The 220,169-nt window shown below is 41.1% G+C and overlaps 2 protein-coding genes and 4 long non-coding RNA genes across 10 annotated transcripts; 2 read left to right on the top strand and 4 right to left on the bottom strand.

The window, feature by feature from the left end:
- Positions 1 to 3,822: 3,822 nt before the first annotated feature.
- LOC144456268 (uncharacterized) lies at positions 3,823 to 12,853 on the bottom strand. Of its 3 annotated transcripts, XR_013485211.1 has the most exons (4): positions 12,217 to 12,853; positions 11,230 to 11,318; positions 10,475 to 10,816; positions 3,823 to 7,590 (listed from the first exon to the last, which is right to left on the bottom strand). It is a non-coding gene; the product is annotated as an uncharacterized LOC144456268 (long non-coding RNA). The 3 variants fall into 3 exon arrangements; XR_013485210.1 differs by having other exon boundaries at positions 11,230 to 12,850; XR_013485212.1 differs by lacking the exon at positions 11,230 to 11,318 and having other exon boundaries at positions 12,217 to 12,850.
- A 1,295-nt stretch (positions 12,854 to 14,148) lies between these two features.
- On the top strand, positions 14,149 to 36,879 carry LOC144456267 (uncharacterized). The gene is made up of 2 exons (XR_013485209.1): positions 14,149 to 14,306; positions 35,719 to 36,879. It is a non-coding gene; the product is annotated as an uncharacterized LOC144456267 (long non-coding RNA).
- LOC144456265 (uncharacterized) lies at positions 29,853 to 42,566 on the bottom strand. Its single transcript, XR_013485207.1, has 4 exons — positions 38,692 to 42,566; positions 35,690 to 35,831; positions 31,930 to 32,385; positions 29,853 to 30,117 (listed from the first exon to the last, which is right to left on the bottom strand). It is a non-coding gene; the product is annotated as an uncharacterized LOC144456265 (long non-coding RNA).
- A 229-nt stretch (positions 42,567 to 42,795) lies between these two features.
- Positions 42,796 to 120,044, top strand: LOC110201591 (rap1 GTPase-GDP dissociation stimulator 1-like; the record flags this gene model as incomplete). Its single annotated transcript, XM_020977358.2, has 14 exons — positions 42,796 to 42,889; positions 69,805 to 69,921; positions 87,270 to 87,392; positions 89,621 to 89,746; positions 92,308 to 92,436; positions 97,654 to 97,779; positions 98,498 to 98,641; positions 101,765 to 101,896; positions 103,987 to 104,121; positions 109,856 to 109,981; positions 110,946 to 111,085; positions 115,332 to 115,458; positions 116,963 to 117,091; positions 118,259 to 120,044. Coding segments are annotated over 14 exons (1,800 nt in total), but the record flags the coding sequence as incomplete, so codon positions are not given.
- LOC144456266 (uncharacterized) lies at positions 44,359 to 47,984 on the bottom strand. The gene is made up of 3 exons (XR_013485208.1): positions 47,786 to 47,984; positions 46,293 to 46,399; positions 44,359 to 44,438 (listed from the first exon to the last, which is right to left on the bottom strand). It is a non-coding gene; the product is annotated as an uncharacterized LOC144456266 (long non-coding RNA).
- A 5,675-nt stretch (positions 120,045 to 125,719) lies between the features above and the next one.
- Positions 125,720 to 211,441, bottom strand: TSPAN14 (tetraspanin 14). 3 transcript variants are annotated; one of them, XM_078150883.1, is made up of 10 exons: positions 210,934 to 211,441; positions 203,662 to 203,738; positions 166,117 to 166,214; positions 146,627 to 146,677; positions 141,722 to 141,868; positions 139,373 to 139,543; positions 135,587 to 135,712; positions 132,923 to 132,967; positions 130,201 to 130,320; positions 125,720 to 128,024 (listed from the first exon to the last, which is right to left on the bottom strand). In XM_078150883.1, the coding sequence occupies exons 3-10, from the start codon at positions 166,195 to 166,197 to the stop codon at positions 127,953 to 127,955; spliced, it is 813 nt and encodes a 270-aa protein (XP_078007009.1). In that variant the 5' UTR covers positions 166,198 to 166,214; positions 203,662 to 203,738; positions 210,934 to 211,441; the 3' UTR covers positions 125,720 to 127,952. The 3 variants fall into 3 exon arrangements, with proteins under 3 accessions (XP_078007009.1, XP_020832999.1, XP_078007010.1); XM_020977340.2 differs by lacking the exon at positions 203,662 to 203,738; XM_078150884.1 differs by lacking the exons at positions 139,373 to 139,543; positions 203,662 to 203,738; positions 210,934 to 211,441.
- Between the last annotated feature and the right edge of the window lie 8,728 nt (positions 211,442 to 220,169).

Raw genomic sequence — 220,169 nt, 5'->3', positions numbered from 1 at the left:
ATGTTTAGGGAAACCTCTCTTTAATCAAGCATATAGCATTCTTCTTCAAGGCAGGGCCTCTTAAATGGTTTCCAAAAAGGGAATTTTTTTGCAATGAATGGAAATAAAATGTAGGCCTAGCTTGTCTTGGCCATCTGCTCAAGCTGAACTCTTTAATATCCCTTAATTTTGATTGATTTTGGGGGGAGAAAGATAAATGGCAGTGAGAATGTAAGAAACTTTCTTCCACAGTCTTTGAATCTATCTCTAGATTTCTTATATATTATGAAATGGATATTGGACATCCCAAAATGGATTCTATTGTCTGTTCTCCCTGTGAAGCAAGAGACTGGAATCTAGTCTTTCTCTATCATTAATTAGCTGGTGACCCTAGGGCAATTTATTTAACCTCTGTGGGTTTTAATCACCTCATCTATGAAATTGGGATGATAATAGCTTGCCTGCCTGAATAAGGGGGTGGATAAGTTGATCTCAAAGGTCCCTTTCAGCTCTATTATCTTTAAGCATATGACAAATGTTAGGAGCTGGCCAGGACAGCTGTGGGAAGGACAAAAGAAGCAGCCAAATCCTCAGGTAAATTATAGATCAGAGCTATAAAGAGAGGGCCCTCTGTCAGACAAGCTGAATTGAAGAATCAAATTTCAAATAAACTATTCCCTGGACAGTAGGATGGGAAACGGATAGATGGGGAGGGGGAGAGGGAGGGGAAGGGTTGCTGACCGTAGGCTCCCTGCCTAGCCTGTCAGAGGAGAGGCAGGAAAGTTCCAGAAGATTCCCAGGACATATGGCACTGGTAGAGCAGGTCCTGCAAGGGATTGCTGCCAATTACAAACACAGAAGAAAAGAAGTGGAGAAATACACATGTAATCCATCCTTGGGCTGGGGAATTTCTCTCTTCTGCAGCATTGTCCAGCTGAGCCATAGATGAGGCTGTGGCTCCCTCTTAGGGCAGAAAAAAATTCTGCTCCCAGCACAACTCTACTTTTATTACCCGGAAGACACCCAAGCAAGGGAAACACCCCTTTTCCTGGGGTCTGTTGCATGGCTTCCTGTGATTTTAGTTGAGTTGGAACAATGCTGGTGCACAAAAGAAGAAACTGGTCGGGAGTAGAGGAAGTCTAAAAGAACACAGCTCCTAGAGACACATAGTCTTCTTCCTCCATGTTGTTATGGACAAGGAGTGAGCTTATGAGCAGCTGATGATCACACAGGGAGACTGAGAAAGATTTAGGACTCTTCGTGGACTTCACTCAATTAGCAACAGTATTTATTAAACATATACTACAAGCAAGGCATTCTGCTAGGCTTTATGGGAGAGGGTCTTCAGCCTCAAAGGATGACATGATCCAGTTGGAAAGAAAAGACATTCAGTGTATTGGCCCAGCTATGGGCTACATTTTTCTACACAATCTAAATGGAAGAAAACACAAATGCAGGTTATCATTAGTCTTATTTTTCTTTCTTTGTCTAAAGGTTTGTTTGTTTTTAATTTTAGAGAGAGAGCTATATTTGGACCAGTAGGATAGATCAAAAGATAAATGAAAATACAAGGCAGAGTGTGATGTGTGAGAAATAATTAGGATCATAGACTTGGAACTGTAAGGGCAAGTAGAGGCCACTTAGTCTAATCCCCTCATTTTACAGATGAGAACACCGAGTCCCAAGGTGGTACAGTGACAGAATCATAGGTTTAGAGTCAAAGAGACACTGAAAAGCTTATAAAGGATTATTAAAATAAGGGATTATTTTACTGAAAAGGAAACTGAGGCCCAGAGAAATTAAGTGATAGGTTCATAGAGTCATAGATTTAGAGCTGGAAGAAACTTCAGAGGCCATTTCCTCTCCTTATTTTACAAATAAGGAAACTGAGGCCCAGGAAGATTAAATAATTTACCCAAGGTTATACAGGGCAGACCAAAAAAGGCCTAAGTTTGGGTAACTCTCTTCAGTTTTTGAGTGACTTTCCTCACAACCAACAACTGTAAGATGGGTAGGCCGAGTATCATTACCCACATTTGACTCAAGAAAGGATTTGTAATTTTCCCAGAAAGGGTTACTCCCAGATCACCCAACACAGATTGAAACCTGCTTATGGCTTAAACAATTTTAGATGTGACTTGCCCTTGGAGGACAAAAGGAAGCAAACAAGGAAGGAAATAAGCATTTGAGCACTAATGCTTAAAGACAACCATTAAATGTCAGAGGTAGGATTTGAGCACAGGTCTTCTTGTCTCCAAGTCTAGATCTCTACCTGCTATGCTTCATTGTTTCTCCTTTTCATTTGCCACTGGGAGAAACTGAGGCTCAGAGAGGAATCATTCACTTATTCTTTCAACAAGCATTTATTAAGTGGCTTCTGTATGCTAGGCATGGTGTGTATGAGCAGACTAAAACACACAACTACAAAAAAACTAGAATATAGGATGTTATTTTAAAAATATATGATTGGTCTTGTGGTGAAAGTATGGGATACCAGTTGAACAGCCTATGTGTTTTACTGTGACACTGAAGATATCCGAAGAAGGGAAAGAAGTCTCCCTACCCACCCTTCCCCAGCACATTGGGTCAATCTTGTGTTGTGCACTTATGGGAGAACATAGACAAGGGTCACATGGGGTGGGTAGGCATGGATGAATTGCTATCTGCATCCTTGGAAGGAAATCCAACTGAGTGTTTCGTGTATGTGCTAGATATGGGACACTGTCCTAAGCTAGCTGGGTGATCCTGAGCAAATAATTTATCCAGGCTCACACAGCTAGTAAAGTGGCAGCAACAAGATTTGAATCCAGGTCCACCGCTAAGATTCTGTGATTCTGACCCTACAATCAATACTCTTTCCCAATATATCTATAAGTTCATGTGTGAGGGAAATCACTCTGGCCTGGGATATTCCAGGAAGGCTTCTCAAAGGAAGTGTGGCTTAAGCCGGGCTTTCAAGGATGCTGCTTAAGGTATAACTAGGAAAAGAGGAAGAATATGCCCAGCCCCATGGGTCTCAGAAACTTACTATCGGTGTGACCCTGGACATGAACTTAACCTGTTTGCCTGAGTATCCTCATCTGTAAAACGAGCTGGAGAAGGAAATGGCAAACCACTCCAGGATCTTTGCCAATAAAACCCAAATGTGGTCACAGAGTCAGATATGACTGAAATAACAATAGTCAACAACCATATGAAAAATGTTCCAAATTACATATAATAAGATAAATTAAAATTAAAACAACACTGAAGTTTCACCTCCCAGTAACCAGATTGATGAATTATTGGAGGACCCATGGAAGGACAGCACAGATTTATGCATTGTTGTTGGAGTTGTGAATTGGTCCATCCATTCTGAAAAATAATTTGGAACTAATCTGTACATGCCCTTTAAATCCAGCAACATTAGTACTAAACATATACTCAAAGAGATCAAAGACAGAGTAAATGGAGCCATACATGGGAAATGCTTATAGCAAGACTTCTTCATTGCATCAAAGAACTGGGGGAAAAAAGTGGATATTCATCAGTTGGTGAACAGCTGAACAACTTGGGATAATTAGCATATAATTATAATAGAACTTTATTGGGTCATAAGAAATGTCCAAACAGAGGGATTCAAAGAAAACTGGGATGACTTCTCTGAACTGACGCAGAATATGAAATGAGCAGAACCAAGAAAACTATTTCTATAAACAACTCCAATATTTATAAAGAAAAACACCTTTGAAAATCTCCAGAACTCTGATCAATGACATAACCAGTCATGACCCCAGAAGACTCTATAAAATATGTCTACCAACTCTTCTTGGAAAAGTGATGGATGGTACTGAATGAGAGACGTTTTCAGATATATAACACAAATTTATTTTGTCGGACTTCAAGAGAAGGCTTTTATTTTGCAGGAGGGAGAGTTGAGAGGACCTGGAGACAGCAGTGATAGTGATGTCGCACTATAAAACAGTAGAAAAGGGTCAATTAAGCATTTGAAAAACACAAAAAACAGAAGAAAGTTCAGAAGGGGAGGAAGGGGAAGAGAATTAGCATTTATTAAGTGTCTACTACGTACCGGTATAAATATCGTGCCATTTGATCTTCACAACAACCCTCATAGATAAGTGATATTATTATCCCCATTTTACAGTTGAGGAAACTGGGGTAGATAGAAGTTAAGTGACTTGCCCAGCATCACACAGCTAGGAAGTATCTGAGGGAAGATTTACACTCAAGTCTTCCTGAGTCCCGGCCCAGTGCTTGATTCATTCTTACATCTAGCATCTCTGCTGTGGTAATGCTACCACGTTGAATTATATATGTGCAGGGTGTGTATGGGTATGTAAAATATATGTGTGTGTGTGTGTGTGTATACATATATATATATATATATATATATATATATATATATATACACACATATACATATATAATGTTATGTTAATAGAACAATGCTTCTCAAAGTACAGTGAAAACCTTTCACTGGGTCTAAGAAATCAAAACTTTTTTTCATAAAAATAAAATATTTTAATTTCTAATACAATAAATATTGAGATATAAACAAAAGCTCTTGGGGGGGGGTCATCAATCATTTTTAAGAGAGTAAAAGAGTACCAAGAGCAATTGTTATTGATTCACAGTTTCATATACAATATTCTCCTGGCCTCTTTTGCACATGGAAATGTTGATGTTTGTTACTAGTTCATAGTAATTTTTTAGTGAGGGGTTTGGGTTAAACGACTTCTATGGTGCCTTCTGGTTCTAAATCTATAATCCCAGGAAATTTCTCTATACAGTCTCAATTTAATAGAATCTTGGGATGGAAGGGATCTTAGATCCCATTTAGTTTTATAGGTGAGGAAACTGTAGTTCAGTGAGATTTAAGTGAATTGTTTACAGACACAAAGGCAGTGAATACCAGACCCAGATCTTTCTGCTCTGTTCTGTTCTCTAACTCCAGGTCTAGGGCTTTTTTACTGTCCTATAATGCACCTCTGAAAAACAAAATTCAAACTCCCCAACCCAATGATATGCTAGTTTTCCAAAAGGACAACTATTTTCTAGCCCCTTCCCAGTTAAACTAGTCCTTATAGAGAGGACAGAGTATTAGCTAAAACAGTTCACTGAGTCAGACAGTGTAGCACAGAACTCCATCTGCCAACTGCTCCCCTCTTAGAAGAGCAGGACTTTAGCCATAGAACTGTCTGAAGTAAGAAATTACATCAATCTATCAATGAACACTTATTAAGTGCCAACCATGTACGAGCCACTGAGCTATGTGCTAGGGATATACGCACAAAAATGAGATAGTCTCTGCCCTCAAAGACCTGGAATCCTGCTAAGACATAGGACATATTGTCACAGAAGTAATTCTTGGTGTGCCCAAAGGGTCATGAGTGGATCCCACAGTGGCAAGAAAGACTTGAAGAAAGACTACTGAACTATCCTCACAAATTCTACCCCTGACCTTGCTGGGTGCAGCTTGAGAATATAGAAATATATTAAATAAATACCCAGTGAGTGAAAGAAAGGGAGAGAATAGTAACTGGAGCATTCAGGAAAGGCCTCTTGAGATGGACTTTGAAGGGAGCTTGGACTTTCTACCCACACCCTTTGTACCACTAACTTCTGAGGCTACTGGGCCTGCAAAATTCCAGGTCTGCTTTTCCTGGAAAATATAGGGGAATCTTCTGCAGTCTTTTGGACCTCATTAGTATGCACATGTAATAAACTCTACTCTTAGAGTCTAAGTTTAAAAAAAAAAGAGGAAGGCAAACCCATGAGTGTGTAGAGGGTGCAGGGAAGGAGGTACCCTACCCCCTGCCTGTCTTCTGCTAGTAAAGCAATCACCTCAAAAATCCTCTAAATGCTATGAGACTATGGCCTGTGCTCCAATGAGCTACTGAGGAAAGAAAGCCTAATCAAGAAGCACCTAGGCGAGAAAGGGAAACAGGAAAGCCCCTGCACACGTTTATGGGGGAGGGGAGAAAGAGGATGGAAGCTAAATATTAGGACATTGCCAGAAGATCCCACTTCTACAGCTTTTCACCCCAGAAGACTCACTCCTTCTGCCCCTTACCTTTTCCTCCAACCACCACCCTACAAGAGCTTTTGTTCCCTCCCTGACTTCTTGTCAGGAAGACCTGAGTTCCAATCCAGCAACATTTTACTAGTTATATAACCCTAAATGTGCCACTTAATCTTGTCCAGCCTCAGGTTTCCTCAACTGTCATCATGGAGATAAAACAGGATGATATATTCAAAGTAGTCTGCAAACTTTAAAATGTTATATAAACTTTAGTTATTATTATTACAATGGTCAAGCTGAACCTTGAAGAAGACAGCTGATAATGTAACATCCTCCCTACATTACAAAGGTGAGGGACTATCAGTGTGGGAAATGGAAAATATGTGTTATGAACTTGGTTTATGTGTTGGTTAGTTTTATGGAATTTCTTCCCCTCTCCCCGTTGTTTTCTTTTTTATTATTTGTTATAACGGATGGCTCTCTAAATGTAGGAAGGGGAGCAATATTTGGGGAAATGAAAGTGATATAAAAGATATAAACTTATTGTTATTATTATTATTATTATTGTTGTTAAAAGAGTATCAGATTTGGAATCAAGATTCTAATCGTAGCTGTGTCCTTTAGACAATCTACATAACCTCTCTGTGCCCTACTTTCCTCATTTATAAAATGGAAATTACAATCCCTGTCTTGATTCCTTCACAAGGCTATAAGAAGGACCAAATAAGGGATGCTTGTATATCCATGAACCTTCTTGGAAAAAAATCAAACATTATTTGCAAAATATTAGTTATAAAATGAAATGTTCCCAGAGTCGTCTCTACAAGTAGACAACCTGGGCTTGAATCCCCATGGCCTGAGTGAGTCAAAATCTTCATTATTTCCCCCAGGTCTCACTTCACTTTGCAGTACAATGTTTCATACCATAACAATGTTATCTCATTACTCATTGTATTCTGTGAGGGAACTCAGTGACTGGTACAATTAAATGCCCCTAATGAGAAAACTGCTGATATAGAGTTGCTGGTAAGTGACTGGTGGTTTGGGTCCCAAGCTTGTACAGGGCCTTTGAGAGATTGCTTTATCACGGTTTTCCTCTTGGCCCCCAAGGTGGTTCAGCTAAATAAAACTTTCTAGGGCTTTTTCCCATCATTCTTTGCCAAGAACTCTATCAGTTCCTCTTTTGAACTTCAGCAAGGCAAAACCAACTGATGTTTTGTTTTGTTTTTTTACCCTCTTCTGTGTTTCTCTTGACACAAATGACCCCTCCAGAGCACTGCAGGTTTCAGATGTCCAGACACACAAGGTGGATTTTCTGAGAGAGGGAACAGTATAAGCTCTCACTTTTGCAGCATCCTGTGACCACAATAGTACAAACAAAAACAACACTGAAAGACTACAGAACTATGTTCAATGAAGTGACCTCTCATGCCTTCAGAGAGGAATTACGGAAGCAGGCCTCCCACCTCTCTGCCATAAGACACTGGACTGGCAGTGCAGAAGGAGACTTCTATGGATGGGAGACTGAGACGTGGCTGGTGTGTGATTTTGTTGTACTTGACTATACTTGTTATGAAGTGGGGGCTGACCTGGAAGAGAGAAGAAATGGGGAGCTATTGAATAGTGCTAGAAACAAAAAAAAAAAGGTAAGAAAAGAACATCAATAAAACATGTAAAAATGATAGTCTTTGCCACCCAAGGACCTTATCAAGCAACCCAAAACTTTCAGTGCCTCCCTATTGCTAACTAGGATAAAAATGCTTTATTTGCAATAAACCAACAAGCATTTACTAAACGCTGCGATAGACACTGAGGTTACAAAAAAAAAAAAGGAAGGAAGCATCTCTACTTTCAAAAAATTAACATTCTAAGGGCAGAGACAACAAAGACATTTATAAGTATGTAAGGAAACAACGCTTAACACAGATAAATACAAAATATTGTATTGTGCTAAGAAATACAAAACAATTAAAAGGGGAGAGAGGGGAAGAAAAGGGGGGGACAAAGAAAGAAGGAGGAAAGATGGGATTGAAAGGAGCAAAGAAAGGAGGAAGTGGAAGGAGAAAGAGAGACAGAGACAAAGAGAGACAGACAGATGCTAGAAGGTAGCATCTGAGCTATGTAACGTACCTCAAAGTCCCTAGAAGCCATGGACCCTAAGAGGTATTGGTGAGGAAGGAACATCTACCAGACAAGAGGGATAGCCTGTACAAAGGCCCAGAAGTAGAAGGTGTAAGTTGTGCACAGAGAACAATGGGTAAGATAGTTTGATTGAAACATAGAGTATTTGAAGTAGAATAGTATTCAAGAAGATTGGGAAGATTGATAAGAATACGATTTTACAGGACTTCAAATGCCAGGATAAGGAGCGGGCATTTTCTCATAATGGCAATGGGAAAGCACTAAAGATTTTTGAGTAGGAGAGGGGCAAGGTCAAATGTATCTTTTAGCAACACCAATTTGACAGCTATGTGGAAGAAGGACTGGAAAGAAAGGGTGGAAGCTGAGAAACCAGTTAGGAGCCTATTGCAGTCAGCCAGTTGAGAGGTGATGAGGCCCTGTGATAAGAGAGAGGCTGCATGAGTGGCAAAAAGGGCATAGATGCAAAGCATAGTGTGAAAGTAGAGAAGCCAACATTTGGGAAGTGATTAGATATGGGAGTGGCAGTGGAGAATGAGGGAGGGGAAAGAGTCAATGATGACTCAGGCTGAGAACATGGCTATTGGGAAGGATGGGGGGGTGCCCTCAATAGAAACAAAGAAGTTGGGAGGAGGATTTGTGGAATGAAAGTGAGGATACTGTTTGGCCCGAGGATTAAGCACCACCGTCTGCAAACACTACCTCTCTGGCAGCTCTGGGTTCCAGCATGAGCACCCTGAATGATTTCACATCCATTATGGATTTCTCCTACAAATTAACATGACCTACCCTGGATAAAGGAGAACTAGGAGCAACACATCTGGGAAAAAAAAACCATCCTAATAATAGGAGCTGTTCAAAAGTAAAACAGGCTGCCTTGGGAGGCTTGACAGAAATGTTGGATAGGGGGGTTTTATTCAGGTTCAAGGTGTAAAGTTTCTGAGGTCCTTTCCAACTCTGAAGAGATGTGACTTTGTGATTAGCATATTCAGTGACTCCCTGAAGAAGTACTCCTATTTTAAAGAAGGTACTGCAGGCCCCGGGGTGTGCAACATGTCATACAACAAACAGTGGCCTCAAGTTAAGAGAGAAGAGAATTTAACTTCAGAGGAGAAAATAAACTGGGTCAGAGTGAGGAGTGACTTCTCAGTCAGTTTCCTTGGCTTCTAGGGGTCATGGGGTCTAACCCTGAAGGGCGGAAGTACTGGCTAACGGATTGCATGTGGACCTCAATTCTCAAAGGACCAAGGAGTGACATCTTGGACCCAAAGAGCCAAATGCTCACTCTGGGCTTCAGCTCTGGTTTTAGTTGGGGCCAGATTCTGGGCATGATCAGGAATAACACGTTGACATGGGCTCCTGGAGCAGGAGATGTTTTCAGAGCTGAGGTAGAATACTCTTTACTTCAATGTCTGACCACTTATTCTTTTCTCTGAGGCCTTTTAGCTTTCTTCATCTCAAACACAGTTTCCCAATCCAATGCCTAATCCATCCTCCTTAATTCTTTAATTCTCTTCAGTCATGCAAATACCACCCACCCTACCAGCACACACACACACACACACACACACACACACACACAAAGTAACACCACTCATGAGTTTATAGATTCACAGAATGTTAAAACTGGGTAGTGTCTTAGAGATCTAGTCTAATTCTTTCATTTTACAGATGAGGAAACTGAGGTCTAGAGAGTTTAAGTCTATTCTTTTCTGGGTCAGTTCTAGGTAAAGCATTCCTTACAATCCATCCCCAATCAATAAGCACGTATTAGGCAACTATGTAACAGGCACTGAACTGGGCCTTGGGAGTACAAATGCAACCAACAAAACAATCCTTACTTGAAAGAAGCTTACATTTGAATGGGAGAGGTCTCGGTTTTCTCCCTGAAACTGAAAAAATGGAAGCACTTTTGCTAAATTCTCATAGGAGTCATATAACCAGCAGGTCATTCTGTCAGTTTAAGATTATTTTCACACTGGGTCAATAGACTACATTTATAATCCCCCTTCTAGGTGACAGCCCTTCAAATATTTGAAGACAGCTAAAACATCCTCCCTGATTCTTATTTTTGCCAGTCTAAAAGTCCCTCCAAAACAAATATGTCTTGCTTTCCCTTTTCCTTCAAAGGGTCACCATCCCAATTCAGGCCTCCTTCACCCCTCTCCTTGTATTGTAATAGCCACTTTACGTCCAGTCTCTCGCATTTCAAAGCCATCTTCTCAACAGCTGCCAAATGGATATTCCTAAAGCACCTGTCTGACCATCTTAATCCCTGCTCAAGAAGCTTTGTTGGCTGCCTATTGCCTCTAGAATAAAACAGAAAACATCTACCTGGTACTCAGCTGTCACCTGTGGCTCCGAGAAGCTGTAGCATGTGCAGCAGCCGGGTCCCAGTAAAACTGTCTCAGCAGATGGGCTCAAGCAGGTTGAAGGTGACCAACAGGCCTCAAACCTGTGGGTGAGTTCGAGGGATGTCTACCTAAACATGTGAAGACTTTCCCTAGCAAAGTGGGCGGGTGAGAACAATGTGTTCAAATGGCCAGAAGGCGGCTGAAGCAGGCACTGTGGAGTGCTTAGGCCTTGGTCAGACATCCAACACACCAAGGCACCAAGGTCATCCGCTTCATCCTGGGACATAGCCAGTCATCGTCTTGCCACTGACCTTCAATGACTCTGGAAGAGAGAGTGAAGCTGAAAATTTTGTGCAGCTTTGCCTCACTTAAATCTAATTTATTCTTGGGGGCCACTAGATGATGCAGTAGATAGAGCAGCAGCCCTGGAGTTGGGAGGACCTGAATTCAAATCTGCCCTCAGACACTTACCAGCTGTATGACCGTGGGCAAGTCACTTAACCTTGATTGACTCCAAAAATATATATACATATATACATATATATATGTGTGTGTGTGTGTGTGTGTGTGTGTGTGTGTGTGTATGTATGTGTGTGTGTGTGTGTATATATATATATATATATATATATATATGAAATTTATTCTCAAATCAAGATCACCCCATGATGTCACTAGTCCCTCTTAGAAGCTACACCAAAAAAAACACACCAAGTATTTGTTTCTTTGTTTACATACATGCTGTCTTCCATGTGCAGAATGTAATCTTCTCAAAGGCAGGGACTATTTAGTTTTTGTCTTCTCATCCCCCCTATTCAACACAGTGCCTAGAATATAAACGTGCTTAAAAAATGATTGTTAAAATAAATTACGCTGAACTGAATTGAATATAGGAAGTAACCTCACAGGGTGACCAGTCTATTTCCCTACTAAAGTGACAACCAGATAAATATCAAATAGGCCCCATATTTGTCTTGAGATTTTTTTTCTCTACAGAGAAAACAAAACAGTATTGTGTTTTTACATTTTAGACCATCAGACACACAGAGCACCAACTTCATGGTTTTCTTTAGAACCTTTTATCTCCAGGGAGATGACCCTTGCATTAAAAAAGCGCCTTTGCCACTTCTTCTCAAATGTAAATAATGAGTTCTGGTTAATGGGGCACAGTAAGGGACTGTGTGGCCTAGATTAGAAAGAAAAGGTTTTGCAAGCTCTCTTGACTGGACAGCTACAGTGCTGAACTGGGGGAAAACCCAAGCTGTCTCCCCACAAAAAAAGAAAAAAATGTGATCTATAATGTTCCATTTGGAAATATCTCTGAGCAAAATCCAAAAATCAGCAATCCCTCTCCCCCACCTCCCACCTAAGAACTGTAGACCGACTCTGTGGCAAGACTGTGCTCCCTACTTTACAGATATTAATAATTCACACAATTGAATAAGCCACAAATACTTGTAATGTAGTGAAAATAAACACTTGTGTATAACCTTCCACCTCAGCATCCAGATTCCTGTATTTGGCTGTATGTTTATTTTTCTCTTCCTCTGAAAATGGACACAGCTGAGCAATGCAGCAACTCTCAAAAACAAGATGTCAGCTCTGTTAGTCTCCTTTTCTTGGTTTTCTAACAGGATTTGCATTCTGAGTCTCCAAGGATAGATAGCAGGACCTTTTTGCTTCTAGTTACCTAAATAATTCCTCCTAAAATGGCTCCATATTCACCTTTGTCCTTGAGGCAGATCTCTTGAGCCCAAAAAGTGAATCATCTCCTCTGAAAAGAGAGCTCTGCCGCACAGGGAGGCCAGGAAGAGGAAGGCCACGAAAGTGAAACTGAGAAATTATAATAACAATAGTAAATGGATAAGTACCATGAAGGGGGTTCTGAAATAACTCATAGATGTTTTCAAGTTGGCAAAATTCTTTCTTCATAATAATCTTTTGAGTAGGCAGCACACATGCTATAATCTTCATTTTACAGATAAGGAAACTGAGGCTTTAAGAGGTTAAGTGCTTTGCTCAGGGTCCCACAGCTAGTGTCCGAGACAGGCTTCAAACCCAAGTTTAAAAATTCAATTCAAACCCTAAACAATCAGGTCCCTTGATTGTACCTCCTGTGCTCTACACACTATGTATATCCTCTCTTAAGCCAAGAGAGGAGAGACAGACAGTGAAACAGACAGGAAGAGAGAGAGAGAGAGAGAGAGAGAGAGAGAGAGAGAGAGAGAGAGAGAGAGAGAGAGAGAGAGAGAGAGAGAGAGGAAGAGAGACAGAGAGAAACAGAGACAGACAGACAGACAGAGACAAAGACAGAGATACAGAAAGATAGACAGTGAGAGGCAGAGAGAGAGAGTGAGAGACACAGAGAGAGAGAGAGAGAGAGAGAGAGAGAGAGAGAGAGAGAGAGAGAGGAAGAGAGACAGAGAGAACAGAGACAGACAGACAGACAGAGACAAAGACAAAGACAGAGATACAGAAAATAGACAGTGAGAGACAGAGAGAGAGAGTGAGAGACACAGAGAGAGAGAGAGAGAGAGAGAGAGAGAGAGAGAGAGAGAGAGAGAGAGGAAGAGAGACAGAGAGAAACAGAGACAGACAGACAGACAGAGACAAAGACAGAGATACAGAAAGATAGACAGTGAGAGGCAGAGAGAGAGAGTGAGAGACACAGAGAGAGAGAGAGAGAGAGAGAGAGAGAGAGAGAGAGAGAGAGAGAGAGAGAGAGAGGAGAGGGAGGAAGAGAGACAGAGAAACAGAGACAGAGAGACAGACAGACAGAGACAGACAAAGACAGAGATACAGAAATATAGACAGTGAGAGACAGAGAGAGAGAGTGAGAGAGAGAGAGAGAGAGACTGAGAGAGTCAGAACCTGGATCCTATTGATTTTTCTCCAAACCTCACACTGAATCACTATTGAAACACCAGTTCAACAATGAAAATGTCAGCAAATTCATATCCAGCCAAGACTGAAAATGTTCTGACTCAATCTATAGTGCAATCCTGGATCAAGCCTGCATTTCCACTTCAAACCTCTGGGGATTTTTCTCCAGACTTAGACGCAGCTCAGACTTGAACAATCAAGTCAGTCTAGCTCTCATGTTCCATCTGCCGGGCAGCATGAAAACTGGCTCTTGCTTTTCTTCCCCAAGGAAAGCCAGTCAGTCACTGAGTCTCATACAGGTTTTGTAGCCCTGATGTAAACCTGTGTCTGCAGGAACATGAAAATACAGGCATTTATTCTTCCCCCTCAATTGTCGGCTCCAAGCCAAATTCTTACAACAGCAATGGCAGAGATCTCTCAAAAAATGCCACTTAACCAAGACTTTCGTAGATTACAAAGACCCAGGGTTGTCAAATTGTTCTCCCAAGAAGGATGGTCAAAACAATGATTCTCCAATGTTGGCTGTCCATCAACAACTAGCATGAACAGCAGACCTAGGGCATATAAAACCAGAAACCAAGGGAAATACTGAAATTTGAAAAACCAAAAAACATATGGGTTGGTCTGATGCAATCCAAAAAAAAAATTGTTAAGCACCGACTACATGCAAGATTCTGTGCTAAGGACTAGAGAAAGAAAAACCAAAACAAAAAATAGGCCCTACCCTATCTATACTCTACTGGGGAAGGAAGTGGATTTAAAAGCAAACAGAAGTGCACACAGTTTGAGGAGGGAATAAGCAATGGCAACCAAGAGGACAGGAAATGGTTTCCTGCAGAAAGGCCCACAAACAGAACTTTGACGGAAGCTAAGAATTCTGAGAGACTGAAGTGCAGAGTGAGCATGAAGGCACAGAGCTGGGAAATGAAGAGGTAGGTATGAATGAGAGTAATACGCAATAAACCTGGAAGGTCAGGCTGATGCCTGATTAAACAGTTTGTCTTTTATCCTAGAGGTAATATGGAGCTATTGCAAGCTCTTAAGTAGGGGAGTAACACTATCTTACTTGGGCTACAGGGAGATTATTTTCAGAGCTGTATAGAAAAAGAAGAAACTGGAAGCTAGAAGTTCAAATAAAAGGCTGTTACACCAAATAAAAGGCTCACAGCAGATGAACAAGGGATGAGTGATGTCAGAGCTCTCAGCACATACCGAGACCCAAAGTCACTGGCCAGAGCACATAAGAAGAGGATGTAAATGGATCCCCAATACCTGATCTTAAGTCATTTTCTGAATATACTGGTTCTGGAAGGCTTCCCCTACATGGAAGATTTAGAGATGTGGGTTAGTTAGATTGAGAGGATTTACATTCAGGGAGAATAACTGTGACAGAGGTAACATTGGACTAGAAGGCAAAATCTTGGCTCTGCCTTTAACTAGCTCTGTAGCATTGGGAAAGTTTCTTTGTCTTTCAGTTTTCTTATCTGTAAAATTACATAGTCATACTAGAATAGACATTCATTCAACAACCACCATTTATTAGAGAGGCATCAGAATAGAGTGGAGAGAGAGCACTGGACTTGGTGTCAGGAAGATTTGGGGTTCAAATCCTGTCTTAGATGCTACCTCTGTGACCCTTGACAAGTCACTTATACTCTCTAAGCGTCAGTTTCCTCAGATGTCAAAAGGAGATAATACCATCATCTGTCTCTCAGGGTTGTTGTGAGGATCAAATAACAAGATAGAACACTTTACAAACCTTTCTTCAAGGTTACATAAAGGTGAGCTGTTATTCATTGCAAAGCAGTAAGTTAGGTGCAGCAAACAGATTCAGGTTTCATTGAAACATGATGCCTTCCTTCCTGGAGTTTACAATCTAGCAGCAGAAATATGACACATAATATAAAAATTCTAGACCAGGGGTGTCAGACTCAAATAGAAACAAATCCCCACAGGATCCATATTGACTCAGAAGGCCACAAGTTAAAATTATCTATGTCGTATTACATTTTTGTTCATTTCATTAAACATTATCCAATTACATTTCAATCCAATTTAGGCCTCATTAGAGTGTTTTGCTGCTCTAAGTTTGATACCTCTGTTCTAGATCCATAGAGTCAGATTAGATGAACTCTCAGGTTCTTTTCAACTATAATATTTGAGTGACACATCTAAAGTAGTACAATTAGCTGAGCTTGTCTTTGAAAGTTTACTACCTCACCTATCAAGATCACTTTCTTCCCACCTGAGCCCCCACCCCCATCCCCAAGATATCTATTGCAGGTTCCATCCTTGGTTTCAGGTGGCTGTTATCTATTCCTTTCAGAGATCCTAACTGATAACGAAGGTCTAAGATGGCTTGGCCCCCTCTACTCTGCAATACAGTGATACTGGCCTCCTTACTGTTCTTTGAACAAAACACTCCATCTCCAGATTTCAGGCATTTTCACTGGCAGTCTCCTATTCCTGGCAGTCTCCCTCACTTCCAACTCATGGCTCCATTAGCTTCCTACAATTCCTGCCTAAAATCTCACCTCCTGCAAGCTTTTCCCAAACCCCCTATTAATTACTTCCAATTAATTCTAGTTTGTTTGTACATAGCTGTTTACAAGTTGTCTCCACCATTAGACGGTGAGCTCCTTAAGAGCAGGACTATATTTTTCCTCTGTATCCCCAGTATGTAACACAGTGCCTGGTACATAAATAGGTGTTTTATACATATTTATTGACTGATTGACTTTGATGATCCTAGCTTAAGACTTGACCTGATATTTATATTGGAATTGGGAAATCATAAATTCTAAAATTTTGGAGGGATTTTGTAGGTCATGGAGTCCAAGCAATGCATTGGAAGGCAGTATGGAATTATAGTGGAGAGAGTCTAAAACATCTGAGTTACTATTTCACCCCTAACACTTATTAGCTATGTGACCAGAACAAAAATCTCTTAACCTCTTTGAACCTCATCTGTAAAATAAGGATAACAACATCTGTTCAGTGCTTACTTCACCCAGCTAGTGTGTTAAACTTATGAAATAATGTATGCGAAGCATTTTGCAAACCTCAAAATGTTTTATAAATATCAGCTCTTACTAATTTTTCCTAAAGTAAAGGGGATACTTAAAGACACAAAAGTTTCCAAAACCCAAATGATTAACTACCATGGTGAAAGGACAATAAAATTAATACTTTGAGGCAGGAGGCACCTCTGTCATTTTCTCAGAAGGCCAACTCCTGGCCTCAGAGGTGGGGGTCACAGAGAGGTATGAATGCTTCTCAGCCCTCCTCTCCTCCTCCTGACCTAGCAATAGCAGTAATAACAAAAAAAGATCTTATTTATAGAATCAGAGATTTAGAGAAGAGCCCCTCAAGGTCATGTAATCCTGCCCCGGCCTTGTTTTATAGCGAAGGAAACTGGTACCCAAAGAGGTTGTGACTTGCTCATGGTCACACAGTTAGTAGGTGACAGAGACAGAATTAATTTTATACACCTGAACAATTGTTATCCAAACATCATAATATAATAATATTACAAATTGTCCCAGTACTGTTTCTATCTGATGAGAAGATAATAATAATATTTAGAAATCAGATTCCGGAATAGAACCAGGAGAACAAATTATACAGTAACAAGAGCATTGTGAAGGCAAATGACTTTGAAAGATTTAAGAACTCTGATCAATGTAATGACCAACCATGATTCCAGAGGACAAAAGATAAAGCATGCTACCCACCTCTGTTAAGTGACTTGTCCAGAGTCACACAGCTTGTGAGTTTTTAAAGTGTCTGAGGCCAGATTTGAACTCAGGTCCTCCTGATTCCACAGCCAGTGTTCTATCTACTGCACCACCTAGCTGCCCCCAATAAATTTACCTAAGTTTCTTGGACTTGTATTTTTGGTTTTTTGTTTGTTTTGTTTTGTTTTGTTTTTGTTTTGCTTTTTGGTGAGGCAACCGGGGTTAAATGACTTGCCTATTATCACACAGTTAGTAAGTGTCAAGTGCCTGAAACCAAATTTGAACTCATGTCCTCCTGACTCCAAGGCTGGAGCTCTATTCACTGCATCACCTAGCTGCCTAGCTACCTACCTCTTGACAAAGGCGGATTCAGGATACAGAATGAGAAATAGATGGGTTTGGTTTTTTACATGGCCAAGTGGGAATTAGTTTTGCTTAACTATGTATATTTGTTACAAAGGTTTTCTTTTTTAAAAAAAAAAATGTGGGTGGAGGGAAGGAAGAAAAGATTTTTGTTGATGGAAAAAATTGAAGTAAATGGTTTTTAAACCACTCAGACTCAAAGGATACTTTAAGGTTTACAAATTGCTTTCTTTACAATGATATTGTAAAGTATAGAGTGTGAACATTCTTATCCTCAATAAAAGAAAGCAAGTACAGTTTTCTCCTGCTGCTTAAATCCACAGTACAAGCATTTAATCCTGTCTCCCAGAGGATTGGAGTAGTCCTCCCAATCCTCTCAGTCCTAGGCCATATCCTTTGTTTTCTTTTGAGGGGCTTTACAAGTCACGTGTCTTGCATACTGCAAAACATGTTGACAGAGGCAATGGTGCAAAACTCTCCCCATTCTCTCTGGGAAAACAACTGCCTCTCCAGTGAATTCCAGAGCTGATCTCCATCTGAAAAGCAGACAATTCCATTTTGGGGGTTTTTTCTCCTGAGATAAAATGTTGAATCAATTAATTATCACTCAAGTAACAATCAGACCTTAATTACAGAAAAGGAATTCATGCATCCTTCTATCTATCTGTCATCTCTGTATTCATTTAGGCTCCTTTGGACAACTTGTCAAAAGGCCAGTTATTTCTTTGCCTTCAGGAGAGAGGACAGAATCACAGAGTTGGAAAGGAGGTCAGAGGCCCTCTAGTGCAATAGGAACCCCCTCTTCAAAATACTGGCAAGTGATCATCCAACCTTTGCTTGAAATTAATTTAGTATGGGATTTTTGTTTGTTTGTTTAAATAGTGTTATCTATACGTCAATAATAAGAACAGACTAGAGCCATTTTAGAGAGAACGGGGCAGGTGAGGACAAGACAGGACAAGAAAAAAAAACAGAAGAAAAGAAGAAAGGAAAGCGGCAGGGGAAGGAGAGGAGGGGAGGGGAAGAAAAGAGGAGAGAGAGAGGAAGGGAAGAGGAAAACAGTCTATGATACATAATCTTATACTGAAGAGGGAGAAGACAGCTCATGAGTGGGGAAAGATACACAGGACACATACAAGCAAGATGAAGGGAAGGGAAGCTGGGCATCTGAAGTTTATTCAGAGCTTAGGAGATGTGTGCTCACATGCAGTGAGAACTCACTGCCTCTTGAGGCAATTCATTTCACTTTCAGATAGCTCCAAATGGTAGGAAGTTTTGCCTTGGATCAATCCTGTAGTGGGAGGAATACAGATTAGACATATTATTACTTCCTAGTGAGAGAAATGATAATTTCTTTCTTATATTTAATAACTAATTACTGAATTAGGACCAAAGGTTTTCCTTTTTTCTACTTACTTCCTCATTCAGAAATCAACCTCTATAGGTTACTCAGATCTGTTCAAAAGATAAAATGAGGTGAATTGATGGGTTTCGGCCCATTGTGTTTTACTCGGACAAGCCTGGGAAAATCTGGATTCCCCCTTTTGGCAGACTGATGATACAGATATAGATAATTGTCTTTGACCAAAACTAAGTGATCAAAGTCACATACCCCAGGCCCTCATCAGAATAGGCCCACCTCTCATTATAATATTCATTCTTTTATTAATTGTTAACCAAACAGAGTTTCCACCCTCAGGAACATATCAGCATCAAGTGGGTTCCATTAGGGATCTTTGGTCTAAGAGAAATGGACAAATGACTATTCTTTCATTAATAGTATGCTAGCATTATTAATAAAATTATTAATTTCCAGGAAGCTATATTTCTCAACCTTTTTAAATGTCACAGTAATAATGAGGATTGCCAGTAAACACTTTAAGTTGCAAGAGAGAGTGTGGCTTCTCCTTCCATGGAAGTCTCTAAAAATATGTAGATTCTCATCTTACCACAGTATTTTATTTATATGTCTTACTGGAAAGTGGACTGGATAAAATGATCTTTCTGGGCCACTTTCAGCCTGAAGATTCCATAATTTTCTCATTAGGTTGAAAGAAAGTATCCAAGAGTCTTCTGGATGAGGACCTTTCACTAATCTATTTGACCAACTTTTAGAGTCAGACTTAAGTCAATAGGAAAGGGAAATCAAAAGAGAAAGGAATGTGGTCAAATGGAAAGACCACTGAATTGAATCAGAGGGCCTGGGTTCAAATTCTGGTTTGATTTCTTCAGTAAATTTGGACAAGTACCCTAAACTTGCTAGGACTCATCTATAAAATAGGGGGAATCAGACTATATAAGATTGCTTCTAAATCTAAAACTATGACCTTACAACTATCTTTTCTTTGCTCCTAGAGCTTAATATTACCATAACCACCCTATTCTACAGATTTCCTTTGGAAACTCACACGATGGTTTATTTTTAATAATAATTGTAATTCAATATATATGAAAAAAATAACTCACATTTGCATACTGCTTTGAGGTTTACAAAGTGCTTTCCTCACAATTCCACATAAACGGCAGGCAAATTATTATTATCCCCATTTTCAGGTGAGGAAACTGAGTCATTGAAAGGTTAAATGATTTGTCCATATTTACACATCTAGAGTCATAGCCAGAATACAAACTCAAGTCTTCTGAAGATCTATAGTTAATGTTTCTATCAGGAAGGACTGATCAGTCCCAGACCCTTTTTCATCCAGTTTATTCAGGACTATAGTACAGATTGGTAGCTATACTCCCCCTTCCCCTCCAATCTATGACAAAGTCTGCCACCTCCCACAATAATGACTGCTGTTTGTCAAGTTGAGGGTAGGATGGGATTGAGGGTTGGACAAGGAGAAAAAAAATGAAAGGTATGGAAGGAAAGTATGGCTAAGGTGTTTCCTAGAATCTCAAAAGGGTCATTTACATCAACAAGATGAAGAAAGCTTAGTGCTAAAGACTGTTGAACTCAGAGCCTCTGCTTTTCCAAACCGTTGGTTGGCCTTCCCACTCCAAGTTTTTAACTGAAGCTTTTCACGGTCATTGTTTGGTGGCCTATAAACTGATTGGCTACTGGCCTGAGAACAAAGCTCCCTCTGTCTCCTGAGGATATTTCTTGGTTACTAGTCATTTTTGACCATTGGTTCCAGGGTATAAAGAAGCCTTTTGCCATTCTGTTATTACTCGCCTTTATGGACTCCTTCCTTCCTCAGTATGGTTCAGTGGAAGAGCCTTGGAATTGGAGGCAAAAGCCTAGGTTTGATTACTGGTTCTGCCCCTTTTCACTAGTTGTGTGCACTAGGGCAAATCACTTGATCTCTCCAGACCTCAGTTCCCTCATTTGTAAAATAAGGAATTTGTACTACTAGTCTTCCTCTGTCCCTTCCAGTTCTTGATCTAGAATCCTATAAGAAAAGCATCTGTATATCCCCATAGACAAACTTCATCCAACCCCACCTTGGACCAGGGCAATAAAGTAGGAAAGAACTTTGTTCAACAGAGTTAATCAGTTGCTCATGAAACATTCATTGGCTTTCTTGTTGCCATTTTTTCTAGAAAGATTGTAATAAATTCCCCCTGACACTCTAGAGAACAGAATAGGGGTACATACATTAAGCAAATTGGAATCTTCTTCCACTTTACCTGATAGAGATGAATGGCAAAAAGTTGGATCTGTTCTTTCTCTCTTAAACTATTCCCTAGAGCCATAATCTTGTTAATTGTAAAAAACTCAGATCTGTCTTATTTCCAGTAGAATGTGTGCAGCTCAACACAAGCATTTATAACAAATTGAGTAAGTCTCTGAAGGCTGACTCCCATATTAACTCAAAGGGAGGGGGAGAAGCCCTGCAGGAGAGCAGAGTGGGAAACAGAAGAGACTGGTCTCCAAGAGATTTCCATAGCATAATGACTAAGCTAGGTGGTATAATCAAGAGTTGAAGCACAAAATTCCTAAGTGTGGCCTGAACCCCGCTAAAATATAATTGAGAAATGTTTAACAAAAGAAATAAAAATATAACACAACATAGATAATGCTAATATGTGGTTTTCTAAATCAACATGTGGTCATAGGGATCCTTTTCTATTTGAGTCTTACATCACTGGTGACACTCAGCAGGGTGAGGCAGAGGGGAAAGACCATCTTCCTAGCTCCCCTATCCAATACCTGCCTCTTGATGGATAAGACAACATGATACAGTAGTGAGAGTGTAGACTTCAGAGTTTCTATACCTCCTGGGATACTTACTAACTGGTTAACCCTAGGCAAGTCACTTGAACTGTCTGGGCCTCAGTATCCTTATCTGAAAAATGACAGGCTTGGACTGGACAACTTCTAAGGTCTCTTCTAGTTCTAAATCTATGATCCTATGAAATTCTACTGGCAGGCTTTAACTTTGACCCTTACTGGAATACACCACTTTGTGAATAAGCTTTTATAAAAGAAGAGAGAGAAAAAGATCTTGAGAATACTAGGATTGGGGTTTCAAACAGAGAAGGAATAGGGACACTGAAAGTGCTAAAGACATACCCCACCAATCTCAGAAATGTTACTGAGAGTCAGCACCAAATTGAAGGAAAGAAGAGAAAGGAAAGGCCTTTATTTCCAGGGAAATTTATGGCATTTTCCTGCTAAGCAGGAATGTCTGTTTCCAGGAAGAGGTGCCTGTTCTTTGGCTAGGGATTGAAAAGGGCACAGTCATACAATCTGCCCCCTCTGCCTCCAAACTTAAATAACTAAACCATTGCAAATACTACCTGCTTTCCTCTGATATACTTCCAAAAGCCAACTCATGTCAACAAGTATTTATTAAGCTCCTGCTGTAGGGATATCTTGGGCTCATAGTTAGGCCAACCCCATCCTCCATTTTATAGATGAGGAAATTCACAGTTGTCTAAGAAGTCTAAGAACCTACAAGTAGTAAACATCATAGCCAGTATTTTAACTCAGGGCCTCTGCACTACAGATCCAACATCCTTTCCTCTGTACCAGTGGTTCTCAAGTGCTTTGTTCTCAGGAAGCTTTTATTCTCTAAAACATTGTTGAGACACCACACACAGACACACACACACAGACACACCTGCCAAAGAGCTTTTGTTTAGGTGGGCTATATCTATTGATATTTAACCATAAATATTAGCTATAAAGACAGATAGACCTCTAGATATTAAAACATCTTAGTGTTATTATGAAAAATAGTTTTAACCTCCTTAGGCCTTTGAAAGGGTTTCAGGGACCCTCAGGAACCCTCTAACTTCTGCTCCATACCAGAGAATCTGTTCTTCTTTTTGAAATTCTTATGGAAGTATTATGCTTCACAGTGCTGATAGCGAGCATTTCCTAGCCTCTACTCCCCTCCTACACCCTAGCTCTTTTATCCTTAGGAAGTAACTAGTTGTTACCCTCCTTATAATAATCCTTCCCACATTTGTAGTGAATTTGCCTATTTCTCATTCTTACTGCTGTGTGTCTTTCAGAGCTTCATTCACCTTCTCTGTGCACTTCTCATAAGATGAGGATCATTTCACTCACTCCCTAGTTCCCCGAACTTTGAGGGGAGGCTTGATACTTTGGAGTTCTCTAAGGACAGCTGATGAATGATCTAAAGTGTTACTCTTATTGTTGTTGTTATTAGTATTGTTCTCTGAGGATGAATTTAAAGACAAGATTATGAGAATATTATCCTACTGAGGGGGTGTGAATGGGGCCATTACACAGATAGTGTGTCTATGTCAAGGGGAGTAGAGAAGCACTCCCAATATGTTACTCACTTACACAGCCATTTAAGATTACCAGAATGACACTGGACTTTAAATTCCAATAATCTGAGGCCTAGTGCAGTGACAAATTTCCTAGTGACATAGGTTTCTGAGGATAAAGGAAAAGGAAGCCACAGATAAAATGCAAGCTTTTCTCAGAGTTTTCAGGGGTTGATACTCTGTTTTCTTAGTATCTTTTACCATTTGTGCCCTGGACCCAGGCTTGTACTAGGTCAGCCTGGTTTTCACAGTGTACTTCCACTAGGGGTACTATTTATTTAACCATGGGTGTGGATGCTCTGACATTGACAAGTCTGAAACTGACTCATTCATTTCCTTTTGAAGGCCACTGGCTAATTGTAGATAGCCTCCTCAAGGAAACAGCTGTCCACTCCAATGTCTCTCCAGAACTCTTCAAGGGGCCCACTCAGTCAACAGTTAAAACCCAAAAATGTTAGTAAGATAGGAATGTAATTTTTTTTTACCAGCTGTAAAACTTACGAGAGAAAAAAAAACAGCATGGAATTTACTCAGTTTGGTGAGAAATAACGTTATCTCATTGATGTGTGAGCCTGGAAACATATGCTACATTGTCAGTACAGAGAAGCAAGCCCCAGAGATGGATGATGGATAATAACTAGCAATTATAATGTAGCATCTTCCTCCCCAAGGAATCCCTGGGAGAGATTTGCAAACAGCTCACTCTCCTTGGCCCTGAATCCAAACACAGACCTTTCCGTAATATTGAAGATAGATAGCACGCTGCTTTGAGACATCTGGGTCTAACCCAACAGGAAAATCTGGAATAAGTTTCTTAACACTCTAGACTGTGACAAGGAATTTATTCAAAAGACAAATTAGGGTCAGCACAAATTCAAATCCATTTCTATTTCTTCTACTCTCTCTATCCAGTAGAATCATGGAATCTCAAAGTGGGAGCAGAATTAGTAGATCCTCTGGTCAAACTCCTACCTAAAGCATATATCCAATCTAGAACATGGCCCAAAAGTAAACATCTAGCCTCTGTTTAAACACCTCCAAGAATGAAGAAGGTAGATGTCACAGTGGATAGAACTCTGGGACTTAGAGACATGTTCAAATCCTAAATCAGACACCAGCTGTTTGATCTATTTAACCTTTCTCAGTCTCAGTTTCTTTATCTGTCAAATGAGGATAATAATAGTACATGCTTTACACCTATGTTACTATAAGGATCAAATGAAATAACATTTGTAAATCATCTTTCAAACCCTAAATTGTTATAGAAAAGCTAGCTACCCTTACTAGGTGTGTGACCCTGGGCAAGTCACTTAACCCCATTGCCTAACCAAAAAAAAAAAGCTAGCTACTATTATAAGGAACTAACCATCCTCCAGAGATTACTTTCCACTTATATTGCATACATCTTACATATATAATTTTTGGACTATGGTTTTGCTTTTCTTTTTCTCACCAGCATTTAACACAATACCTAGTAATGGAATGGGTTGCCCCAAGAGCTAGTCATTCATTGTCAGTCAATATACATTCATTAATGGATAGATGTAACTCATAGGAGTGCCTCCTTAAATTGAACCAAAAATTCATTTCCCTATAACTGTCACCCATTGGTCCTACTTCTGCCCTCTGGGCAGTCTAACCTGATCTTATTACACCCACACCCACACACACACGCATTTTCTTTTCTCCAAACTCAAAAACTCTAAATTCTTTTGTCAGTCTTTGTATATTATCTGCCTAGTCTCTTCCCCATCTGGTTGTCCATCTCAGAATGTACTTTACATTTCTTTTCTTCTTACATAATTAATTAAATTTGTTTTTATTAACAAAATTCTATTTTCTCTCTCCCATCCCCTGTTGGAAAAAGAAAAGAAAATAAAAACAAAATCCTTGTAATACATATTATCATCAAGCAATGAACCTTCAAAAATATGCCTCTCAAGAGTGGATATAACATAACTTATTCAAAACCAGCTGTAATCTGGACAGGGCCAATTCCAACAGGAGTACCACCCCTCTCCTACCCTTCTATTAATAAGAGCAATATCACAGTAGCTTTTTTGGCATTGACATTTCATACTACTGACTCATATTGATCTTATGGTCTAAAATCCCCAGGAGTTTTTTATTTTGTTTTGTTTTACATGACGAAATGCTTTCTAGCCCATCATCAATAACGAGATATTGTATTCAGAACAAAGACTCTCAGATCTGGCATAGCCTCCAACAGCATAGGCCTGAACACATCAAAAGTGATCAGTGAACCTGAGTTGATTGATTAATATAATCATTCATTACATGTTTTCAGCATTTTACAGTATTCAGAGCATCACATATAGCTTATTCCATTTGGTCCTCACAGCAACTCAGTACTAGAAGTTCTGAACCTGGGATCTGTGAAAATATTTGGGTAATTATTTTAATTGCTAGATGACAGTAGCAATTCAAAAAGATCATGATAGACTAATGCAGGGGCTGGTCAGCTGTGTCCTCTGAGCCAGATCTGGCCCATTGCCTGTTTTTAGCATAGAAACTAAGGATGGTGCTTCTATTTTTAAATATGACTGGCCTAAATCATTGGACTGAATCTAAGGAGATAAAATTCAATAGAGATGAAACCGAAGTTTCATATTTGGGTTCATAAATCTACCTCACAAGTACAAGATGGAGTAGGTATAGTTTGAGAGCAGTTTGAAAAAGATCTGGGGGTTTTCGTGGTCTGCAAACTCAATGTGAATCATCAGGGTGATAATGGCAGCCAAGCAACTCAGTGCAATCTTAGGATGCCTTAAAGAAGTTATAATGTCCAAGCCTAAGGAAGTGATAGTATTTTGCCCTGGTAAGACCACCTAGGTGGCATAATGGATAGAGTTCAGAACCTGAAATCAGGAAAAGGTGAGTTCAAATCCCAACTTGGACACTTACTAGTTATATGACCCTGGACAAGTCGCTTAACTTCTCTTGGCCTCAGTTTTCTCACCTGTAAAATGAAGATGATAATAACACCTATTTCACAGGATTGCTGTGAGGATCAGTGAGATAATATGCATAAAGTACTTTTCAACCCTTAAAGTGACATATAAATGATAGCTATGAAGTATGGTTAAGAGGCACATTTTTAAGCTCTAGAGTACCTAGAGGAGTCAACTACAATGAGAAGCTTTAAGTCCATGCAATATTAAATTGGATGAAGGAACTGGGACTGCTTAAGCAGGAAAAGAGGAAACTTAGGAGTAACTTGTTAACTGTCTTAAAGCATTTCGTTTCAGTTCAACTAAAAAGCATTTATGACATGCCTACTTTATACAAGCTGTTACAGGTGATGCAAAGACATTTGAAAGGTTGTGACAAAGTTGAGAACACAGACTTATTCTGCTTAGCCCCAAAGGGCAGAACAAGAGGAAAAGGGTATACGTAAAGAAGCAAACTTAGGCTTGAGTAGAGGTTAATTTTTCCTAGCAATTAAAGCCATCCAAGAGTGAAATGGGCTGCCTGGGGAAGAAGTAGGTGCTCCTTGAAGATTTTTAAACAAAGACCACCTGATCGGCTATGAGGTATGTCGTAAAGGGAGGTTTTTTTAGGCATGCATTGGACTTTAGCCTCTGGGATTCCTTCCATCTCTGAGATTCTATGATTTTGACTGAACTACAAACAAGTGAGAGAAGAGTAAGGTATTATACCCCTTCCCACCCTACCCCACAAACATATATCAACTAGATAAATGGTGACTGTGCATATGTTTCTTCTATTTAGAAAGAACATGCCCCAAGATGGGAGTTGCACTGGTGGTTTCAGAGATTCCCACCAGTGGCTCAACAGTTAGTCTTACTTCTTTAGGCAAACATTCATGTCAGTGATACCTTGAACCATAAAGTTGATCACAGCCATCTAACAAGGCACTGGCAATTAACAGGACACCTCAAATAAAAGCCAAGATCAAAAAGATGCTTTGTAATCTTAATATTCTGTGAAGAGAAATAATTTCAAAACTCTAACAAGTTTCGTAATACTGATACACCCTCAATCAATTGCTTCACATTCATTCTGTAATCTCACTTATAAAATCTAAACTTTTGGCTTATTTCTTACTGCTACAAAGTAACAGTGTGAGGAACTTGTTTTGAGTTGTTCTCAAAATGTTGTAAACTTTGAAATAAATACCTACTTTAGTTTTATCGCAAAGTTAATTCCTCTAATTCCTTTTATTACATTCATTTTTCAAGTCTCCATGCTTATAAAAATTCGTTATCTACATTTTCCAAGAGATGATACTCCAAATGAGATATTACAATTACTTCCAAGTCTGACTCTTTCATATATACAAGCAAAATCTCTGTTTGTCCTTCAGCAGCAGCAGCCTAATATAGCCCAAGGTTTCTCTCAGGACTTATGTGTCATACTCAAACTGAGGAGCTATCTGGCCTCCAAGTACAATTTGGAGGGGAATTTCTAACCCTAATGTTCATACTAAAATGCCTCTGCACAGAACCCTAGGTCACCTCCAACTACAACAATATTTAATTTTCATATGTCCCATTTTCCTACATTCAAAGGGACCTGTATTAATTCCAAATAGCCTCAGAGAGAAATATGCCAATTAAGCCTAGAATCAAAGTGATCATGACAGCATCTTACACAGATCCAATACATAACCATACACAATGCACACCCTTCTTTCAGCTTTTCCTTTTATATCCAAGCCTGGTAAAGCGCCTTGTATGCAGTAGGTGCTAAACAAATAATTGTTGAATTGAATATGGCTGGAAACTTAAATTCATAAGGATGTTTCTATAAAACGAAACCTGGGGGCAAATTTTTTTTATTATATCTAAAAAGAGGTTACTTTTTACCTTTAATAGACGCAATACCATGAAGAGAACATATAAAACAGATTTTTATAACATTGTTTATGTTCAGTGTATTCTAGCAATCAAGAACAAACTTATATCCTAAGAATCACATGTATCCTTGTCCTAGCTTTGTAATTTATTTACACTGTGGCCTAGTTCTCCACAGATGACGGGGCTATAAATTTAGCTGATCATTTTTATCCTTTCAAAAATGCAGTACTTCCATTAAAATGTCTGAAGCATCTATAGATTCTTTTGGAAAGCACAAGAACATACAAGCATTATATATATATATACATGTGTATCTATACATACATACATATATATATATATATATATATATATATATATATACACACACATATATATATTCAAAATATATTATCTACATGACAGGAACATAAGCTAAAAATGGTTTTGCCAAATAAAAGCAAACCTACTTAGAGCGTCTATTAAAATAATGTGTTATTTATACATATTATAATCCCCCTGTGGTAGAATGTAAGCAACTGGAGGTTGGAAACTATTTTTCTATTTGTTTTTGTATCCCTAGAGCCTAGCATAGTGCTTTACACATTTTTGTTGTTGTTCAGTCATTTTTCAGTCATGTCTGACTCTTTATGACCCCATCTGAAGGTTTTCTTGGCAGAGATACTGGTTTGGTTTGCCATTTTCTTCTCCAGCTCATTTTATAGATGAGGAAACCAAACAAACAGGGTCACACAGCTAGTAAGTATCTGAGGCCAGATTTGAATTTGGGAAGATGAGTCTTCCTCACTCCAGGCTTGGCACTCTATCCACTGTGCCACCTAGCTGCCCTAATGCTTTATACATAGAAAGCTATTAATAAATATTTATTGAACTGGTTTGGATTTGGTTTCTGATCAAAGCCTACTATATGTCCTCCTTAACCAAATATCTTGTTTTTCAAAGATTCTTCACTGTCTTAATATTGTCTAGACCCAGAAGAAAACCAAAAAACTTAAAAGAGGAAATGTTTAAAGTTTCTCCATGGTCTACATAAAAAAATAAACAGTTATCTAAAGCCTATAATGTTGCTCCAATTCATAAACTAATCAGAGCACTCAGATACTCAGAAAAGGTCTTACCCCCCCCCCCAATCTCACATATGTATGACATTCCAGGTGCCAAAAGCATTGTTACTTTCCCTGTCAACAGAATAGCCTCTCTGATTTTCTCTAAAACATGTTCTCCAAAACAAATAATTTTATTCAAAACTTGTGTTCATAAGTTCAAGAACTTATTAACATAAATATACAAAATTAAAAAACTTACACTTAAAATATAAAACACAAATTAGTACTTTCAAAACTTTAACCTTAGTGTAGTCAGGTGCATGTCTAGATTATCCATGTATGAAATACACTCTTGGCATTCTATATTGGTTGCATTTTTTTAAATAGCAAAATATTATGGAAGGGATGGTTTTAGGGAATACTGGAAAGGTTTATATGAATGGTCTCAAAGTGCAGTAAGTAAAACCAGGAGAACAATTTATACAATAACAACAACATTGTAAAGATAAGGAACTTAGAAAAACTTGGGAATGCTAATCACAATGCAGTGACCAACTTCAGTGTCAAAGGACCAGTGATGAACAAAAGCTACCTACCTCCTGATAGAGAAGTGATAGACTCAGGGTACGGATTGAGACATACATGCATGGGCATGGCAAACTCAGGAATTTGTTTTTCTTGACCATATATATTTGTTACAATGGTTTTCTTTTTCATTTTCCATCAGGGAGAGATGAAAGAGAAAGAAAACAGATTTTTGTTCATTGAAAAAATAAATTAAAAAAACATTTAAAATCACTAATAATCAGAGACTGTGCAAGTGAAAATAATTAAGTACCTTTTTTCTTCTTCTTCTTGGTTAAGACCCCATTGGGGCCAACCAATGAAGGAACACTAGTAAAATTTATAGTCTTAAGTTGCTTGAGTCATTGAGAAGTCAAGTGTTTTGCCCACAGTTACATAGCCAGCATCTCTCAAGCCACCTTATACTCATCAAGTTGCCCACTCCATCTTAGATTTGGTGAGAGAAGAGAAAAAAAATTTGAATGTAGTCTAACATACTCTCTAGATTTCAGGAGAGAAAATTTCAAAGAAGAATTCAGATTAAATAAAGATAAGATGCCATAGAAGAAAACACTTCAGGGGAAGTGAGCCTAGAAGAGAGATGCTCAGGAGTGAAATCATTAAGACACACAAAAAAGATCATTCTAAGGAAGAGGAAAATGGAATTTTTCTGAAAATACTAATGTGGTCATACAGGGAACTCACTAATCAACTTCTGAGTCATATGGAAAACAAGATGGAGGATTTAACATCTGCTCTGATCCACTGACCTCTTAAACTTCTCCAAAACAGAAATTATGCATCAAGGATAAAGTAACTTCAGCTATCTCCATTGTCTAGGACACCCAGAATCCAAAATAAAGTTTAAAAAAAAATCTTGAACTAACTCTCACTGACCCTGAGCTCACTCGGCACTTCTCCCTCACCTCTCACACTTACTAACAGACCCAAGGACACAACACAAGCTTGTAGCAAAACCCATCCCAACATGTTGGTCCCCTCCTTTTTTCTTTCCAGTGACATGGAGACCCAAAATCCAGGCTGTGCAAATTTTCCCTGGCTTTGACAGACAGCTGGGGGCCACAGCCCCTCAGGAGCAAAAGCTGGCAAGGGGTCACAACCTGGTAGCACCAGTGCTGTAAATCTCTGAACTGCTAGTGGCAGAGTGGACAGCTCTAGTGCCAGTGCTGCAAAGCTCCCAACTCCTGGTACAGGGCCAGAAAATTAAAGAAGAGAACAGTCTAGGAAAGCAGTAAATGACACTATGGGAAAGTTGGGATTTGGGTAGGGGTCATACAGCACACAGTATCCAGCTAAGGCCACTTCTAGTCATCCAAAAATCACTTGGGACAGAGAACTAGGATGGTGAACCATGAATTAGAGAAGGCTGAGACACTTTCAAATCTACCCCCGCAAAAAAACACAATCAGAGAGGAAGGAGTCAGAAAAAGAGAGGGAAAATAAGGAAGAAAAAGGACTGAAATTACAAAAGATTTCAGGAAGAAGAAAACTCAAAGACTTTGAACATAAACAGATATATCCAAAGGAAATACAGTAATAACAGAAGGAAACACAACCTCCAGATCTAGTAAACTATTTCAGGCATCTATAAATAAATACTGCAAAACAAAGGAAAATGATATGACACAATGAAACAGAGAACTCTGTGGAATTTGAAGAGAACATGGAACCACAGCACACTGTTCCTGAGTGGCTCAAAAGAAAAATGAAAATTCTTAGAGAAGAATTTATAGTCAGCACAGCAAAAATAATGGGCAGAGAATAAAAAAAGTGGTATCTGCACTAGTAAGCCTCACCAAAGAAACAAAAGAGAGAACAATAGATTGGGATACAAACACACAGAAGTGGAGGAGAACCTGGAAGAAGAGAAGCAAAAAACAATGACATTAAAGGAAAATATGCTCACTATGCAAGGAAAATACACTGATTTCAAAGATATGATGTATAGAAGCAACATAAGGGTTATAGGTCTCTCAGAAGAACATGACAAAACAAAACAAAGAATTGTTATTGTTTGTCCTTCATGTTCAAAGAGGGCCCAAAATGACATCAAAATGTCAGGGTCAATATACAGTGTCTGGCTGTGGCTGATCAGACCAATACAAGCTCACAAGGCTCTACCACAGATCAGGCACAAAACGCCTGTATGAGCATTTGGGAGGCAGATGTCTCTAAATTTGTACATTTCACGTTTCTTCTGAGCTACTACAATTCTGCTTGGCTCATAGAGTATAGTACCTTCTTTGATGCAGGCATGCCATGCTGGAAAATCCTGTGCCAGTATCTCCCATGTCTCACAATAGATACTAAAGTTCTTCAGAAAGATCTTGAGTGTCTTTGTGTTCCTTCTTCTGACCACCATGTGATCATCTGCCTTGTGTAAGTTCTCTGTAAAATAATCTTTTAGGCAAACATACTTTTGGCATTCAAATAACATGGCTAGTCCATTGGAGTTATGTTTTCTGTATAGAGATTGAATGCTTGGCAGTTCAGCTCAAGAAAGGACCTCAGTGACTGGTACCTTATTTTGCCAGGTGATCTTCAGAATCTTCCAAGGCAATTCAAATGGAAGCAGTTCAATTTTCCTGCATGATGCTGGTAGACTGTTGAGGTTTCACAGACATACAGCAATGACATCAGCACAATGGCTCTGTAGACCCTCAGTCTGGTAGGCAGCCTAATATTTTTTCTCTTCTACAAAATAAAGTTAAGGCCATAACGAAGGAAATAATAGAAGTAACAGAATTTCTGAATATAGAAAATGAAATTCCAATTGAAAAAATTCACATATTGACTCCAAAAAAAAAGAAGAAAAAAAAGGAAAAAACAGGCTGCAAACTCCAAGACACATAACAATTCAATTCAGAAACAAGTTCTACAATAAACAGTAGAAATGCCTTCAAATACAAAGTAAAGGACATTCAGACAGTACAAGATTATTCTTCACCCACTGGCAAACACAAGAGAGAATAGAATAACATGTTCTGAAGGTCAATAGAGCTCAGGATACAAGCCAGGATGACCTACCAAAAAAAGCTGAGCTTAACTATCCATGAAAAATAGATGGATCTTTAATACTAAATAAGAGTTTGAAACATTTGTAGAAAGAAGACCAGAACTTAAAAGATTATTTGCTTCTCAAACACTCCAAAACACAGAAATACAGGAGAAATGAATAAATGTAACAGGAAAGAATAGCAACAGGCACAGAGTGATGATCAAGAGACCTCTTTCTGAATGTGCGCAAAGAAACAGGGGTGAAGGTAGAAATCTGGTAGAGGTAAAGGTAAAGAGGTGGATAGATGGCATTATGAATAGAACTTGGAGATGCTTTGTCTACAGCTGAATCAATTTTGTTGCGGGAGTGGGGGAGGGACTGCATTACAACATGAGCAAGTGTATGAAAGGGGGAACAAGAGCAAGAGGATAGAGAAAAGTGTGTGATGTGCCAGGGTAAAATCAAAGCAATGAGAGAAAGGTGACCTCTGTGGCTTCAGAAATAGACGAGCTTACAGGGGAAAGGGTGAGGAGAAGGGGGAAAAGTTTGAAAGGGGGAGGAAAGGAAGGAAGCCTTTCTTTGGCTATAGGAAGAGGTTCCACTGATGAATGCACTTATAGGTGGAGATCATCTGGGGAGGGAGATGAGGACCTTATATTTGGGAAAACCTGGGGAATTTGGTGTTTGAAAAGTTTATTCACACTACATTGAGATGGGAGTAGTTGGGACCCCTGGAGGCAACTGGCACCTGGGGAGAGTGGGAGACACAGACTCAGAAAAGAGATTTTAAGTTAAATATGGAGAGGGGGAAAGGTAAGCAGGGGAGGGTATAGATCAGTGGTGGGCTGCATAATCAGGGATATGATGGAGAAGGGACGTTACCATGGGGCAATGACCTCTCTAATACCTACAATAATTGACATTGTTCTGGGAATGAGGCACAATGGAAAAGGGGAATCTTTGGGACAAACAGCAGAATGCTCCTAGAGGAGAAAGCTTAGAATGGATACCTTGGAAACTTTAATTGCACAAAGAATACAGAGAAAAGAGAAAGATCCAATAATTATAGGAGTCATGAATCAGAGAATGATGGTTTAGAATAAACAGAGAAAATGCATCATGAAGAGAGCAAAAGAAATCCTTTATGGAAAGGAGTACAAAAAGAAATGTATAGATGAAAGCCAGTCTAGGTAAAGGACATGGATGGTCCTATAGAAATCATGGAAAGAATGAGCTGAGACTAGCCAGCAAAGCTAAGGACAGCAGAAAGGTTTATTGTTTTGGTTTTGTTTTCAGCTCTATTCACAGAAAAGGGAAGGGCAAAAAACTGATAGGACCTTTTCATGAGGTTGATGGGATAATGATAATTGACAGCAGAGCAAAGGCTGAGATGATTAATTCTTCTTTGTGTTTCTGCTTCATCCAAAAAAAGAAACTTGAAATTGGAAACTGAAATGACCAAATGAAAATGACTAACAAGGACTTGATATCCAAGATGAATAAGAGGTAGTAAGAAAGCAGCCAGCTGCCCCTGAAGATCTCAGGTCACGTGGCCCAGAGGAACTAAGTTCTTAGATCCTGAAAGAAATGGCAAAATGTGATTATTAAATCACTGTCAATGACATTTGAAAGATCATGGAAAACTGGAAAGGTACCATAAGAGCGAATGCTATACTGATTTCCAAAAAGAGAAAATAGAGGAAAATCTGCATATTACAAGTCAGTGAGTTTGGCTTCTGTTGCAGAGAAAATTCTAGAAAGTGCTATCAGAGATGGTTGCCAAATCACCAAACCCCTAGAAAGGGACATGATGATTACAAGGAACAAGTATGGCTTCATCAAAAGCAGGTCATGCCAGACTAACCCCACTTCTCTTTTTGACAGTATGACTATAGTAGTAGACAAGAGGAATGCTGTGGATATAGTTTCTGTTGACTTTAGCAAGGGTTTTGATAAAGGATTTTATACTTTGTTCTGGTGGTTAGGACTGGTATGGATTGAGCAATAATACAGACAGATTTTGAAATATTTGGATGGCCAGACTCGATATCAGCATGGCGGGAGTTTTCTCCCCATTGGAGAATCTTAAGGATCTGTGGTTGACCCTACAGTGTTTAATATTTAACTACTGATTTGTGTACATCAAATTTGCGGATGACCCAAAGCTGTGAGGGATGGCTAACAGAATGGAGGGCAGGGAGGATCCAAAATGAATCTTAGCAGGCTGGAGCACTGGGCTGAGTTTAATAAAATGAAATTCGGTAGGGACAGATGTTGTCTCAGGCTTGGGCACACAAATTCAGCCTTATGAATATAAGATGGGGGAGGAGAAGATAGACCACAATTGTTCAAAAAAAAAAAAAGACCTAAAGATTTGAGTGGGCTGTTTGCCTAATATGAGTCAGTGGGGTGATTTGGCAACCAAAAAGAAAAATCTTCCTAACAGTTAGAGTCATCTGAAAGTGAAACCAGCTTCTTTGAGAAGGTAAATCCCCCTACCCTGGAGGTCTTCAAGCAGAGGATGGACCATTACTTCCCTATTATATTAGAGTAGAAACCCCTTTTTATATGGATTGAGCCAGATGGTCACTAAAGCCTCTTCCATTTCTCAGATTCTGTGATTCTGTGATTCTCATTTGAACTCCACAAAAATCCTTTTAGGTAAGTACTACAGGGTAGAATATTCCCATTTTACAGATGAGGAGATTGAGGCTCAGAGAGATTTAAGTGATTTGTCCATTGTCACACATTCAATATCAGAGGTATATTTGTAACCAGATCTTCCTGACCCCAAATTTTGCACTCTAGTCATTACACCAAATGGCAGTAATTCATTTTATATTCAATTATACTATAATCTCGAAGCCCATTAATCATTTGTCTCCTACAGAATTTAAATTGGTCACATCTAAAATGGCACTTTTAGTACCAAATTATTCATTTTCCAGAGGGTAACACCAAATCCAACAGAGAAAGAAAATGATTTGAAATCTTGCATACTTCCTTAAGAAGATCTGTCTCTTCCACAGGTTTCCAAGAGGCCATTTGATAAATTTCCTTAGACACTTTCCTTGAGGCGACAGCAGATATGAAAATGAATTTGGAATCAAGAAGACCTGAGTCTTCTCTCCTATCAGATTGTCTAATATGGAAAAAAAAAGCAAAATGATAAATGTTGGAGGTGATGTGAGAAAACTGCAACACTAATGCACTGTTGGTGGAGTTGTGAATCAATCCAACCATTCTGGAGAGCAATTTGGAACCATACTCAAAGGGCTATAAAACTGTGCATACCTTTTGATCTAGCAATAACATTGCTAGGTCTATATCCCCAAGAGATCATTAAAAAAAATGGAAAAAGACACACATGTACAAAAATGTTTATAGTAGCTCTTTGTGTGGTGGCAAAGAAATGGAAATTGAGGGGATGCCCATCAACTGGGGAATGGCTGAACAAGTTGTGGTATATGATTGTAATTGTGCTGTAAGAAATAACAAGCAGGATGATTTCAAAAAAAGTGGAAAGACTTACATGAACTGATACAAAGTGAAATGAACAGAATCAGAAAAACATTGTACATGGTAACAGCAATATTGTATGATGAAAAACCATGAATGACTTATGTATTCTCAATGATGCAAGACAATCCCAAAGGACTCATGATGAAAAATGCTATCTGCCTCCAGAGAAAGAACTGATGTCATCTGAATATAGACTGAAGTATATTATTTTTCACTTCCTTTATTTTTTGTTTGAGCTTTCTTGCACACAATGGCTAATGTGAAAATGTTTCACATGATTGCACATGTATAACCCATGTCAGATTGCTTACTATCTCAGGGATGGAGGGAGGAGATAGAAGGATAGAATTTGGAACTCAAAACTTTACAAAAAATGCTAAAAAAGAATTATATGTTAATTGGGGAAAAACAAAATAATATTTTTTTAAATTTTTTAAAAGATGACAAGTTTAAATTATGCTTCAGACATTTATTGAACTGTGTGACTCCGGGCCAGTCACATAACTGTAGTCAGTATCAGTGTTGGTGTTTTTTTTGTCTATAAAAGTGAGATGATGATAGCACTTACCTCATAGGACTGTTGTGAAGATCAGAAGAGATAATATATGTAATATAAAGTGCTTTGCAAACCTTAAAGCACTAAATAAATATTGGCTATAATTATTTAACTCTACTTTCCTGTTGCCAATACTAAAAAAACCTAAGCCATTGTTTTCAGGTACAATAGGTCCCCTGACTCTTTTTGTTGGTTGAATGGCTTTTGTCTTCCAATCTGTCTTATATTCTCTCCTTTGTGACCTTTGACATCTGCATTCTAGATGAGCTCCATTTGAATTCTTGAACCTCCTTCTTGGTTTGCTCCTTCTCTTGTGATGCAGGTACCTCCCCCAGAAAAGCTTATGGCTCTACACTCCTGATAATCTCGGCCTCCAGATTCTCTTTATTTTCCAACCCCAGCAAGATCTCAAAGCTTTCTTACCACTTGGTTGCCAGTATGGCTGTCTGGGCCATTGTCCCTGCTCTCTATCTATTCCTCTTGCTGGAGCCTTACAATTGGCACTAGAACAAGGACCTTGTAGAGATCCTCCTTTAAGTAGAAGTCCCCTAGTTATTCTGATGGTGTTGGAGTTTCAGGAACATTGGGTTAGTCAATTAACTGCACTGCCACAAAATGGAGGGTTGCCTCTGTGATAGGTAACTATTTTTCTATCCATATGGCAGATCAATCAATCAATCAGAAAGCATTTATTAAGTAATATTCTGTGCCAGATACTCTGCTAGTACTAGGGATATTTTTTTTCAGTCATGTCCAACTCTTTGTGATCCCATTTGGGATTTTCTTGGCAAAGTACTAGAGTGGTTTGTCATTTCTTTCTCAAGCTCATTTTATAGATGAAGAAACTGAGGCGAACAGGGTTAAGTGACTTGCCCAGAGTCATCCAGCAGGTAAGTGTCTGAGGCCAGATTTGCACTCAGGAAGACGAGTCTTCCTGACTCCAGGCCTGGCGCACTATCCACTATGCAACCTAGCTGCCCTAATAGTGATATAAGGACAAACATAAAATGTCCTGCCCTCAGGGAATTTACATCCTATGCAGAGAAACAGCATACACAAATACATACTAAGAGTAAACACCAATGTGTATCTTTGTATGCAGTTTGTATATTGTGACTCTCTTCCAAGGAGGGTCCAGCACTCCCTTTTGCCTCCTTTTCTAGTCAGCACATTACTCTCTGTGTTGATTTTGTAGCTCATTTTCTTTCGATTCCACTCTTGGTAATTTCTTAGCTCTATACTTTTCTGCCTCTAAATCACATTTCCTAATTTCTTACTGTGTTGCAAGGTCTTACCTCAGTATCTGCAATTCGGTAACCTCAACAATTTTTACTATAAATTCTGTTCATTTATTTTTGCAACACTTCTGCTTCACTTGCTAGCTAGTGAATTCCTCCCTGCATGGGGCTAAAAATCCCTTCCTATTAAGACATAATACCCATAAAAACCAAGCTGCACATGCTTCTTTTTTGTATAAGCTCTTTGCAAAATTTTTCTTATTCACCACTCTATGGAGACTTGCTAAGGCAAGTTAGGAGTTAGGAGACTCCTGGCTCAGATCCCACATCAGACATTTCTTTAGCTGTGGGACCATGGGTAATTCATTTAATATCTCAGATCCTCAATTTCCTCATCTGCCAAATGGGGATACCAGTTTTACTACCTTCCTCACAAATCTGTTTCGAGGAACCCAATCAATCAATGCACATTTATTAAGAGATCTATGTTGTCCACACTAATCATAGTTATCAAACAACTGAGGATTCAAAGACAAAAGTGAAACAGTCCCTGACTTCAAGGAATTTGCATTCTAATAGGAAATTTCTGCCTACTGGACAAGACAAATACAAGTTACTATTAACATAATGCAACTACTAAATCCTCAGATGTGAAACTTCAGATTTATAAGCACAGTTTCACTTACTTTTCTCCGGGTTGGTCTCTCTTTAGCATGGTGAACTTTGGAGAAAACACGTACTAGATTCATGCAGCATGGGCAGGCGATGTTATCTGCATTGTCAAAAGGAGTTCCCAAATTGATTAGATTACTACAAATTTGTTTGAGGATTGAATATTTGACGATAAAAAAATATGTCCAAAATAAAAACAAAGTAATTTAGGGAAGGAGATATCAAGAGCTGGCAGCTCAGGAAAAGCTTCATGTAAAGGGTGGTGCTTGTCTTGAGATTTAAAGGAAACAAGGAGAGTGTGTCCCAAGCTTGAGGGGAAGCCGGTGCAAAGCAATAGGGATAGAAGATGGAGCGTTATGTATGAGGAGCAGCAAGAAAGCCAGTTTGGATGAGCCATGGAGTACAGGAAGGGGTACGGTATATAAAATGGATAGAAAGGTAAGCTGGGGCTAGAACTTCAAACCTACCGTTCTTCCTACTATGCTACAATGTGTCAGAGGACGTGTGTTTGAATCCTGATTCTTCCATACGCTAACTGTGTGATTTGGGGCAAATCAGCTCATTTGTCAAGGTCTCAGTCTCCTTTTCTGTTACATGAGGGGATTAGACCACATTTTAAGTGCGTCTCCTACCAAGTTTAAATGAAGCTTCTTTCTCCCCCATCCCTTTATTGTATATTAACACTCTTCAAGGCAATACTGCTAAGATCTTTCAATATCTTACTCCCTTAGATTTTATACAGGAATTTATATTCTGAACTGCTTTTTCCTTTGGTTATCATATCTCTTTTCTAGGCAAGGAGAGTGAATGAATGCTAGCTATAACAGTTCCCATACTTTTTTTTCCCTCAGTCCGTCAGCTGATTTATATCAGTTAAACGTTTTTGAGGAAGTGGTTATATTCTGTGTCGTTGTCTATTCTTCCATCCGTTTCCCAAATTTCAATGCCGACAGCTTGTTTAAATGGGTCAGATTGGAATTGTTTTAAATTGTCCACCTTATCTTTCTGTCATTTTTAAATTTTTTCTTCTAATTTTGTATTAATATTTATTTTTTGCTCAAACAAATTGGACAAAATACCAATGGCACACCAATACCAATTGGTACACCAAAGGCAGACCCAACTAAGCAAAGTCATTCCCAAATCATTTAAGGGTAAAACTGGGAAAAGGGCAAGATAAAGAGATAAAAGCAAAAATATCTGTACAGGTGCTTTTTTTCCCCCATTAAAAAACATTTTACCATCAAGGACAGTAGAGCCACCACATTTAGACTCTAATATCATAGTCCTAAATGGTTAATATGAGCAAGGAGAAATGTCACATAGCCAGTATACATCCGAGGTAGGATTTGACTTCCTGACTCCAAAGGAGACTCCCAATCCCCTACACCATGCTTCTTTGTCATTACTTTAGTCTCTATAGCTGAAGTCTCTAATTTCTGGTTTAGCACAAATTAGCACTTTAAAAAATCAGAATATAAGTTGAAAGACAATGCTATCTTATTTATTGTCGTTAATATTGTTATTATTGTTGTTGTTCAGACAGTGGTCCTGTCTTCCTAGACATAGATTTCTAAGGGAAGAATCTTATTTTTTTTTTAATTTAGCAGAAGATATCTCTATACTCCCCCTAGCTTGAGTGAAATGCAATAGAATAGAGCAATTGATGAAACTTCCTTGGCAAACAGTTGGGTTGGACCAGCACCCTTGAAGGGACTGAGAATGAGATCTCATGTCTTGAAAGCACACATTTTGAAGACGAACAGAGAGAACTAGGGAGAAATACGGCACCTAGGACCTGTCCCCCTACCACACTAGAGATGGGCTTTGGAGAGTCAGGCACTGCCATGTGGTTGTTAGCCTGGGCAGCAGTTTAACTGTATCATATTTTGGTGGTGGGGTTGGAGATCAAAGAAAAGTAAAATTCCAGATCCCAAGGAGTATCATCCTCAGGACTCTAAAGTTAGCATTCTGTGTTCCTGTTTGCTCATGCAGCAATTTCTATGGCAGTTTGTAAAGTAGTCTTGAGTTAAAGATGTCTATCCTCATTTTCACAGAGAGAGAGAAGCCTAAAATAAACAAACAAACAAACAAACAGATACTGAACTTCCAGGTTCACTCTCAACCCTGGTCTGAATGAAAAGTGTACTGCAGCCTAGAAACAATTTCTGCCTTCGGAATTGGATGGAATGAGTAGTGTATCTTCTATGCAGCAACATGTCTACTTTTCAAATTAAACTCCTTATTAAAATATTGCTACTGGCTTTAGAGCATTTGATTGGCATCTGTGATGGAAAGGACAGAATGACTAAATGAGAAGGAAAGAAGGAAAGAAACAAGCATTTATTAAGTGCCTAGGACATGGTACCAGTCACTGTACTAAGCATTTCATAAATATTATTTCAATTGATCCTCACAATAACTCTGGGAAGTAGGTACTATTATTATCCCCATCTTACAGTTGTAGAAACTGAGGTTAAGTGACTTGCCCAGGGCTGCATAGCTAGTAAGCATCTGAGGCCAGATTTTAACCTGGATCTTCTTGACTTCAGGTCTACAGCTCTCTCTACTGCACCACCCAGCTGCCTTTTGTAGGAGGAAGAGTTCAGTGATTTGACTAGTAGGCATTTGAATGCCTCTGTACCTCTGTGAGAGCCCAAGTTGACATAATAATATCAGGCAGAGCCAGTAAATTAGTGACAACCAACTGTTTTGAAGATCCTGATTAAGAGGAAAGAAGATTGGCTGCTAATCAGAGTACCCTTGGTTGTTTCATATATATCCCACAGGTGCTTAGAATATAAGTTCTTTGAGGGGAGGGACCATTTCATTTTTCTCTTTCTACCTCCAGCCCCTAGCACAGTGTCTATGCATTTGATAAATGTTTGTGGAATGGGCACTATCGTCACAATCATCATCATCATCATAATAGCTTACATTTATCAAGCCCTTTGCAGCTGCTAAGCCCTTTTCATTCATTATCAAATATGAACCTTACAACAACACCTTAATGTAAGTAGGTAAAACAAGTATTATTATTATTTTAATATAATTATTATTACTATTATGATTCTCTCCATTTTATAGATGGGGAAATTAAGACCCAAAGAAATGAAATGACTTGCCCATGGTCAAAGCTAGAACCTAGTTTTTCTACCCCAATGCTCTCTCTACTGCATGACTGGGAGTTCAATAAATATCTTTTGATTGATTAATTGATTTGGTAGGTGCTTAGGAAGAGGGACTTTCTTCCTGTCCATATCTTGAGCATTCTCAGGAATCCCTTGGGGATTGGAGAGGGGAGACTCTCTAAATAGGATTCTGCTTGGTCTACTTCATGGTGATAGTTCAGCTGAAACCACAACCAAGTGACCACGTGCAGCCTCCCCTGGCAGAATCATCAGCTACACTGTATGTAGGATCATAGCTTGAGAGCTGTGAGAAATCTCCGAGGCCAGCAGATCCATGCAGCCACTTCATTTTACAGATGAGAAAACTGAGGCACAGAGCATAAGTGAATTGCCTAAGGAATCACCAGTATCTGACAAGAGCCTCACACATAGACCAGCAGGGGCCTCACATGCAGGGAGTTTTCTGAATCTCTCTGAATTCCTGACTCCTGAAAAAAAAAATCTGAAATGTCAGCATCCGTTTCAACAATGCCACTGTACACTTTTCACTAACCTACCAAAAGGCTGAGACGCCCATGCAAAGCAAAAGCTGACCTGAATAGTTAAACGTGTACTTATCTTTCACAGTTGTCTTGCTTCGATGGAGAATAGTTGTAAACCTGATGGATATAATGTTCAAATTCGTTTCAGATTCTCTCCCGGCCCAAGGAGAAAATGGTGTTTCCATTTCTGCTAATGACATCTGAACAGGAGGAATACAAGCCACAATAGAAGGATTAAGTAATTAGAGGGGATTGAATTAGTTCAGAGATCAGGGTCACCAAGAGAAAGACTGAGAGAGGGAAAAAAAGAGGGAGAGAGAGGAGGAGGGAGAGAGGAAGAAAGAAAGGGTGGGGGTGGGGGCCAGAGAGGGGACAGGAGATAGAGAAGGGAGTTAGAGGGAGCTGGGAGCTGCCCGGCTTTAGCAAGCTATAAAGATATTCTCCTTCTTCGCAGCTTGGTAGCTCCAGGGGACGGAACCTCACGTTTAGAGCTTGGCTACTCTGTGCTATCTCATTTTTTAGATCATCAGCTGCGATGGGTGAGTAAACCTCCTACTAAAAATAGGAAGATGTCTAGCTATTGAATGTATAAGCCTGCATCCTGTACCTTCCTTCCCAGTACCGACCTCCAGGATGAGGGGCTGGGGGTGGGAATAGGGCGCAAAGTAGGGGCTGTTTCCGTTGGGTGCATGCCTTTGGATAGTGCCAATCAATTATAACTGATGGATGCTTCTCTGTACGTGATACTTGAGTTCTCGGTAAGAAGGCTCAGCTTCTTGCAAGCAGCCAGCCAGTCAGACAGCCTGGCAGATTCAGACTGGACAGAATACCCAAAAGTTGATGAATATAAGGCAGAGAGAAGGGATGTCTGTGGCTCCTCCAGATACCTCCCCTCCCTCAGGAAGAAGATGAAGTTCCACACCAATGCTGAGCCCTTCTCACATGATGATTTGAACATACTAAAAAAAATAATAATAATAATAAGTGGCCCAACAACCTTGTGGCAGACAGAATTAACCTTCACTGACTCTCAGAATCACATTGTACATAAAGCAAAAGATGCTTTGGGGTCACCAATCGCACACGCCCAGTCTCTCGGCATGTGAACGGGCTGACCTTGTTCAGAGCTTGCGAGAGCTGGCTGTGTAGGGAGAGCAAGGTGAAGGGAATGTTTTTTAACATAACATAATATTCCTCCTTCCCCCACCCCTTGGTGCTCTCTAGCTATGTTGATTTGTTCATTTGCTGTCAGAAGTGAGCAGTGTTCCCATTTCATACTGAATGACAAACTTCTTTTGGCCTGTGTGGACTATAGAGGACAGAGGGAGAGGAGGGACTTCATTGTGCTAGGCATAAAATTAAATAAGACCCTATCCATGCCCTCTTGGGGCTTACAATCTAGTAGGAGAAGATACAAACAGATAAGCATATTTAATGCATGATATTACAAGATAAGTATGTTACAGAGAGGAAGAAAACCAACAACTGTGTGAGTAAGGTACAAGTCCAGATGTTAGCTAGGGGAAGAGAAGGTTATGAAGGGGAAATCATATTAAAACAGGTTCTTCTTTACCTGGTTATTAAGAAGTTCTTGCTTATTTACCTGCTTTTAAAATGCCACAACAATGGGTGAAATCAAAAATAAAAAGTTGTTGTGTGGTATAAATTAAACAATGACTGAAGTCTTTGAAGGATGGGCAGAGATTGAACAGACATGAATGGAAGGGAAGACATTCTAGGCATAGGGATTGCTGATGTTGGTGATGGTTGGTGTTATTGTAGGCATAGGGAACAATGAGCAAAAGTATAAAAATGGTAAAGTATTGGACATGTCTAAGGGTCAGAAAGTCATTTAGGTGGGATGGAGAGAAAAATGTGTGGAGAAGGGTAATAGGAGTCTGGAAAGGCATAGTACCAACTAGATCATGGATGTCACTTGAAAGTTTAAACTTTAGAGGCAGCTAGGTGGCACAGTGGATAGAGCTCCAGCCTCAGAGTTAAGAGGACCTGAGTTCAAATACAACCTCAGATACTTGATACTTACTAGCTGTGCGACCCTGGGCAAGTCACTTTACCCCGATTGCCTCACTGAAAAGAAAGTTTAAACTTTATTAAGCAATAGGAAACAAATGAAGATTTTTAAGCAGAGTATCTTGAATAGAGCTATACATAAAGAAATTTTTTCTGATGTCAGGATGAAGAATTGATTAGAAGTGGAGTAAATGGAGGCAGGAAGGTCTATTAAGAGACTACTTCAATAGTACTGGAAGGTAGTGATAATGACTTGTACTAGAATAATAGCAATACGCATAGAGAAGATGACGGATGTGAGATGTCTGAAGGACTAGAGAATTTGGTAAGTGATTGGATATAGCTATAATACTGGCCAACATTTATATAACACTTCAAGGTTTGCAAAGCACTTTCCATATGTTATCCCATTTGATCCTCATAACAATTCATTATTATCCTTATTTATAGATGAAGAAAACTGAGGCTGAGAGGTTAAGTCACTTGTTCAGTATCCCACCGCTAGGAATTTGAGGCAGGATTCTAACTTAGGTCTTCGTGACTCCAGCCCAACATTCTATCCATTGTGCCATCTAGCTTCATAGTTAATGAAATGTGATATGGAAAATGAGATATAGTGTAGAGTCAGAGAACTTGCCAAGGTCCCAAATGTGGGAGAATATATAGATGATAGTGCCACTTACAGAGCTAATTAAGTCAGAAGGAGGCACAGATTTATGGGGAAAGACAGTACCATGGATCAAGAGTGCTAGACTTGGAATCAGGAAATTTGGGTTCAAGTCTTAACTTTGGACAATTGCCTGCTTATATGAGTAGCTACCAGGGGCCTCCTGAGCAGTGCTGGGAACAAATTCTCAGAAGTGCCGAGGCAAGAGCCCAGAATTTCAGTTTTGTTGTTGTTTCTGTTGTTTTGGTTAAGTTGTTTTTCGGTTGTGTCTGACTCTCCATGACCCCATTTGGAGTTTTCTTGGCAGAGAAACTGGAGTGGTTTGCCATTTCTTTCTTCAGTTCATTTTACACATGAGGACATGAGGCAAACAGGGTTAAGTGACTTGCCCAGGGTCATACAGCTGGTAAGTGTCGGAGACCAACTTTGAACTCATGAAAATGGATTCCAAGCCCCAGGGCTCTATCCACTTTACCGCCTAGTCCTTATTCTGTGGTTAACTTGCTTTGTGACAATGGATAACATTCATTCCCATTGATTTCCTGCCTATACAATGAGAGTGCTGAACATGGTTTTCTTTATGTGCTCTCTCAGCTCCAAAATTCTGTTTCTCAAGGTTCTCTCTAGTTCTGACAGTCTATATTCTATGTTCTACAGACCTCTCATATTCTGACACATGTCTAGGAATTGCAGCCAGGAACACCGTTTGTAAACCTGAAGTGTTACATAAGTGTGAGCTCTTGTTTTTATTATCATTATTAGTTCATAGTAGCAGACAGGCAATTAGGGGATACAGGGCTGGCTTGGAGTGAGGAAGATGGAGATTCCAGTTCCTGTCTCTAGTTCATACTCTCTGAGCGACCATGGAAAGCCATCATACCACTTGCCACTAAAACAGGAGTAGTGGCAGTGGTAGTGGTAGTGGTAGTGGTAGTGGTAGTGGTAGTGGTAGTGGTAGTGGTAGTGGTAGTGGTAGTGGTAGTATGTTTTGTGTTCTAGGGTCCTTCCTCCTTTTGGCAATTTAGACAGAGTTATTTGAGAGGAGGTTTGTGCTTCTTCTGACACATAGTAGGTGCTTAGTAAATGCTTGTTGAGTTGATGTTTTATTATCTGTGTTCTAAGCTTCCTCCCAGTTCTAGCAGGTCCTTCTAGATGGGAAAATAGTAGTAATACACAGAAGTCACTTAAATACCATCAGCCTCAGCTTTTCTATATTTAAAGGGAAATAACAATACACTACTTACCTCATGGATCTTCCTATCCTCTCATTTTCTTCTCCTCTATCTCTGTCTCATCCATGTCCCTTTCTTTCCACCTTGGTCCTATTTTTGCTCCTGGAGATCTAAAATTCCTTGGAGAAAAGGTAGGGAATTCCCTGATTTCTGATTCTCTTGGTTCTTGTAAGACAATTTTCCTTTTTAATAACACATGTAGCCTCAATACCATAGGGAAATCTGAAAATCCTAATTCTGTGCCAGGCTTCTTTTCACGGATTTAGGGGAGAGAAAAGAAAAGGTGTTAGAAGAGCATTATGTGTGGTTGTCAACAAAGCTCACTGCTAGCCAGCTCTAGAGGGAAATGTAGATTCTAGGGGTGTAGCTTCATATCGGGAAAATCAGAATCCCCATGCTACACAATCTAACATGCCATTTCTTCCCTTCTCTAGTCATCTCTCCTGAAAATCCAGCATAGTCACAGTTCAAGAAGCATTGTGTACCAGAGGCTTTCCTTAGTCCCCTGGCTTGCTGAGCAAAGGGAAAAGGTGTTATACAAGTGGAATCTCTGTGTGGCAATGACTTCTCTTCAGCAGATTGGAAGCCCAGGCCACCTATGGGGTGGCCTTTAGTTCAGAAGCACCTTAATGGTATATTGGCTCTAACCAGGGATTTCCCTGCTCTTGTTGTGGGATGAAGGGACAGGAAGAGACGGGACTACATTTCACAAGGCCTCTGGAATGAAATGTCTATCATCAAAGCAATCCTACCAGCCTGACATTTTTTTTTCACAGACATTTGGAAAGTTTTCAACCCAGGCTATTTCTAAAAAGGCTCTTTATCTTCTGTGTTTGAAGTGAGAGAGATTGGAAGGATGAAATAGGGTGGGGCAATAGTAAGAGAATCAATGTCAAAGAACATGGGCTCCAACCCTAGCTTTGACACTTAATACCTGTGTGACCTTGAGGAAATTGATTTCTCTCTCTGCACTTCTGTTTTCTTTCTATAAAACAAGGGGGTTAGACTGGAAGGCCTCTAAGATCACATCTAGTTCTACATCTATGTCGATCTAGATCTATGTACATCTACATCTATGGTCCTCTGACTACTATGCTAAGTTAGCCCCCGGTTTCTTGAAAACATGTGACAGATGAACTAGAGAGCAACCCTGGCCTCCTTGCAGCATTAAAAAAAAAAAGTAAGGAATCTTGGCATAGTGGAAAGAGTATTGGAATTAGGGATAGGGCGCTTGAGTTTGAATCATGCCTTAGATATTTGCTAGTTGTGTGATGCTGAGCAAGTCACCATTCAGAGTCTCAGTTTCCTCATCTGTAAAATGAGGATCATGGTGCTTACATTTCTTATCTCAGAGACTTGTTAGAAGGACAATGCCTTTCAAACCTTACAGAATTACACAAGTGGAATTTACTATAGCGTAATGGAAAGGCCAGTAGACAGGAGACTTGGCTTCCAGGGCCAGTGCTACCATTAACTTACCAGGTGACCTTAGGCAAGCCACTCACCTGGGATTGAAGTTGGACAGGCTTCTTTCAGCTCTGAAAAACAACAGCTTTATGCCCACTTTCCTAGGCTTGTTCTCCTGGCTTCTCCTTCTCACTGAAAAAAACGATAATACTGTCTTTGAAGCTCTCAGGCATTCAGCAGAGGCAGTGAATAAATATTAAGTTGTTAGAGGGCCGGGTAGTCAATTTCTGACTGCTATGATCCTTTTTTCATTGAATCATTCTAAAACTGATCATGTGGGTTAAGCCAGGGGAAGGCTAACAAAATGAGGAAGGAGAAGAAAACTGAAATCTGCAGAGCATAAGCAGATAATGACTGAAATTAATTTACTCTCATACTAAAAGAACCGGGACCAAAAACCACGTTGCTCTTTGCTGTTTTTTCTTTACCAGCTGATAAATACTAAGAGATCTAAATGCTGGCCTCTATTACCTCCTTGGTCACTTACTTAGTACATAATGCTAGTCAAATCATTGCCTCTTAGCCTAGACCCCAAATCTCCAAGCAATCAACTAATGGATCAATGGCTATTTACTAAACACCTAGGCTGTGCTAGGCACTGCAAGGGATAGAGAATACCAAGAATTTAAGTCTAGTAGTCTCTGACCTCAAGGAACTGAGACTATGTATTTAGGGAGATAAGACAACTAACAACATAAAGTAATATACATCTGTGATAGATGGACTCCTTATTATGTACTCTGGAGTAGGTACGTTACATTTTTTAAATATATTGATTTATTATTCTCTATTTGGATCTAATTATCTGTTCCTTGTTAGGGGGGAGAAGAAAGTGAGTAAGTATGGCCAGGAATACGAGTGGATCACTAATATCTGTCAACAATAAGGAAACTACTTACTGGGTAACAGTAACCTTGAGCTTATAAAAGAGTGAATCAGCTCAGTCCAAGGTGCCCATGTGGGCTGAATCCTAAACTAGAGGGTGGCATTCTGAAATCAGAATAATTTAATTCTGAAATCAGAATCCAGGGATGGGGGAAAGAGGCACATGGACTCCTACCAGAAAAAGAATCTTGCTGGTTATAAAATGAGCCAGGGCAACTTTTGGCACATTAGGGTAGACTAACAACATAGAAGTCCAACAATTAGACCAAGAAGAAATATATTAAACATATTTCTACTTGCCCTACAATGTACTATTTCTCGATTAATATTCTTTTTTCTCTTGTAAATATATATATCCCTCCTTAATCTGAAGATGGTGTCAATGTTGGGGATGGGTTGTTATAGAACAGGTCATTTAGTCATTTTGGTTAGGGCAAAAGAATGGGGGCAGGTCACTAAGCCTTGAGTCTAGTAAAGCTCTAAACATAATAGAGGTCTGAGCAGCTTCAGGGATCAAAAAGGTCAAGGGGACTCTGTGCCTCCAGTTGGTGGTTGGTAAAGAACAAAGCCTTGGAATCAAAACTAGGATCCTCTGTACCTGATCCAAAACAGGGCTTATGGCCCCCCCAAAAGACCTTATACCATCAGCAAAGCCTAATATTCCAGCTAAATCCTTTACAATAAATGGCACAAACAATAAATAAGCTATTCAAATTCATTTTCAAAAAATTTTGGATATAAGCATAAGGGGTACTATTTAGGCAGTGAAGAGATGAAGCAGGCCCATATAAAGTACAGTTACTGCCTTTGAGGGGCTTATGGTCTAGTTGTGGAGACAACACTGAATTTTAAAAAAAATAATAATAGGAAGTAAAAGATGTTAAAGGAAAATTAATCACTATAGGCCAGAGTAGTAAAGGAAGACTTCCCAGAAGAGACATTCAATAAATATCTGTAGGTTGATTAGCGGTATTCTCTAATATGGTAATCTCCAAAGTGGAGGTCATAAAATTATCACAAAAGGGATTGGCTTGACCCCAAGGGTGTGTGAGAGAAAATAACTTAAATTTCATTTTCCCCTCCCCACAGCTAGTCACAAACTGATCTCTGGAACAACTACACCACTGCCTTCCACACTCCTCCACTCTTCCTTCTCCCACTGCTGATTTTCCCCGTGACTGCCCTGATCTGTGGGGCTCTTGGGGGTGTTAATTCCTACTGAGACCCAAGCAGCCACAGCATCTGTGCAGGTGAAATTCCTTGCCCCTCCTTACTCTCAGCCACTTTAATCCCCAGCTCCTCTGGATTACTTCATGACTGCTACTGGTGTTCCGGAAGGGGCAGGCTCTGTACTTTAGGGCAGTAGCTGGTAAAAGCTTCCTACACATACTTTTTCTTTTTAATAGAAAACAGTGAGTAGTGAAGAGAGATGGGTGTGTTTCAATTACATCATCTTTCTCCCTAAAACCCACCCCTCTTCTGAATCTCCCTATTTCCATCCGATGTTCTCTTACTTACCAAACCTGATGGCCTTTTCTCAGTCCTCATCCTTATGGACATATCTGTGCATTTGACAGCATTGATGACCTATGCCTCCTGGATGCTTACTTTCTCCTCCCTAGGTTTTCTTGACACTGTTCTCTTTTCATTATTGTATTACCTATTTAACCTGAGAAATACCTTCTCAGCTCCTTTGCTAGATTATTATCCAACCTATTGCCTGTGTGTGTAATCCTCAAGGCCGTCAGTCCAGGGACTTATTCTTTTCTCTCTGCATAGTCTCTCACTTGGTGACTTCATCCATTCCCAGAAGCTGCATCATCATCTCTGTGCATATGACTCACAAATCTATATACCCAGTCCTAACCTTTCTCCTGAATACCAGGTTCACATCTCCAACCGTCTATTAAAGTTTTTGAGCTCAAGGTCCCTTAGACATCTTAAACTCAACATGTCCTTAACAGAACTAATTTTCTTTTCTCCCAAACCAATCATCTTCCAAATTTTTCTATTTCTTTTAAGGCTTCCACTGTCTTCCTAGTCACCCAGGTTTGTATTTTTTATATTATTCTTGATTCCTCACTTTGATTTACCCTACAGTTGCTAAATCTTGTCATTTCTACCTCTACAACATCTCTCATATACATTCCCTTCTCTCTACTCACATAGTCAACACCCCAGTTCAAACCCTCATCATCTCTCACCTAGATTATTGCAAAAACCTCTTAATGGGTCACCCTGTCTACTCCTTCCCACCTTCAATCCATCTGCCACATAGCTAGCAAAATAATTTTCCTAAAGCTCAGGTCTGATCATCCCACTTCCATCCTTGGTAAACTCCATGGCCTGCTATTGACTCTAGAATCAAATATTACTACATCTTTATCTCTTTTTTTTTTAACATTTAGCTTTTTATACAAGTTTATAACATGTATAATTATTAGAACAGTAGTGCTCATATATAGTCTATAAATAAGCAAATATTCATGAATTGGGAGTATATGACCAAAAGTTGCATTTGCTTTGTTTGTTTGTTTTTACCAATATTTGCAAATGAGTTATGTTTTTTTTTAATTTGGGATCACTGCTCTAACCAATTGAGTTAACCAAATATTCAGTAAAAAAAAGCAACAAAATGAGGCACAGAGCCCTCTAGTGAATTTAGTCAGAAAAAAAATCAAAAGAATTGTTTAAACTTAACTACTTGTTCAAGTCAGTCAAATCATCAAACCAGTATGGGCAAGTGTGTTAGTAGGTAGATGGCCACTAGTTTTTATTTCTATCCTTTTGAAAGGTTGGATTAAATCACTATCTATGACAAATTTGTACTGGACCTTAAAATTTTTACTGCCAAAGGGCATTTACTTTTTAACACCTGTAAACCTTAAAAACTGATTCTTGTTTCTCCTCTTCCTTCCCTCTTCTGTATAACTCTGGTTCCCTATCCCTGTTTCTGTCCCCTGAGCAGCTGAAAAATTGGTTTTTCTGAGTCAATGAAGAGTAGAGGGGCTAGAGATAGAAAATGTAGGTATTTGACAGGTCCACAGTCTGGTTCAGGCTAACTAACACTGGCCTAGATGGCTTCCGAGGTCCCTCTAGAAATCCATGATTTGAAATTGGACCCATAATAAGGCAAACACTTTGACTCAGTTCAGCACCTACTAAGCAGTAGTCAACTAGAAAAATGAGATAATCATCTGTACAATTCAAGCTGAAAAACCCACAAGTACCACTTGGGCCTCAAAGTCCCAGATCAATCAACACCAGTCTGCCACAAAGTTTTTAGTGCAATAGTTGCCTCAATTGTCTACTTTGCTTTGCTTGTAGAGACATGGCCACTGTGGTTGAATCCTGCTTTGTGGATATCTCTCTTCACATACAACAAGAAAACTTAAGACAGCTAGAAAGGTTCAAAGGTCTTTTCTCTTGGCCATGAAAAAAAATTGGAATAAGTTAAGGGAGGCTTACTGCCACCTGTCAGTAACATGAAGGTGTATATAAAATGCTATACTTAGAAAGGACAGGATTCAACTCCTGCCTCTCACACTAACTAACCCTGTGAACATGGGCAAATCAGTGGACCTACCCAAAACTCAATTCCATAAGAGTTATCTGCTAAACTGTACACAGCTTTTATTTTTGTGGTGGAAGGAATTAGCACACCAACAAAATAATATCTAATTATCAGTATTATTATTATTATTAATGATGATGATGACCTGTGTTTCATTAAAAATCATTGAAATGATTTTTGTGTGGCTTGTCCTATGAACTCACAGAATCTTAGAGCTAGAAGAAATATTTGTCCAAAGATGTCATTTTATAAATGAGAAAGCCAAGGCCCACAGAGTTATAAAATTGACTTTCCCGAAGTCACACAGCAAGTTAGTACCCAATATAAGAGAACCCAGTCCAGTATTCCTACAACAGTAGAAGCAGCATTTTGCCTCCTCTGAGTTCCCATTGGTTTATTTAAATGCCAGGGGCCTGAAGCCCTCACCAAATTAATCAGTCAAGTGAATCACATTTGGTTAGCTCATAAGCAAAAGAGTAAAATAAATAAATGCATTTGCCTCTTTATAATTGCATTCCATTATGCCTGGCTATCCCCTCTGGACTGCCATAAACAATTCTTCTCCTTCACTGGTGTATACAAATGCTTGTAGATTGTCATCAAGTCCCTCTTAGTCATAATTTGGGAAATCTCTGCCTAGTTCATTCCTTTTATCTTTCCTCCTCACCAGTCCCTCCAGCTCTTAATCACTTTTGTTGCTCTTCTCTGAATCCTTTCTAATTTTCTTATAGTGCCTTAATGTAACTTTTATATAGTAAATAAACACTTTAAGGACTGCTGATTACTTAGTAAATTTGTTCCCCAAATATTATTACTTCAGCAGATTTGAGCTAGAAGGAAAGGGAAAGACAGTAGGGAAAAGAATAGTCCCCAGTCAAAATAAAGTGCTCAGATATTGAGCCAGCTGCCACAATTGAGGTCAGGTTAGTACTTCAAAGGTTATCTGTTAGATAGAACAGTCACTTAAAGCTCTGAAATGTGAAATGTAAATGTAAATAATTGGAAGCCAACCCGTGTGTGTGTGTGTGTGTGTGTGTGTGTGTGTGTGTGTGTGTGTGTGAGATACCTAAATAGCCATCTCAAATTCAGGTCCTAAGGGAAAGAACAATTAGTAAACTAATGCAATGGGTTATGCTTCTGTTTAGCCTTCTATTCTAAGAGCTTCTTGAAGGCAGGGACTACTTTCCTCTTATGTCGATCCCCACATAAGTGCCTGGTACATAACAAGAGTGATTAATACATTGCCTGTTCAACTAAGTCTGTCTTTTATTAGGACTATTTTAAGTCAAAACATTTTATTTGAGCTTGTATTAATTAAGCAAAATTAGAGATTTATGGAAATACAAACTTTTTCATGTGCTAAGGGACATAATCAACATAAAAGATATCATGTGAACAATTAATCTTCAGAACACAAAGTTAAACAAAAGCACAATTCATGAATTTGCTTCACTGAGGATGGTGGCTGCAATTCTCTTTGGCCGTAATAAATACACATTCATTCCAACAAATTTTGGTGAAGATCAGAGGAGTGTGCTTCATTCGAGAATAAACATTCTGTCAGTTATGCCCACGGGAGAGGAAACTCCAAGAAATTCAGAAAAAAAAAAAAAAGCAAAATCTCTCCTTTCAGATTTAATCTGGAAGATCAAACTCTGTGCTGCCCGAATCTTTATCAGGACTGTTCAAGAAGACTTCATCTGGACTGCCCGGGAAACCCTTTACCTATACAAAATACATTTGTTTTTTTCCACAATATAGCACTCTTCCCCTTAGCAAACATAAGACAGTTTGAAAAATGTTACATAGACAAAAACTATTGGGGAATTTTTAAACATTTCCAAAGCAACAGAGCTTTGTTCCCCTTTCTAACCAATCCCCCTTCCTCCTATTTTTCACAATCTTTCTCCCTTCGTTCTACCATTCCCCACCATCAGCATTAAAAAAAAAGGTGTCAGTAGATAAGAAAATACATTTATTAATTCATAGATAGAATTAATAGCATACATTTTCATCCAAATAACATAGATTTTTTTTAAAAGAGTAACTTCCCTCTACATCTTAGCTCCTCGGTGAATCAGCCTTAGAATAACATGAACTCTGAAGTTTCTTCAGGGCTGAAGCAAGAAGCTAAGGCAGCATTAATACTAATGCTAAGCCACAAGCATGAATGGCCAGGTCTGTCTTAAAGTAAACCCTCATGAACTTTCTGTTTCTCAGAGACTTTTCTGAATTCTTTCTTTTCAGCACCTCCCTTTTGACATCTCAGTTCCATCGCACATACCTTAAACTATTCTTTTTTTAATGTGTCTTTTACCCTTATTAAAATTTATTCCATCTGAATGACTGATGGTATTGCCCTCCCAACCTTAACCCCTCTTTGGGGTGCTTGCTTACTAACCTTAATTAAACCCAAATTGACACAATTTCATTAGCAAAAAAAAATTGTCAGAAAGTTGACCATCACTTAATCATACCACTAAGCTTTAAGTCCTGAGAAAAAGAAGTTCCCTGAGAGGGAAAAAGAGAAAGAATCTTGGCCTTCTCCTCCCCAGAGGGCTACCTCTAAATCCCTTTCCAGCTGGATGGAGGAAGCAGTTGCTTTTAAACTGTCAACTGGCTTCCTCCTCTCTGAGACCTGAGTTATCATGTCTAATCTTAACTATTCAATGAAGGGGAGGAAATTCTAATTACAAAAGGCAATATGTGCCCCACCTTAAGGTAAATATCATTAGAGACCATAGTGTCCATCCCCAAGCTGGCTCTCAACATTTTATGAACTATAACTACAACTCCAGGAACCTTTGGTGCCTATGCTAGAGAAGGGGCCTAGGTCTGAGTCATAGGAACATATAGAGAGAGCTGGAAGGGACCTCAGAAGCCATCTAGTCTACCACCTCCCCCATAGCTTCCCACCATAAACAGGTATTCATCAGAGCGTATTATAGAAAGTTTTACCAAATCAATGATCTCATCAATGTGGATACTCCCTCCAGTAGTACATATAGCAACCCATCCATGCCTTCTCAATTTGTATCTTTCCCAGCCATGCCATCTTCCCTTGGAGGTCCACCTAACGTGCTAGAGACTTCCTCTGTGTCTTAACTTCCAGAGCAGTACAAGCACAGTACATGGCTGCCTTGCCATGGAATGCTTCTGAGTTAGGAATCTAGATTTTTTCAGAGGGACCTAAGAAGTAACTTCTAGCTCCAAATCTTCCTCTTCGCCTCAACCCAGTTGACTTTAGAAATACATATTTTAACTATGTAAGAAAATTAGTAAAATTAAAATCAGGTGACTTGCCATTTGTGGATAGCATTAAATATATGTCATTAACTTTGCTGTAAATTTTGCTTTATTGAAACATAAAAATAGGGACAATTAGGTGGCACATTGGATAGAGCACCAGCCCTAGAGTCAGGAGGACCTGAATTCAAATCCAACCTCAGACACATGATACTTACTAGCTATGTGACCCTAGACAAGTCACTTGACCCTGACTGCCTCACAAAAAAAAAAAAAGAAAAAAACACATAACAATTTGTACATGCGTGCATGTATGTGGTAGTGGGGGGGTAATACTCTCACAAATTTTAAAAAGAAGAAGGAACATTATGGCTGATAAAGGTTAACTTTCTAAATTAACCGTACAATGGATAATAACAAGGACATAGGAAAGCTAGCTTAAATTTTCAGTGCATCAACTGAAAAATAATTCATTTCTATTTTATAACTAAGTAGCCAAAATTTTCACCCTTTGGAACTAAGCAACATGTGGAAAACCATACCAAGTAACATTTACATATTAGTAGAAAATTTGGAAAGTGCTTGACATTCTTTTCTCATTTTGTTCTCACAACAAACCTATGAAGGTAAGTACTATTATTATTCTCATTTTATAAATGAGGAGGCACGCCCAGAATCACAGAGCTAGTGAGTGCTTGAGGTAGAATTCAAACTCAGGTCCTCCCGACTGAAAGACCAACATTCTCTCCATCATGCCAATTAACTACTTAGCTAGATAAGGAATGTCTAGAAGTTTTAAATACATGAGTCAAGACCCCACTATGAACAAAAACAGAAATTTTTTTTAACATGAATTCTAAATGATTTCTGGGAACAAGTATTCATGGGAGTATAAGTATTATACGAAGTTTTACTAATTCCATGATCTCATCAATGTGGATACCCTCTCCAGCAGGGCAGATAGCAGCCCATCCATGCCTTCTCAATCTGTATCCTACTCCTCCATGCCCTTTTCCCTAGGGGGTTCACCTAACATACTACAGAACTTTCTCTGTGTCTTGACTTCCAGAGCAGTACAAGCACAGTACATGGGCTGTCCATGAATTATCTGTTGTACTCACTACTACATACTAAGCTATCTCCTTTCTCAGTCATATACCTCTGGAATGATTTCTTTTACACCACCTCTTGTATACAAATCATTGACAACGTGCTTCAGCCTACCTGCCTACAGTAGCATCTCTTCATTGCCCTTTAGGTAATCTTCAATTTTGATTCTTTATAGATCATGCTTTTCCATGATTCTCAATCATACAGCCTCATCAAGCAAAAGTGCAAAGAGTCATATATTTAAAGATGTGGAAGAAGGATCATGCTAGCTTTTTGTGCCCTAGAAGGCAGAACTAGGGTTCTCATTAGTATAATTTGCCAAGATAATGATTTCAAATCCATGTATTAAAAAATCATCATAATAATAGCTAATATTTGTATAGCACTTTGAGGTTACAAAGCACTTTACAAATATGATCTCATTTGACTTCACAACAACCCTGAAGGGTAGGTGATATTATCTCCATTTTACAGATGAGGAAACTGAGGTGATGGAAGTTGTGACTTGCCCAGCATCACCCAGGGAGTCAGCATCAGAGGTATAATTTGAACTTGTCTTCCTGACTCTAGGCCCAGTGCTCTGGCATCACCTAGCTGCCTAATGATTAAAGTCATCCTAAAGCTGATAGGTCGATCCTCTTAAACTGGAGGTCTTCAGATTGACACCAGATGCCTCCTCATCAGAGTTCCTAGAAAGGGAATTCTTATTCAGGTATGAGTTGCATTAGCCTCTGAGACCACTTTAAGTTCTCAGATTATATTGTTTCTAGGGGTTCATAGAGGCCTTTCTCTGCTTCTTCAATTCTCACTAACAAGGCTTTCTCTGCCTACAGGTGACATCGGTGCTATGTCCCTGTGTGTATGAATTATGGGTTCAAAAATTTCATCCACTCCACTCCTAACCTGGGACTGAGTCCAGGCCAGAATAAGAAATAGATGCCAATTTGCTAGAAGAGTCCTACTGGGTTTATCCTTAAATTCTCTTCGGTGATCTGAATTCACTGAATCTCAAATCAACCTCTGCAGACTCATTTTTTCCTCCCTGACTTCTCACTGTTTTGTGACCCAGTAGTGCTTATAATCTTCCACCATAAGATTTTGCACAAGTATTTATATTATAAGCCAGATTTACCCTTGGTTGCTGTGTCTATCTGGCAAGGAGATCAAGAACTAGTTAGTTAAATAGTTAGTAGGCCCTTTGATCTCTTTGTGACGCGAGAACTTTCTTGGAAAATAGTATAACTTTGTTGTTATCTGTTCCTTTATCCATGTGCCTCCCCCCACACCATCCCCTTCCTATTGTAAGTAACTTGTTTGGTAAAAGAGGGAGCTCTTTTAACTTCATTCAATATCTTATAATTATTATTCTTTTCTAGTTTGGTATTCTTAGCTTTGCTTTAACAAGTTTGTGGTCTGACTATAAATAGACAAGTTGTCTTGAGAAGTAACCAATAATTTCCTTTATGTTAAAATATAGTCAGTTTCATTTCTGTGAATGCCTTTAGGTGCTCAAATTATCCATTGCCATCCAACCTTTTCTTGAAAAAAAGTGTGCATGATGTATGTGTATACATGAGGCTCTCATATTGTCTAAAGCCTTTAGTCTGTTGCATTTCTCAATCCTGAGCCATGTTTTCTAATCCATTTTTCACTATCCTTCTACATACTCATTTTTGTCCTGAAGTCAATGCATATTAAAGTAGACACTGATTTGATTTAGAGATCTCATCTGTAAACTTTACTTACCTTCTCATTCTCTGAAATCACGTGGAAATATAATCTGCAACTATATTAGTGGTATCTTTTTGTTTAAACTCATCATGAATGCTTAAAGACAAGGTGACCAATTCTCCCCTAGAATGATGCTTCTTTTTCAGACTTTTGGACATGCTGTGAAACTAGTATCTTTATTTGACCATCCAAGGTCCATCTACCTGTGGACCACTCTCCCATTTAGCTGCAACTTCCTTTTTTACAATAATGTCAAGAATGAGATGGTTCAGTTCCTCTAATACCATGTCCCCTCTGTTATTTAGAGAAGCATCTCACATGTATTTACCAACAATTAAGTTCATATTTAAGAGGCAGCATGGGATGGTAAATAGATGTCCTCAGAGTCATGAAGAGTTGGATTCAATCCTGCCTTTGTCATGTACTGGCTGTGTAATGACCACTCTAAGACAATAAGATTCAGAGGAAGCACAGAGCAGATTAGCAGAGGAACTCCTCACTGAGAGTTCTTGATGCTAATGAAGACCAGGTCCAGAGTGTTTCTTAGCACCCTCTCCCCACTTCCCTTTTGCCACTCTGTCCCCCTCATTGTAGGAGTATAAAAACTGTATTCTATATATAACTATTCATCTACCCAGCTTTCTCCCCCATTAGAAGGTAAGCTCATTGAAATCAGTGGCCTTTTTTTTCCTCGGTGTGTGTGTGTGTGTGTGTGTGTGTGTGTGTGTGTGTGTGTGTTTATGACAATGCCTGGCACATAGTAAATAGTCAGTCAAAAAACATTAAGTGCTTAACTATGTACCAGGCACTTTGCTAAGTGAAGAGTATACAAAGAAAGGTTAAAAAAAAAAGCTGTTGGGGCAGCTAGGTGGTGCAGTGGATAGAGCTTTGGCCTTGGAATCAGGAGGACCTGAGTTCAGATCCAGCCTCAGACACTTGATACTTACTAGCTGGGTGACCCTGGGCAAGTCACTAAACTCTGATTGCCTCACCAAAAAAAGTTTTAAAAAAATCGGTTCTCAAATGCTTGCTGCTTACTTAATTAAATACCATATTGTATTTTACTTTGTCTTGAATGTTACTAGAACCAAAAAGTCTTTTGGATGTTTCATCACAGAGCAGCTTCTATATATCTTTTTAAAAATCAAATTAACCTCTTTTTAAAATAGAATTAAATCTAATTAAGAGCTAGCACTTTTAAATCTAAGTTGATCAATGAATTTTCCTGCAACCTCATCAATCTCTTTATCAAAGGATCTTGGGATTTCAGATTTAAAGCTGGAAGGGACCAGAAAGTAATCAGGAATAAAATGTAAATGCCTCAGAGATAAGAAACTTTTATTCACACTGAGGAATCCCTGGGCAGGGGGTAGGATTGGGAGGGGGTGGGGTGGGAAGGACAGCACCAGTTATTTGTGAAAGGGTTAAGAAAAAAGGAAGGTAAAACTAGAAAGTCACTGAGAGCCTGAAATAATAATAATCACTTCCAGGAAGAGGAATCCAGAAAGGATCAATTCAAACTTCCTGAAGGCTGTCCCTGCCCATGCACAGAGGGCTTCAAACGTTGAAGAGCCCAAGAAATAAGGCACTTCATGACAAAAATGATTTCTGTCATCATAAGACTACAACTGAAGAAATTTCTGTCCCAATCCTTTTTCCTCTTCTTCTTCCTACTCTCTTCATGTGTTTCTACTCCTTCCCTGGCAAAATGGGAGTGACAAGATTTATTTCCTTCACTGAGTTTAGTTCAATATTCAACTCAATTCAATATAAGCAGCAAAAATCACTTAAACACCTACTGTGTGCATAATGCTGCCCTTTGCAGACACCAGTTTTCCAAGTCCACTGTCGTTGCTGTACAAGCTACCATCAAAGCCCAAGCTTTGAAAGCAAAGTTTCTAAACCAGCAACCTGGGTGTTCTGGAATTTGCATGTTCCAAATTCCTTTTTTAGTCTGTCTCACTTCCCATTCTAAAGTTAGCCCTGCAGCCTACAGCATGTGGTGTCTGTGATCAGACATCTGTAAGGCCTTTTATACTGGTGCCCAATCTCATGGTGAATTGGAATAACCTGAGCTCCAACGTTAAGGCGTCTACATCCTTGCACAGCAGCTCTGCTGGATCAAGGTTTGTCCCAAGCATTTTCTAGCTGGCCAGCATATCCAGTACACAATTTCCAAACAGCCAATGCCAGGCCTAGTGACAACCAACAGATGGTTCAGGCATGCAGCACTCCCTTTGAAGGGAGCCTTAGGGCACTCACAGGCCCAGAAAGGATATGGGTAGGCAATGCACCAAGACAGAGAGCCAAATCCACTCATTTCTTGCCTCTCCAAAATTTAAGGAAGGCTACCTTTAGGTATCCAGGGTCAGTACCTAGGGTAATAAATGGGATATAGATAGATAGTGTAGAGTAAGGAACCATCACTGAGATGACCACCGAGTCAGAGGAGAGCAGGCCAAGCAGCAGGGAAGGACTTTAACTGTGAAGCACATGAAATAAAAATAGGGGAACAAGGAGGCTACCAAGATGGGTCTCAGCATAAGACTGTCAAAGAGGTATTTCAACTGATTCAATCAATAGACTTAGATAAAGACCCTTCTAGCCTCTCATAAATCAGGGGACATGGGGGTTCACCCTTCATATTATCTATGGTTTCCCTATCACCCACCTCTGAGCACAAAACCTCCACTGAAGCCCACACGGTTTGAATGGAAAGTCAGGGTTTATTCCCTATTTTAAAGCATGTCTGCACCAAAGAATATTTATAACAGGCATAAAGAGTGGGAAAAAGTGCTTTATAGACACTAAACACTGACAGCACTGAACTCAAAAAATCACAGAATATTAGATAGAAGAATGTGGGACATCATCAGGAAGCAAGTTCCTGCCGACCTTCCACCTCTCTTTTTTGATTAGGCAATGGGGTTAAGTGCCTTGCCCAGGGTCCCACAGCTAGTAAGTGCTATGTGTCTGAGGCTGGATTTGAACTCAGGTCCTCCTGAATCTAGGGTCTTTACTCTATCCACTCTGCCACCTACCTGCCCCACACCTTCCCCCTTCTTAAAGAGAAGAAAATAGAAGCCCAGGAATGGTAATCAACTTGGCCAAGATGACACAGCTAGTTAGAGGTAAAGTCTGAAGCTGGCCTATTGACTCTCAAACATAGTGGTTTATTTTGTTTTTTGTTTTGTTTTGTTTTTTTCCATTTCATCATCTCTTATTAAAGGATGTATTATGGCATAAATGTGATGTGAGTTTCAGCTTCAGTTTGTATGGAACTTTCACTGGCAATTACATGTACATGTCTGAGTCTCCCAACTCTCTTATAGTATGTCAGGATTCTTCATAGCAAAAGAAAGGAATAATACTGTTCCTAGAGTGAAAACCACATTATTTCTCCATGTTTCATATAGGGTATAGTGAAAACAGCACTGGATTAAGAGGTAGAAGACCAGGGTCCTAATCCCAACTCTACCTCTATGTTGCCTCCAGTCCACTAGGCCTCTGTTTCCTCATCTGTAAAATAAAGAGCCTGGACAATCTTTAAAGTCTCTTCCATGAATCTTATTCATGGAAGAATAAGCACTGTGTGGTGCTTACTCTAAGAGCAGATTGATCTCTTGGGTCATGTAGCAGAAAAGATTACATAGAAATAGCACCCTCTTCACTGATATAAGAAATAAGGCAAGGGGAGAATTAGAAGAACAGTCCCTGGGCTCATTATCACTTTCTGCCTGATCTCATAATAAAAAAAAAAGGCCCATGTCATCACAATAAAAAGAGACCCAGGTCAGCTCTAAACTAAGCATTTCCCATTGTTTTTTCCTCTCATCAGACTCCAATATAGATGACAAAACTGCCGTTCTGGACTCTTTCAATGTGACTCCTGTATTTGCAATCCATTTTGGGACTCTCCCATATAGAGGCTGGACCAGGGCTGACCTTACTGACATGTAGAACAAGCACTTTCATGCAGATGATTGGAATGATCTGAGACCAAAAGATATTTCTCTTGCCAATATCTAAATTCCATAATTTGTGGGCTGTCCCTTTGGTTTAAGCAATATTCACTCAAGACTCCTCTTTTAAAACACAAATATCCCTAGGAAGGAAGATTGCTGTTACCCCCTGAGTAGGAAAAAGCTTATTAAACTACCTTTCTTTGTGACTGAGTTCCAGGAGAAAAAGCAGCAGGAAAATACTGTGCAATCTAAAATGCATGGGGAAAAAGAAGAGCAGAGAGCTTTTTTAACTCAAAAATGTATCCAGTGCCAGCCCTTGACTAAGCCTAGGAAAAGTTCTGGCCAGCTGGATGGTAACCAGGCTACAATAATAATTAATGTCCCTTGACTGATACAATAATGAAAACAATATTTATAAAAGATGACATTTTTAAAAATGCTTTAAGGTTTGCAAGATATTTTACATATGCTATCTATATTATATATGTTATCAGCCCTCTGATTAAGTTCTATCATGATCCCCATTTTACAGTTGAGGAAAATGAAGCTCATAAAGGTTGCCCAGAGTTACACAGCTAGTAGGTTTCTAAGGCAGGGCACAAACTCAGGTATTTTAGATTCCAAGTCCAGCACTCTATTCCCTACCTTGCACTGCCTCTCTTGAAGTCTTTGTGAACGATCAAATACATTATCTCATTTGGGATTTACAGAAACCTATGAAGCAAACAGGACAGGTATTGTTGTACTCATTTAATAGAGGAGAAAACCAGAGCTCAGGCAAGTTAAATGACTTGTCCAGAATCATATAGTAAGGCTATGGCAGAACACAATCTAAAACCTGGATCTTCTGATTATCAATGCAATGCTTTTTCCATTACATCAGACACTCAGTAGAGTTCTTGCCAGGCCTTTATGCCCTTCTATTCCTATTGGGTCTCTTCTCTGGATACCACCAACATACCCAGTTGGCTATACAGGGGGTCAGGGGCACGTGTAACCCACAGCTTTAATATTGTAAAAGTTGAATTCCTCTGACACTGTGAGTCCCATATCATCTGGTGCTCTCCAAGGTACTATGCAGTGTCAACCTCATTTCTGTTTCTACTAAGCTGCCACTGTTCGCATCTGAGAGTTGTTTGATTATTTTTTCCCTCATAGAACTGCAAGATTTTCCCCAATGTAGAAGTTGTTCTTGGGATCTAAGAGTCACCAGGACTATCTGTATCTTCTGATCTCATTCCAGCAAAGCCAGAATCTTAATAGCCACATACTGTGAATCATCACTAACTCATAGTGAGGAAGGGGGGTGGGGGAAAAGAAGAGGAAAGCTAAGAACTGTGCTAAGCATTTTATAAATTTTACCTCATTTAATCTTCACAAAGTATAATAAAAGAAATGCAAGAATCAGATATAGATGGATATACATGTATTCATATGTATATATTCATGTGTGTGTATATATATTCATATGTGTATGTATGTATACAAGTGGCAAGGTGGACTTTTATTAGAAAGGACATGAGGAAATAAAAAGGAGAAACTATAAGCCTACCTACATAGGTCTCATCACATGACTGTCATAGAGCTATTTCAAGTCATTTAAGCAGTGAGTCTGTTTCCTCATCTGTAAAATGTGTATTATAATAATAATACCAGCGCTATACACATACATACTTATGTACATATATGTGTGTATATACATACTTATGTACATATACGTGTGTGTATTTTTCTATTTGGAAAAATAGGTAAAGTCACCTCCCACACTCGCAGTAAAATTCTTCATCTCTCTGAAGCTCAGATTCTTTTTTCAGTAAAATGAGCAGATTGTACTAGATGATCTCTCCAGGATGTAATTACCTAGATATAACATTCTGTGGTTCAAACTACGTGACTTTGGGCAAGTCATTTAAGTATTATGAATCTCACTTTCCTCATCTGTAAAATGGGTATAATAACACCAGTCCAATAGAGTTTTTTTTTCCCCATCTCAGTTTCAATATATCAAGGGTAGGCATAAGAAATTAAATGGGAATTTTTTTGAGAGTTTTGCAGAAGCTGCAGATGACACACAAAAAGTTTAGAAACTCAGAAATGCATAAAATATATGTGTAGTATTATATAATATCAACCCAAATTTTATAATAAGGTACTGTAAACACCTCATGAAAGAAAGAAAAAGAAAAAATTCAGACTTCTCTGGTACAAAGGGAGGGTCAAAAAATTTTACATGGGTTTTCCAGATTAAGGGGGTGCCGTATTCCTAACCCCCAAGATGTGGAAGGGATAACTGTATATCTCACAGGAGCATTGTGAAGACCAAACTAAATAATGTATCTAAAGTGCTATGTCAGTTATTATTGTTATAATTACAGGATCCCTGACCAGATACAGACTACAATCTAGTTGGAAACACAGAAAAAGGAAAGTAACAATATTAAGCAATGTATTCTAGGTGCTCAATGAATGTGATAGTATAGGTGACTACACAGAGAGTTAAGGTTAAGAAATCATACTGAAGCCCATCTTTGCCAAGTGATGCAGTGGTCTTGTAACTGCCTTAAGGACTCTCTAGTTAATATTATGACCTACTCATGATTGGGTATGACCCGTGTCACCTCCAGTCTTTTCTCCTTATCCTTGGACATTTGTCAGTTTTATTCATTAATCAGTCTATTTAACTTCCTACAGCCAATCAAGAAACTGTATTCCAATCATATTTGTTCCACCTAAATAAAGAAACCAAGTTTCTCTCCGAAAGCTAAGTTAAAAGCTTCTTGATGACAGCGACTATTTCATTTTTGGTTTGTATGTAGTACCTGCTGCATAGTGGGTATTTAGTAATTGCCTGTTGGTTGATGGATTGATGCTCCCTCAATTCCCATGCCCTATTACCTGAAATTTCCACAACTGGGAATTCTTATCCTCTTAAAGGACCCTCTGCTACCCATTGCTGAGCTAAAGTCAACAATGAATTTCCTACCTCACCAGTTCATTTAGCCACAATCAACCCTTCAGATCCTTCTGATGTCCCCTTGGAATACTGTAGTTCGGAAAGAGAGAATGCTTCCACTTGATATAGTCAGATGAAACTTCATGGGACAAATAGAACCTGAGCTGTGTTGAGAAAGGTAGGCGGAATTTCTAAATATAGGCACTCCAGGCAGAGAATAACATGTGTGAAGGGGCAAAAGGCAGGAATGCTCATAGTATGGACAGGATGAAGCAAATATTACAACATGACTAAGGTAGATAATTTGTATAGAAGAGAAGATATGAAGCTGGAAAAGTTAAGTGGTGCTAACTATGAAGGACTTTGAATGTCGAAGTAAGAAGTATAGACCCAATCCTATGAATAGTATGCTAATAAGAGTCAGCAAAGGACATAATGAAATTGTGAGTTGGGAAAGGTTTTGGTATGCAGCCATATGCCTGATTATATCTGAGTATTGTTTCCTTGAAGTTGCTACATCAGTTCCAGACTCTGACATCAAGAATAAAGAGCATCTTTCTAGGCTGAGTTCCCAAGAGGGCAGATGAAATTGAGCCTAGAGCTGAATGACCTTCATCTCATGAGAAGATATGAGTAACTGGGCTGAAGAACATATAGGTCTTACCACCCCGGTGCAATGTGATCCTTTGTGTAATGGAGAGCCAAAAGGCTCTCCATTATTATTATCTCCCCCACCAACTTGCTTTATCTCTCCTGAAACTTCCATCATTCTAATCACAGAATCAATGACTCTGAGAGTTTGGAAGGGACTTCAGAAGTCATCTGGTTCAACACTCACCTGAAGCCTGAATCCCCTCTATAACATCCCTGACAAGTGGTCAAAGATCTACAATTTTAGGAAATTCATTAGATCCTGGGGCAATCCATTTCATCTGTGGACTACTCTACTAGTTAGGAAGTTACTTCTATCAAGCCACAATTTGCCTATCTGTAACTCCCTCTTATTGTTTCTAGTTCTGCCCTTTAAGGCTAACCATTCTTCAGTGTAACAGCTCTCCCTTCAAAAACTTGGTGATAATGATCACCTCTCCCCAAATCTTCTTCTAGATAATCAGATTCATGAAGGAGCTATACATGGAGATGAAGGGTAACCCTCAGCAGCCTTCATATTCTTAGGAGACTTTGGCCTTTGGAGTTAACTTAAAGTCAGAAGTTAACTTTAGAGCAAGCCACATCCTACTGGGCCAATTGAGAACTTTCCCAGATGCCAAGAGAAATATTATCATCATACAGCTTTAGTGGAAGTAGAGGGGAAGGATGAAAAAAGACACTAGGATCACAGGAGACACAAGCTAGAGTAGATCCTTCATTTTATTTATGAGGACACTGAAACCCCCAAAAGTCATATGATGTTCTTTAGGTCATGTAGGCCATAAGGAACACAAGTAGATTCATATTGAGGTCCTCTGATCAGAACACTGTGCTCTGAAGTTTTAATGAAGCTGAAACACAAGTGTCAAAAAAAATGATAGTGATCAACAGCTTTCCTATCCCCGTAGGACTGATAAGGCTGAGGTCAGAAGCTCATTCTTTCTACAGGTCAGGTAGGTGTTTGCCATACCATGGCCATAAGGTCCTCTCCTGACACCATTCCATTGGCCAGCAAGTTAAGGACCTACCAAGAGTAGGAATGGCTCAATGCAGCTGCATCTCCTCCCTGAAGCACTCCTTCCTATTGACGGTGGGCCCAGGACATCAGATTATTGTATAATGACTCTCATTGCTATTACAAAGATTTTAATACTCATAATTCATTTTCCTCCATTCAGTCTTAAATCACCTGTTGTGTAAATGTGGATTTACCAATTTTAATAGACTTCAAAGTCTAGCTCCTCTCACCCTCCCCTGAAGGCCCTATTACCTTTCCCAGTTCTCAGTGATCTCCTCTGACCATGTAGAATGTTCACTTCTAATTGGCCACTTAACACATACTGCCTTGAGTTGCTAATTATCTCTGAGATGTGCATGACTTTTCCCCCCAGGTGAGACTGCACTAACAAGGAGAAGTCATATTTCTGCAAGGCTTTATGGGTTATAAAGCAATGAAAAGAAGGGAACTCAGCAACTTCAGGAATTATGTTGAACAAGTGCTAATGTCTCCATCTGACAAATGAAGAAAGACCATGTTCAAAGAGATTGCCCACATGCCCATAGTCACACACAGCTATTTAGCACTAGAGAGTGTATTTGAACCCAGGTCTCCAAATTCCAGCCTCACTCTTCATTCAGGACACTGTACTTCCTGTAGACAAGAATCACACATTATATGAAGAATCACCCTCATGGTACAGCAAATTTGGGGCCCCATAACTTAAGAGGGATCACCTTTCTATGAATAGGGCAATTACTGAGGAGGCACCCTTTGAGGAGAGTGGAAGTCTCTCTAATAGCTGGTGCTAAGAAGAAATTTATATATCTTATCTATATAAGTATATGCATATGTATATGTATGTGTATACACACACACACACACACACACACACACATATATACACATACACATATGTGTGTGTGAAATCAACTTCCTACCATCATGAAGGCAAATCAGAGAAACAAAGTGCTGCTTCCTACTTTTCTCCCCCCTAAGCAGGCTACCTAACTTCTTTATACATTCTTTTCCATTTTTGTTTGCCCTTAACCTTCATTTCAGTCTATATATAAATGATGGATAGGGTGGTAAGAAGAGGGACTGGGGGAAAAGCAGGACTGGACAATGTGTTTTTTGACAGGCCCTTTTCCCTGAAGCCCAGTACCCTCCAATGAATGGCTGGCTTCCCTGGAGTCTCTGTCTCCCACAATGCCTTGTACATTCAATAAATGCTTGCTAAATGATTGATTTTAGACAGAGACTCCAGGTCACGTGTCCAAATAGTAAAGCTTTAACTAAGGAAAGTTGAAAGGTGGACGGAAAAAACAGGGAATGGTCTGACATTTTGAATTAGAGTCAGGTTTCAACAGCACAGGTTTCTTCCCCCACTCCCTCTTCCAATGGCATTTGCAGTCTAGGCCCCAGGGTTCCCTCCTCCTTCGTGGGGAGTGTGGGTTGTAATTTGGTAATGGGCCGGACTCTCACCATATGGAGTCTTTTCAAGGACTAGAAGTGTCATTACACATATGGTATAATTCTGCTGATCAGCCCCTGGAGAAATCCCCCGCATCTGGATGGTTAATTACCATTGTACTGTTCCTTTGCCTGACCAGCCCGATGCTGGCTCCATGCTCTATTTACAGAACCATCTCGTCCAAGTGGAGCAATGGTTTTGCCCCCTTCTCACTTTCAAACCTTAGAAACTTAATTTAAAATCTTCTAATGCAGTTACAATCTGATGAGATACAAGAGTAAAGTGATTTTCTAGGTCATAATGAATTGGGCTCATTAAGGATAGCGGGACTAGAATGGAACACTGTCTCACTGACCCCTGACTGACCTGTTCTCAGAGGCTTTTTTCGCTGCAGACGCTCACCCCACCTCTTGCTTCTCCCACGTCCAGTGTATTTTACAGGCTGTCATAGCTAGAAAGCACTTTATAGATCATTTCATGCAAGCTTTTCATTTCAAAGATGAGGAAACACCAGCCTACAGAGGAAGTAATTGTCCAAGGTCACATAGCCAGTTAGTGGTACTAAACTTTGACTCTTTAGATTTATTCTATGCCAAGGGGCTTAGAGCTTCCTTCATTGTATCTTAGCATGCAGTTTGTTATTAAAGGTTGTTGTGGTTCAGTCACTTTTCAGTCATGTCTGACTCTTCATGGTCTCATTTGGGATTTTCTTAGTGAAGATACTGGAGTGGTTTGCCATTCCCTTCTCCAGCTCATTTTACAGATGAGGAAACTGAGGCAAATAGGGTTAAGTGACAGGGTCAAATGGTTAGTCAGTGCCTGAGGCCAGATGTGAACACAGATCTTCCTGACTCCAGGCCCAGCACTCTATCCATTGTGCCATTTAGCTGCCCCTAGATATTAAAGGACCCAAGTTCAAATTCTGTTTCTTCTACTAACTAGCTGTGTGACCTTGGGAACACTGCTACAAATTCTCTGGGTCTTCAAACTCTCTCCTGTTTGTTCTTCTGTAAAATGAAAGGAATAGGTTGGGTTATATCTTGGGTCCTTTCTGTGTCTAAATACTATAAATCTAAGAGTAGGATCTAATCTTACATATATACCAAGTAGGCAATCACTTACCCAACATCATTTAAAGAGTTCCAGAACTATATCTGCAACCTCAGTGTATGTGCCCATGCTGGATTACATGGTACTAGCAATTCTGCCCTTCATTTCTGTGTGTCCTTCTTCCTTTGCATTCTGTTTAATATTAAACTAATTCACACTACAGTGTTATTGACTCATAAGGTCTAGGATGTCTAAAAGCAGTACAGAGAACTGATAAAATGATGAGGGGGAAATGGGAGAAGGAAAAGGGGGGTGGGAAGGTGGAGAAATGCTGCCAACTTCATAACTTTGTCATGGCCTGGCCCTCAGGGGAGGCCTCCTCTGGAACACATGCATTGACTTTTTCTCATTTTTGAACCAGATTCCCTTAGCCAGCACCTGGAGGGTCTCAAACTCTTTGGAAACAAAGATCAAGTTGAAGTTGAAGAGGAAATCCTCAAGAGCCTAAACATGGTGCTGCAAGCTGTGACTGGAGACCGTTAAGTATAATTCACATCTTGACAGAATTTGGGAGTCTTGGAGCCAGGAGGGACCTCCTTGTTTTACCAAATACCTTTTGTTCTTCAGTTGTGTCTGACTCTTTGTGACCCCCTTTGGGGTTTTCTTGGCAAAGATACTGGAATGGTTTGTCATTTCCTTCTCTACCTCATTTGAGAGATGTGGAAACTGAGGCAAACAGGGTTAAGTGACTTGTCTAGGGTCACACAGCTAGTTAAACGTCTGAGGCTAGATTTGAACTCAGAAAGATGAGTCTTCCTCACTCCAGGCTCCAAGCTCTAAGCATTGCACCACTTAGCTGCCCCTTAAGGGACCTCAGGGACTCTCTAATCTAGTGCAACCTGTGCCTGAATGGGAATGACTTCTCTAAGGGCTATTCAACCTCTCATGGATGATTTCCAGTCATGAGAAGCCATCTCCCAAGGCAGCCCATTTCACTTTTGGAAAGTTTTAAATATTAGAGAAGTGTTTCCTTACAGTGTTCCTACACCTACGTAACTTCCACCCATTGCTTCGAGCACTGCTAAACTGAACAACTGTAATCCCTTTCTCATGAGACAGCCCTTCCAAAATTGAAAGAGAACTATCATAAGCTCCCATCGCGGCTTATCTTTTTCAGGCTAAATATCCCGACATCCTCACAGGCAGGATCATGGGCTCCTTCACCATGCTGATCACCACCTTCTAGACGTTCTCCTGCTTGTCTATGCCTTTTTAAAATTTACTTATTTATTTTAGCTCTCAATATTCACTTTTATAAGATTTTGAGTTCTAAATTATCCCTTGCCCCCTCCCCAAGACAGCATGTAATAATCTAATATAGGCTATAAATGTATAACCATATTAAATATATCTCCACGTTAGTCATGCTGTAAAGAAGAATCAGAACCAAAGGGGAAAATCATAAGAAAGAAAAAAAGAGACAAAAAAGAGCAAATAACATGCTTCCATCTTCATTCAGACTCCATAGTTCTTTCTCTGGACATGGGTAGCATTTTCCATCATAAGTCTTTTGGAATTGTCTTAGATGATTGTATTTCTGGGAAGAGCTAATTCTATCAAAATTGGTCATTACACAATATTGCTGTTACTGTGTACAATGAATGTTCTCCTGGTTCTGCCTACTTTATTTAGCATCAGTTCGTGTAAGTCTTTCCAGGTTTTTTCTGAAATTCACCTACTCATCATTTCTTATGGAGCAACAATATTCCCTTACATTCGTATACCACAACTTGTTAAGCCATTTCCCAACTCATGGGCATCCCTTCAATTTCCAATTCTTTGCCACCACAAAAAGGGCTTCTATCCTTATTTTTGTACATGTGGGTCCTTTCCCCATTTTCATGATCTCTTTGGGATACATCCCCTAGAAGTGGTATTGTTGAATCAGGATATAAACAGTTTTTTAGCCCTTTGGGCACAGTTCCAACCAAATTGCTCTCCAGAATGGTTGGATCAGTTCACAACTCCATCAGCAATGCATTAGTGTTCTAATTTTCCCACATCTTCTCCAACATTAATATTTTTCCTGTTTTGTCATGTCTATGTCCTTCTTAAAGGAACAGCGCACTAATCTTCCAGACGTGGGTTAACCTAGACAGAGGAGAGCAAAACAATCACTGCCCTTGTTGTTAATACTTTGCCTCTTTTCATGAAACCTAAAACTGTATTTTTTTTATGTTTTGTCTCACTACTGATTGATGTTGAGTTTGTAATCAGCTAAAACCCCAGATCACTTTCATGTAGCCTCTTAACTAGTCATACCTCTCCAATCCTATCTGTGTGCAATTGACTTCTTCTCAATCCAACTGCTGAACTTTTCATTTATCTGTTGGGGGCATCACAGTCCTTTTGGTCATCTATGATGTCCACCACCTCAGAATCATCCTGGATTCTTCCCTTCCCTTCAAATCCAATCAGTTACAGAGACATACTGTTTCTACCTTCACAATGTGTCTCACATCCACATCCTTCTCTCCACTTATAGGTCACTATGCTAATAGTTCAAGACCTTCTCTCTTCTCACATGTCTTGTTGCAATAGTCTTCTACTCGGTCTTCTAGACCCTATTCTCTCTTCCCTGCAGTCTATCATCTACACAACTGCAAAGTAACATTCCTTAAGTATATGTCTAACCAACTCACTCATCTGCTCAAGAACTTCCAATGATTCTCTTTCTCCTCTAGTACACTGATTTTTAACCTTTTCTCTATAATGAACTCCTTTGGTAGTTCATGGAAAACTCTTCTCAGAAAGCCAATAGAACCCTTCTCAGAATATTAAGGGGTTTTTTTTATTCAAAATTGAGGAAAATGCAAAAATTCCATGAAAGGTTAGTGGAAATAAATATGTAACTTTTTCCCATCCAAGTTTACACACACACACACACACACACACACACACACACACACACACACACACACACACAATCTATTCATGTACCCCCTGGAATTTTATGAGCTCCTAGTGAAGAATCCTTGCTCTGAGACGAAAGGCAACTAGTGTCCCAGTGGATAGAGTGCTGGGCCTAAAGTAGAAAGATCTGATTTCAAATCCAGCCTCACACATTTACTAGCTGTGTGACAAATCACTTGACTCTCTTTGCCTCAGTTTCTTCAGCTTTAAAATGGGAGTAATAATAGCACCTACCTTGAAGGGCTCTTGTAAGAATCAAATGAGATAATATTTGTTAAAAAAAAAAAGGAAGGAAGGAAGAAACAAAGGAAGGCAGGCAGGCAGGCATTTAGTACAGTGCCTAGCACATAGTAAGTGCTATATAGATGCTTGTTCCCTTCTCCATCCCTTTTCCTAGGACATGGAAAAAAAAACCTTTCTGTTTGGTTTTTAAAGCCTTTCTTAGTCTGATTCTAGCCTTCTTTCCCAGAGTTATATCCCATCACTCACCCTCATGCAGGTTAAACTGGTTTGCTAGCTACTGGCCACACACAACATTCTTTCTCTCTTCTCCATGCCCTCGCATAGACTGTCTCCCATGCCCAGAATGCACTCCCTCCTCACCTCATGTAGAATCTCTTACTTCTTTAAAAAACTCAGCTAAAATGTCCTTGTCTATTGCTGGAATCCCATCCTCATTCCTCCAGCCGCTATCGCCCTCCCCCCCAAATGAAGTCCTCTCAACGCCATCACCTTTTCTTTGTCCTTCACATACTCATTCACAAGCACACACAGTCACTTTATTGTAGCCCAGACCAATAACTTCCTATGTGACTGCGAGCAGGTCATACCGCCTCTCTGGGCCCTTCTTTCCTCAGGTACAAAATGAGGGGATTCAATTAAATAGCCTCTGAAGTCCTTTCCCACTCTGAATTTCTATGACTCTGTGGTTCCAGATTGACGTTGCTGGGATGTGATGCCCAAGGTTTTCAGACGCACATTTAGAAAAATCCCTGCTGGACATGACACAGACATGCTACCTGGCTGGTTTTAACCCAGGGAGTTGGGGCATTGTTGATACATGTCTGGCACATTATCTCAGAAAGCCTCTTTCCTTTTGTAATGGCTACAATGGAAGTGCCATTTATCCCTACTTTGCTTTTGTGCATTTACTTCAAGTGCTTGGGGAAAAAAGCTCCACAAAGTTCTGTCTTCTATTCTCATTCTGCATTGTCATAGAGCAGAATTCAAAATTCATTCAGTCACCATTTCCTTGACTTTGTCATAAAGGAAGAGCATTGACTGGTCCATCTGAATTCAACATTTCCACCCAGAAACACAGGAGAGAAGCATCTGGTAGTAAAGGAAATTGACAAGCTCATTCTTTAATTTCAGTCTGGCTCAAGGGTTGAGTGATGAGTTTGTGTGTACGTGCTCTTTGCTGTTTTTAATTTTTAGTTGAAAGGCATAGGCAAAAGAAGAACAGTACAATAACAGAAGCCACCTCAACTGGGGAAAAGATGGATAAAGAAACAAGTCCCATAAGATTGTCTGTCCTCTGATTATCCAAAGGCAAATGTAGAGTTTTCTCAAAAAATTATTTCATTATTACAGAATCTGAAAATGAACTTTTTTCTTTAAATCTGTCTTATAGATAGTAGGAGAAAGGCAGCACAACCAATCAGGTAATACTAGACTTAGAGTCAAGGAGATCTGGGTTCAAATTCAACCTCATATAATTATGAATTATTTGGCCCTAAACAAGTTATGACTTCTTTAAACCTCATTTTCCCCATGTGTACAATGGGAAGAATACTAGGACCTACCATGCAGTGTTGCTGTGAACACCAAATATATCTGAAGTGCTTTCCAATATTAAAGCACTATATGAGTGTAAGCTATTATTAGGACAAAGAAGGATAACCTTCAAAGATATGGAATAATGCAAGCTCTCAGGCTTGAGAGGGCAAGATTTTTTCTTTTTAAAGACTAGCTCTCCTGCTCTCATGGAGGCTGGAAGTGCAGGTACTACTCATGGACCTCACCCCACTCTAATCAACAAGGAAGTTTTGGCCAGTTTGCCCCTTCTTAACAACCTCATGTTGTATCATTTCCCCCTGTCCTCACCCCTGCCATGGGAGACACCCAATTAGAAGAAAAGAAACAGATTAAGCTCCTACTATATTAGGTACTTGCTAAGTGCTTCATAAATATTACCTCAATGATCCTCATGTAATCCTAGGAGTTGGGTGCTGTTATCTCTATTTTCCAGTTGAGGAAATTAGAGCAGACAGAGGCTAAGTGACTTGAGCAGATCACACAGCTAGTAAATGACTGAGGTCAGATTTGAATTCAAGTCCTCCAGACTTTAGGCCCTGCATTCTACCCACTGTACCACCTCTAATTGGCTTAGCCTACTGCAGCTCAGAACTCCAGAGTCAAGATATCTACCTGACTCAGCTGCTCAGTAGCTGGGATTACAAGAGTATACTACCTCACCATGCTGTAGTCAGCATTTCAAACAAGTATTTATTAAGCACTTTCTATGTATCAAGCACTGTGGACACACAGATTTTTTTTTAAGTCTCTGTCTTTAAGGAACTTATATTCCATTAAGGCTAATTTAGTTGTGTATGGAGAAAGTGAATAATGTATACAGTTGACCAGCAAACAGCGTTGGCCTAGACTAAAGAATTGTCCCTTTAAACAAGAGGGGTGACGTGCCTCTCTGTCCTCCTCTGTCAGACTTTTGTCCATCAGCTTACCAAATTCTCTCTGTCTGCCTCTCCTCCTTCTCTTTCCACTACAATAAAGGATCCCACTTGGGCGGGGGAGGAAATCTTGTGATTTTTATCCTTTGCATCCCTTCTTTTCTACAATCCATTTCCCTACCACCTCCAGATCTGGTATGCCTTAACTGGTTGGCATGAAAATACTGTAGTGGTCTGACCCCAGCAAAGTAGACTATGCTCACTTAGCCTGGGCATGGATTATAGAAGAGAAAGCATTCAGAGAATGTTGAAGGCAGTGAAAGTGAAATTCTGATGTTATTTTCCAAAGTAAACAAACACCTCGGCTCTTTATTAGAATAATGTATTTGTATAACACAGCTTTTCAAAGTGTGATTATATACATTGAAAGGCAACCTGTCCTAATGTTAGATTTAGATTAAAAAGACCTGAGTTTAAATCCCACCTCTGACATTTACTAGCTATGTGACCCTGGAAAAGTTATTTATCTTCTTCGTGCCTCAGGGCCTCTGCCTTATGTGCTAAGCAATAGATGAGCTGCAATCTGGGCTGATGGAAGTTCCCGCACCAGGAATCTCCCACCCCCACCACCTCTTCATACACATTATCTCAATTCTCTCTAACAAAGAGATAGTAAGGGCAAGTAGGATCCTTTCTCTCATAGCCTCAACACCAAGGAAACAATATCTCTTCAACTCCAAGGAACCCATTTACTGAATTCAGTCTAGCTTCTTCCATAGTTGATTAGCATTTGTGAGCTATCACCACCAAGAAGGAGGTCCAGAGTTAGGTAGAATTAAAAGACTAAAATGCTATTTGTTTTATTAAGTCCTCTTGAGTAAAAATTCCTGGGATTTTCCTCTAACTCTTCTCTAATGAAGTCCATGCTGACCATTTAGAGCTGATCACTGCTGCGACACACAGCACAATACAAAACCCAGAGAATTAACCATTGTGTGATCATAGGATTTTGAGCTAGAAAAGGTCTTGGAGATCAACTAGTCCTACTTTCCCCCACATTATAATTGAGGAAACTGAGGCTCAGAGAGTGTGATTGACTTTTCCAAGGTCATTCAGGTAGGAAATGACAGAGATGGAATGTAAACCCTTATCTTTGGACTCCAAATCCATTGCTCCTTCCACTATACCATGCTGAGACAATCCAATAGCTGCTGGGGATACAAATCAACCAAAGCTGTACACCAAGAACATATTACATCACAATGAACCTGAATCCAAGCATTCCTGCCTACCCCCCTCAGGGATTTAGTGTTGCCCAGAAGGAGGGCCCCATACATGTCTAGAGGCACAGAATGGAAAACAGTGACCCCCAGGTAAGGAGGGTGGGTTTAAATCAAGAACCTATGAGGTCTCTATCTGGTAGATTCCACTTGAGCATCCCAAGGGAACCGAGTGGGGACTAGTCAAATTGATGCAGCCTGAAAATTGTCAGGCTCATGGGGAATGTCAGAGCTGAAAAGGGGTCTTGTTGGCATGTAGCCCAACCTTTGCATTTGATAAATGAGGAAATGGAGGCCTAGAGGAGGTTAAGTGGTCTGCCAAAGGTCACACTGCTTCTGAAAAGGAGCCCTTGATGGTCCTTCCAGCTCCGAGTGAGGTACTCAAAATGAGGCACCAAACTGGGCTTGTTTTCTACAGAATAAGGTCATACCACTTGAAGAAACACATTGGGCTAAAAAAAAAAAGCACTCTCATGTAAAAAGGACCAGCTTGATAATTTAGAGCAAGACAGAGCTAATCCCAAGAGTCTTCAGGTGTGGAGGAGAGAATTCTGTTTGCCACACATTTGAAAAGCAAAATATAAAATGTCTATTATCCTGACAAGTACCTTCCAATGAGGCTTTCAGAAACTCTTCTTTCAATGAGCTATAAAAGGGTACTGTCCAAGATACAGGTTCACCTAAATGGTAATTAAGCTACTGGGTTAAGGTTAAAAATTTTCCACAGAAAATGAGAATAAATCTTAGGAATAAACGTGGGTGGGGGTAGAAGTTGTTTAAAAACTGCTTGCGATGACTGTTATAAACGATCTCTCCTTCCAAATGTGTAATTCTCAAGAGGAATATTTGGTGTCCTTTCTGAAAGAGTATTTAAATCTGTGCTTATACTACCTCCTTTGGAAGCAAAACTGCAACAGTGATTTTCACATATTGATTTCATGTTAGTTTGGCCTTCTTTGAGGGTCTATGGGTATATATTATTTAGATTTGATCAAACTCAGGTTTGAGAGGATCCAATGTCTTGCTGACTTTATGTGGCTTTAATAGTTTGTACTTCTCTGTGCATTTGTGGAAAAGATGGTTGCTGAACAAAGCTCTGAAAAAGTCTTAAAGATAAAATTAATTCTGGTAGCTACTGAATGGAGCCATCAGTGGTGGGATGCTTGGGGACACATGTCTGTAAGACTTTTTTTTAAAAGGATCATTCAAAAGAGTACTAAAGTTGTCAAAAAGGAAATGTGGAATGTAAAAGCCAGTAGAAACCATGGTTTTGAGGCATGATAGGTTGTGGGGAAGAGACAATCATAGAAAGATAATAGTTTTGGCTCTAGCCCTCAAATAATTCTGAAAATGGAAGATCTTGAGCTAAATTATCTGCTAATATTCATGATAATGAAGATATCATTTAGAAGTAAACCATTTTATTAAATATTGAGAGACAGAGAAGGTACTAACATGGATATAGTCTAAGAAAAGAAAGGCAAGGGCCAATGAATCACTTAAAAATATACAGAAGAAAGCAAAAGGAACCTGAAAGGGACATAGACAAGCAGCACAGTATTGAAACTACTATGTTTAAATAGGATATATACTTTCAATTCACAGAGTAATTAAAGAATAAAAATAAAAACAGGCAGTGCCTTTAGGGGATCTAGGCAGTAACAGTGTCCCCTGCCTTCCAACCCATCAGTATGTGATATGGCTCCAAGGAGGTAGCCTGCCTCCAGACAATACCAGCACCAATAATAGTAGCTACCTCTCTCAGGGTTGTGGTAAGGATAAAATGAGGTAATATTTATGAAGTGCTTTGCAAACCACAAAGTACCTTATAAATGCCACTTACTATATGTGCCAGTTAATGATGATATAAATTAATAATATTATTTAATTATAATTTTTCATCTTGGTATCCAAAGGTGGTCAGCAAAGACTCCATCTCCAAAGATTTACCAGACCTATCCATATTATTCTCCGGGGCCCTCTAGCCCTGAAACTTCTCCTTAGTTTGGAAAGGGAATCACAAATCCATAGAATGTCAGAATTCATTTTACAGATGAGGAAACTGAGACTCTGAGAAGTTAAATGTCTTGTCCAGGGTCACCCAGTGAGTCAATAGCAGATTCTAGACTGGAATTCCTGCATCTGATTAGAGGAAACACAGATACCCAGATGTCTTTGAAGAGCCTGCAGAAAGAGGTCTTGTCTGAGGACTAATTACTTGGTGCTAATTACAACTCTGCTAGTGTTTTTTTCAGTGGAAACAGTGGACTATTTTATCTGTCAGCTCTATGAGGTGATAGTTGCATCTTCTTTTCTTCCAAAACAAGGGGCAGGACATGGTTGCCATAGAAATGGTCCTCCACTTGAAGGCTGTACCAAAATTCCTTTGTGAAACCCCGAAGTGTCTGACAGGCCTTTAAATAAAACCACTAATCATATTTTCCAAACTTTCTCTTCCTGCCACCTTTCAGTTGTCCTTCCCAATGTGGACATGGAGGCCGACTGCTTTGAGGCATTTTCAAAATTCCTTTTCATGGGCCTCTACAAATAGCGCTTCTCAAGTCACTGGTTCATTGGAGACAGTCTTAGAAAGCACGCCTCGTTCTTCCTGTCTCCGTGTTTGGTCTCACTGTCTTTACACAGTTTCATAATCACAAACTGTCTGGTAGAATCAGGTTACTGAGGAGGGGGGATCTATCTAAATTTTTACTTACTTTGTCTTTCCATATGTGGAAAGTATAGAAAATGAAACTCCATAACAGGCAGCATAATATAGCAGGAAATAATAATACAAATGAAAATAATATGCATTTATATAGTACTTTAAGGCTTACAAAGTGCTCATTTTGTAATTCATTTTATACTTTCAGAAACTCCAAGGAAGCAGGTGCTAGTATTGTCCCCATTTTGCAGTTGAGGCTCTTACAGATCAAGTGAATTGCCCAGAGAAACATAGGTGGTATGTATCTGAGGCTGCATTTGAACTCAGGTCTTCCTGACTTCAGGTACATCACCTTCTTGACTGCACCACCAGCTGCCAAATGAACAGCCCTGGACCAGTCACTAGGAGACCTGTGTTACAAAACTAAGTCTTCTACCACCTAGTTGCATAACCTTGGACAAGTCATTTATATGCCCTGGTTGTTGCTCAGTAGTTTCAGTTGTGCATGACTCTTCATAACCTCAAGTGGGGTTTTCTTGGCAAAGATACTAGAGTGGTTTGTAATTTCCTTCTCCAGCTCATTTTACAGATGAGGAAACTGAGGCAAACAGGGTAAACTGACTTGCCCAGAGTCACACATTTAGTAAATGTTTGAGGCCATATTTGAACTAAGATCATCCTTATTCCAACCCCAGTACTCTATCTACTGCACCACCTAGCTGCTTCCATATGCCCTGGACCTCAGTTAAACAAGTGGATTGGATTCAATGATCTTTAAGCTCTAGTTCACTTAAATGGTCAGGGAGTATATTTTTTAGAATGCTATAAGGTGGCTAATAAAAGCCTAGGCAGCCTGGGTATTTGAATATGTCTCAATAAAAATGAAAAATGCATAGTAAAGAGGACTAAAAGACTAGGAATCAGAAGACTCAAGTTCACTACTGGGTTTATGCTAAGTTTTTGTGACCTTGAACAAGTCACCTCTTTTTCTAGGGCTTAATTTCCTCATTTGCAAAATGGTAGAGAAACTGGTGTGGACTAAATTATCTCAGCTTTCTGCTAGCATTAAATATCGATGATGCGCAAAATGCAATATTAACTCTGAGGTCAGGAGAGAGCACTATATGAAAAAAAGCTTACTGCACACACCATCCTGTGGAGGTTAGGGAGAGACTGTTGTATTTTTCTTTAGAGACTTGCCTAGAGCTAGATCTGAGGCCCAGTCAAATTTCTTCCATATCATCAGTCTTAGTACAGTACTGCTTTATTTTCACAAGAAATAGAATTCCCATTAAGTCCTTTGATAAATATCTTGCATTTTGATATTCAATATCAAAATCAAAAATGAAATATTGAAAATCTGTGATTTTCAAGGCACTGAGCTAAACACTAAAGGATAAAAAGAGGTATAAGACACTCCTCTGGGAGCTTACAATAGAAATAAGGAGAACACAAGATTTATATGACAAAAGTTATAATGCAGTATCCAAGAGAAGTAGCAAGGTATGCTATATAACAAGGACCAAATGATTATTACGGACAACAAAGGACAGCAGAAGCTCAGAGGAAAGAGATCTAATGATGGGCTGGAGTGTCTTAAATGACAAAAGCATATAGTAGATTTAGAGCTAGAAGAGTCTTGTCTAACCTCATTTTAGAGAGGAGGAAACTGAGGCCCATCAAAGTTAAGTGACTGAAGGCCACACAAGTAGCAGAGATTGTATTTGAACAGTAGTCTTCTACTACAAAACCAGCACCCAGTGGTGAGGAAAGGTTTCACAGAGAAAATATCAGTGATATTTATTATTATTAAAAATTGAGCCATGCTTCTACTTCCTCACCTCTAATTCACTTCAAAAGTCTGCAATCTGGCTTTCAAGCACATCATGCAACTGATATTTCCCTTTCCAAAGTTATTTTCTTAATTGTGCAATCTCATAGTCTTTTCTTCAGTCCTCTTCCTTTTTGACATCTCTGCAGCATTAGACACTGTGGGTTACCTTCTCCTCCCATGTACTCTCTTCTCTCTAGGTTTTCATGACACTGCTCTCTGTGGGCTCTCCTTCTACCTGGCTGACTACTCCATCTCTGTCTCCTTTGCTACTTCTTCATTCATATCACACCCATTAACTGAGAGTGTTCCCAAGGGTCTCTCCCAGACCCTCTTCTCTTTTCCCTCTATACTGCCTCACTTGAAGGTCTCATCAGCTCCCATGAGTTCAATGATTCCCAGGCATATATATCCAATCCTAGTCTCTTTCCTGAGCTACAGTCACAAATCATCAACTGACTCAGGCGTGTCAAACTCAACATGACCAAAACATAACTCGTTATCTTTCCTTCCAAACACTTTCTTCCTCCCAACTTTTCTGTTACTGTGGAGGGCACAACCAATCCTCCCAGTCACCCATGCCCACAATTTCAAAGTCATTTTTGAATCCTTACACTTACCTCAAATATCCAATTTGCTGCCAAATCTTGTCAACTTCATGTCTTATATATATATATATATATATATATATATATATATCCCATTTCCCATATATACACAGCCACCAGAAGGGATTCAAGCCGCCATCACCTCTTCTCTTGTGTAGACTATTACAATCCTCTTCTGTTGGTCTCTTAGTCTTCCAACTGTCTCTGTCCACTCTAATCCATTCTCTGCTAAATTGCCAACGTAATTTTCCTAGAGTATAGGTATGACTATGTCACTATCCTCCAAACTCAGTGATTTCTAGGAGCTCTTTGTTACCTCCAGCATCAAATCTAAACTCCTCTATTTGGTATTTAAGGTTCTGTCTGCCTTCATACCCTGACCCATTCCTACCTTTGCAGGCTCCTTGTACCTTACTTGCCTCCATGTACTTGGCTGTCCAGCTACAGTGGCCTACTCTCTGGTCCTTGAACATGACATTCTACTTCCCGTCACCATGATCCTGCTATAGATGTCCAAGTGCTCCTTGCCCAGAAGCTCTCTTTTCTCCTTTCTACCTCTTAGTTTCCCTGTCTTCCTTAAAGACACGGATCAAATCCCATCTTTGGCAGGAGGTCTTTCCCAGTCCCCCTAGCTACTAGCCCTCCCACTCCGATGACCTTCTCTCTGCTTTGTATAAATCTTGTCCATATCTTGTTAGCTCGATGTTGGTTCCTCATTAAAATACAAGATGTTTGAGGTCCAGGACTATTTTTTTTTAAACTTTCTTCATATCCCCAGGTTTAGCACAGGGTCTGGCACACAGAAAGGCTTAATAAATTCTTGTTGACTAACTGATGGCTTCAAAATTTCCAAACTACTTTACATGAATTTGTGCCTTACAACAACCTCTCTAAGTTAAGTGCTATAAGTATGTTGTTGTTCAGTCGCATCTGACTCTTCATAACCCCATTTGGGGTTTTCTTGGTAGAGATACTGGAATGTTTTGCCATTTCCTGCTCCAGCTCATTTTACATGTGAGGAAACTGAGGCACACAGGGTTAAGCGACTTGCCCAGAGTCATACAGATAGTAAGTGTCTGAGGCCAGATTTGAACTCAGGTCTTCCTGACTCCAGGCCCAGCACTCTATTCACTGAGCCATCTAGTTGCCCCATGACCTATTTTATGAACAAATAAACAGATACAGAAAGGGTGAGCTGGCTAGAGGGGTGCAATTTGATCCTAGGTCATCCTGATTTCAAGTACAGCACTCTGTCTACTACACAAAATGGACCTTGTAGGAGGCTCACATTCAGGTAGTTCACCTTTTCCATTCTCACTTTTTCTTTTTTTCTTTCTTTCTTTCTTTTTCTGAGTAAGTGGGAGGAAGGTGACAAGAGGCCTGAACCTTTGATTTCCTTGATATAGGGAGCTCACTGATTAGGAAATGCTCTACAGGTGCTGACTGGCAACCATTCTGCTGCTATATCTTCTTCGAGCATTGCCAGGGAGGACGCAAACATTTATCAGGTGCTGACTATGGGCCAGACACTGTGGTTAAGCACTTTGAGCACCAAAAGATTAAATGATTTGCCTGCAGTCATCTATCCAGTAGGTATCAAAGGCAAGACCAGAACCTAAGGCACCCAAGGTCAGCTCTTAATTATACTCTGTGCTGCCTCTGTTCCTACCTATCCTTAAGTAAAGGCGGAATTTCAGATTGCTGTTTCAGACAAAAGTTGGTGAATCCTCATCACAGACCAGTGAATGGCTGGTTGCTTGGCTAACACAAGCATACACACACACACACACACACACACACAACACACACACACACACACACACACACACACACACACACACACACACACCCCAACAATCCACATAGACCAGGACATAGGTAACAGACAACCTAGTTCTGAACCAACGACCACCCCAGGTAGGTCACATAAAACACACACACCTGGACAAGAAGATATAGGTCCCCCATGGGGGCAAAGTAGAGCAAGTAATCTATGCATCTTGCAGATATGCTAGACATTCCCACTAGAACTACAGCTCACTCTGGGTACTATAAAACCTCACGGAACTAAGATGACTCAATACCTGAAAATGTAAACCAGTAATTGGTGAGACCCATCTGCTGATCTTTATCATCCCTACCGGGAAGTGACTGGGTCTTCTCTAGGCTCAGCTGAAAGGCTTTCCAAGGCATCCCGAAACCAGCCCCCACCCTGAAGCTTAGGGCCTTACGGGCTGCAGCTGTGAAGGTAGTTTCACCTCCAAATGCAGCCAGGTGATTTATTAGCCAAGTTATAAAAGTGCACGTGAATCCTCCAGGCTTCTAATTCTGCATCAGTAGTAGAAATGTTGAAAAGACAATATTTAGATCAGTAGAGGGAAAAGAATGTTCCAGGCATGAGTGAAAGAAGAAATTTCATCTGTGTTCTTGTTGAATTACAAAAGGACTGAGGGCTTGTCATGCCAATCTTCCATTCAATACTACCCATTACTGCTATAAAGGGCATTTCAGTCAACTTCCTCCTTGGCTCTATTTCATCCTTGTGTCTTCCTAAAACACAGTATGCTTTCCTGGACACCACTCCCCTCTGAGTAGTCTGTCCTTTTTAGAATATGAGCTCCTTAAGGGTAGGAACTATCTTTCATATTTGTACCCCCATCATTTAGCATTATGCTTGGCACTTAATAAACATTTCATTCCTTCAACTCAATACAGATTCCCAGACTACCTGTCCACTGTTTGTTCAGCCCTTTCCAAATGTCATTGTAATTAGAAAGGAAGTTTAAGATGCTGTTTCAAGGCGTTTCTAATTGGGAGAGACAGTTTTAGTCATGGAAAAAACATTGGACAGAATAGGAAGGCTCAGGTTCAAGTTTTAGCTTTGCTAACCATAAGCCATTATGTTCTTGGGCAAGCCACCTAGCCATTCTGAGCCTCAGTTTCCCCACCTATAAAATGAGGATGATACCTGCTCTGGTTATTTCACAGGACTGCTGTAAGGATAAAATGAGATAATATATGTAAAACATTTTGTAGCCATAAAATGGGACATGATGATACTCTGAATCCCCCCCACACCTTATTTAATTAATTAACACCATGATGCCAATGTAAGATGGTATGATTGAAGGAATATCCTAACCTTTCCTCCTATGCAGATTAGACTAGCTTTTTTTAAGGTCCTGTATCATTTCCTCAAGACTTGGTTGGCTCAGGGCACTAAAGGCTCAGATACTTGATATTACTTTCTCTTCACCTGAATATGAAGTAGCCACTAGAGGTTCCAGGGGTGCCCAGATGCTTGCTTAGCTGGTAGATCCAGATGGATAACTCAGGCAAGGGAGCTTCACTCAGCTAAATCAACTCAAGGTGTCCTAAACTGAACATCCCCCTGTTACAGAAGGAACAAAAGCAAGAAATCAGAGGTGCTGCTCTCTTTTGTACAGAATTTATCATAGTTTTGGTCTTCCTAGTAGGGCCATAACCAGGACAGGACAATTGGAGCTTTGCCCCAGGACACTGACTTTAGGTGGCACCAAAATTAAACAGCACTGATGCCACTTGCAATCCTTCAGCAGCATAGAAACAAGATGCCACCTAGTTAGCAAGAATGTTAATTAATTAAAATAGGAATCTGCTAAAATATAAAGCAAAATTCAGTGTGATCTTCAGCCACTTTCCTTTTCCCCCTCTCTTCTCCTCCATGAGGAAGTTTCTCCTTCAGTGGTACACCTAGTGTCCCAGGGTCTCTGCCTCCTTTCTCCAAAGGACAGTGTCTTACCACTTACCACCTCATTTGAAGGAGGCCCTCCTGCCACTTACCCCAACCATGCTTTGTGGTATTGGCTATGACACAAAAATTCCTAGTCCAATTCAAGCAGTTATTTAAGTGCTAGGAGGTGCAGTGAGTAGAATACTGGGCTTGGAATCAGGAAGACTCATCTTCTTGAATTCAAATCAAGCCTCAGGCACTTAATAGCTATGTGACCCTGGGCAAGTCACTTAACTATGTTTTCCTCAGTTTCCTCATCTGTAAAATGAGCTGGAGAAGGAAATGGCAAACCACTCCAGGATCTTTGCCAAGCAAACCCCAAATGGGGCCACAAAGAGTCAAACACAACTAAAATTACTAAACAACAATACACTCTCTCTATGAAATACAGCCTGGTATAACATAGAAAGGCAGTCTCTGTGTCAGGAACACAAGGTTTCAAGTCCTACCTCTGACTCATTACTAATCCTGGCCAAGTCACTTAACTTCTTGGTATCTCTTGCACTTTCTAAGACCATAAACTTCCAAGCAGTTGTCAATCTACATCAGTAGAGTCCCCTCACTGAAAGTTCACCACAGCAAAGAAATTACAGGTCCAATACAAGAAAGAAAGAAAGAAAGAAAGAAAGAAAGAAAGAAAGAAAGAAAGAAAGAAAGAAAGAAAGAAAGAAAGAAAGAAAGAAAGAAAGAAAGAAAGAAAGAAAGAGCCAGGCACTAGGGATCCAAAGGGGAAAAAAAAGAAACAGTGTCTGCCTTCAAAAAGCTTACATTCCACTGCTTCTATGCCTTTCCAAAAGCCCATGTGGGAAGGCTACTGGTTTTACCTTCTAGGAGAAGCAGAGAAAGGGGGCTGTATACAAAGATTTCCAACAGAGAGCATTCTTTTTGAAACAGTGTTTGCCATCAGCATCTTGACCTCCACTAATAGGGTCCACCATCCCTCATCTCTCCATATGGTACCCTTGGATGACACTGGGGCAGCTGAAAAGTCAAGATAATACATTCTAATTATGGGATGTCATGAAACTGAGAAGGAAAATCACTCCATATTTTGTAACAACAAAGAAAATCTGTTGATCCCAGCAGAGGTGAACCCTATAATCATCCCCACTAGCTTATTGCTGCACTCCATGTGCTCAGATGAAAAACTAGTTATGGCTGCTGCTTTGTTGTCACAGTTAACAAAGGAAAGCGATAAAGTCTTTGTCTATTTTTAGGCTGCAAACTCAACTCCCACCAAGCTGACCTGTGGATGCCTTAGTCTGACACCAGGTTTTTAAGTAACAGATCCCCAGCCAGTCAGTCTTCAGAGTCAGAGATTAAAAGATTTCTTCTATCATTTGTTTTGTTTTGTTTTGCTTTTTTCTGCTAATTGAAAAGGTATTCACGATATAGCCAGCTGCAAATCCTTCACCCAGGCCACCTGAAGGAAAATCTGACAGAGAATTTCCAGGATGGAAAGTTGGATTTATGGGAAGTCTTTCCACTCAAACCTCCTTGTATAATGTGCCCACCTGTTCTGCTCCCCCAGACCCAAGGAGGTCCAGTGAATAGAGTGCTAGAACTGGAGTCAGGAAGACTTCAGTTCAAATCCAGCCTTAGGCACTTCCTAGGTATGTGACCCTGAGCAAGCCACTTTACCTCCGTCTGCCTGAGTTTCCTCACCTGTTAAATGTGGATAATAACAGCACTTACCTCACAGGGTTTTTGTCCAGATCAAATGAGAGAATATTTATAAAGTGATTAGTACAATGCCTAGCACATAGTAGGCACTTCATAAATGCTTATGCTCTTCTCTTCCCCTTCCCAAGCTCATTGCGATATCTAGTTGTCAGAAACCCTGAAAGTAACGATGGACCAAACAGCAAGGGTGTATAGTGCATTGGCTAGAAGTCTAGATACCAAGGTTCTGGTTTTGATTCTGTCACCAACTAGCTGTATGACCTTGGGCAAGGGTTTCAAACTCTAAGGATCAGTTTCATATCTGTAGAAAAGGAAGGCTTAAATGGCTTCTGGGGTCCCCTACAGCCTGGAACGTCTGTAATCATTAACCAGCTTTTTTTCTTGTAGAACAGCTATCAGGAAGCCTTCTTGAAACCAGTGAGATCTTCACAACATTGGGCCAGATTCTGACAAGTCATCCACGATGCGCAGTGCCCGTTGCACAAGTCCTGGCGGAGCTGGCTAAGAACGGCAAGTGCCTAGACCCCACAGGATAGGGGTGGTACCTGTGTCCATCTCCCAAATCAGAACATTCCCTCTGGTGAGCCAAGGATGTGAGGGAAAGGAACCGCCCACCAGAGTGACACCGAGGAGCTCAGAGGCAGGATTTCCCTCACTAGAAACACAGCACTGAGTGGCTAATGGGAAAACTGGCCCTTCCTTATAAGCTAATCTGGGGGGGGGGCAAATGGACAATCTGAGAGAGCTATTCATCCTTCCAGAACCAGAAGAATATAAACTCACTTTTGTATTAGTACCCTTAGTACCTAGGACAGTGCCTGAGGTCACATAGTACTCATTAATGCTTATTGATTGAATCTAAATCATTAACTACAACAAGCAGCCTAGCAGAAAAGATAAGGTCAGTATAGGAATATTTAGAATACAAGATAGAATGTGATGAAGCTCCTTGAATCCTGCCTCAGACACTTAACTTTGGGCATCACTTAACCCCTCTTAACCTCAGTTTCCTCATCTTTAAAATGAAGATAATAATAATAATAATAATAGCAACTGCTTCACATGGTTGCTGTGAGGATGAAATGAAATAACATATGTAAAGTGTTGTATAAGTACAGTATATATAAATGGTATTATTGTCATGAGGGCCATTATAGAAATAAGAGCAAAATGCCACAGGAATTCAGAAAAAAGAGGGATTACTTCTAGCGTAGGGAAGGAGGGCAAATCAGGAAACCTGTCATAGAGGCAGTAACATTTGAGATGGACTCTGGGAATTGGGTCAAATTTTCCAAGGCCGAGATGGGAGTCAGGAACTCTGGACTTAGGGAAGGACATAAGCAAAGACATGGAAGTAGTGAAATGCGAGGAACATTCAAGAAATGACAAATAGGATGATTTGGCTGGAGTGCAGAGAAGGAATGGAAAGATGTGGCTGAATTGGTGGGCAAAGGATAGATCATAGAGGGCTACAAATGTCAGCCTTTCTGGACTCCTTCGGACCTGGCTCAGCTGGCATGATTCTATGTGGGTTTTGCCATTAGCAAAAAAAATAGAGATCAAAATGTATAATTAAAGACCATCTCATGACAGATAGTAGTCAAACAGTAAGGGAAGGAGGGAAACCTCAGACAGCGAGAGGTTTTCTCATCTATCACCATTTCCAGGAGCCTCCCCAGAGCTTCTAGTTGCCTTCCTTACTCGGCATAGGGTTTCCCTCTAAGAACTGCCAGGTAAGTATTCCAAGGCACTCTGCAAATCCTTCCCTCTCAGCAATTTCCCAGGAGTAGAGACCAGCCTGTGGCCACTGGATACCACTCCACAGCTTAATCTACTAGAGACTTTGCCAATGTTCTCAGTGGTAGTCATCCATCTGTCTATATAAACTCAAACCACTGGACCCTCTGCCATTTCTACAGCTGGTTTGGGCAAAATTATAATATCAGAGGAATTTGTCTTTCATGTTTTTGGCCTCTTATTTCTCTTGGAATCCTAAGATTCCCTCTCTCTCCTCTTTCTATGGCACCCTCTTCTTCCCTCATTCTCTTCCCCAATTCAAATCAAGTGGTGACCTCATTATATTTCCTGCCCCCTACTTCCTAGCAACTAACACCTGCTCACCAGAGTGGGTATTTGGGGGTCAGGAGATTCTGGACAGAATGGCTCCTCAGGATGTACAGCAAAGCAATATAATTGATCATCTTTACCCACACTTTGTGGGGAGGGGACTGGCTGCTGTGAGATTTGGAGCTACTTATGGGTAGTCTATCGATATAATTAATAGTGACATAATGAAAAATAACCAGAACCAGTATGTAGGCCCACAATGCACACACCACTACTGAAGGCAACCCCATTCCCCTCTTTAACACCCAATGCTATAATTTCTCCCTGTATCTTCCTTTACCCCAGAGCCCAAATCCTAGCTCTAACCTTCTTTTACCATACACACACACACACACTTACTCGCGCGCACACACACACACACACACACACACACACACACACACACACACACACCTCCCATGGCATTCATTTTTAATCAGGTTTCACCTTAAAATATTATTCGGGCTTCCCTTGCTCAGTGTCTTACCCTGAGCTCCTGGGCGTTACCTTCCCTTCTTACCACAGTCCATAAAACCTACCAGTCCATAAGGCCCACACTAGCCATGCCATTTTATATCCAGCTCCTTTGTTCCCCATGCACTATCCTTAACCTTGTTTCCCTGTGTCTGCAGAGGAGCTAAAGCAGCCCTGCATTGACGCTGGCCTGGTGTCTGCTCTGCTGCCTCATCTGGAAAGCTCTGACCAAGATCTGCTGCTCCACGCTGGGAGGGCCATTGGGCGCATCTGTTATGGAAACAGTAAGTGCAAAGTTTGGCAAGGGAAAACTCCTTCCCCCTAAGCTGCTGCTGGGCCTTAATCTCCAGTGCCATGTGGAGAGCTGTCTGCCACTTGGGAGTGAGCTCAGCCCCTGACAGGTGGCATTTGACAGCAGCCAGATGGATGTCAGACTGGAAGGAGAACAATAGCCTCAGGTCACTTGGGGAGTGAGGTCCATTGCATCTAAATCACTGACCTAACTTTGGTTTCCCAAACCTGGCCTACCTTTCAGCATCTGGGCCTTTGGAAGGAAGAGCTATCTGGGAATATTTCTTCATATTTATACAGCATTTGATATTTACAAAGAGCTTTCTCTCACTGCCAATAGAAGGGTGGCTGGCAGTAAGAAATTGCCCTCTGACTTCAGATAAAAATAGAACTATTGAGCAAAACAGGCTGTATTTGTTCACCAGATGACAAATGCAGAGTGTCTGCATTCCCATACAGAAAATTCAGAATGTGGGAGTTCCATATCCCAGAAGGGGCTAAGGAGCATTTTGTTTTTCAATACATTGGCATGAGAATAAGACAGAATAAGAGCCAACGAAGGGGTTATAAAAGAGACTACCTGTGTACCTGTTTATGCCTCTTAAACTAGGCATACTAGCACATTGATACACTGCGGGTAGAGCTGTGACTTGGTCCAGTCATGCTGGAAAGCAAGTATGGATCTAGGCACCAGAAGTTACTATACTATGCACACCCTTCAACCTAGCAATACCAATGCTAAGCCTGTACTACTCCCCCCACCCCCACCCCTCCTAAGATCAAAGACATAAGAAAAAGATCCATATGTACAAAAACATAACAGTTCTTGTATTGGTAAAGAACTAGACACAAGAACTCTTTCTCTGTCATCCCTGACAAATGGGTATCCAGCCTTTACTTGAAGAGCTCAGGAGCCCACCACCTCCCAAAGCAGCACTTTGGGATCGTTCGCATTCTTTTTGGCATTTTCCTCCTTGTGCACTGAGCCTAAAATTTTCCTCTTGTTCCTAGTTCTTCTCTGGGGCCAACCAGAACAAATATAATTTTTCTTCCATGTTTAACAGCCTCTTAACGACTTGAATCAATCCACCATTCCATATTTCAAACCTACCACCACTTCCCACACCAAGTCTTCACTTCTCCAAGCCAAATACTACAGCTCTGACCACTCTCAAATCAACAAGTTTTCAAGATCCCTATGGCCTCTAAGATTCTATCACTCTAAATAGCCACAGTTTCTCCATTGTGAGCACCCTGGCATGATCAATTCAGAAAAGACAATCATTCAGCCTAGGGATGAATTCATTAAAGCAATACACAATCTGCAGAGTTGCATCTGCTTGTGGTGGTTGGTCCACAGATTAGAAGCTAACCTTGAATTCTCAATTAGTTAATACCCAACAGCATGTCTTCTTTAATATAAGAAGAGTCAAGCACCTTCCATGAAAAAGTATTGATCTGAGTCCTTAAAATATGTTAGGTGAGGATACTGCTGTTTGATTCTGGTTTTTCCTAATCCTCCTTATTTGAGCACCATGTTTCTTTCTCGTCAAAGATCCACATGAATGACCCTCCATGATGCCATTTTACAGACATTAGAATCAACTCAAGGACTCCATTCTGCATGATACCTTTCTTGGTTCATCTCTCCACCCTCACTACTAGTTTTTAGTACCGTCACCCCAATGTTATTTTGTGCATTTGATTTGTATATGTCTTATATGCAACTGTATAGATATGCTATCTTCCCCCATTATAATATAAGCTCACTGAGGACAGGACTATTTTGTTTTCGTCTTTACATCCCCAGTGCTTAGTACAGAGTCTGGCACAGTCACTGATACTTATAGATTAATTAGCACTAGGATGTGCTAAATGGCCCACCTTATGTACAAAAGCCATAACCCTTGATGTTTTGAAGATTGATTCCTGAGGAAACCAAACAAGCAACCTAGACTAGAGGATGCCTTTATTATCTTTGCCTATCCCCATCCCATCTTCCTTTCCCTTTCCTGGAAAAGTATCAGATGTGAACAGGAACAGAGCTAGGTTCATTTTAAGGAACAGGGAAGTCTGTTTTCCTACTTGGTCAAAACAAGGCTCCTGATGACACTGAGTCTATCCCAATAACACTACCGAGTCCATCTTAGTGAGTTCCTTAATTCCCAGAATTCCAAAACAGAGGAATGTTTTTGCAGGTCAAGGGCTATTACTATGAGAATTCCCATAGAATCACTATAGACAGACTGCTGGAGTTACAAGAGAGTATATATATAGTCAGTCTATGGTGGTTGTAAGCCAACTATGGAGTTCATAGGTAACATGCATGTGTGCTCCTTGAGACCAGGGATTGTTTAATTTTTTGTAGTTTTATGTCTAGCACCTAGAACAATGCCTAGAACATAGTAACTGCTTAATAAATACTTGATGGTCAACTGTCTGCAGAGCCTTAAAGGGAAGGGAAGATGGGAGCTGTGGCAGAATATGAATTTCTGCTCCAAATATGAATAATTTTTTTTTTACAAATCTTTTATATTATAATTGTGTCTTCCAGAAGAACTTCAGGAGGAACTAGTTAAGGCTGGAGTGATATCCTTGCTGGTCAAAATCTTATCTGACTTCCCAGAAAGTGAACCACTTGTGCGGGTGGACCTGTTGGCCCTGTGTAATTTGGCAGATTTGGGTAAGGTGTAGGGTTCTTCCTACTGTAGGGTAGAACCAGCCACTATCCCTCTTTCCTAAACAGGATTTTATATTTTGATCCTGGAGACAATAAGAAACCATTGAGATTTGTTGAATAGAGAGATAATAGAGAGATCAATTTGACAGCTGAGTGGAGGATACATGAGATTGGGGAGAGATGAGGCAATGAGATTATTGTAACAGTCCAAGAATGAGGTGATGAGGGCCTATACCACCACAGTGGTGGCAGTGTCGGAGGAAAGAAGGGATCATATTGGATGGGTATTAGGAAGGTAGAAATGGAAAGATTTGGCAACTGATTGAATGTGGGGGTTGAGAGAGAGAGTGAGGAGTCAAGGATGACAACTAAATTGCAAATCTGAATGACTGGGAAAATAGTGGTACCCTCAACAATAATAAAGAAGTTGGGAAGAAGGGAGGGTTTGAGGGAGAAAGATAATGAGTTCAATTTTGGACAAGTGGGTTTAAGATGTCTAAAGGAGGGGCAGCTAGGTGGCATGGTGGATAGAGCTCTGGCCTTGGAGTCAAGAGGACATGAGTTCAAATCCAGTCTCAGACACATGACACTTAGCTGTGTAACCCTAGGCAAGTCACCTAACCCTGATTGCCTCACCAAAAAAGCCAAAAAAGAAAAAAAAGATAAGATAAGATGTCTAAAGGAATCCAATTGAAGATGTCTAGGCAATTGGAGATGGGTCAGGAGAGAGATTAGGGCTGGACAAATTGAGAATCATAAATATAGAGATGTTAATTGAATCCATGGGAGTTGATGAGATTATTATGCAAAATAGTACAGAGAGAAAAAAGAAAAGGGCCCAGAACAGATCTTTAAGGATAGGCATGATTAGTAGGCATAATCTGGATGAAGATCCACCAAAGGAGACTGAGAAGGAACATTCAGATAGGTAGGAGGAGAACCAGGAGAGAGTAGCATCACCAAAACCTAGAGTGAAGTATCAATAAGAAAGTGACTGATATTGTCTAATGCTGTAGGAAGGTCAAGAAGGATGATGACTGAGAAAAGGCCATTAGATTTGGCAGTTAAGAGATCATTGGTAACTTTGGAGAAAGGGGGTTTCAGTTGAATGATGAAGTTGGAAACCAGACTCCAGAGACTTAAGAAGATGGTGAGAGGAAAGGAAGTGGACACAACAATTTTCAATGGCTTTCCCAGGGAGATTAGCCATGGAAGGGTGGAAAGATATAAGCCAATAGCTGGCTGTTGTGAATAAATCATTTTTGAGGTTTTTTGAGGATGGGAGAAAGATGAATGCATTTGAAGGCAGTAGAGAAGCAGACAGTGGAAAGACAGAAACAAGATTAATGAGGGAAATGACAGTGCAATCTGCTGGAGAAGATGGGATGAAATGTCATCACTTATGCATATAAAAGAGTGGGCCTTGGAAAGAGAAGGGCCCTCTCTTCATGTGAAATGGGTGAAAGAGGAGATAGTTACAGAAAGCAACTGAGTACTGTGAGATGAGGGGGGAGAAGAGAAAGTTCCCAGAGAATGGCCTCATTTTTTTTCCAATAAAATATAAGCAAAGTTCTGAGCATTTAGGGTAGGGAGAAGGGGGAACCATGGGAAACTTGAAGAGGAATGAAAAGGTTTGAAAAAGATGCTATGATAAGTGGGATACTGAATTGATTAGAGAGATGTAAAAGGATTGCCTTGCTACAGTGAGGGTCCATTTGAAATTATGTAACATAAATTTGTAACGAATCCACTCAGCTCAGCTCAGCTGAGTTTCATGATTTTCTTCAGCTTTGTTCAACAGCACTAGTAGGAGCAAAGGCAGTGGAGGTAATCCAAGGCCGAGGCTTGGTGGGACAAGATAGGATAAGGGGGCTTCAAGGTATTGAGAGAAGAAGACAGTGAAGAATTGAATTGGTTCAACAAGGAATCAAGATGGGGAAAAGAAAATGTAGTCATTGTGGAGGGCAGTGGCCTGGGAGAGAACTGAGAGGTTGAGGATTAAGTCATAGTGAGAACAAAGAACATCAGGAGATGTGAGAGAGTAGAAGGACAACAGATTGTGATCAAACAAAGGAGTATCAGGGTTTGAAGATTAAAGTGCCTGAAATGCAATACAATGGCTGCCCCAGGGAGGCTGCAAAGCTCCCTTCCTTCTTGGGCAGGCACCAGGCAAAACAACAAATTGATATAAAAATTCTTCACCTTCTGTGATATTAACTATTGGTAGAATCTAACTTCCTTTGTAATACATGCTGGTTGATTTATTTTAAAACAAATATCTAGAATATGTGGTATTGATTCTTCTGGTATTAAAATTTTGTGGATTATAGGGAATGGGGAATGTACCTGTGATTTCATGATATAGGGAACTTCCAAGTGAAAAAACTGATTTTATCAATGCAGGTTTGCATCTTCTCTGCCACTTGTAGTCTTAAAGGCTATCCTTTGAAGCCACATTCTATAGAGCCACGGATAGAGTATTGGATAGGGGGTCAGGAAGACAAGTTCAAATCTAGCTTCAGACACTTGCTAACTCTGTGTAACCTTGGGCAAGTCATTTACAGTTATCCCTTCCACATTACTACTTTTCCCATCATGGTTTCAATATATGGAGGGTTGGCATAAGAAATTAAATGGGAATTTTGGGGAAGTTTTGCAGAAGCCACAGATGATACATGAAAGCCAGAAAATGACACAGAAAAAGTTTAGAAACTCTAAAATATATAAAATAGGCTTAGATTCTTAAAATCTAGCCAATAGCTCACTAATGTTCAGATTCCTTAAGAGTCTGCCCAATATGACAGGTGTCCTAATAAACCTTGTCTTTGGCTGAAAAAAAGGCTTGGGTTGAATTCTTGTAGGCAGGACCCATGGGTTGTGATTTTGGAGTCCCAGCACCCCTAAACCTCATCATTTTGGTGGCCCGTACAGGGAAACTGCCTAACCCCAAGTTCTTCTGTAGCCAAGACTGGAAGGTATGTAAGCCTGCCCTGCTCCCCCTTCTTGCGCTCCAGTTGGGGTCGCTCTCCAAGCACCAAGGCTTGGAGGTGCTTTTCGGGCAGACAGTTACAAGGCTGTCTAGCACTCGGCCTGATATTCTCAGGCTCTCTGTCCACTGGGTGTCCAAGGCCATGGACCGGGTATGCCTTCTGCAGCATAGAGGACAAGGCGCTATCAGGAAGTGTATGCCCAGTTCTGTCAGTTCTCTCAGTGCTACAGAATTGGGGAAAACTGCAGTTGTTTTTTGGTTCTCTGAGGCTTACTTACTCCCTTCCCTCTACACTCCTGAATTCTCCTTCATGGAGGTTACAGGGGAAAGCTAGAACAGCTAAAAATATCTTGCAGATTCTGGAGGTTTTGTGATTGATCATTAAGGAGTTTGGAACTCCTCCTCACAACCCTGGTCACTCTTTTCTCCCTCTCTTCACTTGAGTCAAGAGGGTAGCTGGTAACCTCTTTCATAGGAGAAGAGAGTTTCACCCTTTACCCCTCACTTTTGATTTTACCCTCCCCCACCTAGGAAAGGAAGGAGGGAGGAGGTGCAGCAGCTACAGTGTGGGTCCCCCTGACGATGGCCTTGGGCCCTAGGGCAACCTTTGCCTGGAAGCATCACCCCAGTTCGGCACATCCTGCTCAAAGTAAAGAAGCTAGCCTCTGAACCTGGACTACAGGCCATTCACCTACAGTTGGTGGCAAACAGAGGGTACCAGCCGTTGTTCCCTGGATGCAGCTTGTGCTTGGTTGCAGCCAACCTCCTCTTTGGGACCCCCTCGAGGCAGGGACAGCTCTATACCCCTTTCCAGCAGGAAGCAGTTTCAGAAGCCAAGACTTTCACCCCTTTCCCCAAAAGAATGTGTGTCCCATTCGTCTGAGGGGGGAATGATGAGGATGAGATCTAGACCCCAGAAAGGAAAAACCCTGGACTTTCCACATGGCCAAATCTCTGGTGTCTGCCTGAGGCTATATATAATTCCATCAACTGGCCTTTCATTGTGGCTATCCCTAACCTAACCTAGCCCTTCATTGTCTTACCTCCCTATTGCCCCTGGCCACTTCCCACCCTTAATCCTATCTAGGGTCCATTCTCCCTTGGCCAAGTTGTCCAGATCCCCGGAGTTCTATTACCTCATAGACTACTTGGCCACTCCTAGATCCCTTCCATAGTCTTTCTGTATATAAGATCCATCTTGTCTCTGTTTAGATGCTTAGATTCTTATAATCTAGCCACTGCTCAGATTCTTAAGATCTAGCCACTGCTTAGATTCTTAAAATATAGCCAATAGCTCACTAATGTTCAGATTCCTTAAGAGTCTGCCCAATATGACGGATGTTCTTGTCTTTGACTGAAAAAATTTAAAAATTCAAAAATTTTAAAAAATAAAATATATAAAATACATGTATAATATCAATATATTTTATCTTTTAATACCACAATAATTCATACTTCTCTGGTCTGAAGCAAGGGTCAAATAATTTTACATGGCTTTTCCAGATCATGGGGGTACCGTACCCCTAACCCCCACAATGTGAAAGGGATAAGTGTAATCTCTGTCTGCCTCTGTTTCCTCTGTAAAATGAGGATGACAATAATAGCACAAGCCTCCCTGGGTTGTTGTCAGGATAAACTGGGGTAATGTTTATAAAGCACTCTGCAAATCTTAAAGTGCTGTGTTAATGTTAATTACTGTTGCTGTTGTTACAGATCTTCCTAGAATATTGAGAAGTTAAGTGATTTTGCTACAGTTACACAGCCAGGATGTCTCAGAGGCAGGATTAGACCCCAAATCTTCCTGGCTTCAAGGCCAGTTCTCTACTATCATGCCAATCGCCTCTCTTGTGAATTTATAAAACATAATATTTGGAGTGTCCTTTGGTAGTGTGGCTCTCGGGGTGGGAAAATGAGAGATATATCTGGAAATAAATGTTACATTAAAACAAAAGACATAAACAAAATTAAGATAAATCCTGTGTGTCATTTGTTACACAGCCCTGTATTATGCTCTAAGCAGCTCCCCACATTGCCTAACCTTAGTTAACCCTCTGGAATATATCATAAGGTGTTCTTCAGAAATAGACTTCTGAGCTGGAAGAATCACAGAGCTGACTCAGAGACCAGTTCTGATCTTCTAACGTTGTAGCATTATTGGGATGTGCTTCATATCAATGGCTCATTGCAAACATGTCCACTAGGTACAGGACCTCTCAATTTTCTCTCCCCAGATACAGCTAAGGAGGCCCTAAGCAAGACTAGTGTGGCAGAGGAGATGGTGAGGCAGCTAAGGAGGGCTGAGAACCAGGAGAGACTGGAGATCATCATTGACATCCTACAGCTGCTGGCAGAGAATGGTGAGGCCCAGAGTACCTATGCATGGCCATGACTATGGACCCCAGGAATGCAAATGTTGCCAAGGTCAATGGGGAATATCCACGAAGAGGAGTACTGATGAGAGATTAAGATAATGTTATATGTATAAGATACCCCCCCCAAAAAAAAACCAAAACTCTGTTCAAGCAATTGCCTAAACTTAGCCCACAACTTATATGTTCCTATTTCTTTCATGTTGAACTTTGTATTATCTTAGAAGATGGCTCAACCTGTCTTGGGTCATGGACCTAATCAGCAGTTTGGGAAAACCTATGGACCCTTTCCCAGAAAAAATGTTTTTAAATGAATAAAATAAAATACATAGGATTAAATCAAAAACCAAATATATCAAAATACAGTTATCAAAAAAATTTTTTTGAAGTTCACAGGCCCCAGTTTGGATGCCCCACCCCTGAGTCAAGTTATGTTAAGTGTACTAGATTTTAAGGCAGTACTTCTATGAGGAAAGAAAGGAGACTGGACGTTGAAGGATGAGGATTCATCCAAGAAAGGAGTTCACAGAAATCCTCTGATACTTCACTGGCTTTGTTCCCAATTATCTCCATTATCTGCTAGCCAGCCAAGAAGTCCTCTAGGTGCCTGAATCCTCCCAATTTTATCTCTTTCCTCTACCCTCTCTCTACTTTCTCCCCTTTCCCCCTCCCCCCCAACAAATAAAACCTTGTATGACCTCTACAGATTCGCTGAAAGTGCAACTGGTAGAAGCAGATGTTCAGAGTGTCCTCGTGGAGATCCTGCAGAGGGTCCAGGACAGCCCAGAGGTTGATGCTACAGGCATCCTGAAGACCATCTCAGACCTTGTCATCTCTCTACTCTTGGGAGGTAAGGCATGGGGCCAGGTGCAGGCTTGCAGAAGGCATAGGAGCCCAGAGTTCTGTACCACATCCTCCCCACCCCCAGCCAGGGAGTTGGGAGAAGCCATCTGCTTATAGCACACATGTCACTTTGTAAACTCTGCTCTGTTTCTGGGTCAGATTCCACTCTTGAGGATCTGCAGATTATTTCTTCCTCTACACACATTCAAACACAATAGAGCACATAAGGTTTCCACTGCCAGGCTCTTCTTAAATTTGACCCAAGCTAGCTGCTTTAGGCAGGGACAGCTTCCAAAAGACCTCCACTTCCCCTTTCTCATTGTCTTCCTACTCAGGGTGAAGCATGAGATTCATTCCTTTGGGTTCAATAATACAGTCTACATGGTCCATGCCCTTCTCCAGGCTCCCTCCCTCAAAAAAAAAAAATTAAGTCCTTATAGTTCAATGTGAACAAACTTATTAAATCCCTTACTTCCCTAACAGAAGAGACTGGGGTCTGGGAGAATTCCAAGAAAGGTGAAGGTGGAGGAATGGAACAAAAACTTCCATGATTTCACAGTTTTGCCAAAGGAAACCTTGAATAGCTCCAACACTTCCTTAAGCCCTGATTTTCTCCCAGCCGGGAAAAATGAGGATAAGTCTGACTAATATTGTCCTAGGATGGTTCAAGATTTGCTGTGTTCAAACCCATGCCATGGGGAGGAGAAAAATTGTTCATTATCCTTGGATCTTATCTTCTGTAAGACTGTTCTAGAATGGGGAGTCTACTCAGCTCGATAAGGCCTGGATAAGGTCACCAACGAACCTGGAACAGACAGGTAGCTACAGCAAGTGATAAACCACTTACAGGCTTGTCTCTACAGCCCCTTGGCAAAAAACCTTCCCTCATTTATCTTGCTAAACCAGTTAGCTATTTATTGTCTGCCTACTAAAGCAAAGAATCCAATGTCTAAAGAAAGTGGACAAAAAGTAGTGGGATACAACCTGACTAATTTAGAAATAGATTTTGCATGATTGCATATATATAACATATATCAAATTGCTTTCCATCTTAGGGAGGGGTGAGTGAAGGGAGAGAAGAAGAAAATTTGGAACTCAAAATTTTATAAAAAGCAAAAGTTTAAAATTGTCTTTATATGTAATCGAAAAAATAAAATATTATTTTTAAAAAGTAGTGTGATGGAAGGAGCCGTGAGGATTAAGAGTCCTGACTTCATCCGTTGATTTACGAGGTGACCTTGGGCAAGTCTCTTTATGTCTCTGAGTTTAGGCTTCCTCAATTTAAAATGGGGAGATTGGATAAGAGTAGACTAAATGACCCCCAAAACCCCTTCAGCTTTGACATTCTGACTCTGTAATATCTTTTGCCCTTAGCCCCCAATATTCCAAACCTATGCCCACACTCAGAGGCTTTCATTCCAATTCCCTTCACCCTGGAGGGAAGATGCTGATTTCTTAGCTACATCAGATTCACTGTCTCACATCAGTCAACACAATGGCTCTTCCACTTTTGCTATTTCTCTACTGCCTTTGAGATAAATGATTATCTCTTTCATATATTCATTAATAATATTCAATTATTGAATTAGAACTAAAGAGTTTTCCACTTCTTCATCCAGAAACCAACCACTGTGGGAATCTTGGGCAAGACCTACCCAGTCAGGAAGACTAAGATCTAATCAAAGAGTGTAAAGAAATTCTAAGTTTAGGGGACTGGGTGGATTCCTGATCATTGTTTTTACTGACAGGTCTGGGAAAATGTGGGTTCCCTTTTGTCAGATTGGTGATATGGATATTAAGTTTCTTTGACCAAGACTGGGCACTCAGTGTTATGTACCCTAAGACACTCTTTGGAATAAGCTCACCTCTAGTTATAATATTCATTCTTTCATTACTTGTTAACCAATTAGAGTTGATTTCCACCCTCAGGTTCACCTCCTTTTCAAAAGACTTTATAAATATCAAAGCTTCCACAGGCTCAGTCTCTTTGTTCACTGAGAGGAGCAATAAGCCTGTTTTCTTGACTTATTTCTAGATGTAGTTAATAAAATTGATTTATCCAGAGACTCTGTTTCTCAGAAATTTTCAATCATCACACCTTCCAGGGTCTCTGTCATCTTAATAATAGTAATAATTTCATCTTGGGTTTATATGGTGCTTTCTACTATTGAAAGCATCCATGATCTCTCTGGTCTTCCCAATATATCTGTGAGGGAGGCAGAGCATATATGCCCATTTGACAGATGCAAAAATGGGGGCCTAAAGAAGAACTACAATCTGCCCAGGCATTGGGTAGATTTGGGGCAGAAGTAGAATTAAATCCCATATCTCCTGGCTCCCTGGTCATAGTTCTTTCTCCATCAGATTAGTGTTTCCCAAACACACAGACCTCTATTAGTGTCTAACAGATTTTTACCTTATCTAAGGTAAAGGAATCCCTAATAGAGAATTAAGATACTTTATTAGGTCCATGATGTAATATTGATAACCTTCTCTGGGTTGTTAAATGAGAGGAAGCAATGGGAATGTTTTGTAGGACTGTATATATTGTTGAGAGAGAGAGAGAGAGAGAGAGAGAGAGAGAGAGAGAGAGAGAGAGAGAGAGAGAGAGAGAGAGAGAGAAAGGTAAGGAAGAAAATATAGAACTGAAAATTAAATTAAATTTAAAAAAATTTTAAAAGTCAATGAGAAGCAAGTAGACAGACTAAGAATACTGATAAATTATTGTAAATGCAATATTTGAAAAACTGTTGTGATATTTTATTCATTGAAATTATTATCAGTTTATATAGAAATAGTTACAAAGGAATTGTTTTAATGTTCAATAATAAGTTCATAATATATCATTAATATAAATGAATGGATGGATTTTTTTAAAAAAGGAAGCAAGTAGATAGGAATTTAAGATGCCAGTAGGCAGTTTATAGGTACAGTGATGGTCAAGGGGAAAAAAGGCCTATCCCTTGAAATAAACCCTGTGACTCCTCACCTTGACACTCCTCTCTCAGACTGGGAATTTAGACCATGAGCCCAAGGCCTTCCCTAACTCTAGGACCTTCCAGCCTGTGAGCAGACACTGCTGGCTACAGCTCCTACTTCTCTTTCTTTCTGTCATCTCTTCCCTTTGCAGATGAGTCTATGCAGAAACTGTTTGCTGATGGAACTGGCCTCATCTACCAGAGGATCAGCAGCTGGCTTATGTCCCCAAACATCCAGATGCAACTGACGGGTGCCCTGGCTGTTGCCAACTTTGCCAGGAATGGTAAGGCTGCCCAAACATTCCTGACCTATGGACTCCAAGGAAAAGAGACCATAAGCTCATAAATATTTACTGAGGGCCTACTAAGTGTCTGGAACTGTGCCAGTTACTAGGAATACAGATACAAAGGTGAGATAACCTCTGCTTTCATGGATCATACATTCTATTAGAAGGACATATGTTCACAGGTTAGTATACATAAGACATATTTTTTAAAGTAAGTAGTGATTGAGGCAAAGCACCAATGGCTTTTTGAAGGAGATGGCCCTTGAATTCAGCTTTGGAGTAAACTAGGATTTGCAAGAGGCAGAGATGAGAAGGGAGAGGATCCCAGGCATGGGGCAGAACCTGTTTAAAGGTAACTGAGATGGACAGAGGTTAAGTAACTTGCCCAGGGTCAGAAGTTAGTAAGTTTCTGTGGCCCAGAGCTACACACTACACCAAATGCCAAACAGGGAGCTCATATTTGATCCTAGAGGCAACAGTTAGCCAGCGATGCCACTTGAGCAGAAAAGTGACATGGCAGACCTGCACTTTAGGAATAATTATTTGGTACCTGTCTCAGAGTAAGGAGTAAAAGATGACAGAGCTGAGACCTTAGAAACCTGACTCAATCTTCCCAGTATACAGATGAGAAACTGAGGCCCAAGGTAAGTAGGGGGTGGGGGTGAAATGTAGGAGATGAGGATATAGTTATAACATAATTACTGAGGTAAGAAACCAGTCAGAAGTGAATACACAATTATGCTCCTTGAAGAAAATCTTGGCATCCCTAAGAGGAGAATGGAATGTGTCCAAGGTAAAAAGGACTTTGGCTTCTTGTTATGGGACTCTGACAATTATCCCCTTACTAAACTATAAGCTTCATGAGGGTAGAGATGTTTTATACATTTTTCATATCTCTCCCAGCACTCAGCAGTGCATGCTGTGTCTAGGAAAAGAGAGGTTAATAAACAGTTGTTGAATTAGACTGTTGCCTCCGACAGGGAGGAAAAAAAAGAGGCAAATCATCATCTTCTACAAGGAAACATTTCCCAAGCCCCTTAATTCTGGTGCTTCCCCTCTCTCAATAAATCCCTACTTATCCTGTACATAGCTTGTAACATATGTGTTTGCTTATTGTCTCCCTCATTCGATTGTGAGTTCCTCAAGGACAGACACTGTCTTTTGCCTCTTTTTGTATCTCAAGCCCATGGCATAGGGCCTGGAACTTAATAGATCCTTTAAAAATGTTTATTGATTTTTTAAATTTATTTTTAGTTTTCAATAATAACTTCCATAAGGTTTTGAGTTTTAATTTTCTCCCCTTCACTCTCCGCCTCCCTCCCCAAGATAGCGTGCAATTTGAAATAGGCTATACATATACATTCCTATTAATCATGTTTTCACATTAGTCATGTTGTAAGGTAGAATTCGAGCCAATAGGAGGAATCACATGAAAGAAGAAACAAAACAAACCAGAGGGAAAAAAAGAGTAAATACTATGCTTCGATCTGCATTCCAACTCCATAGTTCTTTCTCTAGATGTGGATACCATTTTCCATCATGAGACTTTTGGAGATATCTTAGATCCTTGCATTGCTGAGAAGAGCTAAGTCCATCAAAGTTAGTCATCACACAATGTGGCTGTTACTGTGTACAATGTTCTCCAGGTTCTACTCACTTCACTCAGCATCAGTCCATACAAGTCTTTCCAGGTTTTTCTGAAGTCTGCCTGCTTCTCATTTCTTATAGCACAATAGTATTCCATTACATACATATACCACAACCTGTTCAGCCATTTCCCAATTGATGGGCATCCCCTCAATTTCCAATTCTTTGCCTCTACAGAAAGAGCTGCTATAAATATTTTTGTATATGTGGGTCCTTTTCCCATTTGTATCATCTCTTTGGGATACAACCCTAGAAGTGCTATTGCTGGGTCAAAGGGTATGCACATTTTTATAGTCCTTTGGGCATAGTTCCAAATTTCTTTCTAAAATATTTAGATCATTTCACAGCTCCACCAACGATGCATTAGTCTTCCAATTTTCCCACTTCTCCATAAATGTTTGTGGATTGACTGACTAATGTTAGCTCCTCTCCCCTTGCAGACAGCAACTGTGTGAAGATGGTACAACTAGGTGTGGTACATCAGCTCCTGGATGTCCTGGAAAAGCATGTGGACGATGGTGATGTGACAGTACAGCACGCAGCCCTCAGTGCCCTCCGTAACCTTGCCATCCCTGGTAGGGACGCCTCCCTATTCCTCAGCACTTTCTTACACTGGAGCCATTAGAGATTAAAATCACAGACATACACCTACACCACATGGAACAGTCAAAGACCAGTATACTTGGAGTCAGGATTGCAAATCAGAATAAAATTACTATAAAATACCTCCTTCTTAGGAGTGTTATGAGAATCAAATGTGATAATAATATCTAGCATTTACATAGGGCTCTAAGATTTGCAAATCACTTCACAAATGTTCATCTTGTTTGATCCTTAAAACAATTCTGTGAAGAAGATGCTATTATTTACCCCCATTTTACAGATGAGGAAACTGAGGATAGGAGAGGTGAACTGAACTGTCCAGGGTCATACAACTAATTACTGTACCCGGCAGGACTTCATCATAGGTCTTTCTAGTTCTTAAGTCCTGGGCTCTATCCACATGAAAGTGTTGTAACAGTAACATCACCATCATCTCATCATCATCAGAGTTTATTTCAGCCTTGTAATACTTCAGAGCTAAAAGCTGATAAAACTTTAGTATGCTACTCTCCCCAGGAGTATTTATATTTAACCCAAAGAAATGAATCTCTACTCGAAGAATTTTGAGGCTTCGTAGTGTCTCTTACTTTCCTTTCTTTGTCTCCCTCACTCCCTCTGTCCTTCCTTCTTCCTTCTCAAGGGTGTACTTCATACCCAAACATTAAGTGCTTTGGCAAAAAAGGGGGAGGGGTGATGGGGAGTTATTGGAAAAATAGTAAAATTTAAATTTTTTTTTTCTGGCTTCAAAGAGTATATGCTCCTTAGGGAGATGATGGCAAAGAGGCCAAGCTTCATGGAGGCAACTGCCTGATGTAAGACTATGGATCCAGAACCTGCCGGCATCTTGGGGACTATCTGTCCCCATTTTACAGATGAGGACACTGACACCCAAGGAGACAAAGTATCTCATCCTAGGTCACACTGGGCATGTCAGAGAAAGGATTTGATCTCAGATCCCGATTCCAGATTCTGTAATCTTTCTTTCTCCACCTAAAACAACAGATCTCTTGACTTCCAAAGGGAATGCTGAGAGTGAGGATCCCAATCTTATGATACCACCTGCTGCTGGACCAGCCTGATGTTTGGGCAGAGAAGGTAGCCAAGCCCCTACTTCCCATGAGGAGATATGAGAGTGTGACATGATAGCTAAGAAAGCTAATGCAAGGGGCAGCAAGGTGGCACATTGGATAGAGCACCTACCCTGAAGTCAGGAGGACCTGAGTTCAAATCCGGCCTCAGACAAACACTTGACACTTACTAGCTGTGTGACCCTGGGCAAGTCACTTAACCCCCAATTGCCTAAAAATAAAAAAAAATTAAATTCCAAAAAACAAGAAAGCTAATGTAATCTTGGGCTGCTTAAGGGGAGGTGCAGCCTCCAGGAACCAGGAGGTGATGGTCTTGCTAGAGTCTCCCTAGGTCAGACCACATCTAAAGTATGGTGTTCAATTCCAGACACCATTAATTAGCAAGGACATAGATAAACTGGTGGATATCCAAATCTTGGCTGGATTCTGGACCCTTTAGACACAAACCTCTCTCCTTCTTGCCTCAGGGTCTGGACTTTAAAGACTCCAGCTCTTTGAATGCATCTTCAATTATACATTTACAGTTATCCCTTCCATATCATGGGGGTTAGGGATGTGGCAGCCCTGCGATCTGGAACAGCCATGTAAAATCATACTAGGGATGATATATGATTTTTTTTTCTTTTTCCTTTTATGGAGTGTTTACAATACCTTATTGTGAAATTTGGGTTAAGTATTTGGTCACGGACCTTTGAGTGCTGTCTGCTGCTTCTGCAAAACTCCCCAAAATTCCCATTTAATTTCTTATGCCAACCTGGATGTCTCAAAACTGAGATGGGAAAAGGTAAAATGTGGAAGGGATAACTGTAGTTCTATACCTCAAATGCCTCAGTTATAAACCCTAGACCTATACTGTTAATATAGTCATTTAAGATTTGCATAGTGCTTTCCTCCTAATATCCTTGTGAGGTAGGAAGGGCAAATATTATCATCCCCATTTTAGGGGATTAGAACACTAAGACTCAGAGTTTAAGTGACTTGCCCAGGATCTCAAAGCCCATAAGTATCTCAGGCAGTATTAGGATCAAATTCCTCTGCACTCCCAGCCCAGGACTCTAGTCTAACCTGTAAGACAGGCTCCCCCTCCCTAGGTGATAGAGGGAGGGAGGGCAGGAAACAAGCATCAATGAAGTGCCCACTATGTACCAGGTCCCATTCTAGGTACTTTACAAATATCATCCTAACGGATAGAGTCCTGGAACTATCCTTCCACATTAATAGGCTACCCAAAAACAGTAGCCAACTCATTTGTGCATACCGTTCTTTAGATGTTTCCAAAGTGATTCCCTACCCACTGTCTCTTGAGGTCCTCACTGCAGGCCTGTGGGCTGGTTTGGACAGCTGTGATTGTCTCTGTTAAGAGATGAGAAAGAAACAGGCTACATCCAAAGAGACTGTGACTTACACAGTACAGAGCGGGCCCAGCACTAGAACCCAGGCTTCCTGACTCTTAGTGGTCCAGGGCTGCCTGCCTCTGTTGGCTGGAGTCCCTTGCCCTGAGTTACAGAAAAAAGGTTCTGAGCTCTTATGGATCTCTCTCTCCTACCACTGAAAGCTCTCTAATTTCAACAGTTTAAATTCCAACCAACATTTAATATCTGCCTACTGTAATAAGAGGCACTAGGCTAGGAACTGGGGGAGATACAAATTTTAGGGAAGACATTGTCCTTGCCCTCACAAAACGTACAATCTTAAAGGGGGTATATGACATATGTAGCTATAATTCAAAAGGAATCTCCGTAGTAATGGTATGCATTCTGAAGCAGGAATGGGTAGATGAGGGAAGTTTTCCCAGAGGAAGCAACGACTGGGACTTTGATGAAAGTTAGGATTTCAGGAGGCTGACATGAGGGTGGGAACAGGGCAAACAACATGAGCAAAGGTAAGGAGGCAGGAAAATGTCAGGAGCGTGCCCAAGGATGCAAGTGCTCAAGCAAGGAGTACATGAGAGGTACCAGCTGGCAGAGAATACTGAGTATCCTGAATGTCAGGAGTTTGCACTTCATTCAGCAGGCAGTAGGAAGCCTTTGAAGGCCTTGGAGCCATGGAGAAACATGATCAGGTGTGCACAGGGGAAAATAAAATGGCAGTGGTGTGCACAACGGACCAAAAAGAGTGAGTGTAGGAGGTGCAGGTGGGAAGAATGCCTGGCAATAATAATATTGGGCAGATGCTCTGAATGAGTACCTGGCAGACAGCCACACACAGGCTTCTAGAGGGTCATGGGTAGGCAGAGAGGATCCTGGGTTCAGAAAACAGCTGAGATGCCCTGGAAGGAGAGAAAGATTTCTGTGTTCTGCCCATTCCTCCCTCCCATTCCAACCCCTACCCCAACACTCACAGGCAGGACACAGAAAAACAGCCAGCAGAGGGGCAGAGGGAAAGGAATGGAGGGGAACAGAAATCTCTCCATTTCCACAGGATGCCCAGAAACACACACACACACACACACACACATACACACGTGCACAAATTAATTACAGGACCTGGAAATTTCAAAAAAGAAGCAGAACAACACAACAGCTCTGAGTCACTTAGAAGAGAGGGAAGGAGGGAAGGAGAGGAAAGCTATTTCACTACTCCCTCCAAGACTGGGGTGCCTTTCTGGGTTTCACCTCAAAACCAGGAAAAGTGCCAGCAGGAGAGCCCCTGCTGAGCCCCAGATTTAGCACTAGGCTTTGAATCTGCACTGCCTTCCCCACACCCCCACCCCACTCTGAAAGGGGAAGATATAAAAGCTCAACACTGAAAGAGAGTAGAGCTGAGAATAAATTAAATCAATTAGATACATTTGGAGGCTGACAGAGGCCCACAAGAAGGGCTTTTAATTGATCAAAAGGCCAGGGAGCAGTTCCAAGGCAGCCACCTAGGGATTCTGGGCTGCAGTGGAGGGAGCCAGGTTCCAGCTGTGGTCCCCGAGGACCAAAGAATATAGCAAACAAAATCATTAGTAGTTGGTCTCCGCTCCTTAGTCAGCCACGGGATCTTAGGAGCCCTGGGGGAGAAATTCTATTTAATGCCGATTCCCCAGGAAAAGAACAGGGGCTAAGACAAAACCAGGGCAGCCAGGAAGGAAACACCTGGGCCTCAGACAATGGGGGCTCTAAAAATGGGACCAGAAAGAGCTCTCTCCCCAGAGGCAGCCAGCAGCCTCATTCACTGCATGTGCTTCGCCCTATACTGAGCATTAAGGGGTTGTGGGGAGAGCTGGAAGATCGGCCTTTTGCTCAGATAATTCACAGTGCTGAGAGGACATACACATGCACAGACTCAGAGAACACTTTCACAGCTCCCCATCCCTGCCACTGACTTTCTGTGTGACTGCGGCCAACTCCCTACACCTCTGTTGATGTCTCAGTTTTCTCATCTGTAAAATTAGGCAGATGAACGCTTGTTTCCTTTCAATCCCAATATTCTGAGTATCTTGGCAGCTGGGTGACACAATAGGGTGAAAGATTTGGCGTCAGGAAGGCCCGAGTTCAAATCTTCCCTCGAATACTTACTAGATGTGTGGCAAGGCCACTGTGTGCCTCGGTTTTCTCATCTGTAAAATGGGGCCGACAATAGCCTCTACTTCAAAGGGTTGTTATGAGGATCAAATAAGTTAGTATATGTAAAGCACTCTGAAAGCATGCCCAGGATGCTTACCCTTCTCATTACAGCTTCTTGGAAACCCAAGTTTCTTTTAAGGCTGAAGTGCTACCCCCCACTATAAGAGACCTTTCTAGATCTTTCTAGCTTTTGGTGCTCTCCCAATCCCAAAATGCTTTTATACGTGTATATGTCTATGTAGGGCTGGTGGTGGTACAGTGGATAGAGAATGGACCTGGAGTCAAGAAGACCTGAGTTTAAATCCAGCCCCAGATACTTACTAGTTGTATGACCCTGGACAAATCATTGAACCCTGTTTGCCTCAGTTTCCTCATCTGTAAATTTAGCTGGAGAAGGAAATGGCAAACCACTCCAGTATCTTTGCCAAGAAAACCCCAAATGGGGTCATGAAGAGCCAGATGTGACTGAAATGACTGAACAACAACAAAATAGGAATGTGTATAGATCTGTATGTGTGTGTGTATACATACATACATTATATATATATATATATGTATATATATATGTGTATATATATATATGTATATATATATGTATATATATGTATATATATATGTATATATATACATATATGTATATATATATGTGTATATATATATGTATATATATATGTATATATATGTGTATATATACATATGTATATATATTACATATATATATATATATATATATACATATATATGCATCTGTGCATATGTTGTCTTCCTCCTGTGGAATATAAGTTCTTTAAGGACAGGGACTGATTTTTTTTTCTAGTCTAGTGCCTAGCTTAGCACCTTTTTTTTCTTTAACCTGTCATTCTATGAGTGAGGAGAGCTCCTTATAATCTAAGACCTCCCTGGGGCACTGAGAAGCAAGTTGCCCAGAATCATGGTCAGAATGTGTCTTATTTGGAACTTGATAGATAACTACAGGAATCAGAACGTCCAGATTAGAGAGTTCTGAGGGAAACAGACAAGCAGTAAGGAAGTATGTTGCAATCTCTCCCTTCCATTCTCTTTTCTAGTGATCAACAAAGTACAGATGCTGGAAGAAGGCGTGGCCAAGCGTATCCAGATGTTACTGAGGTCTGAGATGCCTCCAGTGCAGTTTAAACTCCTGGGAACACTTCGAATGTTGATGGATGGCCAAGGTAGCGAGCAGCTGAGCACCACTGTCTCCTGACCTAGTACAAGGAGGAAAGGAGAGCGTGGTCTCGGCTCCCCTCCATTCCAAAAGACTCATGAAGCATCAAACAAAAACCAATGGGTCAAGTATCCAAGCCTGGGTTGCTTATCCTTTCTGGGAATTTTCTACATCCAGAAGGCTGCTATGTAGCTTCTTTTGTTAAGGTTTATGGGGATATGAAAGCATTAACGAAGCACAGGTCTCCAGACACATGAAAACTGTCACTTAGCCTAAGAAGCTTGTGGTATTAACATAGCTACAGCAAGAGATTAGGTATACCTTCAGTATTCAAGGACAGCCAACCTCCTAGGGGAATAGTAAACTGAAGGCATAATACTCTGCCTCCAGATCACCCTCAAATAGCCAATTGGAGCATTCCCAGACAATATCAAAACCAACCACTTCTTAGTGGAGATGTCAGGTGCCACTCAAATCTATCTCAAAGTTGGACTCCTCCAATCCTAGCAAGAAACAAATAGTCTTCCCACCTTCAATTGCCTCATGTTTCACTTACTCAGAGCAGCCATTGACCTTAATTAGCTTGGCAGGGGAACATTAACATTTTCCCCCAAACATATGTCTCTTAACAAGTTCCTGTTAAATTAGTTAATTGTATTATCTAGCGTAAATTCATTAGTCTGGCAGATGAGCAGAGGGGTTAAGTGAGGGGAGTGAGAGGGAAGTAGGGCAGGAAGATGGGCAGAATGAGAAGAAGGCAACGGACAGGAACACACAGCTTCGGTATTAACTCCTGGCTCTCTCTTTTGGGCCCAGGGAAATATAACACGAGTAGAAACTGCCTGCCAAGTTTAAGGACACCAGTAGTCTGGGATGTGGAAACACCTGGGATACATCCCCAGGGGTGGCTTTTGGCAGGTTCATCCTTGGTGCCCTGAGTCACCTACAACTTATAGTTTTTGCTTTGCCAGTGGAAGCCGCTGAAACCCTTGGGCAGGAGCCAGCTCTGCTGAATCGGCTAGTGCAGTGGTGTGAGGCCAAGGAGCATGCAGGTGTCCAAGGGGAAGCCAGCCGTCTGCTCGCTTCACTGCTGAGGCATAGCAAGTCCCAGGTGAGAGGTGGTCAGAAAAACAGTAGACCTGGGAGGTGGGGGGAGAGGTGACCGATCAAAAGACATTCTTCCGTTGAGGAGTTTTCAAGACTTTCTGCCCAAGCTCCAGTTGGACGCTGGATCTTTCACTTCCCTGAGGACATGTGGGATAGCAGTACACAGAATTTTGAATTTGGAAAGTACCTCGGTAACCATATCTGGAAAAAGAATCCCCACTACCAGCCACATAACAAGTGGCCATTCAACATCTGCTTGAAGATCTCCAATGAGAAGGAACCCACTGTCTTCCACAGCTGGCCCATTCCATTTTCAGAAAGCTCTAATTGTTAGGAAGTTCCCCCTCCTGGCCCCTTAAATCACCCCCAAACCCTTGCATCAAGTTTAAATTTACCTTCTTACAATTTCCACCCATCATGACTCCCAGACCTTCACTCTTGGACCAAACAAATCTAATCCAGAATGGTACCATGGAAAGAGAATTGGTTTTGTAGTCCTATAGGAGCTGGCTTCAAAGCCTGCCTCTGAAATTCACTATCCATGTGACTCTGGGCAAATCACTTGATCTCTCTGGCCTCAGTTTCCTCATCTGTAAAGTGAGGATGTTGCACTAGATGGCCTTCTAGCTCCACAGTTCATTCCAGGTATAGAATCATAACTATAATCCTTCCTTCTGATGACAGCCCTCCAATACACGAAAATAAACTATCATGTTCCTCCTGAGTCTTCCCATTTTGATGTTCTCACCCATTCCTTCAGCCTATCCTCCAAGTCTCTTCATGCACAAAATGAGGAAATTGGACTAGATCTCTAAAGCCTGTCTAGCTCTAAGCCTATAATCCTAGCTATAATTAACATGGGGTCAAGCCACTAACTTGGGATGGATAGTTCACCTTTCTCCCAAGAGCTCCTTTGCCTTCTTCCTCAGTAACTATCATTGCCAAACCTCAACTAGCAAATTTGCTGATGCAGCTATGACCCTAAGGATCCTACCGCTGCAGAGCCCCTCTTCTAGGCTCCTTTTCTTTCCCAACCCTTGAAGGGATAAGGGCTACACTGATTCTCTGTCCTCCCCACCCTCCAAAAATGATTTTTGCTTCACGTGAAATAATTTCTAGTTGTAGATTTATTCAAACCTCGCCTTCCTCTTCAATATACATCCATATCCTTACCACGCCCCCTCACCCTTTCCACACCACAGTTTGTGCTTGTTAGGCAATGATCAAGCTGAGGATTAGGAGGCAGAAGAGATGGACTCAAAGGATCACAAATTTGGAACTGGAAGGGATCTTAGAAGTCATCTACTCTAAGACTCCTATTTTACAGATAAAGAAACTGAGGCCCAGAGAACCTAAATGACTTGCCCAGAGTCATTCAGCTAGTATCAGAGGCAGGATTCAAATCCAGGTTTTCCTGATTCCAAATCTAGCATTCAATCCACTCTACCAAATGGGTTCCATTTACATACGTACCACCTCCTTACTGGAGGCCATTTTGTGCCTCAGTTTTCCCCACCTGTAAGACAGTGGCAAAGATTCCACACCAACCTTTTCTCTCAGGGACATTTCTGAGAATTGATGACACAACTTGAAAGAAAGTTAAGCACTAATCATTGTTATACAGGTTGGGTCTGCTCAAGTCAATAGTTAATTAATTATTGCAAAGCATCTTGGAAACACTTGGGGCAAGAGAACTGTTTAATTAAAGCTTGCTATCGGCAGGAAGCCACAACTGTCTTTCATTGCAGAGTGCATTGACTCCTGGGTATATAAATCACTCTGCTTTTGAAACACTCGAGCTCAGAGGTTGGTTTTTGTTTTATTTTGTTTTTACCATAGATCCTGGGCAGCCCCTGTACTTCAGGAGAGCAGGAACAGGAGATGGGGTTTAATCATGTGTATCTCTGGTACCATATTTCTTCGGTAGGGCAGTGTAGATCAAGCTCTGGCCTTGGAGACAGAGACCTGGCTTCAGATCCCATACCCAACAATTACTGTTTGACCATGGGCAAGTCACTTAACCTCCTGAAGCCTCATTTTTCTCATCTACCAAAGGGGAATAATCATATTTGCCATAACTACTTCACCAAGTTGTTTTGAGAAACAAGTGATAATGTGCCTTAAAGCCTTTTGCAAGCAAACCTTAAGGTGTTCTCTAATCATTTAATCCAGGGGCTCTTAACCATTCTTGTGACCTCTGGGGAATCTTAAAGACTCCTCAGAATAATAGTCATTCAGTCAACAAACATTTATTAGGCACCTACTATGTTCCAAGAACTATGCTAAACACTGGGGATATAAAAAGAGGCAAAAGACAATTCCTGTCCTTAAGGAGCTCATCTTACAGGGGAATAATAAGAAGTTTTAATGAATAAAATAAAATATAGCAGATTCCAAATGAAATCTGTTTTATTGAAATACCACTATCCAGATATTTAAAGAACTAATTCATGGAGCCCTAATATGTATACACAGACTCTCTAGACCTCAGGTTAAGAAACCCTGATCTAACAGGACATTCTGGGCCATGCTAATGGAAGTGTATACAGTTCCTATGCCACATTAGGAGTGTTGTGTCCAGTTCTAGTTATTACCTTTTACATGGACAATCTAGAACAGGGGTGAGGAGCCTGCAGCCTCGAGGCCACATGTGGCCTTCTATGTCCTTGAGTTTGGCCCTTTGACTGAGTCCAAGTTTTACAGAACAAAACCTTTAAGAAGGGGATTTGTTCTGTGAAGGTGGATTCACTCAAAGGGCTGTACTCGAGGACCTAGAGCGCCATATGAAGCCTCAAGGCTGCAGGTTCCCCACCGCTGATCTAGAACATGACCACTGAAGGGTGATAAGACTATCTCCTCCAATGAAGCTGGAATGTCCATTCCAGAAAAGGGATCCTAGGTTAGGCAGGTGGGGTGTGGAGAATGAGTGCCATCTCCAAATCCTGAAGAATGCCAGGTAGAAGGATTAGCCTCACTGGATGCACCACTAGGTGTTGACATCTTCACCCAAACCCACAGCTGATCAGTGAGACTATGTCTCAGGCTACTGGACAAGCTGTCTCTGCCATCATGACATACTCAGTAGCGGTCACACCATTTAACAATGGTCACAGTAGGGAATTTTTTTTTAATTACACAAATATTTTAGCAGACTAGCAAACTGAACAGAATGTGAGATTTGGAATCAGAGACCAGTTTTCAAATCCTGTCTCTGATACTTACTGTATGACCTTGGGCACGTCATTTAAAGTCTGCCTCAGTTTTCTCATCTGTAAAATGGAGGCAGTTGGACTAGATGGTTTCTGAGATTCCTTCCAGCTCCAGATCCATAAACTTGACTTGAACGTTGAAGTATCCTTCTGGGATGAAACAAGTGGGATTTCAAGTCAGGTCTAGGTTCAGTCAGTCCTGGATCTGCCAGTCATTCACAAGGTCTGTGACTTTGAGCACCTCTCTTCACCTCCCAGGATAGATCTCCATTTTCTCAACTATTTAAAAAAAGTAAGGAATTGGCCTAGAGCAGGGGTGGGGAACCTGCAGCCTCGAGGCCACATGTGGCCCTCTAGGTCCTCAAGTGTGGCCCTCTGACCAAATCCAAACTTCACAGGACAAATTCCCTTAATAAAAGGACTTGTTCTATAAAACTTAGACTCAAAGGGCCAAGACCTAGAAGGCCACATATAGTCTCAAGGCCACAGGTTTCCCCAGCCCTGTTGGTCTCTTAAGATTCTTTCAAGGGGCAGCTAGCTGGCACAGTGGATAGAGCACTGGCCCTGGAGTCAGGAGGACCTGAGTTCAAATCCGGCCTCAGACCAAACACTTGACACTTACTAGCTGTGTGACCCTGGGCAAGTTACTTAACCCCAACTGCCTTAAAAAAAAAAGATTCTTTCAAACTACCTCTGTAACTACTGTGATCCTATGAACTAGGGCCAGTGGGTAGATGCTACAGAGAGGCAAGTTTGGGATGGGTATTAGGAGAGCCCTTCAAACAAACAATAGGATGAAATGACTCCACATGGGTTACATGGTCACTGTCAGGGATGCTATATAGGAAAGGAACCTGAACCAGATGCCAAGGACCCCATTCCAACCCTGAGATTCCATATGGTCCAGAGCACATACAATAAGTATTCTTTAACATTATTGGGTCCTCTCCCTTTGTCGTTGACTCCAACCCCACTTCCCCCATGGAACCTGTGATTATAGCACATTCTGAGGCAAACATCTCTCTGTCCTTTCTTCAACAGGAAGTGGTTAGGGCCATTCAGGAAGCCCAGGGAGTGAAGCACCTCGTTTCCATGACCACCAGTGAGCACGCCATCATGCAGAATGAAGCTCTGATAGCACTGGCCATCGCTTCAGCAATTAACTTAGGTAGCTCATCAGTGTGCATGTGGGTTGACAGATCCCAGCTGTGTCCTGTCAATCATTAGGGAGGTTTTTAAATTAAAAAAAAAAAAGGAGGAAAGCATGACAAATTAACTCAGCTGCCCAGGCAAGAACAGCAGAAAATCCATAAACCCTCAAAGGCCTTTGAATTTTTTCTCAGAAGCACAGACAAAGTTTGTTTAGTCTCTTTATACTCACCCAGCACTTATTAAGCCCCTACTATGTGTCAAATATTATACCAAGCTTATTTTATGAATATTTGTGCCCTCTGGTACCTGAGAGGGTCACTGTTATTGTCTAGAGAAGGCAACATTAGACTGTCCAAAGCAAGGACTTCAGAGGACCATTAGGCATCCCTCCTCTCCACCCCCTGCCACGTAACCCTGCCCAAGACTGACCTGAGATTGCACTCTCACATCAGTTTCCCTTAAAGGAAACAGAACATAGCCAGTCAATTGCCCCTCAGCCCATCTTCCAAGGAGTGTGATGGATATGAGTTCAGAGCCTCCCTCTGACACTTATTAGCTGGCTGGCTCTGGGCAAGTCACTTAAATTCTCTCAGCCTCAGTCCCTTTGTCTGTAAAATGGGAATAATAGCAGCCCCTACCTGCCAGGGTTGATGTAAGGCTCAAATGAGACAACCTACATAAAGTGCTTTGTGAATCTTAACACACTCTATAAATGTTTCACACCTGACCATGCTGTGATGGAAGGAACCCTAGACTGGGAGTAAGGAGACCTGGGTTCTAGTCCCGGCTCTGACACAGAGCCTCAGTTTCTTTGTCAGTAAATTCTAAGTCTTCTTCCATCTCTAACAATTTATGATTCTGAAAAAACCACTCTAGGCTATGGTCTGACCCTGTTTCCTTTTATCCCTCTCCACTATGGCAGAATGTAAAATAAAGAACATTCTGGTTTTGGATTCAGAGGACCTGTGCCACTTACTGCCGAGGTCACCTTGGACAAACCTCTTCACTTCTGTAGGAAATGAGGAGATTGGGATGAGCTTACTTCATAGGTGTCTAGATTTAGAACCAGAAGGGATCACTGAGGTCATTAAGTCCAACACACTCATGTGACTTGTCCAAAGTCATTGAGATAGTAAGTAGCAAAGCCAAGACTTGAACCCAAATCATCAGATTCTAGATCACATGCAATTCTGCTGTGCCATGCTGGCCCTCAGTGTCCTTCTAGCTCTCAATTTGCATCCCAAAGTCCTTAGAAGTCTCTGACACCCAATTCCCCTGGCCTCTTGTTTTCTGGGGCTTCCATTAGTTTCTACCCTGGAACCTTCTCCATGAAATGGCTTTCCATTACTTGCAGGAGAACCCCATTATAAGGCTAGAAAGTGAGGGATAGTGGGAGAAGCTTTCCTATAACATCTCTAGAGGTGGCTAAGTCTCCAAGGGACCAGGACAGTCCAGCCAGAGCCATAGCATAGAGAAGTATTTCACAGAGAACTCTCAGCATGTCACCTCTTTCTCTGCAGAAATCATCAAAGATGCATTTAAAGAATCCAAATTGATCCCAAATTTACAGAAGCTCCTTGAAGATGAAATGACAAGCCCAGAGGTGAAGTACAAGTCCCTGGGCCTCTTGTGCAGCCTCCTGGGTTCAGGTAAACAGTTCACCCCCATACCCTGACCTCCCATGACTAAACAAAAAGTGAAAAGAAGATTTCTAGGCTCCAGCTACCTAACAGCCCCGGTAAGGGTGCCAAGTTCAACTTCTGAAATGAGTGTAGGACAAACATCCCTGATAGAAAGTGCTGTTCTGGCTCCAAGTCATTCCTCTGCCCATTCTTTTCATTGGTGCTTAGCAGAAAAGTGGAATGGAAACCAAAAACCTTGCCCCATTATCCCTTTACTCTATTTCTTCTATTTTCTCTCCTCTCTTCTTTCTGGTTCTGCTATTCTCATTATTCAGTCCTTAGATTGCAACAGACCTTTTCACTAGAAATTAATCAATACCCGCACCTCTATTAGAGAGACCCATACATTCTCCCTCTTCCAATTCTGAAGACAAAATAGCAGACCTCTATTAACTCCCTTCCTGCTCTTTGTCTGCACCCCAACTAAACTATGATGTCCTCCATTCCTCTTTAGGCCCTTTGGAAAAACTGAGGGAGCCCACATTTGTAATAATCTGCTCAACAGTCAAAATTTTTATTTCACATATCCTCCTCCCTAGCATCCAGCTTTGCTACTAAGAGCAACAGCCTGAGGGGCTGGGAGAAAAAGAGAGGGCTCAGTATTGAGATCCAGCTTTTTTTGCCTAATGGGATGCCTAGAATGAACTATTCCAGAGACAGGGAGTAAGAGGGAAAAATCTAGGATGACTAGAATATGAGGTAGGAGTGAAAGCAGTATAGTGAGGAGGAAAAGCCCAACAGAACCAGGTGTTTGGAGGGAAAAACCCTACCTAGGCAAACTTTGGTAGCCTTGGTTTACAAGTAATCCAAACATTCTCTTGGGACACTATTCCCTTCAGTAGATAATAAGCAACTCAGAACATTAGACTATTCATGGGAGGGGCAAAAGCTCAGGGTTTTGGAAAAAGTATCCTGCATATCATAGATGTTTGATAAGTATTTGTTAATCTGATGAAAGCCACATTTCTCTAACTGATGAGTAGAATTAAGATTGATTATCCCTAAAAGAAGAGTAGTACTGACCAGTATTTACTATCAGAAAGGAGACGTGGACCACAGCTTAGTTCACAGGTGCCACCCAAAGGGATACCAGCAATCCACTTTACTGATATTCCATTCTTCTAATATCACTAGGTGATCTGAGAAAGCAAATGGAGGAAGCCAAAGTCCTAGACACACTGGAGAACCTCTGCAACCACAGCAATGCCAACGTAGTCCAACAGGCTGTCACCACCCTCCAGATCCTGAAAAGCAATACCCAGGACTCAGGTCTCTTTTTCCCCTAGGTGCTGGTGCTCCTGCTTCACTGTGACCAGCCTTCCTTGGGAGGTTGCTGTTTGCAATACATAAGACACTTACTCTTCTTGCCATCTATTCCCCATACTTGACGGGGAATCCAGAATACCCACATCCCTGGATACCAAGCACAGCACACTAACATTCTAGGTGGTAGTACCCAGCAACATTGTGATTTTAATGCCAACTTTGGGGATTTTGAGTCACCTACTTTGTGCAGCCCTAACCTCATCTCTGATCCAAGTAGTCCCTCTAGCTGGTACCCTAGAGGAATTCCTCATTCAATGTGACCCACGCTCTCTTTCATGTCCCATCACCAATCAGGGACCATTCACCAGCCCCTCCCATAAAGAGTCTTCTACGAAACGGGCATGACTCCCTACAGATTCCAGGGAACAAGTGACAAAGGCAGCCCAGTTTATGAAGTGGTCATTAAAGTGGTACTGAAAGAATGGCTAGGCTACTTTCACCTTAGATAGTCAATCGTTCAATGACTACTTGAGTGCCCGCTACACACAGGGTACTTCTATCCCACAACAGTGGCAATGTGGCATTGTTATGGCACTTCCAGAGTTAATTCTGCAAGCTGCACCAAAGCCTACATTGGCAACCCAAGTCATGGAATCCCCAAGTCAATGTTCGCCAGCTCCCAGTCCTCCACTTTCATCAAGTAGGCAAGACCTTTTTAGCCAAACCCTAGGAAAATCCAAAAATGACTCATCGCTGCTGTACAGTCTCTGCTTTGTTACTTCTGGACTTGTGGCCACCCTAGCAACTATCCCTCACTTTAGCACCTGCCGAACCACAACCGTACTACAGCCCCCAAAGCACTTTAAAAAAATCATTCCTCAGGATTGTTGGCTGGTCTTCCAAAGCAAAACCCTACCTAAAAGCCTAAGGCCCAGTCAAGTGGGGAGATCTGCACAAGAAGCCTATGAACTGCCAGCTTCCTCTGGATTTAACTAACCTTATGAGTAAGCTATCTGCCCTAACCTCATGGTGCAATGGAAAGAATGCTGGATTTGTCATCAGAGGGCCTAGAATTAATCCCAGCTGTTCCCTTACAACCTGTTTAATAAGTCACTTACAGGAGGGGAGATTAGACTAGATGTTCTATAGTTTTCTTCTAGCTCTAAATCTATAATCCTGTGGTCCTCCCATCAGGCTCTGTGCTCCCAGCGGCAGGGACAACTGACATGGTAGCAATAACCCTACTCATAAGGAAAGAGAAAAATTAAATCTGTAAGGAGAGGCTGAGGACACTGAATTGACGAGGCCCTGGGGGAGGTCTCATGAAACAGATTCACACCTTGGGGAAGATGACACTTACCTCTTAGGTGCAATCACTGCATGTCCATCCACTGGCCCACAATGGGAACCTCACCTGTATGAAGTAACCTCCTAGCAAACTGTCTTCCGGGATCCGTAGGCTCTGAAAACAGTAGCTGCTAGTCACAGGCCAAGAGCAGGCAGCAGGAACTGGGAGGCACTAAGGAAGCAGGGAGGGTTCCATTCACGTCTTATTGGGTCTATATCCTATCCCAGTCACTGTCATCAAGTGGAAATAACAAAGAATTCTCTGCATCTCAACTCCATAATTTGTTCACTGAATAAACTTTGATTCCGTAACAAGTTAGTGACTTCATTCCTTGGCTCTGTATTTTGCTTTTGTATACTGCTTTAAAGTCTTTGCAAAGCAATGTCACATCTAATTTTATGTTCAAAAATACCCATTATGAAGTAGGTAGGGCTACCATAATCCATTTCAGAGATGGGAAAAGGGAGGCTCAGAGAGGCTCACTTGTGACCAACTCAAGGATATACAACTCTTGTCTCCTCAGTTAGAAGTCCTATTTGTTGGTTAGTAATTTCAGTTATGTCTAACTCTTTGTGACCCCATTTGGGGTTTTCTTGGCAAAAATATTGGACTGGTTTGCTATTTCCTTCTCCAGCTCATTTTACAAATGAAGAAACTGAGGTGAACAGGGTTAAGAGACTTGCCCAGGGTCACACAGCTAGTAAATGTCTGAGGCCAGATTTGAACTCAGGAAGATGAGTCTTCCTAACTCCAGGACCAACACGCTATCCACCTGCACCCGTCCTTTTCATTAGACCATCTAAAAACATGAATTGCTGTCCTATGTACCATCTCCTTTCACCAAGAGCACAATGCCAAAAGAACAGTCCTGGCAATCAGTCCTTCCCACAGGGACAAAGTACGACACTGGGTCTTGACAAGCTTGGTGCTGTTTCATTGCTCAGCTGGTAACACTGATAATTCTTGGATCATTTCTTCTACTATTTCTATTTGGAAATAAACATGTGGGTAGAATTCTCCCTGCTGTTTCATTCAAGTGGGAATAGCCTGTGTTTGCTTTTTCTTTTTTAATATTTAAAGAAATCTACTCCAGCTTTGTAGCTAAAAAAAAAAAACACTTGAAAGACTCCCTTCAAAAAACCAGTACCTCCTAGGTACTCACCAGTCCTATGTGCCTGGCACACAGTAAGCCCTTGAAAAATGCTTGTTCTATTTCCTCCACTGGGAGAAAATTATGACACAGAACTCCTGCTTTGAAGCAGCTTACATTCTAATAATGGAAAACAACTCATATAGAAGAGTGGTGGCCAGGAAGGAGTGCTTTGGTCTGGAAAGCTATGGAGGTGATGAGTGCCTCACAGAGAAGTAGACTGATACACCTCTTCCAAGAACAATGGTAGAGCTGATTTGATCAAGGGTTCCAGAGCCCAGGGGTGAGGGTAGGTGGAGAATGATGTCAGATACATAAGTGAGCAGTAAGATCATTGTCGAGGTTGACTGAAAAACGGCCTGGGAGTAAGGGACTGAAGCGAAGCATGGCTGTAGTTGGCCTATAAGTGAACCAATGCAAGTCACTAATTAGGACAGGGCATGGTTTCTGGTTTCAATGGCAAGACACTTAAATCTTTCATCAGTAAGATGGGGATAATAATAGCACCTACCTCTCAGGGTTGTTCAAAAGGTATGTGTGTGTTTATGCATGTATGTATGTCTATATGTGTGCACGTATGTATATTATATGTACACAGACACATGTGTATGTATATGTGTGTGCACACACCATAATTTATCATTGTGTATATGTGTGTATATATACACGCACACCCTTTGCCAACTTTAAAGTGCTATACATAAATGTCAAATTATTTATTACCAACTTCTACTTCCCTCAACTCCTTCCTTAATGAGTTCAATTCCTGGTTCACCGGTTTTTCTTTTTACCCCCAACTCATCTATATCCTCACAGCCTTCAATATGCACACTGATGACTTTTAAAAACCCACTGGCCTCTCAGCTTCAAACTCAACTCCCTTGACCTCCACCATCACTACCTCACAGACATAAAGATTAGACTCCATCATTACCCAAAACAGCTCCATTTCTAAAATCTTGAACTCTGAAATTCAGCTCTCAGATCTACTACTATGCTTCCACCCTGTCACAGCGGCTCATTCCCAAAATCTGTTCTTTGTCCTCAATGACCTCTGGCTCCTTCATCCTTTACCAATGTAACCATTCCTCCATCCCCTTCACTGGCTCATCATCATCCCACCCTACTAAGGATGGGTGTCCCACAAGGTTCTGAACTAGACCCTTTTCTAGACTCCTTGGTGATCTCTAAAAAGCCCAAAGGTCATATTCTCAGCCCTACACAAATCAATTCCAAATCCAGTCCTAATCAAATTCAACATATCCAAAACTAAACATAGTATCCTCCCCATTCTTTACTTGTCTTGGTACCTGCTTCCTCCCACTCACCCGGGCTTGTACCAAGTTATTTTATAGCCTTCTCTCCTCCTCACACTCCCTTATCCAAATCAAAAATTAAGTCACTACAATTCTAACTTTAAAAAAAATTGACTTTCATTTGTCTCCTCTTCATTCATGCTGATGATACCCCAGTTCATTCAAGTTTTCATCTCTCACCTGAACTAGGTGGTCTTCTATGTTTCACCTAACTAGTCTCCTAACTATCTCCACTATATCCTTTCTCCAAAACATCTTTAATTTCACTAAGGCACACGTCTGAATATTCTCTGCTCAAAAAACTTCAGTGGCTCTAATTACCTACAGGATAAAATACACTCACAGCCTGGCATGTAAAAGCCTGAACAATCTGGCTCCAACCCAAACTGCAGTTATTCCTTCCACGCCATGACTTTTCCCACTGCAGTCTTAATATACCACAGACTGGCACAAGAAATTACTGTAAATGGGAATTTGGTGGTCTTGTGGAAGCTGCAGACAACACAGAAAAAGTTCAGAAACTCAGGAATGTTCAATTCAAATTTTACAATAAGATACAATAAACATCTCAAAAAAGAAGAGAAAAAATTCTGTCTTCTCTCGTAAAGAGAGCCAAAAAATTTTACATGGATTTTCCAGATCATGGGGGCACTGTGCCCTGAACCCCCACAATGTGGAAGGGATAACTGTAGTTTCCTATTTCTTTTCCCTTTCACGATATACATTCTGGCCAAATATGTCATGTCATCCAGACTCCCATTGAAGCACTCCAGTTACTAGGAATTCATTACCTCAAAATGAAACCCATTAGGATATTAAGCTTAATAAATCTGCCCTCTGCACTTCCACTTGCCCTTTTAGAGCCAAGCAGGACACATTTATTTATACTTCTTTCACTTGGCAACCCTTCAAATACTTGAAGGTATCTACCACTTCTCTACCATCTGCTGTGCCCCAGAAGGTCTTCTCCTTTCCATCCCTAATTCCTTCAGCTGATCACCATACATCATGGCTCCAAACACCCTCCTGGTCACTTGTCTCTGGACACATTCTTAGTTGTCAGAGTCCATCTGAAATCAATCTTCTAGTTTTACTTACTGCATCACTCACAGCACCTAGAAGAGTACTGCTTAGAGCAGACCTAATCAATGAATGATCTGTTGTCTGTTAATGGTAGTGGTGATGAAACTAATGGAAAGAACACTGGTCTTAGGAGTCAGAGGACCTCGGTTTCAGTCCCAGCTCCGCCACTATGTGGTCACCTTAGAGTGGATCATTTACCTTCATCATCTTAGTTTCTTAAATCAGCAGAATAGAAGCGCCTCGAGGGTAGAGGCCATTTTGTTTTTATCTTTGTGTCCCATGCACATAGAAGGTACAATTAATGTTGAATTACTGTTGAATCCATACAACATGATTACTACTTACCCAATCTACCTTAAAGAGCTATTGAAGAACGTGCTTTATAAGCCTAAACTGCTATAGAAATAGACTTCAAGAACCCAGGCCATGCCCATGCTACCATATGGCATCAGAGGAATTTAGTGGAGGTATATACCATATATACATGTACAAACATACTGTAACATATATGTGCAAATGACAGTCATTTAGTTGGAAGGACACACCTACTCCAATGATAGTTTTCCACAGCTTAGTTACCCACATTACTAACTCATCTTGGCTACGGAGTGACTTCTGTCTATCTTTAAAAGCCCAGTCTACCTTCAAAAGATCGTTTGTCTGCCACCACAGAGAATAATCAAGAAAATGTGACATAATCAAATGTTTTGGGGCAACGAGGTACCATTGGATTACATGTTATGATCTCCAAAGGGCACTAATATGAAGGAGACAACACTCATTAGAATATCAGTTTTGTAGTCACATGTGGAGGGGAGGACTCCACATAGAGAATTCCCAGTGTTTAAAACTCTCTCCATCAATGCAGACTGAAATTTTAACTTATAATCTTAAAGAATTTCCTGGGAAACTTGTGGTGTGATTTGCTCAAAGTGAAACAGTTACCTTGTATCAGAGAGAAGACTTGAACCCAGATCTTTTTCTCTCCTCTCTCTCTGTGTATAACATACATATGTATAATACATGTAATATGTATGTGTATAGTGTATGTAATGTGTATATATATGTATAAGCTATATGGCACACACATGTACATAAATAACACATGTGATATATATGCCTATATGTGTACTGTATACATATATACACACCGAAATAACATTGTCTCTTGTCATACCTTATAAGTGAAAACACTTTCCATATTATATATGAGTAGCACCATCAATATTTAGCTCTAGAACAGTATTAAAATTAGATGGGTGGGGGAAAAAAACTGATGATGCTTATGAGCAGGCAGCATTTTAGAAGTGGTCATGAAGTCATGGAACCAAGACACTCAGAGATTAAACACCTCTGGATAATCTGGCCCAGGAATCTTTTTATACCTTCTGCATAGGCTTAGCTTCTCAAATTCTTGGCTAACAGGAAAGATGATACCCAACTACACTTCAAATCCAGAGAGGACAAGGTCAGGTGTTGAGGTGTCCTTTTCTAAACTAATGCATCCAACTTGACCAAGCAGGTGTTGGGTGTCCTTTTCTAAACTAATGCATCCAACTTGACCATGGAACATGGACCGGGCATGAATACCCTGAGATTCCAGTGAAAATGTGTTTGTAAAACTAGGCCACCTGTTGGGAGTCTCAGTGCTGAGCCTGGTACCTCATCTGTAAAATAAGGATAATACTACCGATAGCATTCAAAGTCCACTTCTAACATACACTGGATATTGTGACCCAAGCAACTCTCAACACTAAATGCTTCAGAACAATTAACAACCCCTCACTGCTGGAGGTATTTTCCTCATTTAGAATTCCCTACACTGATAAACAAAATCAAATAGATCCAAAAGAAAAACATATACATGTATTATCTATCTGCATCACAAGATTGTTGTGAGGCTGAAGTCAGATTGTACTTTGCAAAGATCCAATAGCAATCATACGCAAATTACTATTATTTCTTTCAGACATTCATTCCACTGTCCTCCACAGAAGAGAAATCCAGGTGCAGCTCAGCATGATGTCAAATGTGGGAAGGATTGTGGCCCAGACATAAGGCAGTACTGGTGATCTCACTCTTCTCAAGCCTTGAAAATAACCACAATGTCAGTCTGGAAACTATGCCTTTATCCTGGACAACAGTTTTGGAGGATCATGGCCTCTCTTGCGAATACAGAAATCCTGCCATAAGTTAGACTAGGGTAGGTGGGGACATGAACAATCTCACTTTAGTTTTGGTCTTCACATAAAAGAGAAATTGAAAATTGTGTTCAGAATCAGGGGAAAAAAAATGGTCCCTGAAATATATCCCAAATTGAGCCACAGGCCATTTGCCTTGGCCATCATCATTGCTGTCTGGTCCAAACAGCCCCTGATTCCCATGGTAGCCACGTTTATTTACTATTGTGATACTTAACACCACTTGGGAAATAAGAAAAAGTCAACATTTATATAAAGATATAATTCAAAAACAACAACAAAAAACAAGTTTGGCGGTCAAAGAAAGGCATCACACTTGCAAAGTCACAGGCATCATTCTTTCCCTAGTCTACAAACATACAAAACTTAAAAAAAAAAAACAGCCTATACCATACTAAAACTTACATCATGTTAGGCATGGACATAAAACATAGCAATCCCTGAACAAGTAGGGCACCATTATAAGCAGGAATGACTGTTAGTAAATGGCCCAACACAAAATTGACTATGCCCCAATTATGGGGGCCAAGGGAGGAGGGTATTAATTAGTAGAGGAAACAAATTTCATATAATAAACACATATCAATAGACAAAAATAAGCAATGCAAAGGGGGCAATGGAGCTTAGGTAAGATGATGCAATAAAGCTAGACAACACAAGCGTTGACGAGACACTGCATGGTTGGGAACTGAAAAAAGGGGAGGGAGAAGAAGTGCGGGGAGAGAATGAGGGAATGAATGCTCTCACAAGGTTGAACTTCCCAACAAAAGAGAAAATACTGAATGTTTTCATGAACCCCTAGTGAATTTATCGGTCAATTGTTGTCATTAACGCTACCTGGTCTTGGAGGACCGGAAGAACAACTTCCCCATGACCTTTTGCTGCAGCAATGAAAACCAACGGGATGAAGCACTGCATCTACTGGTTGGTGCTGGGGGGAAAGAAGAAAACTATGGGGAACATAGTTCTCAAGACAAATTACCCAGCATCATCAGGAGTATTAGTCAAGAGAATTCCCAGATGAATTCTTTTTAAAATGGTCTCAGTCTAGCTAATGTTGTCAGGCTGATAAGAGATAGGGCTAGGGAGTGAACCTGTGATTTCATTGGCTTAGGGAACTCCCAGGTGAGGAAATTCCTTCTACCAATGCAAGTCAGCCCCTTCTCTCCAACTTAAAGTCTTAAGTGAGTTGCTAGGATCACTGAGGTTAAGTGACACACAAAAAGACACATAGTCAACATGTTTGAAGAATCTAACCTTGAACTCAGGTCTTTCTGGATACAAGGCTTTTGGGGGTGGGAAGCTCTAAGAAAACCATGAAAGCATTTCTGAGAGAATGTATTTACCCCGATAAATTAACTATTTACAAACTCTGAGAAAATGATGAGACATATTAGAGGAAAACCCAACCCACAAAAAAACCTCCCCCCAGAATGCCTTTGGAACATAATGCTACTGGAACAAAAGAAGATGGCTTCTGCCCTTAGAAAAGCCTTAGGAAGAACATTCAAGAAGGCTCTGCCTTTTAGAGGCTTCTCTCAGGGGTGCAGCAGGCTAAGAAAGTTCTTTAGAACTAAAGTATCTACATTGGCTCAGGGTCACTATGACTTTTGCACAGTTGAAGTTCCATGTTCTCTTTGATTCAGATTATCTTGGCACCCAGTTAAATTCATCTGTGTAAACACACACACACACACACACACACACACACACACACACACACACACACTCTCCTCCTAGCTTTCCTTTCTCTCTCTCTCAATATCTCTCTCTCTCTCTCTCTCTCTTCTCTCTCTCTCTCGCTCTCCCTCCCTCTCTCTCTCCCTCCCTCCCCTGGGCTTCCCTTTAGAAAGATAAGATACCCAGGAAGAAACTTCTTCACAATGGGTGTCACTGAAACAGAATAGAGACTTCTCTATCTATTTTTGTCTTCCCAGTGCTGGATTTTCTCTATCCAACAAGGTGAGCACCAGTGAAGCAAAGGAGGAACTCAGATTACAGTAACTGGGAGCCAAGAAAACTAGGCTCTAAGACAGTGATATCCTGCACACGTCGACACTGAGACGACTCTTAAATGTGCCCTAACTCGGACATGCTGAAGTCTCCCTGGGTCTTCCCCCTCATGTTTCCTATCACTCTTTGCCACTTACAGGTCAGTTCTCGGCTTCTAGGTCACAATACCCACCACCCTCCCCTGGTCCCAACCACCACTGGAAGGAAGCCTTGGTGGACTTCAGGCCTTCTGAGCTTTGTTTAGTGTCCCTTCTTCCTTCTGCACCAGCAGGAAGCAGAAACAGAATGACTATCCAACTGATAGCCAAAGGAAGGCTTAATTCGGAGGGAGATGATAGTAGAGAGGCAGTCGAGAACTCTCAGGCCAGCTTGTTGATTTCTTTCCATATTGATGCAAAGTTAATGACAGTGAAATGGATTCACTTTCACAGCTGGGGTCGGGCTTTTATCTTCAGAAGTGATGGCCAGCCTTCACAGCCTCAATGTCCGAAATCAAGGTCCTGGCCAGGAAGATGCCAAATATCTGAAACCAAAACCAAAGGGCTCATGATTAGTTGGGGGGGAAAGGAAGAAGACAGCAGGCAGGATAGGAAGACAGGGCAGCAGTGAGGTGGTAGAGGCCTCGCTCAAGACAGACGCCTGCCTCCAGAGCCTATGCAGAGGACTGCCAGTAGACAGATGGCAAAATAAATAAATCACATCAACATTCTTGGCTACTCCCAGAGCACAAACTATGTACCACCCAGAGAAAGTCTAAAGAAAAGACTTAGAAGTCTACATGGCAATCTTAGCTACTTTTCTGCTAAGACACCCAAAAAAAGACAAGCTAAAAACTTACGAATATCCAGAGTCCCCTAGCAGATTGAGCCACCTCAATTCGATTTGAGGGATTCTCCCACCTTTTTTTCCCAAGTACCCCTCCACCTACCTTTTTAAATAAATTTTATTACAAATTTAATAACAAGCAACAAAAATAAATTTGCAAAATAAAGAGAAAAACCATAACCCAGAACCCTTGCCCCTTAACAAGCAGAACCAAATGAATTAATAAGCAAAGAAAATGTTTTTGTTCTGTGTCCCCTCCCAGGTCTACCTTAAGTTCTGCAACCTTTTACTTCCTCTTCTTTCCCCTTTCTGCATCTTTTTAAAGAGTTACTAAGCGTGCACACATATTTGGTTTTATTAATTTGACTCTGAATCACCTCAGATAGGTCCTTCCATATTTCTTGTATGTATGTTTCATATTTATCATTTTTTATGGCACCATAATATTCTATTATATTAATGCAATGTAATTTATTCAGCCATCCTCCAGCCACTGAAGATTCAGGTTATATCCAATTTTTTACTATTATAAATTAAATAAAACCCCTATTGGGTATTTCTGTATAGCCACTTCTTTTTTTTTGTCACTATGATTTGGGGGGAGGGGTAAAAGGCTCAACAATGGAACTGCCTGGTCAGCTGTGTAACTCTTAATTATACAGGGCTTTCCATCATCTAATTTCCATTAATCTGCAGTTCCACCTTGGAGCAAATGTGACCTACCTACTCCCACCGATATTTCTATACAGATAAAATCTGGTTCAAATGAATAGCAAACTGCCTCGAAGAAGCAAAGTTACAAAAATGTAGTAACTAAGAGGTGCGGCCAGTCTTCGGAAGCCATGTGCTCGGGTTGTTGGTGTGTGAAAAGACTAACAGGTGTTGTTTCCACTCAACTAATTCCAGTCCCTCAATAATGTGAATTGATCACCTGATTATACATATATATCTGATGTCTTCTTCAGCACCAGCTAGCAGGGCCAGCTCCCTTTCCTCTGGCAATTGCCTTCTTCAGTCACCCATCAACTGTTCTACCAGGCATGCCTACACGTTGGCCTGGAACTGTGGGCTCACGGAGTCCAAAGGCTTACATTCTGGGGCAGCCAGGTGGCACAGAGAATAGAGTGCCAGGCCTATAGTATAGAGGAGCTGGCTTGAAATCTTGCCTCAGATACATCTTAGTTGGTGTGACCTTAGGAAAGTCATTTAGTTTCTGTCTGCCTCCGTTTCCTCTTCTGTGACATAGGGATAATAACAGCACCTACTTCCCAGGTTGTTGTAAGAATCAAATAAGAGAATATCTGTAAAGTGTTTAACATAGTGCCCAGCACAGACTACACACTATAGAAATGGTAACTATCATCATCATCATGATATCATCATTATTGCTATTACTGTTTGTTGTTGTTGTTGTTACTGTTACTGGTTTTTTGGCATCTAGTCCTAGTCCCAAGTACAAGCAGATGCTTAATAAAGGAATGAGGATGAGATGAATGTCGTAAGTAGGGAAACTGGCTTACAATCATGTGAGCCACCTCTGAGCCCAGGCAGAACTTCTGGCTGATATTCTATAGCAACAATTAAATCCACCACTTCACACCAACCAAGTAAACCCTGAGTAGATCTAAGCTAGGCATCATCCCCAACAATCTTTTTTTCACTTTTTTAATTCTCAAAAAAACTTTCCCAACTTTAAAACTATGGAATCATCAGTTGCTGACATAAGCATTTTAGGTCAAAGGCCTTTAACTATTTCAAAAGGATTTTTTAAAAGAGGATGGCTTGAAAGAAGAGAAATAGCTTCAGAAGAATCAGTGACCCCCAGGGTCTTCACCTCCTGCTTTGTGGAGTGGCCAATGACACCATGTACTGACCTGCAGTAAGGAGACAGCAATGAAAACGCCTGCCACTATGTAAATATTCCGAGGCAGCCAGGCCTCCAAAGCAGGGATACAGCCTTTGGTAAAGATGGATTCATCCCATTTGTTCTTTGTCTGCATCGGAAAGACATATTTACAATGAGCTTTACTCCTGATCTATCACATGTACATTCCTATTAGGTCTCCTGAGTGCTAAAACAAAAGGGAACACAAGGAAAAGGCAAGTGTCTAGAGCCGGTGTCCAGGGCGGGGAGGTTTAGTCACATGACCTCCAGTCATCTAACTTAGTTATCTACACAATCAACTCCAGAAGTTCCCTGTTGTTTCTAGGAAAAAATATAAATATCCCTATTGAGTTTTCAGAGCCTTCACAACCTGACCCCAACCCCAATCTTGACTCAGTGAACATTACTCCTCTTCCCCAAGTTCTACAAGCCAGGCAAACAGGCTTTCTTACTTTCCCTCACACAAGGCACTCCATCTCTCTTTCTCTATACTTTTCCAGTGGCCATCCCTCATATTGGGAAACCCTCCTCAACCATACCTCATGGAATTGAATCCCTCTATTCTTTCAAGCACAACCTTCTAAATGAAGCTTTCCTGATCTCTCTCCAACTATTAGTTGTTAACTATTTTGTATTTGTTGTTTTTATATTATTCTCTATTTATACTAATAGATGTATCTGCCATCTTCTCCATGAGAAGTAAGGTCCTGTTGAGTAGGAATTGTTTTGATCATTTTATTTGCATCCTCAGCCACCTAACATGATACCTGACAAAAACAAGTGTTAAATAAATGCTGACTGATAGATTTTATGTGATTCTGAGAGATCCATTCCTCCTGTCTGGTCTTTTGCAGGCACAGTAGACAACTGACCCCCAAAGTCTCAATTCTGAGAAAAGGGATTCCTAGAAGTGTAGTGATGATAGCTAGTGGTTGTCTGACCTCTAAGTTCAGTGACAATGAAGGTGACAGTGTCTTCTGAAGTCTTGAGAGTTAAGAGGGGCAAGATGGAGATAGTGAACTAAGGGACATATTTAAAGACTATCAAATAACTATACATATACATACATGTATGTGTGTGTGCATGTATGTATATCTATACACACACATATACATGTATGTATGTGTGTATGTGTAATACACACACCTATATGTGTGTGTGGACACACATTGAGTAGTTTCATTAGGAGTTTTCTTGACAAAGATACTGGAGTAGTTTGCCATTTCCTTCTCCAGCTCATTTTACAGATAAGGAAACTGAGGCAAACAGGTTAAGTGACTTGCCCAGGGTCACACAGCTTTGAACTCAGGAAGATAAGTCTTCCTGACTCCAAGTCCAGCACTCTATCCACTGTGCCACCTAGCTGCCCTTCACACACACACACACTATAGGTGGGTATACATTATGACAGTCCAAAAGTATACATGAGTAACATACAGATGTATAAATCAGCATTAACAATGTAATACACAGGTGTATAAAACAGTTAACCTCTGTTAGAAGGAAGAATGAATTTTCCAGCCATTTTAAAAGCATGATCCTATAATTACACTTTTTATTATGAAAGCTGATACCTGTATTTGTGCATCCTTGGCCATAATGTGCCACTTTAATAAAGTTCCCTCAATTATTTCCACACCATTTACAATTGATATGCTCAGGAGAACTGCCCAGCTAAGTTTTATCATGATAACTCTACGACCCTTTCTAGCACTAGCTGCTATCCTCACAAAATTTAAGATGGAACTAAATCAATTAATCAACATAAGTACCTACTAGACCATTTAAGGTACTGCTAGGCACTAGAAATACAAAGACAAAAATGAAATAAGCCTTGCCCTTCAAGAGATAGCATTGTCTCAGACTTACAAATGCCAACTGGGAAATTACACTGACTGTAACATACACCATAATATCCCAAAGCAAATGGAATAATCTTTGAATCTTCTGCACTGTTACTCTCTTTGGCTAACCATTAACTGAGGCACACACCCCTACTTAGCACAGGATCATATTCACTCTAGGCCTACTGATTGCACAATTTAATTCCATATGGCTAATCATAAGAATTAAGAAAGAAATATCAATACCACATTAACAATCACCAGCTATTACAGCAAAAAAATAAGGTAAATATTTTTCCTGGGTGTTTTTCCTTCATTTCATACCAGGTGACGAAACCAGTCTGACATACCTGAGATAACTGAACCCTGAATTAGTTCATTTGGGGAGCACTTGAGATGAGGGGGACTTGACTGACTCCAATCTCATGTTAATGAGAGCACCCAAACAAAATCATTTTCAACAAGTCTGACACCTTTTGGAAACCATGAATACATTAAACAGACCCTTTAAAAAAAACATTCTCTCCATGCCTAGAATAAGCCTTCTTAAAAGTATGAAAATAAGAGTTTCTGCAACTCCTCAACTCTTTTCTTCCCTCTTTCCCACTAACTTGGCAATAGCTAGTTTGGGAGCCTGTGGTTAATGAAGCTTGAAATTAACATGGATCACCATTTCCTTCTTCCTTTACACCAGCCCAGGGGATGGTGCCTGTTAGGTTACTTACTTGTTCTCACTATGCTCACCCCTACTGGGTTTGGAATCTCACCTCTGCACTCAGCTCCAAGTTTTCCCATTCTAATTTACACGTGTGTGCTAAATCGGAAGCTGGACCAAAGGGGATAACCATAAGCATTAGGGGTTCTCACCATAGTCCTGACATCATATCCACACTGTGTATTCACAACTTTTTGCTGCAAGAGAAATAAGAAAAGATTAGCACCATAGAAGGCTGGCAGGAAGGGGGAAGGAGAGAAGAAAGAGGGAGAGAGAGAAAGTAGCCTTCTGGGAAAAATCACAACCAACAGATTTCAGTAGCAATGGCCCATCCTAGTTCACTCAATTTAGCCATGCTACAAATACTGAGAGGCAAGAGCTACATTTAGGAAATGCAGTGCTGAGTGATTTGGGGAGAGAGCCTAGGGTAGAGAAAAATTATTTGGGGAGACTGCCTTGGGCGGAGAAAAATGTCCTGCACATGGCCTCAGTTTCTATCTCTACCCCCTTACTAGCCATAAGACTGTGGGTGAGTCACTGAACTTGTAAGCTTCTTCCTCCTAACCTGTAAAAGGGAGTAGAGGCAAACCTTCACTCTTTTAACTTGCCAAGGGTGTTATAGGCAAAGTACTTTGTAATATAATAATAAAGACCATCAGTTAGAGAGTATTTGAAAGGTTGGTGAAATACTTTACATAAGATGCTTTCACTTTATCCTCACAACAACCTTGTGAAGTAGAGGCTGTTATGATCCCTATTTTACAGATAAAGGAACTGAGAAGCCCAGAAAAGCAACCTTAAAGCACACAGCCAGTAAAATGTCAGAAGTGGGATCTGAAGTCAGATTCTCCTGAATCCAAGCTGAGTAGCTTTACAAAATTATATGTGGATGAGTTAATATTACAATTATTATTATACTGTTCTAATATAAACTAACTATAAACTGAGAAAATAAGAATTACAATGCTGTCTGTATTGACTAAAGAAATCACATAACTTCTCTGTGGCTTGTTTCATTCATCTGTAAAATAAGGTGATCATGTATTGCTGATTTAAAGGCAGGCAGACTTTAGTCAGTCACAAGTTTCTTGAATCCTAAAAAGCCCACACTCACTCAAAGGCTTGACTTGAATATGGAATCAAAGAAAGCTGGAAAGAACAAAACAGATTCTTCCATCAATTACATACTATCCCCTGAATTTACTGTCTCAGGGATACTGAACTCAGCAGAGAAAGGAAAGAGTCTATGGATCAGTAATAAAAACTAACCAATACATTATAGATTAGATGAGAGTAAAAAGTAAGACCCTAGAGATAGTTGCCTCTAGTCTAGACCATAAAACCAGAGTCAGGAGGGACCTTAAAGATGCCTCTCCCTCCTCTTAACACTTTAGACTACAAAGAACTTTCATAGCCTGTTTCTTATCTTTGTATTTTATTTATTTGAATATATATGCACTATTTCCTCCATTAGACTATAAAACTCCATGAGGAGAGGGGCCTCATCAATATGTGCATGCATGTATGTGTGTATATACGTATTGTGTCCGTATGTACGAATACACATATGGATGTTCTCATATGCACATGCATGAGTGCATTCATGTGTATATAGATATACACATGTGTGCAATCTCACATGCATGCATAACATAAATATGTATGTACATTTTATTACTGAGCCAGAGTTTTTCTTCTCTCTCTAATCTTCCTTTGTCTAGAAGAACCCCAAGTTCACTATCCCTGAGACAGAAAAATGCCCAATCATCCCCACAGGTGGTAGCATCTAATTGGTAGAATAATATACTTTGCTCTTGTTCTCTCCTGCTTCCTTTGAGTCCATATTCAAGTCAAGCCTCTGATCAAGTGCAGGCTTGTTAGGATTCAAGAGACTTGTGGTTGACTTCAATAGCCCCCTGCTTTCAAATCAACAATATATGATCACTTTATTTTACAGATGAATGAATTTAAGATACAAAGAAGGTATGCGAGTTCTTTAACTCAGCACAGTAATTCTTACATTCAGAGTTTGCAGGCTGTTAACTGGGCTACTAGGACAACACAACAATTGTAATATTAACCCATCTATGTATGCTTTTATAAAGACTTCTCAAACTGCTGTTATAAACACTATATGGGTACATGCGTGTGTGGATATGTATACATACATGTATGTGGGTATACATTCAAAAATATTCAAATAAATGACCAAACAAACTTTGTCTAAACCCCTGATTTGAAAGACTGCTAATTTGAGAGAAATCAGTTCCCAGGTACTGACCTAGGTATCAAGCTTTAAAGTGAGAAACTCCTTGGTTTGGGTATTCAACATTCTTATGATCTTCCATTTCTGGCTCCTGAATAAAGTTCATAGTATTCTAGTTACCCCGTGACTTGCCCATATGGCCATTCTCTGCACAGCAGCCCCCTTTCATCAGAAGGTGCCTTTCTAAGCCAATCACTTGTTTGGATACCAGAAGAGTGTGACCACAGAAACTAGAGCCACAATCAAAAGAACTTGGCACTTGTGCATGGAAATTGCAATGACTCCAGCTTTGCAAGAGATAATGGAAAGACCCTCCCCTTGGTAGAAAAATGGGGTATTACTAAGCCAAAATATCAGGCACAACGCCTAACATGGTCACTACATAGGGTCTCTATGCTTAAGTGTTTTGATTTTTGGTTTGTTTTTTTTTTAATCTTACAAATTAGGATTCCATTCTTATACTGGTATTTCCAGATATATGACTACGATGTAAAAACAACAGGCATCAATTTTTTTTTAACCTAAAGGAGAGTAAACAACCACAACTTACTGCAGGATCTGGCACACAGCAAGAAAACGGGACACCACATTTCTCTCTGCTATAGCTTTCTCCACTGCAATTAAAGTAAACATTGAGGTCCCAGTCTTCAGGGCCATAAGCCCCACAGCACTGGTTCTACAGAACAGACAAACAGAAATCATTGTCATCACAGCCATAGCACTGTCATTTAGTGACCAACACACCATAATTGACCCAGAGTAGATCAAATTTCACCTCTATTTGGTAGTGCCCCAGATTCCCCACTTCAGGAACCATTTTTATGACTATATCAATTCAATATCTCTTTCCTCTCAATCTCCACAGCACGTTGCCAGTTATCATTCATATTTGGCTTCTGTACCTTGTTACTTGGCATTAATTCACTTTTCATACATGCATCCATGTATGTAATCTCCCAACTGGACTTTAAGCTCCATGAGAGGACAGAAACTCTATGTTGTTGGGTTTTGCATCCCTCTTAAGCATTTGGCACATATCAGGAATGGTTGTCTATTGAATGACTGATACTATATTACCCATAAATATACTAGATATGAGGATAATTAGAATGTGTTTAGCAAAGTACCCTAAACACTCCTCTCTCTCTCTCAAAAAAAAAGACCAGTGGAAGGATACAGAATCCATTTTTTAAGGAAAATGAGAAGAATGGACAACAACAAAATGTTTTCTTTTGTTTAACACTAGCACACAAAAGAAACAACCTAGCATGTTGTCTACAGGCAAAGGAAAGAAAGAAAAAGAGACAGAGATATAGAAACAAAACAGAAAAGGCAACTGTGTGTCAATTTCCAAAAATGGGACAACAGCATCACATGAGAGTTTCTCCAATGGTAGGCACTGCAACATATAATCCCATGGTAGAGACAAGCAAAATTTGCAGCTATATTTGAGTTTAATTGGCTCAAATAACACTTAAAACTAAGAAGTCTAATCTTGCTTTAAGTTTTCCTTAGTGTGCTTCCATATTTGTGGTAATCTCTTTTCCATTCCCCTTTGTGTAACACAAAACAGATGATAAGTCTTTTTTCAGGATAAAAACAAACCAAAAAGGCAAAATGCCTAAGGAAGCTAGATTTCTAAAGAGAAAGAGCAGAGAGTTCATCAGGGCCCAGGCCCTTAACACGGCCAGGAGCTGGGTCCCCACCCTCCTTCCCCCACCCCCAATGAGGACAAGATGTGTTTAGTTCTTAGAGCTGCTTAGAGCATTCTGGTGCAGAGCAGGGATCAATGGGGGATGAGAAACCAGAGGAACTGGAAGCCTTAGACAGAATGGTTCTGTTCAGGAGCTCTGCAAATATCCTATGGAGACTAACTCTTCTTTGTCTGAGCAGGCTTCCTTCTCAAACAGGAAGAGGAAAAGGCCCCTCAGAGAGACAGGATAAGAATAGCCTCCAATCAAAAGAGGATATCCTGTGGATCCTGATGAATTACAGAAAGGCCAGGGAAGGGATTCACTCATCTCATCAACATTCCTATAGAGTAGGAAAGAAGGTGAATAGTGCACTTGGACAATCAGTGTTCTCAGCTATTTAGAAGGGAATATGATGAAAACCTCCTGAAACACTATCCCAAGCACAGAGCACTGTTTATGGAGATGCCTCATTAGGTCCAGTCAGGCTATAGAGTCATACTCGAGGTCTTCATTGCCCTCAGAAAGGCACAGCCCCAAAAGCAATGATACGTCTACAAGACCACAGGGTTTCTTACATCATCCAAAGAGACAATGAATGACGGGGCTTCTCCTTAAAGTCAAAGAGAATGGATTGCACGGGAGCCCTCAGAGAGAACATTCTAAAGCTTGTGAGTTACTTTGGTCAATGTTTATAGGAACTTTCTCTGCCCACCCTACCATCCTCTGGACTTCCAGTTAGTTACCTCCTGACCTAATCAAGTGATTCTAGACTCCAGAAAATCTGTCTAAGAGAATAAACTCTGCATCTCATAGAAGCCTCCATAGCATCCCTACCACACCAAGGCATTTTAAGAGGCATATATGCTTTCATGCACTTCAGAAAGGCCCACTGATGCTCCCTCTGCCAACTCAGCCCACTGTTTCCTCTGGTCCTTGGGAGGACATCATCATGAACTCATTATCTTCCCAACTAAAACCCTTCTCCACTTATGACTTCCCTCTTACTGTGAAGGGCAGCTAATTACTGTTAAGGGCAACATCACTTTCTCAGTTCCTCAGACTCACAATCTAGGTATCATTTCTCACTATCTCTTACCACCCACCCCACCTACCCCACATCCCCATATCCAACCTGTTGCCAAGGCTGCTTGATTTCACCTTTGCAACACCTCTCAGACATGCCCCCTTCTCTCCTCTGACACTGTCACCACCCTGGTGCATTGCCTCAAACCTACACCCCTACAACAGCCTGCTGGTAGACCTGCCCACCTCAAGTCTCTCACTACTCCAACCCATCCTCCATTCAGCCACCAAAGTGAGTTTCCTAAAGCACAGGTCTGACCATATCATGCATCCCTCTCCCCCAACCTCCCATTCAATAAACTCCAGTGCCTTTCTATTGCCTCCAGGATCAAATATAAAATCCTTTGTTTGGTGTTCAAAGTCTTTAAAACTTAGCCCCTCACTTCAGAAAAACCTGGAAAGACTTGTATGGACTGATGCTGAGTGAAGTGAGCAGAACCAGGAGAACGTTGTACACAGTAACAGCCATGTTGTTCGAGGACTAACTTTGACAGACTTAGCTCTTCTCAGCAATGCAAGGATCTAAGGCATCTCCAAAAGTCTCATAAAGGAAAATGCTGTTCACATCCAGAAAAAAGAACTATGAATTTTGAATGCAGATTGAAGCATACTATTCACTATTTTTTTTGTTTTGTTTTGTTTCTTCTTTCTTATGATTCCTCCTATTGATTCTAATTCTTTACAACATGACTAGTGTAAAAATATATTTTAATAGGAATGTATACATAGACCTTATATTAGATTGCACATTATCTTGGGGAAGAAGGCAGAGAAAATTTAAAACTCAAAAGCTTATGGAAGTGAATGTTGAAAACTAAAAATAAGTTAATTAAGGAAAAAAAAAACTTAACCCCCTCTGATCTTTCCAGTCTTCTTACACCCTACTCCCCTCCTCATACTCTTCAATCCTGTGATGCTGGCTTCCTTGCTATTCCACAAACAAAACACTCCAACTCTCAGCTCCAGGCATTTTCTCTGCCTGTCCTCCAGGCCTGGACTGCTCTTCCTTCTTACCTCTACTACACCCTTCCCTGGTTTCTTTTAATCCCAATTAAAATCTTCTCTACAGAAAGCATTTCCCAACCCTTCCCCATTACAATATTTCCTATTTATCCTGTATATAGCCTGCTTTGAATAGATTTGTTTACTTGTTGTCTCCCTCGTTAGACTGTGAGCTCTTTGAAGGCAGGGACTGTCTTTTGCCTCTTTTTGTATCCCCAGTGCCTAGCACAGTGCCTGGCACATATTAGGTGCTTAATAAATGTTTCTTGACTAAGAGACTGGACAAAATTTTCATCAACTGAAAACCAATCTTCTGGTAAGGAGACATTCCAAACCTAGGCTGGTCCTTGGATATCAGTCATTCAGTGTGTTGTAAGGTTGTTCAGGGTTTAGTAACACCTGCCAGAAGACCAACACTCTCTAGTATAAGCTTCAAAACCCATGCTTTCACCTCCACCTCAAGAGGAAACATCAGCATAAGATTCCAGAGTAGAGAAAAGGCAGGATAAAAACAGTAAAGAGTGTGAAGACATCCACCAAAGGCCAGAGTGACTTACAGCTTTCTGCAGGGAGTCAATAAGGTTCTGCAGATCAATGTCATCTCGGTAAGACTTGATATTGATCTCGAAGAACTCCCTGAACCTGTCCCTCACCCAATCCTGGAACAGGAAGGCCAACACAGCAACTGCCAGCTCCAGGAAAAATATCAGCACAATGGCCCCACAGAACTGAAAGGAGAAAAAAAAAGAGAGAGAGAAGGGGAACAACAGGAAATTGTTACCCAATTCTTCCAGTCCACAGCCCCTCTGTGAAAACTTTCCCACTGTTCTTAGTTACAAGTGATCTCTTTTTCCTGAACTCCTTAGCATTTATCATTGGGATAGGGATAAGGGACCCTGCTTATGATGTTGGCCTGCAACCAGATAGGAAGCCACCAGGGAGGAATTTCACCCCCTCATGCAGCCTGGCACCTTCTCTACAGCTTAAGGATCTCAGAGAGCTTCCCACAGCAGCGGTGTCCAACTTAAATAGAAAGGGGAAAGCCTTACAAAAGGCTCCCTGTAGGCTCCGTATTGACTTAGAAAACCACACATTAACATTATCTACATATTTTTGTTTGTTTGGTTAAATATTTCCCAATTACATTTTAATCTGGTTGGGACCCAGCCAAAGCCACATCAGGCCTGAGTGTTTGACACCTCTGCCCTAGAGCATTGAGAGGTTAAGTAGTTTGCCTAGGGTCACACAGACTTGGACTTCAATCTTCCTGGCTATGAGGCTGGCTCTCTAGCCACACTATCTCAGGGCCTCACAAAGCACTCATCTATTAAAACTTGAGGATCCATATTTACTCTCCATTAAGGCAAAATCTCTATGAAGACAAGGCCCATTTTATAAGATGCAGTCACAGATTTATTCATATATTTATTACTACATAGTAACATATTAATGGGCAGTTAGATGGCACAGTAGATAGAGTGCCAGACCTTAAGTCAGGAAGACTCATCTTCCTGAGTTCAAATCTGACGTCACATACTTTCTAGCTGTGTGACTCTGGGCAAGTCATTTAACCCTACTTGCCTCAGTTCCTCATCCATAAAATGAGCTGGAAAAGGAAATGGCAAACCATTCTAGTATCTTTGCCAAGAAGAATTGGACATCGCAGTGGATAGAGCTCTGGCCTTGGAGTCAAGAGGACCTGAGTTCAAATCCAGCCTCAGACACATGACACTTACTAGCTGTGTGACCCTGGGCAAGTCACTTAACCCCAATTGCCTTACCCAGAAAAAAAAAAGCAAAAAAAAAAAAAGAGAATTGAACATGACTGAAACTGAACAAAAAATGTATAACATCAATATATTCATATTACTTAATATAACATGTATGATATGTATACCATTGATAATATATTGCTATGTTAATAATATATTAATGATAATATTTATTATCCTTAATTTGGAGGGAATAACTATTCCAACTCACTCATTTTATGGATATGGCATTGAGGCTCATATTCAAACCCAGTTCTTCTTGATCTGAAATCCATCAGACTTTGCATGCTGCTTTTGCAGTTCCCAGGACTTCTAATACAGTATTTCACCCTTAGGAAATGTTCCCATGCTTGCTAATTGATTTGCTGAGCTTCGACCCACCACAAGAGTCACAGGGAAATTACAGATTTGCCCAGAATTAGAAAATGTTAGAACTGGCAGACCTTTAGAGACCAGTGAGGATGGAGAGGAGAGGAGAGAAGCACATAAAACATTCAATGTGTGCTATCCAAATTCAGAACAGGGAATACAGAATGATTTGCTAAATATAAAAAAAATAATACTTTGCAAAACAATGTAACAGGTGTTTTCCCACCAGATCCTCCTGAATTGTAACTGAAAGCATCTCAAAATGAATTTATCTAAATGTAACTCTATTTTCTCAAAACTCCATAAATATTCTTCATTTAATTCTACCTAAAAGTGATGGTTTGGGTTATTTTTTTTTCCATTACATATCTAATGGAGTAAAGGGGAAAGGGAGGAAGGGAAGAATAGCACATGGAAATATAATTAACAGGAGGAAATCACTACATATTGATCTTAATCCTAGGGAATAAGGAGACAGGTGCCATCTTCCCCTCCCCACTGGATATCTTCCATGTGTCCTAGAGGTGTGAGTATGCTGAGGACCAGGGGAGAAGCACTAAATAGCTCTACTAACTAACCAAGTCGAAGTCTTCAAAAGTAATGTTAATTGGCAGACTGTGATTGACAAGTGGGCACTGACTGCTATAGGCACTTAGCTTCCCAGACCTGACCCCCTTTCCCAGTTTTCCAAATGAGCAGGGAAATCTGTTCTCCTCATCCCTCCTCCACCACAGTCCCCATACACTTGGGCCCAAGGTTACTTACAAACTGCAGGAGGCAGATGTTTTCCCTCAGGGCCCCCACACAGCCAGCAAAGCCCAACGTGAACATCACCACCCCCACAATCAGGACCAGCACCACAGGATCCACACCATGGAGACGAGTCACTTTGGTCAAGTCTGAGAGCACACCCTGAAGACAGCCAAGGAGACAGCAGAGCATTAACTCCAGCAGAAAGACAGGTGAAAAGCATCTACAAAGGAGCTCTACTTGCAAGTAGTATAAACTAAGCTAAATGCACATGGTCTCTGCCTTCAGGGGGCTTATTCATTTCAGAGGAAATGTCACAGTCACACTGGGTTAACCAAAAAGAAAATCATCACCTTAGGGTGCACTCTCCTCTTTTATGAGACCTTCTTATTACTCTTATTACTAGTAATTATCATCTAACCCTAACCCACCATCCTTTAAATTCAACGATTTAATACATATTTATTAACTACTTACTATATGCAAGTCTTTATGCTAGGGATTAGGGATAAAAAGATGGGGAAAAAAAAGCAAGCCCTTCCAAGAAATTTACAATCAAATGAGGTGGGTTGGGGGAGGCAAGAGAGAGAGATGGGGAACACAGAGAGAACATGCATATATATAAGTATGATACAAGAGTGTTGGGGGGGAAAAAAGAAGAAATCCAAACAAAGTAATCTAGAAAAATCTGAGGAAGGAAAAAACAGAGGCTTCCTATAGAAGGTGACATATAAACTGGGCCTTGAAAGAAGGCAGGGGTTAAGTTGGGATGTCGGATGAGGGGGCTAGTATGCACAAATGCAGAGGCAGGTGAGCATGGGATAACATATTATAACAACTGGCTGTCCCATGGCTGGAGAGGCGACTATGTGAAGTAGAGATATTATGAAATAAGGCTGAAAATATTGGTTGGAAAAAGACTGGGAGAAAACTGATGGATTTTGAGCATCTGGGATATTCACTTGGCAATCATGTGAAACATGGAGTGGACATAAGAGGGTATAGAGGCAAAGATAGAGGCCTAAGCTAGAAAAAGGAGGAAGGAAATGATACCAAAGAGAATGTATACTATGCAAGATTAACCACATATTGTCTTGTATTGGTTTTCCCAAAAAAGGCAGATACTGTACCTTCTTCTTCTCTCATACCACCCCCAAAAGGGCTAGATACTCTGAGTATTCAGTGATGATTAAAATATTAGGAAGGTGCCTATACCATCTGAAGACTAAAGATCATTATTAATAGTATTATAGAATTGAAAATATTATCATGAAGGGAAGGTGCAGTACCCACCTTTTTGGGAAAACCAATACAAGACAATATGTGATTAATCTTGTATAATACACATTCTTTTTGGTATCATTTCCTTCCTCTTTATTCTAGCTTAGGCCCCTATCTCCACCTCTATACCCTCTTATCTATAAATTATCATAATTTATAGAACCACAGATTTGTAACTAGAAGAAACCTCTTTGAGGCCATTAAGTCCAACACCTTCATTTTACAGATGAGGAAAATGAAGCCCAGAGTGGTAGATGATTTGCTCAAGGGTCATACAAGTCCTACAGTACTATTGAAAAAGGATTCAAACCTGGGTCTGATTCCAAGTCCAAAGCTTGAGCCACTACATACCACACTGCCTCTCAATGACAAAAATTCAGCCTCACCCATAGAGCAGAGAAAAGCTCCATGTTGTCTTTGATGAAAGAAATAAAAGCACTTAAAAGGGGGAGGGGAAAACAAGGCAATGGACTGAAGTCTTCCTGAGAGCTATGTAGCCAGCTCAGTTTAATCCACATGAGAAAGTGAGATCTGATCACTGGCTCTTCTTAATAAAGAACAAAATAAGAATAAGGAAAATAAACATTATTATCACCAGGTAAGGTTTCAGCCTTTTGGAAAATAACATAAAATGTTTCAGTTAATTCAGAAAACACTGAAGAGCTCCTAACCAAATTCACACAGCCCAATTTATGCAGACATAGACTGAAGCTACCACAAGGTGGTGCTACAAGCCCACGGTTTGCACAAGCTTCAAAGTCGCCACTTCCAGTTTAAGAACTTAACCCCGGATGCTGTCACTGGCTGCCCAAAAGAAGACCTCCTAAAAAGAAGCTCTGGGGACATCCCTAAACTTCTAGGCAGTCTTTCTTCCAAATCCTCACCAATCACTCTACAAAGCCGGCTTTTTAACACTGCATGATCCTTGTCTAAAGGATCGTTGTACAAAGATCATGTAATCAGGTTAAAGCTAGAGTAAACCTTTAAAGATCCATTTAATGAACTTAATTTCAATTTAAAGATTAGGAAACTGAGGTTCGTGAGGACACAAAGACCTTACAGAGAATGGCAGAACAGGGATCAGAACTCAGGTTTCCGTGATCTTTCCACCACATCTCATATGGCTGGCCTTTCAGGGCCTAGCCCTTAAAAGCAATTTTAATAAAACTATCATGCTACTAGAACTGGACCCCAGGAAAGATGTTATTATTAAGTACGTTCCCTCTGCCGCTGGTGCCTGATCATGCCAGATCCTGACACTCAGTGTAATGGTTTAATGTGCAGCTTTCCCTAGACCTTTCAGGACAAAGAGACCTAGATGCTGAAGCTTTGATCCTGTAGAGAGAGCTGATGGCCCAATTCCAGTATCAAAGTCACACTCTAATGATGAACAGTATTATCTAGAAGCTTCAGCAGGGAGGGAGGTGAAGCATCAGTTGAGATTCCCCAGAGAGAACCCAGGAATCAAAAATTTAAGAAAGCAGCTGGCCGGAAAAATGAATACCTGGAAGAATACATAGGTTTGAGTTACACTTGGTTGTAAGAAGGCAGATGTGGGCACAATGTAAGGAAGAATTTTTTTTTCCATGGGGACATCCCTTTAGTTTCCAATTTTAAAAGGTAGGAATACAAAGGACTACACATTGTGAACAATTAGAGACCTCAAGGATCATTTAGTAGAAGTCTTTCTTTTTAGAGAGAAGAAAACAGGGGCTAAGGGAAATGACTAAGTCAGGGTCACAAGGTCACTAAGGCAAAGGTAGCCAGCATTGGACCAGACCTCTCAGGTGCCGGGGAGGAGCTGATCAAGGATTATAGTTAAGGAGGGTAGGAGGCTGATGATCTTTGGTTTAAGGGCTGTCTGATCATCTGACTGGGAGTGATGTAGGGCCCTGACCCCTGGATCTGTCTGGGCCCCAAGTCAGGCAGGAGTTGACCACTGGAGCAGCCAGAACTCTCTTCAGTTTCTGTACTGAGTCCTGCCTCCAAGGGCTGTAAGCATTGCATGCTGTGAACCTGGGCTGGCCCAGGGGGCCTTTGTGGGGCCTGGTTCCAGAAAGTTGCTCCCAACTGCAAGTGAGAGTCTGATTTCTTCTTCTCAGAGCTTTGTACTATCTGGGCATAATCTATATCCTTCTGAGCTGGGAAGTGCCGGCTGGAGCTCCTTGGGGAAATCTGGGCCTTTTCCTGCTTGAGTAGATCAAGGGGCACTTCGCCTGGGAGATCCAGGGAGGATAGAAGGCTACACGGTTTCACCAGCTGGGGGTAGATAGGGTCAAGCTCGGTCTGCATCTTATTTTCACAGGTTATAATCTGAACCTTTACTTCCATCTTGACTGCTGGAAGGCTGGCAGCTCCTCTGTGGTTGGTGATGGCAGTGGTGGTGGTGTTGGCAGAGGATGTTGGGCCCTTTCTCCACCAGGGCTGCACCCCTCAAGGACAGTAGCAAGAGCTGCCTGCCGATTCAGGATCAAGGTGCATTCACGTCAAATTACACGTGAAAGTGACCTAGGTTAGGATTCCATTCCTCATTGCTACATCCCCCGGGGAGGGCAGGAGTTGTTTCTTTGTTTTTCAATCTTTGATCTCTTTCACCCCCTAAGGCCCTGCCCAGTCAAGACGATTTAAGCAGTGGGGGCTTAATCTTTGCTAAAGGAGTGAGCATGTGGAATGGGCTGCCAGTGCTCCCTAACTGGGACTCTCCAATGCTAGAGGGCCTTCGGTGGGGGATACGAGGATGCTTGTTCGGCTCCTGGACGGGCTGGATGGCCTCTGCTCTCCTCTCCAGCTCCGGAAGCTTGGAACCCTGAGAATGAATGAATGAAGGGAGGTGCTGGCAGTGATTGACAGAAGCACCCGAGAACTTCACAGGGTTCTTCGACAGGCGGGGAGAGAGAGAGAGAGAGAGAGAGAGAGAGAGACTGAGAGAGACAGAGACAGAGAAACAGAGAAAAGAGAGAGAGATAAGGAGAGAGAGAGAGAGGAGGGGGAAGGGGGAGTGAGGAGGGGGAGAGGGAAAGAGGAGGGGAGGGAGAGAGAGAGAGAGGGAGGAGGGGGAAGGGGGGAGAGAAGGAAAGGGGGAGAGCACGCTCAAGAGGGCTAGAGAACGAGAGGACAGGAAGAATTTTCTTACACGTGGAATCATCCCAAAATAGTATGCATTGCTTTAGGGAGACAGTGAGCCTCCTCCATCACCAAGAAAGTTTAAAGAAGCAGCTGGATAGTAATCTAGCAGAAATTCTGTGAAGGATATTCCTGCACTGAAAAGGAGGTTGGACAAGACAAACACTAGTGGCCTTTCCAACTCCTAAGATCTCATGATTCAAAGGCCAAAAAATTTATTTAAAAAGTACTGGCTTTGTGTGGGTTTTAATCAATTCAAATTTTCAACACCAGCACAAATAATGCATGAGGCTACGTTTAAAAAAAATTAAAGAGGAAAAGTCAAGTCTGAACTAGCATTTGTTATGGTCAACAGCAGCCCTGGAAGCCTGCCAAAGGCAGAGACAAAGGCTGCCTTGCTTCATGGCTTGAGGGGTGTAGAGTTTTGGGGAAGGGGGAGTCAGTCAGTGGGGGCTGGGAACGACATGTTTGCTGTCTTCAAATATTTAAAGAGCTACAGTTCAAGAATGTTCTTACCTTCTCGCTCCATGCCCAGAGTCCAACAGCAAGAAAAACAACTCCAGCTAACTGGAAGAAAGAAAAAGAGGAGGAAAAAAATTAACCAGAGGTCACGGACAATGGAAGTCCAACTCAGGCACATTCTTGGTATAATACATAGTCAGCCGATCAACATAAGAGGCATAAGCCACAGTCAGTGTGGTCAACATGACATGCATAACCACTCTAAGGGCAGGCATGAGTGCCACGGATCCACTGTGTTAGTGGGTCTTTAAAAGACATCTATCAAACTATTATGTGAACTGAGCTATTTTTCAGCCTCAGAACAAAGAAGCTGTTGTCTTGTTGGCTTTGACTTTCATGAGGGAATGCAACCACTTTAGGACAAACTTGGAACGCTCTCCCAAGCCCTTTAAATTATTCTGGTCCAGATAAAATAGGAAAAAAATGAACTTTTTGGAAGGGGAATTTAGTAAGATTACAGCTCTAGTTCTGTTATTGACCTGATGCACAAGCAGTATATAGCAAGTTATCACATCTCTGCAGAAGCTAAGAAATGTTGCCTCATAATCTGAGATCTGTTCTTGGGAGATTTGTACTTAACTCTCTAGAAGATGATCAAGACATGAGTTGAGACCTACTTCTGATGGATAACTGGCTCTGTGTAATTATGGACCAGTGATTCTCAAGCGCCTCCCAGACAACTAAGTCCCTAAGGCTGTAAGTCGCTGAAGAGTTGCTAACCTGCATCTGAATTCATGGAATCAAGATTCCTGCCACCAAAAAAAAAAAGTACAAAAATTGTGCTAGCTGCTAGAGATACAAAGACAAAACAAAAATCCCTAGCTTCAGGGAGCTTATACTCTATTAAGGTGATCAAGCAAGTATCTTCATAATGTCATCCTTGATTATTCCTTCTCTTCCCCTCCCCCACATATCCACCTCTTCATCGTCTCTTGACTTTCAACCTCTAACCTAATTCAAGCCCTCATCACTGATCACTTTGGCCTAGCAAAATAATTGGTCTTCTCAATTCCAAGTCTCTTCTCCTGCCAACCCATTTTGGAGCTGCTATACTGATATTCCTAATTCACAAGTCTGACTATATAAATCTCACACACAGAAATCTCCCATGATTCCTACTGCTTCTAGGAAAAAAATACCAAGTCGAAAACTTACCAATTAAGGCCTTCCATAATCCGGCTCCCATTTACTTTATCAGTATTATTTCTTGTTATTCTCCACATGCTCTCCATTCTAGACAAACTGGCCTCCTAGCTTTTGCACTCATCATCCCATCTTTCATCTCCACAGGTGGTCTCCTTTACATATACAGCCTGCACTCTCTCACCTCTACTTCAGAAGCCCTGGGTTCCATCAGAACTGAAAAAGATTGCTGCATGAGAAGGGCAGAGCTAATTTCTCTTCTAATGCTAGGATTTATTTCATGTAGTTCATGTATTTTTCCCTTCAATACACATCTTCATCATGTGTATAACAGTGACAACTCATTATTATATTATAGTAGTATACAACTTCTAAAGTGTTGTTTTTTTGTTTTGTTTTGTTTTTTCACAGCCATCCTATAAATTATTGTGAATGCCATCTCATTTTATAAGTGAGGAAACAGAAGTCTAGAGAGGTTCCCTCTCTGGACTCCACTCCTGACTCTGGACTTCTCTGCCATGTTCCTGCAACCTGGAAGTTCATTCTACTCCTGGCCTTCTCACACTGGAAGTACACCTTTCCTGTGATTGGCTGGCCCCTCCAGAACCTTCATTGTAAGCAAATCATCTTCATTCTTCTCCAGGCTCCACTCAGGTCATTCTCCACCAAGCTGCTAGTCCTCCTCCATGGTCTTTTCAGTTTTCTTTTGTGTGTTGTCTCCTCCCCCTCCACTAGAATGTAAGCTCCTTGAGGACAGGAGCTATCTTTCTGCATTGGTATTTCCAAAGACTGGCACTGTGCCTGGCATATAGTAAGCACTTAGTAATTCTTTTACAGGCTTGACCTAGGTCAAACACTTAGAGGTAGAGTATACAAAGGTATTACCCACCACCAATAGGTTACACACTTTGATACATTTTTCTTACAATGACAACAGATTTACACTGATTCACCCATTCTCTTCCCTCCAATCCATTGAGAAAGCCAACTCAGGCCAACAGAACAGTCTACATACAAGTTGAAGAAAATAACAAAACTAACTTGACCTGCCCAAGTTAGAACCAAAGTCTAACCAAGTGAGCTGAAACATCAAATACTCATCTGGCTCCTTACTGAAAAGCCCGATATAGAAAACTCATCAACATGGGGCAGCTAGGTAGTACAGTAGATAGAGCTCTGGCCCTGGAGTCAGGAGGACCTGAGTTCAAATAAGGCCTCAGCCAGTTGAAACTTACTAGCTGTGTGACCCTGGGCAAGTCACTTAACCCCTACTGCCTCACAAGAAAGAAAGAAAGAAAGAAAGAAAGAAAGAAAGAAAGAAAGAAAGAAAGAAAGAAAGAAAGAAAGAAAGAAAGAAAGAAAGAAAGAAAGAAAGAAAGAAAGAAAGAAAGAAAGAAAGAAAGAAAACTCAACAGTCAAATAATACTAAGTTGATTAAGTGCCCAATGACCTTAAACTCGAAAAGAATGACCTCCCCCCAATCTTATTTTATACCCACCCCTAAAGAAAGTAAAATCCATACAAATTCCTAATGCAAGCATTCCTAAAACAGGGCTCAGGGTTTTCGTTTAAAAAACAAAGCACTGGAATGATCTCATCATTATGTTAACGACCACCTTCCAAATTTCAGAGACTACGCTGACATAGAACTTTCTTTTGTCTCTACTACTTGATTTCTCTGCTAATAAATAACAACAAAGCCTTAACTTTCCAAGCATGTTTTCCTCTTGGGTCTCCTATTCTTTACTCCTTATGAGTCTACTTCTTCTGACTTATGTGACCCTGGGCATTAATGCTACCATGCCAGGGCTCTCCCTCTGCTGATTGATTATCTCCAATTTACCCCATCTATACCTTGTTTGCTACCACATTATCTCCTCCATTAGATGGTGAGCTCCCTGAGAACAAGGAGTGTATTTTGCCATTCTTTTTGTCCCCAGTTCTTAGTGGAGTGCCTTCAATGCTTTCTTGCTTGATGACTGACCTAATGAAGAGAACTAGTAGTCCAGCCCTTAATAAAAGGATTTGTTCTGTGAAGTTTGGATTCAAAGGGCTGCACTTGAGGACCTAGAGGGCCACATATGGCCTCGAGGCTGCAGCTTTCCCACCCCTGGAGGAGATGATCTCTAAGGCCTCTGGCTAACTCTAAGTCCTTGTAATACAGGACCATAACTTTATAGCTGGAAAGAACCCTAAAGATCATCTACATCATAAAATGTTTAAGCTGAAGATGTCACCTAGCCAGTCCTTCCATGATACAGAAGAGATGATTTGCACAAGGTCATACATTTGAACCTAGCCTAACTTTCCTTAGATCTTTCTACTAAACTAGTGGATGGGGAAGATAATTTCTCCTTTTCCACTTCACTAGCATTTCCATAGGTTTCCTCACTCTCAGGGCTATTCAGCACTAGGGATCTAGAGAAAGTCAAAAACAGTCCCGGTTCCCAGGTGGCTCACAATCTAACGGAGACAAGAACTGCACAAACAAGATGGATGCAGGAGATCCATCTTGATCCAAGATCCAACTGGATATAGTCAGTAGAAGAAAGTAACTAGGTTATTAAAGGGGATCAGGAAAAGCTTTTTGCAGACCTCAGGATTTTAGCTTAGACTGGAAGGAAGCCAGGAAGTAGAGACAAAGAGGGAGAGTATCCCAGGCATGGCACAGCCAGGAAAAATGAAAGGAGTCTGATGGAGTGTATATAGTGTGCACAATGGCAAAGACATCCTTTGACAGATCAAAGAACAAGCGGTGAGGGAATATCTAGCTTGCAGAGTCCTCCAGAGGTTCAAATAAGATAATGGCAATCATCAATAAGTATTTATAAGACCTGGTAGGAACCAGGCACTGAAAAAAAATAGCCCCTGCCCTCCAGGAGTTTACAGTCTAAGGCCAGAGGGGAGGAGGGTGACCGTACACAAAAGGAAGTGGGGGGGGGGAGCCAGAGGAATGAGACACCAGAAGAAGATAAACCGAGCAAAACAACTGATGGGAAGTGAAGCTGGTTGGAAAATTCTGAGCCCTCTATAAAGGGACGCTTTGGGAAGGAGTTTAAGGCTTGGCCCTCTCTTCAGAAGAATGTGTGTAAAATATGTAAAAGCTACACGGTTTTTGTTTTCTTTCAGACCAGTAATATCCTCTTAGTCTTAGAGAGTGGCCGGGGGAGGGGGGGGGTACTTGGAAGTTAAATGATTTGCCCCAGGTAACCCTCCAGGAAGCATGTGGGGCAGAACTCAAACTCCAGGTCTTCCTAACCTTATCATTCCTGTCTATGCCTTACTTTTCAAACAGCCTCACTACCGATCATCGTTATTTTATTAATCTCTTTCTTTGCCTCCCCTTTTCCTGGCTTAACATCCCTAATTCCTTCTAACATTACTTAACGTTTGGATTAATTAATGTCATAGCCTGGGGAGTCCCTCAAAAATAATCCAATCTATAAAGGTTTGAGCTTTTAAATAATTCAGATGGAGGGTATATTAGCACCACCAAGTAAAACATGAGATTCATCAGTCAGTGAGTTCCCACTAAAAGGACATTGTAATAACTAATACCTTGGTCCAAATAATAGGCAATGAAATACACTTCCCTACACACAGAGAACAGAGGTGAAGAACACTGTCAGATTTCTGTCACTTTACTGGCTATTTGTCCTAAACGGTATTTATTTGTTACAGAGGCAGCTAGGTGACTCAGCAGATAAAGGGTCAGGCCCAGAGTCAGGAAGATCTGACTTGAAATCCGGCTTCATGTATATTTACTAGTTGTGTGACCCTGGGCAAGTAATTTAACCTGTTTGCCTCTCAGTTTCCTAATCTATAAAATGGGGGTAGTAATAGTACCTACCTCCCAGGGTTGTTGTGAAAATAAAAAGAGATAAAGTGCTTGGCACAGTGCCTGCCACCATGGTACGTGCTCTCTGTTAGTTATTACTATTATTATCCTCATTAATATTATAACAAGGAAGGTTTCAAACGGGGAAGGGGGGAATGGAAAAGATTAATGGAAAACAGAATGGAATGGAATGGAAAAGATTAAAGGTAATATCCGGAAATGACAAACATAAAAACAAATGGCACTGAATCCCTTTATTTTTCAAAACTATTATGCGCAAAGGAGGCATTTCATTTTGTTTTGTTTTAATTAAAATTTTCATTTGTTCTCTTCTGGCTCATCTAAGTGAGAGCTCAGAGGGAACAAAGGGTGCCTGATTGCTCCATAAAGCATATTTCACATCCTTTACCCTTCCTTTTTAGTTTTACTCTCTGTTGACAACTTTTTTAGACCATCAGAGATCTAGGCCAGATACCAAACATTCTTTGCCTAGTTACATGGTCCACCTCCTCCTGAGTTTCTCTTTGGATGATGGCAGTCTAAGAACTAGTATAGATTTTCCCATTTGGGTATTGGGAAAAGGAGGTTGGCTCTTGATAGAGACTATCTTCCTGAACTCAAATCCGGCTGGAAATGCTTACTAACCATGTGTCCCTGGGCAAGTCACTTAACCCTGCTTGCCTCAGTTTCATCATATGCAAAATTAGCTGGAGAAAGAAATGGCAAAGCACTCCAGTATCTTTGCAAGAAAGCCCTAAATAAGGTCACAAAGTCTGAAAAACTACTAAACAACAAACAACTTTTTTTTATTCTTAACTTAATAAACACCCCCAAATAGCACAAAGTAGAACCAAAAAAAAAAAAAGGATTCTGTGAAATCATTAACTTTTTTCCATACAGCTTTCTTTCTTTTAAAATATAGGATAAACGCCACATGATACTTGCCCAGCTGTCCTGCTCGTCTTGTTTCTTCTTTCTATTTCAGTCTATTTTTTTAAATGCTCTTTCTTTTCTTTTCTTTTTTCCTGGCAAAATTATCAATAGCTCCCCTCTCCACCATAAAAGAAAAAAAAAGAAAAACATAACCTTTACAACAAATATGAACATCTAGCAAAATAAATCCACACACTCATTATGTTCCCAAACTCTATTTTATTTTTAGGGCGGAATCAAACAGACAACAGGATGAGGGTTTATGGGGACTGGTCAGGGACTGGCCTCTGATACCACACATTCCCTGTCAACTTTGCCATGGATGTTCTGTGGCAAATGTCCAATGGGCAGTGCTAGTGACTAGGGGTAAACAAGATGAGAAACTGCTTAGGGCATGATAGCCTGCCCAGAACGAGGACCATTATAGGTTATTTTTTTATAAATATCCATATTTTTTAGTAACAGAAAATTCTTTTTATGCACAAGTGGGTATAGTACAGTGGGCTTGGATTTGGGTTCAAATCCCACTTACTACACTGTGTGATGGTGGGCATACTCATTAACCACTGTGCCTCACTTTCCCTTTCTATGAAATGAGGGTCCGACTCTGTGGCCTCTAAGATCCCTTTGTTGAAGCATTATTTGTTTTTTAAAAAGCAACCTTATTGGTAAAACTGAAAATATTACAAAACAACATTTTCTCTTGCCTAATAAAGAACTCTTTTCCTTACTTCCCAGTTTGAAGACTGGGATAGGTCAGGACAAAGAAAAAAGTCCTTTTATTAGGCAAATAGATGAGCACCTCTCACCTAGATAATATTGTGGCCTTGGCCTCTCTTGCCCACCCTCCACCCTCCAGCTGGAGTTAGCTGGATATTGAACCATCTAAAGGCAATCTCTCACTATTCCCAGAAGAGATTAGAGTCTACCAGAGAAATCTTGCCACTCAATAAGAGGTAGCTCTTCTATTCAATTTAGACTCTCCAAATAGAACTATGGGAGGGACCCCATTGATTACTCAATGGGAATGATCAGGAAGGAAGGGGATAGTGATGCTCTTGCTCTGCATATATGCTTTGCATAGGCCAATTATTGGATTCCTCTAAATCAGCTACGTGGTACAATGGATAAAGTACCAGGCCTGAAGTAAAGGAGACCTGAGTTCAAACAGGACCTCAGAGACTAGCTGTGCTACCTCGAGTAAGTCACTTAACCTCTGTTGGCTTCAGTTTCCTCAACTGAAAATGAGGATAATAATAGCACTAACCGGGGCAGCTAGGTGTCGCAGTTGATAGAGGTCCTGAAGTCAGGAGGACCTGAGTTCAAATACAGCCTAACTTCGTGACTCTGGGCAAGTCACTTAACCCCAATTGCCTCACCAAAAAAAAAAAAAATGATAGCACCAACCTCACAAGATTGTTGAGGATCAAGTGAGACAGCATTTGTGAAGCACTTAGCCCAGTGCCTGAAACATAACAGGCAGTAAATAAATGCTAATTGTTTATTATTATTATTATTATTATTGTCATAATTATCATAAAGGTTACCAAAAATTTCTTGAAGCAGAGATGTGTCAAGAGGACACAGGAAAACTCATTTTGAACATCTCTAAGTCAGAAATGACTTAATATTAGATTACTCCTAAATAAAATTGTCAATTAGTCAATAAACTTTTATTAAGCACTACTCTGTGCCAGGCACTATGCAAAGAGTTAAGGATACAAAAAGAGGCAAAAGACAGTCCCTGCCCCCAAGGAGCTTACAATCTAATGAGGGAGACCACAAGTAAATAAATACGTACAAACAAGCTATACACAGGATAGAGAGGGTAAGTACCCTATAGGTAAGTACTTATCAAGGAAAAAGGCTTAAGACAGGCTTGTTTCTGTCAGAGGGTAGATAAATACAAAGTACAATATTAAGAGTTTTTCTTCCACACCTTCTTGCTCTAAACCTATGATCCTATGTATTTTGTGACTAGTTCAATGGTGAATGTAACAGTGAAAGTTCAAAGCCTCTCATGAAGACACCGATGGTCCAATTTACCAACTTTGACTAACTAGATCTGGATTCAGACCTCTTGCTGCTGGCTCCTGAAACAGGACACATTTCTCTGCCTCATCTCCCTCTACTTCCGTACCCCCTCAACCCACGAAATAGGTTTACTGTAACCCTAAAGCACAGCTTTATCTGGGACAGTTAGACTTTTTCAAACTGCATTTCATTGATCAAGTCTGGTCCCAAAATAGAAATATGAGAAGGAATTCTTTGCAGAGGTGGAGGGACTAGGGACATTTAATACTGCATATACATATTCAATATGTTGGTTAGTTTTGCTAACTTCCCCTTTATTCTTTATTATAAAGGAAGACTTTCTGAGAAGGGATGGGAAGAGAGAATATAGGTGACAGAAAAACAAAAGACATCAATGCTAACATTAAAAACAATATATATACATATGTGTGTGTGTGTGTATGTGTGTGTTTAATATGGGGGGTTTTTTGGTGAGGCAATTGGGGTTAAGTGACTTGCCCAGGGTCACACAACTGGTAAATATCGAGTGTCTGGTTTGAGGCCGGATTTGTACACAGGTCCTACTGATTCCAGGCCCGGTACACTATCTACTGCACCACCTAGCTGCCCTCTGATAAAATAGATTTTTTTTAAAAAAATGTTTTTGACATGGCAACAACAGCACCAACCCCCATTTATTACTGCAGCCTGTGAAGCAGACCAAAACTCCCCTCCCCAGGACCAATGCCCCCTCCCACATCAGTTTGTTGTTATTTAGTCGTTTGGGGGCTTTCTTGGTAAAGATACTAGAGTGATTTGCCATTTCTTCTCCACCTCATTTTACAGATGAGGGAACTGAAACAAACAGAGTGAAGTGATTTGCCCAGGGACACATGGTTAGTAAACTGTCTGAGGCCAGATTCAAACTCAGCAAGATGAGTCTTCCTGACTCAGCACCTGGCTCTATGCACTACACCACCTAGCTGCACTGCAGATGTCAGGTTTCTCCCATTTAAATGTAATCTCCTCAAAGGTAGGGCCCATTTTACTTTTGTATCTGTATCCCCAGCAACCAGCAAAGTGCCTGGTACATAATTATCACTTAACAAATTCTTTTCATTTGTTCATAAATTCATTCCAGATTCTGGCATCATCAGTCTCCCTACGTGGCTCTAAAAAAGGGAGAATTTCAGGTCTAGCTCTGCCCCTGGGCAATCTGAGCTATCCCGATGAACTCTCACAATTTTCCACCATAGGTGTTCCTGTAGGAACTGGGGGCCCACCAGGGAGGGAAACCAGCCAGGTAGGGATGCCAGAAAAGGGCTTTGGCACTGCTTGAGCAAGTCACGATCTCCCTGGGCCTCAATTTCCTGTAAAATCAGAGGTTTAGACTGGATGGCTGCTGAGGTCCCTTACAAGTACAGGATCTATGATTCTATACAGCTGACTTCCCAGGATCATAGACTGAAAACTACAAGTGCTTTAAAGAGCCTGTCACTTTACAAAAGGGGAAACTGAGGAAGCTTCCCCAGAGGAACTAAGCAACTGGCCCTTCATCACACAGGTAGCAAGAGAAAAACTGGGCAGTGAACTCAGGTCCTCCAGCTTCTCCAACTCCAACTGCCCCCCCCCTTCACAGGTCCTTTTGATGTTCAGGTACTGAGACAGAGTACTTGCTAACTCAGATGACCCTGTAATCAAACCTCTGGTTCACCATCTAGTTTTTGTTGTTGTTTTTTAAAGTGGGGATAATAACCAAGCTACAGATCTCAAAGGGAGCTTGCCTCACTTTGATATGGCAGACCTTAATTGAGTCTAACGATCCAATTAATTGTCTGTAAAACACACACACACACACACACACACACACACACACACACACACACACACCCCATTCAGGCAGTTCTTAAAAAGTTCTAAGCTGGCGAAAACGTAAATATGTTTTTCTGGCTCTCCATCCTCATGTAACCCCTGGACTCTGCAAAACACCCCACATTCATTCATTCAGCTAACACTGGAGAGCCTGCCTGCTCCTGCAGTAGGTGGGCCTCAGTACTGCAAGGGTTGCAAACAAGGACAAGACACAGACGCCATCATGGACCATTTCCAAGGATATGGTGCTTTTGATCTAGGCTTCCAAAGCAAGGCAAAATCATGAAGAAGTTCATTCTGATTCAACAAACACCTACTGGGACCCAGGGAAACCAAGGCACTGGCCTAAGAGTTGGGGAGAGGCCTCAGGAAGACATGGGCTGGGTGGAACTCTGCAGTCTACTCCCAGGGAGTGATATTGGAGGAAGCTGGGTCCAGCAAGATAAGCCAGCAGAATCCTCTAAGCTGCAGATAACTAATCACACACCAGCCTCACCCAGGAATCTTGCTTTGTTAATGCTTTCTAAAGGAATGAAAGGGACTTGGTGCTATCAGCCAATTTACCCCGGTTCATTCTATTAATGAATGGGGGGGGGGAGTGAGGAAGGAGAAACAGGTAGAGCTTTAACTTCACCAGAATTGGGAATTCAAGTTTATAATCTCTGTCCATTGATAACAGATTCATCAATAGCATATAGTATTAGAATACTGCTATCTTGGTAAGGCAACAATGAACTATAGTAAAAGAAAGAAAAAGGCAAGTTACATTCCACCTGTAATTGGCCATACTGGCCAATCTGAATATACGTAGATATAAATATCATGTCATATTTGGTTCTGGATGCCACAACTTAAGTACATTGACAAGGTAGAAAATGGTGGCCAGGATAATGATAGAATTCAAAACCATACAGAAAAAAGGTATAGTTGGAGGACCAGGGGCTACAGACACAGAAGTTCCTAAGACACCTCTCTCAACTCCTTGAAGAGGTTGGGGTCCTCAGGTGTGAAACACTGTATTTAATATTTTTTCAACAAATTGTTGGGATTTGCTGATTTTTTGTCTTATTTTTATTTAATAATCAATCAATAAACATTTATTAAATACCTATTACATACCAGGTACACTGTGCTAAACACAGGGGGATACAAAAAGAAGCAAAAGACAGTCCCTGGCCTCAATGGGATTACAATCTAATAAAAATTTCTTTATTGAGATGGCTGTCTGGGAGGGGTTAAGGAAGAGAAATGGAAGCAGGGAGAAATTTAACAATATAGAAACAAAAGGTATCAAAATTTATTTTAATTTTTTTAATTCCATGGGATATTTGTTTAACATAGAACAAGGAGGTTGGGGGGAGGGGTGGGAGGATGGGAGAGAAAGAAGAGCAGAGAAAAAGCACAGAGAAATGAGAGGTGACCAAATATCTGAAAAGTTATATGTGGAAAAGGGATTAGGTTTGTTATTTCTTAGCCCCAAAGAGCAGAACTAGCATTAATGGGTGAAGTTACAGAGACAGATTTAAGCTCACTGATAAGTAAGAATTTCTGAAAAATTAGATATCCAAAGTAGAATAGGCTGCCTTGGGAGGGAGTGACTTTCCCATCTCTGAAGGTCAGCCATTAAGTAAAGATTAGACATCCAATTATCCAGGATGTGATGAGGTGGCCTGCACAGAGGAAATACTTAACAAATGATTCCTGGCCAGGGAAAGGCTGATAACAAACAGAGCCCTCCCACTTCTGAAAGGCTACAAGTCTATGACTGTCAGCCAGGTGGGACCATGCTATGCCCTGATAGCACTGGACTTGGCAATCTGGAAGAGCTGAGTTGAAATTCAACCTCAGACACTTTGCTGTGCGCCCCTGTTCAGGTCACTTAACTTCCATCAGCATCGGTCTCCTCACCTGCAAAACTAGGATTAATAATAGCTCTACCTCCCAGGGTTGTTGTGAGGATCAAATGAGATAATATTTGTAAAACTTTAAAGCATTATTATATAAATGCTAGCTAGCTGGCTATTCAGAGTTCACAGTAATCATAAAATGAAACCAACAGGCCCTGACCAGGCTAAAAATATCAAGTCTATCATTAATCACTCTCAGAAGGCATTTAAATATTTGCTGAAAGAATAAATTGGTTCACTACTTGAGGGTACCAATATATGACAATACTTACAACAGAGAGATGGTCTTTACAACGCTGAGAGTACTTGAAAGCCCTAAATGTGAGAGAGTCAAATAAATTCCCCCTTTAGCTCTACTGCCCTGACACAGTGAAACCTCATTAATTCAGGGCTCCATTAATGGAAATAAGAATTCCCAGAAGTTTACCTTTGTACTACCTATAAAGAAAGGTTTTTAAAGGAAATCAGAAGTGCAAATAAGATGGCTAGGGATACGTTTAACCTATAAGGGTTTTTTTTGTTGCCTTTTTAGATTTGGACACACTAATTACTCATATACAAATGGCTGCTCATCATACATTTACTTATTAAAGCTAGTTCAATAGGACCTTTACTCAGAATACTTAATCAGGAAGCAATTAGTCACTATCTGTCCCCAAAAGTAATAATCGTGCCTCTTTTTAAAAATATTGCCTATGGATGACTGAGCTGCATCAGTGAAGGTTGACACTCATCTGGCTGAGGTGAGAGCCCTCAGAGACAGACAGAAAATGCTACTTCTCCAAGTTTTAATGGATTCTCCAATTAAGCACGTGGAGCATCTGCCTCTGAGCCAGCTTGGGTGTGGAAACACCAGGATGTGGGACTGAAAATACAGCTTACTCTTTTTTTCTTTTTATTGGTCAGTGACTGATGAAAAACCTGAAGCATTTTAATTTCCCTTCATCTCACATTTAGCTCCAACAGATGGAAGCAGGGCCACTATTCCATGCAGATCTGCCAGCCAGGACACACAAAGTACCCAAGCCCAGGAAGTCTGCAGTGTGGCTTTCTCCCCAGGGTAATTCTGAAGTACTGACATCTCCAGCAGTCCATGCCCCCCAGTCTGATTCGAACGTCAACAGGGCTCTGAGCTCTGCATAATGTGGCCTGATCACTTTCATCTCTGCTCTGCATCATGAAGCCTCAAAATGGAATTAGAATCAGGGAACAGTACAGCTGGAAAGGACCCTTAAGGATCATTTAGGCCAAAAATTCACTTCACAGATGAGAAAAGGGAGGCCCAGGAGAAATCAAGTGACTTGTCTGAGGTCACACAGCTAATTAGTGACAGAGATAATACCTGAACCCATGTACAACCAAAACCTGAAATTAGTCCAAAGAACCTAAACGTAAGTAGTCTGGATTGTTTGTTTCAAAGACTACAAGTCCATATGGAACAATGAATAGCAAAAGGACTTTGGGTTCAAATTGCACCTGACACTTCAGATTTGATTTTGAGAGAGTCATATCTCTCTGGGCCTCAGTTTCCTCAACTGTAAAATGAGAAAGTTAAACAAGATGGCCTCTATGTTTCTCCCTAGCTCTAAATTCTAATCACATGTTGGCCTGGTGATCTCCAAGGCCCTCCCAGCTCTAAATCTTATCAGATTAAAGCTATGAGCTCCATCTGAGGAAGGATCATTTCAATCTTCATACTTCTATCATAACACCTAGCACATATTAGGTGCTTAATAAATACCTGCTGACACATAGAAGGGGTTGGTCTAAATAAGATTCAGTGTAGCAGAAAGAAGAAAAAAAAATGACTCTGAAGTCAGGGGACTGGAGTTCAAAACCTGCCTTTGATACTTACCTGTGTAATCCTAAATAAGCAAATGTCACCTCCCTAGGGCTGTTTGATCATGTATAAATGAAGGAATCGGACTAGAAGATTTCTAAGATACCTCCCAGCTTTAATCTATGATTTAATACAATTATATGCTTGTCTCATGCACTGGACTTGGTCAAAAGTTACTATGCAGATGAACAAACACTCGGATGGCTTCCACCAACCCTATCTCACATGAAGAGGTAGACTTTCTCCTTGCCGAGGCAAAACCTTCTGCATTCCATCCCATCATCTCATTAGACTGGCCCCTCTATCATCCTCACTCTCTCCCCAATCTTCAATCTCTCCCTATATTCTGGGTGCCTCCCTACTTCATACAAGCATGCCCATCTCTCCTTTATCCTCACAAATCCCTCACTTGATCAGCCTATGCATGCTATAGCTCTCTTTCCTTTGGGGCTAAACTCTCTGAGAAGGCCATCTACACTAGGTGCCTCCATTTCCTTTCCTCTCACCTCAGCAGTCTGGCTTCTAACCTCATTCCTCACATAAAACAGCTCCCTACAAACTTACCAGTAATTTCTTAACTGCCAGATCTAATGGCCTTTTCTCAGTCATCATCCTCCTTGACTTCTCTGCGGCTTCTGACATTAGCAATCAAACCTCTTCTCCTTGATGCCCTTTCTCTCTAGGGTATCCGTAACATTGCTCTCCCTCCGTTCTTCTGCCTGGCTGACCTTTCCTTTTCAGTCTCCTTTGCTGGATCTTTGTACAGGTCATATCCACTAACAGTAGATATCCCCCAAGACCCTTTTCTCCCTCTATACTACTTCATTTAATGATTTCATTAGCTCCCTTAGATTCAATTATCATATCTACTCAGGTGCTTCTCAGCTCTATTTGTCCAGACCTAACCTCTCCTGATGCCGTATCTCCAACTGCCTATGAGATATCTCTAACCAGATGTCCCATAGACACCTTAAACTCAGCAAGTCCAAAACCGAACTCATCTTTCTTCCCAAATTTTCCCCTCCTCCCTCACTCTCATTATTGTTGAGAATAACATCATTCTCCCAGTCACTCAGGTTAAAAACCTGAATGTCATCCTTGACTCCTCATTTTCTCTCCCAGTCCCCATCTCTAATTAGTTGTCAAATTCTGTCATTTCTACCTTCTTAACATCTCAGTATCTCAGACACTCCCCTTTCTGTCCTCTTGCCACCACTACTCTGGAGCAGGCCTGCAATCCTGGCATTCAAAGCCCTTCATAACCTGGCATCTTCCCCCTTCTCCAATCTTCCTAACATACTGTGTAAGACAGTGACACTGTCTTCCTTGTTATTTCTTACATAAGACACGCTATTTCCCAACTTCCCAATATGGAGGATTTTCACTGGCTTTCCCCCATGCCTAGAATTCTGTTCCCCCTCATCTGCCTCGTGACTTCCCTGGATTCCACTGGGTCCCCATTAAAATGTCACCTTCTGCAAGAAGCCTCTCTGGATCTGCCTTAATGCTACTGCCTTCCCTCCAAGATTATCAAATTGAGGCAGGTAGGTGGCCCATGGGTAAGAATACTACAGTTGGAGTCAGTAAGACCCAAGTTCAAATCCTGCCTCAGACACTCACTAGCTGCATGACCTTGGGCAAGACAATTAACTTCCCTCAGCCACAGTTTCTCCATCTGTAAAATGGGGATAATAATTTCACCTGTCTCACAGAGTTGCTGTGAGCTTCTAATGAGATAACACGTATGACACTTTGCATGTTGATAAAGTGTGTGCTCGTGCTCTCTCTCTCTCTCTCTCTCTCTCTCTCTCTCTCTCAAATTCTAGCTACTGTTATCATTATCTCCGATTTATCCTGTCTACATCTTGTTTCTACATAATTGTTTGCACAATGTTTACCTCATTAGACCTTCGTGAACTCCTTGAAACCAAAGACTGTTTTTTGCCTTAGTAACTCCAGCCTTCAGCATAATACCCGACATATAGTAGGAGGTTAATAAATATTTTACTTGAAATAAACATTTTGCCATCTACCTGTGCTAATAAGTAAGCATTACTCAGAGAAACAAGCTGACACTTGCATATTCTTACCCTGGCATGTTTATGGCAGCCAGATTATAAACCCTGAATACCAACACAGCAAATTATGTCATGCTACCAATTTAATTTTTTACTACTTCTCATTTAATGCATTGGACAAAAGTCTCCCTCCTTTTATCTACTACTCCAATCTTTGAAACATGTCCAAGAAAGGGTTCAGCCTGATTATTGTTTAATTTAACTTATCTCTGGTGAAAGAAGCAGCAATACAGTCTCAGACTAGCAGAGTCGAAGGAGAGAAGAGACAGCTCAGTGAATCAAATCAGGAAAGCTAAAAGGACCCCTTACTCTCCCAATAGTCTCTCTTCTGGCCTCTCTTTCTTCCCAATACATTTCCCCACTAATTCCCTGGTTAAATGTGAAATTTGACTGCTGGCTAAATAAAATTCAGTGTTAATATATCAAAGGGGTGATCAGGCAAATACATAAATATGGGATCACAGGTATCAGATGCAGAAAAGACAACAGAAATCCCCTAGTCCAATCCCCTCATTTTACAGATGATGAAATTAAAGTCTAGAGAGACCATTAGCAACGTTAGGACAAGATCACATAGCTAGTTCAGTGTTCAAGTTCAAGACTTGAATTCAGGAAACCTTCCAGGGAGGGGTCTTGACATCCCTCCAGGGCCCACAGCCTCGAAGTAACAGAGACAGGATTCAAACCCAGGGCCTTGAAACTCCCAAATCAGAGGTCCTTTCACAACACCAGCTATCTCTCTATTCGGAAGATTATTTAGCAATTGTCTAACAGCCATCTGATATAGTAAGCTGCCCAAAGGAGATTTCACCTTTAAAAAAACAACTCATCTGGGTAAGACTAAATCCCCTCAGCAATCATGATCTACAATTATGCCAAATGAAAATCCCTTCTAATAATAGACAATCAAGTCTTCGTGTGATGCCTCATCGAAATGGAAAGCCAATTCTGGCTTCTCAGCAGAACACAAGCTCTAGTACAACTTAGACATGGAGGATGAGATAAACAACGTCTGTCTGTGTGTCCCAGTCTGAGGACAGTTCAGTTAATAGAGGATCCTGGCCAGATTAGCCATGTGAGGATATTTTTCAGCCACTACACCCTTCAAAGGCCATCCTACTAAGTGGGAAAGGGGTTGTGACTAAGAATCACTGGTGGAAGCAGCCACACCCACAATCACAGGTCATCAAAGTGAGGCAGGACTGAGCTGGCAGGATTGAAGTAAGAGATAATAAAAAAAATAAAAATAATAACAATAAAAAAGAAAAAGAAAAAGAGACAAGCGAAGTAGAATGGATAAAAGTACTGGATTTGGGATCAGAAGACCTGGGTTCAAATCCCAGCTCCGACACTTACTACTGGTTTGATCTTGAACAAGCCATCTAACTTCTCTGCGCCTGAGTTCCTTCCTCAGTAAAATGAGAGTAGATGATGTCCAAGGTCCCTTCTGGCTTTGAATCTATGATCCTACTTGTCTACCGAAGGTAAAGGTTTGAACTCTCTAGGTTACTTTAAAACTTGTTTCAAAGCACATTCACCTCTATATTTATTTAATCTCACAATTACTCAGTGGCAGGCTTAACAGTCGCCTCCTGGAAGGGTACAAGAGGGCATGCTCATGACATACTTAATATTTTCTGCATCACTTTCTTCAGTCTAGGTGATCAATAAAACAGTAACTCAAACCATGATTTGTAGCACTTTGCTGATTTCTAGTATATAAATAAATGTTCGTGCTGAAAATTTAACAGTCAGATCTCCAGTCACAGCTGGCTCCAGCAGATCCCTGGAATTACCTCATAACAAAGGATATTATCCCCATTTTGCAGGTGAGGAAACCGAGGCCTAGTAACCCTAAGTAAGCCAAGTTCAAATAGCTAGTTTAGCATAAGACTTGAACTCAAGAGTCCAGGTCTGTGGCTCTTTCTACTACCCCTAATCCTGCCTCTCTTCCTAAGGATGATCACAAATTCATAGACTTAGAGCTGGTATTTTAGGAACTTGGAGGACATTCTAGGATCATTAATCAAGAAGGAGAATGAACCCTAGAAGCCATCTATCTCATCCATTTTATAGAAGAGGAAACTAAGACCTGAATAAATCATCTAAGCCAGAATTTGAATACAAGGCTTCTGACTCTGAATCCAATACAGTTTCCCCAGCCTCACTCCCTTTCAACACTAATTCCCCTGCCCCCCACCCAGTACAGGAAATCCATTTAGCCCCCTGCTCAATATTCCCACAGATTAAGACAAGAGACTACTATGAACCTAACAGGGCTGTCACCCTCATTGTCTCTCTTCAGAAAAGGCCATCTCTCTCAGGACTGTGATTTCCAGCACCAGCTTCTCTGCTGCGTTATTCCTTTGCTTTTGAGTCCTAACATTGCATGCTAACTTGAAAAAACGATTAACTCCAGTCAAATACATTTCCAATTCTGCACAACACTGATAACATTGCAGCCACCTTCAATCACCAGCTGGACCTGCTATAATTTCAGAGTAATGAACTTTTGCTATCTGAATCTGGTGCTTCAAATGTGTTACTGGTAAACCTAGTACAAGACTCAAGGAGCCAAGAGATTACATGAAAGGAAAAGGAGGAAAAATAGCTTCAAAGCCTTAGAAAACAGATGACTAGGATTCTGCAGGGGGACAGGAAATATGTATTCAGCCAGAGTTGAATGCGATGGAATTTTTTAAAACTGCATCAGGCATCACGAATACTATGGAGGAAGATGCTGCTATATGTATATAAGAAAGATCAGAAGGCTAAGGCTCCTTGGCCTGATGTAAGTGTCAGCCACCCATGGAAATCACACTAAAACATGGTGGTGGGTGGTGCGGTTTCTTTAATTACCATGGAGATGTCAAAGCGCTGTAATTTTAAGATTACAGTCCTGCCATCTCAGGAGGCGCTGCCGGGAAAACATTCTTCTTTAGATGCTACACCCATTCAACGGTGGACTAGTCGTGTTCTCAAGTTTGAAATTATTTCCTGCTCCCAGAAGAGTAATCCATGTTTAAGGGTCAAAAATACTGGTTTTGATGTCAGGAGGGAGGACAGGTCTGGTGGTTGGGGAAGCTTATAGGATTATAGATTTAGAACTGGAAGAAACCTCAGGTTTTATCTAGTCCAATTAAAGATGAGGAAATGGAGGACAACAGATCTTGGGTAACTTTCCTAGGGTCACGTAAGAAAGGAAAAAGGTAGAGCTATGATTCGAACCCAGTTTCTCTGGCTCCAAAAGGGCTCTCTCACTGTACCATCCTGTAATTCAATGGCCCTGAATACTACATACATGGAGGTATCGTAGCTAGGTTAAGGTCTAACCGGAGGCAGAAAGCAGCATGCAGAGAGGAGGGGTCTATTTTCTCCAGGGTCAAATGTCTCCTTCAGCTCATAATACACCTTCCTTGATGCCCAAATTCAGTTCTATACAATGCCCAGATTACTTCTGATCCCACCCCATTTTCACTATCTCCGCTCCGGAAGCTCTCACTGTTAAAAGCACTGAAAAATCAACAAAGGTTGTAGAGAGCCATTTGTAGAAAAACTGAGCTTTAAAAAATGAAGCAATTCTTTAATGAATTTCCCTCTTCTTTCACCCACTTTCCAGCCCAGATGGGAAGTGTGAATATTGAAAAAAGAAGTCAAATGTGGCCTCTTGAGGCATTCCCTGAACCTCTAAAAGAGCTACTTCCAACCTTCCCTTCTAGCCTGAACGAAGTGAATTACACATTCTCTACACTTTTAGCCAAACCCCTGGTTTAATCAACACCTCCTCCAGGGCCCTCAATCCAGCTATTGCTCTGAGAGCCTCACAGAAGAAAGAAGCGAAGCCCTCCTCTTACACTCACCCAGAAGACAATGTTGTAGCTGAACAGAAGATACTTGTACCAACAGCTGACTTCAGCATTAGAATATCTGTAATAGTGCATCTTCTGGAAAACAGGGCCTGCACAGAAAGAAGGAAGAAATGAGTTAACAAATCACATTTAAAAGCATCTAACACCCAAACCTCCAGTCCATTCCTCTGACTCCTAGGAGAGCAAAGGTGAGCCCTAAATAGTCAAGAGAAACTCATAAGCAGCTAGCCAGTGAGTCACTCCATGAAATTAAAATGAAGGAAATGGTTCAATTGTGTGAATTTACTGTAGTTGGTAACAGATTGGGGAAGGGAGGAGGCATGCCAGTCTGAGCATTGGCTCCCTACCAATGCCAGACATAAGTACTGGGGAAACAGATTCCAAGGTGGCTTTCCAAAACGAACAAGGATTAAGAAATAATTGACTGTCTTCATTAACTGGAGCAGAACAGTTGTTGTTCTTGTTCAATCATTTCAGTCTCGTCTGACTCTTTGTGACCCCTTCTGCGTTTTCTTGGCAAACATACTAGAGTGGTTTGCTATATCCTTCTCCAGCTCATTTTACAGATGAATAAACTAAGGCAAAGAGGAATAAGTGACTTGCCCAGGGTCACACAGCTAGTAAATATCTGAGGCTGGATTTGAACTCAGGAAAATGAGTCTTCCTGTTTCTAGGACCTTTGTTTTATCCACTGTGCCACCTACCTACCCCAGGAGCAGAATGGTAAAGGTTATCAAAAAAGAAATAGAGGAAAGAGATAACAATTCAGAAAAAAATAAAAGATGAGGATGGGAAACTACGAAGGAAAATTTCCCAAGTTCTCTTCCTGTGAAGGAGAAGACAGGCCTCAAAAGCCTACATGAGCATGCTCCCTAATTTCAGCAGCTACATTTGTCTTGTTTCCTTCTCCTCCAACTACACTAACCAAGCTAATCTGCTTGTTAGATTACAAAGTCTTGCTCATTCCTACGTCTTTGCCTCTGAACATGCTATGGCTGTTGTTCAGTCATTTTTTAGTCATATCTGACTCTTTGTAACCCCATTTGAGGTTTTCTTGGTGTGGTTTGCCATTTTCTTCTCCAGCTCATTTTATATGAGTTAAACTAAGGAAAACAGGGTTAAGTGACTTGCCCAGGGTCACACACCTATTAAGTTGTCTGAGGCCAGATTTGAATTCTGGAAGATGAGTCTTCCTGACTTCTATCCACTGTACCACCTAGCTGTTGTAGAGGACCTGAGTTCAAAGCCCAACTCAGCCACTTATTTCCTGTGTGTTCTTAGACAAGTCACTTGCTAATTCTTGTATCTGTGCCTCTGACCATGCCAAGAACGCTGGTGATAAGAATCGGACAACCTGGGCTCAAATCCTAGCTCAGCTATTTATTTTACTTGTATGATCTTGGAAAATAAATCACTTGATCTCTAGGCTTCAGTTTCATCTGTAAAATAAGGGGGCTGGGGCAGAGAGTCTCTAATATTTCTTCTAAATCTGTATCTATGATCTAGAATGCTTTCTCTCCCCAGTCTCCCACACACACCTGTCTTCCTATTAATTCAGAGGCCTCAGTTTCCTCATCTATAAAATGAAGAGGTTGGAAAGGTCCCCTTATACCTCTGAATTTATCAGCCTTTGAACTCATATCTTTCACCTCCTTGTAAAACGTGCTTAGAACTCACTTCTTCTCCAAAAACTTCTCAGATTAAAGAGTGACCATCCACTGGATTACTTTTACAACTTAGCACCCACTTGGCCCATATTACTATACTACTATATTAATCATCAACTAAGGATCAAAGCATGTTGTCACTTGAAGGGAATCTTAAAGATAATGTGGTCCAGCCATTTCATTTTACAGATGAGAAAAATGAGGCCCAGAGCCTTGGCCAGGGTCATGTTGTAGCTGGAGTTGGAACTAGAATGCAGGTCTCCAGACTCACAGTTCAACATTCCTGGAATCCCATAACAGTGCCTCCTTCCAAGGGTCTTCTTGGGAGATCCAAGAGCCAAACATCCTCTATTTCTTTCGTAACCTCACCAATGGTACCAAATACAAATCCAACCAGTGTCTCAGTGTTTTCTCACTATGATGACAAGATTTGATGTCTACTGGTCCTGTACAGGGATTCTCCTTTTTTTTTCCAAATAAATTTGCCTTATAATAAAATCAACTTCTTTAAAACATCTTAAAAACTTATTAGTCATACAACCTTTAAACTTCATGAGGGTAGGACCAGTTTCCTTACTCAGCAATGGATAGCCAGAATAGAAACGAGATAACTTTTTGAAATAAGATACCATCTGCACCCAGAAAAAGAACTGACAATTAGACGTACAGATTGATTGTGTACACACACACACACACACACACACACACACACACACACACACACACAGATATTTGTCTGTATCACTTCCAGGGACATTCTATGAGGTTTACCTCTTTCTCCACAGAATCCTTGAAGGACACTGCAAAGCCAATGAGTGACACTTCCCCTAACCATGATGATTCTAGAACATGGCATTGTCTCTCACATGTAGTGTAGGTGCTTAATAAATGTGTCTTAGATTAAATTTGGAGAAAACAAAGAAGGTAACTTAAGTTGCCACGTGGACCAAGTTCTACTTCAGAATTATGAAACATCTTCATGAGTCTTCAAGGGTAGATCTCCTATAATCTCACTCATTCATTTCCCACCTACCACCTAAGCAAGATAAAGGTAGGAAAGTTCAAAAGGACACCTCAGGTAAACATTTACAGAGTGGAGGAGGGAGGTAGGAGGTAAGTAGAGAAGGAAGCAGCCACCATCAAGCAAAAATAAATAAATAAATCAATAAACAATCGTCAAGAGAAACCTGGGCCTGAAGCCTGAAGCCTGGGGCAACTGCAGAAAAATCCCTCTTGCATTCCATGGCAGGTCACAATATTTGTAATGCTTTTGAAAACTGGAGGCATCCTAGTACTAATCCTTACATTCTCTCTCAGAGATGGGCATTTTAAGTGTCTCTTTGCCAATAATAGTCAATTCTTCATCCAACAGTACAGAATGATGATAAACTGAGAAAGACTATTTCAATCCTCCAAAGACCTGAAATTTCATTGGCCTGAATGGCAGTTCCTTCCAGGGACAAAAGCTGCAGACAACCCACAACTCAAGACTCTCCCCTACAGTCTACTACCAGGTTCTTTTTCTCAACCCAGGATCACTCCTAAATTAAGATGACTCAACAGCAGTACTTTAGTGGACGTGGCCTCCAACATACAGGAGTTCAGGTTGGGAATACTCAACACCAGCCCAGGTCACAGCACACCCACACCTATGATCTAATACAGAAAACCTAAGCATTTGCTAATGTACTGAGAGGCCTACTTGCCAGGGTTACACCAATAAAAATGTCAAAGGCAAGATCTGAAACTAGGTCTTCCTGAATCCAAACCCAGTACTCTCTCCACTGTGACACACCACCTTGTGAAAAAAGTTAATAAAAAAAACAATCCCTCCAAGAAAATAATTTGCTCACTCTTTTTTTGTGGCAGCAAAGAACTAAAAATAAAGTAGATGAGCATGAACTGGGTAGACAATGACTAAAATGATGGTACATGAATGTATGGGGCTATTATGATACCATAAGACATAATGAATATTAAAAATTCAAAGACATATAAGAAGCTTTATATAAAATTATGCAAAAATAAAAGAAACCAAGAAAACAAAACTTAAGTTATTGTTTAGTCATGTCCAACTCTCTATGACCTCATTTGGGATTTTCTTGGCAAAGATACTGGAATGATTTGCCATTTCTTTCTCCAGTTCATTTTACAGATGAGGAAACTGAGGCAAACAGGGTTAGGTGACTTGCCCAGGGTAACACAGCTAGTAAGTGTCTGGGGCCGGATTTGAACTCATGAAGAGGAAGGAATCAGTTCTGGTTCCAAGCCCAGTGCTCTATTCACTTCACCACTTAGCTGCCCAAAACATAAGTTACAACAATATAAAGGGAAAGAAAAATAACAACAAAAACTGAATGCTGTGTAATGTTAATGAATAAGTAACTTGGCCCTAGAGAAAAGCTGAGAAAATGTACCTCCCTCCCTTCTTTGCAGAGGTTAGGGACTAGGAGGCTTAATTGATGTGTTAGAGGTTTTGCTGACCTACTTGTCTTTTTCTTTACATTTAGTTATCAAGCCTTACTTGCTGATATATATGTATCTATGTGTATATGTGTATACATATGCACACACACATATACACACACATATATAATATAATGGGATATATTCAGAAATGAAGATATAAAAACAAGTAACATCAACTAAAATATGTAAAGAGAAAATAAGCTTCTCAGTGTTTTCTGGATTGGGTAAGTATTCAAAACCAAGTTAGGTTATTTGGTAGAAAGAACAGAGATCTTGGCATCCAGGAGACTTGAATTCAAGTCTTGGCTCTGACAGAGAAGTCATCTGACCAGTCTTAAGTCTCAGTTCTCTTCATCTGTAAAATATTGACCATTACAGTGTACTAGACCAAAAAGGTCTAGTATTCAAATAGTAACAGATCCCTAAAGGTGGAATATTACTGACTTAGACAACCACAAATTAACATTACGTATGTTGTATTTTTATTTATTTTTGTCAAACATCTTCCAATTACATTTTAATCTGGTTTGGGCTACATCAGGGAGTTTGGATGGAGGAATGTTAGATTAACTATCCAGAACTCTACCCAGGGTCAAAAACACAAACAAACAAACAAAAACCCAGTTAAGGGACTAACCTTAAAAATTTACAAGGTCAGTTCAGGCAGCTTAGAAGATCTGACAGGATCCAGTCCAGACTGGCCCTGGGAGTGTCCCTCTTCATCTCACTTAAAGCATGCTCTAAAATGAGCCCTAGAAATCCTCTGGACAAACAGTTGACTTTCTAATGTTTAAAACAAACAAAAAGTAAAGGTCCTAGAATATATAGCACAGTCAAATGAATTTGCCATCAAGAAAGCTCTGAATAAGGGACTTTGTTACAGAGATGTGGTACTGTTTGATAAAGGCAGGCAGGGATTGGAGAGGAGAAAAAAAATGTACATAATAAGGTCAGGAGAACAGGGAAAACAGAGAAACCAGAAGAACTAAAACATACCTGAAAAGACTGAATAAAATGCCTGTACGTGTGTGGGGTAGAACCAGTCTGGCCTAGTAGAAAGAGCCCTGGACTCCTAGCCAGGAAGATCTGAGTTCAAATTCTACCTTGGATAGTATCTATGTGACCTTGGGAAAAACTACCACCCTCTGAAGCCACTGAGGCCATCAGGCCTCTCAATTGGCATCATTATTTTGTGGCCCTCGCTCTGAAAAAGGAAATATCAACAAAAACTCAATGAGTTCAAAAAATCCCATGAAATCCTCCAAGGGAGGTGACAGACCATATAAGAGGCCCGTACCCCAAGCCTCAGCAAGTAAAGAAGGCATTTGAAGCTTTGGGGAAAGGCCTTAAGGAATGTCTCTATGCCCAGCAGGATAAGCTAGATTACTTATCTGACCATCACAAAGACATGAGAAGAAACTCCAGACTGGGACTCTTCTAGAACTTGCTTAGGCTCAGGGGGCTCAGCTGCAAATTGGACATGACAGTATCCATCTCCAAGGGTTGCTGTGAGCATCCCAAGAGATATAACAGGTACCAAGTATTCTATACACTCCAAGTGTGAGCTATGACTATATCGCCAGTTTTAGAAAAGGTACATAAGCCATGGGCAGTACCTGACCATTGCTCCCATGGGCCTGAATGAACTTGGGGATAAAGGAGGGACATCCATTGATTGAGGGTGACTCCTCATCCCTGTGTTTCAAAATCAAATCAAGCATCATCCTCCTCTAATATCAGAAATATGGAAAATATCATATAAGTGAGTATGAGAGAAGGAAAACAGCACAGCCATTCAGAAAAGCAGCCTAAACATCAATAGTTTAAAGTGGGATGGTGACTGAGGGAACAGTGACCACACCTGAACCTGTAAAGGCAATTTACCAAAAAGCCAGTTCTACTTTCTGGCCTTACAACAGATGGAGCTTCCCTGGACTCTTGTGAATGACCATCAAAAGAAGTCATATGCAGAGTAAAGAGCTGGTCCTCGTAACTATAAAGGGTTATATACAACACAAGCTATTATTATACAGAATAATAAAGATAGCACCACCTCCACAAAGTCCTGCTCTGATGCCTCATCTCAGCAAGGAGGTGACCCTGAGCTTTCAAAAAAGCAAGCTCTGACAAGCCCTAACAATCTAAAAAGATTCTTGTGTCTGAGACCTGAGGACTGAGAATACAATATAATGGAAAGAATAGTGACCCTGGATTCCGAAGAACCTAGTCTGAATCCCAGCTCTGACGACAACTATCTCGTGTGACCTTGGGCCAAGTTATTTTAACCTCTCTAGACATCAGTTCTTCATCAACAGAATGAGGGGTTTGGCCTATAGGGCCTCAGAGATCCCTTCCAACGCCAAAGCTATGACCTTAAGGTCAGAGATGCTCATCTCCAGGCTGACTAATGAATTTTTCAGTCACAACAACTCTCAATGACTATCTCCTAAGTCAGAAAGAAGCCACAATCTGGATGGTCAGGAGAATTCTCTGAGTAGCATCCTCAACGTCCTGAAATAGCTGCAGGAAGGGAAAGAAAGGTCAGCAGACTCCCTTGCATTCTCAGAATAAGGTTTATGCAAAAATAGCCTCTGAGAGCAAAAGAGTGAACCTTTAATGAAACCACAGGGTCCCAAAAAAAAAGGTGGTTGTTTTGTTATGTTGTAAAACAAAGGAGTCTTGCAGACAAAGACCTGGTCAATTACAACTGAAAGATAACATCTGTCACTATGAGGACCTACCAAATATAAAGTAACACAGATTCCCAAATGAGCCCTGAAGGGCTACTTTTCTGGCCTATTTATTTAGTACCAGCCCCTCCAATTAAAATTCAAGGACATATCCCAAGAGGAACTAGTCAGCTCTATGGAAAATGCCCTTTAAGAGAAAAAAAAAGTGCTCTGTGAGGTATGAAGCTTATTTTTACTTGCCAGCAAGACCTGTCCTGGCTCCTCAGTGCACTCAACTGCCCCTCGTCTTTTAAAATAGTTTATATCTGTGGCGAAGAGAAGAGAAGGAAGGTCACCTTTCAGTCGGCAATGTTTTATATGGGTACTGATCTGGCCCCGAAAACTAATCATTCTGTAGCCAGCACATTTCTGAGAAAGGCAAGCCAGCAAATGCATGAAGGTTAATGAATTTAAGTGGTTGCTACTGTGACATCAATTTAATACAAATCACGATCAAAGTACTCTCTCAGAAGTCCTTTTGCATCCAGTTAGTAAAAATATGTTCCCAGCCTCTCCTTCATCTCAAATTCACAATAGAACTACCCAAAAAGACAACCTTCTTCTGATTTTGATATTTATCTCATTGTTGCAAGGTAACTCAGAGCAATCAGGTTGTAGGAAATTTTTTAAAATTTAAAAAAAAAAACCTGGAATTTTACATAGTTCCAGAGAATTTAGAACCTAATCTCTTCCTAACTCACTCTTTGTGTTGGTCCCAAGGGTGAATTAAGTGTGGGAAAAATGTAACAAAAGCCATGAAATATTTTCAAACCTCCTACAAAGGGATCATGGTACAACAGAAAGAGAACAGACATGCTGAACTTGGAGTCATGGAATCTGAGTTCAAATCCCCATTCTGAACTTGCTCCTGGTATATGTCCTTGGTCAAGTTCCACTTCATCTCCTACGGTCTTGGATGTCCTCAACTGCAAAATAAGGGGGTTAGACTAGATGGGCTTAGAGGTCCCCTTCAATCCTGGATCTATGCTTCTGTGGTACTCAGCAGTGCATTACTGCCTACAACCTTGGCTAGGAATGTATGTGTGTCTCACTTCTCACTGGTATAGGGTATAGAGGCTACTGATAGAGAGAGTCTCTCTGCTAATGAAACAGATCAAAAATTTACAGTCTTAGAGAGTTGGTTTACCAGAGCATTGAGTAGTTTGCAACCCATGGTCACAAAGATAGGATGTATCAGAGACAGGTCTTCCTGATTCCAAATTGGCCCTCTACCTACTACTGACGCTGTATGCCTTAATTCTCTCTTAATTCTCTGGCTTCCACAAGTTTCTCTGCCTTTTGGGGTGATGACTCTATCTAGTTCCTCACCCAATATAAACTCAAAACCAATGGTGTCAAAGATCTGGCTGTTTTACAGATAGTGAGCTCAGCCAGAAACCTAAGCCCAAAGCAGAAAATGAGAAATGAAACCTAGAGGGAACCCTTGGGAGACTTGAGTTAAATCCATCACTGGGATCTCAATATAATCCTACTTAACACCAAAACCTACAATTTAGTATGTGTTCCTATTTCACTATAATTGCCAATTCCCTAACACTTCAATATAGTTTTCCAAAGATGACCATTTGTTGTTCAGTCATGTCCGATTCTCTGTGACCCCATTTGGAGTTTTCTTGGCAAAGATACTGTAGTGGTTTGCCATTGCCTTCTCTACCTCATTTGAGAGATGAGGAAACTGAGGCAAACAGGATTAAGTGACTTGCTCAGGGTCACACAGTTAGTAAGTGTCTGAGGCCAGATTTCAACTCAAGAAGATAAGTCTTCCTGACTCCAGACCCCACACCTAGCTGCCCAACTATGACTGTACCAAGTAAGAATAGCAGACATTTATATGGCCAGGCTTTATATCTCATACTTCATCTTATCTGATCCTTACAATAGCCCTGTGAGGAAGGTGCTACTGATCTTATTATTCCCATTTTACAGTTTAGTGACTTGCCCACTATTGGTCAGACAGCTAGTAAGGGTTGGTGGCAAGATTCAAACCCAGGTCTCTCTGGATTTCAAGTGCAGTAATTTCCCCTACACTGTGCTACGTCCACCCTAACACCGAAGTATGGTCACTGAGCCACCTAGTATTTGAAATGCCTTGCTCAGTAGTTGAGGAGCATTCATTCTCCACCACTGACTACCTATATGTTTATCACCTTATTAGGTACTATGGAAATTCCAGTGCTTTGGAACTAGAAGAGCCCTGAGTGACCACATATCACAACCTTCTACCCAGTACAGGAAATTCTTCATCTAAGCAGCACCTTAATACCTCCAGTACGAGATAGTTCACTATCTCACAAAAGGTTACCCCCCAAAAAACGGAATAGGGTGCAAACTGGTACTTAGCAATAACAACATAACACTGACAAAGTATTTTAAGGTTTCCAAAGCACCTTACAGACATTCTTATCTCATTTAACCTGAACAGCAAAAAGGACATAATCAAGAATTTTGGCACATCCTTCCCTGATGGCCACAGCTCCAATCAAAACTACCCTATGAGTCAAACTGGGTGCCAGACATGACTATTGGTGCTGTTGAACTAAAGGCTCACTAAGTCCCCTGTCCTCTTCCTATTCTACCCGACAGGTTGAACTGGTTCCTGTTTAGTAAAGAATGGTTTATCATTCTCTTAATCACCTCAGCTCGGAATTCTTTGAATCATCTTTGACTACTCTCTTCCGCTTATACATTATATCATCATCAAGCCACTAAGTCAAATGGGTTCTTCCTTCAGAGAAAGAATCCTTCTTTTGCACTCTCACTGACACCAGAATAGTCTAGGCCGTGATCAATTTACACCTAGATTATTGCAATAGTGGCTTCCAGGCTTTCCTTCTTCTAATCTAGACTGGAAAATGATGCCAGATCATTTCTTTAAGGTAGCGCCGCAGACAGTCTTGGACTTGGAGTCAGGAAGATCTGAGTTCAAATATTGCCTGAGAAGATTACTAGCTGTGTGACTCTGGGCAAATCACTTAACCTCTGTCTGACTCAGTTTCCTCAGCCATTAAAAGAGGATCATAATAGCCCCTACTGAGCAAGGTGGTTGTAAGGATCAATAAAATGATATCTGTGAAGTGCTTTGCAAACTGTAATTTGAAACTAAATGTTAACTATTACTGTTTACGTGACTCTTCTGAAACACTCAATTATTGCCTGTTTTCCATTATATTCCCATGCTTTCTTTTGCTGCCTGACATTCAAGGTCCCCCATGACCTGAACCCTACCTACCTGGTGTCATGGTCTGCTTTAAGAAACGGCACAAGGAATAGAAATACAGTATTTGTTTTGGCTACGCAAGGGAAGAGTAGCCTAGGGAAAAGCCAAGGTCATGATCAGGGAATAGGCAGACAACCTTCCGAGTCAAAGAAAGTTACCAAAAATCATTAAGAAGACATTCAAACAATTGTGCAACACAACTGTAGAGGAGGTGAAAGGTAAACTAGATCTGGGAAGGGGTCTGGGGCTGCAAGAGATGAGGCAAGCAGCATGATACCATCCATGGCCCACATATCCTTTATGTCAGGAAGGTATGATGATCTCAGGCGCCTCAGCTCTTGGGGCCATCTCATCTTGGAAGACATTCCTCTGCCATATTGTCTCCCCTCTCTCATTGCCAAGTTCCTTCTGGGCACCTCCATTTGGGAGACAGGCCCCTAGGCCAGCCTGGCCTCATTTTCCTCCAAGCTCTGCTTCCAACTGTGTGGACTTCACCACCATGCCCCTGACTCATGTACTTTCTCTTCCCCTCCTTCGTCCTTTTCTTTTCATCTTCCATCGTATGTGTTGTCTTAGAATGCAAGTTTCTTGAAGGCCAGTACTTTGTTCATGCTTGTCTTTGTATCCCCAGAGCTTATCAGCAAGAGTGGTACATAGTAACTGCTCAACAACTATGCCTTGCCCGACCATCCCTTACATGGTAAATGGTTGCTCAGTAGCAAGGCACCACCATCATTCCAGTGGTGGACAGGAGCGTGCCTGCCTCTCTGAGCTAGGAGACAGAGAATGCAAGCAGACAGCCTTCCTTCTCAGTTCAGTTCTCCCATGGACTCAATCTCTCCAAAGGCTGAGTCACATGTGCCACCTCACTCCCTTCCATTTGCCCATCTGCTAAGAAGAGAGATCTTATCTCCTTCCCTGAGCTGGTTCAGGGGTAATATGGGGAATATGAGAGATCTATCCAGATTATTTTTTTAAAAGTGTTAGAAATTCAGTCGAAACAAAGATTGAAATGACTCCCAACCTTTTCTACCAACTTAATGCTTACCCAGTCCTTCTAGGCAGAGGCCTACAAGCACCAAGGAGGTGTGTCCACTTGAGGGGAAGTGGAGGGGCTGGTTGCTGAAATTCACCACTTTTTAGCCTACAAATGAAGCAGCTGCACACACTGCAAACATGCCCCTGCCCCCCAAGACTCCAGGAGGCAATTTCAAACAAGGGAAGAGCTCGGTCGAAGTGGAGTATATAGCCATGTCTCTACTGCCAAATCAAGAGCATCCTGGATCACAGAAGTACTGTCTGCACAGATGTGCAAGAGGTCACCTGTTCTGACACTGAAGGTCAGTTCAGTGGGAGAGAAGGGGAGAGGAAGAAAGAAAGGAAGGGACGAAGGGAGGGAAGGAAGGAAGGAAGGAAGGAAGGAAGGAAGGAAGGAAGGAAGGAAGGAAGGAAGGAAGGAAGGAAGGAAGGAAGGAATAGGCCAAAGAAAATCCTACTTATATCCCCCATTTGCCCTGACCTAGTACCTTCCTCCTTGCACCCCCTCCCTAGGCCTGTCCTAAACACAGAATACATGTTTATCCAGTTTTAATCTGGTTAAAACAAACAAGTGGGCCCTTGGAAAGGAAAAATAATTACAAAAAAAAAAAAGGAAATGTATTGCATTAAGAGTGAGCAGAGAGGGAGACGGGTATATGAATATTACAAGTCCTAGCTCTAACTGTATGTTTTGGAATCTCAGGTCCTTCCCAGGACTAGCTGGTCCAACCACCTCCTCCTCCTCCTCCTCCTCCTCCCTCAGCAGCCTCACTGAGTCAGCCCTACCCTTCCCCAGCCCTTTAGATAAACCTAAAATTGAAGCAGTGGTCTTTTTCTCTGATTCTGTGAGTTGAGCCTTTGGGAAAGTGTTAGGGAGAGGAGAGGAGTGGAAGGTCCTTGAGTGAACATGGTTCCAGACAGAACCTGATGTATTTTTTGCCTAAATCCAAGGAAAAAAACAGTAACAGAATAGGCAACCTGGCATCAAGATCTCCAAAGTAGCTGCTAGGCTGAAGTTCACAAAGTTTGTTAGTTATTAAAGAACAGACAAGCTGTTTCTTTAAAACATAGATACACTTTAAAATCTTCAAGAGTATATTAGAACGTATGCTCCTTGAGGGCAACATCTGTTTTAGCCTTGTCTTTCTATCCCTCATCTACTGAAGTGCAGTAGGTGCTTAATAAATGCTTGTTAAATTGATCTACAAAAGAAGCTCCTCACCTCACAGCTCCCAAAAGCAATTTCAAAAAAAAAAACCTACTGCAGATAATCCATTCTTGCCTGCCCAGAGCTGAGCTGTCCTCAGAATTCACACAATAAGAAGCTAGTATCTACTTTTAAAGCTTCCGTATCTCACCTGGAAGACCCTCTTTTCCAATCCAAGGCATTTGTTGTCCTCTCACAGCTAATGCCAAAGCTTTTAGGTTTCTGAGTTCTGAAATTCCTCAATTCTACACAGTTCCGGCCCCACCCCACCTCTCCCACCCCCCCATATACACTTGGCCTCCAATCACTGCAGATGATTCACCAGGAAATCTCTTCCAATTCAGGAGCAGGGCAATCCCAAGGCAGTCCCAGTGAGTCATGGCCCAGTAAAATTAGCTGCTGCTTCTGGGTTTCTTTGTTTTATTAGTAATCCTTGGTGAGTTGGGATAAGAATGGGTAGGGCAACCTACTGTGGGCCTCACTCAATTCCAGACAAACTTTCCAAATGTCAAATGGATAAATGACCTCTCTTCTATCATACTGCAGGAGTTTCCAAGGCTAAGCCAGAACATAGATAAGATAGGCATCGATTCAGTAGGAAGTGGAAAATTGGATTTGGAGTCAGGTGTGGGTTCAAGTCACCATCTTGCCATTTTACAGCACCACCTAATAATGTGACTTCTGTTAGTTTCCTTAAATGGAGAGGTTGGACCAATGGGTCTCTAAGGTCCTTCCCTAGCATCTTTAAATTCATATGAACCTCGGAAATTTATTTGACAAATTTGATTCTTCTGAAAAAATGTATAAGACAATATTTCTATAAATAGAATCACCTTGAATGTTACTCTTAACTTTTATATGCCCAATTTTGTCAAAAAGGGACATAACTATACAGGGTTTCCCTAAAGTCTTAGTGGAGTTTTAAGCTATCAAAGCTTAAAACTGCTATTTTTAAAAATATTTTTTGAAAGTTTTTAACACTTAAAACCACACTAAGACTTTTGGGACACCTTGTATATAAAGGAGAGAATGTCAGAGACAAAATAGACTGTGATTATATAAAGCAATTTTTAAAAGTGGTTCCCATAGAGATCTTATTAGACAATACGATTAAAAATTTACTGCTAAATTTTTGTGCTAAAAGTGCTTTGAAAGCCATCTAACTTCAACTTCTTATCCCAAGCTAGAAGAGATTCTAGAATATTTTTGATAAATGATCACCTAGACCAGGGTTTGGTAACCTGCAGCCTCGAGGCCACATGTGGCCCTCTAGGTCCTCAAGTGCAGCCCTTCGACTAAATCCAAACTTCACAGAACAAATCCCCTTAATAAGAGGATTTGTTCTGTATAACTTGGACTCAGTCAAAAGGCCACACCAGAAGACCTAGAAGGCCACATGTGGCCTCAAGGCAGCAGGTTCCCCACCCCTGACCTAGACTCTTCCTGAATACCTCTAAGCTACAGGGAATTTACCACTTACTCCCTAATGTGGCATTTTCTTTCTTGTACAGACCTATTACAGTTAGAACAATGAGGCACAAAGAGATCACATTTCTTACCTACAGTCATGAGGGTAAAGCAGAATTTGAACCCAGGTTTTCCTGACTTTAAGTCTGGAGCCCATTTACTATACTATTCTGCCTCTAATCTCCCTCCTAACATTTCTATCTGCCGGTATTAATTTTGTTACTGAGACTAAGCAGAGTAAATCTAATCCCTCTTCCACATGATGACTCTTCAGGGATTTGAGGCCAACTTTTATATCATTCAATCTGCTGTTTAGAACTAAATATTTATACCAAGATAAAGTCAAAATGGGTACATGATTTAGACATAACAAGTGATATCATAAGCAAATTAGGGGGGCATGGAATAGTTTACCTGTCAGATCTATGGATAAAGGAAGGGTTTATGACCAGACAAGAGACAGAGAGGCATTATGGGACAGAAAATGGATAATTTTGATTACATGAAATTAAAAAGGTTTTGTACAATCAAAACCAATGCAGCCAGGATTAGAAGAAAAGCAGAAAACTGGGGGGGAGGGATTTTTACAGCAAGTTTCTTTAATAAAGACCTCATATCTCAAATTTATAGAGAACTGAATCAAATTTATAAGTCATTCTCCAACTGATAAATGGTCAAAGGATCTGAAAAGATAGTTTTCAGAAGAAGAAATCAAAACTATCTATAGTCATATAAAATGCTATACACACTATTAATTAGAGAAATGTAAATTAAAACAATTTTGAGGTACCACCCTCACACTTATCAGATTGGCTAATATGATAGAAAAGGAAAATGACAAATGTTGGAGGGGATATGGAATAATAGGGACACTAATGCACTGCTGGTTGAGCTGTGAACTGATAAATGATGCTTTCAGAAAAACCTAGAAAGACTTACATGAACTGATGCAAAGTGAAGAGAACAGAACCACAAGAACATGGCACACAGTAACGGCAATATGGTACAATGATCAACTGTGACTGACAGCTATTCTCAGCAATACAATGATCTAAGACAATTCCAAAGGACTTATGATGAAAAACACTATCCATCTCCAGATGCATCTGAATGTAAAGCAAAGCATACTTTTTTTTTACTTTATTTTTCTTGGTGTTTTCTTTCTCAGCTAATATGGAAATATTTTGCATGATGGTACATGTATAATCTATATCAGATTGTTTGAGAGGGAGGGAAGGAGAGAATATGGAACTCACATTTTTTAAAATGAATGTTAAAAATTGTTATTATATGTAATTGGAAAAAAAAATTTTAAACTCCTATTCAACTATCCTCCAATGACTGCTTCCACATCATTCATGGTCAATCATTCAACAAAAACTGACTGGGCACCACTTAATGGGTGAAAAGCACTGTGCTAGGTATGGGGGAAGATACAAAATTTAAATAACACCAAGTCCATCATGGTTCTCATGGAGATTATGGCATAGTAGGGCAACAAAAGACATCAACACAGGTAACTAATTACTGGCATACTAATCACTCTTGTCCTATAATTGGCGATATTCCTGTAATGTCAACTCTTTGTAATTGGCAATATTCTTTGGCAAGACACAGCATAAGAATGGGCCAGTAACATCATTCCATTGCTAGGGAAATCCTCCACCATCAATAAGTCAGTCAGTCAATAAACCTTTCTTAAGCACCTACTATGTGCCAAGCACTGCTGCTAAGCACTGGGGATATCAAAGAAAGGCAGAAGATAGCCCCTGCTCTCAAGAAGCTCACATCTAATGGGACTGAGACCACATTCAAACAATTACATACAAACAAAATATATGCAGAATAAATTGGAGATAATCAACAAAGGGAAGGCACCAGAATTAAGAGGGATTGGGCAAAGTTTCCTGTAGGAGGTAGGATTTTAGCTGGATCCTGAAGGAAGCCAGGGAATTCAGGAGGAAGAGATGAAGGAGAAAATTCCAGGCACAGGAGGCATCCAGTAAAAATGCCTGGAGTTGGGACGTGGAGGATGTTGTCTGAGGAATAGCAAGACCTGCATCCCTGAACTGTAAATGAAAGGATATGAGATAGAAGACTACCCTGCAGCCAATCTACTTCAAACATCTTGAATTTACCTCTTTCTGCTTTGGAGCACCTGGCAGTCTTTTCACAAATCCACAGACTTCTGCAGTTTCACTTGGAAGTCAAAGATGGTAGAAACACAAACGAAGTAACCCGGTCACATATACTTCTGGGGATTTTTAAGGTAAGACCCTTCTAAAGCACACAAGTTTTTCTCAATTTCTTTCCCACCTATCCAGGGCCACATGGAAGAGTGGTATTTTCTCAAAGAGATAATTTGCACTAAGCAGAAATGCCGACCATGTCTACTTCTCTTGTCTCAAAAAGATCTGGCCTTCTCAACAGAAGACAGCACCATCTGCAGGTCCCCGTAACAGCCCGATGAATGTTCTTCCAGGTGTCTGCTTCACTTCACAGAATCTGACTGAGAGCTGGAAGCAAACTCCACACAGGCCAGCTAGTCCAACTTTGTCGTTTTACAGATAAGGGGACTGAAATCAAGAGAGATTAAATGACTTGTCCAGGGTCACGTTGTCAGTGTGAACCCACCTGCCTTCAAGTCCAGTTAGTGCTCCATTCACTACACCATGACTTCATCAAGCCAGAAGCGAGGAGGACAAACAGGTCCCAGAAGAAAGACCAGAGATCAAATAGCACACTTCCTCAAAATGTACATCAAAGAATTAGGGAATTGGAGGCCTTTCCCAAGTCGCTTCCTTGTCCATTCTTCAAAGGTAAAGATGAGACCCTGAACTGGAGTCTCAGGGGAACTGGATTCTAATCCAATCCAATTCAAACAACATTGAGTATTGGTTTAGAATTGGTATTAGTATTGGTATTGATATTAGTATTGGTATTGGTATTGGTATTGTATTAGTATTAGTATTAGTATTAGTATTAGTATTGAACTACTGGTTCAGGGATCTATACCAAGAATTGAGTACACAAAGACAAAACAAACAAAGAACTTTTGCCTTCAAAGAATTTATAGTCTACAATATATAATCTTGTTTCAGCTTACAAGTCACTTTCCTTTCGAGGCCTCAGTTTTCTCATCTGAAAAGTCCTCTAAGGTCCTCTAAGGGCCCTACTACCTAAAAAATATTCTTGGAATACTGTTATAAAGCAGAGGTACCCCTAAACAATGAAGAATTCAGTAGCACTCAATTCTCAACAATCCATCGAAATAAACAACGATAAAAAACTGAATTCATAAGAATAAAGAGAAACAGGGGCAGCTAGATGGCACAGTGGATAAAGCACCGGCCCTGGAGTGAGGAGGACCTGAGTTCAAATCTGGCCTCTCACACTTGACTCTTACTAGCTGTGTGACCCTAGGCAAGTCACTTAACTCCATTGCCTAGCCAAAAAAAAAAAAAACGAGAAACCATGGTTTTATATCATGATGATGAAATGACTGGAGCTCAGGAGAGAGTTTAAGGCTAGACATACAGATCTCAAGAGTCATCGGTATAGAGATTAAAGTTAAAAATCACCTGTCAGATAAGGAGGTTGGAAGAGATGGCCTCTGAGGAAGGTCTCCTCCAGCTCTGAATCTGTTATTCTGAGATCCAATGCATCTCTCAAGGCCTCTCCTGATGACCATACCAAAATCACTTCTCTACCAAATCCAACCAATTATCTTGTCTTGGCAATACCACCACTCACTCATGGTGAAGTAGTCGTCTTCTTGCCTTTCTGCAGACTGAACCTGAAGAGTTAGAAGGAAGGAAAGGCTCAAGAAGGAATAGTTAAAAGTATTTCACTGGCATATGAAGCCACAGAAATAGATTTTTAAAGTATTAAAATATCTAATCTAATACCCTCATTTTTTCAGATGAGGCAACTGAGGCCCTGAGAACTGAAGTGACCTGCCCAACATCACACTGCTAATTGGCAGAAGAGTCAAGACATCTCTTGACTCCCAGTACAGATTTCTTACTACCATGCTACAATGTCACTATTGAAAGGTTGTCTCTTAACGCCTACCTTCTTTGGGCAGAAACATAACCGAACTAAGAGAAAACTGCCAAAGACAGCCCTTAGAAACCTGTTTGGCTAGAACTCAATCTGTCATCACACCACACTGTTCAGAACACCCTAGTTTTTGACGTGCTGACTTCTGGTTTGATAAGAACACCAGCGTAGGGGTGAACGTGTACAGGTGACTACTGTAACCTGGATACCTACTCCAGTTGCAACAGATGGTATTCTGCCAGAAACGGGTGCCATGAATTACATCTCATCCTAAAGCGTATCTCATCTGGTTAAATTCCCCGAGTAATTCAAATGGCATACGCTTAGGCATGGCTATTCATCGGGTACATGACTTTGTGGTTCCGTAGGGCATTCAAGACTTGGTCTCCACAGGTACCATCCCCAAAGACAGCAATGCCCCTGGGAAAACTGAGACTTGTTATTCTTCAAAAGGTAGGCAGGGCATAGATTTGTTTTGCCTGATTGTGCATATTTTTTTGTTTTCAAATTGGGGACGTGTAGGAAAGGAGGACTAGAATAGAAGTGGAGAGATGCGGGGGAGGGAAGAGAAAAGAACAGGGAGAAGAAGAGAGACAAGATAAGAAGAGAGAGAGAAGAGGTTCAGGAGAGGGAAGGCCACAAAGAATCACAAACAAGCCAGCCTTTAAAGCTGTTGAATTTATCATACAAAAAGAGATTTATCATACAGAGATGTGCAGTTTCACTTATAATCCTCTTTTTCTGTTCTAGTATGTATATGGAAACTCCCCTTTTATTTGGTGCTTGTTATGTTCAGAATATTAAAAATTGACTTAAAAAAAAGAAAAAATAGTGGAAGGTTTCCAGTGATATGAGAGTCTCGGCTGTCTAAGAACATTAAAGAAAAAAAAGAGAGAGACTGGTTTACAATATACAGTTGAAGAGGAAAAAAATTCTATGAACAGATTTTAAAAGTTCTTGCCTAATTAAGACAGTGGGACACAGATTGTCATAAGAACATAATGTAATTTTCACAGCATGCTTTTTTTTATACAGGCCAGATTCCATTATATCCTACTCTGAAGAATCTGCCAGAATCAATCTATGACATGTGATGATTAAATGTCTACCATGCAACTTGGCTTGGGCAGCTGGTGTTTGCTTCAGGAAATAATAGCTTAAGTCTCAGTCCCTACCCTCAAGGAGCTTCCACTCCAGCAGGGAAGACACTCATGAAAATTTAATTAATAAGGATGACTTTTAGGAACAAGGAACAATCCCTGAACAACCCAGATGGTATGCAGGTACCCTGAGGATGCAAAAGAACAAGGAAAGCTACAGAGGGCAGATTTATGGCAAAATGTCTACAGAGAAAAGAAATACAGGAGAGCATGATATTAATGTTCTAAGCAGTACTGCCAAATGAAGATTCCTGCAGGCACCATACTGACTTAGAAAACCACAAATTAACATTATCTATGCTGTATTATGTTTTTATTTATTTTGTTAAACATTTCCTCATTACATTTTACTCTGGTCCAATACATCCCAGCTGTCTGACACCTGTCTGCTGGACAATTAATGCTCCACGAATTCAAATTCTTTAAGCAGTCCATTTATTGTCCTGGGCAGCTAGGAAAGAGGAGGATAGAGTGCTGCGCCTGGAGTCAGGAAGAATAGAGCTCAAATCCAGTCTCACAAACTGTGTGACTCTGGAGAAATCACTTAACCTCTATCTGCTTCAGTTTCCTCAACTCCAAAATGAATATAATACCAGCACCTCCTTTCCAGGGTTGCTGTGAGAACCCAATGAGATAATATTTGAAAATTGTGTAGCACAGTGCCTGGCACATAGCAGGCCTTTAATAAATGCTTGTCTCCTTCCTTTTTAGTCCAGATTCGGTGTCATGTCCTCCTCTGGCCAACTGGTGAAGCCCCTGGACCCCTTCTCAAAATGTTTTCAAATGCACAAGAAAAAGGACATAGCACTGCAAAAGAAATCAGGTATACTGAAATACAATTATCAAAATGTTAAAAAAACAAAAATATAGTCATGGACTGAAGGTTCAGAACCTCCGACCCAGTGCCTGACAACTTTTTGCCACGCTAAGATTTTTCACAATAAGGTTTTTTTGTTATAACTTTATGCCTAATGTCATTTGTAACTACATAACAGAGCCAATTTGGAGTTAATCCAACATCTTTCCTACCTTTCACTCCCAAAATAAAGATTGGGGCACACTGGGGGCGATTTTCATTGAGTCTGCTATAATTTTTTTAATCCAATGAAATTATGTAGTACAGTTCTTTACAAACTTTAAAGTCTTAGGTGTCGGTTATTGCTATTACAACTATAATTATTACAAGGATTGGAATTTTACAGAATGGTGTCTTTTTTTTTAAGCTTCAACTTGATACCTCTTTTCCTCAGAGGAAGCTCCAGCTCTGCAGTGAAACAACTCCCTGTCTGATACGTCTCCCCATCCCTTCTCAGGGCAGGGCCCTCTCTGACACAACACTCTCATGAAGAATTATCTAATGTGTACTGTCCTTTGGCCTACTTCTAAGAGACACAGAAAGAGGCCTGTAGCAAATGCCTCTTAGAGGAAGGGTGCCTTCAAGAAGTGGCGGCTATTAAAAGCTTAGGCTGTTAAGGTCAGGAAGTAAATAAATAAAAATCAAGCACATTTAGGATATCAGAGGAGTAAAGAGAAAAAAAAATGTCAAGACCTACAAGAAAACCAAACCCAGCTGACAAAAACTCAGAGCTGTAAAAAGCCCAGATTCCAAAAGCAGGCTAAAAGGCTAAAAAGGACCTATCCTTGACATAAAGAGATGCCCCAGAAATGAGCAATAAGTAAGATGGCACATACAGGCAAAAAATGAGAGGCCCAAATTAATCCTTTTTTTTTTCCTCCTGCAAAAATATCATATAAGTTATCATCTTGAAAGGCATCAAACGGTGCAGAGAGCTGCTCCTGGAGCTGGCGAGACCTGGGCTCAAGGTCTGCCTCTCAACACACCAGCTTTGTAACACAAGCCAAGTCATCTCACTTCTTAGTCAGTGCCCAGGAGAGCTTCAGATCTAACTGGTGAGAGAAAAGAACATTCGTTCACCCAGGAGTTTCTTCTACCAATGAAATCAGGGGACCACTTGGAATTCCTAAAAGCCTAGTAACTTCACTTGCAAAACCATAGTTACTTAGGAAGCACCAATGAACAGTCTCAAATGAAACCCTTAGGTTAGAAGGCTTTTGTTCTCATTCCTGCAGTTATTCCCATCACCTCCTTCTGAAAATCACCAGGGCCTTTAATTATGGGGATCAATTCAGCAGGCCCCCTAGGGGAAAATGGGACACAGTGGGTGCTAAGTCTCATGCAGAGTAGTAGCCCACAAGTTAGTTCAACAGGGAATGCAATTACAAGAACCTCTGGCAGAGAGAAGAAGGAAGGGAAGTGGAGGAAGGGTAAATTCAAAGCAAGACTGAGTTCCAGGGAAAAGACTTGTTTTGCCCTATTAATCAGCATGTAATCAAATTCAATTCAATTCTAGGCCTCCTAGAAAGAGGACAGAAGCACAAGGCTTGAGAATATTTCAATATGTCTGTAAACTAATTTTCATTAGTTTACAGATGACCTCTTGTTTAGCGTTGGGAGAAACCAAAAGCTCCTCTCTTCTTCCCCAACACCAACTTTAACTCAACAATGGGTCAAAGCTAACAGAAGTCAAAAGTATTTGTGGAGCAATAAAGAGAAAAGCATAGTAAGGATAGCAGGAAGACATGCCCTGGACAATTCACTTAACATACCTCAACCTCAGTGTCCTCATCGGGAAAATGAGGATGGCAATAGCATCTACTTAAAAGGTTGCAAGAATAAAATTATATAATTGCTTTGTAAAACTTAAATCACGACATTATTTCAGAAAACAAAATAAAGCAAGATTCAAATAAATCAGAAAGTATCATGGTCTCCAATTCTTGCACTTTTTAAAGTGAATTCAAATTAACTCTTGTCTTAGGAGACTTAAGAATTTTGTGACATCACCAGAAATAAATATGCATTATCCCAAAGACAATGGAATGACTGGTCAACTGGCCCAGCTAGAGATAATAGCTGCAAGGGGGCTCTAAAAAGTGCAATGAAAATATTAAAGTGGATCTAAAATCCTATCCATTTGGAAATTCCATCCAATGACATAGAACATTATCCATCCATTCGCCTAAAACTCTACCCAGTAGAACGATACAGTGACCCAAACAGACTCAGACATGGGCCTTATGTTGACTGCAAATATCCAGGTGGATCTGAAATCCTATCCATTTGGAAATTCCATCCAATGACATAGAACATTATCCATCCATTCGCCTAAAACTCTACCCAGTAGAACGATACAGTGACCCAAACAGACTCAGATATGGGCCTTACATTGACTGCAAATATCCAGGTGGATCTGAAATCCTATCCATTTGGAAATTACCTCCATTGATGCAGAATGTTAACATCCAAGCCAAACCACCCATTAAACTTTTTTGTCTATGTCTTTTCTTCCATTAGTTCCCCACAAGAGGTCCAGCCAACATACTCCAGGCTTTCCTCCCTTTCTCACGACATCAAGGCAGTAACAGTGGGACACTCTAAGCTATCCAACTCTCTTCCCTCACCCTCAGTATGTGACCAGGCCAGGGGTGGAGAACCTGCGACCTTGAGGCCACATGTCACCCTCTTGGTCCTCAAGTGTGGCCCTTTCACTGAGTCCCAGTTTTACAGAACAAATCCTTTTATTAAGGGGATTTGTTCTGTGAAGTTTGAGGATGTAGAGGGCCACACATGGCCTGGAGGCCACAAGTTCCCACATCTGGACCAAGTTACTTTCTCTTCCCATCATACATGTTTCTTTGATATCTTTTACCCCTTCTTCATTGGTTTTACGTTGCAACCTATTCACTACCATCACGTACTGTGAACCACTGCCCACTGGGTGATACCAATTTGATCTCAATGCCATACAACAATACCATAGGAATATTAGAGTCAACCTGTGAAAATAAAAAGTAGAACCTGGAACACAGATGTATAACCATGGCGGCAAATGTCAGCAAATTGGTGTTTCAAATGTAGGTAGCTACAAATTCTAGAGTGTTTATCAGAACAAAGGAGATGGCACCATTGAAGTGGAGGGGGCATAAGACTCATCCCTGCCAGTCATGAAAAGAGGAAGGAAAATTAGGGCCTCACTGAAGACTAGTTCAAACTCAGCTCATTTCTGGGTGACATGACATTTTAACAACAACCAACCTTCCCCGGGATAACTTTATTGTGCTTCTCCAGCCAAAAGGGAAGAGGGAAAGGAGAAAGCATGGAAAATGGACACTAGGGACTATGAGAAGCAAATCCACAATACAAGAAAGCATATTAAACGATTATGTAAAGCACAACTTTCCACAACAACTCCCACTCTCCAATCCATACAATGAAAAAGGTCAAAACAAAAAGGAATGTCTCTACTATAGTTGGGTGCAAACAAGCAGGGATATTGCTGGGACTTGAGCTCAGGAAGACCTGAGTTCTAATACTATCTCAGACACTTAGGAACCATGTGGCCTTGGGCAAATTACTTACCTTTCTGTGCCTCAATTACCTTATCTATAAAATGGGAATAATAATAACACATCTCTCACAGGTGGTTATTTGCTTTGTACACCTTTAAGTACACCATATAAATTCTGGCTACTATTTCTGATTTTGTCTCTGAATCCTTGGGCTCCTAACATGGAGCCTTGAACATAGTAGGTCCTTTTAAAATGCTTGCTAGGTTGGATTAGGTAGTGTTATTATTTAAACCTAAATGAGGAGCCAGCTAGGTGGCATAACAGATAAAGCACTGGCCCTAAAGTCAGGAGGACCTGAGTTCAAACACAGCCTCAGGTCAAACACTTGTCACTTACTAGCTGTGTGACCCTGGGGGAGTCACTTAACCCCAACTGTCTTAAAAAAAAAAAACCCTAAAGGAGACAGAAATATTTTCATTCAGTCATTTTTCAGTCGTGTCCAATTCTTCATGACACCATTTGGGGTTTTCTTGGCAAAGATACTAGAATGGCTTACCATTTTCTTCTCCAGCTCATTTTACAGATGAAAAAACTAAAGGCAAACAGGATTAAGTGATTTGCCCAGAGTCACACATCTAAGTAAGTATCTGAGGCCAGATCTGACCTCACAAAGATGACCTGCCTAGTTGTCCAAAATAAACAATAGCAAAAGCAAACAAAATCAAAATCCACCTTCTGCAACTCTATGGCAAACAATTTTTCTACCCTCATCAGCTGCTATCAGAGCACTTTATCATAATCCTTTCTCTCTTCCTGGCCAGAACCCCATAAGTCACCATTATAAAAACAGAAGGGGGAAAAAATCAGATTAAAAAGTAAAATTTGTGTTCCCTGGTAGAAGGAACTTTCAGACAAAAAGAAAACTGTTCCCCTTGCAATCAGATGCTCAGCGCTGGAGGGACTGAAGGGGAGGGGAAGGGGGAGGAGGTCTGGAGGAGGCGGTTTTGTTGTGATCCTAGCATTTTCAGGGCTGGCATTCCTTTGCAATCAGCCAGAAGATTTATGTCACGAGAGCTTCATTCAAGCTACGCCCAAGAGAAGGCCTTTATTGTGTTAGGGTGCAAGACCACAAGAGATCTGGTAACAAAGAAAAATGGCTCTCTCTCTCCGGGCCACAGGCTCGGCCAGACTGGCCTGAACAACTCTGCTGTCATGGTTCTGCCTGCCAGCCGAGCCTTTTCTGGTAGAGAGGGGGACTTGAGTGGCTTTTAAAAGGGGGACACAGCACACTGGGTGCCCAGGCACAAAGCAAGGATGGATGGCTAGAGAAAGGGAGCGGTCGAGGGCACGCTTTTGGCCCCTGCCCAAGCACCGCAGCTGAGCCCTGGAGCCCCGGCTGGGCACTCCATAGCCAAGATGCCAGCTGCTGTTTGCCAGCCCGTTAGAAAGACAAGTCTCAGGAAGCAGAAGACCAAAGATGAAGATGGGAGCAGAGAGGGGGAAGGCCTCACAAGCTGATTTCCTTAGGGGGTGGGGTGGGGGGTGTTCACACCGTGGGGAAAGGAGTTCAACAAAAACCAGGCTGAAGAAGGCAGATGGCAGGCAGGTGGTGGTTATTTCTCGCCTCCCCCTCCCCCTGCCCAGCTGGTAAATAGGGTCATGAGAAACTTTTGTCAACTGTCCCACAGAGGAATTTGGTTCCCCGGTGGGGAAATGGGGGTGGAGAGAGGGTAGTGCAAGGGAGGGATGCTGAGACAAGCTTAGCACCCTCTGGGGAAGCAGCCCACCAAGCAAGCAGTGCAACTAACAGAAAAAGAAGACAGAAAACATCCAGATTTCACCAACTGAGGCTTCTTTTGCTGCTAGGCATAAGGAACACAAAGGCACCTATTTTAAGAATCATTTTAATCACATCTGGCGGGAAAATAGAATACAATGACTTAGTTTTCAATATTAGCCTTTTTTCTTTTGCTTTAAATCTAATTTTAAACGCGCAGAACAAAAAGGGAGAAAATAAGAGTTAAGAAGGGGACCAAAAAAAGACCATTTTATTTCTTGTTAAATTTAATATGCTTTTATAGAAGAAGCAAACTGTACCTAGGAAGTTCAGTTTCATATACAATCCTCTTTGTTGTCTGTGATTGAAACGTCTGTTTTTGATGAATGTGCTCATGAAAAAGAATGATTTTTTCAAGAAGGAATGCCACCTTGAAAGTTTACCATATAAAATAATTAATTAGCTGAAGTAAGAAGGGAAGAGGGGCCCTAAGGAAACTCCCACATTCTTGCAACAAGGACTTAAATTGTTCGAATTGCCACAAAGGTCTACAAGTACTATAGCCCTCAAAAGGCTCAGCTTCCCCAAAGTAAAGGCCCAATCCAGATAAATAACACCCACCAGGCACAGGTCAAATGCCTAGTTGTTAAAGGCAACAACAAAAATTTCTGCATAACAAAAGTTCCCAAGTCCCTGCCCCAGATTCCCCAGAGGACTTTGCATACAGTAAAATTCCAGGACAACCAGAGGCTCCAGAACAGCAGGCCTCAACAGGTGGTTTTAGCGAAAGCAAGATCTTTCTTAGGTGACTTGGTAAGCTAACGCAGAGCCAGGGGGAGTAAACGTGCGAGTCAAGTCTGAAGTTTTTAACATCTGTGAGTGGCACAGAACAGGTTAATAGGTTAATAAGTACTTCCTGGATGCTATCCTATTTTCTCTGACCAATGAGATTCTTCCCTGAGAATAACAGATTACCTACCAAACAGGAATAGCAAAATACTGCAAAAGCTTGAAGGCCTACTTTGGTGCAAGTTAAATTGCAAATTCGTAACAGCCTCTATAAATGAGGCTTTTTGGGGTCCAGATCTGTGGTTTCTTATGTGTGGGGAACCTCCTGGTGTGACAAGATTCCTCCACAGATACACAGTTGCTGCATGTAACTGATCGTCTTACTGATTTGTCAGGGTCACCCAGCTTAAGTGAGCCCTGCTCATTGTTACCATGCCCAAGGTAGTATGGATCCCAGGCAGCACGGGACCCCAGATCCTTCCAGACTCTGAAACCAGTTCTTAATCATAAATATCACAGATACAGACCCAGAAGAAGACACTGTTGACTCATTTCACAGATGATGAAACTGAGGCCCAGAACGTGTCTAAGCCAGCATACCCAGAATTGAAACCAAAGGTGATTGACTCCACATCCGCTGTCTTTACCCCATACCACCATTCTAATACCAGGCTACTTCTCATACAAATGCTTCACATTGTGCATTACCTCATGTTATCCTCAAAAACATCCTCTCAAGTACATAATTCAAACATTTTCATCCCCATTTTACAGATATGACCACTGAGGCTCAGAGATTACCTGACTTTCCCAAAGTAACACTGGTGCATGAGAAAGCCAGGATCCAAATCAGCCTCCAAAGACACCAGTGTTGTTCTTTTCATCACCCCAGCTTAGAGCTAGGATTGCCCTTAGAAAATCCATCTAGTGACTACATTCTAGTCCAACCACCTTCATTTTATATAAACTCAGTAGGAAACTTATCCTGCCTTTGAGAGTCAGCCAAGGAACCTGGACTAAAATTGAGGGCTCACACGTTTCAGTCCACAGCCCTTCTCTTCCAAGCAAACCTGTTTTTAGAAATCTTTATGCATAAGAGAGTAACAAAACCTGTCGATAAATCAGATCATTAAGCATCTATGATATGCCAGGAGCTGGGGGAAAAAGGTGAAATCAAGACAGCCCCTTCCTTCCCTCAAAGAACTGCAGCTCTCATAAGTTTGCAACTCATTTCATAAGAATAAAACCCTTACCTTATCCCATCCCATCCCCCCCACAAACCCTAGATCATAGGCCTATTCATACTAACTCACTCTGAGATATACGGAGATACATCTATCTAGATATACATATATCTATACATAATCTATATCTTTACAGATATCCATATATGTATCTGTATCTACATATCTACATACAGACAGGGAAGGGTCAATGCCTGAAAACTCCTTCACACACATACTGATCACTAATCCTGAAGAATGCCCAAAACTAGCCAACTGCATCCTCCACTCCATTTGAATGCTCAATGAAGACATCTCACATTGTCCAACGTGCCTAATTTGCCATCCTCACCACAGGCCAGGAACACCAAGAACACCGGCTGTCCGAGAGCTTCAGGCACTGGAGGAGCGTCTCACCCCAGTCAAGCACGCAGTCATGGAAGGGTGTTGTCTGCACCTTGGCCTGTTCTAGGGTGGTCCTGCAGAGATCTTGGACTCAAGGCTGTCTGCTACCCACAGGGTAGACCTACTTTCCTCCCCACCCTCTCATTACCACCAAGGAATGAGAATTCAATGAATGTTTATTGCTCATTTGTGGGCCAAACTCTTACTAGTATGACTCATCACAGCATGGAAATAAGCCGGGGTTCTCAAAGACCAATAATATAATAGCTATATTAATAGCTAGCATTTATATAGCGTTAACACTTTATATGTGGTTGATCCTCAGAACCCTGGGAGGGAGTGCTATTTTCATCCCCATTTTACAGATGACAACCTCTGGGAGATGTGAAGTGATTTGTCCATGATCACAGAGCTCTAACTACTTAAGTACAAATACTGCACCCCAAGGAAGAAATTAGCACATTCTCATAGGATTAAGATTCAAAGGTGTTTGACCTCTTTGATGCTCAGTTTCCTTCCCTATAAAATGGGGAAGGAACTCCACTACTCACCTGAAGGAACTGTTGTAAGAAAAGTACTTTACAAACCCTAAAATCCTTTATAAACTTAGAAAGGCTTCAAGGGGTAACCCAGAGATCAATTTCTCACCTATTGTCTAAGGGCCAACATAATTAAATGCAGAGAGCTTTAGAACCCATAAGGCTGCCCATAAGGCAATGAATTTTTTCAATCACCAGCACCTGATGAAATGTGGAGAGGTAGGCCTAGCAATAAAATCAGGGCTTTTTCAAAATATCCAAATAAGTCTGCATGACACCCATGTTGACAGTAGGGGACTAACAGAGAGGGAAATTAGCCAAGGTTTCACAAACCTCATGGAGCTTACAACATGGAGGCAGCTACAATGAACAGAAAGAACAGATAAGCATCCTGCTCACCATCATAGAGGGGAGTTGATCAATTTCCCATTTCCACCTGACACTGCTCCCCCAAACCCTCCAGTCCAAACTCCAGGTCACCCCCATCCGGACTTCACAGGCCCAAGCAGGAAGCAGCACATTTCCACCTATGTGCGATGTTCACAGGAAGAGGACAGGCCCGCCCGTTTCATCCTTTCTGCAGCCAGGCCCTGCTTTGAGAGGAAGAGCCAAAAGGCCTTTATTCTGTTTCCTGCTTCAGCTCTGAAAGGAAGCCGCCTATTTAGAACTAGAAATCCCATCTATTATTTAGTCATTGCCTTTGAAACAGGCTTTTTAAACCACGGACAAATAATAAAGCATTCATACCTAAGAAAATGAACGGAGCCTTCTAAAGGGGTCTGAGATGGAGTATGTGAGCAGGCACGAGGCAGAGCAATTACAGAGGAAACCACAGGATGTTCATACTGCGTTGTGTATTACCAAGAGATGGTATGTTTGGAGTAAGGCTCTGCAGAGCACGAATTTGGGAGTCGGGAAGACCAGAGTTCAAATCCTGCTAGTCACACTAGCTGGCAAGTCACTTATTCTCTCTGGACCTCAATTTCCCCATCTGTAAAACAGGGATAATTCAATTCAACAAGGCTTTATACTAGACACAGGGAATACCACAAGAAAAATAAAACAGGCCAAGGGAAAAACAATAACAATGGGCAAACAGGTAAGATACATGTATATTTTATAGTAAATAACACCTGCCTCAGGGAGTTATTGTAAGCCTCAAATGAAGACAGACAGATTGATAGATATAGAGATACACACAGATATATAGACATATATTAGATATATATGTATACACAATTCTGTAAACCTTGAAACAGCATTGTGAATGTTAGCAATGATGATGATGATGATAGATGAATTTATACAGGCTTAGGAAAGTCAGTTGGTCAAAGCAGCATTTATTAAGCACCTACTATGTGTTAGGCACTATGCTAAGAGCAGGGCAAAAGATAGTCTCTGCTCTCAGGGAGCTCACAGTCAAATGGAGAAGCCAACATGAAAAGAACTATATACCAACAAAATGTACATAGAATAAGCTGGAGATATTCTCAGACAGAAAGTACTAACATTAAGGAGGACCCAGAAAGGCTTCCTGAAGATGGGACTTGAGCTAAGACTTACTGGCAGCCAAGGAAGCCAGGAGACAGAGATAAGGAAGGAGAGAGATCTAAGCATGGGAGGACAGCCAATAAAAATGCAAACAAGGCTTTTCTCCTTCGGTGGACAGACAAAAATGTATAAAGTGCCTACTAACTGCCAGGCAAACTTGTGCTTCAAGCAAGTTTCTCCAAGCTTATAACAAGACTAATTGTCCTACACCTGCTAAAGGACCATATCACTTGAGTACTTGTCAGGTACTAAAAAAGGTCTTGGGATATCATCCAGTCCAACTAGAAAGAAACTGAGGCCTAGGGAAGTTAAAAGACTTGCCCAAGGTCACACAGATAGGAAAGAGAATAGTCCACATATGAATTCAAGTCCTCTGACTCTAAATCTATGTGCTCTTTCCACTAGCATAAGCCTTCTAAAGCCAAATGCAATTAAACGACAGTCAAACGGGCTTAACCCCACTGCACCTGCTTGTAGGAAGGATGGTCAAAAACAGGATGCCTATTCCTTCGGTGAACTCTAAGGGCTGGACTCTGAACATTCACCTCTGAGCCCTTACTTATATACGTCTTCCACCCGCTGTCCCCAGGCCAGTCATGGATGCCCTCTCCCTTCCTCAAACCCAAACTCCACTCATCCTTCATGGTCCCAACTCAAATCCTACTTTCTCCAGAAAGCTCCCCCCCCCCTTCACCACTCTAGCTCACATTAACCTCTCCCCACTTTGATCTCCTGTAGGGCGGAGACTGTCTTTTGCTTCTTTTTGTATCCCCAGCACGTAGCACAGTGTCTGGCACATAGTAGGGGCTTGATAAATATTTATTGATTGAATAATTGTCTGCAAAACTTGGGGACTTAACCACGCTGCTTTGCCTTATTTCCTAGTCAAAGTCCTATCTCCTCAATTGTAAAATGCTTTCGGGCTGAAGACTTGTATTTACAGCCTCTGTGGTGCTTGGCATAAAACATAAGTATGGTAGAGGTTCAACAAATAGTTTTAGGGCTAAAGTGAATTGAAATCAGGCTTTGGAACAGATGAAGAAAAGTAACACCACCAACAATACTCATGTATCTAAGCCTTGTTGCTTCAGCTAAGAGCCCTGAGCCAACTGGATGGAAAGGTCCAATTTCAAGCTATCTTCACTTTTCCCTTCCTTGAATTAAACCACCATGTTTCTTTTCTAGTGAAGGACCAACTACCTAGAACAGAGCAAGACCACAGGTTCCCCACCATTAGCTAGAACATGAACCACATGGAATGAGCTGCCATCTTGAATTCTGAACCAAATCTGGACAGAACGAGTTTTCTTCCAGGAGTCACTCACCTAAAAGGCACACTTTAAGATGAGGAACCCATAATTACTGAAACTGTCCTGGTTTTCCTAGGCAAATAAATCATGAGCAAAGGGAAATAAGGAAAGCTAGGTGGTACAGAGGATAGAAAACTGGGCTCGAAGTCAGAAAGATTCAACTTCCTGAGTTCAAATCTGGCCTCAGATACCTACTAGCTATATGACCCTGGGCAAGTCACCCTGTCTGCCTCAGTTTCCTCATCTGTAAAATGAGATGGAGAAGGAAATGGAAAATTACTCCAGTATCTTTGCCAAGAAAACCCTAAATGGGAGTCACAAAGAGTTGGACACAGTTGAAAAACACCACAACAAAAGGAGAATAATTCAACACAATTATATAGCGTACCCAGATTTAGGCATCTGGGTGTAAGATACATCTTCGAGATACATCAAGCCCCACGTTTTCAAGGCAACAGAAGTTTTTGCAAATAAAGTAGAAGGATAAATTCTGACACTCCAAAAAATAGTATTCCAAGGTAAGAAACAACTGGTTACTCCACTTAATTTAAGATTTCAGTCTTTGATGGAAACATACCACAGTGAAAATGCTTAAGAAAGAGAACTGCAGATTTCCAGCATTGATCACATAACCTGTCCATATATAATCTTTCCGAGCCATCAATCCATGCTTAAAGTTACAGTATTATTATCCACCCATCCCCCTTTAGTAGATAAGGGAAGCTATTGCATCATCCACTTTTCCTGGCCCACCTCCACATACAAGTTGAGGACTGCTCCTACAAAATTCCAACTTCCAGCTCTCCTATGGCCAGCCACACTAGCACACACATCATACCTTTCAGGAAATGTGTTAGCCACAAAATGCAATTATTAATGTGATTATATATTTATTTCTTGCTAAAGTGAATCATATCTTTCTAAGAGTATCTTCTAACTACCATGCCATTTATTTTGACACTGGGCACTCAGAAGCTGGGGTGTGCTTTCAAAACTTTTTTTTTAAACAAGGTACAATCCAAAATCCTACATTATTTTATTTCCTTTTGCCTCTGAAAAGAAATGAAATTCATCGTGCAGAACAGAATGCAGTTCCAAATGCAAACTCTGTTTCAGGTTATCTGTGTTATTTCCCTTTTGTACGTGAAGAAGACATAGCTGGCTGGTTTACTTCCTGAGCTAGGCTGCACGTAATTAGCCGAGCTTCTTCCCGCCCCTCCCCCATTCCCACCCACACCTGACCCCCATCCCTCCTTGTCCAGCCTGAAGCAACTACAAATGGGCAGAGCTTGTGGGTTATCTCCCCGAGGATTTCAAGCCACAGGAAGACCGGGGTTTGAGTACCACCATAGGCCACTTGTATGACTAACACAAGGCTCCTCCTCTTCCTCTTCTGGGCCTCAGTTTCCTTACCTATAAAATGGGGATAGTAACAGCCTACAGCACCTACTTTCAGAGCTAATGTACACTAAGTGCTTTTGCTAACTTTGAAGGAACATATAAATGCCAGTTATTAAGGATTAAAAGAACTCTAAGTGGCTGAAAGTATTACAGATAATGGAATTTCCTGAAGGCAATACATTTCCACAAGGAATTGGTCAATAGATGTAGGAACCTGAAAAAGTATCTGGGATAAGAGACACTGGGGATATCAATATTGTATGGAAGAAATATAGCTTTACTTCCCTCTACAAAAACCGTCTGACAATCAATGATGGGGCTCAATATGATGATATTGCAATAGGCAAAATATCCTTGATTGCATCAGACGCCCTCTCTAGAATGGAGGAATACAACCCCTGTGTACCTTAGGCTAATGCTGAAAAAAATGCATCATTTCATGGCCAGCCTTTGGGTGATGAGTCTCTTTAAAACTGCCTGGGAAAAACTGAAATTCTTAACCAGATCAATCATAAAAGGAAGAATTTATCTAGCACTTTAAGGTTTACAAAGTGCTTTATACCTATTGTCTCACGGCAACCCTGGGAGAGAGGTGCCATTATTATCCCCATTTTATAGATGAGGAAACTAAGGCTGAGGAATTGACTTGCCCATGGTCACAAAGCAAGGAAGTGTCTGAGGCAGAATTTGAACCTGTATCCAAAGCCTTTCTATAGCTTGGTAGGGCCTGCCATTGCTTGTGCTCATCCTCCATCAGCATAGCCTTCCATGCCATAGGGTGGCTTCAGAGTAGACCAGCATGGTACAACGAAGAAAGCCAACTCTGGATTTGGAGTGAAAATCCTGGCTCTGTATGCCCCCGGGGCAAATTACTTCAACTCTAAGAGCCTCCAATTTCCCCCTCAGTGAAATGAAGGTGTTAGATCTCCACTGTCCCTTTTCAGCTCTGAAGCTATGAGCAAAGACTTGTCACCAAAAAGCTGGCCATTAGATGATGCATTTTTTTTTTTTGCATAGCGTAAGGTATAGGAGTGTTGTATTCTTCCCCTGTGGAGGGAGTATCTGATGAAATCAAGGATATTTTGAGTATTAAAGTATCCTGTATCGAGCTCATCACTGATTGTCAGAATGGTTCTTGTCAAGGGAAAACCAAGCTATACAAAAACAATTAGAAAGCAATCTACAAGGAGACAGGATTTCAAAATAGCACCCAATCGAGTGTTATATTATAAGGTATAGAAAGCAGATGGAATAGTAGACATCTTGTCCTAGCAACAAAAGGCGGTATTTCTAAGGCCTCGTTTTTACAGTTGAGGAAACTGAACTTCAGGGAGCTGAAGGGACGGCAGAGGTCACAAACTAGCCAGTGGCAGAGTTTGTACTTAAGAACTTCAGCCTCCAAACCCAGGCCTGCGTTCCACTGTACCACGCCTACTTTCTATTAGGCTACAGGAATTCTGAGATGAAAGAAGTCTAAACATTTGGGGAAAAAAATACTAACTGAATTGAATACTAATAAAACCCAAAACAGTTTCAGAATGATTATTAGAACGGTATGCATCATCCAAATTCTGGCAACAAAGGGTAACCACAAAACCATAACTGCGCTGTCCCACTCATGAAACTCACCGTACAGTCATCAAGTTGGCCAGACATTTACTGTTGCTCCTAACATATTCATTTCTGAATCATGACTGCGTAGAGAGCTGTGCCCTATCAAGCTCTACAAGGGTGAATCTCATAAGAAACTGTATGGAGAGCCACTCTGGGGTTCCTGTAGCTGCCTGGTGCCTGTGCCTTGTGGGGGGAGGGCTGTCATCCAACATCTCTCCCTAGTTCAATAGGTTACAAGCTAGAGAGACACTTCTCTGGCTGAGTCTTTACTTATTCTCTTGAGTGATACCCTAGTCTGTGTCAGGGGATAAGAAGCCACAATGTCACCACCCTACATCCTACCCAACCAGTAATATTGAGAAATACAACACTTCTGAGGCCTGAGAAGCAGCAGAGCAAGCTCTTTGCAGAGCCCCATAAAAATGGCTATCAGCAATAATACAAGAGTGGGCAGGCAGAGGCTAGTGGCCTCAGCCAGCCAAGAATCTTAATCACAACCACTTATTCTTTGTGCAAATATGAGAGAAGGCCTAGGGTAGTAGATTAAGCAGGCTACCAGGAACCAGGGCAATGGAGCTCAGGCCTATCTCAGCCACTGCTATCTGTGTGAACTTTGGCCAAAAATCAACCACTATACACCTCATCTTCCCTTTCTAAAATATCATCTCCTACCCTTATTTACATTTTGTTGTGAGGGTCACTTGAGATTAACGTGCACTAGAGTGATATGAACACACCAAATCCTGGTACAAATATAAGGGGGCCGTGCTATTTTATTAGCCAGTCTCCAAAAGATGGATTCTTCCACAGGGAAAGGACTTCAAACATGAAAGATCATGGAAACAATCAAGCCCAATCCTTCATGTTGTTGATGAGGAAACAGAAGCACAGAGAGGTCACACAGTCAGCTGTAACAGAGCAAGTCATTAAGTACTTATATCAAGCCAGGTGCTGTACTAAGTACTTGGGATACAAAGAGAAAGAAAAAGAAAAAGACAGTCCCCGACTTTGAGGAGTTTACAATTCTAATGGGGAAGACAGCACGAAAAAAGAAACACAGGGCAGTGAGGCTGGCCTGGGGACAACTTCCTTAAAATGGAGGTGACGAGAGGAACCGGCCAATTCATTCAGAGGAAGGAGCTACTGGGGTGTAGGAATCTTGCAGCAGAAGAACGGCCCAGGTCCTACAGTTTCAAATCCAAGGCAAATCTTTCTAGGACTGGCAGAATCAGGCCAAAACACCCTGGTCCCCTGAAATCTAGTTCACTGTTCTTTTCATTCTCTCTGGCTACCTCCCCCTTTTCAAAGCCACCTGCTGGAGTACTGTGGGACTCTCCAAGATGAATCAGGGAGATCAGAGAAGAGGAGAATCAAGGCTTGCTGCCCATCTGGCCTGGAACCAGAAATCAGGACACCGCCACCATAGCGAGGCTGCTTTCTAGGGGGAAATGATTTTACCAGGTCATTGCGTTACTTGAGTATCACTAAGGCACGTGGGATGGAGGCTAGAGGAAACCAAGTCTTATGATGAATACTGCTCTTTGCTTCCAGGCTAATTCCAACTGACCTCATTCTTTCGGAGGCCTAAACTACCCCACCCCTTCACTTATCTCACTCCTTCTTCCCTAACGACCGATTAGGACAAGAACTGTATGTATGGTACACAATACAGTCAGGGGAGTCAGGAGGCTCACCAGCTATGTGCAGGGCACTGTAACGGGCATTGGAGAAGACTCGGTCTCTGATCCCAAAGAATTCAGTCTGAGTAGGGTGACATACACACTGATTAAAATTGTTTAAATAAATGAGAAACAATTTGGAAAGGGACAATGCTACTGTGAGGTCAGAAAGGGATGACAGATGGAATTAGAGAAGGCTTCATGAAGCAAGTAGTATCTGGATTTGAGGGATCTATAGGAATTGCCTTGCATAAAGGGGGAGAAAGGACACAACTGATTTGGGCATCAATATGAGCCGAGTCTCTGAAGAAGGAAGGTCGGCGAATGCTTAAAGTGTGGAGGTGGAGGAAGAGGAGGAAAAAGAGGTGGAGAGAGCATTTATTCAGAGCTTTTACACATGATGTGTCCTTTGATACAACAACCCTCACATAAGTACTATTCTTATCCCCATTTACCAGATGAGGAGATTGAGTCAGAGAAAGGTTAATCGTGACAACGTCACAACCAACTAGCAAGTGTTTGAGGCAGGATTCAAGCTCGGGTCTGGCAGACTCCAAGGCCACACCCAGCTGGAGTAATCCAGCCTAGCTGAAGCAGTGATTATATGATGTGGAGTAAGAGAAGAAAAAAGTTAGACACAGCTTAAAATGAGGTTCAATAGGCACAACGGCCTCAGATTATCAAGAGTCTTAAATACCAAGCAAAGCCATCTGATCTGGGATCAATATGGGAAAAGGAACTGCAGAAGACTGTGCAGCAAAGGCATGATAGGGTGAACTCTGTATCTGAGTACAACTACTGTCACAACCATTAAAGATGGGGAGGGGAGAGAGAGTGGAGGCTTAGAAAACCTGTTAGGAAGGTGGGCGGTTCACAGGTGTTACACATTGAACACGTTTTTGGACTTCCTAAATGTATTCACCAGTTGTGCTGACTTTCTTTTTCCATCTCCAAAAAAACCAAAATATTATTTGTCATATGGGATGGCTCTTGGGGAGAAAGATGAGGAAGGATGCATGGGATACTATGATGATGTAAGAAAACAGAAAACAGCAATTAAAAATTACTTTTAAAAAGCTGTTAGAAAATTATTGCAAAAAAGGGTTCAGTGATCAGTGACTCTTGATTTGGAAGTGGAAGGGGCCAATTAGTGCAGTAAGACAGAAAAGAACTGTTGGCTTTGGAATCAGAGAACCTGAGCTGAAAGCCCTGGTTCTACCACTCTGCCACTATCTGTGACCTTAAACAAGTCACTGCACTGTCTGGGCCTCCTTTCCTCAACTGTAATTGGAGAGGTCCATACTAGATGGCCTCTAGCAAGGGGGGAGGGGAGGTACATAGGTAAGGAGGGAACAGGGAAAGGACAGATACAAGAGATACTGAGGAGGCAGAATCAATAGCATTTTACACCAGACAAGTAAAGATAGGACAGTCAAAATTACCAACAAGGTTTGAAGTGTGGAAAAACGGGTGAATGACATTACCACTGACAGAAAGTGAAATAGGTTGATGGGGCAAGATAGCTCCCTTCTTCTCAACCTGTGTGGGACATCCAGGCACAAATACTAGACAAGCACTGTGAGATCAGATTATCTCATATTAAGATCAGAGGTCAGCCAGGCCAAACTGTACTTTAACAGGAAGCCCCCTCCACAACACCAACAAGTTGCCTTTGCCTAATGACCTCTAGTGAATAAGGAACCCACTACCTCCCCAAGCCATCTATCCCACTCTCGGATGATTCCATTTTAAAATATTTTTCATATGTTGAACCTAAATCTGCAACTTCTATCCATGGATACTAGTTCTGCCTTCTGGGGACAAGCAGAATAAATCTAACCTTTCTTCCACGTGGCAGCCTTTCACATTTGAAGACAGCTAAGATGTCCCCCGAAGTCTTCTCTAATCCCAGGCAAACTAATAATAATAACAAAAAGAAAAATAATAGCTAGCATTTATGTAGCACCTACTATGTGGCAGGCCCTGTGCTAAGCACTTTCCAAATATTTTCCCATTTCATACTTACAACAACCCTTTGAGGCAGATGCTATCATTATCTTCATTTTACAATTGAGGAAACTGAGGCAGTCAGAGGTTAAGTGACTTCCCATGGGTCAACCAGTTAAGGAGTCTGAAGTCAAATTTGAACTCAGATCTTCCTGACTTCTGGCCCAGTATTCTACTAACTATCTAACCAGCCCAAGCTCCTTCTCTTAACATTTAATACCTGTTGTGTTACTGGATAAGTCATTTAACTTCTCTATGCCTCAGTTTCCTTATCTGTAAAATGGCAGTAATAACAGCACCTATTTGACAAGGCTCTTGTGAAAAAAAATCAAATAAAAAAATAAAATTATTATTGTTTATATCAATCTGAATATGGCATGAGGACAAGGCCCATAACCAACCAGCTATCCTCTAGAAGTCCTCTAGCTTAGCAATGTTCTCTCTAAAATGTTAGCTATCATTATTATTATTGTCAAGAGAGTTATGTGCCAGGCACTGTGTTAAGTGCCGAGGGATTCAAAGAAAGGCCAAAAAAAAAATCCTACAGGAGCTCACATTCTAATGAAAGAGAAAATATGCAAAAAGCCTTGCAGATCCCCCCTCTGTCAATAATGTTACTGCGTCCTCCTAACTTTACATCATCTAAAACATGGTAAGAAAGCTATTTACGCCTTTATCCAAGTTGCTGGTTAAAAATATTAAACACCACAGGGCCAACCACAGATCTCCCCTAGAGATCCAGTTCTAAGTCGATATAAAACATTAATGACTATTCTTTGGATCCAGTCAATAACAATGAATCCACTTGATGCTGATTTGGGGAACTTAGAAAAGACATGCAGGCTAGAGAGAGACAGACTTGGGAGTAATCATCTAAAAGACTCAAAACTGAGTTAGTAAATGAGATTTCCAAGGCAGAGAACACCCGAGATAGGAGAGCCAAAAACATCACATCATGAATTATCCACTTTATGGGTTCTGGCAAGGAGAAAGATTGAGCTTTGGATATAAAAAGGGGCAGTGAGAGACGGGATGAGAAGCTGGAAAGAATACAGTATCTTTGAAGAAGGTATCCAGGAAAAGGAAGCAGAGAAAATGTCGTATCGCAGTATCAACCCCTCTCCTCCAGAATATAAACTCTCTGAGGGCAAAGAAGACTTTACGATTTCGTCTTTGCAACCCCAGAGCACAGCCAGTGCCCACCACATAGAAGAAATGCCTGCTGAACTGAACTGACAATGAGATTGGCAAAAAGCGCACAACACTTGGTTATTAACTAGAGGAATTGCATTCCTAACCTTCGAGCTACTGATGTATCTCTCCAAGCCCTTACTGCTAAACTTCTTAGAAAGTTAGTCAACACATGCCCCTCCACTTCCTCAACATCTGCTTCTGCAACCTGTCCAACGTTAGACTATCCCACCACTCCAGCTCTCATCAAGATCACCAATGGTGTCTTAATTGCCCAATCCAATAGTCTTTTCACAGACTTTTAACCAATACCTTTCTCCAACATTCACTGCAAGGCAAAGACACACCTTCCTTCCTCCTTAGCCTTTAATGATACCTCCACAGCTTCTCCAGGTGGTCAGACCAGTCCTTTCGTTGGTTCCTCAACCTCCACTTTGATCCCAAGTGATGCCATCAAAGCCCAGAGGCTCTGACCCTCCTCTCTCTTCTAAATCAATGCTTCAATGATAGCAATGGACTCCTAGATAGATCAATAAACTCAGCCTCTCCTCTGGAGCCCAGAACCTCCAACTGCCTTTGGGACAGTGCCCCACATCCAAGACCACTCATCTCACCCCATCCCCCAAAATACTACCCCCCAAATTCCTTACTGATAAAACAGTCATCCCCTCATTCAGGCTCAAAACCTTAGTCATCTTTGACTCTTCCTTCTCAGCCACTCTCTCCAACCCCATACACAATCAGCCCATTGAATCCTAATAATTCTGTCTTCAAAGTATCTAAAACAGGGGTTATATCCTGGGGTCCATGAAGAGGTTTCATGGGCCAATCTGTGAGTTAAAGGAGGAAAAATAACATCTTATTTTCACTAACCTTTGGTTTCCCATGTATTTCTATTTTACGTGTTTAAAAATAAAAATCTGAGGAGTCCATAGGCTTCAGAGAGACATTCTTGGGTCCAAGTTATGAAAAAAGGTAAACCTCAATCTAAGAGCTTTCTTAATCATCTTCCTTGCTAGTCTTCCTGCTTACAGTCAATCCCTTAGCCAGTCCAGCCTTCTCTCTGCCAAAATATGTCTTCTCATTAACAGAAAGAAGGCTGACCTTGTCACATACACCCCCTACTCAAAAACCTATAAGTTTCCTACTGCCTACTGGATAAAACAGAATTCCAACCTTTGGCATTTAAGACCTTTCCACAATCTAGATGATATGGTACCATAATGGCTACAGGTTCAAATCCTACCTCCCATGCTTACCACCAGGGTACTTTAGATAAGTCAATTTAACTTTCCTAGTACTCAGTTTCCTCATCTATAAAATGGGAGAGGTGGAAGGGTTGGACTAACCTGGAACCCATGACTTTGGTTGGTTTTCTTTTAAATTAGTTTTATAACTTCATTCCATTAGAAAGGTTTCCTTTGTAGTCCTATATATTTTATTTTATTCGTTTAAAAACATTATTCTGAGAAGCAGACCATCATGGCATTTGAAAGGTTAAAAACCTTTGGACCAGATGATCACCGAGTCCCTTGGAGCTCTAGATGTGTGATCCTAGTTTCTCACCACCATATTCCCATTCTGGCCCTCTATGTTTTAATCAAAATGGGCCCCTAACAGCTCCTTAATCTCATCCTGCTCTTTCCTGCCTGGAACACACTCCCTCCCCCTTCAGGAAACTTTTCCTTATCCCTCCCTTCCCAACCCCAACCAAAAGTCACTCCCACCTCAAATTTTGCTTAAGGGAGCTACAAAGTCATAGAGAACATAGATCATGTTCAACTCTCTCATTTTACAGATAAAGAAACTGAGGCCCCAAAAAAGCTGAGTGACTAATGAGGAAGGTCACATGGGTGCTGAGTGGTGGAGCCAAGACTCAAATATAGATATTCTGGCTCTAAATCCAGTACCCTTTTTTTCCCACTGTGAAACATCAACTTTTTATCATAATTTATTTGTGTCTTATCGCCTTCCCCTCTCCCAACTGGCTGCAGGTTCCTTGAGGGTATGAACTCTGCCTTTTTTCATTTTTCTATCATCAGCCTAGCACACTGACTTCCACATAACAATGTCTAATTAGGAGGTCTCTGGTGAACTTTGAGAAAAGTGTCAGCAGAATGATGGAGGTGGAAGCCAAACTTCGAAGGGGTGAGGAAAGAGTGGGTGGTGAAGAAATAGAAGTTACAGACAAGGAACCCGCCTTCAAGTAGTCTGAAGAGAGGAAGAGGTGGGCGAGGAAACCAAGGTCCCTCTTTTAGGATAAAGGAAACCCAAGCAAAAAAACAGCTGACTTAAAAGTCTCAAAGCCCTCTTAGTATCTGTCCAGGAGAAGAGGAGCATAAGAATCTCTTTGGAGGCATCTTGACTTAGAAAACCACATAATAACATAATCTTTATTTTGTTGTATTTTTATTTATTTCATCAAAAATTTCCCAATTACATTTAAATCTGGTTCTAGCAAAATTTGGAAGCATGTTTGCCATCTCTGGCCCAGAGCACATAAAGGTTAAGTGACTTGTACAGGGTCACATACACACACACAGTGTATCAAAAGCAGGATTTGAACCCTGGTCACACCAACAAAGGGCACCTCAAAAGGCATCCACTGCATGGATACTTCAATAACCTGAACACATCTCAGTACAATTTATGGAAAAAATCCTCCAAGTAACAGTGATATCCAATTGGAATTGAGCCTGGCTGATACTGAGAGGAGAACAGTAGGAAAAAGTAATCGATCCATTTCTAGTCACCCCATCCCAAGCACATTCAGACTCCCTGTTCTGGACTGGGTGTGCCCCAAGAAATAGAAGGCAAAGAAAGCATCCTAATGGGATTTCTCTTTGTCCTCTGACTTATCTATTCAGCACTTCAAAAAATGCTTTCAAATCCATTTAAATCAATAACAAATTCAGTAACAAAAATTAGTAAAAAAAAAATTAAATTTTGCATCTTTCTGAAAGCCCAGAAGCTCAGGATCACAGAAATCATAAAACTTTAGAACTCAGACAGACCTCAGAAAAGGTCATTTCCTCCATTTATAGAAACCAATAGTGGTGAGATCTTTCAGGATGTTTCTGAGAAACCCAGTTGAATCTAAATTATAGAAGTTTATCTCATATGACCCAGTCAACCCCTAAAGGGCAGATCTCAAAGAGGCCCAATCACCCTTATGCCAGACACTTCTTGAAACTGAGAACTCAGAATCTTCAGTTTTGGATTCCCCTTTGGAAAGGGGAACTTGGGACCTTCAATGTATTGTTGCCATGATGGGAGCCTGGGAATGTTAACTGAAAGCCCTCTCTCTAACATATTCCACTGTGAAAACTTAAAAAACTATGCCCCCCTTCTGGACTCGAACACAAGGGGAAAAAAACATACATAATATACAACACATCTGCACCTCCTTTTCCTCCAGCTAAATTTCTGGGTTTGCATTCCCTATAGTACAAAACTGGAGGGGGGTTGGGAGACAGGAGAGTACAGTGATTACTCTTACTTCCTCTTGCGTGGAGGTTACTGGGAGAAGGCAGTGGGGGCCAAACTGCTTTTTAGGATTTCACAAGTTCTTCTGGTGCCTGTGAAGCAAACAAGATATGGTGGGGCCAGAAGGGAGGGAAGTATTCAGCTGCATTATACATTGAAGGTACAATTTGGTGCCCCAAACACAGCCCAGATGGCTTAACATTCAATTATCTTCACACACCACAGTTTTCCCATTGCCAAAATCCAATGCTATAAATACACATACAAATGGCTCTCTTTAAAAACAGGGAAACAGTGATATATGTATCTGTTTTAGAGGTTTTTGTAAATGCTCTTAGCCAAGATTGCTACTCTCCTCCTAAAAACAAACTCGGGCAATAGATCCCAATTGTCTCCAATGCCCAGTTCACTCTAAGCACACTCCATTTCTTTCCAAACACTTCTCTACAAGAGATTCTAGCTCCCACATGGAGCCCTAAAGATGACACAATGTATGGATAGATTTGCTTGGCTTCAGACCCCAACTCCTTGGGTTGGCTTCATAACCCCTGGCAACCTGCACAAGTGCCCTAGGGAAAAGCAACCAAGATGGATAGTAAAAACAAATCTCAACTAGTGGATGAACTTCTAATAAGCACAAATCTGTCAACTGTATTTACATTTACACACGCCATTCATTAAAGAAAGGCCAAAACCTCAAAAGCACAACCTGAGCGACAGTAAAACTTGAAGCAGTATGAACTTGGAAGTTATAAGAAACCTGAGTTTGAATTTAACCTCCCACACTTACTAGTAGTGTGACCATGGGCAAGTCACTTACTTTTCCGAGCCTCAGTTTCCTCACCTGTAAAATGGAGATAGTTATGCATCTACCTCACAGAGTTATTGTGAGGATCAAAGAAATAATGAATATAATATGTTTACCATAGAAATGGCAGCTAATATAATTATTGCTACTTTAGTCTCTGAAGACCTACAATTTGAAACAATACCTCCACCTCCACCCAACGCCCCGTGCAGGAAGTTAGTTACAATGACTATTTAGTTATGTTACTGTCTCCTTCAAACATGGCTGCTCACAGCACACCATTAATTATATCCCAACACAAACAATGAGATTTTCAGGCTCGGGTCCCATTGATGCAACCACTCTGGTTACATCAGAGTCCACATTTACCGGTTTGAAAAATGTAAAGCCAAGGGATCTCACCCTTGGGGAGGTACAAGGCTCCAAGATCTCACTGAAAAGCTGTCAGAGGGAAAGAGATGGGAAAAAACCAACCAGTCATGCAACCACTGGCAGCAGCAGTCATTCACCAGCCAGTGGTCAAATACTAACCAACCCAAACCACTAAACCTTTCCACTCGTTTTCCCAATTTTAAGAATCGGGATAAGGGAGAACCACCCTCACAGGGCTGCCCGAATGAGGATCAACCTGGCCATTGTCAGAACTCAACGGGGGCCATTTGCAAAGAAAGAAAAGGAGTGAGGATTTCAGATTCAAAGTTCCTCAGGGCCTATGGTCGGGTTGTCTTTACCCAAAGAAACCCATTTCTTAGCCAGCCTCACTCAATTTACTTTTTAAAAAATGAAAGATCTTGCAGCTTTCAATGACCCACCGACCACCAAAGTAAGAAATTTTTACCTGCTCAACTGCTAACCCACTCTAAAGTTTCTCCCTGTGATAAAACCAACCTGTTCTGTCAGTCCACTTCCATATGGGAGACTTCTTACATAACTCGTAGCAGCTGCAACTTAGGACTTCAACACAGTGTAGGACACACAGTAAACGTTTAATAAATGCTTGCTGACTGACTGACCAGGGCGTAAAGTAGCAACCTCAGGGGAATAAGGGGCTTGATGCTTCCTTAGAAACATTTTTCAAACCCACTAACTTAAAAAAAAAATCGCCCTTCTTCCCCACCCCCCTGACCCGAGGGGGCATTCACAAGGTTTTTACTCAGGTCACTCGCCAGAATAAAGTCAGTAAGACCTGGTCTTCACTTTCCCTTCACAAGGGCCTGACCGATCTCTTTCTTCCTCCCCCACTTCCCAACTCTGGGGTGACACCCTGCAAACGAAATCTGGAGTGGGGCAGGAAAGGGAAAGGATCTGAAGTCTCGGGGGAGCCGGCGGGTGGGAGGCGGGGTCCGAGCAGCCGGGGCACTCCTTCCCAGAGAGGAGCCCAGGGCACAAGGAGGCTGCCCTCCGGGGTGCCAGCCGTGTGCCCCGAAGCGTGAGAACAAGTTGGAGGCCGAGGACTGAAAGCGAAAGGGGAGGAGGCTCGAGCGGCCGAGAGAAGCTGGGGTGGCTGGAGACAATGGGGGGAGGAGAGCCCAGCCTGGAGGGGAAGCCGGGCAGCGGCGCGCACAGAGCCCCTCGCGGGCGATCGGCGGGAAGCAGGGGCGGGGGCTCCCCAGTACTCACCCGCAGGGGCGGCGGCGGCGGCGCTCTGCCCCGGCCGAGGAAGTTTGAGCAAGTTAAGCCGGGAGGAGGAGGTGGCGAAGGCTAGGCTCACTCAATCCATCCGGGTGCCCCGAGCATCCGAAAAGGGGGCGGGAGAGAGGCGGAGACACTGAAGCGGGGCCAGAGCCCCGGGAGCTCGCGAAGGAACGAAGGCTAGCCTGCCTGCCAGCCTGGGCTCCGGGTCGATCGGCGTCCTGTTCCTGGCACGGCGGGGAGCGCAGCGCGTCGTGAGGGAAGGAGGCACTGGAGGCTGGGCGCGCTTCAGGGCCCACGGGCGGCGCTAGCCCCCTTCGCTGGATGGACGGACGGACGGACGGACGGATGGATGGATGGATGGATGGATGATGGATGGATGGGTGGGTGGGTGGGTGGATGGGCGGATGGATGGATAGCTTGCACGTCCCGATATTCACAGAGCCAAGCCTGGCCCCCTTGTTGTTATCTGAGAAGAGCGGAACTTCCTTGCACTGCTGGTCTGCCCGCCTCTGGACCCTGCCGCCCCGCCCCGCGCCCCGCCCAGTCCCTCAGCCCAGCCCAGGCCCGCCAGCTCGGGGACCTGCGCCCACCCGGGAGCCCTGAGACCTTGGCTCAGCCTCCTCCTCACCGTGCGCTCCGCCCTACTCTCGCCTCCTCTGGGGGTGAAAGGGGGGGGAGGTGCTTCTCCTTAGCTTCTCCACCCGCGTTTTCTAGTCCCCTTCTCAACCACCTTTGGAGAGCTCACGCCAGCTCCCTTGCCGCTTCTTCTGGAGCTGAAGCAGCGCCTGCTTCCATTGTGTGCCACGCGTGTTCGTGGAGCGCCGCTGGCCAGGGACAGCCGGCTGATCGACGGCCTGAGCCGGGTGTAGGGAGCGCGTGGAGAGCTGTGCCTGGTCCTTTATAGAGAGTGTCCTCCTGTGACATCTCTCATTACCCTGTATCTTGTTTGTACATACTAGTTTGTTTGCCGGCTGTCTTTCATTAGCCTGTGAGCTCCTCGAGAGCAGGGACTGTTATTTTTTTTTCCTTTCTTTGCATACCCAGCGCTTAGCGCTGTGCCTCACACGTAATAAGCAATTAATAAATGCTTGCCGACTATCTGATTAGGGGACTTTAAAAGTGTGTGTGTGTGTGTGTGTGTGTGTGTGTGTGTGTGTGTGTGTGTGTGTCGTGGGGGAGAGGGACCAAGATCCCTGGGACCCGCCCTGCCTCGTGGCCCCTTCTAAGACTAATTCAACTATTAGCAAAGGGCTGGCTTTATCTCCTGCCCCTCTCCACACCTCCAAGAGATCATGGGCGAAAGGGGAGAGTAAAGGCTAACTTCTAGTGCAGAGACGAAAGGATTGGCCTAGGCAAAGTTGGTCAGTTAGTTGGGCTGGGCTTCTTCAACTTGAGGAGGAGGGGGGCGGGAGGTCTTCTGTTCCCTGATGTTTACAATTATGTTTCGGGGAGACTGAAGCCCCTACACAAACCAAGATTTCTATGTGCATGCAAACCACACGAACTACAGACTACGTCCAAAACTTACCCCCTCTTGCGGCCACTTCTACCCTAGCGCTAAAAATAAATCCTTTTTTTGGCTAGCACACTAGCTAACCAAGATTTGGGTCCGATCTCTCAAGGCAGGTCAAAAGGGAGAGGTTAGAACTTGACGACTGGCCTGAAGCAGTGGGGAAGAGGTCCCCATCTTGTCCTCATATTTGGAGACCTCTCACTTAATTTGCATACCAAGATCTACGAAATTGCCCTAAGTTTATCAAAGAAGGCTGTTAGCTCAAAAGACAATGCAAAACAAAACAAATAGAAAAAAACCCCCAAAACCTCTTTCCTGACTCTTTTTAAGCTGGATGTTTAAATCAACAAGCAATTGTTAAGCGCCTACGTGCTCAAGGGAAACCCTGGGGCATAAAAATAGAACAGCCCCTTTCCCCACATTAGGCCCTAGTAGAAGAACATAACACATATACAAGTAAATGCTAAGTAATATCAGGTGGGTTAGGGTTCTGATTGAGGGAATCAGGAAAGGGAACATGTGACAGCCTAAGAGAAAATTGAAGGAAGCCAGGAATTCTACAAAGTTAGGCATGGACTGCCTTCTAGAGGGAAGCCAGCAGGCCAGTTTGATTAGAACAAAAAATGGAAATGAAATAACAGGGGAAAAGTAGGTGGGAGTCAGATTGTGGAAGCTTTCATTTAATGCCAGCCCGAGGAGTTTATCCCTAGAGGCAGCTGTGAAGCATTGAAGATTTTTGAGTAAGGGGGATTACATGGAGAAAAGTGACTTACAGAGTCACACAGATATTAAGTGTCAGAGCTGAAATTTGACACCAGGTTTCTCCATACTCCAAATCCAGGGCTCTTTCCAGTACAACCAGAGTATTAACAAACCCTATGTTCTCTTCCCACCCTATTTTGTGACCTGGGTTAAACCTTGTAAAAGTCAAGGTAGATTCTTTCCTGTCATTCATATCATAGAATCATAATTTAGAACTTGAATGGATAGTAGAAATCATCTGGTCGGAGGGTTCTTAACCTGGGAACTGGGAATTTGATTTAAACACACATACCACACACACACACACACACACACACACACACACACGCACTTTACTTCAGTATAATTGTTTTTACTTATAATCCCAGGTAGTTTACTGTTTTCTTTAAAAGCATTATTCTTAGCAGAGATCCACAGGCTTCACCAGACTGCCAAAGGGGTCCATGACACAAAAGAAATCGAGAACCCCTAATATACTCCAACCTCTTCATTGTACAGATGAGGAAACTGAGGCCCAGATAAATAAAGTATCTTGCCTAAGGTCATACAGGTAGTAAATGACAGTTAGAATCTGAACCTAGCTCCTCTGACTCCAAACTTAGCAGTCTTTCCAAAGTATCACATTGCCTTCCTATGTCTTTCTAATAAATCGTACTTCTAATTCACTGATCACCAGCCCTTGCTTTATGTAGAGCCTACAGTGCTTTTGGAGTATATGGGATGTTTGAGGAGGAGTAGCACCTCTGGTTTGAGGGCTTGATGAGCCACTTTCAGGGTTGCTCATTCACGTTTGGTGTTAACCTGTCACCCAACTCTCACCTATGGCTCCAAGGAGCTGTAGTATTTGCCACAACCCTGTAAAACCGTCTTGGCTGATAGGCTAAACTATATTGAGGGTAACCAACAGGCCTCAAACCTGTCATTGAGTTAGGGAGATGTCTACCCCAAGCATATGAAGACTTTCCCTGGCTGAATAGGTAGATGAAAACAATTTGTTCCAATGGCCATGAAGGCAACTGAAGAAGTCGCTGTAGTGATCACACATTGAAGATGCTAAGGTAATCCACTGTACCTTAGGCCATAGCCAGTCATCTTGACTTTTGTCCCATCACTGGACTTCAGTGACTCAGGAAGAGAGTAAGTCTGTGACTTTTTGAAGCTCTGCCTCACTTAAATTCAATTCACAAGAAAGTCGAGACATCACCATGTGATGTCATTGGCCCTCTTCAAAAAATGAAGGATGAACAACAGTTACTTGAAGGGAAAAGGAGGGAGAAGGGAGTGCCAAAAAAAAAAAAAGGAACACCAGGTCAAAATATATTTATTTTATTTCATTATTCTCTTTTAGAAATAAATTAATACAAAGTTACTCCCCTACTAAATGAAAGGATGTGTTCAAGTTTATAAATTGGTTGTAATTGGTTCTTAGTTTCCCAGGCAACCCATAAAAGCTTATCTAATTGACATTGTAGCTACTTTCTAGTTCTGATGATACTAAAAAGCCTGAGTCCTAGGGCTTGTGGGGCTGGAGGAAGAAGAGAGCTTCCTTCCTTCCTTATTTCCTGGCTACAGGGCTGGTCTAAGGCAGAAGTTCAAAATGCAAGGCCTTAGCGTTTGGCATCTTCCCAAAGAAGAGGCATTCTGGTATAGTGGGAACATGCTGGACCTGGGGTGGTAGGGAGGGCAGGAGAGGAGGCACCCTAATACCTGGGTGCAAAGACTCACACTTATCACCTGTGTGATTCTTGTCAAGTCATTTAACCTCCCTTGACTGTAGTTTCCTTCTCTATAAAATGAGGAGTCAGATTATAAGACCTTGAAGTCCTCTTCCACCCCCAAAATCTATGAGCTGATGGCCTCAGAGACAAAGAAGGAAATAATGTTATTGTTTAGCTGTATCAGTCTTGTCTGACTTTTCATGACCCCATTTGGAGTTTTCTTGGCAAAGATACTAGAGTGGTTTGCCATTTCCTCTCTAAGGCTCATTTTACAGATGAGGAAACTGAGGTAAACAGTGTTAAATGACTTGCCCCAAGTCACAAAACTAGTAAATATCTGAGGCTTCCTGACTTCAGGCCCAGTACTCTATTCACAGAGCTACCCCAACCTACCCAAGAAAATAATAACAGTTAAGCTCATTCATGATAATATATAGTGACTAAGAGTCCCTTAACCCTTCCAGAATACTTTAGTTTTAGGGTTTTGTTTTGTTTTGTTTTAAGGTGATTTTGTTGGCCTAAATGAGTAAATATAATTACAAGCAGCTTAACAAAGTAAAAAGAGACCAACATAAAAATAAGTTGGAAGTCTCTGCTTCAGAAACTGCTTTCAGCATCAGGTCCCCTTACAGAACAGGTGCTTTTTCCTACATCTTCTCTTCCTCTGCTTCCAAGCCCATATACATTCTCTAAATGTTCCAAGTTCTTTACAAGGGCTGTGGCCACAGAGACTGTAGCATGGCCATTTGTAAATAGGAGGTCTCTTAGTAAATTCAGTGCTTGTCAGTTAAGGGCTGCCTTAACAGCACTTGGTAGGATGGACAGGGGGTGTTACCATGGACTCAACCACAAAAGTTTATTTTTGTTGCTTTAGAGTTATAGTTCCAAACATAGCTTTTCTAAATGACCGTGCAGGGCTGACTTGGAACTATCTGCTCACAGCTCCTTGTTGAAGATTTTTAAACTCAGGATACACCTTTTGTCTTTCCTCTTTGTTCATGTCCTAGTAGTACAGTGAAAAGAACATTGGCTTTAGAGTTAAAGGATCTGGATTCGCATTCCATAAATGAATGAATCAGTCATAAATTGCGCTGTCATTACAAAAATGAACCTTTTCATCTGCTAGGTGTTATATTAAATGAGGTTTATCTGTGTGGCCTTGGGCAGGTCATATCATCTCTTGGGCCTTAGTTTTCTCATCTGTAAAACGAAGGGGTTAGACTAGATGACTTCAAAGTTCCCTTCCAGTTCTGAATCTATGAACCTGTGATCCCATTATAATGTGCCAGCTAGCTTTACTTGTCTTGTGTGTGTGTGTGTGTTATACTCATCCCTATATCTATATTTCCACCTACAATACTTTTTTTTCTTACGTAATGAGAATTTTTTATTTTTTATTTCCTTTTATTAACTTTTATCATCTGAGGTTCAGAACCATTACTTTTGCAACTTTTGGTTGACCAAAAACCTACCCCCTATTAATGTTAACCTCACCTGAACAAAACCTGCCTCATGAGATGTAAAAAATTTGCTTCAGGCCTTTAACATTCTCTAGATAAGAAGTCACAGGAAGAATCTCAACTTTTCCTGACTCCTTGGGGCCCTGTAAATCTCCCTCTTCAATCAGCCCATTTGTGAACCCTCTAAAATGTAGTTTAATCTATAACTTGAATTAGTTTCCCTATAGTCTAGTTTAACTAAGTTTGTTTCCTGAGGGGATATATGAGATTATGACTTTGCTTAACTAAGTTTGTTCAACTTTTTGATACTGAAGAAAAAATGTTGTTATGAATCTGTCTTTTCTCTAATTTTTATGGCTCAAGAGGAATATACAAGATTATAATATGTAGAAGAATTCTCTGTCACTCGCATAATTTTGTCTATTAAAGGCCTTGTTAGAATCCTAATTGGGCTTCAGATTTATTATTATTGTTGTCTAAGATTTGTACCTATACTTAACCACAATAATAAGACCTAGGTTTTTCTTACCTCTATAATTTCTGTGTTTAGTAGATTTATTTTAGCAGCAGTTATCTACCAAGTGAACTCAAAGGGGAGATATTTCTCCTACAACACTCCCTTTCACCTTTCCAAAGCCTATTCGTTCTTGAAGGCTCAACTCAACTCCCACCTCCTCCAGGAAATCTTCCCTAAATATGCACTATCTTCAATCCCTCTCAAAATTCCTCCAGGTTGTAAGTAGTGGAGCTCAGATTCTTTGATTCCAAACCTGGCACACTTTTTTACAGAACTGAACTGAAAAAAAAAAAGCAAAAACACAAAGAAGAAATATAGAAGCTGCCTTCTGAGATAAGAAATGCAAACAAGGCACTGTGAGTTCTGCATATCTTGGGCAGAGAGTTCCAATGGTCATCACATAGGAAATAGGGGAGGGTTAAGTATTAGAGGTAGATTCTGGAATTTAAAAAAAAACTGTATGAAAAAACTGTTCCTCACCTGACATGTGCCAAGCACTGTGCTAAATGCTTTATACATATTATCTCATTTGACATACATGATCACACCTTCCTAGCAATTTTCTCTTTGGGAACCTCAAAATGAAAATTGCCCATTTCCATAAAGATTATTCTCACCCTCTGAGAGATTATTATTACTCCAAACATGAAAGTAGAGAAAACCATGCATAAATTCCTACATAAGTCCTTAGTGACCTCTTCCTGGTCAAAAGTCATAGTTCATTGCACTCACCACATTCTGCCTGGTTCTGCAGTTATTTGTGGGTATATCTTACCCCATATTCAGTTTATTGTAAAAGTGTCAGTTCATTTTTGTAACTTCATTGAGTAGCATGAATCCTTGAACTTAGTAGGTGCTTAATAAATGTTTATTGAATTTAATTTAGTGATTTAGTCTAGATTGGGACCCTAGGTCTTTCCAATGCCTAAGTAATGCTTTGGAACACTAAAGGCTTTCCAAATCTTTGTAAAAGGAGATAAGTGATATGAGAAATCAATGTGACAATAGTATATTTCTGTTGCTTTTTGTTTCCTAGCTGACATCCCTAACTCCATTCTCTCTTTCTTCCCTTCTGTCCCATATAGAACGGCCATGGTAATCTTCCATATCTCTCATTTTATCATCATCATTTTACCTCTGCTTCAAAAATAAACACTTTTGTCAATCACATTCCCTTACTCGGCTTTCAAGAACCTCTATAACTTGATCCAACATAGATACAGCATTTAATTAAGCAATGATTGTGTCAGACCCTGTGCTAGACACTGTAGATACAAATACAAGAAGCAAGATTGTCCTTGCCCTCAAGGAACTTACATTCAGTGTTAACTGTAATCTAACCTCTGAAAGCCAGCTAGCTTTCAGATGTCTTCTGGGCATGCTGTGCTTTACTCTGTGTCTAACTTTCCAAGTAACTCTCCATTTTCCATCAGCAGCCTCTTTTCCTTTCCACTACACAGAAGCCAGATACCCTTCTGGTGCCTCGCCTTTTTTCTATGTGTGTGTGTGTGTGTGTGTGTGTGTGTGTGTGTTTGTGTTGACTTCTCCCATTAGACTGTAAACTCCTTTAGGGTTGTCTTTTTGTTATTTGTATCCCCAAAGCACAGTACCTGGCATGTAGTAGGTGCTTATTGAATTGAACTGAATTGAATTGTCTTCCCTAATGTTCTTTGCACCCAGAATGTCTTCTCCTCTCTCCTTCACCCATCCTCCTTCAAAGCCCAGATCAAGCCCCAACTCTTCCAGGAAGTCTTCCCTGAATATACATTGTTCATCCTTTCTCAAAATTCTAACAGCTTTCAGAATTTGTAAGACTACATGTTATAAAGTGTTAAGCTTGGAATCTGGAAGATCTGGGCCCAAATTGTGGTTTTGACACAAGCTATATGACAATGATCAAGTTCTTTCACTTCCCTGAGACTCAATGGCCTATCATTAAGTAGAATTGAGATAATAGTACCTTTGGTATTTATTTCACAAGATTATTGGGGGCTCCAATGACATAATGTATATGTAGTACTTTTCAAACCTTAGAATACTAAATAAATATCAATTATCATTACTGAGATAGCTAAACTTTAGTACTAATTTACTTATATATTCTCTTGTGCTGTTTTCTAATTATTCTATGCATATAATTATTGTCTCTTTAACGAGATTGTAAGCTCCATGAGGAGCAGGACTACCTCATATGGGCCTGTATCAATAAATCTTTGTTGACTGATTGGTCATGATACCAGCTGGATGAAATGTTAACAGTCTTCTTTGATCTACCCATTTCTTTCTTTTTCTCCTTGCAAACTCTCCAGGTGCAATTCTGTTTAGTATTTTTGTACTATCCATGCTTGGTAATAGTAATTTTCAATGAGGAAAAAAAAATTCAAACTCATTAGGGTTACCATCATCCTTTGTTAAGGTTAAGAAGTGAAATCTGTGGAGACCTGGGAACTTACCCTGGGTAGAATGGTACATGATGATAAAAGAAAAGTCAGCTGTGTGATGTTTCTTTTAAAATGAGGATGGACAGGAAGCCTTGGAAACCCAATGATATTAGGTCTTCCTCTTGGCTAGATTCTCATTTATTTGGATTGAGTCAAAACTTTAGTTTTGAAATCACTTTTGAAGACTGTATTCTTTCCTGCAGAAAAATAGAATTTGATTTGTGAGACTTGTGAGTCAAACTAGTGTGACTTCAACTAATAGGTAAGGAAGTAGGGACATCAGGACATCAAGAATGGCTCATGGGGGGAAGGGCAAGTTAGGGGAAGAGAAGGGGAAGAGAAAAGGATTTCTTGGCTATTCACACAAAGTAACAGAGTTCATTAGGAAAATCAAGCTTTAAAAGGAACTTCAACTCTCAAATAGTTGACTCTCAGAGGCCAATCTTGGCACATGATGTTTTCTGTAGCTTCTGCCACAAAGCCTCTGGCCATCAAAAAATGAAACACATAACCATAGAAAGTTAGAAGTTGGACCTTTCAAATTGAATTAGATGGCCTCTGAAGTTGTGGAAGTAGGTTGATGCTGAAGACAATTACAGATTTTACAGGTATGTCCCTATAACCCTAGCCCTGGGAATGTGCCTACCACTTGACAGTAGTATAACCAAAAATCAGGGGTACATAGTAAACATTGCCTGCAGTGTTTTCTGCAGTTTATTCTGCCTGCACAACCAGTCCCGCCCTGCAAGAGCTGTGTACTTTGAGGGAAGTTCTACCCATGGTAAGTAACTAAGTCACCGTGCAAAATTA

This window comes from Phascolarctos cinereus, unplaced genomic scaffold, assembly GCF_003287225.1.
Source record: "Phascolarctos cinereus isolate Bilbo 61053 unplaced genomic scaffold, phaCin_HiC Scaffold_3;HRSCAF=262, whole genome shotgun sequence".
Classification (NCBI taxonomy): Eukaryota; Metazoa; Chordata; class Mammalia; order Diprotodontia; family Phascolarctidae; genus Phascolarctos; species Phascolarctos cinereus.
The sequence above is the reverse complement of the archived record's forward strand: the minus strand, read 5'-3'. Positions and strand labels throughout refer to the sequence as shown.

Bases quoted from the DNA above. Each gene is read 5' to 3' on its own strand.
- TSPAN14 (XM_078150883.1), bottom strand. From the start codon at position 166,197: ATGCACTATTACAGATATTCTAATGCTGAAGTCAGCTGTTGGTACAAG. The intron at 146,678-166,116 runs GTGAGTGTAAGA...TCTTTCTTCCAG, and splicing joins GCTACAACATTGTCTTCTGG to TTAGCTGGAGTTGTTTTTCT. The intron at 128,025-130,200 runs GTCAGTACATGG...TTTTGGTTTCAG, and splicing joins TTGCTGTCTCCTTACTGCAG to ATATTTGGCATCTTCCTGGC.